The sequence below is a fragment of the Pelobates fuscus genome, chromosome 8 (assembly GCF_036172605.1).
Source record: "Pelobates fuscus isolate aPelFus1 chromosome 8, aPelFus1.pri, whole genome shotgun sequence".
Lineage (NCBI taxonomy): Eukaryota > Metazoa > Chordata > Amphibia > Anura > Pelobatidae > Pelobates > Pelobates fuscus.
Window position 1 is genome coordinate 91877195 of NC_086324.1, and position 288358 is coordinate 92165552.

The window sequence follows — 288358 nt, forward strand, 5'->3', positions numbered from 1 at the left end:
CTCTGGGTCTCCCATCTTGGCGCTGGGGACCGAGGGCTCGGTGCACTCTATCGAATTGTATGTCCGCCGGGGACTCCCTGCCCAGGATTTGAGTGAAGAGGGCCCGGACCGTCTCCGGCAGAGGAGTGGAGTCCGGCGCCGGTAGGCCGCGGATCCGGATGTTGTGCCGGCGACTTCGATTCTCCAGGTCCTCTACCTAGCGGCGCAGGGTGAGTAGGAGATTGCCTCGGCACGTGGCGGCCAGTTCTGCAGCTCTGTGTTGGGTCTGGCTGGCCTGCGCCTCAGTTTCCAGGGCTTCCACACGCACCTCGACTGCGTTAAGGTCGGTGCGCAAGGCCGCCAGCTCCTCCCGTACCACTGCCCGGAGTTCCTGTACGAGGCCCCGGTATCTTTCTTCTTGAGCATGCGGTCCGAGATTGCAGCCAATTCCTGGCGGATTAAGGTGAGCGCGTCCTCCCCTCCTCCTCCTTCTGCTACTGCTCCTGGGTTTCGCGCGGCCGGAGAGACCGGCGCCATTTTGTCTGCTGCATTGGCGGCTCGGGACTCGGCCTGCGAGGACACAAAATCATCCATCGTGCCCGTAGGTTTGCGCGGAGAGCTTGTAGATGGTGTGCCCAGGGACATAAGCTTCTTGTTGCGAACCATGCTAGTTCGGTGTTCAGCACAATTATTGCTATTTTAGCGGCACGGGGCGAGGAGCTAGAGCACTACACGTCCATCTCCATGCTCGGTCTGGCCACACCCCCTCAACTAGCTTATTGACTCTCCTCTGTTTATTTACTTTTTCTGGCTATTCTCAGCCAACCCGCACCTTTCACTTTCAGGCACATCTTCTGCTATTTAGGACACCACACTCTCCCTCCCCTCCCCCCCCCCTTCTCTAACATCAGTTGTTTTAAGTGTTAAACTCTACCAGATTGATCAGCATTGCTTCAGACCTGAAGAAGAGAGGAAAACTCTCGAAAGCTTGTCTTTGATTATGTTAGTCCAATAATAAAGGTATCGTTGCATACTGCAATACTCTGGTATTTTGGCATATCGTCTACTAGACTAATACGGCTAATCCAATCTACACTATATATATATATATATATATATATATATATATGCTTGGTGTATATGATTGGATGGATGAATGTGACTAGTTTGGTGTATGTGATTCGGTGGATAGCTACATAGTTACATAGCTGAAAAGAGACTTGCGTCCATCAAGTTCAGCCTTCCTCACATTTGTTTTTTGCTGTTGATCCAAAAGAAGGCAAAAAAACCCAGTTTTAAGCAGTTCCAACTTTGCAATAAGCTAGGAAAAAAAAAATCCTCCTTAACCCCAGAATGGCAGTCAGATTTATCCTTGGATCAAGCAGTTATTACCCTACATTGAAAGATGATATCCTTGAATATTCTGTTTTGCAAGTATGCATCTAGTAGCTGTTTGAACATCTGTATGGACTCTGATAAAACCACTTCTTCAGGCAGAGAATTCCTTATTGTTCTTACAGTAAAAAAAAAAAAAAAAACACTTTCCTTTTCTTCCAGATGAATGTGTCAAGTTTGGTGGATGTGATTGGATGGATGAATGTGACTAATTTAGTGTGTGTGATTTGGTGTATGAATGTGTCAAGTTTGGTGGATGTGATTGGATGGACGAATGTGACTAATTTAGTGTGTGATTTGGTTGATGAATGTGTCAAGTTTGGTGGATGTGATTGAATAGGTGAATGCTAGTAATTTAGGGTATGACTGGATGGCAATATGCACAGGTTGGATGGGGGTAGGTGACCTGTTATGTAGCCAAATGTTTGACTGTGATAGTGTCATGATCTTGTTCAGGTCAGATAGGAGGATTTGGCCAGTGTTAACAAAAGAGGCTTTATTTGCAGGTGTTGACATATCAGCAGGTTAAGTTATAGAATGAAATAATAGGGAGAAGGGAAGTGAGAGAAATAAACGATAAGGCAATATGCTCCATAGAGATAATAAAACAGGTTTGCAAATAATAAGACAGCTAGAGATAACAGTATAGGAAGAATAATAAGACAGGTATAAAGAATAAGGTTTCAGGGTAGAAAAATAACGCCTTGTAAATAAGAGTAAGCAGTGATGTCCAGACAGGGGTTATGTAGGTTTGTATAAATCAGGAAGGCAGGATAAAGCAGAGTTGTAAGCAATCCAGGTTGGTATGAAGAAGGGTTGGTATGGAGCAGAGTTGGAAGTAATCCAGGTTGGCAGGAGTTGCAGGTAATCCAGGCTGGTATGGAGTAGGATTGGAAGTGAATCAGGTTGGAAGCAATGAAGGTAAGTCACAGGTTGCTTCTCAGGATCTGAAGTCTTTTCAGTATGAACATCAACTTCAATGTAAAGGCCACTTGGTTTGTCGGCTGTGGCCTTTTATAGCATACTTGATTCCTGCTATGCAGGTGTGAGGCTGAGGTGGCTAGTGGCTGGGGAGGCCACTAGAGACTAGAAACATGTACTGGATTTAAAGGAACAGAAATACACAAACATAAAACTTAGTTGTCAGAATAAGATGCTGACAGATAGGTCAAGATGGTATAATTGTGAGCTGTGGCTATATGACTGGGTGAGTAGGGCAATATGGCCAGTTTGGAGTAGGTGGCTGGTTGGAAGAGTTATGAATTGAGTAAAATAGGAGTTCTTAACCATTTAGGTGAACTCGTCAAGACAGATTCACTTTAAAGACAGTGAAACCTCATCTACATCGTGCTTGCAGATTAGGTTTGTGGTAATAAACATATGTAGTATTTAGTGTTTTGTAAAGCTTTATTTACCTCTTCATCATAATAAGGCATAATAGACATAAATGACTTCTTACAATACAACAAGCATCAGTTGATGTCTGCTGCCCTTTGCTTCCTTTTTTTGAATGTTCATGCTGATGTCACAGATGACAACAGCGCTCTCTAGGGCATTAAAGACAAATGCATGCATAAGACTTTGTGATCATATCCTGGTTATTTTCACATCTCCCTTGGGTAAGTGATGCTCATCACCATGACAACAGGCATAGAAATGTAATGAATACTACCACTCCTCATTGATTATTGTAAAGGGGGCATGTCTTGGTGCGTTGTTATATGTTTTCTGTTCTAATTCAGAGTATACATTAAGAAGATGACTGCCAACAGATGCTCATCATGGATAAAACACGGCTCATAGCAAGGAGTATTATTAAACACTTTTTGCCATCTGAAAACCAGATATATAAAGGGAAACTGTCACCTCACTGGAACTTATACGATTGAATAAAGCATTGAAAACATGTCATACTTGTGTTAACATTCTTTTTCCATGAGATTCTCATGTTTTTTCTTAAATTTATTTTAAATATTTTATAAATGACATTGTAAAACAGTTCAGACAAGGCAAAGCCAATGTTGCAAGTGAAGAGGAGAAACAGTAAAATTGTTTAATTTCTCTTCTTCTCTGTATGATTTTTCTAGGCCAGTGATGGTGAACATTTTTGAGCCCGGATGCCCAAACCGCAATACAAACCAACCTTTTTTCCTCAAAGTGCCAACATGGCAATTAAACCTGAATACTGAGGTTTAAGTTTAGAAAAAACAACTCATATAGTTGTCTGAACTAGGGGTGTAGTGTGTGCAGTGTATACATGGGGTTCAGTGCGAACACTGTGTGTATGGGGCCAGTGTGTGTATGGGGGTTTTGTGGGGGCAGTGTGTGTATGGGGGTGCAATGTTTATGTGGAGGTGCAGTGTGTGTATGGGGGTGCATTGTGTGTGGTGGAGAAGTAAGTGTGTAAATGGTGGTACAGTGTGGGGAGTGTGGGGTACAGTGTGTGTATAGGGGAGAAGTGTGTGTATGGGGGCACAGTGGGGGCAGTGTGTGTATGGGGGTACAGTGGGGGGAGTGTGTGTGGTTGGGCAATTGTGGTTCCCCCCTCAGTGACCTATGGCAGCGTGCCCACAGAGAGGGCTCGGCGTACCAGCTGTGGCATGTGTGCCATCGCTGCTCTAGGCTGACTGCCATCTGCAATTTACATAGCTTGAATGACAGGTAACTAAGTTGGAGGCACTCAAAAGCAGGATAAAAAAAAATTGGATTTCTACATTTAAAGGAACACTTTAGTGTATTCCTAATAATACAGTTTTAATCTACCCATTTTGGTGTCCTCTCCCACCATGTCAGTGTGTGAAAGGTTCTCCATAATGCCACTCTGCCTCATTGCAATGGGATGATGTGGTCTGGGTGCCTTTAGTGTCCCTTTAATATGTGGGGTAACAGCTTGTAGATCTAAGGACAATCCTGACTGCTATTTGGGGGTACACAAGTATTTATCACCCATTTTTAGATCAAAAACAGAAACAAATATTTCTTTAAACGCTGTCTCTCTCGCAGCGCCTATTCATTTGGGCAATTTGTTGCGCCAAATCCGCCGATTCGCAGAAATGAATAGGCAACGTGAGCTGTGGCTGAACTAGAGGAAGCAGTAAGTACCCCATGTGCCACTTGAAGGAGGGGGCAGTTGTCGCTGTGGTTGACCATAATCTCTGTCTCTGTTCAGGCTCCCCTCCTCAAGCCAGCAGAGAGATCAAAAGATCTCCCACCCACAGGTGCGGTGCTGACACTCTGTGAGCTTTGGACTAGGAGGATTGCGGCTGCCCCAACAGCACACTCGACAAACAGTGAATCCACTAGCAGCCGACTGGAGCACCAAGGACCCACTGGGCCACCGTGAGATGAATTATTTCCCACCTTCCTGTACAGGAGGTAAGCAGGAGGGGGGCAAATGCTATATTAAATGCGTTACATATTAAATCCAATTTATATAAAATGGGTCAAATATTAAATGCAATATATTTTAAATGTAATACATATTAAATGAATTACATATTAAATGCAATAAATATTAAAAGCCTTACAGTGTGGGGAGACTGTGTTTAACCCCCACATACTGTCACTCTACCCTTGTCACACTTACTACCCAGCCACTGTCACTCACCACACCTCTCCCTGCCACACACTGTCATATTACCCTCACTCTGTCATATTCAACCTCTAACCCTGTCACAGTTTCCACTCTCCCACAGTCATTCACCATGTCAGGCTCACCTCCCTCACCTGGTCACACTCACTCCCCATAATCCTGTTACATAGTTACATAGTTACATAGTTACATAGTTAGATAGCTGAAAAGAGACTTGCGTCCATCAAGTTCAGCCTTCCTCACACCTGTTTTTTGCTGTTGATCCAAAAGGAAAAAAAACAAAAACAAAAAAAAAACAACCCAGTTTGAAGCACAATTTTGCAACAAGCTAGGACAAAAAATTCCTTCTTGACCCCAGAATGGCAGTCAGATTTATCCTTGAATCAAGCAGTTATTACCCTACATTGAAAGATTATATCCTTGAATATTCTGTCTTTGCAAGTATGCATCTAGTAGCTGTTTGAACATCTGTATGGACTCTGATAAAACCACTTCTTCAGGCAGAGAATTCCACATCCTGATTGTTCTTACAGTAAAAAAACCTTTCCTTTGCCTTAGACGAAATCTTCTTTCTTCCAGTCTAAACGCATGGCCTCGTGTCCTATGTAAAGTCCGGTTTGTGAATAGATTTCCACACAATGGTTTGTATTGGCCCCGAATATATTTGTATAATGTTATCATATCCCCTCTCAGGCGACGTTTTTCTAAACTAAATAGGTTTAAATTTGTTAACCTTTCTTCATAGCTGATATGTTCCATTCCTTTTATTAATTTTGTAGCCCGCCTCTGCACTTTTTCTAGTGCCATGATATCCTTCTTTAGAACAGGTGCCCAAAATTGCACAGCATATTCAATATGTGGTCTTACCAGTGATTTATAGAGAGGCAAAATTATATTCTCGTCCCGAGAATGAATGCCCTTTTTCATGCATGACAATACCTTACTGGCCTTGGCCACTGCTGATTGACATTGCACATTGTTGCATAGTTTGTTGTCTATAACAATTCCCAAGTCCTTTTCGTGTGTTGTTATCCCTAATTCGCTTCCATTAAGGGTATACGTTGCTTGTGTATTCTTTACGCCGAAGTGCATAACTTTGCATTTTTCAACATTAAATTTCATCTGCCATTTGAGTGCCCAGTCCTCCAGTCTATCTAAATCCTTCTGCAGCAAAGTAATATCTTGCTCACATTGTATTATTTTACAAAGTTTTGTGTCATCTGCAAACACTGAAACATGACTTTCAATGCTGTCTTCAAGATCATTTATAAAAATGTTAAATAGAAGGGGTCCCAGAACAGACCCCTGAGGGACACCACTTGCCACCTCTGTCCAGCTTGAAAATTTACCATTAACGACAACTCTTTGTATTCTGTTTTTAAGCCAATGTTCTACCCAAGAACAAGCATTTTCATCGAGACCGATTTCCTTGAGTTTGAACACTAATCTTTTGTGTGGAACTGTATCAAATGCCTTGGCAAAATCCAAATAGATCACATCCACTGCAACACCCTGATCTATACTTCTACTTACTTCTTCGTAGAACGCAATCAAGTTAGTTTGACATGACCTGTGCTTCATAAAACCGTGCTGATTTTTGCTGATAACCATATTCTTCTCAAGGAATTCTTGAATATTATCCCTTAATAACCTTTCAAATATTTTACCAGCCACAGAAGTTAAGCTCACAGGTCTATAATTTCCAGGCAAGGATTTTGAACCCTTTTTGAATATAGGAACCACATCTGCCTTCCTCCAATCCTCCGGAACACTTCCTGAAAGAAAAGAATCTTGAAAGATTAAAAACAGAGGTTCACTTATTTCTACACTTAGTTCCTTAAGTACACGTGGATGGATACCGTCAGGCCCTGGAGCTTTGTTTATATTAACTTTCTTTAGTTGCTGCAGCACATTGTCTTGAGTTAACCAATTACAATTATTCTGCAAGTTTTTAGTAGCAATCATTTGCACATCTATTGCCATGGGTTCTTCTTTAATATATACGGAGGAGAAATAGTTATTTAGAATTCCTGCCTTTTCTTGGTCTTCATTAACTAACACCCCCGTTTCAGTTTTAAGTGTACCTATACTTTCATTTTTGGGTTTTTTGGAATTTATGTACTTAAAAAATGCTTTGGGGTTGGTTTTGCTCTCTTTAGCTATCATTTTTTCATTTTGAAGTTTAGCAAGTTTAATTGCCTTTTTGCACGCATTATTTGCTTTCTTATATCTTTTATAAGATGCATCTGATTTGTCTGATTTAAATGCTTTAAATGCCCTTTTCTTATTTTTAATCTCTTGTTTTACTTCTCTACTAAGCCACATTGGTTTTAATTTGTTTCTTTTATACTTATTTCCCAATGGTACATACTGAGAAATGTACCTTTCTAATATTTGTTGGAAGATGATCCATTTATCCTCAGTGTTCTTTTCACTAAAGAGTTTATGCCAGTCAATATATTGTAAAGCTTCCCTTATCTTATTGAAATTGGCCTTTTTAAAATTATATGTTTTAGTATACCCCATGTGCTTTTGTTTTTTTGAGTTTATTTCAAAGGACACTATATTGTGATCACTATTTCCCAAGTGCTCACCTACTTGAATGTTGGTCAAAAGATCAACGTTGTTTGTTAAAACCAGGTCCAGACAAGCGTTCATTCTAGTTGGTGCTTGTACAAGTTGTGACATGAAGTTGTCATTTAACAAGTTTAAAAACCTAATTCCCTTTGCTGAGCTACTAGTTCCTATGTCCCAATTTATGTCTGGGTAATTAAAATCTCCAATAATTAAAGTGTTACCAAGATTTGCAGCTTTCTCAATTTGCTCAAACAGCTGTTGTTCCTCGTCAATATTAACATTAGGTGGTTTATAACATATCCCAACCAATAGTTGGTTTCCCTTCTTTTCCCCCAAGCAGATATTTACCCATAAAGCTTCCACATTTTCCTCATCGCATTCAATTTGCTTAAGATTTGGCTTTAAATCATGGTTGACATACAAACATACCCCACCACCCTTCTTGTTTTTCCTATCCTTCCTAAATAATGTGTACCCATTTAAGTTAACTGCCCAGTCATGTTTCTCATCCCACCATGTTTCAGTTATGCCTATTATATCATATTGTTTAGTGTATGCTAATGCCTCTAGTTCCCCCATTTTGTTATTTAGGCTCCTTGCATTAGTAAGCATACATTCACTCCCTAACTGTGGCACACTCACCTACCCTCACACCTGCACCCAATCTGTAACACTTACCCACCTCACCCTGCCACACACTATCCATGGTGCCCCCGTTGCGAAACTGATCCATGCCTCCCCCCCCCCTGCTCTTCCTCTCCCCCCCCCCCGACAGACACACCCGCATACATACAGACACATACATACAGAGAGACACACACACACAGACAGGCACACATACACACATACATACAAACAGACAGGCACACATACAGACACATACATATAGACAGAAACAAACACAATACATACATACATGTTCCCACTCTGACTCCCTCCTCTCCTTCCTCCCGTGTGGGCTCTATGTATGCTGGGAGGAGCGTGCAGCACTGACCGGGTCCCCTGAAAATCCATACCCATCGGGTGACCCTAACAGCATGGGCCACCCGATGGACCCCTTGAACGGCGTTCCCGGCTGTTTGCCGTGTGGGCCGGGGGCCGCAAAACATGACGGCGGATACCCGGTCGAAGGGGTCCGCAGGGCAGCCGGGCCGCCTCGAGTGACAGGCCCGGTCGCAGCTGCGACCCCTATATGTACGCCATTGCTGCCACAGTCGCCCCCTGAGGACAGTGACCGTCACACAGTCACCTCCCACATATGTAACACAACCTCACCATAAACACAACACACAAAAACAATCTATTTAGGAGCCTTGGTGGTTGCTGGGAAAGCCGGCAGGCAGGTGCATGCTGGGATCTCTATGATCCCAGTGTGCACTGGCAGCCTGAACTTAAAATGAAAATTAAAGCGACATTCCAGTGCCAGGAAAACAATCAGTTTTCCTGGCATTGCAGATCCCCTCTCCCTCCCACCCCTCATCCCAGGTTGCTGAAGGGGTTAAAACCCCTTCAGTGACTTCCCTGCATCCAGCGCCGATGTCCCTCGGCGCTGGTTCAGGGTCCGCCCACGCTCATCCCCCGCTGACGTCATCCGGCAGGGGAGACCTAATGCACGCGCATTAGGTCTCCCCATAGGAAAGCATTGAAAAATGCTTTCAATGCTTTCCTATGGGGATTTCAGCAACGCTGGAGGTCCTCACATAGCGTGAGGACGTCCAGCGACGCTATAGCACAGAAAATCTGTGCTATAAACCCCGGAAGTGTCCTCTAATGGCTGTTTGGTAGACAGCCACTAGAGGAGGAGTTAACCCTGCAATGTAAAGCAGAGTTAAGGGTAGTAGGAGTTGGCACCCAGACCACTCCAATGGTCAGAAGTGGTCTGGGTGCCTGGAGTGTCCCTTTAAGGGGAGTTCAAATGAATTACTGCCCTGGGTGAAGAAATGTCTAGCTTCGCCCTCTGACCATCAGGGAACACTTGATATGCGAAATTCGCATAGCTAGTGCTCCTTTGCGGCGCCTATTGCTACGAGACCACTACTTCCGGTGACATCAGACACAGCTTTCATTAGAGTCAGACCCGGTAGAGGTAGGTACTGACATAGAACATTTATACATGTACTGGACAAAGTTTATACATTTGATGCCCATTGTCAGTATATAAAAAGTTTATACATTTGATGCCCATTGACAAGACATATACAGTTTATACATGTGATGCCCACTGCCAGGATATATTAAGTAACCATGCCACACTCACCCTATCACACTAAAACCCAACACAGTAACACTCATCCTCCACCACTTTCACACTCACCACCCTTCACCTTGTCACAACCACCCCACCACAGTAACCTCTCAAATCCTGTCGCAATCGTCCCCCCAACCATGCCACTCTCACCCTGTTACATTAACCCACCCTTATCCTGTCAAACTCACTTTCAACTCTGTCATACTCACACCACCAACTTTTAATGCATATGAATACCTCTAATCCTGTCACCCTCAACTCCCCTTGCTCAGTCATACTCCACCTGTCATATTAACCCCTCAATCCTGTCACACTATTTCCTACAACCATGCCACAAATGCTGTCACACTCCTTTTATCCTGTCACACTCACACCCCATCCATGCCACACTCACCCTTGTCACACTTACCTCCGCTCGCCCTATTCCACCCCCTCCTCTAACCATGCCACATTGACTCAATATCCGTTATAAAACCAGGAAATGGTGGGCATAGATGGTGAGCCGATTTGGTGTTGCAATAGGGCACTTGACTCGATTTTCCCCCCAGGCCTAAGGCTGCCAGCCCTCCACCTGCATGTATTGCTCATTGGCATTTTATATAAAGTTGATGCATTTACTGGTCATTGACATGCTATACCAGGTTGATGCATTTACTACTTGTTGGCATGATATACTAAGTTTACACATGTATCAGCAGACCGCAGCACTGGTGCTGTGTAGCCCCTGCTGCACTCCACTCCTGTACGTCATTGAGATGCCCACCTTGGGGCATGCCAGTGTGACATGCTGTGTATTGCTAGAGTTCTGATCTCTTGCATACGGGCTAAAATGTTCTGACATATATTAATAGTGTAGCAAAAGTGTTGAATCATGTGGTGCATGTAACATAAATTGTTATATGCAAAATGTCTTATCCACAAACTTGCTGCAGTTGTCTCATTCTCCTTCTGTAGCTCTCTCCCCATTTTACTCCTGTCACTATCCACCACGGCCCTAGGCGTCTTGAACCATAAAACACATGCAAGCAGTAATTAACTTGTTTCTGTCCTGTACTTCGCTGCATTTTAAATATATAGGGCAACACACTGGAAATTGCTATCCGACACTAGAGAAAAATACAATTCATACTAAGGGGTCAACTGTCACCATGCTTTTTGTGCACCACTTGCAAGCAGACAGAAAAATAGAGAATCTGTGTTGATGACTAAAACTAGTATAGCATGTTTTAGCTGCACACCCTAAATCACCCCATAGTTGAATTCTAACTGAATAAATTGTAGCCTTAAAGAAGTAATGTTTTGGGACTTTTTATATTGTCATATAATGTACAGTATGTAATATGTGGCAGGTTTATTGCTCAGGAAGTGTTTATTGATTTTAAAGAACAAACTGTGAGCAATCCGGCTGTTAAGATAACAGATGTATATTACTCTTGTATTCATAAAGCTGTATAACTTGATGCGTTCTGCTAATATGAATAATGAGATAGGGGGTATTTTCACACAAAAAAGAAAAACGTTGTGAATTACATAATTAACAGTTCTGAAAACCATTAGCTGTATTTCATACATCAGTCAATATATCTTACATTATCCAGTGTCATGTCCCGCTGTCCCAGTTTTAATCTTTGATCCACTTTCGGAGACAACAGAGACAAGATAAGCCCACTGTGGGTACATCATTAAATGCACTAATGCTGTACAAACTGAACTCATGAAATTCCACTCATTCAAGAGAACTTCAACAGTTTAGTGAACTGTGGATACTCAGTGCATGCACGCTAGCAAGCTCTATTTTCAAGTGGGACCTGCCACGTGGGGGCTACCACCATTTGGTCTCTGACATGACCCTTACAGGAACACTAGATGCAACTTCGTCTCAATTAAGTGGTCCAAGTGCATTGGCCCTGTAGCTTTAACCCAGCAATGTGCAGTTTTGTAGAAACAGGAATGTTTAGATTCCAGGGTTAAACACACCTATTTTTAAATCGCTATTATATGCATTTCATAACATTGGAATGATTATGGTGCCCGGAGTCCCCTGGCGCTGTCTCTCCATTTATTGTTAAACCATTTTCAAGCAGTTTAACACGGAATTAGGGTCCCTGGCAACTCTTAGCCTAGCCCCTACTGGAGGTATGGGTGAGGCAGAGTTTACACTCTTCCTAAACCATACTAATTCATACCAGAAATGGGCACAGTGACAGGATGAAAGTAGTCAGTTGACATTCTCAGCCAATCACAGTTACCCGTTGCTGCTTAGGCTAATGGCTGTGAGGAGGAGGAGCGAATATTTTCCCACCCGTTGGCTTCTTTAAATCTTTCAATGTCCCACCCCTTTATTTTGTTCACTTGTGGATACTCAGGTAAGCTCTTACATGCATTATACTTGCGTTGTATATCTTTTGATCATGGTTTTATTGTAAGATGTTTAGATTGCTCTAGTTTTCATAATATATGTATATTGCATTGACACAACTTGTCACATTAGTGTTTGTTTCTGTATGACTGCCAGTCTACCACTCATACCATACTTTTCTTTTAGTTCTAGTGTGACGTTTCTTCTTGTCCTTCACAGCATCCTTGATTCGTCTCTTCATTGGACTCTTTATGTCTCGTTTACATGGTTGACTACGCTTTGTGTTTTGCAGACTATTTTCTGGTTTAAACGGTGGACTTCAAGTTTTGGCTGCATCAAAAAAGAGGAGTTGGGAGGAGTCTCATAGCCACATATTACTGTATGGATATCTTCTGATTGGTTGATATTGTTTTCAATTGTTTAACTGTTTATTTGCTGCTGGGAGGATTCAGTAAAGAAAGTAAAGCAAATATTCACCTCCTGTCTTTAATAAAATTTAGATTATTCAGTCACTGAAGCTAGAATAATCCTTAATTACACTTGAAGAGTTAAGGGTGGTGGGAGTTGGCACCCAGACCACTCCAATGGGTACAACTGGTCTGGGTGCCTGGAGTGTCCCCTTAAGGGCAGTGAACTCCTAACCCTAATTCTACACTCCTAACATCACCGGAAATTATGGGGTAATGGGATTGTTTACTATGGTTACATTGAGAAAGTGACACATTCAACATATGTGACAATTTATTGAGGCATTTCTGTTTTTGTTTTTTTTAACAATATACAATGAGTTGACAATTTCTTGAGAACGGACTTGCAAAATTTTGCCCGAAATAATGTTGAGAAAATGAAAAGCTTACATTCACAAGAGCTCTGATATTTTCCCCCACTTCAGTCTGACGCAAGAGTTTCTAAGCCCCTACATTTCACTGTTTTGTGAATAACACCCTATATTCTCTATACTGTAAGCTTGTTTGAGCAGGGTCCTCATCTACCTATTCTTGTTACATTTTGTATTTGTCCAATTTCCTCCATTTATAATATTTTAAAGCACTGTAGAATAAGTTGGCGCTATATAAATACCAATAATAATAATAATATCTCCATCCAAATACCAATATTCACAATGCCTGCCTTTAGGATTACAAAATACATATTCAGTGTCCAGTGACGAAATGTGACGTAAGCAGTAATAAGCTACTTACATGCTGCCCCCTATCACACACAGTAATAAGCCACTTACATGCTCTTCCCTATCACACACAGTAATAAGCTACTTACATGCTGACCCCCCCATCCCACACAGTAATAAGCCACTTACATGCTGCCCCCTATCACACACAGTAATAATCTGCTTACATAATGCCCCCTATCACACACAGTAATAAGCTACTTACATGCTGACCCCCATCACACACAGTAATAAGCTGCTTACATGATGCCCCCTATCACACACAGTAATAAGCCAGTTACATTGCTGCCCCCTATCACACACAGTAATAAGCTGCTTACATGATGCCCCCTATCACACACAGTAATAAGCCAGTTACATTGCTGCCCCCTATCACACACAGTAATAAGCTGCTTACATGCTGCCCCCTATCACACACAGTAATAAGCTGCTTACATGCTGCCCCCTATCACACACAGTAATAAGCCAGTTACATTGCTGCCCCTATCACACACAGTAATAAGCTGCTTACATGCTGCCCCCTATCACACACAGTAATAAGCTGCTTACATGCTGCCCCCTATCACACACAGTAATAAGCCAGTTACATTGCTGCCCCCTATCACACACAGTAATAAGCTGATTACATGCTGCCCCCTATCACACAGTAATAAGCTGCTTACATGATGCCCCCTATCACACACAGTAATAAGCCAGTTACATTGCTGCCCCCTATCACACACAGTAATAAGCTGCTTACATGATGCCCCCTATCACACTGACTGCCCTCTCCTTGGGATGTGCTGCAGGAGGCTCAGAGCTCAGCCTGCTGCTAGTAATATTCCAGAACACTGCAGGGACACGCCCATTTGTCAGACGCGGTTAGAATGCTCATAACACCCACCAATGGGAATGCGCTGTTTTTTGACAGGTAGCGAGGCGGACCAATGGGCTTCGAGCAGGGGCTGGTCGTGTACTGTCACTACCGAAATAGAAAGCGGTGTGTGAGGCGGAACAGTTTCATTGCCAGGCGAACACAGACCGTGACACCATGCTATGGCTGAGGAGCTCCGCGCTGCTCAGAGAATTCATACAGCACCAGCAGCCCGGGATGCGGAGGCTGATACCGCCCGCTACCTTACCCTGCCGGGCGCTGCGCAGCCTGGCCGCCGCGGGGCCCCGGGAGCTGGCCGGGGTTGGAGGTGACGGCAGGGGATGGTGGCGGCTGCCTCACACTCGGGTGACACAGGCCAGGCGCTTGTGCGTCAAGTCAGACGGGACCCCCGCAGATGAAGGGAGCGGCGGCACGGAGCCCGGGGTCAGCATTCCTCCTTCGGCCAAGGAAGACAAGTGAGTGAGCCCTCAGCTAACGGTCACTGACTGACACGTGACGCAGCGCGTGGAGAGGAAAGGGTTATTGGGAGTGGCGTGACGTCATGCATGGCGGGGTTAGCACGTCACAGTCACTCTGTCTATGCTGCCATAGCTGCGAGCTGGATAAAATGGTCCACGAGCCGGTGTAGCCGCTCCCTCCTCCTCAGCCGGGTTCGGGCAGAGTACCTAAGCTGGCTGTAAAATTATACAAAATGAATAGCCCAGTGATGGCTCCTATTAGCACCTCATACCTTCCCGAGACTCTGCCTTCCTTGTCCTCAGTGAGCATCATGGGAAGTGTAGTTAAGGTAGGTTGGTGCTCAGTGAGCATCATGGGAAGTGTAGTTAAGGTAGGTTGGTGCTCAGTGAGCATCATGGGAAGTGTAGTTTAGGAAGGTTGGTGCCTGGGATAGACATCACTCTCCTAGGCTAGGGCATCCTGGGTATCTTGACATTCTAGCCTTTCCTGATTGGATTCTCTCATCTCTATGAATGTACAGTGAACTTTAGTGGTTATGATGCTTGGAATGTCCCTTTAAATATCCTCCTTGCAGGAGCATTGAGGACTAAAAGTGGATGTACGGCAGCTCTGTTCTCCTAGAGATTAGCTGTAAGAATACAGATTGACTCAGTTCTCACATTGGAAGCATCTCTAGTAATCGTCAGGTAGACAACTGCTAGAGGCGTATTTAACCCAGTAATGGAACCATTGCCCTATTTACTTAATGGCAAAGCTTTTACATTGCATAGTTAAAATTTGACCTTCAAAATTGACATGAATTTAAAACTGTAAATTATATTTTTATAGTTTTGGTTCTCTATGCATGTAGTAGCGAAAAAAACAAAAACTTTATTAAAGTCTATTTAAAAACCTGGGACAGCACAAAAATAGACAGTCTCATTAAGAGAGAGATATGTAGCATAGAAAAGCGTATCAGTTGATTCATACTCTGATGTACTGAATTGGTCAGAGTCCACTTTAGTCCTCTTTTTTTTTAAAAGGACAGTAGACTCTGCCTTGTTCAAAATCCTTTTTGTCTCTCATATATTTCTGATGTTTCCTCCCTTTTATTACATGTGAGAATTTGTCCAAATTGGACTTAAGTTTTATCTCTAGGGTCTCAAATTGTGGTTCTACTTTGAATCCCTGAACCAACTCGATTTCTTTATCCAATTCTAGTTGAACATTGGCTAATTTAATAGACCGGTATTTACAGATGATATTCATAAAGGTGTTTGAGCATTTAGAGGCTGCCTCATCCCATTCCTTATAAAACTCTTCCATCTCAATTTGTCTTGCTGGAGAAATCTGAACTCTTAACACTCTAGGTATAATATTTTTGGAGATCTATTTTTCGAGGGTAGAGACTTCCCAGCTTATCTTGATCTGCTGTTTAAAGAGTTTAGTTAATTTATTAAAACTAGTATGGATATTAGGGGGATACAGTGTTTCTAATGTGCTTTCTGTGCTAAAGACGGAATCAACGTCCATACACCAGGTACTTGCATTGGGTTTATTTGACAGGAAGGGCTTATCTTAGGGCAATCCATACAGAACGGGAAACTCTGATTACAGATGGGAGTCGTAAGATTGAGGAAAACAAAATACGCTGCATTGGTACATATGATGCAGGATGGGATACTATGTCGAATGTCTTTCATAAATTCTGGCCTATTCTCCAATCTGACAAACATCTTAAGGAAATTTTGCCACCTTTTCCTTCGATTACAGCACGGAGGGGTAGAAATTTGAGAGACATTCTAGCACCTAGCCATCTCCCGGCTATTTCCAAAAATACCTACCAATGGGTACGTTTCAATGTGGTCGCTTCAGCACTTGCCCATTCATCAGTAGACAATCGAAGACGTTCTCTGACTGTAGTGATATGAAGATTTTTAAACCTCGTTCCTTTTTCAATTGTCATACAACAGGAGTAGTTTACTTGTTGACTTGCTCCTGTGGTCTAAAATATGTAGGCAAGACTTTTCGTCATTTCAGACTCAGGATACGAGAACATGTAAATTCAGTCAGGAGACATTTGGAGACGCCTGTCTCAAGACACTTACATTTATATCATACCCATTCTTCAGCAGGCATTCGTTTCATGGGTCTTGAACATATACCACAACCTCCGAGGAAAGGGAATTGGGACTTAAGATTAAGACAAAGAGAGGCATTCTGGATTTATCATCTTAAAACTTTGTCCCCACTTGGGTTGAATGAAGGTTTCTCCTACTCCCTGTTTATTTAATTTAAATTCTGATAAGAAATGATATCTTAAGTTAAGCTTGTATATATCTCTTTATTAATCTCTATTTTTTATTTTTTGGTCACCCTCGGTTTATATGTCCATCATACTGGGATGCCGTTATATTTACCCACTTTCTTTAACCAGTATGCCTAAATTATATCACTATTATGACCTAAGTATTTAAGATTATCATCTGTATGTCTGAGTACACACTGTCAAGGTCGATACTCATTCACAGGTGTATTGGCAATTTTGTACATGGAAATCTTGATACATTACAGTGGAAACACAGTATCTGCATATTCTATGGCCCTTCAGCTATTTCCTTATATATACTTGCCTAACTGACTATTTAATTACTGTTTTCCATTTGGTGGTCACAATTTATGAGTTTATTTCCTCCTTTTTTATATGTGTATTATACCATAGTGGATCATCAAGTAATGTTTATTTATTCAGCCAGTTAGGCATACTAAGGGTTAATTCTTTTTAACTTGGTCTGATTCTTTCGGTTTCTCCGGCCGTTCACGACGAAGCCTTGTGGGTTGGCATCATGTTGCTTCATACCACGCCCCCACAACCCTGTTTGCGAGACGACCGGAACGGCTGAACACATGGATTAGAAGGCACACAGGTGTTTGTAATGATCTGTGGGTATATAAATAAACCGCCGGGACGCGCGTCGGGTTTAGTTTGTTTTCTACACTTTTTTTTGAGCACTTTGCACTTATGACCTTTTAGTTCTTTGTACCTGGGACTTCAGATACTTAGACAGAGTCTAGATCAGAACACCCATGAAGGTGTTATATAGGAGATAGAGGGTTAGCACAGAGAGTAAGCTACTTGTTGGGACTTTTTGTGGTCTGGGGAGAGGTTTTTTTTATTTATGGTCTTAGCATTGCTGTATTGTATCCCCTTACGTTTTTTGGGGGGTAGTTACTCCCCTTGGGATCACAGCTCTACTGCTATCCCAACCCACCCTCCCCTTTCCCCCTTTTCCCCATTTCTCTCACTGCTTTTATACCCTAAGCTGTGCATAGTTTAGTATATTGCCCTCCCTTTTTTTTCTGTGAGGACTTTCCTTTATTAGGCTCATTGTGCCGCTTTTCTAGGCTACATATCTCTCTCTTAATGAGACTCTGTCTATTTCTGTTCTGTCCCAGGTTTTTAAATAGACTTTAAAGTTTTTTTGTTTTTTTCGCTACTACATTACTATTAAGATTGGGCTGGGCCCTTCCCTTATTGGCTATCTTATTGTAAGATATCCTTTTGGGCTTTTTTCATTTCATTAACTCTTGGGTTACCCCCTATTACCCAGTCTAGGTGACCCCCCATTTTTCTTGAGGGACGGGAGTTGGGTATGGTTTTCCTCCCTACCTTCCGGCCCCTTGAGTTTTTCCATTTCTATTATGTGGTAGTTGTAACATTGGCAGCTCATATTTAGCAGATGGTGGTGGGAGGGCATCATTGCTTGTCTTTACAAAGCCTATGTGGGTAGTGTAAAATATCTGTGCTAATGCCTCACATTTGTATTGAGATTAATATGGCTTGTCTAACTATTTTTCAGTAAAGTGCCACACATTGTTTGCAAAACGTCTGTTTATCCTATGACATTTAAAAAAAAAAAAAAAAAAAAAGATAGTTGTGCCCCCTCCTCCACCCATAACCCAATCCCCAAGGCCTGAAGCTTTCTAGAAAAGGTAAATCAACCTGGCTCTGTATAGCAATGTTTGGTCAAGTAAATTGCTGAAAGTGGGCAAGATGTTGTAGTTGAAGAGCAAGGGCGAGCACATACTGTTCTGGAAGTGTATGACCTTTGCTAAGGTAAAGGTTATACCACAGAGGGAGAATAAGAGATGCAACTTGATTTAGATGGTTCCTTTACTTCCTGATTTTCCAGTGTAAAATTATAACTTGTAAATTTGGGACAAGTCAACATAACATGGAAGCTTCAAGTCCATAGATTTCTAAGTTTTTTTTTTTTTTTATAATTTTTCCTTTGTGTTTTTTTAATTTTTTTATTTAAATTCAAACGTATGTTGCATTTCCCTGGAAAACTGCTGTAGTATAGGGTTGCCCAAACGGTAGGGCCCCTAGTCATTGTAGAAATAAAACTCTCATGCTTTGCAAGTTGTTCAGAATGACATAGCAATGTGTAAATTGTAGTTCTTTAAATATCTGTGAATCAACCTTTTGGCATCACTGCTGTAGAAAAAAAATGTATAGGATTTATTTTCCTTATGCCCTCTCTATCTTAAAGGAATACCCAAGCAGCATAACCACTACAGCCTGCCTATTTAGGAAATATAAATAGGTAGGCTAGCACTATTGCTTTGTAGGTGACTTCAAGCCGAAATTGTCATGGTGCCTGAAGTCTGCATACCCTGCACATACAAAGTTAACCTCCTTCACTGCTGGAGGTGTAACTCCACCTCCGGCATCGTCATTGGGGCGTCATTAGCCATACCAGAACAAGTGTTCTGGGTTGACTAATGTCAATTCAGTGCAACTTTCTGTGCACATCGGCTGAGAGTAGTCCAGTGAAACCCAGGTAAGAGGGCAAACTGTTGCTAAATAATTTGCCCCATTACTAGGGAATGGGGACAGGGTATTCCTGGCATTATAACCACTACAGTGGCTCTATTGGGTATGATGCTTGGATTATCCCTTTAAGAATACTTGCTTGTTATTCCAATCTCTCTCACCTTGGCCGAACAGGCCAATTTGGACTCTGTTTGGACTGTAGGATGTTTTTACTGTGTAGTAGACTAGGAAGTTAGTCAGTGAATTCTTTTGTATGCAAAAAAAAGAAGCAAAGCTCCATTGTTTAGCTAATAATTCACTGCATGCTGCTGGTCTGTTAAATTAATCATGACGTAAAGAAAATGGAATTTTTGAAAAGAATTCGACAGAATGTAAAAATAATTCTTCAGATACATGCTGTTGCAGCAGGACCCAGCATATGTTAAAATAAGTATAAATATTGGTTTCAATATCTGTTTGTCAATACAGTTTACTATACTATATATGTTTTCAGATTTGTCTTTCTGCTATACAGTTTGGCTTTATTATATAATATCAAGCAACAACATATATGACATTGCTGTGTCTTACATGATGTTTATTATTTTTAATTATTAAAATCGTAACCTCTTCAATCTGAAAATAGGTATTTGTTTGGTAATATTCATCCTCTTTCAATGCTCAATCTATTTTCATACATATGATCAGGCTACTGCTTGGACATCGATTTGGATTTTACGTGAGGCCACACGTATTAGCTTAATACATTTTCATGCCTTTAGAATGTACTGAATTGAATCCATGTCACACAAGGATGACCAGGGAAGGGAGGGGGGATTATTCCAGACCTGTCAAACCTATATCAACTTACTTGAGAAGAGCACGAGGGGAACTTTGAAGGAGCTATTCGTAAACACTAAATGGTATCCCCAGAGGATTAGAGAGGGCAAACCAGCTATTTCGTAATGACACATAGTTCCTATCGTACAAAAGCAATGTTGGGGGCAGGATAGGGAGTTTCTGGGACGTTTAATTTGTTAAACTGAGAAATGATTATTTGCTTTCTCATGTGAAAAGATACGGATCCGTGTCCTGCCTCTTTATTACCTTTGCTGCTTCAATAAAAACTGTTCTTACATTTAAAATCGTAACTTCATTAGAATTGAATCAGGGTTATAGTAGTTTATTTTACTTGGAGATCTGTAAAGAAACACTCTAAGCACCATAACCACTACATCACGCTTTAGGTGTTTGCATCTCCCCAACCTGTCCCCCCCTTACCCGTACCACGGGTAGTCAAAGCTCTCCTAAGGCTGTAGTTTGCAGGCAACAGTGGTGTCTGGTGGACCCCAGAAAGAAGTAAAACGGTTCTAAAACTGTCTAACTCTTAACAATGTGGGTGTCAGGACAACCCCTGACAAGTAGGGAGGGGGAATTAAAACATAATTTTATAAAATTAAATATTTAAAAAGAAAAAAAATGCCCCCCTCGAAGACAAAAAATATGGAAGGAGCTGCTCATTTTGTCAACATGCTGTAGACATTTCAAATGGCTGGAGGACAGACCATGGTAATGCTTTCTGCATCAAAAATCAAACAAAGTATTATGGGAATTGTAAATCATTCCAAGCAATTTCTGTTAGTGAAGTAATAATTTGGAAGCCAAACATATTCATGGGCAAAAGTATTTAAAAAATTTTTTTTTTTTAAAGTTAAGAGCCAGTGTGTTTAATTTTTAAGTGCCATGGCTCCCTGCATTCCTGTGCCTGACATAGTTCTGAACTGTTGTTAAGGAGGTTTGCAACTCCTAAAAAAATAAACATCCCATTTTACACACTGCATCCACTATACACACTCTGCATTCATTATATGCACAGACTACACAACACTGCATTCATTATATACACACTGCATCCACTATACACACACTCTGCATTCATTATATGCACAGACTACACAAAAACATTGCATTCATTATATACACACTGCATCCACTATACACACACTCTGCATTCATTATATGCACAGACTACACAAAAACATTGCATCCACTATACACACACTCTGCATTCATTATATGCACAGACTACACAAAAACATTGCATCCACTATACACACACTCTGCATTCATTATATGCACAGACTACACAAAAACATTGCATCCACTATACACACACACTCTGCATTCATTATATGCACAGACTACACAAAAACATTGCATCCACTATACACACACTCTGCATTCATTATATGCACAGACTACACAAAAACATTGCATCCACTATACACACACTCTGCATTCATTATATGCACAGACTACACAAAAACATTGCATCCACTATACACACACTCTGCATTCATTATATGCACAGACTACACAAAAACATTGCATCCACTATACACACACTCTGCATTCATTATATGCACAGACTACACAACAACATTGCATCCACTATACACACACTCTGCATTCATTATATGCACAGACTACACAAAAACATTGCATCCACTATACACACACTCTGCATTCATTATATGCACAGACTACACAAAAACACTGCATTCATTATATACACACACTACACAAACACCCACACTGCATTCACTACACACATATATTCTTGAAAACATAAACAATTCTGACTGGCATGTATATTTTGTGCATTTACCTTTTAATTAAAAAAAACAAAAAAAAAAAGATTTGCAAAAAAAGAAATAAATAATAAACCTGTTCAGTTAACAGTAGATTTGTGTAGAAATATATATATATATATATATATATATATATTTTTTTTTTTAAATGGTAAATGTACAGAGTATCTGTAAATTATTGGCTATCGGCCTGAAAGTTCTCAGATTATTGGTATCTGCTCTAAAAAATCAATATTGGTCGATCCCTAATCTTGAATCCTATTGTAACAATGCAATGTTTTGTGGATCCAGGACATACTTGAAAACGAGAGAAATTTCAATGTATCCATCCTGGTAAAATATTTTATAAATAAATACATTTTATAAAGATAACTGATTACAGCCAGCAAGTGTGGTAATAAGGGTTTGTGGTAAAGTCCGTTTTAGAATAAGATGCAGTAAGGGAGGAAATAGGTGTGTGAGAGGGATGTTGATAGTGTGGGAGAATGATATATAAAATTAGTTTGACAACTGAACTTTAAATGTAGTATTTCTACTCCTTATACAAAGTGCAGACCAGGATTTATTACAAATGATATAGCATATACAAGCAAAAGATTGGGCTCATAGCCCTTTATCGATGTATAATGCCCCCATGTCTATGTGGTTGATCCTATTCCATAAACTCCTTTTTTTGACAAAAGCCATGTTACAACTATCAGTTTATACACAAGACTGTGAGCAGCACACTGCAAAGGAGGTAGTAAACATTTCTCATTTGACGACTGAGAGGCAGCTAGGGTAACTTATACTTACAGCAGTTTTTTTCATCTCCTTTAGGCTGACAGGGTACTCTCTACTCTATTACATATATACATATGCAATATTTTTTGTTTAGAGTGAAGCAAACCTTTAGCAAGAAAATGGGGTCAGTACCTTTGCCAGAAGTGTTGCATCATGCGGGTTAAGGAGTTGCGAGCCTTTTTAAAAAAATTTTTAGCAAGTGTAATTTGTGTGTCTTTCTAGAAATTACGCTACGTGTCTTTAAGCAGGAAGGCAGCCGTCCTGAATTTCCGTATTAAGAAATAAGCTTTGACTCATTTGGTAGTAAAAGCCGCATTTTGAAGTCTAGTGGGGTAGCACATGTATTGTGGCATAGTTTCCCCTTACTGTAGCTTTAAAGGAACTAGATTGTCAATCAGACTGCTTCATCTTTAATATATTCTTAATAATAAAACAGTTTTACAAAATATATATATATATATATATTTACCTGCAAATGAAAACATTGCTGTTTTGCTTTCTTCCTGATAGCTGTTAGAGGTGCTTCCAACACTATAACAGAGTTAAACTCTGTCTGTTAGAGTTCAAAAGACTCTCCTAGAGAGTATTTCATTTGTGCAGTGTTTTGCTGTGCATGTGCACTAGCATTTCAGATTATCGATCTTGTTCTCAGCCAGAGAACAACACGAAAACTTGCGTGTCGCTGGATGTAATGTAAGCCTTTTTTATGTTACTTTTTTTTTTTTCTAAGCCCTGCAACGGGGGGATGCCTACTTGGGTATGGGAACACTATATAGCGTTAGAAAGGCATTTTTGTTTTCCTAACGCTGCAGTGTTTTTTTTTTTTTTCCCTATGTTAAAATGGTAAACCTAAGCAGCGCAAGCAAATGTAGCTGACAAATTCCTTCCAGACCAAGAAGTGGCTTCACTTCTTTATATGGTTTCCTTCTCTTTCTTAAACCAATTTCTGACTCATAGAGTATATAAAATTCACAGAATTTGATTATATTAAATACCAATTTATATTATTCTATTATAACACATTGCAAAAAAAAAATATATTAAAAAAAAAAAAAAGAGAGAGAAAAGAGGAGGAGAAAGAAGACAAAAGAGGAAGGAGAGGAAGAAGGGAAGTGGAAACTGAGAAAAAGAAAAGAAAGGGGAAAAAGAGAAGGGGAGAGAGAGAGAGAAGGAAAGGGAAAGAAAAGGAAAAAAAAAGATAGAAAGGGGGTAATAATCGAAAAAACGGAACATTGTAAATAATATTTAAAAAGAAGCAAGCGAGTAAAGATAAAGTAGAAGGAGCGTAATACAGAAGGAAGCTGATGGCTCCCCAAAAAATAGTTCAAGATCCTAAACTTGCATTAAACCGAGAATAAGGAGATAAAGGAGAATTATATCAAGTAAAAAACTTAGATGTATTTTTTTTCTCCCCAAGCTAAAGAGTCAAAAGGGATTAAACCACGACTATCTTTAACTAATCCAAAGCCACCTATTATGGATATAAATAAAGATAATAAAGAAAAGGAAGAAATTACTACTAAAGTTTTGAATAAAAGCCTACAATCTATCTTAGAAGAAATAAAGAAAGACATTTAAAAAAACTCCACGGAAATGCGACATGAAATAAAAAGTGAAATCTCTAAATTAACTGAAAAATTCCAAGCTATGGAAGATCGATTGAGAAATGCCGACTTTCAAATAGACTCACTACATGAGGAAGTTAATACACTGACATCAAAAGTCTACAATCTTGAAAACAAAATAGAAGATCTTGAAGATAGATCACGTAGAAAAAATCTCAGGTTTCGTAATTTTAATGATTCTAACAAACAAGAAAACCTGCAACATATGCTACACGACTACTTTAAAGTGTTAGGTCTAAAACTGGATGGCCATAATGAGAAAATTGATAGATGTCACAGACTGAATAAACCATCAAACATTGCATCTGATATCCCAAGAGATATAATCACCTGTTTCCACTCGTTTGAATTTAAAGAACAAGTCCTAAAAGATAATAGAGAAAAATCTATAAAGGATGGTCCGTATGCAAATATCATAGCACTTACAGATCTATCCTATAATACCAGAAACAAGAGAAGAATGTTCCTACAGGAAATTAACATCCTAAAGCAACACAACATCAGATTCAGATGGAGCTTTCCTACGAAGATGATCATCCAAAAGGATGGAAAAATGGAGACTTTTGATCAACCAGATAAGCTAAAGACATGGCTACAGAATAAATCATTAAATTAATCTCTAATTGGGTCTTTCAGGCGTTCAGGAGGTGTTGGGGAGATTAAGAGGCTAGAGAGAACAAAAATTATAAATTTATATACGTGTTTATTGCAAATAACGTCCCTTAGAATATATTTTTATAAGATTATTATTATGATATAGGCACGCTCTAAGGCATAAACAGAAAAATTAGTATGGTTGTGGGTATTTGTCAACACAAAATTAATAAGATTTAAAGGGTGATAATTTCACTTTTCAATATATTTGATTCACTTAATTTGCTACTGGGACTTTCAAGCCTTCAGGAGGTTTTAGGGAGATTAAGAAGCTGAGAGAATCAAACCTATGTACTTTATATATTGGTGTTTACTGTAAATGATATCCCTTTGAATATTTTATAAGTTTATTATTACGAAATAGGCACGTCTTAAGGCATAACAGTAATTTTACTATGGTTATGGAGATTTGTCAACATAAAATTTAACAAGACTTAAAGGGTGATAATTTCACTTTTCAATATATTTGATTCACTTAATTTGCTACTGGGACTTTCAAGCCTTCAGGAGGTTTTAGGGAGATGAAGAGGCTGGAGAGAATCAAACTTATGTGCCGTACTTTATATATTGGTGTTTACGGTAAATAATATCCCTTTGAATATTTTACAAGATTTTTACTATTATGAAATAGGCACGTCTTAAGGCATAACAGTAATTTTATTATGGTTATGGGGACTTGTCAACACAAAATTAATAGATTTTAAAAGGTGATAATTTCACTTTCTTCTTTTTAATTTTTTTTCTTTCTCTCCTCTGCCCCCTGTCTGCCCCATCAAATACATATTTATAACTAAACCTTGGGACGCCTGACCCTAATCCCCTCTTTCTGTTGAAGTTTCATCTGAGGTTTTTATGTTGTTGTTGGTGTTGTTACTTGCATTGTTGCACAAATTGGGCTATGGTCTGTCTGAATTACATCATTTTTGCGTTTCAAACCTTTTGGTACTATCGAGCCAGTATTTATCAAATCCATGAAAACCAATGTTGAAAATTACCGTATATACTAGAGTATAAGACGAGTTTTTCAGCACATTTTTTGTGCTGAAAAACTCCCACTCGTCTTATACTCGAGTGAGTGTCTGTATTATGGCAATTTTCATTGCCATAATACAGACTGGGGGGAGAGGGGGGCTGGCAGAGCTGTAACTTACCTTCACAGCAGCTCCTGTCAGCTCCCTTCTCTCTCCTCCGTCCATGCAGCTCCCAGGTCGGCTTCCTCTGCAACTCTCGCGAGAGCCGCGGGGTCAGAGCGTTGCCACGGGTTACCGTGGCAACGCCCCGCGCGGCCGCGAGAGTTGCAGAGGAAGCTGACCTGGGAGCTGCACGGACGGAGGAGAGAGAAGGGAGCTGACAGGAGCTGCTGTGAAGGTAAGTTACAGCTTCCTGCCAGCCCCCCTCCTACAGCCCATCCACTGGACCACCAGGGAGTGAGAGCCCCCCTCCCTGGCCAGCTAACAGGCAGGGAGGGGGGACGAAAAAATAAAAATATTAATAAAACAAATAACAAAAAAATATTAAAATAATAATAACAAAAATACAATTAATAATAAAATAAAAAAAATAATTACCTAAAAAAAAATATTAAGATAATAATTAATAAAATGCCCAACCCCCACCAATGCTCTGCACACACACACTGCACACACACTGCACTGCATTCATTATATACACACTGCATTCATACACACTGCACTCATAGACACACACTGCACTGCATTCATTATACACACACTGCACTCATACACACACACTGCATTCATCATTCATTATATACACACTGCACTCATACACACACTGCACTCATACACACACTGCACTGCATTCATTATACACACTCATACACACACTACACTCATACACACACTGCACTCATACACGCACTGCACTCATACACACACTGCACTGCACTCATACACACACTGCACTGCATTCATACACACACACTGCACTCATACACGCACTGCATTCATTATACACACACTGCATTCATTATACACACACTGCACTCCATTCATTATATACACACTGCACTCATACACACTGCATACACACACACTGCATTCATATACACACTGCATTCATTATATACACACGCTGTAAATAAATATTCAGTTAATATAATTTTTTTAGGATCTAATTTTATTTAGAAATTTACCAGTAGCTGCTTCATTTCCCACCCTAGTCTTATACTCGAGTCAATACGTTTTCCCAATTTTTTGGGGTAAAATTAGGGGCCTCGGCTTATATTCGGGTCGGCTTATACTCGAGTATATACGGTATGTCCATAAATGTACAAGGTCTAAATACAAGGTGGAAAAAGCAAATGCTTTACGATTCTTTGGTTTCTAACCAAATACAAATAGCCTTCCTCCAAGAAACACACTGGTTGCGATCTGAGTCGTTAAAATGGGGGGGGGGTTTAAATATAACCATATATACCATGCATCTCTTTTAAATAATAAAAAATCAGGTGTGGCAATCATATTTGATTCTAACTTAAAACCTGAGAATTTTTTTTTTATATATATACCGTATTTATCGGCGTATAACACGCACTTTTTCCCCCTGAAAATAGGGGGAAAATCGTGGGTGCGTGTTATACGCCGATATCCCATAATTACTTACCTGTCCTGAAGCGTGGGCCGGCTTCACAGCGCGCACCGCGGTACAGGAACTTTAATTTCAGGTTCCGGTTTCCGGCGGGACTGAAAGGAAGTGTGCACAATAGTGTGCACACTTCCTTTCAGTCCCGCCGGAAACCGGAACCTGAAATTAAAGTTCCTGTACCGCGGTGCGCGCTGAGAAGCCGGCCCACGCTTCAGGACAGGTAAGTAATTATGGGACAAGGGAAAGTACACTATGGGAGGGGAGGGGGGGAAAGTACACTATGGGAGGGGAGGGGGGGAAAGTACACTATGGGAGGGGAGGGGGGGAAAGTACACTATGGGAGGGGAAGGGAGGGGGGGAGAATACCATGGGAGGGGAGGGGAGGGGGGGAGAATACCATGGGAGGGGAGGGGAGAATACCATGGGAGGGGAGGGGGGGAGAATACCATGGGAGGGGAGGGGGGGAGAATACCATGGGAGGGGAGGGGGGGAGAATACCATGGGAGGGGAGGGGGGGAGAATACCATGGGAGGGGAGGGGGGGAGAATACCATGGGAGGGGAGGGGGGGAGAATACCATGGGAGGGGAAGGGGAGAATACCATGGGAGGGGAGGGGAGGGGGGGGGAGAATACCATGGGAGGGGGGGAGAATACCATGGGAGTGGAGGGGGGGAGAATACCATGGGAGGGGAGGGGGAGTAGAATACCATGGGAGGGGAAGGGGAGAATACCATGGGAGGGGAGGGGGGAGAATACCATGGGAGGGGAGGGGGGAGAATACTATGGGAGGGGAGGGGGGAGAATACCATGGGAGGGGAGGGGGGAGAATACCATGGGAGGGGAGGGGGGAGAATACCATGGGAGGGGAGGGGGGAGAATACTATGGGAGGGGGGAGAATACTATGGGATGGTAGGGGGAGAATACTATGGGAGGGGAGGGGGGGGAGAATACTATGGGAGGGGAGGGCGGAGAATACTATGGGAGGGGGGGAATACTATGGAAAGGGGGGGAGAATACTATGGGATGAGGGGGGACACTATGGGATGAGGGGGGAACACTATGGGATGAGGGGGGAATACTATGGGATGAGGGGGGGATAATATGGGATGAGGGGGGGAATACTATGGGAGGGGGGGAAATTTCCTGGAATTTCTTTCTAAAAATGAGGTGCGTGTTATACGCCGGTGCGTGTTATACGCCGATAAATACGGTATATATCTTTATTTTCATTTTTTTTTTAAAATTAATTCAAGTACAGATACAGCTTTCAACTATAAATTTTAAACACAGTACAAAAAGTTACTTTACAATAGGATAACAATTATAAATAATAGTATGGCCGTGCTTCTAATAAACATCTACCAGTATTCTGCTGTATCTACAGCCGTGCAAACATACCATGCATTACATCTTATCCATACATCCCATTATCTCTGCTGCCTACGGATAGCTATCTATATGGGGGGGCGGTGGGGGGGTTTGAGTTTTATGGTTAATAAATCTAACCCAAGGGACCCAGACTTCGTTATATTTTTCTCTAGATATCTTGTTTAGGGCTATCCCAGCTTCCATGCTGCGTTGGTAATCAATCTGTGTACATATATCCTGCCAATTTAACGCACCCATATTTCTCCAATTTCTGGCCATAACTATTTTTATTGCCATACAGATATGAATCATAAGAATTTTTAGTTTTATGTTGCTTTTTGGTAAATCTAAATGAAACAAAAACATTTGAGGCGTGATCACAGTCCGAACCTCGAACATAAAGTCTACCAATTCCGCTAGGATTAGTTTCATAGGTTTCAGCTCCTCACAGTCCCACCAGATGTGGGAGAATGAACCTAACTCCCTACCACATCTCCAACAGTCTGGTAGGAGTGTGGGTTGAAATCTATGAAGGCGAGTAGGCACCAGGTACCAACGGTATACTAGTTTGAAGTACACTTCCTGTATGTTCACCCCATGTATATATCTTTTTACTGCTTGTAAACCCAACAACCAGTCCTCAACCGAGGATGAAAAATGAAGTTCTTGCTCCCATTTATTCATTGCTGGCGCTTTGTCTATTTGCCTTTGACTTCTTACGAATTGATTATATCTGGAAGCAATTTTTTTTTTATAATGAAATTCTACAAACTGGTCAATTAGAGAAGTTTCCGAAAAGTCTTTTCCCATAGTAAAGGATTTTATTCTTAAATAGTTAAAAATTTCCTTCGAAGGGAGGTTATATTTAGATTGTAATATTGGAAATGGCAACATTTTATTATTATTTAAAATTTCCGCTATTCTTACTACTCCACAATTTTCCCATTCTTGGATATTTATATCCTTTATATAAAGTTTTAGGCTTGTTAATGGGGCATTTAATGATATGTGTTTTGTTCCGTATTTCTTTTTCAAGTGCTTAACGATATAAATCATTGTATTATTCATCGGATTGCTAGATCTTATATTTTTTAGAAATTCGCTGTCGCACCACCAGAGCGATAGGGGTTCAATATCACCGAGATCTGATTTTTCAATAGCTAACCAATTTGGTCTAGCCATTGTAAAATTGTCGCACTTAATTAGGTGTGCTACCGTATTGTTCATATATAGTTTCTGTATGTCTGGGAAACAAATCCCCCCTTCTTTCCAGTCTCTCTGTAGTATTTCCAATGAGACTCTAGGTCTCCTATCTTGCCAAATATAATTTGATAATTGCCTTTGAAGACCGCGTATCGTCTGGCATGACACCCTCAACGGGAGATTACTAAATAAAAATGTCAACTTGGGAAGGAGATAGAAGTTTACTGCTTCAATCCTACCCAACCAAGAAAGTTCCAATCCCTTCCAATTTTTTAAGATGTTCCTAAAGTGAATGGCAATATCAGTATAATTAAGTTCTCCAGTTTCTCTATAATCTAGAGATAGTTTTACCCCTAAATATTTTATGTTCCTTACTTCCCAGTCGCATTTAAAATCTTTTTTGAGTTTGTCTACGCCTGGTCCACTTAGGCCTTTTATCAGGATTTGTGTTTTCTTTATATTTATTTTATAACCTAAGTGTTTACCAAACACGTTAATAAGCCGAAATACGGCTGGGATAGATCTAATAGGATCTGCAAGGGTCAATAGAACATCATCTGCATATAATGCAATTTTGTTCTCCATCTTATTCACTTTTAGCCCGCTGATGTCTTCGTTCTGTCTAATCGTGGCTGCCAACGGTTCTATGGAAAGGATATATAACAGGGGTGCCAAAGGGCATCCCTGTCGCGTCCCATTTCTAATAGGGAACCAGTTTGATTGAAACATGTATCCTGATACTTTGGCTTGAGGATCCTTATATAGCGCCATTGTGCACTCCTTAAAGAAACCCTCGATGCCGAAGGCCCTCAGTACTTCTTCCATGTACTTCCAGTTAACCCGGTCGAAGGCCTTCTCGGCATCGAGGGTAACCACAGCAAAAGGAGACAAACTTTGGTCTGCATGATATAGGACATTCAGTAATTTCCTAATGTTATCAGATGTGCCCCTACCCTCTACAAACCCGCTCTGATCTAAATGTACAATGTTGGGTATGATTTGTTTTAGTCTATCGGCCAAAATTCTAGAGTAAACTTTGATATCCAAATTGATAAGAGAAATTGGTCTATAATTCGAAGTGTACGTAGGGTCCTTGTCTATCTTAGGGATTGGTATTATAGAGGCCTGGAGTAATTCCGTTGGAATAGCTTTATGATTAGCAAAATCTTCAAATGTTCTTAATATATATGGAGAAATTATATCGCTTAATTTTTTATAAAAGATTGAAGAGAAGCCATCTGGGCCTGGTGCTTTACCTGCTGTTAGTGCTTTAATGGTATTACTAATCTCCTGAATAGAAAAAGGGGCATTTAGTTGGCTCAATTTCTCCAAAGATATTGTTGGTAAGCTCAATTTATCCAGAAACTTTTGTTTCGCCCTCAGATGGCTCATTAAATTTTATATTGTATAGGCTTTTATAATAGTCTTCAAATGCTTTAGCTATTTGAGTTGGAGAAAACATTTTTTTTACTTCCAACTGTTATATAGTTTATAGATTGAAGTTTATTTTTATTTTTTAGTTTATTTGAAAGACTTTTCCCTGTTTTATTATTTCCATAGTACCATCTCTGTTTTAGAGTTAACATAGCTTTGTTAATCTTTTCTTGAGTTCTTACTAATATTTTTCCCCTGATCTCTTTAATATCCTCCAAAATTTTATAATCTATGGTGAGTTTATGTAAGCGTTCTTGTTTTGCCAGATCAATATAAAGCTCGTTGAGCTCTTTTCCTTTTTTTTTTATAATAGCGCCCATTTTTATGAGGCATCCTCTCATATATGATTTTAAAAGTACACCATAGCATGGCATTGGAGACATCCCCTGTATCGTTAATTTAAAAAAATTCTCTAGTCTGAGTGCGCAGTTCTTCTACATTAGTTTCTGATTTTAGTAAATTTTCATTTAGTCTCCATTTGTCTCTACATTTATATTCAGGATTATTTTTTATGACTAAACTTACAGGTGCATGGTCGGACCATGTTATAGGTCCAATTGTCACCTTCTTAACTCGCTCCAAAATTTCAGATTTTACCAAAAAGTAATCAATTCTAGTGTATGTCTGATGAACATTTGAAAAAAACGTATAAAAAAAAAAAATGCTTTACGATTCTTTGGTTTCTAACCAAATACAAATAGCCTTCCTCCAAGAAACACACTGGTTGCGATCTTATATACCATGCATCTCTTTTAAATAATAAAAAATCAGGTGTGGCAATCATATTTGATTCTAACTTAAAACCTGAGATAAAATTAATAGTGAACCATGTGGCAGATTTCTTATAATTATTTGTAAAATAGAAACCACAACTTATACATTGGTTAACATATACCTACCAAATATTAATCCAACCGCCCTGGTTTCAAAAATTATGAATAGACTAGAAAATAAAACAATAGGCACTCTGCTAATAGCAGGCGATTTTAATTGTGTTCTTGATCCAATAATGGACAAAAAAAACTCATTCAGTTAAAGTCTGACAGCCAGTTATATAAGCAATCAAAAAACTTGTTTAACCCCTTAAGGACCAAACTTCTGGAATAAAATGGAATCATGACGTGTCACACATGTCATGTGTCCTTAAGGGGTTAAATTATGTGCCATGCATGGTCTGTATGATGCTTGGCGGGTAATACATCCAGACTTACGGGACTATACGCATTTGTCTAAAGTCCATAATTCGTATTCACGAATAGAGTTATGTTTAGTAAAAGCCAATACATTGAAAGAAATTAATACAATTCAAATCAAAGACAATACTTGGTCTGACCACAGTTTTGTAATATTGGAAATGGGTAGGGTCTTGCAGAGATCTGTGGATTCCTGGAGAATGGACGACTCTCTCTTTAGATCTAAAATAAATCAAGATTCCATAATCGAAATTTCAAGGTTTTTTTGGCTAGAAAATTCTACTCCTGAAATATCTCATTCTACCTTATGGTCTACCTATAAGGCGGTCACTAGAGGTTCTTATTAAAATAGAAAAACAAACACAAACTATGATAGAGATTTAACAGATTTAAATATTCAATATTCTAATTTGTCCAAAATGAATAAAGATCTCCCATCCAATCAATTAAGATCGACACTTTTAGAACTACAAAAACAAATTAACCTAAAGATAGAAGAAAAAATTAGAAAAACAATTAACAAACTGAGATTAAATACTTACCATCAAAGTAATAAAGCAAATAAAAAGTTAACTAAAAGATTAAAAAAGCTAAATTCAAACAATAGGGTTAATAAATTGGTTGAAAAACAAATCACATATTCTGCACCGGAAAAAATTGGACAACTGTTCAATTAATTTTATAGTAAATTATATAATCTGGACGCATCATCAGATAACCAAGATAGGAAAAAATATTTGGATAATACCGATATTCCAAAAATCACCAAACAAGATCTAGCCCAACTCAATTATGAGTTTACGGTGAATGAAGTGGAAAGAGGGATCGATAGACTTGAATTAAACAAGACCCCTGGACCAGATGGATTTAGCAATTTCTTTTATAAAATAATGAAAAAAGAAATAACTGTTCCTTTAACGGCTCTTTTTAATGAAATGGCCAAAAAAGCTAAAACCCCAAAGGAGTTGTTACAAGCCAATATTCTTCCAATATTTAAACCAAATAAAGATCCCACAGACGTTAAGAATTACAGACCAATTTCTTTAATACAGATATGAAAATATATGCAGCAATATTATCATGTAGATTAAAATCATTTATCGAGAGAGTCGTTCATTCTGATCAGGTTGGTTTTTTGCCGGGTAGATCTTTTGATACTTGTACCAGAAGAATAGTAAACATTCTGGATGGGGCACTCCGTCGGGGGATTCCGCTGCTGACCCTGTCGTTGGATGCCGATAAGGCCTTCGACAGGGTCAGCTGGGGCTTCCTCGGCGAGGTATTGACTTCCTTTGGATTCACTGGTTGGATCCATGATGCCATTATGGCACTTTACTCCGAACCAACAGCTAGAACTGTAGGAGTAAATATTCAATCAAGCTGGTTCAATTTACACAATGGCACACGACAAGGCTGTCCCCTGTCCCCTCTTCTTTATATTTTAACTTTAGAACCCCTAGCAATTAACATTAGGACTAATACGAATATCAGAGGCTTTCTAACTAAGAACTCAGAAGCAAAAATATCACTTTATGCCGAGGATATACTATTGACCCTTACCTCTCCACAATCATCTCTCCCTCAAGTCTTATCTGCTACAAATAGTTATTCTAAGGTATCAAATTACAAACTTAACATATTTAAATTGCCGTAACCACTAACATCAATACTCAGTTTAAAAGACCTGCAAGATAATTATGATTTCTCATGGTCTAGCAATGTTTTTAACTAGTTGGGCGTGACAATTTCGTCTCAAGTTAATGATATTATGGAAATAAATGTATTGAATCTCCTGAAATATACAAATACAAAATTAAAAGAATGGCGCCTGACCGAATCCTCTTGGATCGGCAGGATTAACATAATCAACGCTTATATTATGCCCAAATGGTTGTATCTATTCAGGATGATTCCCCTTCAAATTTCTGATATCTGGCTAACTGTGATACAATCTAGTTTTCAAAAGTTTATTTGGAAAATGTCAAGGCCCAGAATAAGTTCTAAAGTTCTCTCTAGGAAACCCCAAAACAGAGGGGTAAGTTACCCAAATATCAGAAATTGTTACTATGCTAACATCATTGGTCACATATATAAACTTCAGGTTGAATCGTTCAAAACAGACACATGGTACCAAATTGAATCCGAGGTGGTTGGAAAAGATAGATTAGAAATATATTTATGGCATAAAAATAATAAAATAACGACAGAATTTTTACGTAGTAAATCACTAATCCTGTCACAAATTATTACTGCTTGGGAGATAATAAAAAAAAAACAACAACAATTTCTAATAAAATAATTAAGCCATCACATTTGATTGTTTTAGAAGATAAAATAGAGGATATTTCTTTAAATAACTGGTCCAAATTTCAATGGACAATTGGAGACATCCTCCAGGAGGATCAAATTCTACCCTTTTCTGATATTCAAGCCAAACTCCTTCTCCCCAATAAAGAACTCTTTTCCTATTTAAGAATTAAAAATTTCTTGAATAAGTTTTTACTAAAAACGTCGCCAAAAAACGATATTTTTATTCAATCTATCTTTAGATATACTAAGGTTAATACATTTTTTTCAAAAGCTACTAAGTTGTTAGCTAATTTGGATCAACAACCTTTAAAGATACTTGATAAATGGAAAAAGATCCTAAATATTGACATAGCTGAGCAGGAATGGTGTACATCTCTTAAAGATACTCGTAAATATATTCACTGTCAGAATTTAGTGGAATGTCAATATAAGATTATGTATAAATAGTACCTGACTCCATATAAATTAAGTGAAATGTATCCAGGTCAAATTCCTCATTGTTAGCGTTGTGGCTATCCAGAGGGAACACTTGTTCATATATGGTGGCACTGTAGACTAGTTAATAGTCTTTGGGAATGGTCTTTTGAAATACTTAAATGTTCATTCAATATTACAATTAAAAAAGCCCCGGATACAGCACTGTTACATTTAAATTGGAAACTTTCCTCCACTTCTTCCAAGTGCCTCGCAAATCATTGTTTTTTGGCGGTAAAGATAATAATAGCTAGACAATGGAAGTCACATCTTTCTTTCCAGAGCTGTCAGTTAGTTAATCAAATCTTATTCCAACTCCGAATGGAAAAAGATTTGCCAGTCCACTCCTTACTTCTTATAAATAAACAAGACCAATACACTAATTGGATTCGAATTCTGGAAAATAATTGAATTATTTTCTTTATTTCCCTTTTCTCTGGTTTTTTTTTTCAATAGCTAATTTCACCATGGTGATATTTTCTCTTTTTTACGATGTTCAGACCGACCATAGCCCACACTTATATTTATTTTCACAATAGTTCTATAAGAGAATTTATCCGTTTGGCCCAGGAATTATCTTTAAATTTAGGATTAGAACAGTTGTAACATTGCAAGTTTCATGTTTTGTTATCGTTACACTTGTCTTGTCTTGTATGTATACTGCACTATTTTGTATATGTATGAAAACATTTAAGAGAGGGAAACTCTTTTCAATAAATAAAACAATGAAAAAAAAAAGAAATGGGGGGCGTGGTTTGGCCGCAAGCGAGAATGGCTGCTTAGGGGAAGAGCTCCGTCCCACACAGCCTTAACAGCAAAGCTAACACCGCAGCACGGCACGATAATGGGGCGCACAAAACGCCCAGACGGCTCACAAACCCCCAGGACTCACCCGAGCAATCCCCAAGCTGGTCCTATGGACGGGTACCTGGCACCGTCGACGACCGGTCGCCACGTGGCAGCGGGCGCAAACATGGCCGACTCCCCGGTCAGCACACATGCCTCTGAGCCGGCTGAACTCTCGCTGGCTGACATCAGCGCCGATATAAGAGCCCTGACAGCAACCATGGCAACCATGGTTACCAAGGAGGACATGAAAGCTCTATCTGACACCCTGCATGCGGCGATCCGCACAGAGGTAACCACGCTCAGGGCTGAACTTACAGCACAGGCCACCAGGGTGCAGGCTACTGAACACTCTGTGCAAGCTATAGGGGAGAGAGTGGAAGCTTCAAACCTTGCAATCCACAGGCAAGGTAATATGCTTTTACATTTAAGACGCCAAACGGAAGATCTTGACAACAGGGGTCGCCGATCAAACATAAGGGTCCGCGGCCTACCTGAACCAGAAGGGACAGAGGACGTCGAGGCCAAATTACAGACGCTATTCCGAAACATATTGGGACCGGAAGCGCCGGAATCCATGGTGTTCGACAGGGCACACAGGGCTAATAGAGCCCGCGCAACCGATAATTCGCCAAGAGACATTATATGCTGTATGCATTCCTACAAACTAAAGGAGAAGATAATGCACAGAGCCCGTTCGAGACCCACCTGGCAATTCAGTGGCGCTGAGGTGGCCCTCTACCAGGACCTGTCCCCCCTTACGCTAGAGGCACGTAGGGCCCTGAGACCTATCACTACGCTGCTCAGGGATAGAGGGATCCCATATAAATGGGGTTTCCCCTTTATGCTCTTAGCCAGACACCACGAAGAATGGTTCCCGTTAAGATGGCCAGAGGAAGTTCCACGATTCCTGCAGCGCCTTAACCTTCCACCCACAGAGGTCACCGACTGGATCCTGGGGCCAACAGAACAGAGGCAAGGGATCCGAACCCCAGGCCAGCAGCGCAGAAGAAGAGACAACACACCACAGCGCCCGCAAGCCCGCAGACAACTAATCCCCACGGACCCTGAGGAGTGAGGCTAGGCACCCCTCCCACTCCCACCAGGCACGAATGGCCGACCACGACACGTGCACCCTACCAGAGCAGGCAGATACCTTCGGACGCCAGCGTCGTCCCGAGCACCACAGAAGACAGATAAGTACTGTTTGCACGCATACACAAGCAAGGGGTATTCACATGGTCCCCTAGACCAGGCATGGCAGCACAATAATAGCACACCCCTTGGACCGGGAGGCTACCCTGAGTTAACTGGGGTGGGGGGGCCTGTTGGGGGAGGGACACATGGCACACCAAACTCACAGGCTGCGGCCCATGGTGGGACAGATCCGAATGTGCACATGTCCTGCAAGCTGCGGCACTCCACGGGACTGTTGACAGATTCCGGGACACTTGGGCTCAAGCTACAGGGTAACACTTCTGGTACTACGAAAGCGATCCTGTCGTACCAAGTTGGCACTCTAGAGACTACCTGAAGATTTGCCAGTGGGATGGTCGGGGGGGTGGGAGGTGCCTAGAGAAACCTAACCATGGGTCATTGTATTGTATTGAATTGTATTATATTATATTATTTTGTTGAAAATGTTTTATCGGGCTTTATTAGATGAGGTGGTCCTGCGGGTGGGAACAAGGTAGTGATTAGTGTATCTATGACTTAGAAGGAAGTGGGACAAGGGGGGGGGGGACAAATCGGGACTGAAACTATGTCACTCTGGGCTATACACTGTTTTAGTAGTGGAATATTGAAGACAAGCCTGGCAGAGAGAGGGCATAAATGGGTTCCCGGACAATACAGATGAGTAACACAGTATACTTGATGTAATGTATCTCGTGAGAGCATGTGATCCCACAACACAGCGCGATCACCGCGCGCGTAGACGCACACATATGCCGCAACCAGATATACGCACACACGCAGGAACTTTTACACCGCGGACAGGTAACTAGACCCCATACTCTTGACGCAGGGGACACTACCCAAGGACCTTTATGGAGGGACACGGGACCACATAATGCACCCCCCCCCACCCTCAACCCTACACACCACGACCCAAAGCGCGCGATAGCTCAACGATACACTGCGCTGACCGCATAAGATAAGGCCAATAGCCACTCATACCGCACCAGCCTACTGGACACTAACCCATGCCCCACTATGACGTGACCGTACAGATCGCTTCCCTAAGAGACTTAGCTACAGACATATGACTGGAAACATGTGGGAAACGGACATCTCACTGAGCGAGCCACACACACTTTTAAGTTCCTAACCTTTGAGCTCCTGCAATATTGCAGGCAGAGACGTTGGACTCAGCAGGTCTCGCCACTACCCCAGACTAGACCTGCGTAGACCGACCTACTGGGGGACCCAATTCCGCGGCTGCCCTAGCCTGCTAGGAGACGGTGCGGTCTTGTAATCCACCCAGCTACACAGGACCCCCCCATATTGGGGGAACGTTTAACTTCTGAGGGAAAACTACTGTGACCCCTCACCAGGGACCTCTCGGGCCGGGCCGAACCGGGCGTGGATCGGGCCGCAACTTATTTTTTAGGAGTCCTAACACCTGGGGGCTACGACCCTCCTCCTCCTTACCTGTAACTGCACACTCTATAATCTCACCTTCCCCTCCTCCCTCCCCCCCCCCCCACCTCAACTACCTTTCTCCTACCCCTCCATCTCCCATCCCTTGGCAGTTGGGGTGCGCACAGGCATCTAGACCTAGGACCCCAGAACTTGACCACGGTGAGGGCTGCGCTCGTACCCACACTATCACAATGGCGTACACGGCTGCACCCCTTTGCGTCCTAACGCAGAACTGCCGAGGCCTCAACACGCCCGAGAAGCGATCACACCTCCTGCGAGAACTTCACCGCAAACGGGTTTCAGTAGCGATGCTGCAGGAAACACACCTTAAAGCATCAGACACCCACAGGCTGAAAAACAGCAGATACCCAACCAACTACCATAGCACCCACACAGATACCCGAAAAGTAGGCGTAGCTATAATGGTAGCGGCTGATATCAAATTCACCCTGACGGACCAACTAGCTGACCCTAACGGCAGATTCCTTTTTATCAAAGGCACGATTTCGGGAAGAGGATACACTTTCGCCTCCGTCTATGCGCCAAACGCAAAACAAGCAACGTTTCTGAGCAAAACGATTCGCCAACTGGCAATTTTTACAGAAGGAACGCTTGTCATAGGGGGGGACTTCAACGCACCGCTTGACCCACTAGTTGACTCATCGACAGGACACAGTAGCATACCACAAACCGCGATAAGGGCAATAAGGAAGACTCTGCGAGACCTGAGATTGGTGGATGCGTGGCGAACCCTACACCCGACGGTCCGAGATTATACACACTACTCGGCCATCCACAGGAGATATTCGCGTATTGACTGTGTTCTCATACAACAGGAAGGACTGCAACGTTTGCAGTCGGCTGAAATCACACCGACGCCATGGTCGGACCACAGTGCAGTATCCATAAATATGGATTCCCCGCTATTCAGACCAACTAAGACGGCATGGAGACTGAATGAATCGCTCCTGTCAGACCCGGAAGTGAAAGCGCTTCTGACAGACCATTTAAACAACTACTTCGCAGAGAACGATACGGCGGATGTGTCGAAGGTAACGCAATGGGAAGCGCACAAGAGCGTGCTCCGGGGACATCTCATACGAATTGCCTCGCGAAAAAAGAAAGAATCGCAGCAACATACGCTGGAACTCACCGAACGGATATCCAAACTGGAAGCACAACACAAGCGATCGCAGCTTGAGGAGCAGTATCGCTCACTACTGGATGCCCGCCGACAGTTAGCGGAACTCGTGGCCCGCAAGCACCACAGAGCGACACAGCGGTCCAAGGCGTTCTTCTACATTCACGCCAACAAGAGTGGGAGACTCCTAGCCCGCACGATCCGACCCCAACAAGCCAGGGCGCAAGTACACGAGATACGGAAGACTGATGGCACCCTCACACAATTCCCGGAAGCAATAGCCACTGAATTCCGTAACTATTACCAACAACTGTATAATATATCACCGACGTCCTCTGATGCCCATCGAGTAGAGCTGCAGAACGCAACAACGCGATACCTACAAAGATTCAGTCCAGACGCCCTAACACCTGAGGAAGCAGACCACCTGGAAGCCCCAATTACCACGGAAGAAGTACTAGCAGCAATTAAGGTAGCGAAAAAAGGGAAAGCACCGGGACCAGATGGACTCTCAACAGGATACTACAAGTTGTTTAAAGACATCCTGTCTCCCCACCTCATGGCAGCCCTCAACCGACTCCAACAGGGCGACAAATTTCACCAAGAAACTTTAGCAGCCACAATCACAGTGCTGCCTAAGCCGGGCAAGAACCCCGAAAACTGCAGCAGTTACAGGCCTATTTCGCTCCTTAACACTGATGTGAAACTCTTCACTAAAATCATCGCCACTAGACTCCAAACATTTGTGCCACGCTTCATTCACCCAGACCAAACGGGCTTTATACCAGGTAGGGAAGCCAGAGACTGCACACTTCGAGCATTTTCCATACAAGCCTTGGCGCTAAAAGAAAAAACGGGATTGCTTCTGCTCTCGACGGATGCCGAAAAGGCATTTGATAGGGTTACTTGGAGCTTCATGCTGGCAACACTGCGTAAAGTTGGCATGGGGAGGGGTATGATGACCTGGATAGAGGCACTCTATACCGACCCCAGCGCTCGAGTGAGGGTGAACGGCGCACTCACGGACACCTTCACTATCCATAACGGCACTCGGCAGGGCTGTCCACTGTCGCCACTCCTGTTCGCCCTTACCCTAGAACCATTTCTGGACAGGGTTAGGCGGAACCCGGAGATTCGGGGGTATAACCACGGAAACCAGGAACATAAGGTGGCCGCATATGCGGACGATATGCTCTTCTTTGTGAGCAACCCCGCTGACTCTATGCCAACCCTGATGAGGGAATTCGACGCATATGGCCAGTTATCAGGGCTGAAGCTTAATTTGACTAAATGCGAATTGTTGAACGTTTCGACCCCCACAGATGTACGAGAGCGGATCAAACGCGAGTATCCCTTCCATTGGTGCCAGAATCAGATGCGATACCTGGGAATTTGGATACCCAGCAACCCAAAAGAACTGTACACTAGGAACTATGCTCCCCTATTACGCACAATACTACTCGACCTTAAAAACTGGAACTACGACCACATCTCCTGGCAGGGACGCATAGCAGTGATTAAGATGAACATCCTCCCAAGACTGCTTTACCACTTTCACACCATCCCCTGGCACATCCCACCAGAATTCTTTGCAACCCTTAAGTCAGCAGTAATAAAATATGTCTGGAAGGGAGAAAGAGCACGACTTAGCTATGACAAGCTGTGCCTGCCTAGGAATTGGGGAGGCCTAGCATTACCGGATATACGCAAATACTTCCAAGCCGCGGTGTTACAGCGGATCAGGGACTGGCATGCGGCATCCAACAACAAATTGTGGGTCGCACTAGATAGGGTAAGCACAAACAATGCCCTTCACAGATTCACATGGCAAGGCTCGGCAGACGCGACATCGAAATTGGGCAATGAATCACCCATTACTCAAACACTAAAGACATGGTCTCACTTAAGGCGGAACCAACTCATCTCTCCTCAACCAAGCCCCTTGATCCCGATAACACACAATACTGGAATAGGTGGGGGACTACGCAGATCGGCCTGGCCAATCGAGGGAGATGGGGACTGTTATGTCCCGATATCCGAGGTCCTTAGCAATACTGGAATGAAAACCATAAGGGAATGGAGTGAGGTACCACAACTGACGCTGATGCACAGATTTCATTATGCGCAACTACGTCATTTCTATTACAACCTCCCAAACCGAGTAGCAATCCACAGAGAACAGACGTGGTTCGAACACCTCTGCATAGCCGACTCTGGGGTAGAGGGTAGAGTTTCAACTATCTACCAACAACTGATCACAGGTAATCACACACGGAACACTGCGTTTAAGAGGCAATGGGAGGAGTTGACGGCTAGAACGTACACCGAAGCACAATGGGAACAGATACTGATCTTACAACACAAAAGTTCCATAAGCACCAAGTATCAGGAGGTCAACTTTAAGCTACTCTCCCATTGGTACAGGACCCCGTCGCTACTGCACAGAATATTTAGGGATACCACAGATGTCTGCTGGAGGTGTGAGTCACATACTGGTACCCTTAGGCACATCTGGTGGGACTGTGCAAGGATCAGGCCATACTGGGAGGACGTACGAAGGGAAATAACGGCTATCCTGGGAGACCTACCGGACTTTAGCATAGAATTGGCCCTCCTTCACTGCACGGAAAGCTCGATAGCCCAATACAAACGATCAATATTGAGGCACCTGCTGAACGCGGCGAAAGCGTCTATACCGGTTAGATGGAAACAAACCCAACCACCGACAACTGCAGAATGGCTACAGAGAGTGGAAGAAATACACACAGCCGAGGCGCGGTACGCGGACCTACTAGGGAGGAGCACCAAACACGTCGAAATTTGGACCCCTTGGTATGTCTACCTATCACGACCAAGACATGGAGGGCCTTAGCGCACGCCACAACCCCTGGGGATTGGGGGGTGCCTGGGCGCACTCTGACACATGTCGCTCTCCACACTCTTCCCCCCCCCCTCTACCCTCCCCACCCTCCCCCCCTTCCTCTTCCCCACTTACTCCATCTCTTCTACCTACCTACATCCATTATGTTTACTCGAGCCCATATGACTTCTCTGAAGGGCATCGCTGGGGCGGCCTGACCTGCGCCTGAGGAGGTCGGGGCGGGGAGGACCCGATCATGCTGAAAGTACGATATACCGCCATGACACGAAGTGATGCGTACTGGCTTGAATCATTGACCTAATAAACTGTCGACCGACGGAGGTAATAAGGAACTGAACATATGGAGAAAATAGTCTCCAAAATATGACTCCTTCGACCGACGGGAGGAAGGGGATGTAGCACCAGATAAGTGACATCATGGGGCGACACAACCCACACCTGACCAGCGGGTTACACTATTAGGCAGACACAACCAAGCTTCTATCTGTCACACACGTGACCCGTGGAACAACTCCGTACCCGAATTCTTGACCATATAACGATCCAACCTACCAAGCGACCAATTTCCCTTCATACACTCAACCTCATAACCCGTAGGACAGGGGTCTCTAATGATGGTCGAGAACACTCTCCTGCTCCACCTGTCACATAATTTCGATACTGAAGCTACATCCTTCATTTAAACTGTCCGATTTATAAGCACAACTCTCCAGAAGACCCTTAGAATAGGGTTCGGAAACGGCTCTTTTTTTTTATTTTTTTTTGCATTTAACCAGTTATTGTTACTGTTATTGAAACTGCTCTAGCTATGAGACAAGCACCCGTCTAAACTTGTTACACTTGTTTATAGCCTATTGATTGACAGCTTTTACGATGCTTGACACATGTGAGATTGCTCAAAAACGATAATGCCTACTGTTTACACTATTGATGTCATTGTTCAACTTGTTTTACAACGCATATATGATGTAGTGGGATAAGCATGTGTTACAGCACTCACTTGAACATCACAATAAAGAATTTACAAAAAAAAAAAAAAAAAAAAAGAAATATACAAAATGCCCAGCAAAAATGCAATCCGTATGTAAAAAATGCACAAAATTATTTACCACATACTTTGTCATATATTGGTGAAATAATGGGGGCATGTTAAGGCACAATATGCACCTTATGAGATACCCTGGAGTGTCTACTTTTACAAATGGTAGGCCTTTGTGGTTTTTTTTTTTTTTTGAACAGTCAAACTGTTATAATACCCCAAATGGAAGCATAGGCTCATTAAATCCAACTCTCAAAATTCGACTGTGAATACTGAAAAGGACAGGTCTCCTATATGGCACTGTAGCTTCACAAAATAGTGCCAAAGACATACAATGGGGGTGTCATTTTACTCAGCAGATGTAACTGAATACAAAATAAAACTTTGTACAGGAATAGCACACACCAACTTTACAAAATACACATGAGAAGTTCTTTGTTATAAGTTTGTGTGCCAACCCCCCCCCCCCCCCCCCCAAAGAAATTTTACTCCAATATTTAGCAGAGGTTGGCGGTGAAATGGCTACGTAGAAAGTGTCAAAACAACCTTAGGTAAATAGCCTGTGGTGTCTACTTTATATAAATATATACTTTTGTGTGGCAATTTTGTTTTCTTTTATGGCTATTAAGCTTACAAGACAAACATACCAAATTCTAAAATCGCTCCACATTAAAAGTTTATTTTACTCCTTGTGCTTTGTGACCTGTACCTACCAAAAAAAACTTAAAATCACAGACACATTATATATTCTGTAAATCAGAACTACTAAATGAATTTATTTTTAATTACTTTCCTTAAAGGGACACTCCAGGCACCCAGACCACTTCTGCTCATTGGAGTAGTGTGGGTGCCAACTCCCACTACCCTTAACCCTGCAAGTGTAATTATTGCAGTTTTTCATAACTGCACTCCACCTCTAGTGGCTGTCTACTGGCTGTGTGAGGACCTCCAGCGTCGCTCAAAACCCCATAGGAAAGCAATGAAATGATTTTTCAATGCTTTCCTATGGGGAGACGTAATGCGCATGCACGGCATTTCCGCGCATGCGCATTAGGTCTCCTCGGCCGGTGGGCGAGATCAGTCTCGCCCACCGGCCGACGCAATCACAAGGAGGCGCGTTGCGGAGGAGGAGACAGCGGCGAGGGACATCGCCGCTGCCTCAGGTAAGTCACTGAAGTCACCGGTGTAATAAATAAGTAAAATGCAAATTGCAGTTGAACGCAAAAAATGCAAAAAATGCCGTTGTCATTAAGTGAAAGACAAGCTTCTGAAGCTCTGTCCTTAAGGGGTTAATTGTCCTGGGCTTTGAAAGAACAGGCATGATGTTGTGTACATTATTGTTAATCTTGACGTAAAGTCTGTACATTGTGCTTCACAAAAATGTCTAGTATTTTGATTATTTATATATATATATACACACACAATACACAAGATCCAGCGCACTCTCCTATCTACTAAACAGCAACTTCAATGTTGACAGATTTGATTAGTTTTTAAAAAGTTTTGTTTAAAAACACCTTATCTAGGCAAAAAATAATGGGGATTTAGTTACATTATATGATCATACATTGCATAAGCCTGCCACAACGTCAATGTACCCCATCTTTGGCAGGTCCTACTCTCACAGTCTAATGTCTGCTCTTATGAGATTAACCCACTTACTTGGGGAACAAATTCCATCTGAGGCTCTCTGCAGTACAAGACTAAATAGGGACCTGAGATGAGGCACCTGTGACAGGGAGGGGTGCAAAACCAAGGAGTTGGCTAGACTCCCAAATATATATATATATATGGAACATGGGGGGGTGGTTGCACTCACCTGAACATGCTTAAATGGGGTGCTGCTGGGGGCCATATTATACAATACACAAGATCCAGCGCACTCTCCTATCTACTAAACAGCAACTTCAATGTTGACAGATTTGATTAGTTTTTAAAAGGTTTTGTTTAAAAACACCTTATCTAGGCAAAAACTAATCAAATCTGTCAACATTGAAGTTGCTGTTTAGTAGATAGGAGAGCGCGCTGGATCTTGTGTATTGTATAATATGGCCCCCAGCAGCACCCCATTTAAGCATGTTTAGGTGAGTGCAACCCCCCCCCATGTTCCATATATATATATATATATATATAATTATTCTTGTTGAAACCTCAAGTAGTTATGCATCATGCCATTTTAGCATTGGTTAATCTGTTGCTTCTGATCGTAACATGTGAATAAGGAAAAAATACACCACCACTCTCCCCAATATGTCTTCTGTAAACCCGTTAATAAACCCCTTAAGAACCAAACTTCTGGAATAAAAGGGAATCATGACGTGTCAGATATGTCATGTGTCCTTAAAGGACCACTCTAGTGCCAGGAAAACATACTCGTTTTCTTGGCACTAGAGTGCCCTGAGGGTGCCCCCACCCTCAGGGACCCACTCCCGCCGGGCTCTGGGGGGAGGAAGGGGTTAAACTTACCTCTTTCTCCAGCGCCGGGCGGGGAGCTTTCCTCCTCCTCCTCTTCTTCCTCGCGACGTCATCGGCTGAATGCGCATGCGCGGCAGGAGCCGCGCTCGCATTCAGCCGGTCGCATAGGAAAGCATTCATAATGCTTTCCTATGGACGCTTGCGTGCTCTCACTGTGATTTTCACAGTGAGAAGCACGCAAGCGCCTCTAGCGGCTGTCAATGAGACAGCCACTAGAGGCTCTGGAGGCTGGCTTAACCCTCAGTATAAACATAGCAGTTTCTCTTTTATATGTTTATAAAAAAAAAAGGGTAAAAGCTAGCTGGACCTGGCACCCAGACCACTTCATTAAGCTGAAGTGGTCTGGGTGCCTAGAGTGGTCCTTTAAGGGGTTAAAATGTGGTACAGAGATCAGGGGGCTGTTGAAGTAAAATGAAATAACAAAAACATGGCAAAAACAATCTCTAAAAAATGCTCTTAAAATAATAATTAAAAATAAAGTGCATAATGCACTTGTCATGAAAAGTTCACATTAACTAAAGTTACCCCCATAGGCACTGAGCATATTATATAGCCACAGGGGAATCTCCTCAATGATGCGGATCTCATTGCCAGCCTTATGGTATCTGGACAGCATGACATCAGCCACTTTCTCCCCATACTCCCTACTGGCTAGTGAGTTACTATTGCAATCACAATGTATGTATTGTAATTACCATGTCAGAGAGCAGGAGGACTACCTGTAAAAGGGTTCTCCTGCTTTTCACTCTGTTTTTTTTTGGCAGTATAGTTTGTGCTGACACTATGGCAAGAAATGATTGGTGTGTGGGACCTATTTATTCTATCAGTCTATACATTGGCTAGCAATTCTATGGATAAATGGAATCTGATTTGCTGTTAAATAAACTAGTGTGTGTGACTTGACAAGTACATGTTAGTTTATCATTATGCTAAATTGCTCCATTGTTCTTGATGGCTTCTAGACACGCTACAGGTGTCTATGTAAAATGACATTCTCATGTGCGTCCTAGCAGTATTAGCTAAATTATTGCTAAAGCTAGTAATACAGAATAAATCGGATCAGTGCTTTGTAATTCACATGGGATAGAATTGTCCAATCAATTCCTTTTTATTAGGGAAAACCAGTGTGTGGATACATGATGGCAGATATAGTAGCCACTCCTCCATTGAGTCCAGAAGCTGTATTTTATAAAAAAAAAAAAAACCCACCCATCTTTAAAAATAAATTGCACCTTTAAAAAAATTTTTTTTTAAAAAAGTGTTTCTATAAACATTAAAGATGAGAGATTACAATTTTTCTTTTTTCCAATGCATATAGATTTTTGTACTAAGGTATCATTAGATTATTTTTTTTATTTATATAGCGCCATCAGATTCCGTAGCGCTGTACAGTGGGTTACAGTATTTAACATGAATGCAAACTCTCTGGCTGATGCAGCCTCTAATCAGCTAGAATCATTAATTAAACTTGCTTTTCATTAGAATGTCTGTCTAGCAGGAAGGATAGTTGAAAGCAAAATCGATTTCATCATTCTGTCAACTGGAAGGAAAATCAGATTTGATTGTTCTAAACCTTTTTGCTCCTTTTTTGTGTTGCTGCAATAGTATGACATTTTGCTGAGCGTAACCTAAGATTACTGGTAACTGTAGCAAAATGCAAAGGAAATTTTTGATCAGTACAACAATGTTCGTGCCAAGCTTGTGTATCTTGCCAGGAGTTGCATCACAGCTGCTTCAGCTCTGTATTCTTGTGCAAAACTGCCCATAGATGTGTTTGTGAGTCTGCTGTTGCAGGAATTTCTCATGCATGCAGATTTATTTACAGAAATGTATTTTGTTTCATTTATTTCTTCCTCTCCCAGAATATGTTCTTCTTTTCTTTACTTCTGATCTAGTTCTTTAAAACCTAAATCAAAGTAGGACTATTTTGACTTATGTATTTTTACTACACCTGATTTTCTCTGACACAAGAAGGCGGTTAACCCATTAATGACTGGTGACGGACCGGGTCCGTCATCCTGGGGAAACCCTTAATTCCGGGTGACAGACCCGGTACCGGCGATTGCGGGGTTAACACTGTTGCTGGGTGCCTCCGAGTCAGGGGCAGACCAGCAACAGCAAAAATTTAAGTCACAGCGGTCACAATGCTGCTGGGATATCAGATCCACCTCTTGTGGGTTTTTGAAGTGGAGCGAGACGGATCGTTGATACTTTGTGTCCTGATGAAAATTAAACGGTCATAAAAGGTTCCAAATCCCTTTACACTGTTCTTTTTAAAATTAACCCTTTCCCTGCTAATTGATTATTGCCAGCAGTGATCAATATACAGGTCACAGTACTTTAATGTGATCTAGTTTTTTGTTCTGTTTTTTACCTGCAAGGCTTTGATTTTTTTTTTTTTTTTGTAGCCCTAAGGGGTTACATTTTTATTTTATTAATTTGTTATTTAGTTGGTGGGTGGAATTTAGTGGGAATTGGGAAACTTAGTGATAAGCTAGTTATGGGTGAAAAGAAAGAAATAATTAAAGTTTAGTTATTTAGTTAGTCTATTACCGTAGTAGACCATGTTTAGGAAGTATAGCGCAGAGGAAGCTTTTGCCCTGTTAGCGGCCGACTCAGAGACGACCGACACTGCCTCAGTGAGTGACGCAGGGGACAGGGACTTTGTGCCAGATACTGCAGGACCATCAGGTGAAATCGATGATTCCCCCTAATTCTTTTTTTTTTTTTTTTAATTCTTTATTTATTCCAAGGCAAAACACTACATGAATACAAACAATGTAATGCAGTTAGACACAAAGAACTGAACATACATCCAAGAGTGCACAAGTGAAATAAACGAGGATAGCATACAAAGTCATTCTCCAAGTGCATGAGGCTGTTGTGTACAAACTGCCATAGCCCGTCCTCTATAGGTGTCCCGCCAGGTTTTTAGATAAAATAAAAATGAAAATAACCAAGATCTGACCAACCAGTGCGTGTAGGACCCTCTCATACAGTGCCCATGTGTAGTGACCTATATAAAGTACAGGCGGGCTCGTATCGCTTGAGAAAGCTTATGTCGCTCACAGAGCCTTCAGCATAGTGCCTCTAGTTTCCCACTATTACCACCTGGGACTCTACATATGAGAAGCGATGCCCACATACTCGGTGATATTGAGATGCAAGTACCGGTCAGATCCGAGAAGAATGTAATGTTAGGAATGATTGAAGTATACAATACTAATTCTCCCTAATTCTGATCATGGCGCAGATGACTGCGTACCCCCTAATAATTTTTCACCAGACATCCCAGAGTTTACTGCCAATCCTGGCATACAGGCTGACCTGTCTGGCTATAATGCACTGGATTGTTTGCCGCTGTTCTTGGGGGGGGGATAGCCACCCAGACGAATCTGTACGCGGAGGCCAAAGTTAGCGTTCATAATAGATTTTTGCATTTTCAACACAAAAAAATATAAATGCCAACTGTGGCCAGTGTTTGTGACTAAATGGCGACTAAAAGACTGGACATACCCCATTTGTAATACATTGGGTTGTCTACTTTTCAAAACTATATGGCCTATGACCAGGAAAAGAAAATTATGGTAAGTAGGAATACATTTTCCCTTTTCCTGGCCATATCCATGGCAGCACAACAATGGGTAATACCCAAGCAATAACCAAGGGAGGGAAAGAAGTACACAAGACTTCCAAAATATGAACGCAAATTGAAAACACACACCTCATAAGGACATTGGAAATGAAAAACTGATTGCCCACTATTGGCACAATATCAAATTGACCAACTCAAATGTACCAAAAACAAGTCTGAAAATTGATTAAGGACCAAGCAGCCATTTAATTACAAGTTCCAGGGAAACTTGTCCACTGATGCTCAAGAGGGAGAAATGGCTCTAGAGAGCAAACAGACCTTTTAAGTACTGTAACCCCTAGGGCTTGGTAGCCTAAAGTGGTCTGCTGATGGCTTATCTAGAGGCTTGAAGATCTTTATGGTCTATTGGTAAAGATAAACAGACTATCAGAAGAAATCCAGAAAGCGGATCTATAGAAAAAGATCTTAAGACATCTATTTAGGACAGGAAGAGAAAGTTTTATTACTGACTCTTCATTCTAATCAATAGGCTTTAGTTATATTGTGGAAGGCAGTAAAGGGTTCTATGCAAAATATTGCTTGAGGATCTAATATCCTTCAGTCCATGCTAATGTCCTAGAGCTATTTAATATTAAGCAGTTGTGGAGAGATATACTCTCATTGTTTAAAGGGTGAAGATTTCAGAGCCCTAAAGGAAAAAAAACAACAGGGAAGAATTCCACGGGGAGCAATGGTTAACCGTGGGATCATATAAATACAGCTGAAATAAATTTAGATACTTCCATATCAAAGCCCTTTCACGAAAAGAGAGATCAAAGAGTGCCGAGACATATGTCTCTGAGGTAATGTAGCTAATTCCTAGATGAGACCTGGATTGAAGAAATTAGAACCTCCTTGGTAGAATGAATGATCACCTAATTAGAAATAGACCAGGAAAAAAGGCATCTCAACTCTGTAAAGGTAGCCAAGGATATACGTTTTCCATGGCCTTCAGAAGGGTATTAATTACTGTAGTTCAAAAACCTCTTATATTTAAGCCCTTCTTACAATATCGAAACCTTCAGAATAAGGAAAGTAGCGCTGGACCTGATGGAAGAGGGAAGAACTCTTTTGGGAGATCCCATGGAGGTACTGAAGAAGATAAGTATAAGTGGAAACCATGGACTGGGTACCAATATGGAACTGTCAGGGTGATTGGTATTGGCTCTTGCAACCTATGCAGAAGAGAAGTGTTGGATGTTAAGGGTGTCCCTTTCCTAAACGTATTTGATTTTGAGAAAAGTTCCTCAATCCTCAATAGTGGATGGTATTCATACTTATCACTGTCCAAAGGATTTCCATAGGAAAGTTAACCTTCCGCCCTTGTGACATCTCATCAGATCTATGGTGGAGAACCTGGATCAAAACTCTCTCTGCTAAAGTAATATGATAGACTAAAAAGAGCTGACCATGTTGAACTGTGTTCCCAGCTATACCCTGAACTGGGAGGGAGAAAGGGGACAACAGCAGAATTCATCGTTTACCATGAAGATGTGAAAATAAGTGTCATGCTACTGCAATCTGAGAAACATCTGGTGATATGAGGCAAAGGATACATGGCAATAAGCATCCTGCAATCTATAGACATCACCCAATGTACTAGGAAACTACCTTTATAAAGAAGAATGTCAAGAATCCTGTAAACTTGAATGGATCTCCAACACCATTTAGAAACCGATTTTTTTGTGTTCTAGTTGCTTTAAAAAAAATATAAAAAAATCTCGCAATGGCTTCCTCTAATTGAAGGGAAGCCATGAGATTTACAAAGCCTCTCTCTTTTCTCTTCCTCTAGTAGAATAATGACCACTTAAATCAAGGTTGAGATCTATACCAACTCTCTTCCTGATGTGAAATACCTTGGTCCGAGAAGGAAGATAATGAGTCTTTGGATCGAAAGGGTCTCCTGAACCTTAGGTCTTGAAGTGGACCAGCTTTCCTGCCCTCTGCCATTCTCTTGATCCACTAATATATTAATACACAGAAGCCTAGAAATAAGTTTGATTGAAATTCAAATTAGCAGGAAACTCTTACCATTTAGATGAAACCGATGAAGGGTAGAAGGGGTTATATCAATATATATGCTCTGTATGTGCCTGCCCAGCCTGCTACTCCTTGGTCACTGCAGGAAATAGGCTGATGGCAAAATCTTGCTACCTCTAGGGTCACAGCAAGTAAATTCATGGGAAAGTACAAGATAATGAGTTGTACCTTAACCCTTTCAGTGATGGAATGCTAGTCCATCTCACATTAACTCCTTCAGGGATGAAATGTTAGTTAATCTCATAGAATCCTTGTAATCCATATGCCCTGTATGTGCATGTCTGCCTTCTACCCCTTGGTCACTGAAGGAAATAGGATGATGGCATAATCTTGCTACCCCAAGGTTTACAGCAAGTAAATCCATGGGATAGTACAGGATAACAGAGTTGTACTTTAACCCTTTCAGCGGTGGAATGCTAGTCTGTCTCACATTAACTCTTTCAGCGATGGAATGTTAGTCAATGTCATATTAATCCTTGCAATCCATGTGCTCTGTATATGCATGCCCGGCCTGCCACCCCTTGGTCACTGCAGGAAACCGGATGATGGCATAATCTTACTACCCCTAGGGTCAACGCAAGTAAATCCATATGCTCTGTATGTGCATGCCCAACCTGCTACCCCTTGGTCACTGCAGGAATTATGGTGATTGCATAATCTTGCTACCCCTAGGGTCACCGCAAGTAAATCCATATGCTCTGTATGTGCATGACCAACCTGCTACCCCTTGGTCACTGCAGGAATTATGATGATGGCATGATCTTGCTACCCCTAGGGTCACAGCAAGTTAGAACCCCCGGTCACTAAAGGTGTTTCTCCAGGGGGTTACCTTTGCACAGGGCCACGTACTGAAGACGTCCCAAGGAAGAAAGGCTGAACTTCCTTGAGGCATACGGTAACAACCCTCAGGTAAGCCAAAAAGAAAAATTATCTAGTCTTGAATGACTAAGTCTGTCCTAGGGACAGGACAGGAACAAAAAGACTGAGTGTAGGAGGGGTTACTTATACCTCTGTTTAAATTAGGTTTCTGTCTGGTTAGGGATAGGGAGGAGCTACCCATTGTTGTGCAGCCAGGAAATAAGGCTTGCGTTTCAGCTTTTTCACAATTCGCCAGATTGGTTACGTTGCCTGAGACCGTATGGTAGCCCAGGAATGAGAATTACCTCCATGATGGCATACCATTTGTAATAGTAGACAACCCAAGGTATTGCAAATGGGGCATGTCCAGTCTTTGTTAGTAGCCACTTAGTCACAAACACTGGCCAAAATTGGCGTTCAAATTAGTTTTTTGCATTTTTCACAAACAAACAAATATTAACACTAACTGTGGCTACTAAAAAAGACTGGACATACCCCATTTGCAATACCTTGGGTTGTCTACTTTTGTAAATGGTATGCCATCATGGGGGTAATTCTCATTCCTTGGCTACCATACGGTCTCAAAGGCAACGTAAACAATCTGGAGAATTTCAATGTGAAAAAACTGAAAAATGTAACATGCTATATTTGACCCTGTAACTTCCCGAAATACCATAAAACCTGTACGTATGGGGTTCTGTTTTACACGTGAGACATCGCTGAATACAAATGTGTATTTTATTGCAGTAAAAGCAAACCGTATTATGACATTCACAGTTAGAATGTCACATAGAACTAAATTATTTTTTTTAATTCGTATTTTCTCCCATTTTTTATATTTTTATCAAATTAAATAATGTTTCATACCTAAATATTTGATGTTAAATGAAAGCCCCGTTTCCCCTGAATAAAATTATATATGTGTGGGTGCACATAATATGAAAGAGGCAAATTACGCATGAACAGACATATAGGGCAAATTCAAGTTTTTGATTACATTTTGTTTTGATCACAACGTGTACATTTGTCTCAGTCCTTAAGGGGTTAAATTGCTATGTATGTCAAAAAAATCACCAATTTATTATTTTTTTTTAATTTGGCATAGATTGGTGATAAAATGGTTGCATAAAAAGAGTAAAAATACCCCAAGTTTAATACCTTGGGTTGTCTTCTTTTAGAAAATATATACATGTGAAGGGATTATTCAGGGATTCCTGACAGATTTCAGTGTTACAATGTAACTTGCGTTAATTTAAAAAAAAAAAAAATATGGTTTGGAAATGGCAAATTGATACTTGTACTCATAGCCCTATAACTTTCCAAAAAAAGCTAAGAACATGTTAACATTGGGTATTTCTAAACTCAGGACAAAATTTAGAAACCATTTAGCACATGTGTTTTTGGTGGTTGTAGATGCGCAACAGGGGGGGTCAAAGTTAGAAAAAGTGTGTTTTATTTAAATGTTTTTCATCATTTTATAATTTTTTTTTTTTTATAGGAAATTTTATAGAAAATGATGAAAATAATAGTATCTTTAGAAAGACTGTTTAATGGCAAGAAAAACCTGTATATAATATGTGTGGGTACAGTAAAAGAGTAAGAGGAAATTTACAGCTAAACACAAACACTGCAGAAATGTAAAACAGCCCTGGTCCTTAATGGTAAGAAAATTGAAAAGCGGTCTGGTCACTAGAGAGTTTATAGTTGCCACAGAATCCAAAGCTGCTAAGCAAAAGTTTATATATGTTTGAAAAAAGAAAAAAAAGTCTCCATGTAAATTTGTTAGCTATGTTTAATTTTCTGTATTTTCTACACCCATATGACCCATGTTTATTTTTTGGGGGTTATCAGACTGCATGTGTCCAACTGCTCTAGAGACCTCATGCATTATATTACTGCCCCAGAGTACAACAATATTACACATGTATATGTGAATTTGTCAGGTGCTTGAAGGATTTGAAGGGTCAAATAAAAGGCCTGCCATCATTTTAAAATGCCCTTTTGCTTTATTTCCTGAGATGCAATTTGATGATGTGACACTTGCTATGTCGCCATACTTAACAGTGCCAAACTTTGGCTCAATTTGTAACTATCACCAAACCTACCCAACTCCAACCCATCACTTCCAAACTTGCCAGTCGGAACTATGTGATTGCAGCATGTTGCTTTTGAGCTGCATATCATTGTCCTGTCCGTACCGATCACCATGTACAGTGCTGGGCAGAATGTACCATGAGACATGACTGGGGTCTTTCCAGAGCAACTGGAATCTCTCTCTCGATCCCTGAATCCCTCTGGCTGGAGAAAACTCCCAGTGTGCATACAGAATTTCTGTTAGCTGCCCAACCACACATGTGCCTTACAGGTTGCTGTCTTCTTTTTTTGTTTTTCTTTTATTTACCTCTGCTGTTCTAGTCACCTCAGGTATATCAAAATAGCTTCTGCTGGAATGAAGCAACAAGAAAATGAATGTATCTTCTGGTGTGTGTGTGTGTGTTTTATTTTTATCTGACATTTTTGTTTAAATTTATAAGGCTAATTAATGTGCTGTGTAATTTCAGTAATGCATTTTGCGATCCAAATGACTGAACTTGGTTGTTTTATCTGCATTTCATATAAGTGCCAATTTATTGATCTTGCATTTGTAAAGAAATAACTTTTTTTTTACTGATTGGTGCTGTATCATTGGCCATTCAATATTCTATAAATTTACATGGTTAGCGGTCGAGAGATCTCGTTTGACAGTCCGTGTGGCGTACCAGAGCTGGATCTGTGAAAGAATATGGAGTGTGGCTGACTTAAAACAAGAACTCCAGTCTGTTCAGTCAGACCATTTAAGCTCTTCGTGGTCCGTAGCAAATCAGAGTGTAAATTGCTGGCTAATCCATGAGGTTGTTTTTCTGTTGCTGGTACATATCCCTGTGTAAATCACCAATTGAAGGGAACCGAATCGGACCTACTTTATTTTCTCTTTGCCATGACTTGCAAAACTATATATATCTTTATTATTTTGGCATTATGTTCTATTAACAAAATTTCAAATTACATTATAGTCATGAACTTTTTTGGTTTTGCATTTTCATTTATTTTTACCTTTTGTCAAATCTATAAGATCTAACTTTCAAAGAACGACTTAATTAAGTAATTTTGTTGCGTAGATGCTGCATCTCCAGCCTTGCAAATAATACCCGTGTATGAATCACATTTTTGCAATTTACAGACGTACTGGTGGATATCAGACACAGCCATTAGTAGCCCTGGACAGTGTTTTAGTATTAAATAATGTTTATGTCTGGTGTTCGCATCCATCCTGCAATGTCCGGGAGGAGGCATGGCCTTCTCTGCAATGATACAATGCTCCGGGTGCACGCGCATTAAAGTTTCCACATAGGAAAGCAGTGAATCAATGATCTCTTTTGGGGACTTCTGTCACGTGACCATTTTTTCTATGACAGCCACTAGAGGTGGACTCAATCCTGCAATGTAAACATTAGTTTCTAAAAAATGTTTTTAAATGTTTTACATTGCAGGGTTAGGACAGGACCAATGTACACAGACGACTTCACTTCATTGATTTGATGTGGTGGGAGACCATAATATCCCATTAAAGTGGCTCTGTCACCGCAACCCCCCTTATCTGAAAAATTTGTCTTTTATGAAGGTACAATCTTTCTGAAATACTCACACTGTGTTAGAATTTCACTGAAATCCCAACCCAGTGAAGAGATATACAGATACAAATTAGTGTCTACTTTTGTCTCTGAATATTTCCTACGCCTGGCATTTCAAAACGCTGGGTAGAGCCACCTTAGTCTAGAGGTGTCAATCCCCCCCTCCCCCCCAAGCCCTCACTGGTTAAGGCTGTAGGGAATTGCTTTACCTATGGAGGATCCTGCGGTCTCATGGAACTCTCCGTAGACCCCAATGCTGAGCTCTCACTTATACGCGAGAGATCAGCAATGATCATGGCTGCTGTTGCTGAAATGCCAGGAGCAGGAGAAGATGGCGGTGCCTGTGAGCATCAGGTTTCAGTAAGTAGAACTCCCATTTACCTGTCCCTCCTAGTGGACCGCCAGCTGTGAAGTTACTCTCTGAGGTCTTTGTAAAGTCTAGTGACAATGCTGCTTTAAATAGCACAACACTGCATAATTTATTAGTACACAGTGAATGTTAATAATTGGTACATATTAAAATATCCCGCTAATTGCTCTATTCCTGGTTAAGAGCCAGTATCTAACCTTTCCTCTAGAGAATTGAAATGTGTGAGTAGTGTCAATATTGGGAGGGGAAACTGATAATTTAGCACTGGAGAAGATTAGCTGACTTCAGTAGGCAAACAGCATGCAACTGCTGTAGATGTCTGATAAAACCAGACACTAATTGGAACATGAGGTTTTCGTTTGCCGAGTCATCCAGTCTTCCACTCTGTGAGCAGTATTGACCCCATTTGTGCTTGATGTACCTGTTGGATCTCTTTGCATCCCTTGTTAGTGCATTTGCAGATCCATTCTCCATGAGTAATGTGCATGATTGTATCATTTAGTCTGACAGCTGGTACAAGTTCCACTGTTCTAGATACACCAGAAGGTCTTGCCAGCATCGTTAAGCACAGCAGATGCCAAAGCGTGTGTGTTTCCCCCCACCCACCCCTTTCTTCTATGAAGTGCCAAGTTAACATGCTCACTCCCACTGCTATGTCTGTTCTTACTGTCAATAATAATCACTTATATGGTGTTAGTGGGAAGAGTTAGAGGTTGACTTTTTAATTTGTATTTTTTTTCTTCTGAAAAGCTTGTACGATAAGCACATTAAATTTGTAATGCTATTCATAGTTTTAGTGGTGCTGGATACATAAATTCAGTCAGTGAAACTCATTTCATTTTAAAAATATCCATGTCTAAAGTGCTGACATTTTGACTTTCTAAGAAGTGCAAGGAAAACAATATAATGTAAATTTAGCATTTTTTTTGGTTTGTATTTTCTATAATTCTTTATTTTTGGATCAATCCACGAGATTGTCATCTCAATACACTGATCGTGTTAAAGCATTTTCACAATACAGAAAATAAATATTATGAGTGTAGTAAAGGATATGCATCACTTTTAGTGGATTGTTTATTTTTATTTTTTTTAATACAAAACATTAAGCTATAGCAATTGTAACCCTTTAATGACCTGAGATATATCTTGTCATAACACAATCAGTCCATAAAGAATGAAGGCATGCATGGAATGCCCTGCTTATTTAGCATTTACAGATCTATACAGCCCTGGCATCATTTTAAGTCAGACATCCATTGTGATAAACTGGACATTTTTTTTTTATGACAAAATTATTCCATTGCCTGGAATACCAATGAACAAATGATATTAACAATGGTTACATTTTATACTGGGGCGGATGCTGTGTGTGAGATCACTTACAAGGGAACCCTTACTTTTTACTCAAAAGGGAGAGGAACTTTTTGATTTGTAAGTTTAATGGGGAGTGGGGGTGTATATCCCCACTGTTCTGTAAATTAAACCTAATCTTTTCATGTCTAAATGTAAGTAATATAATTTCCACTTTGATATACATTTTCCAGTGTCATTTGTCATTTTGTGGGATTCTGTAATCTCTGATATGTTTCCACAATGCTATAATGATCGTTAGGTGCATGAAACCGGGCTCCAAAATCAAATTTCCCATTCCTCCATTAACAGAAAGGGGAAATGATGCAGATTTACTGCAATGCTGTAGTTTGTACTCACATTTTATCACAAGTCCCCTCCCTCTATGCTTTGCAGAAACAAGCCTGAGCTGCCAAGAGTCACATTCTTCTACTCTGAATCATTTTTAGCTTATAAATTTAGTTCAGTATCCATAGATACAGTAGAGTCTGCCTGGCTGTTTATTGTCAGTGACCACTGTAGATCTTTGGATATGGAACAGTTTACAGCTTGCTTGAACCACTGTTCCAGAACAGTACATGTTCATCTAAAGCAGAGACTGGTTCCTCAATCACTTTTCAATCACAAAAAAAAAAACCCTAATTTGGCAGTCTAATCCACTGCTCTTATTAGTTATTACAGTATGCATTAGGATCCATTTGACTTGCTACACTATGTCCATGGCTTCAGACGCACAGCCAACTACAGTGGATATGTATGCCATGTCAACATTTTAAATGGACAAAGAGGGACACCTTGATTTAAGGTGTTCAGGGGAAGCAATGATCGGATACATTTTAGGTGCCTTACTAATAACCATTATTGCAACTAAAATGTAATTTAGAACAAGATCAATGTCTTCTTTGCAAAGACTGATTTCCAAACACTTTTTTATTGTAGTATCAATACACATTACGTGACACACCAACAATATGGAGCTCCTAGAAAAAAGGGGACATTAGAATAGAAAACTGGAACCAATGGATTTGGGCACACAATAGGGACTGTCCCTCGTAAATAGGGACACTTGGGAAGTATGGCATGCTATAATGCAGGGCTCGATAAATCCCAGACGCCAGGTCGCCACGGCAACTAAAAATTTTGCCATGGCGCCTGGGATTTGTCCACTTTTTATCTAAAACGCCTGGCTGAGCAAGAAATGGAGCCGGCTGTCCACCCGCGGGAGCATGTAGGCGGCCGGCTAAGTGAGCGTTGAAGCCGGCCGCCCTGGGCTTTATGGAGGCGGCCTGCCGAGTGGAGCATCAAGGCGGGCTGGGGCAGCGTGCGAGGCAGCAGTGATCTTCCAGCGGCTCCTCTCTGCTTCCTCGCGCTGTTTAATGATGCCGGGAGCCGGAATATGTCGTCATTCCGGCCCCAGCATCACAGGGAGCAGAGAGGAGCTGCATGGTAGATTACTGCTCCCTCTCACACAGGAAGAGAGAGCAGCCCCACTAGACCACAGGAAACGTCCACTCAGCACTCCCAAAAGGTAGGGAGGCTGGGTGGATAAAAAAACATGTACATTTGTGTTTGAGAAAGTGTGTGTGTGTGTGCCTATGCCTCTGTCAGTGTGCGCGTCTGTGTCTGTTTAGGTACCTGCGATCACGATTGGTGTTTTTACTCACCCTTTTTTCCCCAGGCTGTGCAGGTTTTGCCTTGACTTGTCCTGCCTCCATTGCCGAGCTCAGCAATCTTTTTGATCTCAGCTAAGCCAGTGCTTTCCCATAGGAAAGCATTGGGAGGATATTGCGCATGTTCTGTATAGGTAACATTCAGCGCATCCATGCAGAGCATTGACACAGGACTCTCTAGTGGCCGTCTGAGTGACAGCCACTAGAGGTCTTTCTCTGAAAATGCAGCGTTTACATTGAAAAGGCTACAGGGACAGGCTATAGGCACCAGAACCACTACATTAAGCTGTAGTGGTACTGGTGACTATAGTGCCCCTTTAAAAAAACAAACAAAAAAAAAAACTGGCTCCTAACTTTATTAGCTGGCTCCTAGATTCCAAACAAATTTGTCAAGCCCTGCTATAATGCATCTTTGATGCCCCCTTGCCATCAAATATCCAGTTTAAAAAAAAAAAAAAGTTTTTTGATGAGCTTTCAATACACATTAATTGGTTGTAAACAAACTTGAGTGCCCATTCTCACTTCAAGTTTGCATTTTCTATTTTTTTTATTTTTGGTTTGGTCATATTCTTCATTGCTTAATTACTTACTCTTCTACAGGTTCTTCTGAATTCTACATATTATAGGGCTACCCTTTTCATATTCTGCCCATCAATATGTATATATAATATGTGTCCCTGAAAACACTGTTGCTCTGGTAACCCTATCTATAGCTAGCTGTAAGTCGTCATGCCACAATGAACAATGTCAGCAGGCAGCTACATATAACTTAATTAGAGGAAAAAATATGTTTATACACTGGTGGGCCCTTAAATTACAGGACTCTGCAACAATAACTAGAAAAGACGCTGGTGGTTGCATATAAAGGATTCTTCTTTCCCTACATCTGTATGCACATTAACATTCATCCCCCATGGAGCTATCAGTATGAGATAAACACTAGGATTTACACCTTGACAGTCTTACATACTATGTAAAGCACTGCTCATAGCCAACATTGCTAAATCATTGTGTAACAGAGTTGATATTCCCTCTTTAGTTGTTTATGTCTGTTTGTTTTGCATTTTTGATGGTTTTACTAGCATAAAGTAATGGCAATGTTGCAACCGTTATGGTAATATTGTCAGGTCAGATCTAGCTATCTTATTGTTTTATGAGTCCCTTATAACATATTTTATTATATTACAGGAAGAACAAACAAGGACTCTTGCCTAGCCTGGAGGATTTGCTCTTCTATACAATTGCTGAAGGACAAGAAAAAATACCAGTTCACAAGTTCATCACTGTAAGTTTAGAAAAATGTCATCCATCCAAACCACTATATCATCATAGCTAAAAAGAGACATATGTGCATCAAGTTCCACCTTTCTGCTGTTCATCCAAAAGAAGGCAAAAACACAGTCTAAAGCACTTTCAATTGTGCAACAAACTAGGAAAAAAAAAATCCTTCTTGACCCTTGAATAGCAGTCGGATCTCTCCTTACATACCACTAATATTTATTAATGTATTGAGTGTGATTTCACCAAATTAAGATAGATTTTTAGTTCAACACTTAAAACACTGACACCATAACCACTACAACTTGTCTATACTGTCACTTTGTCTGTACAATTTTGTCCAAATTTGGGTGGCAATGATGGGTTTCCACCCTCCACTTCGAGCCTGTCATTGGTGTCAAAACCTGCACGTTTTATTTATTTATTTATTTTTTTTTTTTTTCAATGGAGAATGGGCGAGAGGCTTCCTCATTATTATATTGGTGGTAGAGATGCTTTGACTTTTGGGTGCTGTGACAACTCTGCTCTTTTGACAAACTTCTCAAACTGTTTGACAAAAATAAGGACTGCACCCAAAGAGCATAAATGCCCTTTAGAGGTTGAGTGTTTATAGTCTTTTAACTGTTCCTTTGAAAGACGAAACTAGATACTGTTCCTGACGTGTGGAATGCTATGCATGTGCACAGAGTGGAGGCAAATGAAACTACTATAGGAACCCACTGCTGCATGTTTTGATGTCATTTCTATTTTTAATAAACTCTAATGATCACATGAGCTGTCATTGGGAATGTAAAGCACATCTATCATGGTTTGGATTTTCTAACATTTCATCTGAGCTTTCATATAAGATAATTGAGTTTATTACTTTAATTTAATATTTAAAATTTGTACACTCTGTTATAGATACATGTGATGTCATGTTAAAAACAGAAATATCAGCTATTTATATTTTGGTTACCCTTGTGTGGCCCTGACCTTGATTTAGTACATAGCCAACCAGTGAAGCCTTGTGAGCTTGCAATTTACATTTCTTTTAAAGGGCTTACTCAGTATTTTTCCAAAACATCTGTTTTGTGCAAATACATTGCAGTCTCAAGGCAGCTCAACTTTATATAGTTTTCAGCTCATGGGTCATGACGCAGAACTGGGTCTCCATGCCAGGGCATAAACTCTCAAGTCTTCGTCTTCTAGCCAAGCCTTAAAATGTATTCTCCTCTGTAAACCTGACGGGCCATAGCACATTCTCCAGGGCTGAATTTCTGCTTGCCAGGGTTACATTTTCACTCCCTAGTGGGGAGAAATTTCAAAGTGGCAAAGCAATTTCATTGGGTCCCTAGTGCCTGAAATATTTCCCCCCTTCTTGTAATCAAGCATCTGCTCACAAATGTTTGTTACACCAGAGAAAGCAGCCTGACTGCGATGGAGACACCTGACCCTGGAAGAGTCTAATGAATGGGTTTTGCAGAATTTACTTTAAAAGACCACTATAGGCCTCCCAGACCACATCTGCTCAATGAAGTGGTCTGGGTGCCAGGTCCCTCTAGTTTTAACCCTGCAGCTGAAAACATAGCAGTTTCAGAGAAAATGCTATGTTTCACTGAGGGTTTATCCAGCCTCTAGTGGCTCTCATTGACAGCCGCTAGAGGCGCTTCTGCTATTCTCACTGTGAAAATCACAGTGAGAAGACACTGGACGTCCATAGGAAAGCATTGAGCAATGCTTTCCTATGGGTGGTTTGAATGCGTGCGCGGCTTTTGCCGCGCATTCGGATCTGACGTCTGCAGGGGGTGGAGAGTTCCCCAGCACAGAGGGAGCCCGGCGCTGGAGAAAGGTAAGTGGCTGAAGGGGTTTTAACCCCTTCAGCCCAGTGGTAGGGGGCCCCTGAGGGTGGGGGTACCCAATGACCCTATAGTGCCAGGAAAACAAGTTTGTTTTCCTGGCACTATAGTGCTCCTTTAATTGTAGTATGAATCTGTTACATTTGAAGAACAGGTAACTGAGCTAATTTTACTGCTGAAGAATTGGACCATAATAGGAATATGTCCGTAAGTGAATAGCCTGTAATCATCTGAGTCTAAACATCAAAAATATTTTAAAAGGAAATTACAAACACCTGTACCACAACATATTGGTTGTGATGTGGTTTGGATGTCCTTGTCCTGCTATGGTTTTTCTCCACATTGAAATCTTTTTTTTTTTTTTAAAGCTAAAATCATTAAAATGCTAAAAATGTGTCTAATGCATAGTAGGTATTTAGAATAATTTACAGTTTTTTTTTAAATTGCATCAGTATTTTTCATGGCTGGTATACTTGGATATTGTATGTCTTGTATAAATGAAAATGTTTGAAATTATTTTCTTTTTCTTTTTAAATCATTTCCACTGCTTTTAAAATGTCTTACAGGCATTAAAGTCTACTGGACTGCGTACTTCAGACCCAAGACTGAAGGAATGCATGGACATGTTAAGACTGTCTCTTCAAACCACATCGGATGGTGTCATGTTAGATAAAGAACTCTTCAAAAAGTAAGACGTGTAATTTTGTAGATTTGTAAAACCATGTATAATCTGTACTATGCATTGCACAGTCTACGGAGGATGATTGGAGGATCAGTAACTGAAGATCAGTAACCGTTTCAGTAGATCAGAAATTCAACTATGCTCTCAGAGGGTATATAGTTAAAGTTGCTCTCTCATGGACAATAGTGTTTCATTTATTTATTATTGTCCTCTACCTATATTTTATCCTATTATTCTCAAAAGTATTTTATTTGGCACAGGTTCCCTATCCTTACACTGGAAGCTCTTAGATTAAGGCGCGGGATCTTCTTGTCCGATACCATCTTTAGAATCTTCGTGTCAGGCACCATCTTCAGAAGCTTATCAGTGATGTATTGTCACTGACTTTTTCTGCCCTTTCTTTCCCCGTAATTCCAGATCTTGCACTTGCCCACTTCTATTGTACTGGGCATACGTGACTCTCTAGAAAGGAGATCTAGATTGTGAAATTGCAGAGAAAAGATGCAACTGGGAATTGAGTTTTTGTGAAAAAAATAATTACCTACCGTTCTTTGTCTTTATATGTTTTAACTGGGTTAGAATTTCAGTTAACTCTCACTTTAGTAAATAACCCCGTGTTCTTTCAAATACAATCAAACCGTTTAACAAGGCTCTGTAGTTGTGAAGAAGGTGGCTGATAATTCCAAACTACATATTTTCTTTGTATTGTTGACAATGTCATGTATTTTGCAGTGGTAAAATTTTGCTTACGAGTTTGATTTATTGTCATTTGACTTGGCAAGTTAGATATTTAAACCAATAAATTCATCTGCAAGCCAAATGTTCTTTGTATTACAACTGTTGTTTTGTTGATGAAAGCACACAATATAGTGATTAACAATTACTGCTTGTACTGGTTATCATTCATTAACTTGTGATTCAGGATGTAATCTCTTTCATATTCTAGTCTTGCATGCTGCATTATTTGTGAAAGGTTAACCTTGCAAACTATAATCCACAATTTCCTTTAACTATGTAGTGGATGAATCACTAGTTCTCCACAGGCCATAGTTCCTTCTGAATATTACAGGGTGCATGTATGTAATTTAATCCCAAGAACATTGCTATGCCACCTCTTTAAAGGGGATGGGTAGTACATAATTGGGGAGTCTAGGATGGGATGCCAGACCATATTAAATTAAAGGGACACTATAGTCACCAAAACAACTTTAGCTGAATGAAGCAGTCTTGGTGTATAAATCATGCCCCTGCGGTCTCACTGATCAAATCTCTGCCATTTAGGAGTTAAATCACTTTGCTTATACAGCCCTGGCACACAGTCCTGCATGTGACTTACACAGCCTTCCAAACACTTCCTGCAGAGAGTCCTCTAATGTTTACACTTCCTGTATTGAAAATAATGTTTAATCTGATGAACCTGTGAGGTGAAACACGCGTCAGGGGAAACATCACTGGCACTATCCACCAGTCAACTTACCAGGCCAATTAGAGCTTTCTATCGGCATCGGCTTGGCCGTTACCCAGCAGCACTTGAAGCAGCCTACAAAGTCTAGGCATTTCCAGCACACTTCTTTCATTGTAGCAGTATTGCTGGGAAATTTTCTATTTGGATTTCCATAGAAGATTGTAGGCTTTTGGCTAAGGGGGTGCCCTCGAAGGCACAAGTACTTAGGTACCACAAGCATAGGAGGATTCCTAGTGTTTTTGTAGTTAACCCCTCTCTACCCATAGCTTGTTGGTTATTTAGCCAGTTACTGCAGAATATACCAGGCAATATCTTTGTAGTTTGCACCTCCTAGTTACCATACTGTTGATACTCCGCCAGCACATACCTCTAGATCATGGGTCGTCAACCTGGTCCCTACCGCCCACTAGTGGGCGTTTCAGGATTCCAGGTGGGCGGTAGGGATTTTCAATTTTTTTTTTTATAAATTGGGCAGGCGGGCGGGCGCGAGCCGGCGGTACCGCTGTGACTGGGTACCGCCATCACCACTTGCGGCCCCGGCGGCAAACCGCCGGGGCCGCATATGGAGGGGTCCATCGGGTGGCCCATGCTGTCAGGGCCACCCGATGGATGTGGATTGTGAGGGGGCCTGGTCAGCGCTGGGCGCTTTAACAGCGCGACCGGGCCCCCTGTGATGACATCAAATCTGCTGGGAGGAAGTGATTCCCCGGTCACTCCTCCCAGCATACAGAGAGCCGCGCGGGAGGAAGGAGGAGGAGGGAGTCAGAGTGGGAACTCTGACTCCCATGCACCTGAGCCACCACTGGACCCCAGGGAAAGTCACCCTCCTGCACCTTAAAGGTAGGAAACAGGAGGGTGACTTAAATATAATGTGTGTTTGTTTGTGTATGTGTCTTTGTATGTATGTCTTGTGTGTGTCTGTATGTATGTCTTGTGTGTGTCTGTATGTATGTCTTGTGTGTGTCTTATGTAAGTGTCTTGTGTGTGTATGTCTGTATACATGTGTCTTGTCTTTGTATGTATGTCTTGTGTGTGTCTTATGTGTGTGTGTATGTCTGTATATATGTGTGTCTTGTCTTTGTATGTATGTCTTGTGTGTATGTCTGTATACATGTGTCTTGTGTTTGTATGTATGTCTTGTGTGTGTGTGTCTGTATGTGTGTCTTGTGTGTGTGTCTGTATGTGTGTCTTATGTATGTGTCTTGTGTGTATGTCTGTATACATGTGTCTTGTGTTTGTATGTATGTCTTGTGTGTGTGTCTGTATGTGTGTCTTATGTATGTATGTCTGTATACATGTGTCTTGTGTTTGTATGTATGTCTTGTGTGTGTGTCTGTATGTGTGTCTTATGTATGTGTCGTGTGTGTGTGTGTATGTCTGTATACATGTGTCTTGTGTTTGTATGTATGTCTTGTGTGTGTGTGTCTTATGTATGTGTCTTGTGTGTATGTCTGTATACATGTGTCTTGTGTTTGTATGTATGTCTTGTGTGTGTGTCTGTATGTGTGTCTTATGTATGTGTCTTGTGTGTATGTCTGTATACATGTGTCTTGTGTTTGTATGTATGTCTTGTGTGTGTCTGTATGTGTGTCTTATGTATGTGTCGTGTGTGTGTGTGTATGTCTGTATACATGTGTCTTGTCTTTGTGTGTGTGTCTTGTGTGTGTCTTTGTATGTATGTCTTTGTGTGTGTGTGTGTCTTTGTATGTATGTCTTTGTGTGTGTGTGTCTTTGTATGTATGTCTTTGTATGTGTCGTGTGTGTGTGTCTGTCTGTATATATGTGTGTATGTATGTGTCGTGTGTGTGTCTGTCTGTATATATGTGTGTATGTATGTGTGTCTGTTTCTTGTGTCTGTCTGTATGTGTATGTGTCTTTGTATGTATGTCTTTGTGTGTGTGTGTGTGTGTGCCTGTCTGTCTGTATGTCTGTATGTGTGTCTGTATGTGTGTCTGTATGTCTGTATGTATGTGTGCCAGTCTGTTATAGTGGGATACCTAGCTCAGCTTTCCTACTGGGCATTGCTATAAGGAAGGTTAAAAAAAGGGGGGAAAAAAGGTGGGGAGGGGAATTGAGGAGGGAGAAGAGGGGAGCTGACGCACAGATGAGAAATCATATTATGCGCAAACAGAGAAGTCGTCTGAATATCACCGAAAGAGGAGACCTTCGTTTGTTCCTTACAACCTCAAGGATCTCATTAATCACTAGTAAAGGTAATTTCAATTTACTTTATTGTTTTCTCATTAAACTTTTTATAAAGTTAAAAACATTATAAACATGCATTAATTGCAAATAAAAAGATAAATGTACGTACATTTATTTTTTTTTAAAACACCCTCCTTTCGAAAAAAATATTCCGCACTTGCGCGAAAACTGGTGGGCGGTAAGGAAATTTTTTCAACCAAAAAGATGCATTAGTGGGCGGTAGTTAGAAAAAGGTTGACTACCACTGCTCTAGATGATGCTATTTCTCACGATCTTTAACACAGGACCCTGTCATCATTTCTGAGATGCTATTTTCTGCAGTATACTGGCACTCTCAAGCTTGTTTTGGAGTCCAGACACTGCAGTTTCGTTAAATAATGTTATCAGCTTTGTTAACCGCTTCGGTGCAGCTCACTGGAACTTGGCTATTTTTCCTTGAGCCCGGATACTGGTATAGCGATACATTATTGACACTACTAATTTGTAGCTGTTGTTCCCACAGTGGCATTTCACTCTGTTAACAGGCAGTGTAACTGCATCACTTGAGGATTTCTTACAACCGTTATTTGAACTAAAATTTGTTTGTATACCCCTCTTTTTACTATTTACATTAAAAGTGAAGTTTTAATTATCTTTCCTCTTTTGTGATCTCCCTGAGCCCAACCTATTCTTAGGTCACCCCTCTAAAACAAGGCAACTACCGCTCTGCAGGACACTCTATCATTTATCCGGTCCCTTCTCCTGTCTCCCTTCCTTATTGTTTAGTTTTATAGTGCATTTCGTTGCACTAGGGGTTAACCCCCGCTCAGGAGTAAGATTATTGTACTATCTTCATTCCCCTTGTTTTTTGTTTAATTGAAGTTCAATTTACAGAGCAGGAGATACAAACTTTTAAAGTAAATTACATCTGATTGATAGCTAAACCATTTCTTTTAATGCAGGCTGTGTGAGTCACAGCCAGGGGAGGTGTGGCTGGGGCTGCATAAGCAGACACAAATGCGATTTAACTCCTAAAATTAACATAATTGAGCAGTGAGACTGCAGGGGCATGATCTATACACCAAAGCTGCTTCATTAGGTTAAAGTTGTTTTGGTGACTATAGTGTCCCTTTAACAACTGTTTACATTTAATCTGGTCATCATCTCCAAAATCCCCCTGCTGTCTCAAATCCTCATTATATAATTTACATTCTAATCTCACAAGCTATTTTTTTTTAGACTTCAGCTCACAGACATGGTCTTTTGTATTAGTCTACACCTTTTGGTATTGGTCTTTGTATATATCACCCCCTCCCAGTTGTACAGCGCTGCAGACTATATTGGTGCTTTATAAATGTAAAAAATAAATAAACTAACATACTAGAGACAATATGTTTTCTAACCAGTTAAATGTTTTCTAGATCTCTGTACAAGAGAATACTAGTCTAATTCCCTTCTACCGAACAGTGGAAGTTTTTAAGTAGAAGGGTATAAGAGTCACTTAGCTCAGGGGTGGGCAATCTGCGGCCCTCCAGATGTTATGGACTACATCTACCTTGATGCTTTGCTAGCATTATGTATTTTAGTCCAAATCATCTGGAGGGCCGAAGATTGCCCACCGCTGACCTAGCTGTAGCTTGATTACCTTTAGTGGAGTTGTTGTATTACTACTTGATAGTGAAATGACCACTACTTTAAGGGAGCCCTTTTCAGTTTTTTCTTTACACAGTTGGGAGTGTTTCCTTGTTTGGTCCTTCTGTTTCTGAAGTTTGTGTTTTTTTAATTTTTTTATTTGGCAATGACCTTATGACCCTTTTTTGTGATATATATATATATATATTGTACCTTGCACTCAAGCTACCAGTTCTTTCAAGACCGGGTGCATTACCAGGGCCAAAACATCATAGATTCAAATAGTATGGCTGCACTCACGGATATTTCTTTAAAAATTAACTTTTATTTTGGTTCCATTAAAATAAATCGACGTTTCAGGCCAACTTGTGGACTTTCATCAGGATTCCTGATGAAAGTCCACAAGTTGGACTGAAACGTCGATTCATTTTAATGGATGAATTACTATTACTGGAGCACTAAATATATTAAAGCTCTATAGGGGCAGGAAATATTCCTTTCACCATATGTAAACAAAAAAGGTTATACTTATACTCTGCTGAATAGGGCTCAAAGTCATATAGAGCATGTAGAAAAAGAAAGATCAAAAAAAGATCATAGTACAGATCTGCATGGATTCATATACATGTGTACTTGATATAAAAGTAACAATTTATTGTATACAATATTTAACCCCTTAAGACCGCAGGACGTACCATGCCGTCCTTATTTGGGCGGCTCTAAACGCCGCAGGACGGCATGGTACGTCCTGGGCGGTCTTCAGCCCCACGTGGCCGGCGGCACATGGCCGCTGCAGATCGCGGTCGGGGGGCATGCCTGGCCCCCCAGGCAGCCCCCCTGTGCCTGGGGACCGCGGTCTGCAGCTTCCGATCGCAGTGACAGGCTGTCACTGCGATCAGTATTTACCATGTGTCAGCCGATTTTAAAATCGGCTGACACATGGAGCCGGCCGCGTTTTCACTGTGCAGATCGCGGTCGGGGGACATGCCTGGCCCCCCAGGCAGTCCCCCTGCGGTCAGTGACCGCGATCTGCAGAGTCTGATCGCAGGGAGAGGCTGTCTCTGCGATCTGAATGCAGAGACAGCCTCTCCCTGCGATCTGATCGCAGTGACAGCCTGTCACTGCGATCAGAGTTACTATGTGTCAGCCTATTGGCTGACCCATAGTAACTCCAATCAGGATCCCCCTGCAGATCGCGGTGGGGGGCATGCCTGGCCACCCAGGCACTCCCCCTGTGGCCAATTACCGCGATCTGCAGGAGGTGATCACAGTGACCGCCTGTCACTGTGATCACTGATCCTGTGTGTCAGCCAGTGATGTAAAATCACTGGCTGACACTGTCTCTGCCCCTCTCCTCCCCTATTAACCCCTTAAAGTAAAAAACAATAAAAATTAAAGTTAAAAATAAAATACACTTACATCATTTATATATATATTATATATATGATCTATATATAATATATATATATATATACGCACACATTTACACATACACTAAGTGTATTTTAATATTTATATATATATATATATATAATATATATATATAATTATATATATATATATATTAATATCAAAATACACGTAGAAGGATATTGATTAAATATATACATAATTATAATTATATATATATATATATATATTATAATAAAAAATATGTAAATACGTAAAAAAAAAAAATTAAAAATATATATGTGTGTAATTTCGTTCTAACTGTATTTTGATATTAATATATATATATATATATATATATATATATATATATATCAAAATACACGTAGAACAAAATAATATATATATGTATATACCCAAGTATATACGTATACATCACTATATGTATAACTATATATAAATAAAAAATAATAGTAAAAAAATTATATACATATATATATACATATATATATACACACACGTGTATATATAATAATTTTACATATATATTTATGTAATAATTTTACATAATTAGGTCCTTTTATTAATTACAATTTGCAGGACCTGCCTAACAACCCAGGCCGAAAGTATAGGGAATTTAATTTGCTAGCACTATATTTAACCCTATAACTTTCCAAGACACTATAAAACCTGTACATGGGGGGTACTGTTTTACTCGGGAGACATCGCTGAATACAAATATTTGTGTTTCAAAACCGTAAAATTTATTACAACAATGATATCGTCAGGGAAAGTGAAATTTATTGCATTTTTCGCACACAAACGGCACTTACACTGACGATATTTTTGCTGTCATACTTTTTACTGTTTTGAAACACAAATATTTGTGTTCAGCAAAGTCTCCTGAGTATAACAGTACCCCTCATGTACAGGTTTTATGGTGTTTTCAAAAGTTACAGAGTCAAATATAAGGCTTGCGTTTCAGTTTTTTCATAATGAAATTCGCCAGATTGGTTAGATTGGCTTTGAGACCGTATAGTAGCCCAGAAATAAGAATTACCTCCATAATGGCATACCATTTGCAAAAGTAGACAACCCAAGGTATTGCAAATGGGGTATGTTCAGTCTTTTTTAGTAGCCACTTAGTCACAAACACTGGCCAAAATTGGCTTTCAAATTAGTTTTTTGCATTTTTCACACACAAACAAATATTAACGTTAACTTTGGCTAGTGTTTGTGACCAAGTGGCTACTAAAAAAGACTGGACATACCTCATTTGCAATACCTTGGGTTGTCTACTTTTGCAAATGGTATGCCATCATGGGGGTAATTTTCATTCCTGGGCTACCATACAGTCTCAAAGGCAACGTAACCAAACTGGCAAATTTCAATGTGAAAAAACTGAAAAGTGTAACATGCTATATTTGACCCTGTAACTTCCCAAAACACCATAACACCTGTACATAGGGGGTACTGTTTTACACGTGAGACATCGCTGAATACAAATATGTGTATTTTATTGCAGTAAAAGCAAACAGTATTATGACATTCACAGTTAGAATGTCACATAGAACTAAGAAAATTTAAAAAAAATCATATTTTCTCTCATTTTTTTATATTTTATTCATATTACGTTATGTTCCATACCTAAATATTTGATGTTAAATGAAAGCCCTGTTTCCCCTGAACAAAATGATATATAATAAGTGTGGGTGCATTTAATATGAAAGAGGTAAATTATTGTTGAACAGACATATAGTCAAAATCTGTGGTTTGTTTAAATTTTTTTTGGTTCACAACTTGTACATTTGGCTGCGGTCTTAAGGGGTTAAAAAACAACTGATAGATAAAATGTAACTAAATAGCAGTGCAAACAAATTACTGCTTACTAGAAACGGTGGTGAGCACAACGGGCCAACATAAGAGTGATGAGATCTCTCTTAAATACTTTAAACGGCAAAAAACTTGAATACCTGTGTCCAATGGTGTTTGGGGTGTATCCCACATGTGTAGATGATGTCGGTAAGTGAATCCGTGCAGCGTATGAGGTCCCGGTCCACGTGGTGTGCGTGGGGAGGGGCCAGAAGCCGCAAGGCAAAATCCGACATGTAACCTCTATTGGGAGGTGGGTGGGTCTCCCCGGCTGCTCCATGCCAATGAACTTGGAGCCCGAGATATTGAGAGTTACAACTAGAGACAGTAGGCAGGTTATACATTTGGCCCAGCCAATAGGTGTAGTGTGGGCGGGTCCAAAAGCGGACCGGACTGACAATTTGAAGGAATCCCAATCTCATCCTATAGAAGCAGCCAATTGATAAAAGATTTTTATATAGTTGTCCTGTACTTCACCTCTAGAGCTACACATATGCCCCAGGGGAAGAATATCCCAACAACAGATAGCTGAGTGGAATCATTCGCAATCCAGAATCAAATTCCACTATATATATTTTGAGAAGTTATGTTAAATATCTTAACTATATAGGTCTCCTTTTTGTAGCCCCTCTGCCTCTTATTGGTGTCTCCATAGCGGGGCAGAATAGACTACAGAAGGCTCTGTCACATAATTAGAAATATGCATATGTATGAAATATAATATAATATAATGCATATGTCCCTGTCTGGATATATCAGTATACCTCCAATGTATGTATTCATGTCCAAATAAATAAAAAAATAATCACTAATAAATAATAAAGCAAGAAACAACTACAAATACTATATTACAAAATTTACAAGTGTATCAGGCATATATACAAATTTACATTACATACATATGGTGTCTATGGTATGTTTAAGAGACTTTCATTATAGCCAAGACCAGTGTCTATCTATTATACATTAATCTGATATAAAGGACGTGTATGAGAAACCTTCGTTGAGACCAAGGGGTGAGAGGGTTTTAAGCTTATATATCCAAAAGCTCTCTCTGTGTAAGAGTCTTTTGTCTAAATCACCACCCCTTGGTCCCAGCGTAACTTTTTTTTTTTTTTGCTGAGTTCAAAACTTTTTTTATTTTTTTTTTATTCCAATACTTTTATTTTATAATGCATAAAAGATCACAGCATTGCTTGTATGGCCATAACAGCCCTAACAAGCGCAGTGGTTACAAAGGTTTAAGCCTATTTGTGGTAAGAAAATAACCTGCACATATTTTAGTAAATTACTTGGTTCATAGTATCGTAGACAAGTTTAGCTTGAGTGTAGTGAAGGTAATGAAAAGAAACAGAAGCTTATTATCGAGTGAAATTGTAGCAATTATGTACAATGAGGAGCAGTGCCCTGTTTGCGTAAATTATACATACATTAGTGAAGGCAAATATGTGCGTCAAGAATAGCAGTAATCTTTACAGTTGCATGGTACAGCGATTCGAACAAAAGGTATAAGTATGTATGTGACATTCGGGGGCATTGCTCATTTAAGGTTTTACCACAGTATGCCACCACGCAGTGTACGCACAGTGTCTGAGGCCTGTCTGCCGCTAGCTGCGTGTGGCGAGAATATCATCTGCGTAGAAGTGGGTATTAGTGTGGTTACGGTGTGTGGTAGAGGCGTGCTGCGGTGGGTGATGCCCACCTGAGGAGGGGTGTGTGGCACTCTGATGTTCCGGATATGGAACTCAGGGTCCAATCTTAAGGAGGGGGGGGGGGGAGAGGGCGGCCTGTGGGCAGCAGGGAGATGTGGGTCGAGGTATCCCTTCAGTCGCAGTAGCCTGGAGCGTGAGGTCGTAGGTTCTGAGGTCCTCGGTTAGTGGGTTGGTGCGTGGTGGGGGGTCTGTCGCTGGAGATCTGTAGTGTGTGTTTGCTATGAGTCCCTGACGGGGCCCCTGGTCAGCGTAACTCTTTCAATGCCGCAAAATCTAATTGCGTCTGATAGACCACCATGATGTAATTTTAAATGTTTAGAGACTGGGGTGTCTATCAATCTTTTGGGGTTCACTGAATTAACATGTTCCCCTATTCTCAACTTGAAATTGCGGGATGTTTTGCCCACGTAAAGTTTGTTACAGGAGCATGTAAGTAAATATACCAGGCCTTTAGATTGACAATTAAAGTTTTTAACCTTAAATTCCTGAGTATATGTTGAATAGATGGTCGATGTATAAAGTTACATGCTTTACACCTGCCGCACTGATATGTGCCTATGACTGGAGATTTCAACCATGTTGGTTTCTGAGGGGTATTTTTAAGGTGGCTAGGGACCAAAATATCCTTAATGTTGCGCCCCCTTGTAATCACCCTATGTAGGTGTGGATCTTGGTGCAAAAGAGGCCAGAATCTTTCCAAAATCTTGATAATTTGATGCCAGCCGGCATCAAAATTCCCTATGCACCTAATGATCTCTTGTGATGATTTTGAATTGGAATCTTCAACTAGAAGATCTTTACGGTCTGCAAGTAGTGCGCGTTTACATGCATTTTTTATGCATCTATTTGGGTATCTTTAGGATGTTGTAACTATTTTTAATAATCCTTTGTGTTTTTTGTTATGGGTGGTCAGTGGGATGTATTACATTTTCTTCTCTTATATTTATATGGGACACAGATTAACAAATTAACCTATGTTTAATGCATTATTAAGATAATAAATTGGCAAAGAAAAGTTACTTGAATGTTTTACTTTAATGCACTTTAGTGGGCTTGCCTGAAACCGCAGAAAGACCTCTCCCACACCAGGAAAAAATGTTTAGCCAGTAATTCCTACCACAGCTGGGGATTTTAGGATACATGGTTTATCCCTAAGAACGGCATGCGCGCCATGGCTTGGCTTTCTCTTTCATTTTTCATTCTCTTTTAAACTTGTATATAATTAGTATAGCCAGCCAGCTTGGAAACCAATTGCGAGCTGACAGGAACCAGAGATGGAGTTTCACCCTAGATATCTACTATCTTGCATCGGACAGCATTTGAAAATGAAACTCTGCACATACTGGTTCCTTGTACTGTAATCCCAAGTAGTGCATAGAGTAACACTCCAATCTAGTAAGAATATAATGCATTCAGAAACCAAAAGCAATGTAATTTTCTCAAATAATCCTGGTTTTCTATTGGTTTCATGAAAAATATGAAGGAAACCATTTGGCAATGCTAAAGGAAACCTTCTCTGCCTTGCCAAATATTGTGTGTGTGTGTGTCTGTGTATTTATTTCTTTTTTCCATTAGTGAAGCTGTAAGAGGGCCACACTTAAAAGAACACTATAGGATCAGGAACACAGACATGTATTCCTGACCCTATAGTGTTAAAACCACCATTTAGGTGTCTTTTTATTCTGTGAAAAGGCAATGTTTTCATGAAAATTGCGAACGGAATGATTATACTCGCTAGAACAACCATGTTAAACTGTAGTTGTTCTGGTGACTATAGTGTCCCTTTAAGTTGTGTGGCATGCATTATAATGAATTATGTGAATGCAGTCCAAAATAGAGAGATGACTACACCATAAACTATGCAAGAATACAGGAGTATGGTGCTTGGAGAATGTCTTTAATCATTGACCACAGAGAATAACAAATCCTTTCCACGTTCCATGTCATTTGTACAAATAAATATGGTTATCAAGTGATCGCTGCAGCAGTAAAATATACTTTTATTGATGTGTGGGCGATTCAAAACAGATACAGCTTATAATGGTGTTCTAGTAGAATATGACCTTGGTTAAAGAATACATTTATAAACAAAGGCTTTCCTAACCACATTCTTGTGAAGTCAACTGTGAAAAGTGATATACAGGTACTGGCACCCTGTAAATGTCTTTTCTTTGCTTCCCTCTACTGCTCACCAACTTTTATTTTGATTATAGATATATATATATATATATATATATATATATATATATATATATATATATATATATATATATATATATATATATATATATATATTTTACAATACACAAGATCCAGCGCACTCACCTTTTCACTAAACAGCAACTTCAATGTTGAAAGATTTTATTAGTTTTTTTCGTTTTTTTTTAAAAACACCTAATCTAGGCAAAAATAATGGGGGTTTAGTTACATTATATGATCACACATTGCATAAGCCTGCCACAACGTCAATGTACCCCATCTTTGGAAGGTCCTACTCAAATTCCATCTGGGGCTCTCTGCAGTACAAGGCTAAATAGCGCCCTGTTATGAGGCACCTGTGACAGGGAGGGGTGCACTCACCTAAACAGGGGAGGCTGCACTCACCTAAACATGCATAAATGGGGTGGTGCTGGGGGCCAAATTATACAATACACAAGATCCAGCGCACTCACCTATTCACTAAACAGCAACTTCAATGTTGACAGATTTTAGTGCAGCCTCCCCCCACTCTGGATATCTTTAGTCTTTACTAAGTTTTTTTTATTCGTTGTGATGTCCCCTAATTATTGTCATTGTCTCTTAATTTCATCCTATCTTTCTGGAGCCACTCCTCCTCGATGCCTGTTTCAGTTGGTGTTCTCATAGGCTCTTGATCCTTTTTAATTCTTCATCTACACTACCTCTCTTGGTAACCTTATGAACTCCTTTGTATGGAGCACCATCTATATGCTGACGATATTCATATTTGCTTCACCTCCCCTGACCTGTCTGTCTATAATTATCTATAATTAAGAGACCTGATTATAAAGTAGAGGGCCTATTGTCCTACAATTCCCAACGCAACTAATTTTAAACTAAAAATTAAAACACTGGAACAAAAAACAGTTCAACTGGAGATAAGTGAAAGTAATTCATCGGTCTGAGTTTGGGTGCGTGGAATGAGTCCTGCTTCCTATTTCTGCCCATTAAGCTACTTGAAATGGGCTCAATTACATGTAAGTAAGGGCAATCGGGTCGGAGTGCCAGGATTAAGTTGCCATACTCGTGGAAGCCCAGGTTGTGTCCCTTACAAGTTTTGACCAAGTAATTTCTAACCTAATTTTGACCTTCACCATGATGTAATCTTTGGTTTAAGGGTATTTCTGGCACCATATAGCTCATAAAGTTCAGGTGAGAGCAAACTTAAAGGATCACTATAGGGTCAGGAACACAAACATGTATTCCTGACCCTATAGTGTTAACACCACCATCTAGTCCCCCTGGCCCCTCATGTCTCCATAAATATAGTAAAAATCTTACAGTATTCAAGCCTGAAGCTGTAAATCTGCATGCTGTTAGACTCAGAAAAACAAGCAGTCTGCTGACATGTGGTAGCCTGATCCAATCACAGTGCTTCCCCATAGGATTGGCTGAGACTGACAAAGAGGAAGATCCAGCATGATTCAAACACAGCCCTGGTCAATCAGCATCTCCTCATAGAGATGAATTGAATCGATGATTCTCTATGAGGAAAGTTCAGTGTCTGCATGCAGTGGGAGGAGATACTGACTCACTGGATTCCCGTGCACAGCAGATCTGAGTGGATGGAGGCATATTATGCCTCCATCAACTCCAAAGTCCCTCTGGTTCACTCTGAGTGACTGCAACTGGAGGTGTTCCTAGCTTTCAATGTAAACGCTGTATTTTCGCAGGGAGCTATAGTTCTCACCTGAACAACCTCATTAAGCTGTTCAGGTGACTATAGTGTCCCTTTAATAAAATGTCTCCACTGATTCACACAAATTCTGACCAATATATAGGCGATGCGCACCGTAAATATTAAATTTGCATAAATCATGATGCTATCAGTTAGTTAAAATAACATTTTGTAAACGACCGTTAATTTTGAAGTTTTATCGGTTAGTTGATGTATTTCTGTGCAGACCTTGTGTCACATGGGACATTTTACATTTGTGAACCTCCTAGACATTATCACAAAGGATAAAACATGCTTTGTCGGTTCTGCGTGGCCAACTTGATATGCTGCTGTTGCATGCCTACATTTATTTATTTTCCTTTATACTAAAAACCCCCTTTTTTTTTTTTAAACCCCTTAAGGACCAAACTTCTGGAATAAAAGGGAATCATGACATGTCACACATGTCGTGTCCTTAAGGGGTTAAAGAATGTACCTTACAAGTATATTATGTTGTAGTTGAGGCTAGAAATGACTCTTGAGTTCTCTTTATGAATAGGCAAGTTTATTGAACTATAAAGCAATATCGGAGAGTTAGAAATGATCTCTGCCCAAGAACCTGCTGTAGGTAGGGTTTCAAAGTTAGAAGCTGCTAATTAAAGGACCACAATAGTGCCAGGAAAACACTCGTTTTCCTGGCACTAGAGTGCCCTGAGGGTGCCCCCACCCTCAGGGACCCCCTCCCGCCCGGCTCTGGGGAGAGGAAAGGGTTAAAACTTGCCTTTATTCCAGCGCCGGGCGGGGAGCTCTCCTCCTCCTCTCCGCCTCCGATCCTCCCTTTCGGCTGAATGCGCATGCATACCATACATATGAGGCAAAAAATCATAAATGCCACTTAGTTACTCAAAGTGCCATGACCACTTCAGTTTAAAAAAAAAAAAAGAAAAAAAGAAAAAAAAGAATTTGCCATGTCCCTATTGACTTTAGCTGCTTTTAAAGAGCTTAAAAATTCCATCTGCTCCTTTAGCATTTTTTTTTTTTCATCCAATCTTTCTCTCCATTCCTTAGCAGACACTCAGTTGAGCAATTGAGAGCTAGGGAGAGCAGAGTAAACCTCTCACAGGACGTCCCTCTGCACACCACTTAGATAGAGAGTATAGGAATGGAGCAATGTGTCGTCACCCTTTTCAGGCGCTGGCCACAAAGCCAGTGAGTTGGCGTCCTACAGGAGGTTTGACCTGCTTGGGGAAGTGTCTCAATGCAGAGCAAATCAATAAAGAGTGGATGAGGAGCACAGGCCGAACGGAGGGGGATGTTACAGAAGTAACCCGGTAAGGCATGACCGTTTCCCTTTAACCCCTTAAGGACACATGACATGTGTGACATGTCATGATTCCCTTTTATTCCAGAAGTTTGGTCCTTAAGGGGTTAAACAGATGCAAGAACTATGTATGTGCTGTGTGCCATTATGAAATGCTGTACATATTTAGCTATTGGAGGTGTAACTCCACTTCCAGCTGCTTTAATTTGCCAGCCTGGAATGAGTGACCCAGGTAAGTGGCTAACCATTGCAAAACAGATTGCCCTTGATTAGGGACATGGGCCAAGGTACCCCTGGCATCACTACCATTGCAGCAGATTGTAGTAGTTATGTTGCATGCAGTAGCCCTTTAAGCTGTGTTGGTGCCATTTAGTTTTATGAGTTGAGTTGCTCATGTGGTGGGATTTTTAGTTGGGTATAAACTTTAGCTGTAGCCTTGATGAACAGAATGACAGGCGCTTGGAAGAGGGCAGCTTTCACATGAATTTCCTAACAGGTTCACTTACTGTGTTTCAAATGTAGCTCACAAAAGCCTGTGAGTTTCTCAGTTAGCTACCACTGCTGTAGCTTTTACAAGCCCTTTAGTTAACTATGGTTCCTGGAATGTTTCTTTTAATGAGAGTTCTGAACTAGAGCAAATATTCGCTCTCCATCAGTAACAAATAGCCCTCCGTGCTGCTTTCAAAAAGGTGTCATTTTTCTTTCTATGTGAGGTACGTGTGCTGAAACTATTTTAAACTATTTCTCATTTCTTACTAGGGGTAGTCAAATCACTGCATCATTTATTGCTTTTCTTTACACGTAGCACTATTGCTGCCAATGTGTCTGCATAGTCCATTTTGCATTTTTAACAAATAATTCATGATACAATATATATTTTAATGCCTTTGATGCAACACTTATTAATTTGCATGTGTGAACTTATATGCAACCTTTTCACATGCTGTTTACACCCACAAGTTCATTAATGAGGGATGGGAGAATGATTGCAATCAATGACATCTCCACATATGAAAAGAATACAGATTGAAGCCAAAGAAGAAAAAAACCCAGAGGAATACCTGCCATTGCTCTTTTTTTCAAAGTATATTTTAATGTAGATACATGTAATTAGTAGACTTGTGCAAAACTTTGTTTCAGACGGTTCATCCGAGTCAAATGCCTTTTCATGCACACCTAGACGAATCACTCGCCCAGGATTTACCCTTTTCAATAAATAAGACTCCACAGGTAATCCCTGGACAATGAATTTGTCTGGGTGTGGCTTAAAAGGCATTTGACATTTTAGAAAAAAAAACAAAACATATTCATTATTCACGGATTTTTACTTGAAGTAAAATTGCCTCAATGAAAGAAGAGTACAAGAGGAAAAAGAAAACTGTTCTGCACTGACCTATACAAAACTGGTCACCCAGGACCCTCATATCTCATATGATCACTATGAGATTTGCAGGTATCAGATTTTCTAGCAGTACATTACATCAACAAGTAACAGTGCTTGTAAATTGAACAATGGTTTAGTATTTGAGATTTCTAAGCTTAATATGCAGTCGTAGATAAAGAAAAATAACTAAACAAAACAAAAGGGGAGCGGGTTTGATCTCCAGGACTCTGGTAGTGTAATCGGAATGATATCCCAATAGACCTTGAAGGAACACTCTAGTGTCTGGTACACAAATCAGACAATTCTTAACACTGTAGTGGTAAAACCGCTATTTATGTGATAGGCACCCTTGCCCCCCCACCCCTTTTTTTCTTTTTTGGTGCATGCCAGTCTTGCCTCGACTGGCCCTGATACGCTCGCCTCCATGGCTGAGATGATCAAATTTGACTATTCCAGCCAATCCAATGCTTTTCCATAAAGCTTTGGGAGGCTTTTATGCACTCACGGCAAAACACAGTGCTGTGCCAATCAGCATCTCCTCATAGAGATGCAATGAACAAATGCAAAATCTCCCCACAAAAAACTACCCTTTAGTATATGACCGGATGCTTCACTCCAATACATGCACTTTTGGTCAGACAGTGTTTGAAAACAATCAGCTAGTCTCTGAGGTCTTCACCTGTCTGACACAAGTTGCATGTATATGGCTGAAGGATCCTGTCCTATTGTAAAACTAGGGATGAGTTTAGTGGCTGCGAAGAGAATTAAAGGGATCTACCTTTTCCCAGGATTTCTAATATTTTGGTTACTTATCCGTTGTCTTAACAAATGGTTATTTGTGAGGTATATAAATTTGAATGTAAAAATCAGCACCTCTTCATCCTTCAGCTTGACGCCTTCAAGCAAACAAGGTTATAGGTTATTTTCAGTGTTTTAATTAAAGGACTAATTTCCAGAGCAGAGACCATTATTCTACGAGGTGGCTCTATTCATAATACTCTGCGAACATTCATAAACCTTATTAAGGAGCTTAATTGAGGGTCAGACATTTGAGGGTGGGGTAGGTTGTTGTGTTTTCCCAGTTTCTAGTCAACTGTTTCCTTACTAACTCAAGAAATGTTTTCGGGAGCAAGTACAATGGTAAAATATTTCCTCTAGCTTTCGAAAAGCAAAAAAAATATTTCAAAATATTGTTTTATCCTTGTCACCTTAAGTAAAATCTAAAACTGTTAATTTAATTTCTTTTTCTTTTGCAGGTGTGTCCAAAGCAATATAGTGCTACTCACACAGGCATTTAGAAGAAAGTTTGTCATTCCTGATTTCATGTCATTCACCTCACACATTGATGAACTTTATGAGAATGCCCGGAAGTTATCAGGAGGAAAGGTAAACTCTTAATACATTAGAGAAAAATAAGACTTTAAATATGACTTTTTAAACAGACCTCACACTGATCTGGATTATCATTTTCAATAATCACTTGAGGTTTCCTACTTGCATTTAACCAACATAAAACTTTTTCAATAAGCAAAAAGGCATCTCCTAAGACTATTTATTCTATTTTCTCCAATAATCTGTTTCAAGTAAAACAGTTTAGACTTTCCTTTTCTGTATTTTCCATATTGTGCATTGGTCAAGTCCAGAGTGCTGGTTGAAATGCTATCTCCCACGCACTTGAATAGCCCACTAATGTTTTGGGAGGTGTGCTGGTCCACTTTCTATATTCGCTGGGTTTTGGTTGTCCTGACTTTTAGCTGTATTCAAATTTTCAAGAAACAAAAATCAGTTTTGACTAAAGACAGGACATGGTGGCTCCTCGTAACATCCACACCTAGAATATTCCAAATGTAGTGCAGTTGGTGAATATAAAGATATACAGAAACCATCCAACAATTTTGTTCAGGTGCAACTAATCCATTTCCTAATTATTTTCATTCTTATTATGGAAAGTGTTTTTTTTTTTTTTTTTTTTTCTTTTTTTTTTTTTTAATTTGTGGTAGACTCATATCCACACAATTTAGTATTGTAATCACCACATGTTCTTCAATTACTGTGAAACTGATGTGTGATAAGATCATAAATCTCTTTTAAACCATGATTTATTTATCCTTCATCACAGGTTGCAGATTACATTCCTCAGCTGTCTAAATTTAGCCCGGATTTATGGGGTGTTTCAATTTGCACTGTAGATGGTCAAAGGTAATGTCTTCCTTTTCATTATCATTTTACTCTAAAACAAATGAAATACTGGTGAGAATAATGCAAATCCTAAAAGAAGCCAAACATTTTTTTTTTGGGGCCATGATTTTGTCACTGTTGCATTTTTCCAGATCCCAGAGATAAGAATTTGAGATAAGTAAAAATGAAACCACTTTTTTTTTCATGGAGACTGTGTGAGTCACAGCCTGCGGAGGTGTGGCTAGGGCTGCAATAACCAGATTATTTAGCTCCTAGAATACAGTGAATTGAGGAGAGTAGGAGAATGATCCATATACCAAAATTGATTTATTAACCCCTTAAGGACCAAACTTCTGGAATAAAAGGGAATTATGACGTGTCAGACATGTCATGTGTCCTTAAGGGGTTAAAGGACCACAAACCTGTATTCCTGACCTTAAGGACCAAACGTCTGGAATAAAAGAGAATCATGACATGTCACACATGTCATGAGTCCTTAAGGGGTTAAAGCCACCATTTAGATGGCTTGCACCACTTTTTGACCACTTTATAAAGGCTTACAACGTTCCTCATTTCCAGCTCTTCACAGGTCTGTAGTCGACCCGCATCGATCCACCTCTTTGGCTGACATAATCAGAATTGGCTGAGATTGCCAAAGAGGCGATCTCTATGAGGAAAGTTCAGCGTTTCCCATGTAGAGTGTGAGGATGCGATGCTGAACGGCAGTGCTGCAGCACTGCCCCAAGAATCCCCTCCAATGATAATCTGGGGATAATTTTATATATATATATTAAAATGATCGAAGTACTTTTATATGCACATACAAAAAACATTATTCTAAGTGCATTTTAATATTAATAAATATATATTTATATTAAAATACACATAGAATGACTATATATATATATATATATATATATATATATATATATATATATATATATATATATATATATATATATATATATATATATATAAATGAGAACAATAAAAATAAAAATATACACTGGTTTAAATGTTGTTCTAGCTGTATTTTAAAATTAATATACATATATATTAAATTCAAAATATATTTAGAATGATAATTATGTAAAAAATATTCTACAAATATATGTAATTTTATTAATTGCAATCTGAGGGACCTGCCCGACAACCCAGGCAAAAAGTCCAGAGAATTTGGCTCGCAAACCCTATTTTTTTTTTTTTTTATTATTCTTTATTTTCGTTTTGGTGCATCAAATCACATTTTCATATATTCGTGACAAAGATCTTTCTGTGAGACCTATGCACCTTTTGGGTCAAGCAATATCAATTCAGGTATAACAGTAACAATTGAACAACATGTAGCGATAAGAACAGTGGTATGTTTTCCTGTGTTCTGTTGGGTGTCCATTAAGGTACAGCGTGCTTTTGCTATATGTGTGTGCGATCTTTTTGGAGGAGTTGGCACTTTGCGTGAGTGTGTGGTGCTGGGGATGTTCATGAGGAAACCGGTATGTGGTGTATTCTTGTTTTGTAGGTTAGCCCCGTGTGCAGAGTAGCATGAGTGCCTATATGCCTTAGTAGTGCGGCGCTTTTTGTGCAAACCCTATATTTAATCCTGTAACTTTCCATGACACCATAAAACCTGTACATGGGGGGTACTGTTTTACTCGGGAGACTTTGCTGAACAAGTTACATATTACATAGTTACATAGCTGAAAAGAGACTTGCGTCCATCAAGTTCAGCCTTCCTCACATTTGTTTTTTTTTTGCCGTTGATCCAAAAGAAGGACCCCAATTTTGCAACAACCTAGGAAAAAAATTCCTTCTTGACCCCAGAATGGCAGTCCGATTTATCCTTGGATTAAGCAGTTATTACCCTAAATTGAAAGATTATATCCTTGAATATTCTGTTTTTGCAAGTATGCATCTAGTAGCTGTCCTGGTGTCCTATGTAAAGTCCGGTTTGTGAATAGATTTCCACACAATGGTTTGTATTGGACCCGGATATATTTGTATAATCTTATCATATCCCCTCTCAGGCGACGTTTTTCTAAACTAAATAGGTTTAAATTTGTTAACCTTTCTTCATAGCTGATATGTTCCATTCCTTTTATTAATTTTGTAGCCCGCCTCTGCACTTTTTCTAGTGCCATAATATCCTTCTTTGGAACAGGTGCCCAAAATGGCACAGCATATTCAATATGTGGTCTTACCAGTGATTTATAAAGAGGCAAAATTATATTCTCGTCCCGAGAATGAATGCCCTTTTCAATGCATGACAATACCTTACTGGCGTTGGCCACTGCTGAGTTTGTTGTCTATAACAATTCCCAAGTCCTTTTCGTGTGTTGTTATCCCTAATTTGCTTCCATTAAGGGTATACGTTGCTTGTGTTTTCTTTACTCCAAAGTGCATAACTTTGCATTTTTCAATATTAAATTTCATCTGCCATTTGAGTGCCCAGTCCTCCAGTCTATCTAAATCCCTAGCATAGGAACTATCAGTCAAAGTGCAAACTCTGACCAGTAGTAAAAAAGGGGGTTACAGGGGTAGTATAGGGCTTAACCCTGAATATATGACTATCGAAACAGAGGGAGTGAGAAGAGTTCCCCGTAGAAACGGGGTCCTTAATCTCACTACCGCTACCCCCAGTCTTAGTATCAAAGCAGTAAGAACAAAGAAAATAACAAAAACTTTAATAGAACAACTTTAAGAAAAAACCATAATATCAAAAAACGCACCACCTATTAAATCACCCCACTCCGTGAGGGTTAAAAACAAGATGATATGATGCGACTGTAGATGTAAACTGGCGAACCAGTGTGGCTGGGTACCTATTGGAATGCAAGTAGCAACAGCAATCACAAAGAGTACTAGTGTATCAAGTTTCTAGACAAAATATAGTTTGTGAAGATACATAGTTGCTAATCTAGCTTCCCTTGGAACCTCAGCCTACCTGTCACTGATTAATGCCAGGAAACAGCGCCAAAGCCGGGGGATTCCCCCAATTGCAGTGTTCCTAGGAACAGCTGAAGTCTAGTTAAATCTATATAATAGCTTCCGATAATCCTAAGGTGTACTTAACTTTAGTCCAATATCAAAATACCTGGTATATCCAGTGCACCAAAAGGAAGTAAATCGAAAGGAAAGTAAGATCAAACAGTATATACAGAGAAAACAAAGTAATGAAAGGGGCTGAGTCTAAACAGAGTTAAGCAAAAAATACAGTTACCATTGCTGCTCCTAACTCAGAGTAATCCCTCTAGTCTGTACCTAGGGCTGTGAGGTTTTCCCTCAAGTTGTCAAAGCAGTCAGCATCAAAAGTATATCAGTGTGTCCAGTCATGTGGAACAAACTGCCCAACGCGCGTTTCGGCGGTCTCACCGCCTTTCTCAAGGGCAAATAGTGGTACATAATGAGCCTCCCTTTACCTTGTTTATATACCCAACCATCTACTAATCCAGTAGAAGGTGGGGTTTCAAATTGCCCGCCAGCCGAATCCAATGATTACCGCTGGTGGTATTGTGCGCATGTCCCTTTCCCCGGCGCATGCGCGGGAACTTCTCCCCCTTCATAGGTATAGAGCCTCCACCCGCGCATGCGTCAAAACTCAGTCTTCGGGCCAGGCAGAATGCCCGCTTGTGGACATGCGTATGTCGGTTACTAGATATCGGCGCATGCGCACAGACTATGTATATGTCAGTCTGTTCGCGCATGCGCCAGAACTCAGGATTGGGCGATACGTTCACGGCAGTACGCCGTCAAGTATTGGCGCATGCGTGCGGACTTAGTGCTTATAAGTATTTACTCTTGCGCATGCGTCTGGACTTAGTCACCAAACCAGGCGGTCCACCTGGCGAGGATGGTAAAAGTAGTGGATGATGGATCAGCTGCCTACCAAGGTAGCCCCTAACGATTTCAGCAAAGTCTGAAATCTAAGAGAGCCCAGAGAATGTTACCTTAAGCAGTATTGAGGGCCCCGGAGTATAGGCATATATTACCCACATCGGGATAACGTGTCTGCTACTGGGCAGCTATGGTTAGTCTCTGTCGTGGTACGATAGGGGTTTACACATCTCAACCCATATCCCCAAATTTATTTAGAAAGGGGGAGGGTGGATGTTATAAGGTGACTAGTAAGTCCGAGTATCATATAGTTCGGTATCTAGTGGGGGCAAACATTTAAGAGAGGCATAATTCGTAATAAGTGACATATTATGTATCAATAGGAGAAAAGAAAATTAAAGATCCATTCAAATGTTATGAACTAAGTTGATTATACATAATGGTACCCCACCCTGTGGCTCATACAGCTGCGGTAGATGTGTCGCTTGTCGATACATCTCCAAAGGCTCAAAGACCGTAACTGATAGCACAGGTGAAAACACCGTAAAGATAAAAGATTTCTTTAATTGTAACACCAAGGGACTAGTATATCTTTTATCCTGCGCCTGTGGACAGAAATATGTAGGCAAGACCTTCAGGGCCTTCAAAGCGAGAATTATGGAGCATATAAGGTCTCCGAGGAACCGTTTAGATACACCAATATCTAGACATTTAAAGGAACACCATCACGGTGACTCTAATAACCTCAGATTCTGCGGCCTTGAATTGGTGAAAAGGAACCAAAGACGCGGTGATTTCGACAGAATCCTAAGACAGAGAGAATCCAAATGGATTTATCAGTTAAAGACACTCCAACCGAGAGGTCTAAATGAGGGCTTCTCTTTTGCCCCATTCATCTGACTTGTCTATAATCATTTTTACGATCTATATTTGTATTGTTTTGATATGGACTATATAGTTAGCTTTTTTTGTTTATTTGTTTATTTATTTATTTTTTGAACCATGCCTTTCTTGTTTTATTAACCACTCTTTCATTATGTATAATCAACTTAGTTCATAACATTTGAATGGATCTTTAATTTTCTTTTCTCCTATTGATACATAATATGTCACTTATTACGAATTATGCCTCTCTTAAATGTTTGCCCCCACTAGATACCGAACTATATGATACTCGGACTTACTAGTCACCTTATAACATCCACCCTCCCCCTTTCTAAATAAATTTGGGATATGGGTTGAGATGTGTAAACCCCTATCGTACCACGACAGAGACTAACCATAGCTGCCCAGTAGCAGACACGTTATCCCGATGTGGGTAATATATGCCTATACTCCGGGGCCCTCAATACTGCTTAAGGTAACATTCTCTGGGCTCTCTTAGATTTCAGACTTTGCTGAAATCGTTAGGGGCTACCTTGGTAGGCAGCTGATCTATCATCCACTACTTTTACCATCCTCGCCAGGTGGACCGCCTGGTTTGGTGACTAAGTCCAGACGCATGCGCAAGAGTAAATACTTATAAGCACTAAGTCCGCACGCATGCGCCAATACTTGACGGCGTACTGCCGTGAGCGTATCGCCCAATCCTGAGTTCTGGCGCATGCGCGAACAGACTGACATATACATAGTCTGTGCGCATGCGCCGATATCTAGTAACCGACATACGCATGTCCACAAGCGGGCATTCTGCCTGGCCCGAAGACTGAGTTTTGACGCATGCGTGGGTGGAGGCTCTATACCTATGAAGGGGGAGAAGTTCCCGCGCATGCGCCGGGGAAAGGGACATGCGCACAATACCACCAGCGGTAATCATTGGATTCGGCTGGCGGGCAATTTGAAACCCCACCTTCTACTGGATTAGTAGATGGTTGGGTATATAAACAAGGTAAAGGGAGGCTCATTATGTACCACTATTTGCCCTTGAGAAAGGCGGTGAGACCGCCGAAACGCGCGTTGGGCAGTTTGTTCCACATGACTGGACACACTGATATACTTTTGATGCTGACTGCTTTGACAACTTGAGGGAAAACCTCACAGCCCTAGGTACAGACTAGAGGGATTACTCTGAGTTAGGAGCAGCAATGGTAACTGTATTTTTTGCTTAACTCTGTTTAGACTCAGCCCCTTTCATTACTTTGTTTTCTCTGTATATACTGTTTGATCTTACTTTCCTTTCGATTTACTTCCTTTTGGTGCACTGGATATACCAGGTATTTTGATATTGGACTAAAGTTAAGTACACCTTAGGATTATCGGAAGCTATTATATAGATTTAACTAGACTTCAGCTGTTCCTAGGAACACTACAATTGGGGGAATCCCCCGGCTTTGGCGCTGTTTCCTGGCATTAATCAGTGACAGGTAGGCTGAGGTTCCAAGGGAAGCTAGATTAGCAACTATGTATCTTCACAAACTATATTTTGTCTAGAAACTTGATACACTAGTACTCTTTGTGATTGCTGTTGCTACTTGCATTCCAATAGGTACCCAGCCACACTGGTTCGCCAGTTTACATCTACAGTCGCATCATATCATCTTGTTTTTAACCCTCACGGAGTGGGGTGATTTAATAGGTGGTGCGTTTTTTGATATTATGGTTTTTTCTTAAAGTTCTATTAAAGTTTTTGTTATTTTCTTTGTTCTTACTGCTTTGATACTAAGACTGGGGGTAGCGGTAGTGAGATTAAGGACCCCGTTTCTACGGGGAACTCTTCTCACTCCCTCTGTTTCGACTATCTAAATCCCTCTTCAGCAAAGTAATATCTTGCTCACATTGTAAAATAATACAAAGTTTTGTGTCATCTGCAAACACTGAAACATGACTTTCAATGCTGTCTTCAAGATCATTTATAAACATGTTAAATAGAAGGGGTCCCAGAACCGATTTCCTTGAGTTTGAACACTAATCTATTGTGAGTAGTGTTTAAAAACAGTAAAACATATCAGAACGTCAATGTGTATAAACTGAAAAATGTTACGTGTTGTATTTGGCCCTGTAACTTTCCAAAACATCGTAAAACCTATACATGGGGCTACTGTCTTACTCGTGAGACATCGCTGCATATAAATATATGTACTTTATTGCAGTCACAGCTAACCTTATTATTACATTCACAGTTAAAATGCCATCCGGAACTAAAAAAACAAACACATTTTCTTAATTTATCACATTCTTTTTAATTATTTTTTTTACATTTTATTCATATTAAATTCTGTTTAATATATAAATATTTGATGTAACATGAAAGCCCTATTTTTATTGAAGAAAATGATATATACTACGTGTGAGTGCATTTAATATGAAAGAGGTGAATTACGGTTGAACAGACATATAGCGCTCCAGGTTTTGTTTACGTTTTGTTTTGATCACAACTTGTACAATTGGCTCTATCCTTTAAGGGCTTAATGTAAACCCTTTCTTTTCTTTGAAAAGACAGTGTTTACATTTTTTAAAAAAAACCTGCAAGGACGGACTATACCTGTGGTAGTTGTTCTGGTGACTATAGTGTCCCTTTAAGCTAAAGTTGTGTTGGTGCTTAGTGTCACTTTTAATAATAGTTACGATTTAGTGGTGCCAGGGGTGTACCTAGAGCATTTGGCACCCAGGGCGGATCCTGTGTTTGGCACTCCCACCCTACCTGAACACAATGCTTTCCTCGGCTGTTCCCACCTCCTATAACCTCCGATCCAGTACCAACACTTTACTTAGTCTCCATACAAATAGAAAGCAGCCCAATCCTCCTTCTCCTACAGAGCACCGCAATTGTGGAACGACCTCCCGCACAATTTAAAATCTTCCCTAAGCCTAAAGTCTTTTAAGAGATCCCTCTCTACATACCTCAAAACAGAATGCACCTGTCATGGTTGATTATATAGTTCCTACCTGTTCTATGTTAAGTTTTGTATATATTGTGTATTAATATTGTTTTTGTTTTTTATTGTACCCTAATTGTAACAATGCAATGTTTTGTGGACCTAGGACATACTTGAAAACTAGAGAAATCTCAATGTATCTTTCCTGGTAAAATATTTTATAAATTAATAAATAAATAATGGACTGAAAAATAAAAATCAGTTTAGTAGATTCTGGGAAAGCTTGTAAACTGGATCATTTTTGCAGATGCTAGCTGAGTGTTCACTCCTTTAGGTGTTTTAACAGTCCACATGAAATTTCAATCTTGGCATACCAAGTGGTAACAAGAAAATAAAGTACGTATTCAGTTGTCTGACTGTAGAGTTCTAGATTGTTTTTCATAACTTGGCTGATTTGTATTTTTGTAGGCATTCTGTGGGTGATACCAAAGTACCATTTTGTCTCCAGTCTTGTGTGAAACCCCTGAAGTATGCCATTGCTGTAAATGATCTTAGTACGGAGTACGTCCACAGATATGTTGGAAAAGAACCCAGTGGGTTACGTTTCAACAAGCTATTTCTAAATGAAGATGGTAAGTTTACTAAATGTCAAGTCCATTTAAACTATTTTCAGTCTTTGTGAGAAATGAGATAAGGAAATTGTCAATAGTGGTTAGCTCATTTAGATTTTCTGTGTCGCAGAAACACTTATGTCTTTCTATAAATTATCATGAATCCTTTTTTGAGTGTATTTTTCCAAATATAAACGTAGAAGCCAAGAAATTGAGAGTGATTATTCCATGCTTGAAAATTTAATTTCATCCTCATTTAATAATTTGATTTAGTCACCATAACAGGAATTGTAGAATGGTTAATTGACCATTTTTTGACATGAATATCATAACGGGGGAAAATAAAATACAACTTTTCCAGTGCAGTTGTTTAAAAATATTTTATCAAATTAGTATTCAAAAGTAAAGCCATGTCCTAGCTTAAATTCAAATTCGACAACTTATTTCTGTTATCAGAACACAGATAACATATGACCCAGTTTATACATTCTGTGTTTAAAATAGCTCTGTATATTTGCTTGGTCTCGCAAGCTAATATTTGTTCAAGAAATGATTTCTTAAAAAGGAACTGCCACTTCCTAGGGCTTTTAATATAATATTGATTTATCCCTTTATTTAGCAAATGTGAATTAGTGAGGTGTGAAAAATAAAATGAAATGTAGAATCCGGGCCTCTTTTTTTATACAACTCTGTGCGTGTATCTTAGCTCCCTTTTAATCATTGTAATAAGCACTCTTATTTGCACCTGATCCTGTGCATAGAAAAAATACAAGGAGCAAAAAAGGAGAAATGAAACACGGTTTCTATTTCTCCTTTTCATTTGCAATGCTTGACCAGCATTTGCCTTGTCAGAACTATTATGATGCCATTCTCTTTAAAAGGACACTAGTCACCAGAACAACTACAACTTATTGTATTTGTTCTGGTGACTATAATCATTCCCTTCAGGCTTTTTGCCGTAAACACGGTCTTTTCAGAGAAAATGCAGTGTTTACATTACAGCCTAGGGATACCTCCACTGGCTACTCCTTAGATGGCTACTAGAGGTGCTTCCTGGAGCAGTGCTGCACAGTGTGACTGACATTCAGTGTCTCCTCCCTCTGCATGGAGGCATTGATTTAATGTATCTCTATGGGGAGATGGTGATTGGCCAGGGATGTGTTTGACTGATGCTGGCTCTGCCCCTGATCTGCCTCCTTGGCAAGCTCAGACAATCCAATGTGAAAGCATTGTGATTGGCTCAGAACCCTTTTTTTTATGTCAGTCATGCAGGCAGATCCGGGGCAGAGCCAGCAGCAGCAGACTTGAATACACGTACGATTTTACTATATTTAGGGGGGCCAGGTGTTTTCAACACTACAGGGTCAGGAGTACATATCTGTGTTCCTGACCTACCGTGTTCCTTTAATATACATTTAAAAGAAAACCGCAGAATTTCAAGAAATTCAATTAAAGGGAACCTATAGTCCGGAAAAAAAATAAGCTTGTTTGGGGGGGATACTATAGATTATAACACCATGGCCACTGTCCAACCCCTCTTGATATGAGCTTAAAATTATTAATTATTTAAGACGAGCTTAAAATTATTCCCCTCACTTCCATCGCCAAGCCTCCTTCGCTCTGCATTTGAAGACGTAAGCATACATGATGATGTCTTCTATGATCCCATCCAGCATTGGTTGACAAGATAGCCATACACCAAACTTTATTAGTAGCATTTGATTGCAGGACCAAGTTTGACACTGTTCTTTGGGCAGAAATGCCTCTAGTGGCTGTCAGGAAGACAGCCACTATAGCTGTGTGTAACACTGCAATGTAATTGCCGTTTCTATAAAAAGGCAATCTTTAAGATTGCAGAATTAAAATGACAGGACCACTGCACCTAGACCACTTAATTAAAATGAAGTGGTTTTAGTGATGATAGCTGTCCTATAACAATGACCAAATGTAAAAACAAAAAAAACACCCAGCCATGCTTTGTATGTAACACTAAGAGGCAGGTTCATGCTGAACTGATTAATTGCGATAAAACTATTTCAGACTTTTTTTTTTGTATACTCATTGTATAGAACAGCAAAAACTGGCTCTAACAGAAAAAAAAGAGGGGAAGGCCCCAGTGCACAACTCGACAAGAAGACAAATACATTAGTGTGTAATTTGAAAAACAGATGCCTCGTCGGTCCTCAACTGGATGCTTCATAAATAGGACCCATAAAACACTAGTCTCAATGTCAACAGTGAAGACAACTCCAGGGTGTTGGCCTTCCTGGCTGAGTAGCAAAAGAAAAGGCCAAATCTCAGAATGGCCAGTAAAAAAGAAAAGGGACACAATAGTCACCTGAACACCTTTAGCTTAATGAAGCAGTTTTAGTGTATAGAACATGCCCCTGCAGCCTCACTGCTCAATCCTCTGCCATTTAGGAGTTAAATCCCTTTGTTTATGAACCCTAGTCACACCTCCCTGCATGTGACTTGCACAGCCTTCCATAAACACTTCCTGTAAAGAGATCCCTATTTAGGCTTTCTTTATTGCGAGCTCTGTTTAATTATGATTTTCTTATCCCCTGCTATGTTAATAGCTTGCTAGACCCTGCAAGAGCCTCGTGTATGTGATTAAAGTTCAATTTAGAGACTGAGATACAATTATTTAAGGTAAATTACTTCTGTTTGAAAGTGAAACCATTTTTTTTTTTTTTCATGCAGGCTCTGTCAATCATAGCAAGGAGAGGTGTGGCTAGGGCTGCATAAACAGAAACAAAGTGATTTAACTCCTAAATGACAGTGAATTGAGCAGTGAAATTGCAGGGGAATGATCTATACACTAAAACGGCTTTATTTAGCTAAAGTAATTTAGGTGACTATAGTGTTCCTTTAAGATGGGCACAAGAACACAAACTGGACAGTTGAAGATTGTAAAATAAGTTGTATGGATGGATGTATAAGACCTCAAAAGGGATATTGAAGAAGGAAGGCTATCACTCCGTTTTGCAACACCATGTCCTACCCTGTGAACGGTGCTTGATTGGAGCCCATTTCCTCCTACAACAGGACAATGACCCAAAGCATAGCTCCAAACCGTGCAAGATTATTATTATTTTTTTTAGGAAAAAAGCAGTCTGGTTGTATTCTGTCTTCAATGAAGTGGCCAGCACAGTCAAAAGATCTCAAGCCTATTGAGTTGCTGTAGTAGAAACATCATGAAACCTAAGAATTGCTCATCAAGCCAATCCACTTGTGAGCGGTGCTTCAGGAAGCATGGGCTGAAACCTCTTCAAATTACCTCAACTAATTGTCCATTATAATGCCAAAGATCTATAAGACTATAATTACTGTACATGGTGGATTATTTGACAAAATCAAAGTTCACTGACAATAAATGGCCTATTTAAGACTGCCCTGTCAGTGAACCTGTGCACTCTTAACAATCTGACACAAGCCTGTCATGCTTCTGTGCCTTGCATGTTTCTACTATATCTTTTTTCAGGTCTCAGAATCTCCAGATCAATTCAGAACTGATTTTCCACTTACCTCTCTGGGGATTCCTTAACAGTCTACAAACTGGGTCCTTATACTCACCTTGTTTCCTGCATTTCTCGATTGGAGTTTAAATCTTTCCAAATCAACTGCTGAAAGCTAAATGACCTCTCCTTCTTGCACTCCACAAGCTAATTAACAAGTCTCTATACCGTCATTCCTCGAAAATAAGACTGGATCTTATATTAATTCCCCCCCCCCCCCCCCCCCAATAAACGCACTAGGGCTTATTTTCTGGGAAAAAACAGTAGCAAGCATCTGCTAGAAAGCAGGTGTATGTTCGGGTGGATTCCCCCGGACATAAACCAGTTCACTAGGGCATGGAATGCCGTGAATCTGTGTTCGGGGAAAATTCCCAGAACATAGATTAGTGAACTAGCAACTAGGGCCTTTTTTCAGGGTAGGGCTTATATTACGAGCATCCCCCCAAAATAAGCTAGGGATTATTTTCGGGGGATGTCTTATAAGCTAGGGCTTATTTTCAGGAGTTGTCTTATTTTCGAGGAAACAGGGTATTTGTTCTTTCCATGTGGGAAAGATTTTTTCCAGTAAAAATCTCTGCAATTTGATATACTATTTTTCTGCTTAATCTGTAAGGAACAGGAGTGATTATGATGTATAATTTCACTTAAAATTTTATTATTTATAACCTTGTCAATGACTTTATATCCTTTTGAAACTCATATATGTTTTCAAGGAAAATTACATTTCTGAGTGACCCACATTTTAGAACTCCTGTATATTTCATGAGAAATTGTTATGCAGGAATAATTCTATTAAAGATAAGAGCTACAAAAACAGTTGTATTCAGGTTCTACAAAATAAAAAACCTCGACAGAGGCAAACTACTGCACTACACCTAAACTAGAGATCTCCATGTTATCAGTTATTTTAACACAGATTCATTGCATTGTCTTTCAGAGAAACCCCATAACCCAATGGTGAATGCTGGTGCTATTGTTATCACTTCTTTAATAAAGGTGCGTTCAGTTTTAAAATAATTAAATATTTATTTGTGTTTTTTCTTCTTTTTCCATTTTAGTTGATGACTATTTCTGCTTGTATGAATGTAAATAATGTTCGTTTAATGATCATGTAAGCCTATTGATGAATACCTACGTGTGCAGCTAATATTGCTGGTCTGGAAAATCTGTCATTCTTTTCAGCATCCTTTGTACCGTTGGACATTTAACTATCAAGTTTTGGCAGCTGTATGTCTTTATACAGACCTATGAAAGGGAATCCCTCTTCTTGATGATGTGTAGAGGATAAAAATACACCAACATTGCAGCTGTAACTTGACTAAAAAAAATATTTCTAATATCTGTTTTAGCATTGTGACATCACTCTGCGGGTACCTATCCAAATAATTATTTGAAGTAGTTATATTGCGAATAGTGTTTATGGTTCATTTTGCTGAATAGAGACGGACAATTTAGAAAAGCGGAAAAAAAAATGTTTATGCACTACATCCAAGATTAAAGGGCTCATCCATGCATCATAAACACTACAGTAGACTGTACTGCCAGGAGTACCCTGAGAATGGGGCAAACCGTTGGTAACAATTTGCCCACTTACCTGATCCTGTTGGGTTCCTGTCTCTTGCTGACTGTGACCTGCATCTGGCTTCTGCAGAGTTGCAGAAGCTGGATGCAAATTCTGCTGGCCATACATTGACTAACAGCGTTGGCTGACTCCTCTAATCCAATGAAGGAAACTCTGTGTGTACAAATATGCATAGAGTTGTCATTACCAAGCCCAGAACTTTTGTTCCCGGGCTGGCTAATGATGCCAGAAGCGGAGATGCACAAAGGTGTTGAACACTGCACATGCATTTCATAGTGAAACACTGCATATGCAGGTGCCAGGCACCATAACCACTTCAAATCACTGACGTAGTCATGGTGTTTGGATTAACACTGACTGTCTTCTCGTGATGCCCTTTAGAATGTAATAGAGTACCTTTTTGCTCTGATCCATGATCGCTTTGTTTACATTACTGAAAATATATGGACATTTATTTAAATAATATTTCTTAACATGATTTTACTTGACTACTTGATTTTTAGTTTTTGTTTTTTATTCTCCCAAGCCTTCACAAAAGCCCAATTTTGCTAGGAAAAATTTCATTTTATTTCAATTGCTTTTGTACACTGCATTAAAACATATTCATTTAAAGATTACAAACCTCTGTGCACCAGTCTTTTAAACTGGAGTCTTCATTCACTCACATTGGACTTTTTAAACAGCCCAGCAATTTGTGAATAGTGTTTTCCATGATGCTTAACTAAACTCAAGGCTGGTTGAAAACATTAAAACAAAAGCAAAATCTGAGATCTTACTAATGTAATGAATTTTAACATGGGGGTTTAGTTTATTTTCATTCTAATTTAAATTCACTATTTTGAAGCAGTGATTTACCATTCTCTATTCATTTTAATGCTTCTAACATTAAGGGATTCTCCTATTTCTTTTGGTCCCTTATAGAGGGACTTTTCTTGTTTATATAGGCTCAAGTCTGTCTTAAAAAGGGGAAATAATTTGGTCTCTTGAAAACAACATATGATACCAGCAATGATATTTATTTCACTTTTTAATATATATATAAACAACTGTACCTTGCTCTCAGACTCCAATTTCCAAGACCGGGTGCAGTACCAGAGCTCCAAACATCCAAATAGCTGTAATAGAAGGCTGCACTCACGGATTCCATAAAATATAACTTTTAATCAGTCTTGATTATAATCCTGATGAAAGTCCTCAAGTAGGACTGAAACGTTGATTCTTTTAACAAGACTGATTAAAAGTTATATTTTATGGAATCCGTGAGTGCAGCCTTCTATTACAGATAAATATATATATATATATATATATATATATATATATATATATATATATATATATATATATATATATGTGTATGTATGTACAGGTCTGGAAAATAGCCAGGTAACTGGCAAGGCTCCTAGTCTACCCAGTGTCAAGCTTCACTAATTTTACTGTATACAAATGTTATTTTTACTTTATGAAATAACTCATGACTAGGTACTAGTTTGTAAACCTAGCCACCACTCTGGAATGGAACAAAATCGATGATTTAAAACCTAAAGCTTTTAAATTTTGTATTCCATGCTTACATGTTTTATGTATATGTGATGGACTATGTTATGTGAGAAAAAAAAAGCCAAACTTTTTTAAACATTGTAATAACACATGTTTTTCCCTGGAACCTAAAGGATTACTTAATGTTGCATTTAAAAGGATTGTGTGTGGTTTAAATGTTGTTGCATATTTTACAGCATTAGGATCTGTGGGATACTGTAATTTGACAACTGCAACAATTCAGTGACGTTGGTAATTTCTTCATTTTATTTTTGTTTGATTTTTGTCATTGAACAAATCTTTTTAAGGGTTTTCTTTTTGGTTTTGAATATTATCTTAGTCTTCTTGTACATTAACTCGGAATGACTGTTTTGTGAATGCAATGCTCTTATTACTAGTCTACCAAGCAAGTCACCTTGTTTTTTAACCCCCCCTCCCCTTTCTACACCCTCCTCCCCATGTGTATGTAATCTCTGTTTAACATAGCAATGTCAGGCTTCCAGAGATCTATTAATGCCCACTATGACATCTCTTGCATTGATGAAATTCTGTGAATTAGATTTTCAGATTATCTCTAAATCCCTTCATCCAGGGTGAAATCTGGATGGGATTATTTATCCATTTCCATTAACCATGCAATGTATTTAACACTGCAAAACTGAGTGTTCGAATGTATTTGCAAATGTATACCCAGCATTGTTACAGTTTGTGTACTGATTTTATGAAGTTATATTTATAAATCTTATCTGTGTGCCTAGTCATATAACAGAATTAGGAAATAAGTCCTATTCTTTGAGGATGTACATTATTCAGTCATGTGCAATATGAATAACTGGCTTTGATATCATGCAGTGTGGTCAGAACAATGATCACACAATGTATGTATGCCAGTCTGTGTGAGAGCTTGATCTATGCTAGATATTGTGCTACAGTTGCCTTTGCATGGAAAGAATAGATACCAGTATGGACCTTCAGGGTAAAAAAATAGATTTGAAGAATTACCTATATAGTTTACCCATATATAATTTAGCCCATGAGCCTTGCTCTCAGATTGATATCCAATTTGTTTATATGTAAATATTTACGTAGTCCTTCATTGAGAGAGATGAAACTGTCTCACATAGTATTGAAGGAGTTATTTTACCCTTTCATATTCATCCTATAACTACTTTCTGTATCTGTAGCGGAGCCCATGAGTATGAATGTGGTACGAATAGCTATGTACTAGATAAAGACATTAAAATTCCACACTGAGTAATCTCTCCTAGCAATGAGCAATAGGTAAAACATCAACAGTTTGTGATACAAAACAAAATGAAGTCTGTTAAATCAGAACCCACCCCTATTCAACTCTAGAAGAAAGATGACTTCCTTTTCAGTGGGGTTTTGAGCTATAGGAATATTTTCACCTCGTATGCAGTCATTACTTCCCCGATCTTGGCATTTTAGTCCAGTATAGCTGAGAATTAATAAACACCCCTTCAGCCCAGATATGTGTGTCACTCACTTAGATTGTATTAGCCAATACAGATTCCTTCAGTATTAATCCCCGCGTCTTAACTGTCCTTACTACAAAGAATATTTTCCTTTGTCACAGATGAAAACCTCTTTCTTCTATTCTTCAAGGATAACCGGGTCATCTGTACAAGCCTGTGGGTTGAAAGGTCCCACTGTGCGGTACCACTGTTCACTTCGAATGTTTTTTAAATAATCATGTTTCCTTGTAAGTGTTTTCTAATATAAACAAAAACTTGTGTATATATATTTATATTCTTTTATCTAAAAAAAAAAAAACTTACAATTTTAAATAGTATTTATAATCTCTGAAGCAGTGATGGCCTAGATTGGAGCCCCAAATATTTGTAAAGCACCTAACCAAGATGCCCAATTAGTGCTTGGTCTTCCCATGTTCACAAATATATGAAATATATAAAAAGTTTTATCCATCACTGTCTTACAGCATACCAAAAAAAGTTGTATTGGCCCATTATAGAACGTACGCCACCCTGGACCAATATTACCTTAAGTATATACAGGCATGTTATATAATATTCCTATTAAAAAAAAAAGTGTGCATTTCACATAAATCTTTCATGTTCTTTACAAGATGTGATTAAATGCTTTCTTCACTGTCTGTCTTTTCATGTTCTAAACTGGTTTTAGGCATGAAATATTCATCTAGTTTTAACTTTATTTTAATTTTTTATTTGTTTTATGATGTAACCCTTAATATAACCATTTACCACCTTCAAATGTCTACTTTTTGATTTCTCATTATGTACTCTACTAGTACCTCTTTGGCTGATTTTAGACTTTTGAGTGCGTACCTACAATACATAATCTTACACTGTAAATTAAGCATTCTCTTTAAAAAGGATGGCTTTCCAGGAAAAATGCCTTTTGTGGCTTCAACTTTTTTTTTTCTTCTTCATATCTACATTTGTTCCATTACATTATATTTTAACATAAGAAAATTGCATAATATTTATCATTATTAAATCTTGAAATTGGCTGTATTCATAACCAGCCTAGACCAGCTAAAGTATCTCACATACTACATGATCAACGGTGTATATAGATTTTTATTTATTTATTTTGCTTTGTGGTTCTATATTTAACTTTTGATTGAGTACTGCAAACAATTAAAAGGATACTCTAAGCACCAAAACAATTTTAGCTTAATGAAGCCGTTTTAGTGTATGCAGTCTCATTGGTCATTTTTGTGACATTTAAAAGTTCACTTATTTTTATGCTGCCCTAGCCAACACTTTCTCTGACTTTCTCTTTTCTCTTTCACTTTCTCTGACTGTTTTGGCAGATAATTGAACAGTGAGAGTGCTTGGGCATGATCTATACAGTAAAATCACTTCATTAAGCTAATGTTCCTCTGGTGCTTAATGCCCCATTGATGTAAAATTGTAAACAAAAGATATTCCTTATTTATTTTATTTTTTATTTTTTGCAAATCGTTCCTCCTGTCCCAGGAGTAAAAATACCAAGGATGAGATTTACTTCTCGTATTTGAATATATATATATGTAATTTTATAATTATGTTGTATAACCTGATGTGAAGCTACATGCATCTCTGTAAGAGTACTGGAACAGACCAGTAACACATTTTAGAGCAAGCATGATAACTTAGCTCTGCATTAAAAAAAAAGTTAAAAATCTATTTTATATTCACAACCTTACCTGTTGAAGACCAGGGATGGTCATAAATGGAATCGAGCCCTTTAAAGTCCATAACCGTTTTGCAAACTGAATGCCCCACTTTTTATAACCTTATACAAGGAAATAACCATTCCTTTCTTTGTTTGATAAAATACCTAGTACATACCGTTATTCTGGAGATTGCTCTTGGCAGGCCCACTCAGGTTTAAATCTTGTATTTTATTGTTTTATGGCAGTTCATATGGAAAGTAATATGCAGTGACACATATATACACATGTCGCTGTGTTGCTCATAGTAAATTAACATTAACCGTTTTTAGTGTCTAACTTCATTTCCCATCTTACTGTTGAACTATTAATAACATGCCCACTACTATATCTGACATTCATTTCATTTTAATCGTGGTGCGTGCTTTATAACACCTTGCGTTGCCACTATCTGTAGTGTAAAACATGATCGCCATCTGTTCCTACCTATACATTTTACACATCTTTTGCATTTGACACAACATCTTGATAAGTAATCAAACGCTGAATTAATTTAAAATGCCTTGTGATTTTATTTTATTTTGTTTTTTTTTTCTTTTGTACGTATATAGAAAATATATATTATTAAAGTGGTTCAACCTTAATCAGTGTTGTAGGTTTTGTGAGGGTGGAGGGTTGGTTTATCCTCTATATAACCGTTATTTTATACTTACATATATATTTGTTTTGCAGCAAGGATCAAGCAATGCTGAAAAATTTGACTATGTAAGTAAAATTCCAGATTTTTGTCTAACAAAAAAAAATCAAATAAAAGATCTCTGCCAAATCGTGTGTTCCTTCGTTTTCCTGTTGCTTCATGGTTTGTCCAGTATCTACAAGTTTACACTGGCTTAAGGTTTATGGTGGAGAAAGTCATGGAAAGTTTTTTGCAAGAGACTCTGTAACGCAGTGGTAGTCAACCTTTTTCTAACTACCGCCCACTAATGCATCTTTTTGGTTGAAAAAATTTCCTTACCGCCCACCAGTTTTCGCGCAAGTGCGGAATATTTTTTTCGAAAGGAGGGTGTTTTAAAAAAAATAAATGTACGTACATGTATCTTTTTATTTGCAATTAATGCATGTTTATAATGTTTTTAACTTTATAAAAAGTTTAATGAGAAAACAATAAAGTAAATTGAAATTACCTTTACTAGTGATTAATGAGATCCTTGAGGTTGTAAGGAACAAACGAAGGTCTCCTCTTTCGGTGATATTCAGACGACTTCTCTGTTTGCGCATAATATGATTTCTCATCTGTGCGTCAGCTCCCCTCTTCTCCCTCCTCAATTCCCCTCCCCACCTTTTTTCCCCCCTTTTTTTAACCTTCCTTATAGCAATGCCCAGTAGGAAAGCTGAGCTAGGTATCCCACTATAACAGACTGGCACACATACATACAGACATACAGACACACATACAGACATACAGACACACATACAGACATGCACACACACACACACACACACACACACAAAGACATACATACAAAGACACATACACATACAGACAGACACAAGAAACAGACACACATACATACACACATATATACAGACAGACACACACACGACACATACATACACACATATATACAGACAGACACACACACACGACACATACAAAGACATACATACAAAGACACACACACACAAAGACATACATACAAAGACACACACACACAAAGACATACATACAAAGACACAAACAAGACACACACACAAAGACAAGACACATGTATACAGACATACACACACACACACGACACATACATAAGACACACATACAGACACACACACACAAGACATACATACAAACACAAGACACATGTATACAGACATACACACAAGACACATACATAAGACAAACATACAGACACACACAAGACATACATACAAACACAAGACACATGTATACAGACATACACACAAGACACATACATAAGACACACATACAGACACACACACAAGACATACATACAAAGACAAGACACATGTATACAGACATACACACAAGACACATACATAAGACACACATACAGACACACACACAAGACATACATACAAAGACAAGACACATGTATACAGACATACACACACACACACACACACACGACACATACATAAGACACACATACAGACACACACACAAGACATACATACAAACACAAGACACATGTATACAGACATACATACATAAGACACACATACAGACACACACACAAGACATACATACAAACACAAGACACATGTATACAGACATACACACAAGACACATACATAAGACACACATACAGACACACACACACACACAAGACACACATACAGACACACACACACAAGACATACATACAAACACAAGACACATGTATACAGACATACACACAAGACATACATACAAAGACAAGACACACATATATACAGACATACACACACAAGACACTTACATAAGACACACACAAGACACTTACATAAGACACACACAAGACATACATACAGACACACACAAGACATACATACAAAGACACATACACAAACAAACACACATTATATTTAAGTCACCCTCCTGTTTCCTACCTTTAAGGTGCAGGAGGGTGACTTTCCCTGGGGTCCAGTGGTGGCTCAGGTGCATGGGAGTCAGAGTTCCCACTCTGACTCCCTCCTCCTCCTTCCTCCCGCGCGGCTCTCTGTATGCTGGGAGGAGTGACCGGGGAATCACTTCCTCCCAGCAGATTTGATGTCATCACAGGGGGCCCGGTCGCGCTGTTAAAGCGCCCAGCGCTGACCAGGCCCCCTCACAATCCACATCCATCGGGTGGCCCTGACAGCATGGGCCACCCGATGGACCCCTCCATATGCGGCCCCGGCGGTTTGCCGCCGGGGCCGCAAGTGGTGATGGCGGTACCCAGTCACAGCGGTACCGCCGGCTCGCGCCCGCCCGCCTGCCCAATTTATAAAAAAAAAAATTGAAAATCCCTACCGCCCACCTGGAATCCTGAAACGCCCACTAGTGGGCGGTAGGGACCAGGTTGACGACCCATGCTGTAACGTGTAACTCCCGAGCTCTGCATGATTGAACTTTATTGAATGCCAGAGTTCCTTTGAAGCTTTGTTTTTTGTAGTGTCGATGACGATTAAAAGAACAGTTATTAATATTTTCGTTTTATCGAAAGTAAAAGATAAAACATAACAAAGCCTCTGTGTGTATTGATCTGCAGTGCATATATATGTAAATTATGTTCTGTGTGTCTCCTGGCTTGCCCAGCCCTGTGGGAGGGATGCAGTCTTCAAGTTCACAAGGGCCTCGTATCTGCCAAGATTATGCCCAACTTGAATGCGTGAAACAAACTGAGTTTTTTGAGATGCCGTTCACTTGCACGTAGCTTCTGAATTTGTGAATGCGCATTAGCTTTTGGTTAGATGCATGAACTTTTCTTGTGATAGCAATGCTTCTGTCCAAAGCAGCTTTATAGGTGCCCCCTATAGAGACAAGTAAAAGCAAGGAGAAACACTGAAATATGGTATATAGCTATATGTGTGCATTACAAAAATTTATCCACAGAGAATAGAATACTGGCAGGCTTTTATTGTAAATATTTTTTATTTTTTTTAATAGTGTTTAATCTTTATATGGACGACACCCTGCAACATGTGAAATGTAAAGGTGCTCAGTTCCAACTTCATGGTGTAAACCGTTCTTAATTGCTTAAAGGACCACTCTAGTGCCAGGAAAACATACTCGTTTTCCTGGCACTAGAGTGCCCTGAGGGTGCCCCCACCCTCAGGGTCCCCCTCCCACCCGGCTCTGGAAAGGGGAAAAGGGTTAAAACTTACCTTTTTCCAGCGCTGGGTGGGGAGCTCTCCTCTCCGCCCCGTCGGCTGAATGCGCACGCGCGGCAAGAGCTGCGCACGCATTCAGCCGGTCGCATAGGAAAGCATTTACAATGCTTTCCTATGGACGCTTGCGTGCTCTCACTGTGATTTTCACAGTGAGAATCACACAAGCGCCTCTAGCGGCTGTCAATGAGACAGCCACTAGAGGATTTGGGGGAAGGCTTAACCAATTAATAAACATAGCAGTTTCTCTGAAACTGCTATGTTTATAAAAAATTGGGTTAACCCTAGCTGGACCTGGCACCCAGACCACTTCATTAAGCTGAAGTGGTCTGGGTGCCTAGAGTGGTCCTTTAATGATCAGATTCCTTGCTTTAAAAAAACATTTAAAAGGAACACTGACATCTTGTCTCTTCTAAGTCTATATTAGTTCTTTAAAGATCTGTAAATATGTATTAGTGTATGGCAATGTAACCACAATACACATCATGTCCTTCTGTTTCATTTAAAATAAAATGTTTTTGTGACGAGGGAGCATATATACATAAAAAAACAACTAAAAATACGACAATTATTTTTGGTAGTTAAGGTTAGCGCTATGCCAACACGTACGGTCACTTACTTCCCCACATTACTCATATTACACCCCACTCCCCCATTACTAATTTTCACTTAAATTCCAACCCACCCAAGAGATATATTAAGACAAAATAGAGATTACTTTGCCTCTGTATTTTTCCTATGCCTGAAAATTCTAGACACTGGGCGGAGCTACTGCCACCTAGAAGTGTCTATCCAGTGATGGCTGCAGGTAAATTGCTTTATGTATGGAGGATCCTGCAATCCTCTCAATGCTGTACTAGCGATGCCAGCTTCTGGTGTGGAAGCGCCAGGAGGTGAAAGAGACCTGCTGGAGAAATATGGCTGCACCTTTCCCAAACATACATATATATATGGAAAAGAATGGAGTTAACTACCAAAAATAATTGTCGTATTTTTATTTTATTTTTATTTTTTTTATTAAGTTGTACTGGATGTGTAAAAATTATTGTAAGCAAAAATATGGTCTTGTCTCACCCACACCCCACAGTCTAAGCCATTGCTCAAATTTTGCAGATTCCAAATGGTAACAGTAATTATTTTATTGTTGTGTCCTAACAGTGAGATTGTATAATACGGTACTTATGTGTGTTTTGTTTTGTTGTTTTTTCCCCTTTATAGGTGATGCAGTTCCTTAACAAGATGGCTGGAAATGAATATGTTGGGTTTAGTAATGCCACGTGAGTTCTTTCTGGTTCATAAACGGATAACGGTCTCTGCTTATTCCAGAGCAATGTAAAATGGGTCATAATACATACAAAACGATTAAGATTAATTACAAATTTTAACCAGATACCCTAACTATAAAAAGACCTGCCTTATTATAAAAATAAAAGCAAAACATTTGAATGTCTTTCTAGAGGGATTGGTGAGGGGAGAACATTTCTAAATGTTGTAAATTTCAGGCTTCTAGACTGTATACAGGTTGTGGTTCCCTTTGCAAAACAATATTTGCATCTCTATAGCAGAGAAAGTGAACATGGTATTTCCATATGAAAACACAGCACTTTGATAACTTGTATGTAAATAAAGTCCAGTAAAGGAAAAAACAAAAATTAAATCACCAAAGATTAAAGTGACTCTTGAGCCCTGTCCTATCATTTCTTTTGCACATGATTTATACTTGGCGTTAATCTTGTGTTTTTTCCCCTTTTCAAAAAATACACCCATATCAGATTGTTCTTGGCTGTGTTTGTTATTTTTGCTAAACAGGATGAAAATTAGTTTGTTCCTTTTCAACAATGTGTATCATATGACCCAAGTTTCTAATCATGTGATCTATTGGTTTTAAATCTAGAAAAGCTGTGTTTGTAAAAGCAAAGTCTTGTGGAGCAGTTACCATGGAAAAGAATGGAGTTCTGGTTGTGCCACATTTAGCACTTTGCCCAAAACTTGCTGTTAATACATGTTGTCCATTCATTTTAATTTCATGAAAGGTCTGTCAAAAAACGTGCTTGTGAATATACACAGTTTAAAAACATATTCAAAATATAAAATTGTAATTTATTAAAGTGACTTTTAATCAATGTAAATGTAGACTCCTTGTTAAAGGATCACTATAGTCACCCAGACCACTTTAGCTCAATGAAGTGGTCTGGGTGCCAGGTCCCCCAAGTTTTAACCCTGCAGCTGTAAACATAGCTGTTTCAGAGAAACTGCTATGTTTACATTGCAGGGTTAATCCAGCCTCTAGTGGCTGTCTTTCTGACAGCCGCTAGAGGTGCTTCGACGACGCTCAATGCAAAAATCACATTGAGCACGCAGAATGCTTTCCTATTGGCGGTTTGAATGCGCATGTGCATTCAGCTGCACTCTGGAGCTGACGTCGGAGGGGTAGGAGAGGTTTCCAGCGCCGAGGGAGCCCTGTGCTGGATTAAGGTAAGTGGCTGAAGGGGGGCTCTGAGGGTGGGGAAAGGACTATATAGCACTATAGTGGTCCTTTAAGATTATTCATTTTTCTTTTAGTATTCTTTTTATGCAGACTATATCTTAATATACCTCATGTAAGACAGGATTCCTTAGCATCTGTTCTTAACAGAAACTTCTACCTATTTGTTCTCATCATATCCTTAAAGGGACCTTCTGCTGCCCAAATAAGATAAGATAATCACTAGTAATAGTTTAGTAGATATACTAGACCAGGCTTCCCCAAATTCCAGCCCTCCAGATGTTGCTGAACTACAACTCCCATGATTTCAGCCTATTACATTCATAGAATTATGGGAGTTGTAGTGCAACAACATCTGGAGGGCCGGAGTTTGAGGAAGCCTGTACTAGACATTTAATTATACTTGTTTTAAATCTTTGTTGGTGGTATATCTAAAAACCGCTTGCAAAAGCTTCAGTTCTCTTGTCTGCAGTCTTTGCAAGCACTCTACTGCTTCCCCAACCCATACTTTCTATGGCTGCCCAATCACTGACTTTTCAATGCAGCTTAAAGGGACACTGTAGTGCCAGGAATACAAAGCTGTATTTATGGCAGTACCGATCCCTTTGCCTCCCCCCTCCCTCGCACATTCCTACCTTATCCCAGCGGCAACAAAGGTCCGTTATGATTCTGGAAGCGCCCCCCAGTGGCTGTCTGATAGCCGCTAAGGGCAGACTTAGAGCTGTAATGTAAACAGTGTAGTTCTCTGGAACTGCAATGTTTAAAGGACCACTATAGGCACCCAGACCACTTCGGCTCAATAAAGTGGTCTGGGTGCCAGGTCCATCTAGGGTTAACCCTGCCTGCTGTAAACATAGCAGTTTCAGCTCTTGCCGCACATGTGCATTCAACCCGATGACGTCAGAATCAGAAGGAGTCCCCAGCGCCGGACAAAGGTAAGAATTTAACCCCTTCCTACCCCTAGAGCCCGGCAGGAGGGGGGCCATGAGGGTGGGGGGGACCTATTAACACTATACTGCCAAGAAAACGAGTTAGTTTTCCTGGCACTATAGTGGTCCTTTAACATTGCAGCACTAGGTGCAAAAGGGAGACAGCACCCAGACCACTTCAATGTGCTGAAGTGGTCTGGGTGCCTACAGTGTCCCTTTAAAGAGGAGACTGTTCAGGTGCTCTATGCAATTGCATAGTTTGAGTTTAGCTGCACTGAGCTAAACCGGAAATAACGGAATCAGTAGCCAGGGGGGTGTAACAAGGTTATTTATTATTATTATTTTTTTTTTTTTTGCAAAAGTGCAGATTTCAACAAAAAATTTCACTTTTATAAATTAGAGAAAACACTTTATAATTACCTTTCTTTAATCGATTCCTCTTCTCCCTCTGTCAGGATCTGTTCATTTCTTCCTGTCTGCTCTAGTTTTTTTTAAAACATAAGACAAAGTAGGGACTACTTTGTCTTATGGAGGTTTCCTACGTTTGACCAGTGGAGGAGCGAAGTGTGCTTCGTTTCCAGTGATCTAAGCAATTTTCCCACAGTTGTCACCTTTGATCCGTGATCTTGCGATGCTTCCTGTCAGTATTCTCGAACGTCCTGTCACTTAGACAAAATGCTGGCGAAACTACCGAATTTTGCCCCTAACAGAATAAGACCAGTCATTCGTGTTAGGATGCAATTCGGGATTTTGTTCGGATCGGAATTGAATTTGAATGAATGAAGCTCCGATCCTATTCGTGCATTTTGCAGCTGCTTAGTAGATGGCTCCCTAACTACCTAAAGGCTGAAAGACCTAAATTTGTCTTTCAGACAAATTTACTAATACTAAGTAAAGATTACTTGGTGTTAGTAAATTTTGCCCCTACTCGCTATACCAGGGGTAGGGGCATGTATAGTAACAGTGAGCAGTAACCAGTGACTTCTCACTGTAAAAAAAAAAACCCTAGTGTCCCCCTTCCAGCGAATGAGGGGCTATAAACTTAGCGGGGGACCTATTGCCCCCCACCACACATGAGGCAGGTGGGGGCTCTAATTTTTAATAAGGGGGACGGACCTATTGTGCCCCCATCCCGGGCCCACCCATGAGCAGCACGTTGGGGCCCTAAATTACAATAAAGAGGGGGGGGACCTATTGTCCTCCCCCGGGGCCCTAAATGGGATGGTACCTATTGCCCCTCCCCCCCACCCCCAGTCCCCACCCCTGATGGGCCTGAAAATCCATGCAACCTTTGGGGTTAAACTGTTTGAGAACAGTTGAACCCCTTAGGGTAAGAGCACCTCCTGGCACCATAACTTCATCTAGATTATGTTGTTATGGTGACGGGTGTGTTCATTTAATATGAAAGTGGCTACTAGGTGAGAGAGAAACTTTAGCTTGCTTGTATTTAGAAGTAATTTGTATTGATATTGTTCATCTAATCCTCAATTTCAATCTCTATGGCCATTTGTTGCATGGGTATTTTAACTGGAATAAGTGGCATCTGTTCCTGTTTTTATATAGCCTTGTCAACAAACCACTCATTCAGTCATTTTATGTGCTAAAGTTGTGTAAATTGGGCATTTTGAAAAGCTCAAACACAAGTTATTTAGATGGTGTGCATCCTTATGAGCAGATTATCGATTTCAACATGTTGGCATAGCACCCAGAACTGTGGATTTTCATTTGTGTATCTAGGACTTCTTATAGTAGTAAAAATTACTCAGTGCAATTATTTCCTTTTTATTATTAATGAAGTACGTTTTCAAAAGTCAGATTTTCATGTGTGTTCACCTTAATTTTTTTTCAGATTTCAGTCTGAGAGAGAAAGTGGAGACCGCAATTTTGCCATTGGATATTACCTAAAAGAGAAAAAGGTTTTCAATCCCTTTTTTTTTTTCTAACTTTAATTATAAATATGCAATATTTATTTGAGCTTGTTGCATATGTTTAATGCATTTATTTAATTTAATTCAGATTGTGCATGTGACCTGTTTCTACTACATATGTGACATACTTTCGAACACATTGATATATTTTTTTTTCCCCCTTTCACTTTCCAGTTTAATATGTAAATCTTGAAGAGACACTATAGTCACCAAAACAACTTTAGCGTAATGAAACCGTTTTGGTGTATAGATCATGTCCCTGCAGTCTCACTGCTCAATTCTCTGCCATTTAGGAGTTAAATTACTTTGTTTATGAACCCTAGTCACACCTCCCTGCATGTGACTTTCACAGCCTTCCGAAACACTTCCGGTAAAGAGACATTTAAAGTTTATCCTTCCTTTATTGCAAGTTCTTTTTAATTTAGATTTTCTTTTCCCCTGCTATGTTAATAGCTTGCTAGACCCTGCAAGAGCCTCCTGTATGTGATTAAAGTGCAATTTAGAGAAGAGATACAATTGTTTAAAGTAAATTACATCTGATTAAAAGTGAAACCAGTTGTTTTTTTCATGTGTCCATCAGAGTCGGGGGGGGGGGGGGGGGGGAGATGACAAGAGCTGCATAAACAGAAACAAAGTGATTTAACTCCTAAATGGCAGTGAATTGAGCAGTGAAACCTGAGAAGCATGATCTATACACTAGAACTACTTCATTAAAGGGACACTATAGTCACCAGAACAACTACAGCTTAATGTAGTTGTTCTGGTGAGTATAATAGCTCCCTTCAGGCATTTTCATGTAAACACTGCCTTTTCAGGAAAAAGGCAGTGTTTACATTGCCCCTAGGGACACCTCCACTCCTTAGATGGCCACTGGAGGGGCTTCCTGGCTCAGGGCTGCACAGTAAGGAGCTCTGCCGTTCAGCGTCCCCACGCTGTGCATGGAGACGCAGAATTTTCTTCAGAGATGCATTGATTCAATGCATCTCTATGAGGATCTCTATGGCATTTGGCCCTGCCCCTGTGCTGATTTTAGCCAATCCAATGCTTTCCCTGTTGGAAAGCATTGGATTGGCTAAAAATCTGCCATTTCGATGATGTTAATGCGCTGGAAATAAGGTGAGTTTAAACTTTTTATAGGGGGTCTAATGGGGGGCAAGTCACCTAAATGGTGGGTTTAGCACTATAGGGTCAGGAGAACATGTTTGTGTTCCTGACCCTATAGTGATCCTTTAAGCTAAAGTTGTTTAGGTGACTATAGTGTTCATTTAAGCAGTTCATTTTAAAACAATATTTATTATTACAATAGTTGTAAGTAAATGGTTTGTATTATGCAAATGTAGATGGAAACGTCATAGAAGTAATTCTTACAATCTAATTATTTATTTTTTACTACAGTGTTTCCCTGAGCATACAGATATGGTTGGAACATTAGACTTTTATTTCCAGGTAATTTGTGCACCCCATATTATAAAATTAGTTTTTTGTGCTTTTTTTTTCTTTGATTTTTTTTTTCTTTTCTCTTTTTTTCGATTTGAAATAATTTTCTGTCTAAAGAGTGTTTTATTTCAAGAAAAGTATTTTGTGTTTATTTTGTTTTGTTTTTTTTTATTCTTTTTTTATTTTGTGTTTATTAAAAACAAAAAAGTCAGAATTGATGAATCTCCTATTACCTGCCTGAATCTCATGAGCAAGCTAGTTCTAGAACACTGCACAATGATTGTTTCTGGGCTAAAACTATTTTCATAATTGTCAATTTCAAAACTCTGTCTTTGAAGTCTATTTCCTTGTGCTTATTCATACCTTTTTCAAGTATCCCATTGCTACATTTTCCACTTTTAGTTCCTTTTACTGCAATATTCTACAATTAATACAATAGAGAATTAATATTCTTAAAGGAAAACTCCAAGCACCATGATGGTGTAACAAGTAAAGTTGTACAAACATGGTTTTACTTACAGGGGGTGGTTGTGGAGGGACGCCAGGACACTCCTGGCACCATAACCATTCACTGTAGTGATTATGGTGCTTGGCATCTTTCTAAAGCAGTGTGTTAGACATACCTGGTATTGACCTGCAAATGATGGCTTTTTAAACATGATGGTGAGCTTCAACATAACAATACATTTCACTTTATCCTGCAAATAAATGTTAAGCACATGTTAAAGGTTTATACCATAAGTTGTGAATGAACAAGATAATTAAAAAATGTAGACTAAAATAATAAAGGTCTCAATTTTTGCTACTAAATCAAGACTGACACTGCGTTTTTTCAACAGAATCTTTATTAAACAAAAAACAGACTTGCTTCAGATTGCATGCAAATCTGTGAAAATATGACATGATCAAAAATATCAGATAAAGTATTGACTGATTTATGCTATAATTTTTAAAATATGTGGCAAAAGTCAGTTTCAGACTGATTCCGCCTGCCACATCTTGCCATATTGCAGAAGCTTTTACTCATTGTGTTTGAAGGGAACAGTCCTCTTCTTACTCAATATATGTGTATGCAAACTTTATTTCCCACATGCAAGATCATCTATGTAGGATCCCAATTGGACCTTCCAGGATATTCCATTCAGCTACTTTCTGAACTCTAATGCATGTGCAAGATATGATATGGTCCCTGGTAAGAAAGATGCCAAAAGCAGAAAAGAGTTGAACTGGAAAATGACAATGCCTAGAAGACAACTTCGTTGTGGCTCTTCCTTGAGGCACCACCATGCCGCCTTGGAGGAATAATTCCCTTCTACACACCCATGCACATTTTGTTGATTAGGGAACAGCAATACTGTTGACACCATGGCCCAAACACATTTTTATGAATAAACTGACTTGATACATGAAAGTATATTTGATGTACGATAATATTAGCATGTTGTTATTAATTAGAAAAGAACACCCAGAATCCTGACCATGTGTTTTCATTATCCCTTTTTGTTAAGTTGTGCTCCATTGAAGTGACCTGCGAATCTGCCAGTGTCATGGCTGCAACATTGGCCAATGGTGGATTCTGTCCAATAACTGGCGAGCGGATTCTCAGCCCAGAAGCTGTCAGAAACACATTAAGCTTAATGCACTCCTGTGGAATGTATGATTTCTCAGGACAGTTTGCATTTCACGTAAGAGACTTTCACAATATTGTATTGTCTGTATTAATAGCTTAAAGTAATTTGTTTTCTGTTTTAAACTCCATTTAGACAGTCTTGTCCATATCTAAAACCAGTACAAATTTTTCTCAACTTTTTGTGCTTCAGGTTGTGCTTTTACTTTAGGAGCTTGCAATACATAAAGTATGTACAAAGAAAGGGGGCCTGTGGATGCATTTCATTCTGACTGTTCTGGAAGAATGTAACCAGTTTAGTGAACAGGTTTTTTTTTTTTTTAATTTGCAGGGAGTTTTAAGTTTTCTTATTCAAGTATTCTTATTAGTGCGATCAAAAACTTTTCTAGTTATGTAATCACTTAAAGACTTTGAATATGTGGAAACGATAAAAGGTGGGGGGGTGGGGGGGGGAGGTGATACTAATATTGCACACCTGCACAAGGATGAACATAGGACATTGATGTATTGATTCTAATTTATTGATTCTAAATTGTTAAAAATGTGAATATTATTGGTTGCAGGTTGGCCTACCATCTAAATCTGGTGTGTCTGGTGGCATCCTCCTGGTAGTTCCCAATGTCATGGGTATAATGTGTTGGTCTCCTCCACTGGACAAGCTGGGAAACAGTGTTCGCGGAATTCAGTTCTGTCAGGTATATAAAAAGATTCACCTTAGGCTTACATCCAACTTACATAGGTCTGTCCTTTATCCAGATAATGAATATAATGCAGACTGGTATTGCTGTTTGAATGACCAGTTCAACATCTGGATATAAAGCAATGTACCATAAAACTCTGAAAGGATGGTTTCTTATTTTTGTCTATCCTCCTAATAGAAGACATTTTGTGTTTATTTACAGGATTTGGTATCGCTCTGCAATTTTCACAACTATGATAACCTAAGGCACTTTGCAAAGAAACTTGATCCCCGACGTGAAGGAGGCGATCAGCGGGTAAGTTCAGTTCTTTAATCTGGACCTGAGTTCTGTTCTTTGTTGATGCTTTCCGGCTATCGTTTAGCACTTATTAGACCAGAAAATCAGATAGTTAAGTTCGCTGACATATATCCATATATATGTCATATGTTTCTCCATATATATGTCATAAAGCAATAGAAGAGCATTTATTTCCTTAGGTTAAAAAAGTTTACTAAATTCATACATTCATTTTATCATGGTCTCCAGTGCAAACATAATGAGACTTTGTTTCTACTTGTGGTTGTCTGTCTAGTAGGCTCTTCTGATGTTTAAATAATCTATATTTCTATTGCTAAAATGTTGCTTCAATTTAGCATCCATTGCTTTTGATTGCACTGTGCATAGATTTGCCATTAATATCTATAATTTATTTTGTCCTGAATACTAATTCAGAGTGGTTTTCAGTAGATATACAGAAAACTCAAAACTTGGCATAATTCTAATATTCTTTTGATTACATCTCTGTGATGCTTGAATTGGTTAAATGCACATTAGGCTACTAAAAACCATGCACTGTAATTCAGCCATTACTGCAAGCTGATGGTCATGCTTTAATATGAAAACTGTTATTTTCCTAGAGATGTTATAAATCACTTTACTTCCATTCTTACAAAACGTGCTTGTCCAAAGTTCTCTGTAACAACATGCTGCATTTATTCTTTGCTTGGCATTAATGTAAAGGCAAATCCTTAAACTTTAATGCTTTTCAATAACCCAACTAAGTGCCTGTGGGATTTGATAGTCTGTGCTTCGCCAGCACCTTGATGCCTTGGTGTATAGAGTCTTTCTTGATCACTAACGAGTTATGTATGTTGCTTGAAGAACCAGCTTTCGCATGGACCAATGGACTACGAACAACTGCAGCAGGAGCTTGCATTAAAAGACACAGTTTGGAAAAAAGTGTCACCCGAATCCACAGAGGACACGTCCACCACCGTAGTGTATAGAATGGAAGGCCTGGGAGACCGAAACTAAAGACAGTGGCTCTAGTTTCGTATTGCTGTTTATTGTATGCTCATACCTAAGGTTTCTTTATGAAACTACTTGTAACAAGTATTTATTTTATGTTTTCTGTCGGTCCATATGTCAGTGCTAGTCTCAATGTGTAGCTATGCTGTGCAGCCCAAACTAGGGTAAGCTTATACACTCTTTAAGCTATTGGTCAGTTGTTTTACTTGTATGGTGTGCTTTTAAACACTAGAGTTCAGAAATAATTTGCGTATATATGTTCTGTTCCTTATTGACTTGCTCACTTTTTCCACATGATAGGCATGTGTTTGTTACCAGCTGACTTGAAGGAATGTACTTTAGATCATTTGAAGAACTGTGTTAACCAGCCTGTTTTAAGTGACCCTGCTAAATAAGACCACAGCAGTATTTTACTGCTCTAAAAGGCAGTGTAAACTTGTACAAGACTTCAAAGTAAGACCGTGTCATACTGCGCTCTAGAGAAACAAACTATGCAGACTTTGTCTTATGGGTTGCTCTTGGTCTGTTTCTCCTTAATTATCTGCCGGCTAGATGCTGGCAAACTAGGAATTATGGGAATCTAATTCAGTAGCAGGTAAAGGTCTGTTTTTCCATTGCCATCCTTCGTTCAGGAGCCAACATGCATTCTACTTGTTGAGATTCCTAAATTGAGATTTTGCACAAAATAAATGCCCACAGTCTTTTGAAAGGGGCAGTAGGATCACTATATAGATTTCGGTGTTCAGTAATACATTTCAGGGTGTTCTCTATACATTTAGCATTAAAGAAATGTTATTGCAGTATAGTACATCTTATGTGATAGACTATTGGTATTTGTTTCCAATTGGGTGCACCATAAGTGAACACACCCACTGTTGGCGAGGCTTGTTTTGCAGGATTGTTGCTTTCATACTGCTTCTTGAAATTATCTCTGCGTCGTTAGAGCAGCATTGCTGATCTGCTGGGTCTGTCTCCCCTCAGTTCTTTAGCTTTTATTCCTGTTTTTGTTTGTTTTTTGATCAGCAGGTTAGTATGAATGAGTATGTGCTGTGTGACTATATTGAATGGCCCAGATCACAAACAAATGCATGACATTTAGAGGTTAAAGTATTGTCTTGGCATTTGGGAACCTCCAAATATAAAATAAACACATCATTTTAAATGTGATTAATCCTTTTCAAACCCAAGTAAGTACTAATAGATTATGAAAAGTGATGCTACACTGTTATTCTGAAGCCCCTCACCACAGAATCTATGGATGCAAAATGTTCTTATTTTGACACAGCCATTGGCTTTTATCATCCCATGTATATTTAACAGGATGATGAGAGCAATACATGAGCTTCTTGGTTTTGTAGGCAACATTTTGCAATTTAACTACATGTGCATAAGCAATGTAATATTATCAGTCTGTCTGTGTTTATATTCCCTCAGAAAGTGTAAGTTGCTCTTGTAGGGTAATATCTTTGATGGAGAGCCAGAGTACCGCTTGTAAAAGGGTTCTCCTGCTCTCCCTGCCACTTAATTGTAAATATACACCCCTATGCTGACAAATGATTGACAGGTGATAGAGGGATTACATTTTGTAATGGCTGGAAAATAAAACACTATCTATATATTGTGCTAAACATGGCTGTCCCTCTATTTTGGCCTTGTTTTTGATATAAAGCTATATAGACCTCAAACATTATGGAATGGCTACCACCAAATAATAATCACTATACACTAATACCTTGAGTGCAGCCTTATTCAAGTTATTGTGAGATAGCAGGAGGTTCCCTTACTGTGGCACCCAAGCATACTTCTACTTACTAGTGAAACATCATAATTTGAGTTTATTACTGCTGTCAAAGTGTGGTCCATTAAGGTTTAAGTCTGTAACTTTGCAACAGAATAATACAAACACATGATTAATGTTAGATTCACTAACATCAGTATTTTATGCCATCATTATTCTGCAGTCCTGTACAACTGACTAACAAAGCATACATGGAAAAATTGGTGACTAAAATGTTTTTGACATACAAAGGCTCTGCGCAGTCAAGCATCATGAAATAAGCCTGTGTAGTAACCATTTTAGAAAACACGTGGTGGTTTATTTAGTAAACTCCAAAAGAACTGGAAATCAAACGGCAATAGCATAGCTGTGACTATAGCTGTTTAGGATTTGATGTCTATGTTTTGCCATTTAAAAAAAAAATTAATTCGCTACAATTTGTAGTTAGTGAATGCGCTGCAAAATATTGCTATGAAAGGACTGACTGTATGATTGGAGAATTGTATTATATTCCACAGAATCTTCATCATTTTTAACATTTTGTAGCTTATCTGCTATTCATCTTTGCTACACAATGCAACACCTTCACAATTTTCTATAATCTCCTATTAACTTGTGTACAAAGGTTGGCTGCAAGCGACCTACACCTTTAATTGTATTTTTTTTAAGTTCTGGGAATTCTATTTGCATATAGCTTACCTTGTAGTTTATTTATTACTTTAGATTTATGGAAAGGTCTTTATTTCATGAAATTTACTCTCGTATACTTACAGACAGACCCTGTCAGATGAAAAACACAAATATATCTGGTGCAGGTGGTTGCAGGTGTATCTGCCTGCCAACAATACTACACAACTATCTGAAGCTAAACTATCCTTCCACATCTTACAGTTAATTTCTTTTATGGATTTAATATTGCTCCTGTACTAGGTTATTATCACCAAGCGAGTGCATGGTCAAGCCATTCTCCTTTATTTGTGTTGTTATGGAGAATATAGCCACTTTGAGATTTCAATTACATCTCAAAAGGAAAAAATCGAGATTCTAATAATTCAAATTAATGTCTTAATAAATTAGTTCTATGAAATGTATAGGAGGGTTTGTCAGGAAAATACCAAATCTGAGATTTCTCTTTTATTGCTAGTAATACATTTACAGGCTGTTTGAATGAGCACGAATAAATCCAAACGATTTATTCATATATACAATGTACACCGCTATAATGGAACAAATACCAGATTTATTTTGTGTGTACTGTTCTAGAAATTAAAGTTGTTGCACAACTGAATTCAGTACATGCACATATTAATCCATCTATATTCAAACATTCTGCACTAAATGTCATGAAAATTGTCTCTGTCTGTCCTTTTAGTGGGAATAAGGAGTGTCTGGTGGATGTAATGTTGTAAATAGTCTCATGGTTACTTACAATAATTTGAAGTCACTGAATGTAACTTGTAAATATATTCAAGAGAACCTTTAAAGAACCAGACTGTTTATGCTTTGCAGTCAAAATTTATTTACCCTTATTTTCAAGAATTTCACATTTTGTTTTTCCCCTTGTTTCTTTCATTTGTGTTTGTACATTTTTATTTGAAATGTTAACCTTTATAAAACTAGTGTGTTTTGTTTTTTCATCAGTGTGTGTAAATCCTCAGTGTGTGTAAATGTATATATCTAGATATCGGTTAATATAGGTCCCCGTCCCACAGTCTTTGCCCTCTACATTATTAAAGCAGTCCTACAAACACATTTTTACTATTTATTTAGCAAAGTGTATTTTTCTTTTAAGTTTACAATGACAGATTCTTGGTTTTAATACATTATTTTATTATTGGAATCTTTGTCAGTAATAATTCAACTTTGCATTTTAGTAAGCCCCACAAGTTTGAAATTGCAAACACTTTTTAACAGTTTGAAACAAGTCTTAAGTGCCTTGACATTTTGAGTGATGGATATATATATATGTTTACACACACTTTCATTTCTAGCACACTGTATCTCTGCAACAATATTTATCTTTTTTGCATTTCCATGTATTTTATTTATCCACATGCTTTTTATTTTTTATTTTTTTGTATTGTTCAATAAATATGTTTAAAAATCACCCTGTTGCATTTTTTTTTATTTATTCCACATCATACAACATCTTTTCCAGATGGTTTTGTGGTTGCGGAAGAACTTGTATATTAGAGCAAAGCGTAGAGGTTCATTCACTATACTGCAGTGAAATTAACTCAATTGTAAAATATCTGCTAACTGCATTATAGTCAGGTTGGATATTCAATTCTGTGTCTTAATTAATAAATGCCATCAAATTATTTGGGGAATTGTATGATTTTTGACATTCCTCATGTTTTACAACTATTGTAAGACTACATACCAACAATGTGCTGTAAACATTTGTGCAGGTTCAGCAAATTGCTAATACTGAATTTAAACATGGTTATTCACTAAAGTCCAAATAGCTCTGATCTGAATTATTAAAAAATAATCTTTCACTATCTGGGTCATTAAGATTTAAACATACAGGACCAGTGCACCATTGAGATTAGATGACACGGCCTGTGTGATTCACGTAGTCCTTCAAGTTAAATAGCGCTGGTGTTCAACCTGTCACATTTTCACAACTGAAAATCATGAATATGATTAAATTAAAAAATTGCTGTTCTTATTTTGAGTAGGACACTTAAAACGTACGATAAACTATATTCTATAACTTTCAAGGTTAGTAGTCAAATGTAACCTCTTAATGACCAGTGATATTTTATACTGTCTTCAAACATTGGTCATTACTGACTACCTATGCCAGTATAGCATGTCCTACTTATTTAGCATTTGCACATCCATGCAGACCTGGCATGTCATGGGATGTATCATTTTTGATATAGAATCTGTTAAAAGATTGTCTTTATGACTGGATGATTCCATCATTGGATCTTAAAGCGTTTATATTAGGGAGTTGAAAAATCTTGGGGGATATGTTCTATAACTGCTAAAAATTTGTTTGCCTTTCGGTGTCTTACACGTTTACAGTTTAATTTATTTTCCAAATTAGAACAGAGTTAAATAAAATCTCGATAAAGACCAACTGTTTATTTCTAGTGTTCCATAAACACCAGACATTAATTCTAAAAGTATCTTTTTTTTTAACATTTTTCATTGTGTTTGTGTTTTTTCATTTGACAGCTTTTCTCAAAATATTGTATCACAGTCATTGCTATTGAAATATTAACTGCTTTAAATTGGTAAGCTGGATACCACCATATATAAAAACCACAAAATGTGAAAATCTGTGTAAATGTTAGTGTAAAAGAGCCACTTGCCAATCTTGTTGGTCATTCATTGGCTGATAATGTCAGGTGAGCACTCTCAACCAGTAAATTAAAGCCTGTGCACTGAATTATTATTATTTTTATATTGCGCCAACAAATTCCATAGCGCTTAACAATGGGTGGACTAACAAACATGTAATTGTAACCAGACAAGTTGGACCATAGGAACAGAGGGGTTGAGGTGAGCTTACATGCTAGAGGGAGTGGGGTAAAGTGACAAAGGTAAGCATAGTATTATAGAAGTAGATTAGTAGAAGACTGAAGACTTAGTGTTTTGTTTTTTTGTTTGTTAAATTACAGTTGTAGGAGATGAATCAGTTGGGAACCATTAACAGTTAAAATTTTGTGAAGAAGTGAGTTTTTAATGATTTTTTTGAAGGAGTGGAAACTGGGTGAACGTCTAACAGAGAAGGTAAGGGAGTTCCATTACTAGCCTAGAACTCTCTTTCTGGGCTTCTTGCACCACAAACACTTCAAAACACTGAAGTTGTCCTCGTGCTGGGAGTAACCCGTTAATCAATGACACGTTGCAATTGGTATCTGGGTAGATATTTGGAAGGATTTGTCTCTAGTATGAAAACCCTATGCTGTCAGCACTAACTATATTTGTAAAAAAATACATGCTTTGGGTATAAAGGAACACTAATGACAAGCGTCTACTTCACACAATCATTTTTGAAGAGATATATTAGTAAAACATGCAAATTCCCAATTTGTGTAGAAAGTTAAATGTTGCTAACCTATCAATCCTAGACCTATTCTTTTCTGTGGAAGCAATGTAATATCTGGAAAATCTTGCGAACACAAATATTTTAACTGCATAATGCAGAATTGGGGTGAAATTTGGGTGACGAGGAAAAGCAACTTTTGTCAAACTTCCAGAAAACCGTCTGACAGGAGCTGGGATAACTGCAACCTTGGCCTCCTTGTACCATAACCACTATAGTATATCTAATATTGATTTGGGGAAATGTAGTATAGATATAATTATAAAAGGTTTTTTTTGTTTTATTTAACTTGAATAATTTTCTTGCTCAACTGTTTATTTGCATATCAATTCAGCACATTTCCTGTTGAGCAATATCTATATATTTTTCAGATTTCAGAACATGTTTACTTTCCTCATTTGTACTCAAAAACCACAATTAATATGAGCAAATATAGTTCAGAAATATGTTTCAACAGGAAAAAATAGCTAATGAAAAATCCCAACTTCCTTCCTTTTTTACATTTTTTTTTTTTTAAATGAGTCATGTATTGGCTTCCCTTGCTAAGCCATTGTCTGCTTGCAGATGACACGGCCATTATAATTGGCTTTGTTTTTCTGAATAGATGTAGTCGTGTTATTGTAAGACTATGCTGATGTGAGAGCTCTGTTTTATTGGATTCTGTGCAGTACTTATGGCTAGTGTGTCTGGATGCATGCCTAATACTCTTCCATGTGTCTTGACACAATCTGTTGCTAGATTACTAAAACAAACATCAAGCTTTAGAACATGCCAGACGCTGATACTAACATTGTCCTGTTGAAGGGTCAGTAATATATGAATAGCTCATTTATAAAACTGCACACTATAAAATGCAAATATTTGTATAAAATGGGACACATTGTTTTGCCCATAAACTGATGTTTGTAAGAAAACTAAAGTATAATGTACACACTAAAAAGGGGAATACTTCCTGCATCCAAAATTATGCAAACACCTCTTTTCCAAAATAATAAAATGCAAAGAAACTCATTTTAAAGAGTACTTTTTGTGCAAATCTGGACACATTACATTGTCAGCCTTGAGCTTTGCCTTTTCTATAAAGTAACCTGGGCAAACAGGAGCCTAATTTTGTGCTATGAAATGTTGGGAAATATTTAACCTAGCACGTAAATGGTTCAAATGTAGAGGAAGGGGCTGATAAACCTATTTCAAATCTCAATGAAAACCCTTGGTATAGGTGCCAACAGTCCTGAATTGGTAAGGAGAGTCCTGTATTTTGGGACTGTCCCAGCAAAAATTGGTCCTATGACTCAATTCCACTTTTTAGAATCTGCCTGCAGCTTTTATAATGCAGAAGGGGACTGGGCACTAGGACCATGCAGTGCTCCACGCATTGCATGCCTTGAAGGGGCAGTCTCTTGGTTAGCCTGGCCACCCTCTTTGATCGCCATACTTCCTCTTGCACAGTGCACTGTGCAACCTGGTCTGTTACCTGCCCACTTCCATCCCAGGAGATCGGCCAGGAACATTAGCAGATATGCCTTGGTTGGTCCTCCAAGCAGGGGTTTCTGGGAATTGTATTCTAGTTTTCATTTTGTTTTTAACTCTGAACTTTAACGCTTTGTTTTGCTTTCTGATGCAATGTGCTGCTCTGTTATTGGATGCTGTAGATTTGAAGGAGGGAACAGAAATGGAACTAGATACAGAAATCAGGATATATTTAGAAATGGGGCATTGTTACTGAGAAAGCAGGAATACAACACAATATACTGCTAATATGGGCATGAAGTTTACATGCAAAAATATGCTAATGATGTAGCCCAAAACTATAAAATGTGTAAAAGTTAACCTATTCAACCACCAGCTCTAATTGTGGCCACCATATTCACACACAATAACTCCCACAACCCACCATATAAGACTCCAGACAATCAATATGTATTTCCCCAAAAATGTTTCCACTAGTCACTGCCAAATGGCGAACACTATAGGCAATACTCTCCTTGTCCAGTTTAGACTGACACATTTTCCTGACAATTAACCCTATCCCTGCCCAAATTAGATTTTGCCACATCTGTCTTCTTTTGAACCCTCCCTATGCTAAATTTGCACATTTGCCTGCAAATTAACACCTCCTCTGCCAAATAGATTGCCATATTCACAAAGTGCTGGACCCTGTCACATTTCTGTCCTCATTGCTTGGCACTCCTCTTCCAGCCCTGACTGAACAGAACCAAATGGTGGCTCAGTAGAGTACTTGGCAGAGACACAACACACACAATGTAGGTTAGATATTAATAATGAAAACACCATGCATTCTGGAGTAAGAGCAGGTAGGGCTATGGAGGTATTAATGACTTCAGATTCCGTTGCTCCTTGCTGCTCATCAGTCATTGCTTGATATAAAGAAACCTGAGTGTGCTTTTAACTCATGGTGGGCTCCTGATGGGCCCCGGTGCCATTGCACCTGCTGCACTTCCAGTAGTTATGCCCCGGCCTCCCTTAGCTGGATCCAGTTCCACTTTATATCCTTCCTTAATGTTCTTTCTGTAGCAGAGGTAAGGTTTTAGAGGTAGAACTAGCTGTGCACAAACTTTGCTCAGGCAGATTTTTGTTTCCATTGACAGAAATGCTCGCTGCTTACACCTTTAGATTGAATGCTCAACCACATTTAACAGCAGCAGGACTATAACCCCCCTCCAGCAAAGAAATCACATACCCTACTGAGCGCAATGGAAAGGACAAACAGATGTCACATGTTGTTCACATAGTTAATTTGTTCTGCTTACAAAGCCCGAACTAACAGGCAGGTAGAAACCTCCCACAGCCAAGTCAGATGGGCAATCTTTTTTTCAGTGGCCAGGTGCCGTAGATTAAAGGGGCAGTGTAAGCACCATAATCACTATGGAGCAGGTAGCTCCTTGCACCATTGTGAATGTTCGGATAACCACAACCAGCATTCACTTTCTTATCTGACTGGGAGCAATGATATTTACTACAGGGAGGGTTTGGTCAGATGAAGGTGATTGAGATTCGGCTATTTTTGATAGGCATTTAAAGTTGGCAGAGGTGGAAAGGGAGTACATTACAGTTGGCTTTTCATCACTTTTTCAGAATGTCCATCTTGAAAGGGACATTGTCACTCAATTCTAACAGAAAATGCACATTGCACTTTTTTTTTTTTTTAAACCACTGCAGCATCACTATTTCTGCCTGATTATAGTCCGGAAGGGTGCAAACAAAGATATTGGCACAAAGTGGTGTTAATGCTGAAAAGTGGCAGATTCCCTTTAAAATCATTGATGGAGTTGTGCTAATTTTATATTTGGGATCCCTGTGTCTCCTGACTCAATAATAGACTGGATATGTCCAGTCCCATGGATGCATAGGGCCACCAGGTGCCTAATTCATCTGGCCCTAAAACATAAACCCTACCCTTAAATTGTTCCAAGGAACACCCTGTCCCTTGGTTTGAAAGTGTTAACCTGCTACCTCCTTCATCCTGTCATCTTGATTTTTAAGTGACCCCAAGCCAGTAAAATGAAATGGTAAACTATTTCCTGTACTCAAAGAGAAAACTGAGGCATTAGATTAAGTATACATCTTCAGTAAGCATACTTAATTTCATCAGGTTATTTTAAATCCGTGTCCATGTATGGACTAGATCTGGAGCATTTTATCTAATTTCCAGTAAACTTAAAATAACACTTAGGGAGCATAACCACTTCATCTTCACCTGGCATCTTACTGTCCAATTTCAAACAGTTTAACAAGAAGTGTCCTCTGGCACTAATCAGCTGCCTCTCATTTGGACTGCAGAAGCATTATTTTAAGAGGCTATGGGGCAGCACTGAAGGTTGCCCATCACCAGCAAGTTTACGTAATGCTTCTGCATTAGTGCTCCATTGAAAACTATTACATTGGAAGGTATGATGACTCAAGGGAACTCCAGGCACCACCACCACTTCTTTTAGATGAAATGGTAATGGCACCTGAAGTGTTTCCTTAATTATAGATACTATATTGCCCAGTACGTGTATGGTGACATTGAGGCATGCCTGAACAACATATTTGAGCGTTTGTATTCATCTTTTCCATCTGAAGCAGTATTTACCTTGTTAATATTTGGTGATTAATGAAAGAAAACCATAAAATTAATTATTGAGCATTTTTTGCATTCTGGTTATTTTTGCTATTATTTTTATTATTATTTTGAGCTATGGTTAGTTGGTTAAAACACTCCTTCCTAACTATCCTGCAGCCAAAGGTTCAAAAACTGGTACTTGGACTGTGCAGAACAGCGGTTTGTGATTTAAATAAGTTAACTATTACTATATCCCAATTATCTGATGCCACCTAGAGTTTAGCAAAATATTGCACTGGTAAATTTCCATAAAATTAGAACACAAGTATTTTAGATAATGATGATTAGTTTCTTCTGAACTTGTAATTATCATAAAACTGTGCGTGTAAAATTATGCTCATGAGTTATTGTTCTATCTGATTTCAAAACATGAAAATTGCAGAATTATCAATGACATGGTTATAATGGATATAAGAAAATATGGTGAAAATTAATACCGACGAATATCTTTATTTTTTTTAATTTAAAATTTCTGATTCACTGGTCATTAATTCACTGTAAACATTATAATACAGGGCAAAATATATCTGTATGCAGTAGAATCAAAGACCTCTGTTCAATAGAAGATGTTTTAAGAGAGACTTTTTTTTTATTTATTTTTTTAACAACCATGATTTTTTAAATACAACAGTAAAATGACTGCTCTAACGCACTATCTATTTTAAACAGGCCGATATTGCTAACAAGATTATTAAAGACGAATGCTGAAAATATACTTGTTTTCACTTTCATTCTGTGTGCTGAATCCATTATGAGTATTACTATGTGAGATCTCATTATTTGCTCATACTAATTACACATTGATACAAATGTTTATCAGACTAAAACAAGGACACTAAATGGTTGGAAAGTGGTCCAGTATATGTGTTTTTCATAAAATGTATTTTAAAAGACCCTCCTAAAGAACATCCTATAATCTTGGATTCTATGTAGTGAATCTCATATCTGGCATTCTGTGGGTTACAATCTAGTGTACATTTTCCTTCTAGCTGTTACAACCTAGGGAGAGAGGAGGGCTGCAATAACAGTGCAGAAAATAAAGCAGTTCTAATTTTAAATTTTACATATCACAGGGTACAAAAATGCAGTACTTGTTTCTTCTGGTACTAATTTACGATTCCAATAAGCACTGATCGTTTTATTCTTAATTGTTTACTGCTGTGTATCGCAATAAAAGCTCAAAGCGGTACTGTCATCCCCCTTTCCCCCACCGAAAACTGATTGGTTTTACATAAAGATAAAATCTTTATGAAATATTCATAATGATAGTGTTGGAATTTCACTGAAATTACATCTCTGTTAAGAGATCTACTGTGTCTCAGTAAGAGATCTACTGTGTCTTAGTATTTTTCCTCCACCTGACCTTGTCGGAGCTGCAATTGAGAAGTGTCAATCCTCCCAGCTCTTACCAGTAATGGCTGCAGGCAGGGAATTGGCTTTGTCTATGCGGATCCTGTAGTCTTGTGAAATCCTTCATAGTCCATAGACCGCAGTGTTTAATCTCACATGTGCAAGAGTTCAGCTGTGATGTCAGCTGGGAGAAGATGTCACAGCGTCTGCGAGGGACAGGTTCTGGTACGTAACATTCACCTTTCCCTGTCCCCCCTCGACTGAACCCCCAGCAGTGATGTTGCTTTAACGTAATATTTTTAATATCAATTTCATGCTAGTAATCTAATTTTTGTTTGACCTAAACAGTCAAACTGAAATATAGCACATCTCCATACGTAGAGGAAAAATCTGAAACAACTTCTCATTTATCTCTAGCCGTTATGTGTTTAATTCTGTTTATACCATTTCATTAACTTTTAAGATATTTCATATAAAGATGTCAGGGCCCCCTATACTCCATTTTTGTTTATGTAAACATGAATTAAATTATTTGGAAATCAACATCAATTAAAAGGCTTCAATAGAGAAGATAGTTAGACCGAACTGCTGTTAAATTGTACCTACTGTATTGTTTTATTTGTTCAATAATTATTTCCCCAAGGGCAAGCATGGCTAATGAAACAGACTACTTATTCCTGGGATACATCAATATGAATTAAATCTGAGAAGGAAGCATGCCCTTCTGAATTAATAATGCTGTCTACAATAATATTAGGAAACTGAAACAATAGTTGGTTGAAGGGATTGTCACTCTTCAATGTTTTCATTACCTACATCTGTGTTTATACAATTTGGACTTAAAATATTTAATAAGTAGCACATAACTACAATCTTGGTGACAAAGAACAACACATTTTGAATAAATAAGCGGTTATAAAGGTACGACAATAATGAGACACTATGAACATGTAGTACACTAGTGAGCAATATTTCATCTAGTGACTTGCGCACACACTCCACTGTCAGATAATAACCCACAAACATGTGCGTTACTATAGATAACAGCAGGGCAGGATTTCCCATTAGGCAGAGTAGGCACCCTGTCCACTAGAGGTACCTGCTTTGCCTGTTAAAACCCTCCTCCATACTAACTGTCCTGTGTCTGCTTGCTGCAAGACTCTGGGATCTCTGCATTCAGCCTGAGGAGCCTGATTTTTGCCACCTCAGACTGAACACAACAAACTGCAGGAGTGGGGCGGGGTAGACTGGCAAGAATCAGGGAGAAAACTCAGAAATAAAAGGTACACACACAACTAGTCAGCCAAAAATTAAACAAAACTAAAAATGAGGAGTAAGGAAATGGGGTCACCCATTTTTATAGTGACTGCTTAGTCTATCAATTATATATGGATATCAGCGTTGGAATAACAGCCAGTGCCCTGCAGTGGGGCCTGCATGGTTTGTGGTCACATTGGGTGGCCCATACACTTAGGGCCACCCAGTCAGGCACTGTGACCATTTAAGAGTACGACCAGGCCCTTGTAGTAACTGCAATGCCTTGAAGAAGGCGACTGGCATCCACTTCCTCCAGGCATCAAGCCATAGAGAATGCGGGAGGAAGGGAGGAGGCACAGTCAGCAAGAGAGAGTGAGCATCTGCAAACTCACCTGTAGCGGAGCTCTCTGTATCCTGGTTGGGTACCTCACCAAGGACCACTTCCTACCTGGAACAGGGGAAAACCTCAGCGCTTCTACCCCAGTTAACGTGGCTTGACTGGGGTCATCCTGGAGCTCTCCGTCCTGGACCAAGATAGGGGACTAACTCTATTCCCTCCCAGGGAGTGGACGACACACAGTCCTGGGAGCTCTAGTCCTTACAAGGTCTTTCCCGCCAAATCCTTCACGAGCTGGAACAAGATGCTGAACAGTGATTAGCCCTTTCCCCCTCCCAGTAACTAGACGACACATAGTTCTGGGAGTACAACTGATTTTAAAGAGCCCTTTTATGCACAGACCCCAACAGGATGTCTCCATTGTATTCAACACAAGCCCCTCCCAGGAATCTCTGGGCCAGGGAGATAATTGCGTTAAAGACTGGTAAGCTAATTATCTCCCAGGAACAGAGAGCCAAACAGAAAAATATAAAACCAAATTATTACCCCAAAACATAATGAAAACATAAATCCCACAAATAATAATAATAATCTATAAATAGCCCTGATCTGAGCGCCCAGGTTCTCCAAATATTGCTCAGATCCATGCAGTGTAGGGGAAACGCCACAGTGTTAAAGTTCTGACCGGCTGCAGACGTGGTCCTACGCCTAAAATTGTTCCAGGGCGTTTGGTTACATAGCCTAAAAGACACTTGCGTCCATCAAGTTCAGCCTTCCTCACATTTGTTTTTTGCTGTTGATCGAAAAGAAGGCAAAAAGACCCAGTTTGAAGCACTTCCAATTTTGCAACAAACTAGGAAAAAAAATCCTTCTTGAACCCAGAATGGCAGATTTTAACTTGGATCAAGCAGCTATTACTCTACATTGAAAAATTATATCCGTGAATATTCTGTTTTTGCAAGTATGCATCTAGTTGCTGTTTGAACATCTGTATGGACTCTGATAAAACCACTTCTTCAGGCAGATAATTCCACATCCTTATTGTTCTTACAGTAAAAAAAATTTCCTTTGCCTTAGACAAAATCTTCTTTCTTCAAGTCTAAATGCATGACCTTGTGTCCTATGTAAAGTCCGGTTTGTGAATAGATTTCCACACAATGGTTTGGATTGGCCCCGAATATATTTGTATAATGTTATTGTAAAGGATCCTGCTATCCGTGCAGCGCTGATCCTTGTAGCGTCTCCCGAAATCCAAGCTGAAAAGAGTGAAGTAGTGATTATAGCTCCCAATTCCCCAAACATGAGTCGAGACTTCATGAAGGGGTAAAACGAATGTGTTTATTGATGGCCAAACTCTGCCCTTTTATGATGGTCTTCCAGCAAGGACACTCCCACATGGGACCTTGTGGAAGACTGAAACAGAATATACAGAACCAATCACTGTACTTTACAAATATTACACACACCCACAGGAAGAGTGTAACCCCTCCTCTCTATCCTGGAGATAATTAACTTACCCCTCCTCTCTATCCTGGAGATAATTAACTTAAGTGGTTGCAGAGAACCTAATTATGTCCGGGCAGAGAGAAACATGTGCTTTTTACCTTTTAACAAAACTGTATTAAAATCAATAACTCATGTTTCGCTGAACGAAGTCTCCATGTTCCACACACCCCCAGATAGCTTGGATCTGAGCGCATATTATAGGCGAATAGCGCTCAGATCCCAGCAACACAGTTCTCAAAAACGTCGACTGAAGTTTGGCTTTCACTGGCTGTTCGCGTGTTTGTAGCCGACAGCATTATCCTGGCTGTACTGGAAGTTAAACTGCACGAACCAACATACGAATGCAGCAGGGGAAATGTAAAATCCAAGCAACTAAGGCAAACGGTGTGATCCAGGGACAAAGGGCTCTGTCCCAAATGCCTTAAGACTATATAACTTAAAGGGCCAGCATCCCAGGGTAAGAGGCTAACAATCCGGCTCCTCCAAGCGATAGGGGGGTAGGGCAGTTTGTTACATGCAGACCCAGTGACAAAAGCCATTTTGTCACAGTTATCATTTGTATGGTGCTTTTTCCGGTCAACTTTCAGGAGCTTCTGCGGCTGCAATACGGGGTGCTCTATCTTGCTCTTAGGTAGGGTTTGGCAGATTTCAAAGTGGTTCAAAACCACAAACCAAGTTGTCCAGGAATCGCACGGTCACCTCGTGCTGAAAACAGTTCCATAAAATTTGCGGCTAGGTACCGATGAGGACTATTCGTTGGTTTGAATCATGCGAACGGACGCCATAGAGAGAGTGGTCGGTTCCATTCGCATTAAGGGAAAGTGCCGAACAAGGGGCACCTAGGGAAAGCTACTAATGGCGGCTGGGCAGGGTAACTCCCAAACAGTATCCCAGACCTGGACCATAGTGAGTGGGCAGGAAACCGACTTTCACACTCCTCCAAGAGTCCGTGGGAAGGAGCGTTTGTCACACAACCCCCACATCAGCCAGCAGCACCCCAAGTAACTCACCCTCCTCCAGACAAAAGGTATGCTAACAGGAGGATGACTGCAAATATAAAAATGTATGTGTGTACATGTCAGTGTGTGTTTGTATTTGTAGCTGGGTCTAGCTGAGTGTGTATCTGTGTGTCTAGGTTTGTGCATATGTCATTGTGTTTGTGTATATGTGTGTTAATATGTATGTATTTACACACATCCCAGCAAACACCAACACAACATGCAAATACACTCCTGCAAACACAAACATTACATACACACACACACACGTAAATTCAAACTCCAAAATTATATACAAATGCACCCCTTCACTCAAACACCAATACTATACACAAATGTACATCAGCATTTAAAAGACACTACATCCAAACACACCCCTACACATAAATACAAACATTACATACAAACACACCCCTGTATCAAAACGCTATAATTATATACAAACACCAACTATACTCACAAAAGCACACTTCCTTTCAAATGCCAACACACAAGTACACCACTGCAGACAGTACATACAATTACAACCCTACATGCACACACATACTCTGTATAAAAACATGCTTACATTCAAACACACAAACACTGCTCACAAATACACTACTACAAGGATGGGCAAATGGTAGATCCCTGTACATCTTTTCGCCACTCTTGCGCTAGAGGGGGCCAAAAAAAAATTGCACCAGGGCTCTCTCTTTTAGTTCTGCCACTGACTTATATATATTTATATAAACCGTGTTTAAAGACAAAAATAGAGCATGTAAGAAAGATAACGTAATTGGGATTGATCCCTATGGCAGACACAATCTATTAAAGAGTTGTCATATTTAATAAACTAAAAACTCCGTATAAATAGAGGTATATTATCTAAGTGTTGATCACATTCCCTCCTTCCTTGAATCAATGCTTTCCTATGATGTTTTTCAACAAACTGTATGTCCTTGTGCAAAGCGTAAGGACATCCAGCTACGTCAAACTCTGAAAATGCAGGATGTACCTCTAGTATATGTCTGGTGGACAGAGGCACTAGAGACAGTCCTAAGTCTGCAATGTTTTCCATTGCAGGATTAAGAGGCACAGGGACACTGCACATAGTCCACTTCAATTAGATGAAAAGGTCTGGGTGCCTATAGTGTCCCTTTAACACTCTATTAATATATACTGGTCGGTCTCTCTCTCTCTCTCTCTCTCTCTCTCTCTCTCTCTCTCTCAAGGAAGGTTATGTGCATTTCATTTCATGAATTCTTTCTAATGCTTAGTCTACCTTTTGAAACCATTTCAAACTTGTTGTATGGTAACATTTCAAACTTGTTGTATGGTGCTTCCCTCTCTGAGATCAAAAGGAGCCACCCGTACATGAACACTACATATATTTTGTTGATTGGAAAGTAACAGAGCAACTGGCAACTTTATAGCTCTTAACATTGGGTGTATAGCTGTACACATACACACCCTGTGTGACCAAAAGTAATACAGTGGAAGATTGAGAAAGAAAGATTATACAATATTCCCCTACTTTTACTATCTCCCAAATCCATTCTAAATGCTTAAAAGAGCACTATAGGATCAGGAACACAAACATGTATTCCTGACCCTATAGGGTTAAAACCACCATCTAGCCCCCCTGGGCCCTTCATGCCTCTAAAAATAAAGTAAAATCTTACTTGAAGTCAAGCCTGCAGCTGTATAGTTTGTCCCTGTTCCCTTTAGACCTGCCTGCTGACATCATCAGAAGTGGTAGCCTGATCCAGTCACAGTGCTTCCCCATTGTATTGGCTGAGACTAACAAAGAGGCAGATCGGGGCAGAGCCAGCATGATTCAAACACAGCCCTGGCCAATCAGCATCTCCTCATAGAAATGAATTGAATCAATGGATCTCTATGAGGAAAGTTCAGTGTCTGCATGCAGAGGGAGGAGACACTGAATGTTTGGATGCATTTTAGGCAGCCATGACCCAGGAATGATCTTCATTAAGTCAAAGTTGTTTTGGTGACTACAGGTATCCTTTAAGAATGACATGTCTACAGTTTACATACAAGTGTGATCCTGAAACCCACTGCTAACAAGCAACTGATTTCTGACAAAGTATGGAAGGTTTTCCATATCAGGAAAGATTATATCTGTGATAGAAATATATTTAATTTATTATTAACTGTGCTTTGCTTTTCCCAGTAAATGCTTGTATTTTTATAACTTACATTCTTACAAACCTGTCACTTCTGTTGATGATTGCAGAACTAGAAGTAATGTTGCACATGCCCAAAGCACTTTAGCATGCTGAAAAGAGTATGCCTTTTTTCATTTTGCAAAAAGTCCATATTTCAATAGAAATTGACACTTTTATAAATTAAACAGGTTACATCCCCCTTGGCTTTCAAGCAGACATGTTCTGTTACTTCCTGCTTTGGTTAACTCTGTGGAGATAAACTTAAAGGACCACTATAGGCACCCAGACCACTTCAGCTCAATGCAGGGGTCTGGGTGCCAGGTCCATCTAGGGTTAGCCCTGCAGCTGTAAACATAGCAGTTTCATAGAAACTGCTATGTTTACATTAGGTTTAATCTAGCCTCTAGTGGCTGTCTCATTGACAGCCGCTAGAGGCGCTTCCGCGATTCTCACTGTGATTTTTACAGTGAGAAGACGCCAACGTCCGTAGGAAAGCATTGAATTGAGAAATGCTTTCCTATGGACTGATTGAATGCGCGCGCTGCTCTTGTCACGCATGCGCATTTGGCGGATGACGTCGGAAGAGGGAGGAGAGTCCCAAGCGCCAAGTGAGCCTGGCGCTGGAGAAAGGTAAGAATTTAACCCATTAAAGTGAGGTTAGAAGGTGAAAGTTTGCAAATGCAGCAGACAAAAGATCTGCTGACTTTTGTAAGCTGTTTTATCTATAACCCCAATGTAAATACGTACATTTAAATGCATGCAAGTTTTCATCTTTGGTATATCTATTAAACAGTGATTTTTATTTATTTTGTATTTGGGCAGTGGAGTGTCCCTTTAACCCACAAGCAATGATTTAAAATATTGTTTCTTGTGTTGCACAACACCTTTTAAACACGTGTGTTTTCTTCACAGGTGAAATCCGTGATAAACCTTTTGTTTGCTGCTTTTACAGGAGACGTATCTGCCCTCAGAAGGTAATTCTATGTATTATTCAGTAGTCTTTAATTAATGCTTAATTTTTCTCAGAAGTCTTGTTCCAGAATAATTCAGTATTGAATTTGGTGTCAAATTACACCTGACCAAAAATACAGGAACATGAGTCTGAAGTCATTGACGAACTGACAGAAAACACATTGGTAAAATTATCCATTAGATAAGACAAAGAAAAAGGGGGATGGGATTTCTCTTGTTGTCAAGGGAGATGTTGCTTGGAGGATGATGTTAAATCCACAGTATCGGGTTGCTCTCTGTCCATGTTCTGTAGTTCATCTTTTTGTGTCCTACGTAATTTCTTTGTTTGCGTTCCACTCTACAAGCAATTCTGTATGCCTTAAAGTGAACCTGTCATGGTACACATTTAAAGCAAAGGCCCTGTCTGTCAATCAATCCTTGGCTTTAGACCTTTCTAAACTGATGGAATACAGTTCCGGACTGGGCATTTAAAGGCAGGGCATAGCTGATTTGGAAATTTTTCTCCAACTCTGCTGTAGCCGCAGCTTTGAAACGAAGGCTTAATTTTGCAATTCAGATTTCTGTTTGCTACAATTCGGTGCTTAGTCCTTAACACTGTGTGTGAATAAATGCTGTGGGGCTCATTAATTAAATATTCACTGTGCGTGAGTGCATAACAAAGGTCAACCGTAATAAAACTTTGATTAAATTTACCTATCCCCCATTAAATCCCTACATTATGAGATGGGAGTACACTTCTCTCTAGATAGGCGGTATAGGTTTTTTTCTGTATGAGCTCACCATACAGAAAAAAAAACATGCCTCATCATCTCATTATGCACATACCCCTCGAGGCGTCCCTAAGGGCTTCACTTTAATCCTATTGGCTTATTTTGTTGGTGCTCTGACTCATGATGTCTCCGGGGCCCCACTGGCTCTCAGACACATTGCTAATTAGAAAGCAAGGTATAAATATGGGGACCACAGACTCATAAGCTTGATGCTTCTGACAAAGCTGTATTTGTACATTAAAATGTGCGTTGTTCTCGATTCCTTCCTTTTCACTTCATTCACGATGGTGGTACCCCTTCCAAGGATACTATTATTTTCTCTTCTTGGGGGTGTTCTCATGTATTATTTTTGTATTATATTTATATTTTATATTGTCATTCTTTATTTTTGCTTGTGCAGAAAAGTACAAATGAGCAAGTGATGCCACAACAGCATTTACCAGCTCTACAAAAAACGGCATAGTGTAACATCAGCATTGCAAGCTTAGAAGGTGCACAATTTGATGAAAATGAATAAACAAACTTAACAAGAAAACATATGTCATAGCTCCACAACAAGATTAATAAAGCTGCAAGGTGTGCCTTTATGGAACTAAAAACTGAGGGTAACATTGACTGGCTTAAGGCCTGTCCCTGCAGAGTGTACCAGTAGTTTAGTTAAGCTAGTCAAAAAAATAGAAAAATGGTTCAGGCACTCCAAGATCCAAAAATGGCAAATTTATTGAAGCCCAAAGTATCACAACATTTCGACCTTGCAGTCTTTGTCAAGCTTGACTTGTTACTTTGGGCTTCAATAAGTTTGCCATTTCTGGATCTTGGAGTGCCTGAACCCTTTTTGTATTTTATGCTATTGCCAATGGAACCTGGTGCTTGGTTTGGGTTTGGTTGCACCCTGGCTCAGATTGATGGGATTGAGCGCAGTTCCTTATGTTTGTTGGAAATAGTTAAGCTAGTCAGTCATGTCTAAAATCAAGTTGTCAAAGACTGTGCTAGAGTGAGGTAATGAATTAGACATGGAGACTGGTTTATTTAAAGGGACACAATAGTCACCCAGAGACCACTTTAGCTCAATGAAGTGGTCTGGGTGCCAGGTCCCTCAGGTTTTAACCCTTCACATGTAAACATAGCAGTTTCAGAGAAACTTCTATGTTTATTTAGCAGGGTTAATCCAACCTCTAGTGGCTGTCTTCCTGACAGCCGCTAGAGGCGCTTCTGCGACGCTGGATGCGAAATTCGCATCCAGCGTGCAGAATGTCCACAGGAAAGTGTTGAGAAATGCTTTCCTATGGACTGTTAGAATGCGTGCTCGGCTCTTGCCGTGCATGCGCAGCTGACGTCGGCCGGGGAGGAGAGGTCACCAGCGCAGAGGGAGCTCGGAGCTGGATAAAGGTAAGTGGCTGAAGGTGTTTTATCCCCTTCAGCACCACAGGAGGGGGACCCTGAGGGTGAGGGTCCCCCAAGGATGACATAGTGTCAGGAAAACGGGTTTATTTTCCTGACACTATAGTGATCCTTTAAACAAAGAGTGTAGTCGAGCTGAACTGATAAGTGGTAACCACAGTAACCATTCTATACACAGATTAAAATAAGAGAAAGCATGATACAAGTGTGGTGTCTACTAGAGTGTGGGCTTGGGGCCTAGATAGTAGACTGTCATGCTGTGGAGAGTAAAAGATTACCTTATCCCTATGAGCGATAAGCTCAGGGAGCCCCAGGAGGACTGCAGCAAACTTATACGGAGGTGAGGTGTCCCTCCAATTCCAGACCTTGTGAGTAGACAATAATTTCTGTCCATGGCTTAGGTGCCTCCTGGAGCCGAACTCCTTCCCTATCTGGGGCTTACAGAAGGTTTTTTTGCATCCGATGCTTTATATAGCTGGTAGTCTTCAATTTTCGTAGACTGAGGTGCAGGATCGAACCCCAGGTGGCTCTAAGCCTGGGTGGGTTGTCAGGATGAGGTACAGGCTGATGATAGGGTCATAACCCGGTAGGGCCCTTTCTGTCTCCGCTGCATGCTTTTCTGGACAGTCCTGTTGCATATTGGCGGTGCCACCGCTTGTTGCCTCTCCAGTGCCGCCCAGAAGCGTGCAAAGATTTACTCGAGGCGTAAAAGGGATCTTTCGATATGAAGCTGTATGCCACAAGGCTGCAGCAGGTCCTGTGCCACCCAAGTGTCGATGTCTGCGATCTTGAGAAGCATGGCTGTGTCAGGAGGGAACGGCAGGTGAGTGGTGCTCAGTTTGCTGTAATAGTCAGTCCCTTGGCCACCAGGATAACCCCCGCTGGTACATGGGGGGGTTTGAAGTAGCGCTCTGCTCACGTCAAGCTGAGGAAGTTGGCTGCCTTTCCCCAGCTCAGCAGCATATAGGCCACACTGCTCCACTGCGGTCTGCCAGTGGTCAAGGTAGGCAAATGAGGTATCAAAATGTCAGTTAGAGTCTCCCATTTATTGGTATTGGTAGCGTAGATTGCTGCTCAATAGCCAGCTACATCCCCGGAGAAATGGCCCAGGGAACAATAGCTTGCAGAGCTTTCTTGTAAGCTTGTATGTCAGGCTCTGCCCCGCTCTCATGTATTTTTATGAGTAGACAGTTGTTTTTTTCTCAGTATTTTTATACACATATTATACACTCTTTTTTTGTAAAATTAGTATAAATACATTTTCTTGTGTTTTTTTTTATTTTTTTATTTTCGACTATATTTGTTGCTATAATAAAGATTTATCATCTTCTCAACTTCTCTTCATGGTTCTCACTAGACTTTTGGCTGACGTGAATTGCTTCTGTTCCTGTGGTTATGCATTTATGGTTACCCCCTTCTTAAGTTAAGATTTTCATGACCTTCACTTTGCACTTTTTTGTGCTTGCATTTTCGTTTCTGTTTGAAAGGGTAACTTGCTCTCACCTCAATTAAAGTCACTAAAGTGTTTGTTGGGGTAAGGACGTCTTCCTTAGGGCATGTGTGCACAGCATTAATTTCATAATGCAAGCCCCACCATGATGCCTGTGCTTACTGCATCATGAAGGTCACAACGCTTAGGACAGGACACTTTTAATTAACTACTAGTTTGTACATATAATTACATGACATTACAGACAATGCCTCTTAACTGTTTTTAAAACTGTTAACACAGCATTTTCAATGTTCAATCAGATAATGCCAACTTTGTGAAACAAAAAAGTTAATGTTTTTTTTTTTTTTTTATAAAATACTGGTTAATGTGTTAAGTGTGGTTAAATACTGATTAAGTGTACAAAAACTGCTAAACATTACAATAGTTTCCTGAAGTCATAGTTCTTACAAACAGGAAGTTGTAACTATATTACAGTTTATTAAGTACATTTTCCTTTTTATACCAATAAGTATACAATCATGGGTTTAATGAACCACTGGATCCATATTGCTTAGATCTCTCCAAACCTTTTCATCCAAACTCTGCCTTGTGTGCCAGTCTCGTTATTTTAATTCCCTTGTAATCTTGTGCTTTCTAGGTTTGCCCTGTCAGCAATGGATATGGAACAACGTGACTATGATTCTCGCACAGCTTTGCACGTAGCATCAGCAGAAGGTATTTGGTCTACTTCTCACAATAACACCCCCTTTAATCAGTGAATATAAACATCTCTCCAATCCTCTGGATTAGTTTTCCACCAATGCCCTGTCCACTAAAAAATATGTATTTTCTCCTTCTTTTTTAATGTGATCTTAATGTTGGTGTGATTGTCTTTCTGTCATAAAAAACAAAATGTACTTTCTGGTACTAATCTCACTTCCATTCTGCACTTTTTACGTCCTAAGAAATTAAAAGCCTAGTCTTTAAACACCATATACCATCATATATTGTCCTCATTGTGTAGCATCAGTGTGAATCAGTGAGAAATTGTAACGGTAAATATTTTGCGAATACATCCATCCATATGGCCTTTATAGTCCAAATTAATATGAAATAGACACTCCTCAAACAATAAAAAAGATACAGCTAGGATCATCTGAATTTTGAAGAAATTATAGTATTCGGCCTGCTTATTCTTGAGTTTACAAGGAGAGATTGATACATCACCTACTTGTCTAGATTAGGGTTATTCTATATTGCATATGACATACGCTAACAATATGAGTACAGAATCTGTAGTATGACATTGTTTTTGCCTCTAAATATTTATTTACTACTTCTACTAGCACATACCAGTTTGACAGGTTAGGGAAATTCCTTGTTATTATTAAAGTACCAAAATGTCATCATGTAGGGGTTGACATGCTGGGCCTATATATTCAAGCAAAGAACATGATTATCATTTGAGAGCTCCTGTTACAAATTAAAACACATTTGGTGATGATTCTGGGGCTTTGTCATTAAAGTGGCTTTGTCATTCTGAGGTCCTTGCATATATTCCAAAGAACCCAGATGGTGTGTATGTCATTTGCAGTGAGGTGGTCATGGTGTGCAGGAAAAGGTGACTTTTCTACTGAATGTGTCCCTTGCAGCGGTGGGATCCTCTTCAGCTTCTTTGGTGGTGTCCTCTTCAGCTCCTGGCACTTCATCTGCAATGAGCCAATGTCAGTGATGAACTCTCTCTTATGTGCGAGAGTACAACAACACTAATGTCTATGAAATATCCCTCAGGAGCTTCCATAGACAGATCCCTTTTAACCCTCAGCCATCACTAGTTCCAAAGTTGGACAGCGGTAGTTCCAACTTTTTGTCAATCATTGGAAAAATACTTAAGATGAAGTAGTCCCTACTTTAACCTATGATATATTTTTTATTGGGTTGTAGTTTAAGTAAAATTCTAACAGTCTTTATGAGCATTTCATAAATATTTTATCTCTATGAAATGCTTACTTGGACAAAAGGGGGGAGGTGGGGTGTGGGTTGACAGCTGCTTTAAACTTAAATGCAGTGAAATGAAAACCTGATTGTAAAATTCAGGCTACAATATATAAGTGTTGACTATAGCTGGTTTGATCATTTTTGTTTAAAATAACAAAAACCCCAGCTTTGTCCAATGCACTGCATTGTTATAGATAAATAATCTTCTCTGAAGAACATATTCTGTACAATGTTCTATTCCAAGCTGCCTGTCAATGGGAAGCTTCCCTTCACTTTAAAGATGTATTTATTTATTAATATTTAAAGCCCTCCTTACCCTCACCGGCCCATGGCTTGCGCGTGCCACCTGAGCCAATGAAATGGTCCAGGGACGTGGCATGACATCGATGTCGGCAGGGAGCACTTGCTCCCAGCACTGGATTCAACGTAAGGGTTTTTTTGTTTTGTTTTTTGTTTAACTAAAAAAAAAAAAAGACAACTTTGATCCCAGTGATTCACTAATACTTACAGAACAAAATAAGAATTGGTGAATAGTAGGCTGCAGTAACCCCATAAGCTCCAATTACAAAGCATTTCAATTATCTTGTTACTAGAATTCAGTCTGGAGGCAGGTGTTTTTACCCATTTATTTTCATTGCTTTGATATAATAGCAAGTGTGGGTATTGTCATTTTTAATCACGCTTGTATCTGTAATCAGTTCATTGATTAGCTTGCATTCCAGTTCTCTGCACATTTTTTAATCAATATTGTTATCCCTATATACATCAATTTAAGGTCACGTGGAAGTTGTGCGCTTTCTGATTGAAGCTTGCAAAGTAAACCCTTTTCCAAAAGATCGGTAAGTGCTGATAAATAATGTGATTTTTTGTGCTTATTTCTTAATATTCTTATTTTTAAGCAAGACGCATTGCACTGTCTGCATTATTTATCTTATAACGCATCACAACAAAATCTCCAGTAATCCAAGTAGTGCTACCTGCCTTGCATCTTCAACTTTCCCTAGGGACTTTGGTCCTCATTCCATCTGGCTTTGCTCTAGTAGAGAATTAATGCATTGTGGAATGTCTTACCCAGCATCTGTTCCTCCACCACAATGGAGAAAACACCACTGGGACATAGATTTGCTATTTACTAGGCAGCAAGGAAAACTACATTGGTTTCCCCAATAATCCCCAATGTATGATGGAGAAAGATGTTATGGCAAGTGGTGGGTTCCTCTATCCCCATGTTACACTGCTGACAATCAGTTTGTGCACTTTTATTTTATACATTTTTTCTTTAGTCATCCCTATTGATTTTTCTTTTAATTTGCCTCCATTGCCTTCCTCTCCTCTAGTTACATGCTAGGTATTTCTACAGATCATATTAACACGTTAATATATTCCCTGAACACCAAAGGAGTGGTTTTAAGAGGCTTTTGTTTTAAAAGGCTAGACCTCCTCTCTAGTGTCACCCACAAGCCCCCGGAAAGGAAGTCTTTACTTATTGTTACTTCAATATTTGTTATTTTATTTAAATTTTAAGAGATTGTAGTTAGTCCATAACCAGTAGTCTTGGTTTTTTTTGGGGGGGGGGGGGTGTTACTATGCAGAACGATAACAACTTTATCTAATTTTGACTTCGCCTAATGCAGAGGTTTCATTTGCAATACACAGTAGCTTGTTATATATCATAGCATTGCTGGCCTGTGCAATTTCTCTAGATACTGCTTTTTATCATCTTTTGAGGTAGAGAAGGATTAAGATTCCTTCTCTCTTAGTATAAAGATAGTTAATGAGTCAAAGGTATCTTTATGGCAACTGGTCCCCTGTTTAATTTTCAGGGCCTTAGGAGGGCCACTTGAGGATGCCATATGGCCAATCAAAGCTTGGCCAGGTATCTTTATGGCAACTGGTCCCCTGTTTAATTTTCAGGGCCTTAGGAGGGCCACTTGAGGATGCCATATGGCCAATCCGGCTATGCAGGGAATTGCTAAGCTGATTGTTTTGAAATGTGTGCTTAATTCCATAGACTAATCTGGTGAAAAGACTTTATACATAGAAATGCTCATTTGAGTGGAGTCATATGTTTAAAGACGGTACATGAAATGTAACCTTTCCCAAACTGCCATTCTATGCCTATTAATACATAAGGAAAACAATAAACATTTTCACCCTTTTTTTTTTTTCTTTTTTTAAATAACACAAACCGAATACGGCAGCAGGCACACCTCAATTTAAAAAATAGGACCAGCATGCCAAGAGACTTCAAGATTTTGTTTTGGCACATTACTATTAAAAGGTTGACTATCCCTGGTCTAGAGCATAGCCATATACTTTATGCTATAGCTATATATGAATTTGTTTAAGATTATTTAAGGGAAGGTAGCAGGAACCACAGAGAATATCTCCATACAACTTGATTCTGGTGACCTAGGGCAGTATTATTATAATTAATGAGTTGGGAACAAATCTCTCCAGGGATCTGAACAAGACCTGAACTATCTTCGCAATCCTAGCTGAGCTACACTGTGCAAGACTAAATTGTGAAGGAAAATAATAGAAAATTAGAGATTGATTTGATTTAGATGAGTTTGGGTTCTTAACTTCCACCGTCCCTGAGGAGTTAGGGCTGACGTAAACGGGTCAAATCTGTTATTCTTATTGCTTGACACCATTTTTTTATGACTTTAAAATTATTTGACTAAAATGTATTAAATAATGAGTGCCAAAACTAAAAGAAGAGAAATTGCAAGTGTACAGCAATCAAATCTAATTAAACAAATATAACATCTGTAAGATGTGCAAGCCAGCATTCCCTTCAGTTAGTCCTTTATTTCCCAAATTATAGGAATAGAACATATAACATTCTATACGTATTACAAGAATGTCAGGTTAAAAACAAGCTGGTCAACCATTTGGTTTTCATTGCAGGTGGAATAATACTCCAATGGATGAAGCTATGCACTTTGGACACCATGATGTGGTTAAAATACTCCAAGAATACCAAAACACGTATAAACCCCTGGAGGAACCAAATAGTGAGAAAGAAGATCAAACCGTTCAGAAGAATCTGGATGGGTTGTTATAACCTCCATCTACACAAACATCAAGTACATTGACACTTGTATGCGTCATAGATAAACTGATAAAAGAGTGTGTATTTTTATCTTATATTGATGTCTATTTTAAACAAAATATGTATGTTTCAGTGTTACTTTTCATGTTGGATGCTCAGGATGAAAATGGAAGAAAAGCAACAAAGGCAAAGCCTCTCTTCTTTAACCCCATGCACTGATGGAGAGAACTGCGGGGACTCTCTTGTGACAAAGGGTTAATGAGTTTTATGCTGCATACATCTGCCCAAATTTATTACACAGTTCTTCTAGAATTTTAGACATTGTGACATTGAGATGACATTGAGATGAATCTCCTAGGAAACACTAGATCATACAGTTTGTGGTAGGTCTGTGGCCATAGCGTGCTCTTTTAGAACAAATGGTGATATGCTTACCGTGTTTGAACCCAGTCTGCAGTGTTTGTCTGTATGTATGTATCTGTTAACCAGTCTTGGGGGAAGTCTATTTTTGGCTGCGTATAAAAAATTTCCTGCTACTAAATTTGGATCCAGAAATAAGAAATCTTTAAATGAATGCAATGGAGCATTCAATTGTAACCAACTAAGGCCTTGATTCTAGCCGATCACGTATATTGGCTCCCAGTAAGCTATTTTACAGTTCGGATCTATTTATTTACAGCTATGAAATGCTTATCAGGAGCCAATACATTTCTATTCAAATATCTTTTGAAATAATATTTTACATTTAAAATATTAAATTCCATTTTTTTAAGGCCATAATACTCGGTAAATGGCCTCATCGAATGCAACAACTAAAGGTTGTTGATAAATGCTTTTTTGACTATTTGCCCATTGGCAGAACTAGCAGTCAGCAGGCAAATAGTGAAGAAAAAAAAAATCATATGGGGGGGTTCAATATTGGTAGGGGCATGTCTACTATACAGTGCCTGCTCATTGTCCCCACCTATGGCCAATGGTTGGGGGCTTCTAAAAAAAAACAAAAAACTAGAAGGTAGGGCATCCTAGCTAATACACTATGAGGACTTAGTCAACAGGTGGGGGTTCTAATTGAATTTAACATATTGGCTCTCAATCATCATCTATTAATAAAATATAAGTGGAGGCTGAACATGCCTATCCCCTAAAAATTGTGCCCAACCCCAGCTTGGCTAGGGATCACCAAGCCCCAGGCCACCTCCCCCCAACAAAAATTCTGTCTCACCACGAATAGTAAAGGGGGCCCAGTAAATCTAGAAACCTGTAAAAAAAAAAAAATTAAAAAAAATATATATATATATATACTTAACTTAAAAAAAAAGTGTCCCAATGGTACTATTGCAATTTTTAAAAAATATAAAATCAGATTTGTAAAATAAAGCTGAAAAATAACAACCTTGTAATGCTATAAAAACAATTAATTCAAACCTATTGAGAGCTCTACGAAGACTAACCTTCTATGGTGGGAAAAGCCCTTATAAGAGCTTTCCCACATTCTGCTGCAATCTCAGTCGGAGCACTCTGACAGGCAACTCGAACTTCTCAAGACTTGAAATAGCTACTCTGTCGTTAGCCATATATCTGGTTCAAATTTCTAACAAAATGTTTTTTAAAAGGCACAAAAACAGTTGATAATTATTGACTGCTTTTTGCCAATAGATTTAAATTGAGATGTAATGTAAATATAAGTTTACAAGATTTTTTGTGTGGAAGAATTGAATAATTATAATAAGTCCTGGAGTAAGTAACATTGAGCTGGACAACAGTAATATTTTATATGTATTTGATGGCTGTAATTTCACTAAGTCCCGGCAGTGAGAACCATTCAGTTGGGTAATAGTAACATTTATTTATCAGCTGCTAAATGTTCTAAGCCCCAGGGTGTGCGCTATGTACTTTTGAGTCCCTTTGGGGAGAAAATCATATGAATACATTATTATTCATTTTCATTAGTTTATATAATCGCTTTCTGCATTCCAAAACCCTTAAAGCCTGTTACAATAGATCCCCACAGGGTTTTCACCTCCCAGTCTAATATGTAAACAAGCACAAATGTAATTCGTTTCTGTCTTTGACACAGACACACTTGTGCACAAATAGGTATCCTTATCTGACATAGAGATATACAGCTTCCATGACCTTTAACTAGTCTGTGCTCAAATTAAGCAACAGTCATCTGCCACCCCAAAATAACATGTAAGAGTTCTGTGATGTTAGTTTATAGAAAGTGGTTACATCCCCATTGGCTTGTGATTTCTAGTGTATATTAAGGCTGCAATCTGTTTTCGAACGTGCTTGTGTGCAGGACAATTGTATTTAACTAGATTTGTTGAGTGTTTATATAATGTGAATATATCACTTGAGTATATAATTGAACAAATGTGAATGTAATTAGTGACAGTATGTATTTTTTAGGGTTTATGTACAGTAGCTAGTCACTTTTTTTCTTTTCTTTTCTTTTCTTTTTTTTTTAAACCAATGCAATACAAAATTAATTAAATGAGATGCGCAGTGAATTTACTGTAATTAATATACCGGTACACACTTTACCTAGTCATGACAGATCTATAATATTTTAATTTATAAAGATTAGTAGGTGTATATGCAAAGTGGGATGAGAATTGTCTTTAGGCACTTTGTTCGGCAAACCATCTAAGTTCCTCCAAAGAAACAACTTCTGTTGAATTTCCAAAGAACTAAATACATCAGAATTGCTGTAGTGTTTTTAGTTGGATTGAATTATTCAAATCTTTTCACAGTGCTACTTTGCCATATTTTGTGATTGTTATCTGACTTATATATTTGCAAATCTGTAAACATAATGCTGGCGAATGAGAGGTTTTATTTACAAAACTGAAATGTAATGAATGGAAAACAAAACTTTAAACCACGTATTCTGAATGCTCCTACTCTGCTTTAGCCCCAGCCTGGCTACTTTAGATCGAAATTTGCAATTCAGTTTTCAGTTCACCACTAAGACAACATTTATTATATGAACCTCATGTAGGAAGCTGTAGATGGCAAGATAATTTAGATCAGTGGTTCCCAAACCAGTCCTCATGCACCCACCAACAATCCAGGATTTACGTAGTTCCCTTTTTTATTGTAATGGGGATACTGACAAAACCTGGACTCGTGCTGGGCCGTGTGGACTGGTTTGGGGACCACTTATTTAGATGATATGGTGTAAGATGTATTCCTGTACTCACACTAAAAGGCCTACATACCAGAGCAAAGGTGGCCAGAAAAAAAGATCCCAGCTGATCTAGAACTACAAATCCCAGGTTTGCCGACCTTAAAATTAGATCAACATTGCAGTACTATATTGTTCCAACTCTTACATTAGAAGGAAAAAAATTGACCGAACAACAACAAAAATTAAAACTAGCCATCTCTGTTTACCAGTTCCTTGATTTACAGGACAGATCTTTCTTTAGTGACTTGGTCTCTTCTCAAATGTGGTTAACCTCTCGATGCCTCACAGCAAAGCATTACTAATGTGTATCATATTGTGCTTAGTGCGTGATATTGTGATATCTGCTTGCGAATACAAGGTGCCTACAATGTGGGAATTTGCATTTTGATTTATCGGCATCCTTCATCAAACCAACACTCACGGTTTCATACTTTTTCCTAGCAGGATTAGATTTCTCTGGCATCAAGCACAGCACAACTACTTTAACTAAATGAATTCAACCTTAAAGTATGGCATGTCCAAATGCCCTGATGTGCCTGGTAGACAAATGTGTTTGTTCTACTAGCTATGCAGGGGTAGGCAACCTTTGACACTCCAGATGTTGTGGACTAGAGCTCCCGTGATGGTTTGTTATCAATATGATTGTAAGACCATTATAGGAGCTGTAGTCCACAATACCAGGAGTACAGAAGATTATCTACCCACTGTACTCGGAGATGGGAAAAGCAGGCTAGCAGAAGCAATAGGTAAAAGAGAATGTTGCAGATATCATGTCTGACTTGTTATTTTCCCAAGTCCCTACCTTACTAAGAGTATTGATTTTGCACGAAATTGCAGGATTATTTCTTCTTGATTTTTTTTTTTTTTTAGGTCTTTATTAGGTGTTGATGTGTCAGACTTAAGAGGAAAAAATAAGAGGTGAGCACAGGAACGGAGAGAGAAAAGCCAGAAATATCTGCCACAAAAGGCACAATAAGGCCTAAGGTCAAGTTTGGCAGAGAAATTCTAAAGTGGTAGCAGTAGTAACTTTAAATCTAGTAAATCTGCCTTAAAACAAAGGGAGATAGCAGCAACTGTCTGTATTCGGTCTAATTCAAAAGAGGTACAGCTATGAATTTAGTAGCAACACATTTACTTAATGCCAGAGATACTTGAAAAATAACCAAAGTAGAAGTTTTTTTAAAATGAACACATGGTTCTGATTTCTGAGTGTACCAGTATTTTCACATTTCAAGTTTAAATAATTTTATGATAAATTACTTATTTTGCTGATGTATATTCAACACTGCGCCCACATCTCCTTGTTGATGGCTTTGTGTTCCTCCAAATATAACATTAATATATACACCAGTAAAAAGGGAAAGTAAACTGCACAAGTTAATTTATTCAGATAATGGTACTCTTTAATGCACTATAGACAAATATATCTCAAAGAGGTGCCGAGAACTGGGAACATTTATTAAATATAAAAACATTACCAGCAAGTGTGCTGTGATGTTTATTATTGCACTATTTATTTATTTAAAGGGCCTGTTTATTAATTTGACGTGATAAACGCCTGTAGTTGCACACCAGCCCACAGAATAAAACAGTCCTATTTGTAGCAACTCATTGTGACAAAGAATAAAACGTCAAGTAATTTGGCAATCACTTGGGCCGCTTTGATTATTTAAAAATGCACGCCTCGAATGTCTTTAGACTATAGATTGATCGTTACTATAAATGTTTGTGATAAAGATCATTTTATAAAAATATCCCTGATCCATAAAAGGCAGTGGTGCTCAAATACTGTGTAATGAATAAAAGGTTTCAGAAGGAGGCCTTTAATATTCATAATATATCTTCCATAATACTTTTCGATACAGCTTATTTCTAACACCTTCATATTGTCAATTTCATGTCAGTCATCATCGTGTGCCAAGCCATGTGACATCTTTAATCTTTAGGGTTATTAATTAACCTGTCTGGCAGATCTCTAAACATCGGCATATTTATATTTGTTTTGGTGTGAACGGTACAATTGGACAGACTATGTATATCCCTGAGATGCAATAAAATTATAATGAGGGTTATTTAGCCCAGGAATGCTTTTAGATAAGGATATTGTTCAACTGTCGCATTTTTAACCTCAGCACCAACGTAGTCTTCAAATATATTCGTAAACATGTTAAGTTCCGTTTTTTTATTGCATTTTACTAGTGTTCACGCTGCTCTTTAATTCTGAGATCTATAGCCATGTGAGATTATTAGGTCCTATACACTAGAGTAGACCATTTGTAATATACCTGACAAACACATTTGGTTATGTCTACAAATAATTGTATATTATTATATAGAGTTGCGTTGAATATATTCCCCCACGCTATTGAAAAAATGGCTTGTGTAGGATGACATGTTTGAAGATTCACATCTTGGGATTTCATTTAGAATTATTTAGAATTGCTGTAATCAAAGGCGAGAAATTTTGTGCCCACATTAGTTCTTCATACAAATCTTTTGTTTTTGTTTTTTTTCTGTGTCAAATTTGTTTCCTTAAAATAATCTAATGAGCACTGCTTCTGTCTGGTGATATTTTATAGTCTAACTAAATTATGTCTCAAAAGGCACCACTTATCACATGGCAAAATTGTAGCTATTCAAAGAGATGTGTTGGAAAATAGTTTTCGTGTTTCCTATTGACATGTTGTGTGTTCTTGAAAAGCATTGTTTTAATACCAAGCAATTTGTGATGTTAAACTGTACTGTCAGCAATTGCATCACTGGCTGAAAGCGTAGACCGTGATGAATGTATATCTGCTCAACTTCCATTCTAAGTGAAATGCAAGGGGAACTGAGCGATGACAATGCAAGGTTTTAGTTTATTTCAATCTAGTGTTCTGTTTTACGCAATAAAGATATGAAAATGAAAATGTGATTTGTGATTTTCTTCCTCTGTGTACTCAAATGGTTAATAGTTGTTTTTTTTTAAATCTGTTTATTGAGGAGTATGCATATTCATCAATAGTAACAAAGCAAGACACGCAGGTCTAGGTATGTGAGTAAAACAATATAAATAAAGCATAAGTATGTTATAACTAAGCTGTCGTTAACATATTGTTCGCGATAGAGATTACACTTATCAACAGGGTAACTAGACCCATCCGTCCGTTAGTTTAATTTCAGCAGGGTATCGCAGATAAACGTGGGTAACCTTATATACCAGACTACACCATTTGTTATATTCGTGGTTTGTGATTAATGCACATAGAAGAAGTATGTCTGGAGTTACATCCGCCATTACATACATTCCGATATATGAAGTTGTTGTAGAAAACGCCCATATACATTTCCCGTCCCATAGGTGAGGTATTTGTTATGAGGCGGGTTAGCATTAATTATACCTGTGCATAACTCTAATTACGGTGACTGTAGCAACATGCTACGTGATGGATACCCCTAACACCATGCTAATGTGGGAGTCGGAACTAGCATCCAACCTGAGCCCCGCACCTGACACATCGATTTTCCCCTCGACCGTGACTCTCGGTTGAGCTCGTACGGCGTCCATGTGTCCCTGTACCCGAAGGAAGGCGCTTGGGACTTCCCCCTCCTGTGTATCATGAGAGAAGTGTCCAAATGCTGTGTGATGAGGGTGCTGCTCCTGTACAAGGATGAACTGAGTCATGTGTCTGTCCGGTCTGGGGTGTTTGTCATGTGAGGTATAGTCCCGCTACTCGTCAGGTATCCATCTCACCTGATATCCAGGTGCCTCGTATCTACAATGAAATGTCCTTATGTGTATCATGTTATATCAGCGGGTGTAAGTTCCAGTCCTCCCTGTTACTCTCCCGGTGTAATGTGTTATTTGTTGTCTCACAATAAACTCTTAGTAGACCCATCCGGTCCCGAGCCCGGGCCCCCACCCGCTGACGAGAGGAGTAAGGGAATGGCGAAAAGCAAGGGGTAAAGGGTAAGCAAGTTACACAGGGTGTGATCCCTCAGGCCTTGTTCGCGCTGGGCCGTGCCCCCGCCGCTGGTCCCGGTGTATTGCCATCACCGCGGTAGCGTGAGATGTACAAGAACCACGGCGACCACATCTCTGTGTGCCTGGTTTCCCGGCCTGTTAAAGTAGCGTATGCTGCTTCTGCTCCTTGGATCTCTTCCACCCTATGGATCCATTCTTTTTTGGTAGGTATGTCAGTTTGTTTCCAATGAGCTGGGATGTTGGCTTTGGCGGCATTAAGCAAGTGCCGCAGTATCGATTTCTTATACGATGATATAGATAATGACGTGTGTAGTAATGCCAATTCCGCGTTCCAGTCCGGGAGGTCCCCCAGGATAAGTATGATTGTTTCCCTGATCATTTCCCAGTATGGGGTAATGGCTCCGCATTCCCACCAGATGTGTAGTACCGTTCCGCGTGTCTCCTGACACCTCCAGCACACCGGGGGTATTGAAGAGAATATAGGATGTAGTAAGGCAGGTGTCCTATACCAGAGCGAGAGTAGTTTATAGTTCATTTCTTGATCGTAAGAACTCATCGAACTCTTATGCTGCCAGAGCAATGCCGTATCCCATTGCTGTATCGAAAGGGATTTTCCTAGTTGATGATTCAGCAAAGGGAATCAGGTTTATGAACCTTTTAAATTACACCTTTATGTCACAGTTGGTTCAAGCAATGTTAATCTTTTGACGAACATTCAAGTAAGGAAGCATTCGGGAAATAGTGACCACAATTTGGTATCTTTTGAAGTAAACTCAAAAAAGGAAATGCACATGAGCAATACCGAAACATATTTTAAAATGGGCAATTTCAATAAGATGAGAGCAGATTTACAACTCATTGACTGGCATAAACTCTATAGTGAAAAAGCACTCACGGGAAATAGAATATCTTCAAAACAAATATTAGAAATGTACACTTCTTAGTATATAACACTGGGTAATAAATATTAAAAAAAACACATTGAAACCAATGTGGCTAAGTGGAAAGGTAAGCCAAGAAATTAAAAATATGAAAAGGTTATTTAAATTAGAGGTATCCTATAAGATATTAGGAACCCACAATGCATGCAAAAAGGTGTTAGGTGGGCTGAACTAGAAAATGAGAAAGTGATAGCCAAAGAGCAAAACCAACTCACCAAAAAAATTAAATACCGGTACTTAAATTCTTACGAATAAAATATAATTGTAGGTACAGTAAAGACAAAGATGGGTGTGTTAATTAATGAAGACTAGGAAAAGGCAGAATTTTTAAATAACTATTTTTCCTCAGTATATATTAAGGAGGAACCTATGGCAAGATAAATGCAAATGATTGCTGCAAAAAAAAAAAAAGAAAGATTGTGGTTGGATGATTTAAGACAAGGTGCTACAGCAACTAAAGAACATTAAAGGGATTCTATAGTGCCAGGAAGGCAGATGTGGCTCCTTTATTTAAAAAAATGGTTCAAAACCTTTGCCTGGAAATTATAGACCTGTGAGCTTAATTTATGTGGCTGGGAATGTACTTGAAGGGTTATTAAGGAATAATTTTCAGGAAACCATTGGAAAGAACATTGTTACTAGCAAAAATCAGCATGGTTTTATGAAACATATCATACTGACGTAATTGCGTTCTATGAAGAAGTTAGTAGAAGTATAGATCAGGGTGTTGCAGTGAATGTGATCTAATTGGATTTTGCCAAGACAGTGTGTTCAATCTAAAAGAAATTGATCTAGATTAAAATTATTGTTATTGGGTAGAAAATCGGCTTAAATAGAACAGAGAGTTGCCATTAATGGTAAATTTTCAAGCTGGACTAAACTTGTAAGTTGTGCTCCGGTACATCTTCTATTCAAAATATTTATAAAATGATCTTGAAATAGGCACTGAAAGTTATGTTTCAATGTTACAATATGAGCAGGATATTACTTTGCTGCAGAGTTTTGGGTCCTGCAGAGGAATTTAGCTTGTGGGTGACTGGGCACTCAAATGGCAGATCAAATTTAATGTAGAGAAATGCAAAGTTATGCACGTCAGGGTAAAGACTGCACAAGCAACTTACATCCTACATGATAACAAATTAGAGTTAACAATATAAAAACAGTTGCTCAGGCCAGTAAGGTATTGTCATGTGTAAAAATGGATATCACTTCTTGTGATGAAAAATATAATTTTGTCTCTTTATAAATTAATGATAGGATCACCTTGCTGTGCAAATTTGGGCACCTGGTCTAAAGAAGGATATTATTGCACTAGAAAAAGTGCATGCGGTGGGCTACAAAATTAATAAAAGGAATAGAACGTTTTACTTATAAAGTAAAGTTAACAAATTTAAATCTCTTTAGTTTGGGAAAAACAGCGCCTCAAAGGGAATATGATAACATTATACAAATATACTTAAGACCAATACAAACTATTTTCTGGAAATCTACTCATAAACAGGACTATACATAGGACACACATTTAGACTGGAAGAACAGCTTCTTGATCCAAGGAGAGGTATTATTGCCATTCTGGGCTTGAGAAGACATTTTTTTTCTAGTTTGTTACAAAAATCAATGAAAGATCAGCCTTTCTGCAAGCTTTGGACTTATCGACAGTGCGTATCCAAGACTGGTATGGTCCGATCTTATCAACGCAGGCACCATTCCTTCCACAAAGGCCACGCTGGCAATATGTTCCCATGAAGAGGAGAAATGAACCAGGATAGGCAGTTTCGAATCCATCATCCCCGAGAGGGAAAGCAGTTAACCGTTAAGGGACTGAGTCTACATAACAGAGACTGCCTCACGTCCACGTGGAAGGAAATTTTTCCGCAACAGACAGCATATGGGGAACCTCTTTTTACTATACCCCTTCTACACTTTCCCTCTCATTAATCTCTAAAGAGCTGTCACATTTTGTCTAATTTATCGAACATATCTGTATATTTCTCATGTGCTGTACCTACATAGTACTACCTATTTTGAGGTACATTGTTAACCAGACATGGTTGCCAAACACCATATCCATTATTTCAGTAACTACCATGGTGGGAAGCCCCAGCCTACCCAGTATACTTTATTTTCTTTGCAAATGCATACCACCCCCCTCCTCTAGACCACTTGGGTTGCACCAAGTGAGGTACTGCCCACACTGACTAGCGATTTTTGCAGCTATTTCTATAGTCCAGTACTCCCTGAACCGTCCAAAATTCCTAACTGACTGTTGATTAACCCTATATGTATAGCCTACTGTATCATTATTGCTACTCGAATTGTTACCCAACTTATCATACTGATACATTCAATTGGAGGGGGGAGTGTATCTTACTCAGTTTCTACAACAGAACCCTTAGTTTTTATAATACAATGCCTATGGTTTCTTACACTCCTCCTGGCATGACTACCTTTGCGGTGACACGAAGGATCCCTACTGGTCAATTAACACAATCTAGGGACAGACACTGACAATCTACTGCCAGGGGAGTGTATACACGTCTTCCTTACACATCTGCATACGTCTTATTCATTTTTATTTTTTTATTATAAGCAATAGGCATATTCCATGGGCCTGGAGCTACAGCTCCATAAACCCCTGCGTTAATTCTGCCCTGCTCCTAAACCTATATTCAACACGAATGTTATGATTGGTAATTGTGAAAGGGACTAATACAACATGGCAACGTTTGTAAACCTGTATCTTCCAAATAGGCGCTAGTGTAAACCCTAAGACAATGTCTGCAATCTATTGACAATTTTTCAGAAGGGATCCTTATTCTAGGAGAGGACCTAAACATCTCTTTGGATTCTACACTTGACACTACATGTGGCACACACACATTTCAAACATTGTCAAAGGATGAATCACTTACTGGATACATCACAACTCTATGATTGTTGGCGCATCACACATCCACACATTAGAGACTATTTGTTTTATTCCCCTGCAACTGGCACATATTCCAGGATAGATTTATTATTTTTACCTCAGTTTCTCCATTTTATCCAATTGTGCACATATAGTCCGATCACTTTGTCGGACCATGCGCCCCTGTCTCTTGCCATCCAAATACCGTCTGTTCCGATCAAATCTTTCCAATGGAAATTGAACGACCTATTCTTAAACGACCTTGAAATAATATCCCAAATTAAACTCTCCCTAGAAACTACTTTACACAAAACAGCTCACCATCTATAACGCCCCCCACAACTTGGAAAGCACACAAATGCGTAATTAGGGGTCTCTTCATAGCTATATTATCGAAATGGAAAAAAAATCTGTGAGGACCAAATTAAATCCATGACCATTGAGATTAGGCAACTGGAGACATCCCACAAACACGAAGGCTCCCTATAAATTTTTTGTAAATAAATTATCAATGCTGACACAACTGCTAAATGTTAAAACCAAACGAAAGATGCTTCTTACCAAATTCTCTTACTACTCACAAGGGTCAAGTGTGGGCGTATGTGGGCTAATGCACTTAAACAAACTACCTTTATTGCCAAAACAAAGAAATCCTCCAGAGAAACAACTCAATTGCTACCAGGGATAATGGAAGTGTTTCATGACTTCTACTCTAAATTGTACAATTTAAGGGACTCCCCCTCCCCCGGGAAACGAAGCTTGGAGGACTTTCTCTCCATAAGAGTAAAACACACCACACCGGGCAATGTACTACACACTTTTGACACACCTATCGCAAAAGATTTATTCCAACTAGCAGTAAAGAGTATGCCCGTAGGAAAGAGCAAGGGCCCTGATGGCTATACTGTCAGTGTGACGAAGTGCCCTTCGCCACTTGTGCCTCCTGCCTTCCGACTATGGCAGGGACTACTGGCTAGCCTCCTGCCTTCCGACGGTTACACTTAATGGTTAACAGTATTGATAGAACATAAATAGGTTTGAGGTTACAAAACTTCTACCTCTGCTATCTATATTATTTTGCTCTCTTACCACGCACCATATGATACACCACTATATTTCAAAATCCTCCCTCTCCCCTCCTCCCCACCCCAGGGTGCAATTGGCCTATTTTCGGCCGTTTTTCTAAATTCTAATTGTCACATGGGTTAAGATTGGGTTGTGCACTGAGATTGTATAATATGGCTCTTACAAGCACCCAATGCTACAACTTTATAATCTATGACACTACTTGGAGCACTAGTGTAAGTGCTTTATACCACATGTGCTAATTCAACTAAGATAGAAATAATGTTTACTTATATTATATCTTATCAGCTAATTGATCTTTATTCGAGCGCCACTCTCGGATGGTTTCCAATTACTAAGTACCGATTAGACAGGATGGTACTATATAACCAAGACATGTAAGCAAACAAGACCACCCTTCAAATTTCGGTCCTCTACATATCTACACATTTATACATGCCCTCACAGATATATTACGTGTAACAATGTATCACTGGTGATGATTGTAAAGTCTCCGTAAAAGCTGTTGTATGCATATCCCAAATGTCGATAATCCTGAAAACTGTAACCAACTAACGCATACAAAATGTCCTATAACTTTTTAAAGGATCAATAAAAAAATAAATTAAAAAAATTAATGTCACTTGATGCATGGCAATCCTTTAATGACCCTGTCATGTACCATGTATAATGATTGACTGATCTTATTTTTCATTTGAGATAATGCTTGGTCATTTCAACAGTGTTTAACAACAAACTAATGTTTGAGCAGTGGGCACGGACGGTAAATTTCCAAAGTAATTAATGATGGCAGCAGGTAATAAGCTGACCCTGTGACTGATTCTATTTTATCTGAGTGGTACAATAAAGGTGATAAAGAGACCCGAAACAAGTGCACACAAACGTACTATAAAAAATTTAAATTTACTATACTATATCTTTGTACATCTTATGTTAATCAGTATTTATTTATTTATTAACATGGTTCTGTCACATTTCAGTATTTCATAAATTATTATTTTTTATTCTTTATTTTTGTTGTGCAAAATGTTTAACAACAGGCTTGCAAAGCCACAACAGCCCAAGCAAGCTTCATAATGTTATACAAGAGAATACGTAGGCATGGCATAAAGAATGATTGCACAAACTTTTGTAACTTAAACACAAGATATATATTCAGGCTAAGTATTAGCGTCTAAAAGGCAGACATGGGGAAAGCTTGCAGATTGTGTTTCAGACACATAGATAAGGAGAAAAACATGAGGGAGACAATAAGTACTGTCGCTAAATATTTAAGCACGGAGAGGTGAGTTTTTGACTGCATGACATTTTCGCTGCAAAAAAAACCCTCATTTACAAGTAAAAGTAAAGAAAACAGCATGTGAGAGAAAAGAATAAGATAGGCACATTGCATCTCAGCAGCTGCATGAAGGGTGATGTGAGGCAACTTGCTGCATACATGTCTGCTTGGTCAGCCGATTCCTTTGCATGGGCAGAATCCCGGATAGGCCCTTAGGGGATGAGGCACAGCCTTAGCTATCTTAACCCTCCAGCCCAAGCCATCAAAAAAGGCTGCCCCAACCAGCAGTGGTGTAGTGAAAGTCCCACGACTGTCCCCAGCACCCACCTCCTGTAACAAAGTGCAAGCGGTAGGCCTCCCGAAAATGTGGACGGTGCTCCGGTTCACTGACCGTCTTGGCTCCTTGCCCAGGTGAGTAGCTACCACACGAGCTACCACACTGCTGTTTCATCAGCGTGATTTGCAGGCTCTGGGAACTGATTATCGATCTTCTTCCAGAATGTGGCTCACAAGTAGTCAAATGCCTCCAGGATTGAAAGCTTTAGCTGCTTGGGCTGTTCTGCTTCATTGCCCACCGCCAACATAAAAGCTGCCACGTGGTTTTAGCTTTCTTCTTGTTCTGATGGAATCAGGTAAATAAATTAATTCGGTGGGGACCGGGATAACCTCCACTGGCCCACAGGGGGGGTTACGGGGCTGGGGATAAATGGGTATGCTCACTCAGGCCAAGTCAGGGAGATCAAGAGGAATAAAAAGAAGGGGAGATACAGCGCTAGCTCCAAAGGCAACATAATATGAGCTTAGTAGCGAGAAGCATGCAAATCCCATAGTATAAGCAGGGCTAGCATATAAACACATCTCATTTTGTGAATTATAGATAGGATAGTCAAGAAGCGTAGAACATAAGTAAATGCAAATACATTTTCCAAAGAGAGAGGTGACAAAAATATAGTGAAAAACTACTTCTAGTAGATGCAACATTAAACTTGTTAAATCAATTTTTAGTATGTGCAACATTAAACTTGGGCTGCAAAGATTACATTCTAGAAGAGTATGAACTACCAAAAATAATGGCTGGCTAAATTTTATATTGCCTACTGGGTAGTAATATGCAGGCATTCTATCTCACCACCATGCTAACTCAACCTACCCCCAATCAGTACCAGCAGCTGGGTAAGGCATTGAGCTTGTAACTTGTTGTGTTGGTAGAAAGAAACAGAAGACCAGTGCCAGGATCCACTTCTCGCAGGCACCCCTGACTTAATGGTCTGGTGTCGTGTAGCCCACAGCCCAGAAGTGTGAATTCGCTCAGTTGCTGAAGGGCAGTTTGACATTGGATGGTGTTCGTGGCCCACGGACCTGAACGAGTGGTGGCTGTTTCCTCCGCTGAACTGGACCCTGGAGATAGTGTATACCCCGTTGACCTAGTCCTTGGGTCTCCCAGAAGCAGGTGCATAGCTGATCGATCCTGGCCCCCAAACACCAAAGTTCAGAGGGTGTACTCAGGGTGCCTACTTTCAAGCACGGGATAGCGTCCACCATCTTGTAGTGAAGAGGGGGTAACAGCATGCAGTAAGCATTATGTCCCAAGAGACTATGAGCAAAATCGGTGGGGACTGGGATATCCAACACTGGCCTGAAGGGTAATCAAACCCTGTCTTCAGGCACTGACAACTGCACAAAAGTTCAAGCCCTGTCTTCTCAGGTTTAAACTTTTTTGTGATTAAACAAACAAAACAAAAAAACACCTTGTAGTCGAATTTTTATGCATATAAAGCTTACATTTTATTTAAATGAGATGCCCCATAGCAATGTATAAAGCATAAAAAACACAAAAAAACATTTGTGTTAACAGTATTAAAAATAAAGATACGCTTGAGAGAGAAAAAAAATTATTCTCTACCCACATATCTTTCATAATATTATATTTGCGGTGGTACATGTAAATTGATGGCTACACTGATAAATAAATAATCCTCACATTCTGCAGGACAGTGCTATGATGGACTCGAAGCAACAGGTTTAAAGGGACACTATAGGTACCCAGATCAATTAATCTCAATGAAGTGGTCTGGGTGCAGTGTCCATGTCCCCCTTAGCTCTGCAATATAAAACACTGTTGACATTGCAGTGCTAAGGCTGCCTCTAGTGGTTGTCTACCAAACAAATCATTAAAGCAGCACTCACCAAAATAAAAAAATAGCATTTCATAAACATAAAGTCTTTTTGAAATGATCAAGCCAATAGATATCATAAGACAAAGTATAGTCTACTCTGTCTTAAAGGACCACTATAGGCACCCAGCCCACTTCAGCTTAATGAAGTGGTCTGGGTGCCAGGTCCATCTAGGTTTAACCCTTTTTGCTGTAAACATAGCAGTTTAAGAGAAACTGCTATGTTTACATATGGGTTAATCGACAGCCGCTAGAGGCGCTTCTCACTGTGATTTTCACAGTGAGAAGACGCTAGCGTCCATAGGAAAGCATTACGAATGCTTTCCTATGAGACTGGCTGAATGCGTGCGCGGCTCCTGCCGCGCATGTGCAGTCAGCCAATGACGGAAGAAGAGGGAGGAGAGTCCCAGCGCCGAGGAAGCCCGGCGCTGGACAAGAGGTAAGAGATTAACCCCTTCCTCCCCCTTAAACGCCACGGGAGTGGGACCCTAAGGGTGGGGGCACCCTCAGGACACTATAGTGCCAGGAAAACGAGTTTGTTTTCCTTGAACTATAGTGGTCATTTAAGTTGGTAAAACTTGATAGAAGTTGAGCGACCATTGTCAAGTTTTGTCACTTCCCACAGCTGTTGCTTGCTACAGCTTCGTAAATAAGGCATTGTTTCGCTCATCGAAGTATATTATCTATGGTGGCTTTAGCGGCCTCACAGGATCATCTATAGACATCAGTGTTGTACTCTCACACATGAGCTAGAGAACCGCACTGACGTGTTCTCCTGGTGGATGAAGCACCAGCAGTTGCAGATCTAAGATGGTGGTGTCCAAGGACAACTGCATCAGGTAAGCATAATTCACCTATTCTGCACCCCAGGGCCAACAAACACCAAGAGGCAATGTCACCGTTGGGGGTCTTTGCAAAATATGCAAACACCCCAAAAGATGACAGAGCCACTTTGAATCTAAGAAAGTAATTGTGGTGTTCATTCTACTATTTTGCCAAAACGCACAAATAAAACAATACCCCAAATTATGGTTTCAATGGTCCTGTTAAAGTCTTGCAAACGTTAAGGATTTTAATTGTGATTGTAACGGTGGGATTGCAATCGCATTAACATCGCTAAAAGCATATCAGCTGTTAAAATGTTGATGAATATCAGAAATAAGATGGTGATTGCCCTAACAAAGTTGAAAATGGGGTTAATGGTATATAAAATATTTTACTCAAACTACTTTTTCTTTAAGCTTCACTTTCTATGGTCTGAGTATCAACCATATAGACTGGGTATACCAGCTGACTCACCACTTTGCTCATTGCATGCTGAAAACACAATTTTAAACATGTCGATGCAGCCAAAACAGACACCAAACGCTGGATATTGACGCTGCATCATGCAGACTTCTCAAACCATTCCCGATTAGGAACATTAGACATGAACACTAAGAAATGAAAGGCACAGTACCATGGTACTCCGATGCATTGTAATCCACACTATGGACTTTTCCCAATAAACAGGGAAATATTTTCCACGTGTTTAAAATGTATCTTTGAGGTTTTAAATGCATTTTTTAAAAAAAAAAACAGAACATGATACACTATTACAATTCCTTAAGTTCTTTGTTTGGTGTACAGATATTTAAGAGATTCAGGTACTGTTGTTAGCTGCTGTATGAAGACATCTGTTTGAAGAAAGGAAAAAAAAGGAAAAAAGTTATTGCTTCAACAAAAGGTAATATCTTCAAACACAACCAATGACTGCCATTTCTCTAAGTCCCTGACACACATCCCTTCCTTTCTCTGTGATCGTTTTGAGACCCCTTGGTATTCTCTTGTTCTCATTACAACTACCCTTTCTATCATCCAAATCTTAGTCTTCCCTCTACGAGATGCTACTATTGAGATACAACATACAGTGTACATATTAGCGTTCGTGTTATACAAGCTGTCACTTCTTTGCACATTCCATTTTTACGATGACAATAAAAGGAACCATCTCCTCCACCATCTAATAGAGGGGACCGTGACGCTAAGATTTTATTCTATGCTGGGGTAAACTGCGACCAGTACTCAGTCTATCACTGCCCTCCAGGCTGAACGGAATTGGCACTGATAAAGCAGAAGTGTAAACTTTGTCCTGTCTTCAGCAGCATTGGTAATGCAATCTCTTGGTGGTTTGTCAAAGGGACGCCAATTAGAGCCAAAAACTAGGAACCAGGCAAACATAGCAGCGCACACTTTACTTTACTACCACATATACCTACCACACAAACACATGGCAATTAAAATGGAGACGGAGAAATAGAAACAATGGGCAAATATCAAAATGCTTTTATACATAATTGTGCAAATATGACACGAGGAGTAATCCCGAATAAAATGTTCCTGCCAGTATTTTGCACTATTTTTCATAATATGACACTTTGATAAATTACCCCCAAATCTTTGTTTCTTCTCATCGAATGCAATATGTGCCATGGCTGTGCCTGGGCTGAACTGGATTATGTTTTACTTTGAAAATCATCTAAAAGTTGTTATTTATTTTTTAAGAGGACAAATAGACATGTTCCATTTCTCCTCTCCTACGTATACTTTCTTTATGCTTATGACAATGATTGACAACGAGCCAAGATGGAGTCACACACACAGGAAAAAGAGGTTTGGATTTCTGTTACATAGTAATCTATGTTGAAAATAGACTCAAGTCCATCATGTTCAACCTTTAACGATTAATTTTGTTTTTTCACACCTCACAAATACAGGGTTTTTTTTTACGTATAGTGAACAATAAGTGACAGTTCCACATTTAAATAAATATTTAGAGGAAAACAGAGCACTGGACAAAAAGGGTGTTATATTTTCAGATGTGAAAGTTCCTCTGTACTGTAATGTATAGTTAATTGAGTTCCAATTATTTATTGTGTGTTTTGCATCCTCCACACTTCAATGCCCATTTTCTCTCACACATTATATAAGCACAGCCTACGTAAGGAGTGAATTGGTGTTCAACTGTAAGTTTGAACTAGATGTGTAGATTTCAATTGAAACCACACAAATGGAACAAGGTGCCTTATGGAACATTTCACACATGCTGATTCATTTGAAAACCAAATATTTACAGCTATATATCTCTTGAAGTACTTTTTCCATATTACCCACCACTGTATCGATTTCAGCAGGGCCAACTAATTGTGCAAGGTCAGCGTACTCATCAGGTGACATTGGCAGAAGGAATTCAGCATTCTGGAGTCTGGATGGATGTCTACAAGCAGAAGGAAGATTTGATATTGGGGATAAAAAAAAACAACTACCGCTCCTCAAAAAAACAAAACATTTAGTAGTGCTTCCCATATTCTTGGCAAATCAAGAAAAACCTTGTGGACTATAGTTCACGTGAGAAATTGTGTGGTGTGTAGTGACTAAAGATCACCATCACTGCTATAATAATGTTCAGCCATTGCAAATACAGATTTATTTAAAAAAAACATTAAGGTACTCACACTTCAGACACTGAAATCAGTTCAGTTTTAATATATCCTGTTCCTTTAGGTCCATCAACGTCCATTGGTTCTGGTGCTGAAATAAGATACACACATACTCAACACAAAAACAAAACAAATCTGAAATACAAACAAACCCCTAAAAATAACCGGAGGTTTGTATTTTGGTGTGATTGCTCATGATATTTTCATTTATTTTGTTATACTGTTTTAGGCTATGAATTATTCAGAGACAAGAGTCCAATTATTGGAAATAAAACTAAACACAATGACTGTCTGGGAAATCAGAGACGTTGCTTATAAAGAAGGGTTGGACATGTAATCTCGGGGCAATTACTATGGAAACAAATTGGATTTGTTTGCAGGTTACTCAGTTCACAGAACTGTGTCCCAGAATTGTTGTACATACAAAACTCCCGTACATGATTAATCGATAGAGGGTGAACTGTAGTAAGTGAACTTTAAGGCCACAATAGCAAAACTCATAACACAATTGACTTGGTGAATTTTCCAATTTTGGCCTAAATGTTGAAATTCACTTTACATTCATTTTGGATTCCAGGCAGATCTCACTGTTAGTAAATAGCCTAGTCATCGAGATGACAGTTGTGTTAATTGGTAACAAAAGGAAAGAAGCAAAGCATTGTCAACATGAATATCAAATTGTGATTCTGATATGGTTTGGTTTGGCAATAGATAAGGAAGTTATCAACCTCATCTGAAAGTTTGAGAAATGGCTGCTTACACAAAACAAAACTAAAACCAATAAAAACATTATTTCGGTTTGTTTCATCATTTATTAGGAAGGCAGAGACTTCTCCTAAAAGTTTTCAAAAGACATTCCCCTTCTCCATCAATACATACAGTCCAGTTCTGAAAATAATGAAAATATATTTACTCTCTTTTGGCCTGGAGTAGTATTTCCCAAATGCATGGTCTTTTGGTGTGTTTGGATACAAGTAGCGCAGGGGGTTATCCGGAATATTTTCGGCAGCCATAACCTTATAGTTGCGGATAATGTCAGGGAATGTTACAGCAGACAGCTCTTTCTTTGTATACGGCTCCACTGAATGAAACTGGGGCTCTGCTGAAGAAAATACAATGAATAAATACAGATAAACTTACAACTTTGCATCAGAAACTGAATGGATCAAGATTTGGGTTTTTCAAGATCTTCAGAGAAAACTGTGAAAGACCCGTCTTTTCATGTGCTAACACGGTTTCCAAATGTGACCATAAAAGGTTACTCCGATCGCCACGAACACTTCAGGATTTTAAAGGTGGAAGAACCAGCCCAGAACTCTTCCGGCTGCTTATGTCCAAACTGTGCATAAACAAGTATGTCAGTTGTGGCATGGTTCCCCCCCCACCTTCATGCCAGCCTGCACCCACCTTCAGCCATGCCTCCATGACATACATCCACCAGCAGGGAAAACTTGGCCTTGGTGCTGGTGAGTTTTATTTATATATTTTTTTTAGAACACAAGGTACACAGGAACGGGACAGTGAGTTGTGCAGGGTTGGGCAATACGTAGTTGGTATAACTGTAATGAGTATTTCAGGGTAAGGAATATGGAATGGGGAACATTTATATGACATATTGATATTGTGAAATATAGAAAGTGATAGTATTTGTAGTGATATTGTGAAAACCGTCGATGGGGTCCAAGAAATAAAAGTAAGCAAATAAATTGCACAAACAAGAAAAAAAGGGGATTAGAGAGACATGATGTGTATTCTGAAGTCTGCTATTTGTTTGTGTGCCAAAGTAGCACTGACCAAAATAAAGGTCACAGATTTAACATCTAGTAGCTTTGCTACTGAAAAATTACGTTGACAGAAACAGTGGTCCGCAAGCAAGGACCAATGGACAGGATGTGCAGTAATGGTGGGAAGTAAAATATGATGGACCATCAGTCATTGTCCTAATATGCCCACTGATCTGTCACATTATGAAGTGTATTCCCAACACCATTAATCTGCAGGCAGTTACAAATTGTGAGGTAACAGTATGTGGACACTTAGCAGCTATATCCTGGCCCATTTCAGATAGTTATCTGTTCACTTTTAAGGACTAGGATTCTATTACATCCAGGAAATCTTATTTGTTTTCTTACCATTTTGGGATCTCTCAACCCAAGTGAAAGTGATGGCTCCTTCTTTACTGCTTTCACTAAATCTCAGAAGAAACGTCCCAGGTTCCTTCTCCTTCAGCAAGCCACGCTCTCTTTCTTTGCTAATGAAGCCCACAATGCATCTGTTTATAGTGACGGAAAATATGGCTTTAAGCAAAATTTTCTTCTTTCTAACACCCCATCATTGCAAGGATTCCCTGTTTTCCACTCATAAGCACATGCAGATTAAATGTAAAAACAGAGCCAGCCATACTCAGGTCTCCAATGTGACCATAACCTGTTCCAGTGCAGTGAATAGATGTCAGGCAACAAGTGATCTGTACCTTGGGACGCAAACGCGGCTAGTCCTAGAGATCTAAACCAAATTAAATAAAATAGAGAGTTCTGTGCCAGAGGAATCCCCTAACTCCCGCTACTTTTCAGTGGATGTCTAGAATTGCAACAAATGTACCACCACCACCTGCACAATAAGCATTATTGTGAGTTGTCAAGCTTAAATTTTTCCAGTTAGGAGAGCCTTTGACGTGTTTTGAAGTTTTATCGGGCTAAGCTTTTGAAAACCTGTGGTCCTTACATACCCCCAACTGTGCAGGTTTTCTGTACAGCCAACTGTTCTACTGCTAGGAGAGAATCTGCACTCTCATGGACATAAAATATTATGAGGAGCAAAACACAGTTAGCAAGAGTATTCTGAGAACAGACAGCAGCTGAAATAGCCTGCCCTTCGGTGGGTCCCCGCTCAGAACTCAAGTAAAATATTATGTCGAAAAGCCTGGAGTTTCAGCTAGACAGCTTATCTTTAGCACTCCAGTCAAATGGGTTATAACTCCCATCATGCTGGAACAGTTATGGTGGTAACTGAAGTCCTAAGGTTAAGCTTCCTTTGTTTCGTAACAGCAATTTTCTCTAAAAATACCATGAAAACTAGCATTACACTCTGTCATACATACCCATCATTCCATAGACATAACAGATGCTTTTTAATAAGCTCCAAGATGCCTTCAATCCAAAGCCAAAAGGGGAAAGTTTTCTCATTTAAGTTTTCCTGAAAGTATAAAAAAAACTAAACATTATTTTCTGTATTTTCATTAATACAGGTTTGCAATTGTTCTGCACAACATTAAAGTATTGTATTTATTCTGTGAATAAGTTGCCTGCTTTAAGAATAGGTAAACCTTTTTGGACTTCGTAAGCCTCCTGACACTCCTGCCTGACTTTCCAACTCACCAGTCATTGTGACTAGTGTGCGTCATGTGCCAATTTGCAAGGAATTGTCAGATGCTGTGTAAGTCATTAGAAGGCAGGGAGACTGTGCGTATTCCTGCCCTCTCCATCCCACTGCTCATGTAACAGGAGAAGGTTTGCAGTAACATCTTTTAAGACTGGCTGGTAGAGTAGGACTTGCACCACAAAAATCTGTCATGCCAAGAAAAAACAACTTTCAGCAATATCTGTCACTCACAATATCACCAACTCTGTCTTTACAAATAAATCAAATAAAAGACTATCAGACTTCTCTCCCCACCCAACAAAATCCTCGACAATCCCTGAGTGTTCACTATAGTGTTCACTATTCAGCTGGATTTGCAAAGTGCCCCCATTAGGGGTATAAGTACCCCCTTTACAGGGTATATACCTGGAAATAGAAGTTCAATTTGAAATTATTACATTAAAGAACACAGACCAGTTTATTTCTAATGCTACATAACAATCCAGTACTATGTTGTATAATAATTCATAATTAGTTTGATGATTCTCAATTTCTTTTTATCAAAAATATATTAATTATTATGAATCCAAAGTTAGTGTGAAACCTTAATATGGGGTTTATATGAATCAAAAGGGATAAAGCAACAAAAGGAAAAGGTGCATTATTATATAGGGTAGAAGCAGTGGTGTACACACAATCCATGGGGCCTCGGTGCGAAACTGATCCATGGGGATACCCCCCTCCCCCAGGGCCACAAAACATGGCGGCTGGTACAGGGTCGCAGGGGTCCGCAGGGCAGCCGGGCCCCCTGGAGTGACAGGTCCGGTTGCAGCTGCGACCCCTATATGTATGCCAGTGGGTAGAAAAGTACTAAGGGGTTAAAAGGTTGGTGCAGAGCATGACCTCAAAGCAGAGCAGTCGCAAGTTGCTGAAGCTCCTGCTCTCGGTGTCGGTTTTCATCGAATACCGACCAGACCAAGCATCTACCGACCCAAGGCCAACTACAGGGTGCCGAGGGACAACGCGCCGTACAAACTGATGCCAATCATGTGGCCTCTCCGGTCAGCTCCGTACACACGGCCTCTGCGGCCTACTAGCTTGGCCGCTGTGGGAAGAGACAGCCGCACTCCCACCGTGACAACAAGCGGAGATTCTCGATAAGGGCACCCCCATAAGGACCAGCAGGGGTTATCCCGGTCCCCACCGAACAGATCCACTCACTCACCGACTCCTCGCGCCCACAATATCCCACAACCAGAATGGCGGGGCTAGCCTCTACCTCGCCAGGCCTCACCTCGCCAGGCACCTACACGTGCAGACTCTGGCGGTGAGATAATAGAGTGCTCCCTCCGATGCCTAGACGCAATCTTCCAGCGATTCTGGGAACGGAAAAAACAGCGCCTGGCACCACAGCCACCAACACCTGGGCGGGAGGTGAAGAGGGCTGGTGATGAAGGGTCGAGTGCACCTCACTCAGGCGGATCCAGCTTGGTGCACACATCACCCAAGCTGCCTGCCTACTCAGGCTGGAGGCCACCCGGAGAAAGTCTCCACAGCATCGCCCACAACGCCGCAGGACCACCCATCGCAGGCGGCGGCAAAACATTGAGGCCCTCCGTAGCACCCGCAAAGGGAGAGACCCGGCCGCCCAGCATACCAGAGTCTGTGGACTACAAATGCAGCCCTTCCAACAGTCCTGGCGCTGGAGTGAGGACACTCGCAGCACACACGGCACCACGACTGTCTGGAACCCCCCACCCCCTTACTGTGACGATGCGGACCCCCCAGGGCCAAAGCACCTTCCTACCTTGTATGGGTATAGGATGAAAACAGACTAACTAGCACGCAGGACTGGCGTAATACCGCACCTTTCCGAGAACCCCCATATGACCCTGGAACGGTCCCAGTTGATGCCTCTAAGATACCTAGGTGTAACTCTTGAGTTTGCTTCAAAGCTGCTATGATGTGTCAGATCTGTGGCTTTGCTTGCTTGGCTAGCCTCTCAACCTGACTTGCCACTCTATTCTTATGCCCCCTAACAGGCTTGGCATGGACTGCACACTTATGCACGCTAAAGCAGTGTTCACTAATTGCAGTACCACACAGTCCCCCACTATAGGAACCTAGCCCTGCAAGCTAATCACAAAAGTTTAGCACTAACTAGCACACTGTTGGAACATGTATATATTTAGTTTTCCTACACTTCACATTGCACTAGGCCCACCTGAAAGCTCAGTCTTGGGGCTTAGTTAGCATGTTATAGCAATCCTATTTATTAAACTTACTCTCCCAGCAACAATCTACATAGTCGAAAACATTTAACACACAACTATTTAGCATGCTATAATTTGCAAGACTAGCTGTAGTGGCTATCTGGACTCGGATGTGTAACCTTTACTACTCAACTAAGTTAGGTTTTGCTTTATTGTTTTGCTTATACTTAAAAAGCATGTTTATCTCATACTTAATAACCTTGTGCCTATTATATTCAAAAATGAGGAACGACTATCTAGGAGATGTTGAACTACGCTGTGATATCCCTATCTTGTATACAATGCATGCATTTCCCCTTTCTTCATTCTGTGACAAAATGCCTTAATAAAAAAACAGATTGACAAAAAAAAGGTTGAAAAGGTTGATGCAGTACAGCACAGGTGACATTCGGGAGGGGAACACTGTGTTAACAGCAATATGCTATATCTATCACTAGTTGTGGTGAGTCAGAGTGAGACCGTAGCAGAGGCCAGGTACGCGTCTGGGCTCTCAATGAATGTCCGAGTGCAGCTGTGCTGTGAGTGGAGGGGGAGGGTACATATCCACGTACATTGCGCATAGCACGGGTCGATCTCCACTGACAGGCTGGGCAGGAAAACATGCAGAGCTAAGCCATGGTTTCCCTTAGCCTCGCTGCAACATGGGTAAATTATATGTAGGATGCACACAAGGTATAAAGCGTGTAGACACATAACGGGTGGGTACAAAACGTCTCAGTGAAAATGGCTGAGATTTAGACACCATATTGTAATATTGTAAAATGTCATGTTTACCTTGCAGAATTTAGTCCATGGGATAAGATCCTCAGCATTGTTTGCATTTGGACCTGGTTCAAGGAAAAGAAAAACAAGACTCAAATAAAGATTCTGTAAAGTAAAATAAAACATACATTGCTATTTTGAGGGGTCAAGTGTAAATTGATGAGAACGTCTACCCTTAAAGGGACACTGTAGGCACGACAATCATATTATCTCATTGAATTAGTATGGAGTCCACTGGCACTATTCAGTGCTAAAACGTTTTTGAGCAATCTGACATTAATGGGGGTTTCAGGACACACAGTCCAGCCCATAATGGAGGTATGGCTAAGGTAGAGATTACAACTTTCTTCTAGTCATGATGATTTATACCAGCAATGAGTGCTGTGATTGGCTGAGAGTGTCAGATGACTGCTTTCAGTCTAACACAGCCAAACAATGCTACTCAGGCTAATGCTTTTTATAGCCCAAGAAGCATAGAGGAGATGGTTTGCTGGGGACTCTGACATGCCAGGGAACTGCAGACACTATAACCACTTCAATGAGATGCAGCGGTTACAGTGTCCCTTTAATGTTTAGATCGTGAGATCGACTAAGCGACTAATCTTTGTCACTTTGGTTATATGTACATCTGTAGTGTATATAGTTGTGGTAGTATCCTCATCTTTGGCCAAGTGCTAATGGTTAATCACAGGCTTACGGCTTGTTCTATAACCAGAAAGCAAAGATAGATTTTTCAGTAAAATAAATGTTTTGTAGGTTTCTGTAGCAAATTCAACCCCCTTAGCCACACCTCCCCTTTTTACAAAAACTGAAAGGTAAACAGTGCAGCTCAGCCAACGATCAGTGTAAAGCATACTATATGGGTTAAAAGAGCTGCCGACTCTTTACCTGTATATTATATCACAACTGTGCTAAAAGGAAAGGAGACCAATCATAAGAGGACAGGGATCGGCTTCAGGCAGAGTCATGTTAGCAGCTCAGCTAACACTGATCTTGTGATAACCTAAGGAAGTTGCTTTATAAACTGAGTGTGTGTACTTATGGAGGCAGGTTTACAGTGCAGAAAGCTGCAAAATGCTCTTCTTTATTAGCAAAATCTAAAAAGATTTAAATGTGGAGAAAATACTGCATCGTATTTTAATCTTGTTTGATTGACAATAACAGTTTGGCTATGAATGAGGTCAAATGTGGGCTAGACATAAAACTAAGTATATGTTGTATTTTTCTACATTTTGAGACTGATTATCACAATATCGGATATCAGTCTACATCCATCTTCATAGGTGAAACTGATCTCTACAAATGAAAAGTACCATTTGAAGTGATTTTTTTTCTACTGCTGAAATATTTGTTTTAATGCATGTGATGTAAAATGGTGAGATGTAAAGTTATTCAAACCTCACTTTTCCACCAGAATTTATCTAAAATATGAGCAAATTTATAAGTGAAAAACATGACATGCCATCGCTAAACTTTAATGAACGACTCAAAGTAAAGATGGATCCCAATTAAAAGTGTTATATTGTGTTATATCAATGGGAAATACAAGAAAATGTGTCCTATGATCTTCCAAATATATGCAAAAGGCATATTTGCATCAAGTGATCGTGACTGTTCATCTTACCCAAGAGCTTTTCTCCCAGCATGCTCAGCTGGTCCGTATTGAGTCCTCTTTTGGTTACAGAAGAGAACTGCCAACCTATTACCTCAGCCAACTGTGACCAAGTGGGTGCAGGTGGGTTTAGGAAAAAGGAGAGGTTCTGAGGGAGAAATAATTGAAAAACAAAACGATTAACATGGAAACCTGGGCAAAAAATAAAAAATAAAAGTCTATTTCAAGTATGAAAATTCCTTAAAGGGTTTCTCTAACAGAGTTCTATGCTGCCAAAGTCACGTGTAAGGTAACTAGCCCCTGGAACAAAAAGTGCAAGCAAACTCCTTCCTCCATGACTATTTCAAAATGCAGAAGTGGTCATAAACATTGGAGAAACCCTTCATTAAAAATTACGAAAAATTACATTAAATCTGAGCTCTTCCTGCAACATGAAGCATATGCATTTTGACATGTCAACAGACCTTTACACACCACATTTAACCCATTAAGGATTAAACTTCTGGAATAAAAGGGAATAATGACATGTCATGTGTCCTTAAGGGGTTAAAAGGTTTCTCCAAGCTCCTGGGGGAAGGGTGTGGACTGTTCCGCCATTTGCTGTCTGGTGTCAGCGTGCTGTGTGTGCTGGCGTTTAATGCCAATTTTTCACAGAATTGACATTAGCCAGCCCGGACCTATGTTCTGGGTTGGCTAATGATGCTGCCAGAGGTAAAGTTACACCTCCAGCAGTTAAGGGGTTAATATCTGTACATGCATTGTTTCAAAGTGAAATTCTAACCTCAGCATTTTTTTTTTTATATATGCAGTAACGGAGAATAACATCACTGAAAAAGGATTGGATTGCAGGGAGAACTTAGCCTTGGCATGGGATCACATGCCAGCAAGGATTACTCAATATGACACAGTATTTTTTTTTTTTTTTTTAAATTCTTTATTTTTCTTGTGCATAGATTGACAACTAGCGTGTAGCGCCACAACAGCGTCTACAAGCAATTCCATAACATTGTACAGTGTGGCATTTTAGACGGCACATTTTTGTATTATATGAAGATAGCAAGCTCTTATACAACGCTTTCGTAATAAAACATGCTAAGCTAGACATGCATAAAACAGATCTGGTTATGAGATGCATATTATTGGTTAACTGCGCGTTTTTAACTATAATTATCGCTTAGCAAGCATAAAGTATAATAAGAAAATAAATTTTGCTTTTGTTAAATACGTTAAGGCAATATGCATAGGGATATACAGCCCCCTAGGTCAGATTGGGTTTGCCTGAGATCGCCTTTCAATATTGAACAGCCTATGTTCCTAGCCTATAGAAGGAGAGAATCACGTGGTTCTGTTCTCAGGATCACATATATGCAATTTTTAAATTAACAGGATAATTCAATCGCATATGAGTCATAATATGCAAGGGGAACATTTGCATTTAGAGGGAACTAAAAAGAAAAAAGACAAAGTAGAGGTGTGTTTTGCTATGGAGTGGTCGGCAGTTTACTCAGCCTGTGCCTGTAGAGGGGGGGACACTGTCCTTAGCCAGCTGGAAACAGGAGTCCATCTCGGTCACCCAACCCCTTCCCTGGAGGCTGGATATGTGTGCTGGGAGTGAGGGCAGGCGAGGTAGTCGGTGGTGAGAGCAGTCAGGAGGCTGGTGTTGCGTGCAGGAGCCCTGTTGCCATGCAGCGGTGAGGTGTTCTTCCCGCCAGCTTTCGGATCCGGTGCCCGTTTCATGGTGTCTCGCTTCGGTGATCCCGTTGTGGCCCTGCAGGTTCTTTTTAGGTGATGCAATATAGAATAGGGGATCATCTGCTAAATACAGATAAAATGGAGAGACATAGCGTTTAACTGTGTGGGATTAAGTGAGGTGTTAAAATTTACAATTGGCCACTCACAAATTATCAGATGTAAATCAGCCTTGAGTGAAATCTTTTTCTTCTGATTCTTCACACTCCCATCAGTCAGAGTATTTGCTCAAAAGAGAACGTATATGGAGAAAAATAAAGTGCAATTCCAGAGTAAAGTATAAAAAGAATTTAATAACTTACATATAAGTTAAAAGCATTGAATATATCACCACTGGGCGTCCTACGCGTTTCGTCCTAAGATGGGACTTCCTCAGGGACTTGGTGCATCAATCACAACAGAAAATGTGTATAAAAAACATACCCCCCCACCCGTTCTTATATATCCCCTCCCGGAGTTCATTATTCAATTATTCCCGGCCGGTGTTTTTTCTCCGTTCGGGCCGCACTTCCTGCTTGGACGCGATGACGTCATCACGTGCGCACGTCCCTTGCGTTCCAGACGTGCGTTCCAAATACCCGGAAATGGATGGCAGTTATGAATCTTCAGTTCTCCCGGAGATATATGGGCAAATCAAAACATATAAGGGGGAAGGAAGTTAAAAGAAGACTCTGGATAGCACATTTGTGGATAAAAATATCCATTATATTTCTACTGAAAGCTGAACAATTCATATGTATCAAAAATATATACATAAATATTATAAACTATGTTGTAGAAAATCATAATAAAAATTAAGAAAATAAAAAAATATATAAAAAAATATATTAAAAAAAATATAAAAATAAAAATACAGTAAAACAAGTATATACATCTGAATTATTACATTCAAAATGGAAATCTAAGGTGAAACTCCATATATTTACATCTTTCTTACATACTGATTTCTCATTTTGGGAGTGTGTATAGGACAGACAAATGAGGGTACATACAGCCCAATATTAACACGTCACTCTTCTACAATATATTGGTAATTAAGTGCATAAGGTGGAACCCATTTCTACATGTGTATTTGTTCGCACTCCTCCCACTCATCTCACTCTCTATGATGTCTCCACATTTTTCTATCTCTACGGGTTTTCCCATTAGGATTTTTCAAAAAGTTTTTAAAGTTTTTAACCCTTGCAATAACTGCAAAGCATGTAAAAATCAAAGATACATACAAAAGAGAGAATTTAGGAGCTCTACAACCGGAGAGAAATTTAAAATAAAATCTAACATTAATTGTAACACCAAGAATATAGTCTACATGCTTCAATGCCCATGTGGGAAACAATATGTGGGGAGAACCTGTAGAAAACTTAAAGAAAGAGTATTGGAACATCAAAATAATATTAGAAAAAAATCAACTAAACATATAGTACCTCTGCATTGTAATTTCTGCAACCAATTTGATTGGCAAAATTTTTCTTTCGTGGGCATTGAACATGTGGATCCCTACTGGAGGGGAGGAGATTTAACTAAAAAACTCTCACAGAGAGAAACATTCTGGATAAATAAACTAAAGACACTCCAACCTTGGGGTTTGAATTTGGATATTGACCTGTGGAGTTTTTTTGAAGATTAATTGTGGTTGTAAAAAAGTCTTGTACGGATGTCGCACTTCCTTTTCCTCATTTCATTTCTATGTAGTTTCCAATTTTCATATAAAGGCGCCATTAATGTATTTATTTCGAAAGATTATATATATATAAACCAGTCCTCTAGGGGTATTAATATCAAATATCAGCAGTATAAATAATATGGCCAATTATTCATATTGGTATTAAACATGGGGCCCCTTTAAAAAACGTTAAAAACTTTTTGAAAAATTCTAATGGGAAAACCCGTAGAGATAGAAAAATGTGGAGACATCATAGAGAGTGAGATGAGTGGGAGGAGTGCGAACAAATACACATGTAGAAATGGGTTCCACCTTATGCACTTAATTACCAATATATTGTAGAAGAGTGACGTGTTAATATTGGGCTGTATGTACCCTCATTTGTCTGTCCTATACACACTCCCAAAATGAGAAATCAGTATGTAAGAAAGATGTAAATATATGGAGTTTCACCTTAGATTTCCATTTTGAATGTAATAATTCAGATGTATATACTTGTTTTACTGTATTTTTATTTTTATATATTTTTTTATTTTCTTCATTTTTATTATGATTTTCTACAACATAGTTTATAATATTTATGTATATATTTTTGATACATATGAATTGTTCAGCTTTCAGTAGAAATATAATGGATATTTTTATCCACAAATGTGCTATCCAGAGTCTTCTTTTAACTTCCTTCCCCCTTATATGTTTTGATTTGCCCATATATCTCCGGGAGAACTGAAGATTCATAACTGCCATCCATTTCCGGGTATTTGGAACGCACGTCTGGAACGCAAGGGACGTGCGCACGTGATGACGTCATCGCGTCCAAGCAGGAAGTGCGGCCCGAACGGAGAAAAAACACCGGCCGGGAATAATTGAATAATGAACTCCGGGAGGGGATATATAAGAACGGGTGGGGGGGTATGTTTTTTATACACATTTTCTGTTGTGATTGATGCATCAAGTCCCTGAGGAAGTCCCATCTTAGGACGAAACGCGTAGGACGCCCAGTGGTGATATATTCAATGCTTTTAACTTATATGTAAGTTATTAAATTCTTTTTATACTTTACTCTGGAATTGCACTTTATTTTTCTCCATATACTTTCTCTTTTGAGCAAATACTCTGACTGATGGGAGTGTGAAGAATCAGAAGAAAAAGATTTCACTCAAGGCTGATTTACATCTGATAATTTGTGAGTGGCCAATTGTAAATTTTAACACCTCACTTAATCCCACACAGTTAAACGCTATGTCTCTCCATTTTATCTGTATTTAGCAGATGATCCCCTATTCTATATTGCATTTGTATTGAAGACAAGAGGAAGTCTTTGGGGACTTTGTTCTGGAAACTTAACCCCACGAAGGGAAGTTTCATTTTGTTTATATACCATCACTGTTTTTTTCACTGGGGTTGTGTGCACATATTCTGTTTTGTTTGTATATATTTCTTTTTAGGTGATGGCAGGTAGTGCCCTCAGGTCTGTGGGTGGGTGCTTGGTGGCAGCCCCTGTTCCTCTGCTTGCGTGGCCCGCTTACCCTGGGCTTCACCCGTCTCCTCCGCCTTTCATCAGAGTATGTCTTATGAGCCTGCCGGCTGATCAAGCTTGGTGCGTAGTGGGGAGGGTGAGGTGGGTCAGGTGGCGGTTTCGCGGTTCGTGGTCTGCTCTCGAGCCTCTTCCAGAAGGCTGTGAATAGCCTATCAAGGCGGACCTCTAGCGGCTCCAGTTGGTCCCATGTGGTGGGGGTCCGTGTGGAGTCCGCCATCTTGTCCACTGCTGCGAGTCTCAGTCGTTTTCGGGTTACCCCGTCGTCGTTTGGCAGCAGGTATTGGGTAGCTGGGACCGGGATAACCCCCGCCGGTCCATAGGGGGGGGAACGTGGGCCCAGTCTCTTTCTGTACGCCGTCGCTGGCGGTGGGGGAGCGGCCGCCTCCTCCATGCCAGCCTTGCTTGTAGGCCTCGGGTTGCGGTGCTGGGTGTTCTGCAGTCGATGCCTGGTGTTTGGCACCAACTCGTAGCCCTTGTCAGCAGCTCTTTGTTGGTGGCCCATTGGACGAGTTTTGGGTCGTTTTGATGCTTTTTATACGGCAGATTTGGCGTTTGGAGCGGGAGCAGTACTGACCTGCATCCGCTCGGCTCTGCGTCCAGGCCCCGCCGACACAGTATTTTTAATAGGAACCCTTTAACATTTCTAATGTCAAAGTAAAACCACAGTTTTGTGAAACCAAAGACACTACAACTTTATGCCAGAATGAGAAGGTCCTGCCTGCCAGAGATTCCTTTTACAGTACAAGGTATCTGCTAAAAACATACAGGTTGATGCAGATCACATTTCTAACTTGCAATGAAAACAATTCACATGCATCAGATTTCCAAGGACACACACCAGAAGATGCTTTGTCTGTACATTTGACTTAAACTGACAAGAAACCCTTCCCAGCCGCAACTTTTCTCACTTGCTTGAAGGTGTGGTTTAGTGAGAAAAGATAAGGATAAGAGACATTTGTGAGAACTGCATATAAGACGAGAACTGGGCAGTGAACAGTGCTGTTACGTGCATGCTCACAGTTTATGTAGAACCTGGCTTCCACAGATCCAGGATATCAAATCCAGACGAGATTGCACATGTCCTTCAAAATGCCAATTATAGTGCTGCCAAGCAGGGGTGGAAATTTTTCAGCTTGTCTATTGAGCCTTCATCAAGGGCTAATAGAAGGGCCAAAACAATGCTTTAACCTTTAGCAATTAAACCTGCTCACGAACAAAACTTTAAGTGCACAGGCCTTTTTTTCTCCACAGATCAAGACTAACTAGCTGGGCATGAGCAAGTAGGCCGAATTGGCAAATAGTTTGTATTCATATGATTTCAACGGGAAGGGGGTGGAGTCATGGAAGGTGAAAACAAAGAAAACTACAACCACTTAAAAAAACGCAACTTTGCAGGAATGCTTCCTAATAATATACCTGCTGCAAAAAAAAATATGGTTATTAGATGCCCTTAGATTGACTGATTGGCTCTCGCCTCGTGGGTATCATATCATGGGACACACATTTTGTTTCAAGTTACAATTATATAAAAATAACTTCTCTTGCAAATAGGCCTACAAGCCGTTAGAGGGAATCCTTACCTGATATAGTTACTACTTTACATTATCCTGGCATTACTAATGAAATGAAATGTATGTGCGGTAAATGTCCCCATACCTTTGTCTCAGAGGTCAGCAAGTTGTACCACAATATAGAAGCCCATCCACTGGGTAACTGGCTGACATTGGAAATGACCACAATTGGAAGTGACACAGTCTGTCAGGAGACAAATAATGAAAATGTTAAAGGAACATTCCTAAATATTCTATAACAGTATATATATTTTATTTTTGAATTCTTTATTTTTTCCTGTGCACAAGATAATACAGAGGTTCACGATGCCACAACGGCAGTAGCAAACAGTGAAAACAATATATAGCATATATATGGCATGATAAAGTGGCACAGTTTTAAGGTGTATTAATACATAGGCTAGTCATGCTTGTTTAAGTTAAAGTCACAGAAGTAAAGATAGATGCAGATATTAAACAAGTAACGTTAGAGACCTCGCATAGTATATGTTTGCACGGTAACAAGATTAACACTATTATATATTTAGCATTAAAGATCAAAGCTTTGCTGCTGCAAGGTATGCCTAAGAGATAATTAAACATGCAGTAAGATGTTCTTAAAGGTATTATGCAAGCTAAGTTTGCCGCCCTGAGTGATTGTAGTGGTAGGTGCTAGTGTGGGGATGTTAGGGACATGTGGTGCAGTCTTAAGGTCTAGTTTTCCTGGCTGAGTGTGAGGTGATTGTGGGTCATCAAAGACTAAACCTTCATAACTAAATGCTACTTGTCGGGTTGTGCGGCATAAAGTGTGATGTGAGTATGACAAACTGCACTACATTAAGACTCGTTAGAGCTGTGACCCCTGGCCCCATGGATAATATTCAAGAGGTATCAAACAGTATATAAGGTACAACATACAACGTGGGACGGATCTGGCACATAGTGAAGAGAGTGAGGCCGGGAGGGCTAGTTATGTGTGAGTGTGAGTTATCGTGTAAAGGTCAACAGTTTTGTTCAGCCTCGAGCACTGGAACAATCAATGTAATAACCTGCACAGTAGACATAACGTGGCATATGAGCTGGCAACACATTTCTAAGTTCTATACAAGATAGTTGAGTCAGTGAGGGAAACATAACATTTCTTCTTATGTGCATTACACCCGTCTGGGTCATGTGTATCTATTGTAGAGGTAGGGTAGCTATCTCTTACATTGTGTTTCACCACGTTAAGACATGTAAAATCATAAAAAGGAACAACAAAAACTGAATAGAGAAAGAAAAAACAAGCGGGACAGGAACACATCCCAAAAGTCAAGTTACTCTGGTCACATGGCGGCCCCTAGGTTGTGGTAAGAGTATAGCTATATTGCCCACTGTAAATTTGGGGTTAACTGTACGGGGGCCATGAGTCCCATATAGTCTTGTCGTATTCACCCGTCAGCCAGTGTCCCGAATGGTCATCTCTCCGGGTCGTAGCCCGCTGGTCAGGCCTTCCCTCCGCAGAGCATCTCGGTCGGTTCACTCAGGTAGGGGTTACTGTCCGTGTATTGCGGGTAGCGCCTCTCGGGACAAAGGTTTCTGCGGTGGCCGGGTTCCACTCGTGTGGTTTGGAAGGAGCTCGGGACTGTTGTAGTGAGTCCGGTGGGAGGCCCAAAGCGGCAAGGTGCGTCTTCGCCTCCTGCAGGTCCGCTATAAGGTAGGTATTTTCACCCTGGGTCACCTGAAGTTTGTGCGGGGAGCGCCACTGGTATTTGATGGAATGTGCGCGGAGCAGAGTGGTGAAGGGCCGAAGAGTTGCGCGCCAGGCCACAGTCCCTCTAGAGAGATCTGCGTAAAGTGAGAGGGCCAGGTCTTCGAATGTGAGGGGTGAGTTACCTCTGGCGGCGGCCATTACAGCCATCTTGTCCTGACGCTTTTGGAATTTGATAATCAAGTCCCTGGGTGCCGTCTGGGGAGCCGTAGGCGGTTTCGGGATTCTGAACAGGCCGTCCAATACAACCCCTTTGGCCTGCTTAGGCGGTAGTAGTGTGCCAATTAGACGCCGTATAAAGTGGGGAAGTTCAGACTCTGGGACCGTCTCTTTAATGCCTCTAACCTTTATGTTTTGGGCTCGGCGCGAGTCTTCCAGTGCCGCCATAGTCTGTTCCATCCTCAGGTGCTGTAGTTGTAGCGTTTGCACCTCCTGCTGGAGCGTGGACATTTGTCTCGTGTGGTTGCGACAGTCTTGCTCCACAGTACTCACACGATGTGTCAGGCCCTGAATATCTTTTTTCATTGCAGCCATATCGCCCTGTATGTTTCTGCGGAGCTCCGCCAACAGCTCCCTCATCTCGGCCTTAGTTACCGGGGCAGTGTCCGGCTTTGCCTGAGGCTGTGTCAGGGTGTGCATTGCCGGTGGGCATAACTCCTCAGGCTCAGAGAGACCTTCGTCGGTGTCTACAAAGTCATCCATGTAGGCGTCTAAGTCAGGCTCCGGAGCGCCACATGCTCGCCGCCATAGATCCCCTATGCTGGTGCCCGGCCGGGGCGGGTCAGGTTTTGGCTTTTTATGTTTCCTGCCCATTGTTGTGCCGCCTGTTGCAGTATGTGGACTAGGGTAGCTTTTTTGGGGGGTAAAAAATTCGAGTTTCGCTTGATTTGGGCCTGTAAATCTCGGAGCTCTCCAGAGATGCGACCAGTCCATTCGGCTGTTGGCTCCGCCCCCCATATATTTTATTTTTAACTGACTTTAATTGCAGGCATCTACGTGACATTTTAATGTGAGACATACATTCTGCAAGCTCGTTATCAATTGGTTCCCAGTGCTGGATTGTAATTTATCTCGTGAACAAAAATGTATAGGTCCACAACAAAGAATACTAAAAATAAAACTAAGTATAATTGTATATATGGGCAGCTGTACACCACAGACGAGTGACTAAGATACAAAGAGTAAAATATAAAAATAAAGTGCAAGCGCTCCTCGTAACACAATATGTCCATAAGGTAATAGTTCAGGAAAATATGTATTGGTATAGTAAAAAAAATGTGAAATATAAAGATTCATATAATATAGTATCTAAAAACACCCCTGCTCAAAATAAATAAAAACACTTCAACCACAGATACAGATCTAACCATCCAAGGTCCTAATGCATAATTGTAATTTACCTCTTTGTGTTATTAAGCTTTGTTAGCTGAACACCAAATAGCTGTACCCAGTTTCAATATAATTAATCTAGGCAAGTCCTAGGTTCTGAGATAGTGTTTCCCAACCCAAGGAACCACTAGCAGCCCAGGATTTAGATATTTTCACTTCTATTCCAATACGCATACAGAAAAAAACCTGAATCATTGATTTGCCATGAGGACAGGGTTGGGAACCACTGTTCTAACAGACATAAAAAGTCTTCATTTCTATTTCTGTGACCTAAGTACCTAGAAGTTACATGAATGTCCAAGTCACACGTGCAAAGGATCCTTTTTTATTTTTGGTAGTCATGACTTACACGTTTACATATGTTCTAGGTACCTCCTTCTGACCAAGACAATAAGTGGCAACACTAATAAGCGGTATATAATACTCAACAGAAAGATAAGCTAGTCTGGAGAAACATGTGTTGTACAACATAAAGAGACTTTATCTTATTTAAAACAAGTAGAACGTATTTGGTGAAAAGTAAAAAAGTCCATGCGTTGCTTGATTTGAGAGTGAATCTGAACACGTGTGAAGATAATTTCATGAGCAATACCACCTACATTTACTCAAAGAATGGATTTAGGAACTACATATATTAAAACACATTAAGTTTGTAATATTTTTTTTACCATGACTGTAAAAAGACAACAGACCTACCTCAAGGTCCACTGTAAAGCCTGGCTGGCAAAGCTGTGTCTCAAAACTGAGAGAATGAAGTTCTTCAGTAACAATGAGGGGACCCTAAAACCATAAAAATATATTAACATATTTATTATATTTAATCAATGATTTAGAAAGCAAAATAAAAAATGCAACCAGTTTCAAAGTTTATGGTCTTTCTGGATTTAAAACAACCAATAAGAAATATTGTGAAATATGTATATTCCTTAAAATGCAACAGCATCGCCCCTGCTAAAACTGCAGACATAATGGCATAATGGCTTGTTTGTTACCCAAATCCTTAACTCAATGAAAGTTCAAATACATTTATAAGGCGTGAATTTTTATGGATGTTAAGAACAATTAAAAAGGAGACAAAACAAAAAAAAGGTCACGGACGCCCAATGGCCTAGAAAGATGGTTTCAAACACAACCCTCGAGGGTTTGGGTTTAAGCATTTAAACAGATTTTAAGCATTTCAAAGTTCCATTTAAATGAGGAAACTGACACAACCTGGCCCGTAGGTTGCCTTGAGTACAGTTGGAAACTTCTCATCTAAAATAAAGTCGAATGCCAATCTGGTTCATTAGTGACAACAGTAAGAAGCCTTGGTAGATGGGTCTTTTAGAAGCACTACTTATCAATTTTAGACAGAAAGGCTTAGCTCACTTACAACACATATTTATTTTCATGCCATGAGAAGGACCAATTAATGTAGTGTTTGCTAATCATGCCTGATTATTACAGAGATACATTTGCTGAGACAGAACACATTAGTGTAGAGATGCTACCATGGAACCAGACAGTAACAAGAGGATACCATATGTTACTGTGTACACCTACACACTGCTCATTTTACCTCATTAGTTCTGCTTCCAGCATTCTTCTGCTCCTTTAGTTGCTAAAAGGAAAATTTACAAAGTCAGTCCGTACCTGGTTTAATGATCTCAAAGTAACAGGTTACAGCATCTAATTACCGAACACAACAATCTCCACTACCTCAAAACCGTGTATTCACTTTACTGTGGGACTGTGAGCCAAAATATATCTCAAGCAAAAAAGCTAAAGTGAAATACATAGTCAAAACATACATGTGTGCACTAAACATAAAGGAAGACTCCAACCACCATAATCACTTCAGTGTAATGTAGCTGTTATGGTACCTTGTGTGCCTACGCTCCCTTCCAAGGTAAGCAGTCAAACCATTTGCTAACAGTTTGACAACTTACCTGGGGTCCGCAGGACAATCCTGGTACTATAATCACTACAGAGATACATGCACTTGGCTGTTTATTCAAAGCTCATTGAGAAGTTTTTGCAAGGCCACTTGCCCTGAGCTCCAGGAAGCCAGGTTACTTCCCAGCTGTCAATAAAATAATTCAAGATATCAATAGGATATAAATGACAAAAGTGCTGATTTTGAAAGAAAACTTCACTTTTATAAAGTAAGAGAGGGGACAACCTGTTTGGCCTGTTCTTTAACCACGATCTTCTGCCTGAATATTCTGTATCCTATCAATAATTGCTGGTAACTGACTCATGATAATTTGTAGAAATTTACCAGATGTCGGAATTCGGCTGCTAAGCTGCCATTATTAGACTCCTCCATATTCATTACTTTCGTGTTGGTTCCCAAGATGTTAAACTTGCGAAATCTGTAAACATATAAATAAAATAAAACCAACACAAATTATATTTTCCAAACGCCAGCTTAGTGTGCTATATTTCAGGACTTATGCTTTGGGGGATCTATTTTATGTAATTTACATACACAAAAAAGATGAATGTAGGTGCCAAGTTTACAAGTATTTCTACTACTATAAATGTGCACCTTTGTTGGTACACACGCACATACATTCACACATATCCATTTTAATATAAAGAGCCACAATCACTGGTTTAGTTTCTAGACATTACAATTTAAGGTCAAATGTAAATATAGACACATTTCAGCATTACATTTACTTTTAAAGGTCAAAAATTCTTCTGAGCGTCTAGTTTATGAAAATGAGATATGACATTAAACAAAAAGAGGGAGAAATAAGGTATTCAGGATTGAGTTTGTGAAGTTTACAGTGTGTATTGTTGACAAGAATAGCCAAATTGGAATAAAAGTCTCCAAGTTGGCTAAAGCGCCTGCCATTAATACATCAGTTAGAAAATAATTATTGAAAAAATAAACCTAAGCCTATTACAGAGAACATTCCAAGCATCATAATCGCTACAGTAGTGGTTATAGTGCCAGGGTATTTGTCAAAGCATGCTAATACAGTTTTACAGATTACAGTGGGATGGAGTATGGGGCTCTAGTGGTTATGGTTCTTGGAATGTCCAACAATAATAAAGTGCCATAGTCCTGTTGGGACTAGGAGAAATGTGTGATGCACTCCATAGGTGATTTTTGAAGACACCTGCTTCACTAAACTTTATGTTACGTGTATCAAGAAATCCTCAGAGTACACAGATACGTACCAGAGATTCACTTACCCTTTTACAGTATTCTTTTCATTTACATCTCTAACAGAGGAAAAGCAAGGGAAAAAAATAAATAAATATTTAATTACACTGTTAAACAGGTGTATAATAGTGCTGGTATCGTACAATCTGTGCACAATTTCCTAGAGGTCCATTTTTCTAATATGTATATGACGGTCATTAACTGCTCTCATGTCTCACTCTCTAATGCTAAATATTACTCTGAAAACCTAGAATCAATATCAGATTCCTGGACTGAATCTGTCTTAGAGGAGAACTGTCACTTCTTTGGAAATTACGTGATTGAATAAAACATTGTAAATAACCTATAACCTATGTTCATATGATGTTCTGTTTTCTTTTAAAATGTATATTAAAAAGGGACGCTATACTCATCCACACCACTTAAACCCAATGAAGTGGTCTGGGTGCAGGGGCATGTCCATTTAATCGTGCAATGTAAAGCATTTTAGTTGTTCTTTTTTAGAAACTGCAACATGTTTACATTGCAGGGTTAAGTCCACTTCAAGTATATATTAAGGAAGAACCCATGGCAATAGATGTGCAAATGATTGCTACTAAAAACTTGCAGAATAATTGTAATTGGTTAACTCAAGACAAGGTGCTGCCGCAACTAAAGAAAGTTAATATAAACAAAGCTCCAGGGCCTGACGGTATCCATCCACGAGTACTTAAGGAACGAAGTGTAGAAATAAGTGAACCTCTGTTTTTAATCTTTCAAGATTCTTTTCTTTCAGGAAGTGTGTTCCGGAGGATTGGAGGAAGGCAGACGTGGTTCCTATATTCAAAAAGGGTTCAAAATCATTGCCTGGAAATTATAGACCTGTGAGCTTAACTTCTGTGGCTGGTAAAATATCTGAAAGGTTATTAAGGGATAATATTCAAGAATTCCTTGAGAAGAACATGGTTATCAGCAGAAATCAGCACGGTTTTATGAAGCACAGGTCATGTCAAACTAACTTGATTGCGTTCTACGAAGAAGTAAGTAGAAGTATAGATCAGGGTGTTGCAGTGCATGTGATCTATTTGGATTTTGCCAAGGCATTTGATACAGTTCCACACAATAGATTAGAGTTCAAACTCAAGGAAATCGGTCTAGATGAAAATGCTTGTTCTTGGGTAGAACATTGGCTTAAAAACAGAGTACAAAGAGTTGTCATTAATGGTAAATTTTCAAGCTGGACAGAGGTGGCAAGTGGTGTCCCTCAGGGGTCTGTTCTGGGACCCCTTCTATTTAACATGTTTATAAATGATCTTGAAGACAGCATTGAAAGTCATGTTTCAGTGTTTGCAGATGACACAAAACTTTGTAAAATAATACAATGTGAGCAAGATATTATTTTGCTGCAGAGGGATTTAGAAAGACTGGGGGACTGGGCACTCAAATGGCAGATGAAATTTAATGTTGAAAAATGCAAAGTTATGCACTTCGGCGTAAAGAATACACAAGCAACGTATACCCTTAATGGAAGCTAATTAGGGATAAAAACACACGAAAAGGACTTGGGAATTGTTATAGACAACAAACTATGCAACAATGTGCAATGTCAATCAGCAGTGGCCAAGGCCAGTAAGGTATTGTCATGCATGAAAAAGGGCATCATTCTCGGGACGAGAATATCATTTTGCCTCTTTATAAATCACTGGTTACGCCACATATTGAATGTGCTGTGCAATTTTAGGCACCTGTTCTAAAGAAGGATATTATGGCACTAGAAAAAGTGCAGAGGCGGGCTACAAAATTAATAAAAGGAATGGAGCATATCAGCTATGAAGTAAGGTTAACAAATTTAAACCTATTTAGTTTAGAAAAACGTTGCCTGAGAGGGGATATGATAACATTATACAAATATATTCGGGGCCAATACAATCCATTGTGTGGAAATCTATTCACAAACCGGACTTTACATAGGACACGAGGCCATGCGTTTATACTGGAAGAAAGAAAATTTCGTCTAAGGCAAAGGAAAGGTTTTTTTTACTGTTAGAACAATCAGGATGTGGAATTCTCTGCCTGAAGAAGTGGTTTTATCAGAGTCCATACAGATGTTCAAACAGCTACCAGATGCATACTTGCAAAAACAGAATATTCAAGGATATAATCTTCCAATGTAGGGTAATAACTGCTTGATCCAAGGATAAATCTGACTGCCATTCTGGGGTCAAGAAGGAAATTTTTTCCTAGCTTGTTGCAAAATTGTGCTTCAAACTGGGGTTATTTTTGCCTTCTTTTGGATCAACAGCAAAAAACAAATGTGAGGAAGGCTGAACTTGATGGACGCAAGTCTCTTTTCAGCTATGTAACTATGTAATAAGTGGTTGTCATAGTGAATATGCAGGAGCCAATAGGAAAGTATTCAATCAAATTCTTTCCCATAGGGAAACTTGAAAGCACATGAGGTCCCTAAAGCTCATCAATGAGGAGCATTGGATTGGACCAGCATGGAGAAGACCACAATGACGTTGAGGGAGGTGGAACGGTGAGTAGCAACGAGGGAGTATTGACTTTGGAGAAAAGTGAGGAAAAATATTTATTTTATTCATTTTTTAAAGCAAACAGGGTGGGGCGGAAACACCTGTATTTAACTCAGAACAGGGGCATTATAGTGTTTGTATTCCCAACGCTGTACATCATAATCCAGTTTAGTCCAGGCACTGCCAGGGCATACAATGCAAATGAGGAGGAGAAGGGATGCATTATTTTGGTTTCTACTCTTCCACCATGTTCTAAAGGTGGAAAAAGGCAAAATTAATGTCAGTGACAGACAGGGAGTCAAGACGGAAGTGTAAAGTTCCAGGTTAAAAAAAAAGGTGACTTCTACATATTATTTTATTTTTCAGAGTTCAAAACAAAAACACATCTGTTAAATATAGGGAATAAGTAAAGATAATATTAAAGGCCTGGGAAGATTGGAGTTCCCAATCTGTGTGCTGAATCACCAGGAAAAGAACAAATAACATAAGTTTAGCATACATACATACTAAAAGAAGAAATTGATTGAGGACTCTGCTCTCGTTAGCCTAAATGTGGCAATGTTTTCTAATGATGAAGGAGAGGAATGGTGAAATTACATAGAATTACATTGACAGGTCTCCTCTTCCCCAGGTTAACGGAGTTCTTGGCGCAGTGTTGGGATGTTTGCTATGATCCACTGCTGATTTCTGGACGTGAGCTAAAGGGCCATAAAAAGACTACATTCCCTAAACATATAATACCGAGCGTGTGGACCCGCTAAACCATTTAGACCAAAAATAGGATTGCACACCAGTGAAAGATTTCTGATTAAGATTTAACATAATTTACCATGAACTTGTACTAAACAACATAAAACCATTTACTAAGCAGAGTAATACTTACTTATCAAATAAGGCTTTCACTTTTAACTGATAATTCAACTCCTGTAGTTTCACCAACAGCCTGAAAAAAAATTGATTGAGTAAATAATTTATCAACTACAGTTCATTGCTTTATCTTATCATCATCACCCCATCCAGTCATGAAACATTTAGTTACTAAACCTATGAACAGATTTATAGAATGGTGTCAGAGATATGAACCAATCATACATGCTTGAAATCCAGTCTGCCTAAAACACATGTATGTAATTAGCTGGTGATGCTAGATATCCAGTGAGACTCCTTGGGCAATATGAATAAATTGCAGTTATGAGGAAATGTTCTAAATGTACAGCAATCAGCAGAAATATTCCTTTAGTTTTCATGTCGATTACTGTATGGTTAGCGCTCAGGTTTAGGTATCCAGATTTCTATTTATATAGAAGGGTCAGTGTGTCACAAATGAGTATAAACATTACCTGAGTTTCACAGTAAACTGGACCCCTGTCTTCAAAACGAGTGGTCGCTGAGGGTGAGTTGGCATACATGGCTGTCTTTCCACTACAAAGGAACTACAGAGAAAACCAAAGGATTTCTTTACATATAATGTTTAACAACGTATAATAAACTGTAAGAGTTAGAAAACTTCAACAAATCTGACCACTGGAAAAACCCTCAACCTGAGGGACCGTTTCTGAGCTGTGGTACATTCACCAAAAATCAACAAGGTTGCAGAATAATAGTCAGAAATAGGTATACAGGTAAATCATATTCAACAAGCAGCTATCAGACCATCACATTTGGAGAAATAGCTGCATATTTTAAATAATTGTACTGTATAATAGCTAGAGCAGGTGTAAATAATTAGCTAAATTCACCACACTATGTGTAAAATAACTTGGTCAAACAAGTTGAAATGACCGGAGCAGGCATTCAGAGCATTTATGTTGGAATATCCCAAAAATAACTAAATAATAATACATAATTGTTGAATAAATCTGCATAAAACAGAATAAGACATAAAAAGATAGCAACCCCTGCATCAGCTCTTACTGTAAAACAATAAGATCCCTTAGCTGGTAGGATGCAATCCTCTCAGCCCCTGGGTCTTCATCCAATTCCCAGATCAGGGGGCAAGCATATATGTCCAAAGAGGGGGGATAACCAGAACTTTACCAGAGCATAAGCAACCCCAGGTCAGTAGATTGTCCGCTTCTCCCGCCCGCAGTGTTTTAAGATTCACAGCCAAAAGGACCTGAGCTAAGATTATGTTTGGACAAAGTCCCACCAAGAGGGTTCAGCAATGTCTGGATGTTGGGTTGCTTCAGCCAAAGATCGTAGGATTAATAAATGAAGGCTATTAAGCCATCAAAAGCTTGATATTAATGAAGAGTTCCTGCTAAACACATCCAGACACCCTGACAGTCAGAACCATAGCCCTCTGAGCAGGATTTTAACTGGAATATAAATCCCATCCCTTGTTCTCCTGAATCATCATGGAGATAAAAGGAGTATGTGGGAACACCATGGCTAAATGAGATAGGAGAAGTTAGAAGTTAACTGGAAATTAGAAGTTAACTGGAAAAATCTTATCTTCCCAAGTAATCTCAATTTCTAAATATATGTCTGGGGCTAAGCGAGCAAGAAGCTTAAAACACAAATAATAATAATAATAATATTAATAATAAAAAGGAGGATGACATTTGGCAAGTAGAACTGTTTAAACAATGAATTACAATCAGATCCACAGAGGCCAAGTGGTTAGCCTTACTGCCTATAGACTGGCATGATACATCAAGATGGGCTTTAATATGCTTGAAAATGTGTTTATTTATTCCCTATCTTGATCCATTATTCTATAAGAGCTTTAACATTATAAATATTTTTGGTGTGAGATGGAAAGAGCATCACTGCAGTTTAAAAAAAATATATATATATATATTTTATTTACACCTACCTCAGTAGCATACAATGTTGTGAGCCTAAACCTGTAAATACATTTTACTTAGTCTTTCGTACATTGAAGCTGGCATAGCTATATAACAATCTCCTAGCACTGCTGCTATTACTTCCTACACAATAGATCACCTTTCTATGAGCTGCTTGAAAAGACTCTGTGTCCTATCCTGAAGGGCTTGTTTGTTGTTTGAAATTGGATCATGTTCATACGTCAGCTTCTGTTCCAATTCCTCGAGTTTCTTCAGCTGTTGTCGGACCTGCTGTAGACTTGTGGCAATGTATGTAAACCTGTAAAAACAGCATCTGTTTTAAGATGTAAGCTTTACCTCGTAGTGAAGCGTTCCGTATCGTGTCAACTCAGAAAAGTGCATTCTCGTATGAAAGAAATTGTAAAGAAATACTGCAAGCACAATACCTACTACAGTTATAGTGCCGGGAGTGCCCCGTCTTTGTAAGGAGTCAAACCAGTTTTGAATGGTTTGACTTTTGACTTGGGGTCCACTAGTGTGCTGTAGTGGTTATGGTGCTTAATGTGTTGCTTTAAGGTAAGTTTGTTTTTAAAAGACATACAGACAGCGGCATACAGTTGTGGAGGTTAGTAGCCCTGGGGAATTCAGTGGTGTCATTAAATCTTTGACAAAACTATACAATACAGATACAAGGCCAGTAATGCAACGTTCCTCCCTGGGACGAGGGGAGGAACGCAATCAAACGCACCTGAAACCATTTACTACATGGAAGGACCTATAAATAGCGGACTGATGGCCAAACTTTTATCATACTGGAATGAGGAAGCCGTTCTTGGCTAACATTGTTATTATACTTAAATTTTGGTAGATTATATTTTTTTAATGTTATTATAAAATATATCATTTTAACTACCGTTTTGGCCATCAAATTCCTGAGCTGTTCCAAAAAGGGAGTGTGGTACTTATCCACACGGTGCCTATACACTGAGTCAATCCATAGGCTCTTGCTTTGTCAGTATTCGACTTATCTAGAGTGTAATTTTTCAGTTCATGTAATATTGGACTATTATATTCTTTTTTTTTTAGATATTGGGAAACTCCACAAATACATGAAAAAGGGAAAGGTCACCTGCAAGGACCCACTAAGCCTTGATTCCCAGAGCTAGGATGTAGCTCTGGAATATGTGAGTGTTCCATTGTCATTTATTCATTTTATATATATTTTCAGTAGTATTGCACTATTGTGCTAGTTTTTGTTTTAAAGGTACACATATTACAGATGCACATATAACACACAAGTAAAGCAAAGTTAAGTGTACAATAAATTTTATTGCACAGAGTGTTTCACTAGTTTTATAAGCTCTCCACTATTTCTCTGGTTTTGTGTTATGAAATCTTGTTTAAGATAACATTTCTTACATAAAGTTTGAATTTAGGTGGGTGGGAGAAATACAACGAGGATACAACAAACATGTTTAAGAGGAGAAGATATGTCATTCATACAATAGCCAGAAGAAGTTTGGTATTTAATGTTTACTCACTTCATGCAAAGGGTCAAGGCATACGTTTTCGGTAGTAGATCAGTTGGAGAATTCTAAATGCTTTATTAACACTTATGGTCTTTGAAGTTGGATGGTCATAAGCTGTATCTCTAGGCCCAAACAACATCACATTTTAACCTCCTCTCACTCATCATTATCCAGGTGGCAAGCCATGTATCACCACATATCCCCAGCCAGAGAGGGAATTACAGCATCCAAACCCACTTCCGAATGTGGTAAAGCTTACCAGTTCTGTAGTTGGTCTAGACACGCATTGGGGGGACCACCAATACACGCTATCTGTTGTCTGCGCTTCCAATCGACCAGCTCCTCAGTAATGAGAACTTTTTGAGTGTGCTCTACTGCATTTAAGAGTTCTGCCACTTGTTGGACAATAGCCTATAGGAAATAAAATGAATTAGCTCACAAGTTATTCACTTCAGTTGTTAAAGTTATTATTATTTTTTTTTACATTTTCCAATAACTACGGCATTTAGTCTTTAACCCCTTAAGGACACATGACATGTGTGACATGTCATGATTCCCGTTTATACCAGAAGTTTGGTCCTTAAGGGGTTAAACAATAAGTTCAGGTGTGCCGATTAAAACATTTGGTTTAAATTATGCCAAAGTCAGTGAACAAGCAAGGTTTAATTTCCTCCCACCCTCTCATGCCATAGTTCACATCAGATTAAAAGCACATTTATGAATTAACAGGTCTGATTATTCTTAAAACTAATGATAAATATTGGTATAATTTTAATTTATTGCATATATTTAAATATTTGAATGTTACTTGCTTGCCAACGCACTAAAATAGCCTAATTAGACAACTAGCTCAAGTCGAATATTCCTTCATGCCTGCACATCACTAAAAATGCATAGAGAGACAGCCACGCTTGAGTAACAAAACACAGCAGCAGGAACTGAACAGGGAAGTTAACATTTTACTCCAAAACAGCCAAAATGGAAAAATCTCCCTAAATCAGTATGTGACTCTCTGGTAAATTATAGGGTTGGGGGCATGTTATATCCTCGCTGCCTCCATCAACAGGTGGTTTGTGTGGTCTGCACTGTAAAGGAGTAGTAACAGCAAGAAGCAGCAACAGACACAGCTGTCTCACTAGCTGGCCATACAACCGAGACCTTAGGGCTAGCAACCGAATAATACCAAAAAATCACATGCAGAGTTTTTCAGAAGCCCACTCGGGCTCCAGACAAGGTCACTACCACTAATGACACACCTGCTCAGAGACAACTCAGTTGGTGACATAAGGCCACTGTGAGTGACATTTTATAGTATAGTCACACTCTTTGCATATACAGAGTTATGTCAGTAATGCATTTAGTCTAGGAGTTCACTTAAAATGAGCAGGGGATAATAAGGTAGGAATAGATAAATAAAAAGAGATGTACCTTTCTTTTTACACCCACTGAGAAGTACATATTCCTTAATATGATTTTTTCTTGCTTTAGTTCATTTTGCGCAAGACAGTTGTGTTCGTTCTCTGTAAAGTAAAGCATGGAATAAATTACCTGTACTGACTTGTTTTGTATACAGTTACACAGACTGAAATTGTTTTATTAAATTAAAAACAAGGCAAGCATTATGTTGATACTACCACCTAGTGGACACAGATATAATTACAAAGCCACATATTTGCCTAGCTATGATAAAATGAAGGGCTAGTTAACTCCTTCCTGCTATTGCTGTCCGAACTACAAATCTGATAATGCTTAGTCATCCTTTGCTGGTTAAAAGATGGATGAGAGTTATGTCAATTGTAATTAATGACCAAGTGTGACTGATGGGTGGGTATGTAGGGCAACATAAATATGGTATAAATGTCCACCTCAAACACACAAGTTAATTTACCATGAGAGGTGAGTAGAATATTGAATGATAAAAAACGTAGTAACTTAGTTCAAAGACAGCTCACTAGGGGAAAGAGGGAGGGAAAAAAATAAATAAACGCACCTCCAATGCAACTTTGTTTTTTGCCATTTTAACCTCATTTTCATATTTACGGAATAGACGTACATGGCTGCCTTTTTTTTTTTTACTGGCGTTAATAAATCTTTAGTTATAGAAATGGAATAGATAATGACGTGTTAAGGATTAAACCCAATATCTAGCCAATAAAAAAAATACAATGCTTCCTTGGAATTTCTCGAGACTCAACCGTCAGTCTCGTGGTTTAATATGTCTCAAGAACCCTTCAAAGGCATTTTCTCCCGAAATACACAATACATTGTATGTATCCTCTCCCTCACATATCTATATATACACACACACACACATACATATATACCTCTAATGTAGGGGTGCCCAAAATGGAGATCCTCAGATGTCTTAAAACTACAGATTCCATGATGCTTTACCATTGTAAATGCATTCTGAAGGCATGCAAAGCATCAAGGGAGTTTTTCTACAAATTCTGGGAATCTACATTTTGGGCACCCCTGCTATAATATATCCACTCAGTTAAAAGATCTCCCCATATGTTTTGGAAGAATGCTAGAATTTGTGCTAACTCATTAAGTGACTTACCTTGGTGGTACTAGAGTGGCAATGCTTACATTTGTAACCTGGCACCTTCCATATCTAAAGTGGGCTCAAGGAAACGCATGGCACCATAACCACTGCAGCTGGCTGTAATGATTATAGTGCTTGGAGCGTTCTTTTAATTTTGTCATTTTTACTGATGCACATTTGAAAGGATTCTCACCTCTGCTTTGCACAGTTTTGAATTTGAAGTCATATTCATCCTGTAGGTCTTCTAGACTCTTAACATCCTGCTCCACTTCCTGCGGGAAAATCAATCTGTACATTGAATTGTGTGGAATGAAACGCAATCTCTGGTTATGTTCTATGGATACAATATTAGCTTGAGCTTAATGCTAAACCCCATTATTAAATATTATCCTAAAGGGACATTCAAGGCAGTATACTTGCCTGCATGCAGAATGGTAGTAAGCATTGAACAAACCAGCCTCCAATAGTTTTTGCAAGGCAGTAAAATGTGTAAAAAAGTTATATTTAAATTAACTTTGGCCCTGCCTCTCAGGCATCACTTTTATTGTATCTAAGGCTGTATTGCGTGTACCCAGTAAAGTGTTACTTTATGGTAATTCAAACAGGGTTATTCAATAAAGTGTGAATTGTAGGAAATTCAAAGGGAGTTTCAAAATGAAGGCAAACTAGAGCCATAGCTGACTTGGAGAATGTTTCTAGTTTGCCTACGTTGGCCTTAACATTTGAAATTCACTTTTAAATCCTGCAGTTGTTCACTGAAATGAGAATTGTCTGGAATTCAAAGTGAATTTCACATTTAAGGCCAAAAATAGCCAAACTGAAAAGAGAGCTGGCTTGGAGTTTTGAATTTGAATATTGAATCCAAAATTGAAATTTACTTTGAGTTAGACTTGAATTACTGACAATTCATACATTTAAGAATGCTTTGCATTTCATTTAACAGAGTATAAGCACGTGAGTGTGTGTCCTTTAACATTTAAGTATTTGGGCACCACTGGTTAGAAAAGGAACTTTAATTGCTTAGTTTTAAAAGCCATTTGATTAGTCGTATAAAACAGGTTGGTCACTTTAAGACCACAGATACAATTTAAATATCTTACAAGGGCTCGGTTCTTCACATCTGTTACTTTTTTGTCCAATTCCTTCTGTTTGTCCAACATCACGGTTGTTTGGGTGCTGCCCACTTGATTCTGTTGAGGAATTATATGCAGGTTATCACACAAGACAATTATTCAACAAAGTCTATCAAGAATCAAACATTAAAACTTTATTAAATCACATGTTAAAACATACATGACCACTCATAGTCAAACAATACAAACAGTCTGATTTACTGTCAGAAAGAAAGACACCAAGACTCCGACTCAGACGCCATCAGACCATGCATACTGAGGACTAAGGTTTTCATTAATATTAAAGTCAAAAGCTCACATTTTTTTATGGAAGTTATACAACATATCAGCAGAACATCAAGAAATTGCTTGTTCTGAAAAAACAGCTGTTAAAGCTAAACTCATAAAGGCCAAAATAAATAGTGATGCATTGAGACATCTTTCCACCATATAAATACTCATGGGCCACTGAACATTCCTTAAAATTAGAAAAGTACCCAAAATTTTGCTAATAATTACTATCTGCAGTTGCACACATTAAAATTTTTTTTTTCCAAATCATAATATCTTATCAAGCATACAAACCTGCCTGGGGCCATCTAGTCTTTCACACAAATGACTACATAAATATTACGTGATATTAAAGATATCTTCGTCACTCTGTTGTGCTTCCCAACAGTTTTGTGTTTTTTTGGTATGTGCTGTAGCCTGCCTATGTCTCCATTTTGGAGTTATTCTATGTGGGTCTGTGACGACTTTACTGTCAGCACTGGAACAGCATATTATTTTTACCTAACTTAGTAAGTTCAGTATCCTGGAATCTATTCATTCATTCTGTCAATAAAGGACAAAAGATTAACCAGGTCTGAGCCTTGGGATTGTTTGAGTAAAACTGACCTTACTCTTTCTTTCCAGAAAGTTGCTTATCACAATAATAAGTCAGAATATTACCTATGACCCCACAGGGGTTAACGGGGCCCAAAGGGGTCTGCACATGGTCCACTGTTACCAATAGTAATGTAAAAGGGGACTTGTCATGCCCCAAGAGCATACATACTATCTACACATTGTGCTAGCAAATGAATACATTAGGAGAAAAGACTAATTTAATAAAGCCTTTTCACGCAACTGTTAGTCAGTGCCGAGGCATTAACTGACAAGGGAGAGCAGAAAATACCTCCCACAGGAGGTCCTCATGCTTTATGCATAGCAACTACAGTACATGCGCTGTGGTTGCTATGGAAATTCTCTAATTGGCACTTCAAGCACTTGCTAGAGAGTATAGGAATGGAGTGACATGACATCGCTTTGTTCAGATGCCGGCACTCTGGCAACAAAGCCAACTGCCGACGTTACTGAGGAGGGTCGCCCTACTTGGGGAAACGGTCCCAAGCAAGACAAATTAAGGAAGATAACAGGTGGAGCAGAGGAGAAGCAGAGGACGGCTTGGAGATGGGTGTTACATGAAGAGTAACTCCCACGAAGTGGCGCTGGAACAGAGGAAAGGTGTATAAATCAATATTTTACACGGAATACATCATGTATCTTTGTGATATATGGTGTATTCATTGCATATGGAAGCGATTTCGTGTAAGTTTATTTTTTCACAACAGATTCATCAATTGAATTCAAATTGCAAGCAGGGAAACCCAAAATATGCCAATTTGATATTTTCTGGAACAAACCTGGGTGTGTAACTGTGCATTAGCTAATATTTTACTTTCTTCTCTTAAACAGTTGTTTATAATCATGGCCATTTGCACAGGATCCTCCTGGAAGTGGTCCTACACAAAAACAAGATATAAAGCATTACTAAATGAAAAGTGCAAACGGCACTAAAATTAAACACTGCAATATCAAAAAATGTACAACAAATAATGTGTATAGTGTTCTCTTATCACAAATAACAGCAGTCCACCTAAATGGAGTTCCCACACCTAGTGAATAACAAGCAGATAAATAGAAACAAATGGTGAGCCGCGCTCAGTAATTAAAAAGGATTATACATACAATCAACGGAGGATAATTGTGAGTGGAATACTTACCTGTATAAAATTTTCATTTTATATTTTGACTAGGCCATTGGTTTTCCTATCTGTGCTTCCCTCCACATATATTACTGACTGCTGCTCAAGATATCTGACATCATATCCTTGGACGGGGATTGTTCCGTCCTGGTGTGCAATATTAGAGCTAATTGAAGCTCTGGAAAGTTTGAATGTTCTATTGGCACTGTCTTCATATATCTACTGCATTTCTTACAGTATTATACTATTGTACTTTTCTTTGTTAAAGATACGTCTCACAATTATCCTCCTCCGTTGATTGTATGTATAATCCTTTTTATTTACTAAGCGCGGCTCACCATTTGTTTGTATTGTTATTATTATTATTGCCATTTATATAGCGCCAACAGATTTCGTAGCACTTTACAATATTATAAGAGGGGGGATGTAACTATAAATAGGACAATTACAAGAAAACTTACAGGAACAAACGGGCTTACAGTCCATAGGAGATGAGGTATAAGACACGTTAGGACAGGAAATATCAAATAGGGTGGGAGTGAAGCAGAGCTGGAGGAGAGAGTAAAGCACTGTCCCATAGGAGGAAGCAGGAGAAAGGTATGTAAGGTAGAGGTTACTCTGGGAGGCCATAAGCTTTCCTAAAGAGATGGGTTTTAAGGCACTTCTTAAAGGATTGAAGACTAGAGGACAGTCTGATAGGGGTAGGTAGGCTATTCCATAGGAAAGAAGCCGCCCGCGAGAAGTACTGCAAGCATGAGTTGGCCGTATTTTGTAAATATCAAAAAATGTGTCTAAGATGAGAAAGGTTAAAAGAACATAAAACTATAGGGTCAGGAACACAAACATGTTTTTCTGACCATATAGTGTTAAAAACACCATATGTACACTGTTAACCATTAAGTGTTCTCACTTGTTTTATATACTTCTACTTTAACGATATAATTGTTCAAGCTAGTTAAAATTATAAAAATGTGTAAACTCTCATGCCACTGCCTAACGTATGTCAATATTGTCTCACGCTGTTGTGGCGTTTGTTCATATCTTGTACCCACCTGCACAACACAAAATAAAGAATTTAAAAAAAAAAAACACCATCTAGCGCCCATTGGCCTCGCCAAATATAGTAAACTCTTACCTTTATTCCAGTCTACTGCTGCTGGTTCTGCCCCTGATTTGCCTCCTTGGCTGACATCATTAGAAGTGGTGATCTGAGACAATCACATTTCACATAGGAAAGCATTAGACTGACTGAGATTGTAAAGGAGGCAGATGAGGGGCAGAGCCAGTATAAGCCAACACAGTCCTCGCCAACCAGCATCTCCTCATAGAAATGCATTGAATCAAGGCATCTCTATAAGGAAAGTTCAGCGTCTCCTTGCAGAGGATGGAGACACCGAATGCCTCAGGAAGCCCCTCTAGCAGCCATCTGAGGAGTGGCCAGTGAAGGCATCCCTAGTCAGTAATGTAAACACTGCATTTTCTCTGAAAACACAGTGTTTACTACAAAAAAACAGAAGGAAAGATTATACTCACCAGAACAAATAAGCTGTAGTTGTTCTGGTGACTATAGTGTCCCTTTAAGGAACAATGCTCTCACAACAAATTAATTAAATACACTTCAGTTTATTTAACACTAGCACTATTTGATTTGTCTCACATTTTAGAATTCGTGTAATACCCACCAATATTGGGGTACTGTGCAGTAGTAGTGGGCTTAACACGATATGGCCATTTGGTGGAACTGAATCCCCATATTTGTTTGCTGAGATTTGAAGTAGTCTTATAGAATTTAGAAATATATTTTATAGATGCGCTATTCCTTAATCTGTATTATGTATACATTTTGGTCACTACAGCAGCACCATGCCTGCAAGATACATGTTCTGGGAGCGCCCCCCAATTTACTTTTGTTTTTACTATAAGATATGAGAGAGAGAGACTCTTGTTAAATGTTATGTGACTCACCTAAGATTATTCACTAAATTACCAGTTGTTCAGAAATCAAAGCGAATTTCAACTTTTACCCAGGAATAGCCAAACTGAAAACTTAGAAGTGAGAATTCAAGGTGAATTCAACTTTTTAAATTCACTTTGAAATCACCTTGAATTCTCAATTTAGTGAATATCATTGTTGGGGTAAGTTTCAAAAATTCAACTATTTTGCCTACAATTTGAAATCCACTTTACATTCACTCTGAAATATTCATACTTTAGTAAATAATCCTGTGTGACGCCACCACAGAACTAAGCTTGAATCTTAAAAACAAAAAAGTGTATTTTAACCTGAGACAGCTTTACAATAAGCGCTGAACCTACAGGAATGCCACATAATGTCAGGTCTTGTTTAAAAACTGAGGTCATTGTTTTCTTGTCTATCAATGTGACTCTCTAGACATAACTTGGATCTTAAACCAAATACCTAATTGTTTATCACTCTTTAACATTTTTTTTATCAGAGAAAAAGAGAAAATTAATCCATACCTGCAAATTGCGTTTGCTCTTCCGGATATTGTGCTGCAGCAAGAAGTTGCTTTCCAGGGCAAATCTGCTATACTGGTCGTCCAGCTGAGACAGCAGCCCGTGCAACAATATGGTGGCCAACGAAACATTGTTTGAAGCATGGTCCCTGTCATGAAATGTGATGGTTATAATATAAGGAGATCTCAAACAAATATCAAAAAGTAGACAGCCAGGAAATGTATTAATTTCTACATATATTTTCAGATTTTGGTAACATATGGCACAATTATAAATTATTGTAACACTTTTTAATTTGCTGATACTCAGGCGTGTATCACATTGGAATGAAATCGGAATTGCTTAGCTACATGGACAACAGAAGCCCCTTCCAGTAAATTCTGGTTACAGGAGAGTTGACAACTGGTGCCCAGCAGACCCACAGGTAAGTTGTCAGACCTTTCTCAAACAGCGACTTACCCTGGAAGGGCTTTAGGGCACTCCAAGCACCATTCTGGTACCCGGAATGTTCCTTTAGGGGAAGCAAAAAGCTTTTCCATGCAAAAACAATTGGGGTTCCTGGATTTGCTTAGAGGTTAGTCATTCCCCAATTCAAGATGACATTGCTATGAAATTAAGAGATTGTGGGGGAAAATCGTGTGTAAGAGGTCTCCATTTCAAGTGTTACCAGCCTGGCCTGCCATTTTTTTTAGACAGGTGTACCCCACATCAGGGCTTGCTCACTTTGCTCAAAGTTTCCAATTTTGGTGCAAAGATTCTTTGGGTGCCATCTTTCCTGCTTATGCATAAATAAAATAAAATAAACCCTTCTCTCTTAATAGGTCATGGAACTGATAAAATGCAGACAAATACATAAAAGAAAAGAGACAATAACTTTTGCATATGATAATATGTCTATGACGAATAGCTAAAAAACAGCCACATAAAAAATAGAGTCCAGACCTTATTTGGATGCTCGGCGTCCCGAGTCAGCAAAGATGTATAATGCTGAAAAAAATATGTCAAATAACAGTCCTCTTTGTAATCCAGATGATGGCTGATATCAATGGGAGTCAGACCTCTCCAGACGCGTTTCTCCGCTTTTTCAATGGATCTAAATTAAACCATTTTCGAGCAGTTTAACAAAAAACTGAATGTTTCAGGAACCTTAAGCTCAGCCCCTCTGCTCTGTGGAGTCTTGCAATTGGGTGCCTTGTAGGTCCCTTTGAAATTAGAAGGAGAGAGTCGCATGGTGGCAGAGCTCTCCAAATGATTCATGGAATTTAGTATTAGCCGACTTTTGGGTGATTTTCTCGAAGGAAATAGTTCCGTTCCAGCTGATAGTTACTCTGTCACAACTAGGACCGACTCTTCATTCTTTAAAGGACCACTCTAGGCACCCAGACCACTTCAGCTTAATGAAGTGGTCTGGGTGCCAGGTCCAGCTAGCTTTTACCCTTTTTTTTTATAAACATAGCAGTTTCAGAGAAACTGCTATGTTTATTCTGAGGGTTAAGCCAGCCTCCAGAGCCTCTAGTGGCTGTCTCACTGACAGCCGCTAGAGGCGCTTGCGTGCTTCTCACTGTGAAAATCACAGTGAGAGCACGCAAGCGTCCATAGGAAAGCATTATGAATGCTTTCCTATGCGACCGGCTGAATGCGAGCGCGGCTCCTGCCGCGCATGCGCATTCAGCCGATGACGTCGCGAGGAAGAAGAGGAGGAGGAGTAGAGCTCCCCGCCCGGCGCTGGAGAAAGAGGTAAGTTTAACCCCTTCCTCCCCCCAGAGCCCGGCGGGAGTGGGTCCCTGAGAGTGGGGGCACCCTCAGGGCACTCTAGTGCCAGGAAAACGAGTATGTTTTCCTGGCACTAGAGTGGTCCTTTAATCCTGTGTTACCTAAAGCGGCCTGCTGGGCGGCTTGGAATGGCGGAAGCAGCATATTCCTTGTTCTGAGGTGTCCATGCTTGTATCTGGGCTCTGTTCCCCCATCACTGGTTCGGTGGGGGTAGATTCTACCTATACTGATCGATTCAGCCTCTCACATGGCACAGCACTTACCTGACAGTCCCAATATGGCCGCCATGCAAGACCATGCCATGTGGATTATTGACAATTTGCCATTACTTTATCTCAGTCTGAATAAGGAAAGGGTTGTCAAAACTCATTCAGCCATTAAAGGATAAATGGAAGTTTCTCATTAGAACCATATTAACTAGAGCATGATAGCAAGTTAATAAGATGTTGACATTTTAGGGGGGACTGCAGCATAATCCAAAGAAGAACAATTTGAGGCTGGTCAGGCTTCAGAGTCAAAGAAGTGAGGAGAAAATGTTTGATTCATAGATATGTAAAAAAAAAGTTCTTTCCCGGGCAAATTGTATTGAGAAACGCGATACGGAAAACAAGCAAGACTCTCTACATGAAGTAAACCACCCATGGTCATAAGGTCAACTTTCAGCCAGGCACGGAGACCCAGGTAATCCAAGTATGCAAAAAAAAAAAGTAGGAACCAAAGCAGATTGGTCTATGATGTTGCAGAGTAGTACACAATAGTTATGAAATAGTGTAGGAGTGAACATTTTGCAGACGACATCCTACTGGCACTGCAATATCCTCCCCAGCTATTATGTCCTTCCTAATTGCCTACCTATGGTAAAATTTCCTACTACAAAAAAAAAGTTACAAAGACAAAGGTTCTTCCATTGGGGCACAATATCCTCTTGACTGGCGTACCCAATACATTTATTACTTTTCAGTTAAGTTAACACCACATCCGCACTCCCACATTTGTCAAACCCCGGATATTTACTCACTGAACTGAAGGCATTACAAACAGAAAGGGCTTCCCATGAAAGGCATACACCCGATCAAAATGAGCATTCTCTTCTTAATACTGTAAATGTTCCAAACACTTCCTACTATATTGCCCCAAAACTCTTAAGGCTTCCAACGAATGAACAATTCACACATCTGAGAAAAAAATGTTCTTACCAGTCCTGTGCCTCCAACCACTGAGCTAGGTACTGTCGGATCTCCATTGGAAAGCTGTCATCATAAAGCTGGTGGACCTGTTCCAGGAATTTGGAGTCAATCTGTTGCAGTTCATACCACTGAGCCATCCTAAATCACCAAAGCAGAAATGTGGTAACGACTCATAATCAGCACAGTAATTGGCATATACTAAGCAAAAAAACAGTAGTTTTTAGTAGATGAATGATATATTATAGTTAGTGATTTCATTCTGAATTATAGCTATTTAGCAAAAGTCTATACGGACTGACCCTGATCATGCTGCTTTGTCCCTGATTATGAATTTAGGTATATGTTATTTTTATGTTTATTTGTTATTTTATTGTTGGGTCCCTGTAGAAGTCCTGTATGGGAAGAAACATGTAGGACCAGTTTGTTGATGTTTTTTTTTTATCTTATTTAATTGTATATTTTATACATTTTATTTTATTGAATTGTCAAAATAAAAGCAGTGTTTGGTGAATACTACCCTGAGTCCTGTAGAAAGTCCAAAGCCAGGAGCACATTAACAGATTGGATAGCCCCTCAGATACCCAAGGGAAGGCAGCCTAAGGCGACACTATGCATAGCCATCTTGTAATTGCATCTCAATTTGTGAGGGTATTATTATATTACACTATACTATCATTTCTTTTTTTTCTACAGCTGTATCTCCTATATTTTGTGTATCTTGGCTATTTCATAATGGGGTATATTCTGGAATATATACCCTGGGAAGCTGCATCCTAAATATACTTGCAAGATAAGTGTATTTTTTCCCCCACACCTAGGTGAGGTTTTGGGTTGCTCTGCATATATATACACATGTAATATGCTATTAAAAAAACATGTCATTTTTTCACTTAGTAGATAAAGTGTGCGTATTACTACACAGTGAATGGTGGTGGACTGGAATCCTTATTACAAATATTAATTATGCCCAAAATAGCATAGATGAAAATGTTCTATAATTCATTTATTTCCCAGACTAGTATTTTGTCCTAAATTATGCAACTCAGTTTTGACTCATCACAATTCAGAGTTTAGAATATAAATTCAAGGAAAGATTCCCAAGAGATTTTTAAAAAAAATAATGAACGCTGCTTGGTGTTTAATACACTTAGCAGTGAACTGAAGCTGAATTTGCAAAATAAAAATAAATCAAGGGGCGGAGCTTGAACTCGGAGCTGAGCGGACGTGTGCTGTATGAGCTCCCGACAGATGGACCGGCTTTTTGGGAAAGAAAACCCAGAAATCTCGCAGTGACTGATGCCACACTGGGCTAAATCGACTGGGCATACGGCGACAAACCGGCAGATACCTTTCCCAAAAGCCTACGGTACCGTAAACCGCGGCTGCACGTTGAGGCCTGCAGACGGCTAGGAGAGGGAAGGGCGGCCGACTTCCCTGCCGACTGGTGCGTCCAGCAGACCCACTCTACTCCTACCCCCCCCCCCCCCCCCCCCCCCGGACCGCTGGGGGTCATCCCGGTCCCCGCTGGCCGGCACCCCGGAGTCTCTCTGGAAACAGAGTCACCGCACGCGGAGGAGCCGCGCCCATGATGGCGGCCCAGCGGCAAACCACAGCAATGGACACAAGCGCCAAGCCAGGCACTTGGCCCCTGGAGGCTTTTGATCAGCAGTGTAAGAGCTTCTGGACGATACTCTGCAACCAGGGCCTAACCCGCAGACAAGCAGTGAAAGCGGTGGCTACCTGGATCCGCCCAGTAACCCGGCGCCGCTACTATGGGCCCCTACCTCAAATCTACAAAACAGCCACCCAGCAATGCAGAAAACAGCGACCGACAAGGCAGGCAGGGGAGCCGCATGGCACTAATGCCGACACTCGATCCCACAGGAGCTGGAGCGTCAGGCTAGCCCAACAAACATGTACCTCACATGACGCCAGAACCTGGGACCAACATGGCGCACCCCCACACTCTACAGCCTGGAGACGGGAATCGGAGGAACCAAAGAAGCTGAAACGACACACTCCAAACCCCCTCCGACTACCCCACACAATCTCCACTCCCCCCTCAGCCATGCTGCTGGACTTTCCCACAATACAAGTGACCATACGACGGCACACCCCAAGGAGCGCCGTAATGGCCAACCCACAACACAGAACCTACAAACTCCGTGGTCACAAGGGAGGCACCCTGGAGCTGCGACCTAACGAACAGACTAGCAGGGAGGTACTATGGCTTAGTAGCCAGTCAGTTGACCTGTGAAACCTGTTGTAGACAAGCCCCCTCAATCTAGGGGTCCGAGACTCTTAAGCTGGATATATATGCATTGTTTGACTCAGTAAACGAGGCAGCATGGAGCCTAGACATGTCTCATTTAGAATTCTATTGTTACATAATACTTGACAGGCCCCATAGGAAGTCTAGCATATTATAACCTTCACTAATTGCTATACCAAACCTTGTGTGATTTTTCTATACGTAATTTAATCAGAGACCGCTTAAGTCACGCTAAATTACGCTTGCTTCATGCTAACATATGCCTGTTTTGTTTTATCTGACCAACTCCTGATCTTATCATAGGGGAGACGGCAACTTAACGGCTTTATCGGCGAAGATCACGCTCTAAGTGCCCAACCACATATGCCGATGTACTCAGTGTTAAGCACCGATTATCTTGTTTTGTTTTATCTTCTTTTAATTAATCATATTTTGACAACTTAACCATTTAGGCAAGCATGAGATTCAAAGTGAAAGCTGTCTTCCCTACTTACCATATTTCTAAGCCTAACCTCGTTTTATACACGTTCGACCTAGCTTGCTTCAAATGTATACACTAATGTTTATATTAGTCGGTAATCATATAGGCTTTTCGTGCAAAGCTGTTTTTTTTTTTTCTCTCTAATAATGTAAACTGTGCACTGACTCTCATGTCACGCTCTTGTTACACAATTAGCATGTACTTAATTGAACAGCCTTGTTTATATTATGATTGTACAGTTCAGGTTTTTCCTTCTTTGTCACTCCTCTGAAAACTCTTACTAACTCACTTATACTAAACGAGAACATAAACTGTTAAAATATAGATCTCATTAACTTAAAAATTTGTGCTATTTTACATGCCATGATGATGTCTTTCTCTACTGTCATTATTGTACTTGCCCATGCTGTCGTGGCTTTACAAGCTCTTTTGTTATAACATGCACAACAAAAATAAAGAATTTAAAATAAAAAAATAAAAAAAAATATATATAAAAATAAAAAAGCTTTTTTGGGGGGGAGTGGGGTTTTTCCAGATTGGATTTTAATATTTTTTATTCAACATTTACATTTTTTACCATGGCCATGTTTGCCATACCAAAATCCATTTTGGCTCAAATTGAAATTAATTTTGAGAATAATCGTGTTTCTTTCTTTTTTCCCCACTAAACAGTGAATTGAAAAAACACGATTTAGGCTAAATTAGCCACGTTGGAAAAACAGATGAACTGGATACTTGATTCATTGCTGATAACTTATCCTAAATTTTACAATTTGGTTTCCAATTAACCACAATTCACTGTTTTGCGACGTACATTCTTTTACTTCAACTTGATAAAGCAACACAATTATTAAATAGTATTTTTTCACAATTCTTCTTCCCTTGGTAAAAGAGCTTTACAATAGGAAGGAAAGGATATCAACATTGAAATGTAGAAAAACCATAAATTGATAACTCTCATTTTTACAGTTTATCTGCAGCTTTCTCACATTCAAATGCTCAGTTTGACAAGAGAGGTACACCAAATATTAGACAATAATGCTCACAATCTCATGTCAGCCATAATGACCATAATGCTAATAAGGGTGTTTGTGAAGCACTTTGCCACCAAAACATCACAGTAGGGGATGCTAATGCAGTCTACAATTACCGTGCCAGTTTGTGCCCCATTGGGCACCCACTGGGCATATTAATATGCACACTACAAACAAGAATTAAACATACATTTTCCTTTTTTTTTTTTTTTTTTTTAATTAAACATACATTTGTTTGGCAGTGTAACTGTAGAGGTGACATTCTGCTACTGTACTAAGTCATTCACAAAAGTTTAAAAAAAAATAACAATTCCAAATTTTAGGTCAAAATTAAAACTTAGCTGACTTCAATAGTAGAAACTTTTAGGTTAAAGTAGCCGTGCTGTGACAGTAAGTGACTAGGGTAAAAGGTCAAAATCAGTCATTTTGGCCTACATTTTTCAGTTCAAATCTCAAGTTTACACAAACCGATGTTTAGTGAATAAACACCCTTTGGGTTAACTTTAAATGCCCAACTATTCATGCTTTAGTAATTCACTCTGCATGTGCCCATTATTGTATAAATAGCCAGAAATGACACATATAAAATACCATATAAAGATGTGGAGATTGAATGCACCTTATATGTTTCTGTGTATTTCATCACACACTGTACAAGCAGAACATGACAATACCCCCCAGCTCACCTGGTATATGAATTGCTGGCTGTGCTGTACCAGGGTACTGCAGGGTTAATCAATCGTTAGAATCCTGATATAATCAGTAGGTTGGCAAGTCTCTTCCTGGGTATATATACTCAGTGACGAAACCGAAAGTAAGCAGCAAAGTACCGGCCCCTCTTGCAGCCAATCATTGCTCGAAAAGAGAGAAGTCAGTCAAACATAGGATACACTACACGCTACAGTATTCTGTTCAGGCTATTCCAGACAGCGTTTCTCCTCCCTCTGCTGTAATACAGTTGTTTATAAAGATATACAATTTCTCATGCTCTTATAGTCTGTTTCCAATGGTCTATTCTACCACTGTTAAATATAGTTTATTTTTAACAATAATTACCTTAGAAAATCGTTATTCATGTCACAGAACACGAACATTGGGAGTGTGCATTAGGTACCCAGAGCGGAACAAAGAATTAGTATTGAATGAATTGAATTAGTATTATATGAAACTGATGCAATAATGTGTTAATGTACAGAGACCACGATCTTTAAAATATGTTGTTTATTATGTGTGTAGCTCAGTACAATTCATACCTCTGCTTAGCCTAGTGTAAAAATGTAATTAGCAGAAATATGACTTAAACAAAGGCAACAGATGACAATACAGTCTCTTGTATTCTAAAAATCAATGTGCACAGAAATGTGCAACAAATAATACATGCATAAGTCTAACCTTGGATATCTGTGAAGTGATTCTCCATTTGTCTACTAATATTTGGACAAACTGAAACCATTTACAGGTTTATTCACTACAGTGAGAATTGTTGGGGAATAGACTTGTGCACCGCAGGTAAATTTGGTTCTGTTGGAACCATTTTTCACAAAAATTAAACTCAGTTCAGGACCTCAGACATTCATTAATGTGATGAATCGTCTGAATATCGTCCATGAAAAATATTCTGGAGAATGATTCTGTCGAACAAAAAAAGGCACGTAAACGGCTACTATAAAATATATTCATAATTTAAAAATGATGTATAGATTTTGCAGTGCAATGATAAGCAGATCAAGTGAAAAATGTAAGCAAAGGAGGAAAAACAATTAAATAAATCAATATTTATATATATTAAATATTTAGAATTGTGATTAAAAATATTCAACACCCATTGAAAATTCGGTTTACATTAAACGTTTACAGACTATCATCTATTTGCAATGAATGAACAACGCAAACAAAAGCAATTGAAATAACACAACGAATGCTTCAAGTGGTTTCCCCAAATTCAACTGAAAACGCAACTTATAATGACTTCTACAGTCTCAAAATTATTCAACCCTTTCACGGTAAACATATTTAGTGCATAGTAGAGCACCCTTAGCTGTTGGAAATGAGATGCATAGCCAGGCACAAGCTTCTGGAAGTGTTCCTGAGGAATCTTAGCCAATTGTTCATGAGCAATGGCCGCCAATTTAGCAATATTCTTGGGTTTGCGTGCTGCAACCTCCTGCATCAAATCCCACCAGAGATTTTCTATGGCGTTCAAGTCAGGTGACTGTGATGGCCACTGTAGAATTTCCCAGAACTTCTTCTGCAGCCAAGCCTTGGTGAATATGCTTGGGATCATTGTCTTGATGAAAAGTCCAATCAGGGCCGGCCTTTAGGCGCCATGTGTGAAAAATCTTCACAGCGCCCCCCACCCTTCATCTATCTATCTATAGTGTGTGTATAGAGGTGTAGTGTTTGTATAGGGGATTTATTAAATTAACAATGATTTAAAAACATATATTCATTCCTCCTTTCCTGTTGCTACCTTGTTCGGAGAGAGGCATGCGGATTTCTTGTGTTTCACTGTATTGGGATTCTGATCTGCCCCTCCACTGGGTGCAGACCATGTGTAACTGTGTTGCGCGCTCAGGCACGTGTCAGAGCTTTCCTGTGGTAATCTGCGGCAATGCTCGTATTGGCCTGAGCTAGAAAGACAGCTACTTGTGTTCTGCAGCCAACAGAAGTGCAGGCAAGAGGTGCCAGGCTGCTTCCTCAGCATTACAGAGGGGCAAATTCTGTGTGTTTCCTTATTTATCTTGACCTCTTTGGAATAATAACTTATAGTAATGCGCTGTTTATCCATTTATCACTGAGCTCCACAGCAACAATAAACACTCATAGTACTATGTGGTGTGTGCCAGTTTATCACAGAACTCCACAACAATAAAACTCACAGTAATATGGAGCTGTGTGACATGCTCATACACTACACAACAATACAACTCCCAGTAATTGTGACTATTAGTGTATCCCAGAGCTACCTAACTATAAAACACAGAGTAATGTGCATTTTGTATACCAGAGCTCCACTGTAATACATCTCACTATAATATGATGTAATGTGTGTGTTGTCTGTGTATGTGATAGGTGTGATGACTGTGTGTGATATGTATGTTAATGTGTTAGCTGTGTCTGATATTTATAATGGGTGTATTAACTGTGTGTGTGATATTTGTGCTGGGTTTAATGGCTGTGTGTATTTAATTCAGATACAAATATGCATGTAGGTCCATGTGTAAATGCAGGTGTCCCATACACATTCACATGCACATGCACATAGTCCCAATGTATGATGCACAGTCATACATATATACTGCCAAATACAGTAACATGCACACAGTCACAAGCAGATGGTCACATACACAACCACACACAGGTACATGCAGTCACACACATACACAGTTACAGGCAGACAGACATACTCACACACAGTTACAGGCAGACAGTCAGTCACACACACAGAGTTACAGGCAGTCACACACACACACACAGTTGCAGGCAGTCACACACACACACACACAGTTGCAGGCACACAATGGCAAACACACACAGGTACAGGCAAATAATGACAAACACACTCAGGTACTGTCAGTATATTTATACTGTCAGACATTTTGTGTTAAGACATAAATTAAAAGTGTATACTGTAAGTCACCATCAGAACAGAGGAAACTCCATTTTGTAACAGAATACAGAGACAGACACATTTTTACTTCTCTTTGTAATTCTATTCTTTCAAGCCTGAAGCTAAGGAATGCGACTTACATAAACATTAGAGATAAAACCTGAGATAAGGCATGATGTCTACCGTAAAAGGGGGGATTTTGAAAAAGACCCTTAGGGGTTGAAACGTCGATTTTGTTCACCGATGTATTGAAGATTTTGTTCACTTGAATAAACCTGTTTCCACTTTATTGAAGACCTGTGAGTGCACCCCTGACTTTATGTTTCTATATTTTGAACGCGGGTAGCACCTAGGCAAGATATATCTTTTTGTCACAGTAAGGAGAGTGCCAAGCTGTTCTATATTATATATATATATATATAAATATATATATATATATATATATATATATATATATATATATATATATATATATATATACACTATCCACATACAACTAACTATAATTATATTAATCATATATGAATAGTACTATGTTAATAATATAGAATATTCATGGATATAATATCAATGAAGAAATGTAATATTATTTACTAACAATAGTGGAATATGTGTAATAGACATGTATAAATCACATTACGATGTGCTACACAGTTTCACACAAGAAAACCAGACACAGGATTACCAATGACAGAAAACACTAAGTAATTAATTTTACTTTAAAAAAAAAAAATTAAAAAAAAAAATGGAATCTTATAAAGTTCCATTGTATAGAGAGGTGAAGAAGAGTTTAGGATGTGTCAGAAATCTAACATATGGCGAAAACTGCAGACACAAGTCTGGCTGAAATGAACCAAAATGCTTTGAAGAGTGACATGTCAAGCGCATCACGAAATACAGTTAACCCATTATACAAAAAGGTAAATGGACCCCCTGGCAAGAATTTTCTGTGATGTAATTGCGCCATCTACTGACCAAAATCTCGATGATAGGCTGTATGGAAGACACACCCATCATTCCCTATTGGTCACTATCAACTAGTGATGTATAGAGAGCTTCTCCTTAAAAAGTTAAGGACAAGGAGAGGAAGACACTCGAGGGACTCAGACTCACACTCAGAGACACTCAGACACAATCTCACTCCGAAAATGGACTCACATTTAACATCTAAGAGCTAACATCTGGAGCCAAAGCTGGACACACCTAATGTTTTGTATCTTTTCCCAACTAACACTTAACTTCGAAATTCTTTAAAATTCAGAACTCTGAAAACTTTCCTATTTCCCACAATTCTCATCATACTCGCATTCACCATTTATTGGATACATATCTAAGCCTGAAAAAGAGAAATTCTACTAAGAGCTGGTAATTATAGCTGGTAATTTAAATTAATTGATTTTACTAAAAGGCAGATTATACTTGGATAAAAGCTGGTGATTCCAACATTAAGGAGTCATGATTCGTTAATAATATATAGAATTTGTAATTCCATTCCTGCAAGTGGACCAATGAACTCTATATTATTTTTAACTTTAAAAATAGAATACCAGGCAATTATCCAGATATATTAGCTTACGTAATTTAGAAGTAGTAAATCTTAATTAGCAAAGTTAAAATTCTGCAAACGTAAAATCTGGTTAGAATTATTCTTATTGGATGGACATCTGAATGGTCAATGATCTAGTATGAGAAATATTGTATTTGCCTGTCGTTGCAATATAAAAGGATATCTTGCCTATAAGAATTGTAGTCAGCAGTCAATTAGTTAAAGGACCACTATAGGCACCCAGACCACTTCAGCTCAATGAAGTGGTTTGGGTGCCAGGTCCATCTAGGGATAACCTTGCAGCTGTAAATATGGCAGAAAAACTGCTATGTTTACAATAGTATTAATCCAGCCTCAAGTGGCTGTCTCATTGACAGCCGGTAGAGGCGCTTCCGCGCTTCTTACTGTGAAAATCAAGTTGAGAAGACGCTGCCGTCCATAGGAAAGCATTAAGAAATGGTTTCCTATGGACTGACTGAATGCGCGTGTGGCTCTTGCCGCGCATGCGCATTTGCCGCTGACATTGAAAGAGGGAGGTGATTTCCCCAGCGCCGAGGGAACCCGGCGCTGGAGAAAGGTAAGTGATTAACCCCTTAAGCCCTCTTCATCCCAGCGAGAGTGGGACCCTGAGGGTGGGGGGGACCTAAAGACCCTATAGTGCCAGGAAAACAAGTTTGTTTTCCTGACACTATAGTGGTCCTTTAATTCAGTCTGATTTGACTGTCAGCTAAAGTTTTTATTGCTTTACGCTCTGCTGCTGTGAGACTTGTTCTGTGTTAAGAAAGTTTTAGTAACCTGATTTCAAAGTGAAGTGTCCTGTTGTAAATAGTGATGTACCGAACTGTTCGCTGGCGAATAGTTCCTGGCGAACATAGCGTGTTCACCTTCGCTGCCACGGGCAAACACATGGTGGTTCGATCCACCCCCTATTCGTCATCATTGAGCAAACTTTGACACTGTGCCTCACGGTCAGAAGACACATTCCAGCAAATTAGCAGCAGACCCTTCCTTCCACACCCTCCCACCTCCCTCCCAGCATCCATTTTAGATTAATTCTGAAGCTGCATGCTTAGTGAGAGGAGGGAAAGTGTAGCTGCTGTTCATTAGATAGGGAAATTGATAGCTAGGCTAGGGTATTAAGTGTCCACTACAGTCCTGAAGGACTCATCTGATCTCTGCTGTAAGGACAGCACCCCAAAAAGCCCTTTTTAGGGCTAGAACATCAGTCTGCTTTTTTTTTTTTTTTCTGTGTAATGTAATTGCAGTGGCCTGCCTGCCAGCTTCTGTGTCAGGCTCACAGTGCATACTGTGCCCATTTGCCCAGTGCCACCACTCATATCTGGTGTCACAATAGCTTAAGCTTGACATTTAAAAATACTTTTTTTTCCCACTGTAATAGATTGAATAGCAGTTAGTTGCCTGCCAGCTTCTGTGTCAGTCTCACAGTGGATACTGTGCCCATTTGCCCAGTGCCACCACTCATATCTGGTGTCACAATAGCTTAAGCTTGACATTTAAAAAGACATTTTTTTTCCCACTGTAATAGATTTGTGATGTAATTCCAGTAAAATACAAGTTTAGCAGGCTAAGATTGCCACAAGGCATATGTATGTATATGTGTTTGTAGTATCAGCTAGTTAATTACACGTAGCTAAGATACTGTCATCACTGTACTGACCAGGTGCAGGAATGTAAGAACTGGAATTACGCGTCCCTCTCCTTTGTATCAGATGAGCCACGTGGTTAGACCGGATGGATGAGTTTAGACTCTATTCATTAAATAGGTTAAGGGTATGTGTGGGTGTAGTTAATTGTGGGAGGAGCTACAGTGCTATATAAGGAATGTACTCTATGTATTCAGTACTCAGACTTTGCTGTATTTTGGTGACGCTAGTCCCTCTGAGTCCCGATCGGTGATCCAATAAAGAATCTCTTCCTTCCTGAAGAAACCTGTGTCCATCTCTCTGTGCTTGGCTTCCGTCAGTTTCTCCGGTATCATTTGGTGCGTTGGCCGGGAAGCTCATCGTTCAACGGTAGCTGAGAGGCAGAGGCGTGAGACGGTCTATCTTTGCCCACGTTCTCTACGGCTGCACCCCTGAACTTCTGCGTGGACCTCCCTTCGTCTCGGCGCCACTGGTCTGTTGTCCAGGAGATCATCGGCCTCTACGTGAGAAGTGCTGGGGTGTCCCCGTCGATGAGTGTGAACTCAGGTTCAGGAACGAGGAGGTAAGATAACTGCTGTTTTAGACGGCAGGACCCGCTAGGGGTATACCGATTGTGCGGTAGGCCCAAAGGGGTTTTTGAATCTGTATCTGCCCCCTCTGTCGGAGGGAAGGAGCGAAGGCGCACCGCTCGATCGAACGCTCTTTAGTCAGACCGTTTGATTTGGTTAGTCAGGCGGGGTCCTGGTGTAAGATAGCCCTAGCCGGACACCGGTGTCTTGTCTAGACTAGCGTTCTAGGGTGTATATTACGTTCGCTAGGTCGGAGGGACCGGGAGACTAAGCGGCGCCTGTGTAAATTCGGTTCGCTAGTTCTCATCCTATCTGGGCTAAGTGGGAAGGCGTGTAAATTTGGAACCCACTAGACTTTTGATAGTACGACTAAGAGGCGCCTGTGTAAATTCGGATCTCTAGCTCGTTGTATAGTGCGACTAAGAGGCGCCTGTGTAAATTCGGTTCTCTAGCTCGCTATGTATATGTGGTGATTGGGCAGTGTGGCTAACCAAAACGGGTGTATATAGTTTTAGGTAGTCCATTCAAGGTACTGGCCAATAGTTTAGTTGGGAATTGTAAATGTGTTAACGATTGTTTTAGTAAAGTGTATATCTTGTTAGATAGCGCGAGCTCAGCCGTCTAGCGAGAGTGTTAATAGTGTGTTGCTGTATTATAGTGCACGGTACCATAACCCTGTATATTTACTGACATTATATAATAAGTACTAATCATTGTCGTCCATTGCATGTTTAACACCATAACCACTAATAATTGTATTGTGACCTTAACTTGTGCTTTGACCTATGCTAACCGTACTGTAACCGCTATTTGTAAAAGACGATGTTACTGGGGTGTGTTATAGACGGGTAATTCGTATATAGAGAATTATAGCGTGGGTGACTGTATAGTTACGCCAAAGGGCATAATATTGATTATATAGTGACTGGTGTAACAGCTGTGTGTGTACGGGAATTCCCTGAGTGTTTATTGTTATTGTGTACGTTTCACTTGGTAACCGTACCACGTGGTGCTGTTGCCAGAGGAAACGGGTGTGACTGTTGAATAGTACGCGTGTATAGTATTCGTTGTCGACGACGTTCCATTGTTAAGTATGGGTGCGTCGCAGTCAACGATTCCGGATCCCTTAGGATGTATGGTTAAGAATTTTAAAAAGGGATTCAAAGTTTGTGATTTTGGGGTTAAGATGTCCCCTGTACGTTTGGTCACTTTGTGCACTAGGGAGTGGCCTACTTTGGTTGCGGCATGGCCGCCACGTGGCAGTTTGGATCCAACTCTGGTACAGCGCTTACACGTGGCTGTATCGGGTAGGCCTGAACTTTACGGCCAGTTTCCTTATATTGACTGTTGGAGACAGGCCGTAAATGACTCGCCAAAATGGCTCCAGACATGCCACGAGGAGCAGTGTCGCCTCATGGTAGCTAGGACTTGCTCGTCCACTAGGACTGGTGTTAGGCCCATTTTGGACACGCCCCCTGAGTCCGAGATCCCTTTGCCGCCCCCTTACTTTCCGTTAAGAAGAAGTGACGCAAACGCAGGAAGTCCTGCACCCCTCCCCTCATTACCCTCATCCACTTCCGCTTCCTCCTCCAGTACAGGATCCACCCCCCCTCGTACTAAATCTCCCCTTCCGGAACCAGAATCCACCCCCATTAGAAACGAATATCCTGATTTGGCGCCACTTCAGACTTCCGGTCAAGCTTCATCTAGCTCGGCTCGAAGTGTTTTATTTACGACCTTTTCCCAAAACCGACCTCCCACATCCCCATACCCTATCTCTCCCCGACCGGAACCCATGACTGACGCCTCTCTACGTAGCCCCATCCAAACCCGACAGTTGACTGGTGCCCAACAATTAAAGCACTATCAGATGCCTCTTCGTCTGAATCCCGGGTCAGCTTATATCGATGCCGCAGGTCAAATGGCACACGCTGACCCTGTCTTCGTATATGTCCCTTTCACCACTACCGACCTTTTAAACTGGAAGACCCATAATTCCTCGTATACTGAGAAACCACAAGCCATGACTGATCTGTTCACCTCAATAGTACAGACGCATAATCCGACATGGGCTGATTGCCAGCAGTTACTAATGACTTTATTTAACAATGAGGAAAGGACAAGAATAAATCAAGCAGCCATTAAAGCATTAGAGGATAGAGCCCGTGCTTTGAACCAAGCCAATCCAGCAGCATGGGCCGCGACACACTATCCCAACACCGATCCCGATTGGAACGTAAATGGTGCTGATATGGTTCAACTCAGAGCCTATAGAGACGCTATAATTGCTGGCATGAAAGCCGGAGGAAAGAAAGCCATTAACATGTCGAAGACAGTTGAGGTGATCCAGAAAAGCGATGAAGCGCCCAGTGTCTTTTATGACCGATTATTGGAGGCGTACCGCTTGTACACCCCCTTTAATCCGGAAGACGCAGACAATTCCCGAATGGTGAACTCCGCCTTTGTCAGCCAAGCTTACGGAGATATTAAGCGCAAGCTACAAAAGTTAGAAGGGTTTGCAGGTATGTCAATCTCCCAACTAATGGAGGTAGCTAATAAGGTCTATATGAATAGGGAAACAGAAAGCAAGAAAGAGGAGGAGCGCAAGATGCGTAAAAAGGCTGATATGCTAGCGGTAGCGATCGCAGGCGTAGATAAACGGGGCCCAGATAGAGGCAATAATAGATGGAGTAGGGAGCCTTTGAGTAGGGATCAGTGTGCGTATTGCAAGGAAGAAGGGCATTGGAGGAACGAATGTCCGCAAAGAGAGCAGTACGAGAGAGACCAACCCAGGGCAGGCTACGGAAACTTTAGAGGCAGAGCGAGAGGTAGAGGAGGCCCCGGAGGGAGTAATGGTTATAGAGGGAGTAATGGGAACAGAGGAAGTGTTAGGGAAGACAGGTATATTCCAGCAGCGCAAAGGTCCCGCGATAGAGAAGGTAGGGACTTTGTAGGATTGGCTGACACGGTCATGGAGGACTATTGATACCGACCGGGCTCCATCCCCCTTGGTCGAGCGGAGCCTATGGTCGATGTATCAATAGGGGGGAAAAGGAGTGCGTTCATGATCGACACTGGTGCTGAACATTCAGTGGTGACTAATCTAGTTGCTCCTCCATCTGGAAGGACTATTACTGTGATAGGAGCAACTGGAAGAAGTGCTGAAAAACCGGTTCTTAAAAGTCATACATTGGGAGGCCACGTAGTAAAACACCAATTCCTTTATATGCCTGAATGTCCAGTCCAATTGCTGGGACGTGATATGCTATCCAAATTACAAGCGCAGATTACGTTCCTACCAGATGGAACAACATCTTTAAAGTTTAATGGACCTTCAGGTATTATGACTTTATCCGTACCAAAGGAAGAAGAGTGGCGACTTTATACAGTGTTGACTAGCCAAAACCCTAGGAGTGATGAGACATTGTTTAACATACCAGGAGTTTGGGCAGAGAACAACCCACCAGGACTGGCCCGCAATATTCCACCAATAAAAATTGAACTGAAACATGGGGTTTATCCAGTGAGCCTAAGACAATATCACATTCCGCAGAAGGCTAAGAAGAACATCCAATCCTATCTGGATAAGTTCATACGGTATGGTATCCTAAAATTCTGTACTTCCCCCTGGAACACCCCATTGCTGCCTGTTCAAAAGCCCGGCACAGATGAGTATCGACCTGTACAGGACTTAAGAGCAGTCAATGATGCGGTTGTTAGCATACATCCAGTTGTACCCAATCCATATAACCTGCTTGCTTTAATTCCGGGCGGGGCTACTTACTTCACAGTCTTAGATCTCAAAGATGCCTTCTTTTGCCTCCGAATTGCCGCAGAAAGCCAATGTATTTTCGCTTTCCAATGGGAGAACGCTGTAACGGGCTCAAAACGCCAAATGACTTGGACAAGACTGCCCCAAGGGTTTAAAAATTCACCTACCCTATTTGGTTCAGCCCTAAGTCAAGATCTATTGGATTTCGAGTCCATCCCAGGAGAGTGTGTATTGTTACAATATGTAGATGACTTGTTGATAGCAGCAGTTACAAAAGAAATCTGTCAGCAAGCAACGCACGATCTACTACACATTCTCTGGAAGGCAGGATACAAGGTGTCTAGAAAGAAGGCTCAGTTGTGTTTGCCAACTGTCAAGTATCTGGGGTTCCATATCTCTGAAGGTCAAAGAATTATGGGGCCAGAGAGAAAAGAGGCTGTCTGCCAAATACCAATACCCAAGAATAGAAGACAAGTGCGAGAATTCTTGGGGGCAGCAGGCTTCTGTAGGATATGGATTCCCAGCTATGCGATACTGGCAAAACCTCTGTACGCAGCTATCAAAGGTACAGAGCACGACCCCTTCTTATGGACCCAAGAACAGCAAACGGCATTTGAAGATGTGAAGAAGGCTTTGATGAGTGCCCCAGCATTAGGTCTACCTGATCACACACGACCATTCTACTTATATGTACACGAGCAAAGAAGAATGGCTGTGGGAGTATTGACACAGTACTTGGGATCATGGCAAAGACCTGTTGCCTACATGTCTAAGCAACTGGATGCAGTGGCCAGCGGACTTCCACCTTGTCTAAGAGCCGTAGCTGCAGCCGCCCTGCTAGTAGCTGAAGCCGATAAACTCACTCTGGGTCAAGAACTTTATGTACGAGTCCCACATGCAGTACAGACGTTGTTGGATTACAAAGGAAATCATTGGTTTAGTAACAGCCGTATGACCAAGTATCAAGCAATGTTGTGTGAAAACCCAAGAGTGCATTTAGAGACTGTAAACACCTTAAATCCAGCTACCCTTTTGCCGCAACCTACTGAAAGTCAACATGATTGTTTGGAAGTAATGGATGAAGTATTTTCAAGTAGACCAGATCTTCGTGATTTTCCCATCCAGAACCCCGATGTTCAATATTACACCGACGGCAGTAGTTATGTGAAAGAAGGGATCCGCTATGCAGGATATGCAGTGACAACAATAGACAAGGTGATAGAAGCTCGGCCACTGGCGAAAGGAACATCAGCACAAAAGGCAGAATTAATAGCACTAACACGAGCGTTACAATTGGCTGAAGGTTTAAGAGTAAATATCTATACGGACTCTAAGTATGCGTTTTTAACCACTCATGCCCACGGAGCTTTGTATAAAGAAAGAGGACTACTGAATTCAGAAGGCAAAGAAATCAAGTACGCAGCTGAAATCCTACAACTATTGGAAGCAGTGTGGGAGCCGAAAGAAGTCGGTATCATACATTGTCGAGCGCATCTGAGAGGAGATGGTGATGTAACCAAGGGAAATCGGATGGCAGATAGTGCAGCTAAGCGTGCTGCTGAATCAGGAAGACAGGAGTATGTGGGGCATATAGCTGCTCTTATACCAACTCCACTGTCCCAATGGACTCCAGTTTATACAGCTCAAGAAGAGGAGTGGTTAAAGACTGAACCGGGAAAGTATTTGGAGAACAAGTGGTATCAGCTAGAAGATGGAAGAATAGTCATACCAGCATCACTAGCGGTAGAAATTGTCCAAAATTATCACAACGGGACACATTCTGGGAGAGACAGTACTGAAGAATCTCTCAGGAAACATTTCTACATACCAAGATTGTCCAACTTGACTCAGGCCATTGTACGCAGATGTGTAACGTGTGCTAAGAATAATGCAAGACAAGGACCAGTAAAGCCACCAGGAGTCCAGTTTATGGGGGGACTCCCCATGTCCGATCTACAAATAGACTTTACAGTAATGCCTAAATCGGGTGGACATCGTTACCTGTTGGTAATTGTGTGCACCTATTCAGGCTGGGTAGAAGCATGTCCTACTCGTACAGAGAAAGCAGGAGAAGTTGTAAGATTCCTGCTACGAGAAATAATACCCCGATATGGACTACCCTGTTCTATAGGATCGGACAATGGTCCAGCTTTTGTTCACCAGTGCCTACAACAACTGACTCATATGCTTGGTATAAAGTGGAGGCTTCATACTGCATATAGACCCCAGAGTTCTGGTAAGGTAGAGAGAATGAATAGAACTATAAAGAACCAGTTGGCTAAAATGTGTCAGGAAACCCAACTTAAGTGGAACGTTCTCTTACCCATAGCTTTATTGCGAATCCGCAGTACCCCTACCAGAAGGATGGGCCTCTCTCCTTTTGAAATCATGTATGGGCGACCACCTCCCGTACTTGGTAACTTAAGGGGGGACTTGAGTCAGTTGGGAGAAGGAATTACCCGGCAGCAGGTTGTAGAGTTGGGTAAGACTATGGAGGAGGTACAGAAATGGGTACAAGATAGATTACCGGTGAATATTTATCCCCCTGTTCATAGTTACCATCCAGGAGACCAAGTGTGGATTAAAGAGTGGAATACTGTACCGTTAGGGCCCAAGTGGAGAGGTCCTTATGTTGTTCTTTTGTCTACCCCTACAGCAATAAAAGTAGCAGAAGTGACTCCGTGGATACATCACTCCAGGGTTAAACCAGCAGCAGTCGATTCTTGGCAAGTTACAGCAGATCCAGAGAATCCCTGCAAGATCCGGTTAAAACGCACTACTCAGTCGGAGTAACGAGGAATTATTGTGGATTACAAATTTTATTGTTACAGGTGTGAGTGAGAAGGCCATAATAAAGCCTGTCCGCTTACCATCACATAGTGTATAAGCCAGGAAAGTCTCGAAGGGACACCTGTGAAGATGAGCAGAACTCCATTCCCTGCAGCCCCTCACATCCTGGAAGCTGAGGTTCCATCGCACGGACGAAGACTGAGGATGACGGCGAAAGATGTGCTTTTGATTGTGTTTATTTATATGTGTTTTTATATTCAGGAAGGTAGAGGTACCGACACTCCTAGCTGTGAGGTATGCATTAAGACTACGAGAACAGGTAACCATATTTCCCAAACCCTAATTTGGCATTCACAATACGAATGTAAAGGAGATGTATCGAGATGTAGATACTTAAATATAGATTATAGTGTGTGCCATTTAGGAGTAGGAGAACCTAAGTGCTTCAGTCCGGAGTATCAGCCTCGTACAATTTGGTTGACTCTCAGGAATGGAGATCCTCAGGGGACCCTAATTAATAAAACGGTGTTAGAATCCGTACATTCTTCGGGTGTTCTGCTATTTGATGCGTGTAAAGCGATATCGAGTGGTAGAAAGCCGTGGAATGTATGTGGGGATCTTAGATGGGAGAGGACGTATGGGTCTAACGATAAATATATTTGTCCCAGTAGCAAAAATAAATATGTAAGTCCTAGATGCCCAAATAAAGACTATAACTTTTGCCCATATTGGTCTTGTGTGGGGTGGGCGACTTGGGGACAGACAGTAGATAAAGACATGATAGTGACTAAGTTGCCGACTAGCCCTTATTGTAAGTCTATGGAATGCAACCCAGTCCATATACTTATTAATAACCCCGACAAGTTCCTAGATAAGTATGGAAATTTATTTGGGTTTCAGATATACGGGACGGGTTTAGATCCTGGGACATTATTGTTTATAGGAATAGAGACTGATACGGTATCCTCCCAGACTCATCAAGTATACCATTCCTTTTATGAAGAGATGAGTATAGATAATAAGATCCCCCATAACGCTAAAAACCTGTTCATTGACCTAGCTGAAAGTATTGCCGGTAGTCTTAATGTTACCAACTGCTATGTGTGTGGAGGTACTAACATGGGAGACCAATGGCCTTGGGAAGCAAAGGAGGTAATGTCCGGTTCTGAGGCAGTTGACCAACTAATATCTACACAAGCCGATTATCATTTGAGTGTTAGAGGTAAATCTGAGTGGAGATTAAAGACCTCCATCATAGGTTATGTTTGCATAGCAAGGAAAGGAATAATGTATAATACTTCTGTAGGAGAATTAACTTGTCTAGGGCAAAAAGCTTATGATGATGATACAAAGAATACAACTTGGTGGTCGGCTTCAAATGTCTCAGAACCATCAAACCCGTTTGCTAGATACGCCAATTTAAAGGATGTGTGGTTTGATCTATCCATCACATCTACCTGGAGAGCCCCAGCAAATTTGTACTGGATCTGTGGTAAGAAAGCCTATTCGGAGTTGCCACAGGACTGGGAAGGGGCATGTGTGTTGGGTATGCTCAAACCATCCTTCTTCTTGTTACCGATTGAAACAGGTGAGACTTTAGGTGTTAAAGTGTATGATGTGAATCATAGGAAGAAAAGGGGACCCATAGAGATAGGCGCCTGGGAAGATGATGAATGGCCTCCCCAGCGTATCATAGATTATTATGGGCCAGCCACGTGGGCTGAGGATGGTACCTTTGGTTATAGAACCCCAATTTATATGCTCAACCGTATTATAAGATTACAGGCGGTGGTTGAGATTATCACTAATGAAACATCACAAGCGCTCAATCTTCTAGCGAAGCATAACACCAGGATGAGGACAGCAGTCTACCAAAATAGATTAGCCTTGGATTACCTTTTGGCAGTAGAGGGAGGTGTATGTGGGAAGTTTAACCTGAGCAATTGCTGTCTTCAAATAGATGACGAAGGGCAAGCAATAGCTGAGCTTACTAGCCATATGGTAAAACTAGCGCATGTGCCTACTCAGGTATGGAAAGGGTACAATCCAAGTAGTTGGTTTGGTAGCTGGTATGAGTGGTTTGGAGGGCTTAAGGCAGTGGTAGGTGGAGTCCTACTGATTTTACTGTTGTGTCTACTCCTACCGTGTCTTATACCCTTAGTAGTTAGGTCTGTGCAAAGCCTGATAGGAAGTATAGCAGAGAGGAAGGCTGCTGCACAGATAATGGCGATATATAAGTATAAGGCTCTAGATCAGGGAGAACCAATGCAAGAAGATGAATGTTGAAGATTCACATCATAAGATAAGTCTGGTCTGGTTCATGGTAACCTGAGGTATATGCAAACCAAGGTTAAGTGATGCCTCAAGTAATTGTGAAATATCAGAGGCATCAAAGGGGGGAATGTGATGTAATTCCAGTAAAATACAAGTTTAGCAGGCTAAGATTGCCACAAGGCATATGTATGTATATGTGTTTGTAGTATCAGCTAGTTAATTACACGTAGCTAAGATACTGTCATCACTGTACTGACCAGGTGCAGGAATGTAAGAACTGGAATTACGCGTCCCTCTCCTTTGTATCAGATGAGCCACGTGGTTAGACCGGATGGATGAGTTTAGACTCTATTCATTAAATAGGTTAAGGGTATGTGTGGGTGTAGTTAATTGTGGGAGGAGCTACAGTGCTATATAAGGAATGTACTCTATGTATTCAGTACTCAGACTTTGCTGTATTTTGGTGACGCTAGTCCCTCTGAGTCCCGATCGGTGATCCAATAAAGAATCTCTTCCTTCCTGAAGAAACCTGTGTCCATCTCTCTGTGCTTGGCTTCCGTCAGTTTCTCCGGTATCAGATTGAATAGCAGTTAGTTGCCTGCCAGCTTCTGTGTCAGGCTCACAGTGGATACTTTGCCCATTTGCCCAGTGCCACCACTCATATCTGGTGTCACAATAGCTTAAGCTTGACATTTAAAAATAAACATTTTTTTTCACTGTAATAGATTGAATAGCAGTTAGTTGTCTGCAAGCGTCTGGGTGTCAGGCCTTCAGCGTGTACTCTGCCAACCTCAGCAAGTGTAATTTGCCACTCATATCTGGTGTCTGTATAGCGTGCTTTTACAAAGAAAAAAAGTTTTTCAGTGTAAGCTAATAGCAGTCAGTGTCCTTAAAGCGGGTGTCAGGCCTTCAGCGTGTGCTCTGCCAACCTCAGCAAGTGTAATTTGCCACTCATATCTGGTGTCTGTATAGCGTGCTTTTACAAAGAAAAAAAGTTTTTCAGTGTTAGCTAATAGCAGTCAGTGTCCTTAAAGTGGGTGTCAGGCCTTCAGCGTGTGCTCTGCCAACCTCAGCAAGTGTAATTTGCCACTCATATCTGGTGTCTGTATAGCGTGCTTTTACAAAGAAAAAAGTTTTTCAGTGTAAACTAATAGCAGTCAGTGTCCTTAAAGCGGGTGTCAGGCCTTCAGCGTGTACGCTGCAGACCTCTGCCAGTGCACATTGCCACTCATATCTGGTGTCACAATAGCGTGCATTTAAAACCAAAAAACTTTTTTCACTGTTATAGATTGAATAGCAGTTAGTTGTCTTCAAGCGGGTGTGTCAGGCCTACAGCGTGTACTCTGCAGACCTCTGCCATTGCACATTGCCACTCATATCTGGTGTCACAATAGCGTGCATTTAAAACCAAAAAACTTTTTTCACTGTTATAGATTGAATAGCAGTTAGTTGTCTTCAAGCGGGTGTGTCAGGCCTACAGCATGTACTCTGCAGACCTCTGCCAGTGCACATTGCCACTCATATCTGGTGTCACAATAGCGTGCATTTAAAACCAAAAAACTTTTTTCACTGTTATAGATTGAATAGCAGTTAGTTGTCTTCAAGCGGGTGTGTCAGGCCTACAGCGTGTACTCTGCAGACCTCTGCCAGTGCACATTGCCACTCATATCTGGTATCACAATAGCGTGCATTTAAAACCCAAAAACTTTTTTCACTGTTATAGATTGAATAGCAGTTAGTTGTCTGCAAGGGTCAGAAACTCACCCCCTTGCCCGGCGCCTGACACCTGGCTTGTCTGAACTATTAGCCCGCCAGCTTTTACCATACAAGCTGGTGGAATCTGAGGCGTTCAAAAAATTTGTAGCTATTGGGACACCGCAGTGGAAGGTACCCGGCCAAAATTTCTTTGCACAAAAGGCAATCCCCAACCTGTACTCGACTGTGCAAAAGGAAGTAATGGCATGTCTGGCACACAGTGTTGGGGCAAGGGTCCATCTGACCACTGATACCTGGTCTGCAAAGCATGGTCAGGGCAGGTATATCACCCACACTGCACATTGGGTAAACCTGCTGACGGCTGCCAAGCACGGAATACGTGGCTCTGCAGAGGAGTTGGTGACACAGCCACGACTTGCAGGCAGGCCTGCTGCCACCTCCTCTACTCCTCCTACAACATCCTTTTCCATAACCTCCTCGGCTGAGTCCTCTTCTGCTGCTGCGTCTTGCTCCACATCAACGGCATCCCCCCAGCTCCCAGGTACTATTCCACATCCCTATTCTGCTCTGTGTCAGTTTGTATCAGGGATCCTTAGGATAGGTGTCAATCCATACCTGCCAAGTGACCCTATGTAGGGGCTTTGAGGATAGGTGTCAATCCATATCTTCCAAGTGACCCTATGTAGGGGTAACAGTCTCTATTCTGTTCTGTGTCAGTGTGTATCATGGTCTCTGAGGACAGGTGTCAATCCATACCTGCCAAGTGACCCAACAGTCTCGTTGTCAGTGTGTTCTCAGTGTGTATCAGGGATCCTTAGGATAGGTGTAAATGCATATCTGCCAAGTGACCCTATGTAGGGGGAACAGTCGCTATTCTGCTCTGTGTCAGTGTGTATCAGGAGCTCTGAGGACAGGTGTCAATCCATACCTGCCAAGTGACCCTATGTAGGGGGAACAGTCCCTATTCTGCTCTGTGACAGTGTGTATCAGGGGCTTTGAGGACAGGTGTCAATCCATATCTGCCAATTGACCCTATGTAGGGGTAACAGTCTCTGCTCTGTGTCAGTGTGTATCATGGTCTCTGAGGACAGGTGTCAATCCATACCTGCCAAGTGACCCTATGTAGGGGTAACAGTCTCTATTCTGCTCTGTGTCAGTGTGTATTATGGTCTCTGAGGACAGGTGTCAATCCATACCTGCCAAGTGACCCTATGTAGGGGAAACAGTCCCTATTCTGCTCTGTGTCAGTGTGTATCAGGGGCTTTGAGGACAGGTGTCAATCCATACCTGCCAAGTGACCCTATGTAGGGGGAACAGTCTCTATTCTGCTCTGTGTCAGTGTGTATCATGGTCTCTGAGGACAGGTGTCAATCCATACCTGCCAAGTGACCCTATGTAGGGGTAACAGTCTCTATTCTGCTCTGTGTCAGTGTGTATTATGGTCTCTGAGGACAGGTGTCAATCCATACCTGCCAAGTGACCCTATGTAGGGGTAACAGTCTCTATTCTGCTCTGTGTCAGTGTGTATCATGGTCTCTGAGTACAGGTGTCAATCCATACCTGCCAAGTGACCCTATGTAGGGGGAACAGTCTCTATTCTGCTCTTTGTCAGTGTGTATCAGGGATCCTTAGGATAGGTGTCAATCCATATCTGCCAAGTGACCCTATGTAGGGGCTTTGAGGATAGGTGTCAATCCATATCTTCCAAGTGACCCTATGTAGGGGTAACAGTCTCTATTCTGTTCTGTGTCAGTGTGTATCATGGTCTCTGAGGACAGGTGTCAATCCATACCTGCCAAGTGACCCTATGTAGGGGGAACAGTCTCGTTGTCAGTGTGTTCTCAGTGTGTATCAGGGATCCTTAGGATAGGTGTAAATGCATATCTGCCAAGTGACCCTATGTAGGGGAACAGTCGCTATTCTGCTCTGTGTCAGTGTGTATCAGGAGCTCTGAGGACAGGTGTCAATCCATACCTGCCAAGTGACCCTATGTAGGGGGAACAGTCCCTATTCTGCTCTGTGACAGTGTGTATCAGGGGCTTTGAGGACAGGTGTCAATCCATATCTGCCAAGTGACCCTATGTAGGGGTAACAGTCTCTGCTCTGTGTCAGTGTGTATCATGGTCTCTGAGGACAGGTGTCAATCCATACCTGCCAAGTGACCCTATGTAGGGGTAACAGTCTCTATTCTGCTCTGTGTCAGTGTGTATTATGGTCTCTGAGGACAGGTGTCAATCCATACCTGCCAAGTGACCCTATGTAGGGGTAACAGTCTCTATTCTGCTCTGTGTCAGTGTGTATCATGGTCTCTGAGGACAGGTGTTAATCCATACCTGCCAAGTGACCCTATGTAGGGGGAACAGTCTCTATTCTGCTCTTTGTCAGTGTGTATCAGGGATCCTTAGGATAGGTGTCAATCCATATCTGCCAAGTGACCTTATGTAGGGGGAACAGTCCCTATTCTGCTCTGTGTCAGTGTGTATCAGGGGCTTTGAGGACAGGTGTCAATCTATATCTGCCAAGTGACCCTATGTAGGGGGAGCAGTCTCTATTCTGCTCTGTGTCAGTGTGTATCAGGGGCTTTGAGGACAGGTGTCAATCCATATTTGCCAAGTGACCCTATGTAGGGGGAACAGTCTCTATTCTGCTCTGTGTCAGTGTGTATCATGGTCTCTGAGGACAGGTGTCAATCCATACCTGCCAAGTGACCCTATGTAGGGGGAACAGTTCCTATTCTGCTCTGTGTCAGTGTGTATCATGGTCTCTGAGGACAGGTGTCAATCCATACCTGCCAAGTGACCCTATGTAGGGGGAACAGTCCCTATTCTGCTCTGTGTCAGTGCGTATCAGGGGCTTTGAGGACAGGTGTCAATCCATATCTGCCAAGTGACCCTATGTAGGGGGAACAGTCCCTATTCTACTCTGTGTGAGGAGGAGGAACGGGAAATGAGTAGCTCGGCATCCAACCTTGTGCAAATGGGGTCTTTCATGCTGTCGTGCCTGTTGAGGGACCCTCGTATAAAAAGGCTGAAGGAGAACGACCTGTGCTGGGTGTCCACGCTACTAGACCCCCGGTATAAGCAGACAGTGGCGGAAATGTTACCGAATTACAAGTCGGAAAGGATGCAGCATTTGCAAAATAAATTAAAAAGTATGCTTTACACAGCCTATAAGGGTGATGTCACAGCACAACGGGAATCTAACAGGGGAAGAGGTGAAAGTCATCCTCCTCCTCCCACGACCACGCCATATCTGCCAAGTGACCCTATGTAGGGGGAACAGTCCCTATTCTGCTCTGTGTCAGTGTGTATCAGGGTCCCTGAGGACAGGTGTCAATCAATATCTGGCAAGTGACCCTATGTAGGGGTAACAGTCTCTATTCTGCTCTGTGTCAGTGTGTATCATGGTCTCTGAGGACAGGTGTCAATCCATACCTGCCAAGTGACCCTATGTAGGGGGAACAGTCTCTATTCTGCTCTTTGTCAGTGTGTATCAGGGGCTTTGAGGACGGGTGTCAATCCATATCTGCCAAGTGACCCTGTGTAGGGCGAACAGTCTCTATTCTGCTCTGTGTCAGTGTGTATTAGGGGCTTTGAGGACAGGTGTCAATCCATATCTGCCAAGTGACCCTATGTAGGGGTAACAGTCTCTATTCTGCTCTGTGTCAGTGTGTATTATGGTCTCTGAGGACAGGTGTCAATCCATACCTGCCAAGTGACCCTATGTAGGGGTAACAGTCCCTATTCTGCTCTGTGTCAGTGTGTATCAGGGGCTTTGAGGACAGGTGTCAATCCATATCTGCCAAGTGACCATATGTAGGGGGAACAGTCACTATTCTGCTCTGTGTGAGGAGGAGGAACGGGAAATGAGTAGCTCGGCATCCAACCTTGTGCAAATGGGGTCTTTCATGCTGTCATGCCTGTTGAGGGACCCTCGTATAAAAAGGCTGAAGGAGAATGACCTGTGCTGGGTGTTCACGCTACTAGACCCCCGGTATAAGCAGACAGTGGCGGAAATGTTACCAAATTACAACAAGTCGGAAAGGATGCAGCATTTGCGAAATAAATAAAAAAGTATGCTTTACACAGCGTATAAGGGTGATGTCACAGCACAACGGGAATCTAACAGGGGAAGTGGTGAAAGTCCTCCTCCTCCTCCCACGACCACGCCATATCTGCCAAGTGACCCTATGTAGGGGGAACAGTCCCTATTCTGCTCTGTGTCAGTGTGTATCAGGGTCCCTGAGGACAGGTGTCAATCAATATCTGGCAAGTGACCCTATGTAGGGGGTAACAGTCTCTATTCTGCTCTGTGTCAGTGTGTATCATGGTCTCTGAGGACAGGTGTCAATCCATACCTGCCAAGTGACCCTATATAGGGAGAACAGTCCCTATTCTGCTCTGTGTCAGTGTGTATCATGGTCTCTGAGGACAGGTGTCAATCCATACCTTCCAAGTGACCCTATGTAGGGGGAACAGTCCCTATTCTGCTCTGTGTCAGTGTGTATCAGGGGCTTTGAGGACAGGTGTCAATCCATATCTGCCAAGTGACCCTATGTAGGGGGAACAGTCCCTATTCTGCTCTGTGTGAGGAGGAGGAACGGGAAATGAGTAGCTCGGCATCCAACCTTGTGCAAATGGGGTCTTTCATGCTGTCGTGCCTGTTGAGGGCCCCTCGTATAAAAAGGCTGAAGGAGAACGGCCTTTGCTGGGTGTCCACGCTACTAGACCCCCGGTATAAGCAGACAGTGGCGGAAATGTTACCGAATTACAACAAGTCGGAAAGGATGCAGCATTTGCAAAATAAATTAAAAAGTATGCTTTACACAGCGTATAAGGGTGATGTCACAGCACAACGGGAATCTAACAGGGGAAGAGGTGAAAGTCATCCTCCTCCTCCCACGACCACGCCATATCTGCCAAGTGACCCTATGTAGGGGGAACAGTCTCTATTCTGCTCTGTGTCAGTGTGTATCATGGTCTCTGAGGACAGGTGTCAATCCATACCTGCCAAATGACCCTATGTAGGGGGAACAGTCCCTATTCTGCTCTGTGTCAGTGTGTATCAGGGTCTCGGAGGACAGGTGTCAATCCATTTGTCAAGGTGTCAATATGTCATATGTCAGGTGTCAATCCATATCCATTGTGATTTAGGAATGTTAGGTGATTTCTGCCCTTTATGTATTAAAACCAGACTCTGCATCAACTGTGTAATTTTACATGGGAATTTTGCCATGGATCCCCCTCCGGCATGCCACAGTCCAGGTGTTAGTCCCCTTGAAACAACTTTTCCATCACTTTTGTGGCCAGAAACAGTCCCTGTGGGTTTTAAAATTCGCCTGCCCATTGTAGTCAATGGCGGTTCGCCCGGTTCGCGAACGTTTGCGGAATTTCCCGTTCGCCAACCGAAAATGTTGTGTTCGCGACATCACTATTTATGGGGTTATTGCATATTTGGGGTCCCTGTGATATGTTTTATAAAACTGTATTTCTCTGCCTGTGATAATTATATTACCAATTGTGTTCAGTAATCATATCACAGGCAGCGGGGATGATTTTGTGTGGGAGTGTCTGTGTGTATTGTACGGATTGATTGATTGTATTTCAAAACCCTGTGGGCAGTACTATGTTTGTGGATTGTGAATAAAAGAGACTGTATGTGCCAGTACTGTCAGTTCTGCTTGACCCTCAAAACAAAGTGTTGTGTCGTTATTGGGGGAATTGGATTGTATGCTGATTGCCAGGAGTGTAAGCTGATTGTATGCTTTTCCTGTTCAACTGCTGTTGAGAGCATTCGTATGCTTCTCCGGTTCGGTGGTTGTGGTGTCTGCTGCAGTGCTTGGAGTCCTCAGGAAGCGCTAGGAGCATCGTAGGAGCAACAGAGTTACCCAGTCAGGGTGCCAGGTGATTCGTTACAGTCACCATCGCCTGGAGTTTCATACAGACACTTTATGTAGTTGGACAGAGCCTTCGGACCTGTTGGCTGGATGCAGGATCCCTCTAGCCCTGGGATAAATCAAGAGAGCTAGGCCTGAGACCAGCAAGTACCTTGTAAAGGAAATAGAAATAACATTGCACATAGAGGTGGATACCTGCCTGTAAGAGAATGCAGCGGAATAGGCAGAGGGGACCATTCCTGCCTGGAAGAAGGGCTGCAGAAGAATAGGCAGAGGTGATGATCCCTGCTTGGAAGAAGGGTTGCAGCTGAGCATGAAAAGGGGGCAATACCTGCCTAAAAGGATAGCTGCAGACTGGTCGGTGAAGAGCTCCTGAGAAACCCAAGTCAAATTTTGGCGACTGTGAGCTCCATCACAAAATGCATCCATGCACACATACTGCCTAATACCTACATCAATACACACATACTGCCTAATCATAGGCGTGCGCAGCCTATTGCATTAGGGTGTGCACCCTAAAGCACAAGCACACGCCGCATATATATGTGTATATATATATATATATATATATATATATACACACATACAAATACATACACACATACACACACTGCTGTGTGTGTGTGTGTGTGCTGTTAGTGTGCTGTGTGTGTGTGTGTGTGTGCTGTTAGTGTGATGTGTGTGTGACGGTGCTGGTAGTGTGCTATGTGGGTGAGGGTGTTTGTGTGTGCGCGCTTGTGAGGGTGCTGTTAATGTACTGTGTGTGAGGGTGCTGTTTGTGTGTGTGTGTGCGCTTGTGAGGGTGCTGTTAATGTACTGTGTGTGAGGGTACTGGTAGTGTGCTGTGTGTGTGTTTGTTAGGGTCCTGTTTGTGTTTGTGAGGGTACTGTTAGTGTGCTGTGTGTGTGAGGGTGCTGTTAGTGTGCTGTGTGTGTGTGAGGGTGCTGTGTGTGGGTGCTGTATGTGTGTTGGTGCTGTGTATGTCTGTGGGTGCTGTATGTGTGTTGGTTCTGTGTATGTCTGTGGGTGCTGTATGTGTGTGGGTGCTGTATGTGTGTGGGTGCTGTGTATGTCTGTGGGTGCTGTATGTCTGTGGGTGCTGTGTATGTCTGTGGGTGCTGTGTATGTCTGTGGGTGCTGTGTATGTCTGTGGGTGCTGTATGTCTGTGGGTGCTGTATGTCTGTGGGTGCTGTATGTCTGTGGGTGCTGTATGTCTGTGGGTGCTGTATGTCTGTGGGTGCTGTGTATGTCTGTGGGTGCTGTGTATGTCTGTGGGTGCTGTATGTGTGTGGGTGCTGTGTATGTCTGTGGGTGCTGTATGTCTGTGGGTGCTGTATGTCTGTGGGTGCTGTGTATGTCTGTGGGTGCTGTATGTCTGTGGGTGCTGTATGTCTGTGGGTGCTGTATGTCTGTGGGTGCTGTATGTCTGTGGGTGCTGTATGTCTGTGGGTGCTGTGTATGTCTGTGGGTGCTGTGTATGTCTGTGGGTGCTGTGTATGTCTGTGGGTGCTGTATGTCTGTGGGTGCTGTGTATGTCTGTGGGTGCTGTGTATGTCTGTGGGTGCTGTGTATGTCTGTGGGTGTTGCATGTGTGTGGGTGCTGTGTATGTCTGTGGGTGCTGTATGTGTGTGTGTGCTGTATGTGTGTGGGTGATTGTGGGGGTGGAGGTGGGGGTACATTACTTGCTATCCCCCCTCCCTTCTTACCTTTTGTAGGGAGGGGGATCCTTGTTGCTGCTGATTCCATCCCTGGTGGTCCAGTGGAGAGTGAACTCTAGCCCCTCTGGGGCTAGAGTTCACTCTCGCGAGATTTGAGCGTTGCCGCGGCAACGCTCATATCTCGCGAGAGGAACCCGGCAGAGCTGCCGGCAATAGCTCCGCCGGGTCCTCTCCTGCCTCCCTCCCTGCATGTGGGTCAGTGAGGAGGGAGGCTGAGAGCAGAGCCGGCGCTCGGATAGCGCCGGCTCTGCATGAGCCGACAGGGGAGATCCTGAGATCTCCCCTGCCGGTCTCAATATACATAGGCGTGCCGCGGGATTAGGGTGTGCCCAGGCACACCCGGCACACCCCGTGCGCACGCCTATGTGCCTAATACATCCATCCATACACATACTGCCTAATACCGACATTCATACACACATACTGACTAATGTATACATTTTACATTAAATACATACCGGTACTTTATCACTGTGATAAATGATGTATTCAATGCATTTGGTGAATTTAATGTATAATAACGGTGGGATTTCAGTTATGTTACAGTAAACTTGCCGGGTAGGTTCAGTTTAAGCAAAACATTTTTTCAATATAATATAAAGCTATATTAATATTGTAACGGATCACCTGGCACCCCGACTTGGTACCTCCGTTAATGGATGCTCCTAGTGCTTCCTGAGGACTCCAAGCACTCTGGCAGACACCACAATCACCGAATCCGAGAAACCTTTAAAATTCTCCCAAGCATATGAATGCTGTAGACCATTGAATAGGAACCATACGAATAGGCTTGTACTCCTAGCAGTCAACTGGAACAGCATGCAATAAATCCTTCCCCCCAATAATGAGACGACACATCACTTTGAGGGTAAAACAGGAACTCTGGACTGGCTCATCCAGCCTGGCTTTTATTACAATAATCCACATACAGGCCACACCCAGGGGGAGGCATAAAATAACCAATCACATACATGGTTCAGCCCACACATCCCCTCCCCTCAGATAACATTAAACCCAATTATCCGGTACACTTTTCCAGCCAAGTTCTGGATGTACCCCAAAAACAGTGGGTACACCTTTAAATCCAGCATCACTGGATAGCCCTTATTCAGGGGGACAACATATCCAAAATTCAAGTCATTCGGATGAACAGTTCGGGAGATATGAGGTTCCAAAGATTTGACCGACCGCATGGGTAAAGTATCCGAAAACTGTTCCATGCATTTTGGCCCTGCGGTCGGTCACAAACAAGGGAATGAAAACAGGCGAATTGCCTGTGTTATAGAGCCTGGAGAGGGTTTGAATGAATTCCCTTGTTTGTGGGGTTCTTTCTACCGAACGGCGGGTCATTCGGTAGTTTCTATACAAATTTCTGGAAGTATGGAGGTCTCAGCGGTGTTTGCCTAGTCAAGTGTCCGATTTTAGTTCCAGACACTCGACGGCAAAACACCGCTGTTCGGTAGTTTAAGATGGCCGCCGCCACGTGTTTGTTTCCCGAATGGCGGCCACCCAGAGGACAAAGAATACATTACACTGATTGCCAATTACCCGTTTGCAACATTGTTGCAAACTGTAATTGGAGGCACACTTATTCCTAGGTGGTCTGGTTGTTCGGTAGTTTCACTCAATATAATGAATGGAGTGATTCTACCGAACAATCAGTGAATGCTGCATACATATCCCAGGTTAAACTCAACACATAAATACATATGTAATATTAAAGGCAGTATACTGGAATATGCTCCACAGTCTTAAAGGGACAGTAGTCCCAAAAGTCCCAATATGTCCATCGCTGATTTTAAAGGGCCAGTAGCAGCAATATAAAGTACAATATGCCCCAAATAACCCAGGGGCCATAGTCAGCAGGTAGGAGGCTAGCAAACAGGCTTCTCCAGGGCCCAGTGGCGAGGTTGGTTTCGCCACATTTCTCCCCTTTTCCAAACAGACTAACAGGGTACCTGACCTCTTGCCGGTCAGTGCCCTTGTTAGTCCAGCAGTCCACCCACAAAACAGAAACAGCAGTACAGCCCACCCACAATAAATGGTTACTACACCTGAGTAAGAAAAAAACTTGTGCCGGTCCAGGTGCCTCACCATGGCTGTGTGGGGGACTGGTAGGCTGTTTTGGTGGGTTGCTGAGTGGGCAGAGCCCAGCGGTACTCTGCCCTGGTGCCAGCACTACCCCGGGAGTAGTCTGGTTGGAGCCTTGCTGGAGACCGACTGTCTCCTCTTTAGATGCACAGCTCTGCTGCCAGAGGGGGAGACCGACTGTCTCCCCTTGAGTTACAGCGCTCTGCTGCTGGAGACCGACTGTCTCCCCTTGAGTTACACAGCTCTGCTGCTGGAGACCGACTGTCTCCCCTTTAGTTACACAGCTCTGCTGCTGGAGACAGACTGTCTCCCCTTTGGCTAAACAGCCCTGTTGTGGGGGGGCAGGACCGACCGTCCCTACCCCCTGTGCTGGAAGTGCAGAGACCACGGTCCCATCTGCACAGGTGTGGGGCTTACAGTCTCCCCCTGGTACATTAAGCTGCCGCTGGGGAGAGGTGGTAACCAGCTCCTCTCCCATTAGAACACTCTGCCCATCGATGATCCGCCGCTGGGGAGAGGTGGTAACAATCTCCTCTCCCATTAGAACACTCTGCCCATTGATGATCTGCCGCTGGGGAGAGGAGGTAACAATCTCCTCTCCCATGCCTACTTTCAGTCTTTGTGGAGGGAGACCGACTGTCTCTCCTCCCAATTCAGTGTCCTGCTGCTGGGGAATAGAGACTGGGCTCTCTATTCCCAAACAATCACGCTGCTGCTGGGGGGTAGGACCAACTATCTCTGCCCCCTGTAACTCAGCCTGCCGCTGGGGAATGGGGACTGGGCTCCCAATTCCCTGCAATTCACACTGCCGCTGGGGAATGGAGACTGGGCTCCCAATTCCCAACAAATCACACTGCCGCTGTGGAGTGGAGACTGGGCTCCCAATTCCCAATAAATCACGCTGCTGCTGGGGGGTAGGACCCACTACCTCTGCCCCCTGTAACTCGAGCGCAGAGACCACGGTCCCATCTGCACTGGTGTGGGGCTTACTGTCTCCCCTTGGTGCGCTAAGCTGCCGCTGGGGAGAGGGGGTAACAAACTCCTCTCCCTTACACACTTTCAGCAGCTGGGGAGCAGGGCTGACCCTCTGTACTCCCTGTAGGCAGGGCGCAGAGACCACGGTCCCATCTGCGCTGGTGAGGGGTTTACTGTCTCCCCTTGGTGGGTTAGGTTGTCGGTGGGGAGAGGGGGTAACAAACTCCTCTCCCTTACACACCTTCAGCCGCTGGGGAGAGGGGATATCAGGCTCCTCTCCCTGCACAGTAGACTGCCGCTGGGGAGCAGGGCTGACCCTTTGTACTCCCTGTAGGCAGGGCGCAGAGACCACGGTCCCATCTGCGCTGGTGAGGGGTTTACTGTCTCCCCTTGGTGGGTTAGGTTGTCGGTGGGGAGAGGGGGTAACAAACTCCTCTCCCTTACACACCTTCAGCCGCTGGGGAGAGGGGATAACAGGTTCCTCCCCCTGAACCGTAGACTGCCGCTGGGGAGGAAGGACGACCCCTTCAGCTCTCTTTTTGTCTAAATCTGCTAGGCGCTGCAGGAAATCTGCCGTTGATTCCCTTATGAACTGCACAATTTTCTCAGAGGGGTTGGGTCCAAAGAAAGCCAGCCGTATGGCAATCTCTCTGTCCAACCGCTCCTGAGTGTAGCCAGGCGCCATGCTTGCTCTGCTACAGTTACTTCTTTTGTGGATAGGGACGCTGTACGGGTACTAGCGTTGTCCTCCCTTTGTAATCCAAACGACCTGTGTCTCCGAGCTGCTTTACCTCACACTAGGACGCCATCCCACCGCTTGCCACCAATGTAACGGATCACCTGGCACCCCGACTTGGTACCTCCGTTAATGGATGCTCCTAGTGCTTCCTGAGGACTCCAAGCACTCTGGCAGACACCACAATCACCGAATCCGAGAAACCTTTAAAATTCTCCCAAGCATATGAATGCTGTAGACCATTGAATAGGAACCATACGAATAGGCTTGTACTCCTAGCAGTCAACTGGAACAGCATGCAATAAATCCTTCCCCCCAATAATGAGACGACACATCACTTTGAGGGTAAAACAGGAACTCTGGACTGGCTCATCCAGCCTGGCTTTTATTACAATAATCCACATACAGGCCACACCCAGGGGGAGGCATAAAATAACCAATCACATACATGGTTCAGCCCACACATCCCCTCCCCTCAGATAACATTAAACCCAATTATCCGGTACACTTTTCCAGCCAAGTTCTGGATGTACCCCAAAAACAGTGGGTACACCTTTAAATCCAGCATCACTGGATAGCCCTTATTCAGGGGGACAACATATCCAAAATTCAAGTCATTCGGATGAACAGTTCGGGAGATATGAGGTTCCAAAGATTTGACCGACCGCATGGGTAAAGTATCCGAAAACAGTTCCATGCATTTTGGCCCTGCGGTCGGTCACAAACAAGGGAATGAAAACAGGCGAATTGCCTGTGTTATAGAGCCTGGAGAGGGTTTGAATGAATTCCCTTGTTTGTGGGGTTCTTTCTACCGAACGGCGGGTCATTCGGTAGTTTCTATACAAATTTCTGGAAGTATGGAGGTCTCAGCGGTGTTTGCCTAGTCAAGTATCCGATTTTAGTTCCAGACACTCGACGGCAAAACACCGCTGTTCGGTAGTTTAAGATGGCCGCCGCCACGTGTTTGTTTCCCGAATGGCGGCCACCCAGAGGACAAAGAATACATTACACTGATTGCCAATTACCCGTTTGCAACATTGTTGCAAACTGTAATTGGAGGCACACTTATTCCTGGGTGGTCTGGTTGTTCGGTAGTTTCACTCAATATAATGAATGGAGTGATTCTACCGAACAATCAGTGAATGCTGCATACATATCCCAGGTTAAACTCAACACATAAATACATATGTAATATTAAAGGCAGTATACTGGAATATGCTCCACAGTCTTAAAGGGACAGTAGTCCCAAAAGTCCCAATATGTCCATCGCTGATTTTAAAGGGCCAGTAGCAGCAATATAAAGTACAATATGCCCCAAATAACCCAGGGGCCATAGTCAGCAGGTAGGAGGCTAGCAAACAGGCTTCTCCAGGGCCCAGTGGCGAGGTTGGTTTCGCCACAAATATATATTATTAATATCATTTAATATATAATGATCTATTTACACGGTCATATACACTTACTGAAGCACACATAGTCTCACTGACATACATACACAATGTCACTTACACACTAACACACACATACTCTGACAAACACACTCACTGACACACACACAAATACACATACGCTTACTGACACATGTACACACCCACTCACAGACACACACTCCCTAACAGACACACACTCCCACACTGACAGACACAGGCTCACTCACCCACACTCACTGACAGACAGACACACCCACTAACAGACACACACACACACACCGATAAACTCACTGACAGACATACACACACACACACACACTCACTGATCGACATACACACACACACACTCACTTACAGACACACACTGACAGGCATACACAGACACTTACTGACAGACATACATACACACTCACTGACAGGCATACACACACACTCACTGACACAATTTAATTTTTTTGAGGCCCACCCAGCCTCCCTACCTTTGGGAGAGCTGGTGTGGGTCCTCTCCCTGGCGTCCTGTGTGGGGCAGCTTCTCACTCCTCCTGCCCGCTGTTTAGTGTCCTGGGGCCGGAATGACATCATATTCTTGCTTCCGGTATCACAGAGGACGTGCGAGGGAGGAGTGAGGAGCTGCAAGATCAGCCTCCCTCGACGCTTGCCTGCCTCAACCCCCCCACCCCCAACATTTATTAGCACAGTAGGCACCTGCCAACTTCGGGCACCGGCAGGATCAGTCCGGGGGGGTGGCTCAAGAGCCGCTCACCCAGCGCTCCGGCTACAGAGAGGGGTAGCCTACCAGCAGGTTGGCACCCCAGACGAATGCCTAATTTTCCTAGCAGTAGCGCCGTCCCTGCCTGGAACAAATCCCAACTGCTCATGGTAGACTAAGATCGAGAGATGTTGGTTTTAATGTGAGGTTAAATTTTCACATAAAATGTAATGTCTTCATCGAGCATGGATAATGGCCTAAAATTGCCATAGGTTGCAGATGGTTTTGGACAGTGTCACTATATGGGCTGCTAGCATTTCCTTAGGTATATGTCCAGAGTCTTTACATTTATTGAAAAGCTGAAAGGGCAGTAGGGCAGAGTAGAGAAAGTAATAGGTAGGGCCGCCATCAGGGGGTGACAACCATGATGGGCAGCCTGGGCACCAACGTGTAGCAGCGGAACTGCCGCCAGTGCAGTTGCACTGGGGCCCGCACCCTGATGAGGCCAATTGGATGGCCCAATCATTTAGGGCCATTAGATGGGCCCTTTATCTCCTGGGGGCCAGGTCAGCGCTGCGGCCGTATAATAGCGTGACCGGGCCCCTTTGAAAAAAAATGCAGCTGCAAGTAGCGCGGGAGGGAGGAGAGACAAGCTGCGAGGAGGGTAGAGCCAGCTGACTCCCATCAGCCACAGCACCTCCTGCAAAGAAAAGGTAAGAAACAGGAGGGTGGCTGAAAAAAGAGTTGTGTATGTGTATTTCAGTATGTATGTATTTCAGTATGTATGTATGTAATTATGTGTATGTATGTCTGTGTGTGTGTGTGTGTGTGTATGTCAGTAAGTATGTGTATATATTTCAGTATGTATGTATGTCAGTATGTATGTGTGTATGTATGTCAGTATGTATGTTATGTATGTATGGCAGTATGTATATGTATGTATGTCAGCATGTATGTATATGTATGTGTATGCATGTTAGTATGTATGTATATGTTTGTCAGTATGTATGTGTCAGTATGCATGTATGTCGCTATGTATGTGTGTGTATGTCAGTATGTATGTATGTATGTCCTTATGCATGTGTGTGTCTGTATGTATATTAGTATGTGTCTGTGTGTCACTATGTATGTCTGTGTGTCTGTGTATATCTGTGTCAGTATGTATGCCTGTATGTCTGTTTCAGTATGTTTGTCTGTTAGTATGTATGTGTCTGTGTCAGTATGTGTGTATTTTTGTGTGTGTGTGTATCTGTATCCTTGTTGTATCAGTGCGTGTGTTTGTGTCTGTGTATTCCTGTCGGCGGGTAGGGATTTGGAGGTGGGCCCCCTGGGGCCCAGACCATGAGCTGTGTTAGGGGACCAAAAATTTCTGATGGCGGCCCTGGTAATAGGGATTAGGGAAAGCTATCTGACACAGGGGCTTTGTGTTTTGTGGATTGTAGTTGGAGAGCTTGGAGTAGGCTTGTACTATCTTTTTAGTTAGGGTCTTGAGGGCTTATGCGTATTGTCCGCTTTCAGTTTGATAAGGCTATGCAGAAGATCATTAAGTTTTGCTGTGTTATTATGTTATTTTAAATACCTCTACCAAATTAAATGTCTGCAGATGACAGCTTTGTTAGCTTGGAAGGTCATAGAGAAAAAGTCCTCATCCTCACCGAAGAGTTAAGGTTGGAGTCGCATGGTCAAAGTGCCCATGATGACCTTTCCACCTTCAATGGGGACATGGGCATCAGACCTTGAGCAATGTAAGAAGCTTGCCTGGTTTGATGATTCACGTTTTCTTTTAGATCAGGTGGATAGCCGGGGGCATGTGCGTATTTTACCTGGGGAAGAAATGGCAACAAGATACACTATGGGACGATGGCAGACTGGATGAGGCAGTGTTATTCACTGAGCACTGTTCTGCTGGGAAACCTTGGCATGTATGTGGATGTGACTTTGATGCCTACCACCTACCTAGAAATTGTTGCACACCCCTTCATGACAATAGGGTTCTCTGTTTACAGGATAATTCACCCTGCCATAATGCAAACATTTTTCAGTAATTGTTTGAGGAACATGACAAAGAGTTCCCCTCTAGTGTTTCAGTGTAGTCTTTGCTGCCTTCCTAGTCCACATCCTCTTTTCCTGAATAACAGTCATGTGGATAAAGGAATTGGGAGAAATAGATTGAGACTAAGAGCAGGTTCAGTTCAGAGTTCCAATAATGTGCAAAAAGTAAAAAAAAATGTCCATATGTTCTGGACAGTGAGTATCAACAGGTGGGTTCTGCATCCACTGAAGACAAAGTACAACTGCAAAACTGAATGACTCAATTTAGTAAGTAAAAATTAAATATAATAAAGTAACTTTATTCCATCCAACTTGCATATAAAAGGTTAAACAAGCAGTGCATGGGGAGGGGGGTTCAGATAGAGATGCTTATGTGTTTCATGCTTCAAACTTCTTCAGTTTGGATGCAGAAATGCAGTTGTATTTGAGACAGTTTGAAAGATATTTTGTATTCATGTATTACTTGATACAAGGGCCTTCCTGCCATTAAAGTGATGGGAGTTGTTCCTCCAAGCATTTTGAGAGATCGTCCCTAAGGGCAGACCCACAACAGAATGCAGTTTGTTACTAAAATCATGCCAGTCTTTCTGCATTGCTTGATTAAAGGACCACTATAGTGCCAGGAAAACATACTCGTTTTCCTGGCACTATAGTGCCCTGAGGGTGCCCCCACCCTCAGGGTCCCCCTCCCGCCCGGCTCCGGAAAGGGGAAAAGGGGTAAAACTTACCTTTTTCCAGCGCTGGGCGGGGAGCTCTCCTCCTCCGTTCCGCCCCGTCGGCTGAATGCGCACGCACGGCAAGAGCTGCGCGCGTATTCAGCTGGTTGCATAGGAAAGCATTTACAATGCTTTCCTATGGACGCTTGCGTGCTCTCACTGTGATTTTCACAGTGAGAATCACGCAAGCGCCTCTAGTGGCTGTCAATGAGACAGCCACTAGAGGATTTGGGGGAAGGCTTAACCCATTAATAAACATAGCAGTTTCTCTGAAACTGCTATGTTTATAAAAAAAAAATCCGATCCTCCTCCGTTCCGCTGAAGTGGTCTGGGTGCCTAGAGTGGTCCTTTAAGTCCTTTATTATGTGCAAAGATCGGGCCTTCTTTTTTTTATTTTAGAAAAAGTACAATACAGTAGAAATTGTACTTTTCTAAATTACCCTTGTCAAACACCATTACCTGTCAGACAACCAGTCCTGTTACTTCCTGGTAAGAGGCAGACATTTCTCAGAGCACCTACTTTGTAAAGACTTCTCTTTGAGCTGCTTTGGGAAGTCTGTGATTGAAAAGCCACAGAAAGTCTGCACGGGGTTAGAACGGGAGGGTTTGCAAAGTTTGCAGACAAGAGATGTGCAGTTTTTGCAATCTGTTTTTAAATATACCTCTAATGTAAAATGTTTATAATTAAATGCATGTTTTTTTCATTAAGGGTATATCTACTGAACAGTGTTAAAATATATATATATATTATTTGGGCTGTGCTGTGTCGCTTTAACTTTTCTTTTTCTTTTAATTTAGCTTCTGGCATGGAATTGGAAACAACTTAAGAAGAAGTTTTTATTCTCTGCCATATTATCTATGGGAGATGATACAACTCTTGCCAATGGAAATCAGCCCCAATTCGGCTGGATGTACCAGAACAGCAGCAACTTATTGGAGAGGTTATGAGGGGGAAAAAGATAGGGGTTTTGTCAAGCCAAGTATCTTGGTTTTAGATACTCTAGAGCAGGGGTGCCCAAGAGATAGACCCCCAAATGTTGTAGAACTATAACTCCCATGATGATTTGCATGCTTTTGGAATTGATATGTATATCAAAAAATAAATAATTCATATATCACATAAACCGGGAATCCGCGAAACCGGAAGGGGGAAGTGGAACGCACACACGGTCCGGTGGAACGCAAGCCGAATGGACCCGCGGAAATATACACCGGCAATTTTGCACATCAGCTGTGTTTATTACTAGGTCCAATGAAGATCGATCTACTCCTCTGTCCACCAATGAAAGATTTTCGGAGTCTAGGCACACCTGATTGATCTTCAATCAACTCCTTCTAGATTATGCATTTAACGTGACTAGGAGGGGGGGGGGGGGGGGGTGATGTATATGCATGCTTGTTCCATGAACTACTATTGAATTTGTTTTTATCTCTGATGAAGTCCACTGTGTTGGACGAAACGCGTTAGATTTTATTCATTTGTTTTTACATATTATTTTTTTTTTATATATTCTATTAGGCAATTGTGCCTCAATACATTTCCTTTTCATACAATTTGGTTCCTGATTGCCTCCTGAGCCTTTTGAGTCTGCCTATTTATCCACCATCCTCCAGTGGAAGCGGTCCAACAACATGCCTTAGTGGATTTCAAGGTGCTTATTTCATTCTTATCTTGTGAGTGCAACCATTACTGCAGTGTGTCATTTATTTAACTGTACATCACTATGTGTTGTTTTTTTGTTTTTTTTAGCTCCTAGCTGTATCCCTTTTTCCACATTTCCATACATATGCTTTTGGAATTACCTTAGAATGGCAAAGCATCATGGAAGCCGTAGTTTTAAAACATCTGGGGTTCTACCTTTTGGGAATACCTGCTCTAGAGAGTGCTGTTTTTTATCAGACATGTCACACAGAAAGTTCCAGGTGAGGACGGTTTATTTGCTATAGTTGTTAAGGTGCTGAGACTTTAATTTTTTTTTCTATTCTTTATTTTTGTATTGCAGGGAAATACACACAGTTGAACACATGACATGACAGGAGGAGAGACATCATAAGTCACATTTAAAGGGGTATACAATATGTCATAGATGCTGCACTATTTTATATTAAGAACAAGAATCAAGAAAAAAAACAGGAAGGTTCCTAGATTCTCAGCAGGCTTGTAGCTTAAGGGTTTGCTGGTACCGCACAATTAGATATTGGATAAAGACCAGGTGAGATATACAGGTCTGAGGACAGAATATTCAGTAACAGCTTAAATTCTAGCCATGACGGTTCCTAAACAAATAAAGGTTTAAAGAACAAACAGGATACAAGGAACTGTGAGTCCTGCTAGGGTAAGTTGCTGAACATATAACCTCGGGGGTAAGATAAAGCAAAATAATACCACATCTCTACCATAAGGGATGGTACAATATCAAAATGAAAAAATAGCAGTTATCAAGGTACATATCATTTTAGTTAGAGAACAAGGCGCCTGTCACCGTCGGGTGGAAAGATAATTAAGCGTCAGTCCCTTAGATTAGATCAGCCAACTCCCTGAGGTGGTAAAGGTACTTCACAGCCAGAGAAGGTTATGCAGGGGATCCGGGTGCTCCTCCAGCCCTGAGCCTGCATGAGTGCCATCACAATTAAACCACTGACCGGGAGACTATTGCAGTCCGGGTCTAACCCCTTGTGACGGTAGTAGTTTATATCACCGTCCAGCATTCCCTTTTTCCCCATAAAAGAATATTCCCAATAATCCACAGGAATGAATATCTCTGGTAACACAAAATAATCCACACATGATCCAAGGCTTAATGCTGGAACAAGACTTTAAGCGGCACTGTTATGCTGAACTTACCTTTCCTCAATCTCTTCTTCTTCTCCCCCTCTATCAGGATCTGTTCTTCTTTTCTTCCTGTCTTCTTTAGTTTTCTTTAAAATCATAAGACAAAGTAGGGACTCTTTGTCTTATGGACGATTCCTCCGCTTGACCAGCTCTGACCAGCGGAGGAGCAAAGTGTGCTTCATTTCCGCTGGTCAGAGCAATTTTCCCATGATCCCTAGCTTTCCTCCCTGTTCCCACGATGCTTCCTGTCAGTATTGCTGAACGTCCTGTCACTTAGACTGTCAGGGTATTTATATCGGCAGACATTTTGTGCTATGATAGAAATTAAAAGTGTATATTCTGAGTCACTCTGAACAGAACAGACTCCATTTTGTTATTTTCAAGTTAACAAAGAGACACAAAATTTCTATCCTTTCTGTAAAACTAACCACTTTGCCAGAAGCATGATATATGACTGGATAAATCACGATCAGATTTCGATATTTAGAAATCTTAGTTAACTAAGAAGTATATGATTAAACATTTCATTCTGCAGATGGAAAAGATTAATTATGTATTTATGTGATTTATCACATGTTAGCATATCGTGATATTTATCCAGGTGTATTGATTTGCCCTAAAATAAGATAAAATATCTGTTTAGGCAAGTTAAAATTATGCTTATAGAACATGGTAGATTACTCTTATTGGATGGTTCCAGGAAATGACTAATGAGATGATTTAAATGTTATCTTATTTAAAATTACATGAGAATAGGTCTTAATTACCTAGGAGGTCTAGCCAGCATTGAAAGGGTTATTCTAACTGCTAGCTAAGTTTTATGGGCTTATGCAAGCTCTGTGTGTGTAAGTTTCACTGTTGTTTCTCTGTGAAGCCCATAATAAATCTTCTTGACAATTGGCTGTGTTAGCCAGTGAAATGTATTACCATATTGTATTGCATACCATGTTATACTAAATATTCATTGATTATTATCTTGCATGTTACATATTATTATTATTTAAATTGTCACAATAAATTGTATCTATTTTTATAACAAATTGTGATTTTATTTATATGGAATACATTTCACTTACACGATAACGATCTTTGGGATCTGAAAATTGAAATAGTGGGCAATTCTCAACTGTTTACTATTATTATCCCATAAATATCCCCACAATTGGAGGCACGGTGCTGAGATCGTTTAAGTTGAAATTATATTCCATATACAATAATATTGGTGTAATTCATGCAATATTAATCTTGATATAGAAAAGAGTTTTGTATTGAGATTAAATTAGTGTATAAAAAAAAGGCCAGCAATACATCTGTAACAGATAATACTGAAATAATTGAAGACCTAAGAAAAAATGCTCTAGTCCATATTCATAAACATATGAAAAATGATTCAACCTACGAGGTTTGGTTGAAAAGCATAGAATGGGAAGCTAAACACACCATTCTAAGTGATGAACACATAATAACATATCTTAAAGAAATTGCTGGACAAAAGAACATAGAAAGGAAAATGGCATTCATAATACAGTCTTGGCCTTTCTTTATGACAGCACTTCTTAAGGCGTTAGATGAAAACAAGTCACTGAATACCAAATTGGACACGTACAGTGAACAATTGGGCATTCAAGATGGGAAATACCAAGATTTACTTGCTGAGCATAAAACTTGTCAGGCTGATCATGAAAAAGAAATGAAAGCTTTGACGGATAAATATGCACAGGAAATAAATCAGCTTAAAAAGCAATTGGATGAGTATGAAAAGGAGAGTCAGAAATCAGACAGTGAAGTTAGCAGCCATCATTCTGTGCCAAAAAGTTGCGCAAAAAGGCAAGAAAAGACAATCTGTAAATCCCCTCCTTGTTATGATTTTCCCACACCAGACCAGGTTTTCATAAAACAGTCTCAAAGTAAAGACGTGAGTAATTTAAAAATATCGCCTGTGAAACAGAATTCTCCATCTCCTGGCATTGCCAAACAATCTTGGCAATCTTGGGCAGAACAGTTTGAAAAGACTGTCCTGGCCAAACTTGAGAGGGAGAGTCCAGTTCAAGGTGATAGGAATGAAAACAGACATGGTTCTGTACACTGGCAGGATTCTGATGCTGATCAGAATTGTGACAGTGAACGAGAAGCTCAGAGTGATGGGAGTGAAAGTGATTGCACTGTCCACTCTGAAGGCCATGTGACTGATATGCCATCTGCACTGTTGTACGGGTCTAATTCCTCTCCAGCAGCCAGATCGCATAGACATTTACACAGGGAAAGAAACAGAGATCGTAAATCAACGATGCCTGTTTATGAAACGCCAAAGGTTATTAAATTCCTTAGAGAGACTGTCCCACAATTTTCTAGAGGTTCAGGAAACATATCTGAACATCTGGAAAATTATGATAGAGCAATGAATTCATTGGGCATGTATGATGACATCCATAAGAAATGGTTCATCACGTGGACCTTTGATTCAATGTGCCGTGTTTATCTAGAAAGTCTTCAAGCTATACAGTTAATGTCCTGGTCCAAGATGAAATATGAAATAATCATGGAATATGGTAAGTATAAAACCATTGCTTCTGCAAAGAAAGCGCTTTATAACTTAAAGTGCCGTCCAGATCAAAGCCCCAGAGAATTTTTAATAATTCTTAAAAATGCATACTCCGTGGCCCAAAGAAAACCCAGGTATGAAAGCACAGACTTCAAAGATCTGTATTTTCATGCCATGCCGGTAAACATACAAATGAATCTCGCAAGAGATTACGATTGTAAGTTACTGTTAGAATGGCTAGTCAGTCAGTGCATGAAATTGTATACTATACACCATGCACATGACGAAAATCAGCCAAAGGTTAAGAAACCTGGTGATAAAATGGTGTCAGGGACTAAAATTCAGTAAGGTTTAGAAACCCAACAGAAAAAGAGGACCTATTCGAGGTTTGGAAAACACCAAAACCTCAGAAACAGGAAAACGCCAAAATTCCTCTGATAACTCTGAAAAATCCAATGCCAATGGGAATAAACGCCCCTGGGTTAATAAGAACCAAGGCAATTCCCAATGGAGAAGGAATCCTCAGGGAAATAGGAGGTATGGAAACAGAAACAACCCATCTGCTTCCAATAACTCCCAACAGTCTCAGCCATCCCAGCCAAATTCCAATGGTCAAAGACAAAACGGCAATGGGGGAAATAATTTGCGTCGTCAGGTTGGTCAATTGACAGACCAGATGGGGAAATTAATGGAGGAAATGACAAAGATTAACCAAGTCTTTGTTAACAATCCTTTTTTAGGGACAGCTCCAATTGCAGAGCCACCTGTGCAACTGTAGCAGCAACAGCAGGTGCCGCAGCAAATTTTGCTACAGTGACTAAACAGGCTAGGTTGTCAATAGATGTAATACCTAACCCTGTTTCCTTTCCAGGTACTAACAGTCAAATAAACGATAGTTGTGTTAGGAAACCTATTGCCTATCCCGTCACTTCACTTCCGGGTGAAGGAGGCGCAACGTGTTCCTCTGTTTTTTCATTTCAGCCAAAGGCTAAAATAGCCCCAGCAGCCACTAGTTTCCAGGATCCAGCCCTGAAAAGGTTGACTAATGAGATGCCGACCACTAGTTCCCGCTTGACAGTTCAAGATAATCCTAAAAAGGATGGGCCTGTGGGTAAGACTGAGCATTCCTCAGTACAGGTAGAAACTACTGCTGTGACCGGTAATGTATGGAAAACAAGTAATATGTTGACACATTCTAAATTCTTATGTGAATTAGAAGAACATGAAGGAAGGTACTACATGTCTGTAGAAATACAGGATTCGCTACCCCAGCCTATCAAAGGGTTAATAGATACTGGTTCACAAGCCACTATTTTATCCAATACCTACTTCCAGCAGGTAATGGACTTAGCAACGGATAAGCCGAAGCTAAGAGATTTCCCCAATGCTCTGTTGAGTGATGGAGGAAATGCACTTCATGTTATTGGCAATACCTGGTTAAAGTTTAAAATAGGTAACAAAACCTTTAGACACCCGGTGATAGTGGTAGATCTCCCCTATAACCGACTGATTCTGGGTATAGACATACTCAGAAGACTTAACACAATTATTGACTGTGTGAATGGAATTGTATGGTCACAAGCTAAGGTTCCTATAACCTATGAGAAATCACATCTACAATCTGATCGTAACTGCCATGTGATAGAAGAAAGACCTGACTCGATAGAGGTACATTTTAGGAATAGTCAGTCACCTGACGTGACTATCCTGCAGGTGAATGATGCAATCGTACCTGTAGATGAGCATTCCGTAAGAATTGCTCCAGAGAGGATCCAGAATCTCTCTCTGAAAGGTGATGTTTTAACCATTTCTCTCCACAGGGACTATGTTGAATCTGTCGATCTGGCAGGTCATGCTCAATTCCTTGCCAGAATTGAAAGGGTTAATAACAACTTATTCTTTCCTATTCAGATAAATGACTTAGGAAGAAATAGGAATGCAAAGCTGGACTTAAAGAGTGAGAACAGCTATATTAGCAGAAGTCTGTTAAAGCAGATCGCTAATCCTAAAATGATCAGGTACGCTTCCCCACATGACAGGTGGATCCAGAACCTGGATGGCGAATCAGAGAGTCACAATGTGATAGCAAAATGTTTACTATCTATTTCCATCGGAAATAAGACAGTTAAACATTTATTCCTAGGGATAGACGAACCTCGCTATCAGGTTTACGTTGGCAATGATGTCATACATCGCTTTGCCATACACCATGACTTGATTAATTCCAACTTGTGGACAAGGTTAAAAGGTAATCCTTATGGATACCTTCACGAGGAAACCGCCCTGAAATCAGGACAAATACTACCATATGCGGTAAGTATCCAAGTACCTGATGACATAACCATTCCACAAGGGACAAGTAACTTTCTTTTACCCCTACAGGTCAAGGAGGGTCAGAGATTAGAAAACTCTGATGCCCTAATCTGTTTATCCAACAAGATACAACAATTAGGGATGGTGGTAACGCATACACCAATGGTAAGTATTGGTAAGAATCCCACTTATATAATGGTAACAATGTTACACCCAATAGTGCTGCTTTACCAAAAGGAACATTATAAGGTCTAGCATTGGATGCTGAGTACTATACATTTGGTTTCCAAAACCAAATTATAGGCCTCATCCCTGAAGAATACTTAACTGAGGACGAAATTGTCGATCAAATATTCCATTCCTCCCCAGAAGGATTATTCACTATCCTATCTGTGTATCCCTTCAACGTCGAAGAAGGCTCGTGTAAAATCGAAGAAGCATCAATAACCTTCGATCATCCGCTCAATGAGCAGGAATCACAAGAGTATCACAACCAAAGAGAAAAGGTAAGTCAACACCAAACTGACCTAACTTCTAGGCTTGAAGAAGCTTATGAGATAGGCCAGCCTGAAATCTTTCCAGGATTTCAGGAAAGGCTAGAAGAGCAAATATCTTTAGCTGACGGATGCTCCAACGATGCTGAGCGACAACAGCTAAAGGAAATCCTTTTGGATGTCCAAGATATTTTTGCCAAAGATTCCTACGACTGTGGGTTAACTAACCTCCACGTAGCCAGAATACAAACTGATCCAAATTTACCACCTGTATTTATCAAACAATATAGACTCCCATTAGTGTCATATGATGGTTTCCAAGACATCATTCAGAATTTAAAGGAAAGGGGCATTATACTTCCAGTGCACAGTTCATATAATAATCCGATCTTGGGGATTCTGAAACCTAATGGACAATGGCGTTTATGCGCTGACTTACGACAGCTAAATAAACGCGTCTATATGTCTGGTTGGCCAGTGCCATACATAGACCAATGTTTGGTAGAAATGCAGGGATCCAAAATATTCACTGCCATTGACTGCGCAGGGATATTGGACTGTACCAGTCCATGATGAAGACCAATACAAATTGGCCTTCACATTTGGAAAGCAGCAGTATACCTGGACCCGTATGCCTTTCGGTTACATAAACTCTGGTCATGAATTCGCTGTGTTCATGCATAAAGCTATGCCTGACGCACTCGAGAGAGGAACGTTATCATATGTCGACGATGTCTTGCTGAAAAGCACTTCCTTTGATAAGCATGTCATAGAGATTAGACATGTTCTCACTCAGTTAAGAGAGGCAGGGATTAAACTGTCTTTACAAAAGGCGCAATGGTGTCGCACCCATGTCAATTTCCTCGGACATTGGGTAACTTCTGAAGGATTAAATCCCCAGAGGAAGAAGGTTGAAGCCGTAATAAAGGCTAAAACACCTTCAAACATCAGGGAATTAAGATCGTTCCTTGGTATGACTAACTACTCCCGTAAGTTTATAGATAACTTTGCAGAAATAACGAAACCACTCTTACACCTGCTTAAAAAGGAAGCTACCTGGAACTGGGGGGAGCCTCAGGACCAAGCGGTAAGTGAACTGAGGAGGAAGCTCACTCAGGCACCCTATATAGCATACCCAGAGGGGGGTAAACCCTTCTATCTGGAGACAGGTTATACCGATTTAAGCATCAGTGCTGTTCTGTATCAGAAGCAGGACAGTTTAAATAAAGTTATTGCATATGCTAGCAAGACTTTGTCACCTGTTGAAGTTAAATTCAACACGTGTGAGAAGGCGTTATTGTCGACTGTTTGGGCACTACAAAATTTTCGTAGCTATATCCAAGGTGAGAAAATAATTGTAGAAACAGCTCACCAACCTCTACAGTATCTGCAGAGTGAAAGAATTAGAGACGGTAATCTCTCTAACAGTCGGATTACTGCATGGACTCTATCCTTACAGGGATGGCCGTTAGAAGTCCGTTATAAACATAATAAGAGAAGCCCAGTTGCCCAAGGTTTAGCAGAATTACATGACTGTACTGCTCCATTTCTGGATGATAATGACACCGGAGATGACTTCCTAGAAGAGCAATTGCTATCCCCTTATAAAGTTTATGACGAGGAATACTGTCGACCACTACCGTGGGTATACATTGATGGTTGTTCATATCACCACGTCGCTGGTGCTGAACGGAAGTTAGTTGCAGGTATCGGAATCGCCTGGACAGGTGATTATCCCAATGTATCTATAGGATACAGTATTGGTCCCAAAAGCAGTCAGATAGCCGAACTCTGTGCAGTATATAAGACCATTCAAATGGCAATAGAATATAGTATCACAGAATTTGTTATCATAACTGATTCCAACTATGTTCGCAACAGTTTTGTCGAATATCTGCCTAGCTGGAAACGTAACCAAATGCTGAAAAGCAATAACAAACCTGTTAAACATGGGAAATTGTTTTGTAAAATTGATGAGTTGGTTAAGGAACATGGTTTAACCATATATTGGAAGAAAACCAAAGGCCATTCTAAAATAGAAGGTATTGACAAGGATGGTAATGACTTAGCCGATTTACTGGCAAAACAAGCAGCCATCAATGGTGAAACCCTAAACATTGATGATCTTATGGGTTAAATTCATGTTGAAGCCATAACTAGACGACAGGCTAGAGATAATGCCGACTTAAAAGTCGTGCAATGAAGTGAAGAAGCTCCTAGTGAGGACCTGATTACCAGTCAGAAGAACGATCCCTTCATAGGTATATTCTATAAACATATAGAAGACCCTACTGTCAATCCCATCACAGATGAGGATTGCAAAGATAATGAAGATTTACGAATCTTGATGAGATATAAAGTCCAATTTAGTATCATGGGCGTGTTGCTGGTCAGAACTTCTAAACATGGTATTCAACAATGGGTAGTCCCAACTGTATACCGAGGGTTAATGCTCCAACACGCACATGATGCACCTACATCTGGGCATCGTGGTGATTAGTGATGTACCGAACTGTTCGCTGGCGAATAGTTCCCAGCGAACATAGCGTGTTCGCGTTCGCCATGGCGGGTGAACTCATGCGCGGTTCGATCCGCCCCCTATTCGTCATCATTGAGTAAACTTTGACCCTGTGTCTCACGGTCAGCAGACACATTCCAGCAAATTAGCAGCAGACCCTCCCTTCCAGACCCTCCCACCTCCTGTACAGCATCCATTTTAGATTCATTCTGAAGCTGCATTCTTAGATAGAGGAGGGAAAGTGTAGCTGCTGCTCATTTGATAGGGAAATTGATAGCTAGGCTAGGATATTCAGTATCCACTACAGTCCTGAAGGACTCATCTGATCTCTGCTGTAAGAACATCAGTCTGCTTTTTTTTTTCTGTGTAATGTAATTGCAGTTGCCTGCCTGCCAGCTTCTGTGTCAGGCTCACAGTGGATACTGTGCCCACTTGCCCAGTGCCACCACTCATATCTGGTGTCACAATAGCTTAAGCTTGCATTTAAAAACAATTTTTTTTTTCACTATAATAGATTAATTAGAAGTTAGTTGTCTGCAAGCGTCTGTGTGTCAGGCCAACAGCGTGTACTCTGCCAGTGCACAGTGCCACTCATATCTGGTGGCACAATAGCGTGCATTTAAAAACAAAAAACTTTTTTCACTGTTATAGATTGAATAGCAGTTAGTTGTCTGCAAGCGTCTGTGTGTCAGGCCAACAGCGTGTACTCTGCCAGTGCACAGTGCCACTCATATCTGGTGGCACAATAGCGTGCATTTAAAAACAAAATACTTTTTTCACTGTTACAGATTGAATAGCAGTTAGTTGTCTGCAAGCGTCTGTGTGTCAGGCCAACAGCGTGTACTCTGCCAGTGCACAGTGCCACTCATATCTGGTGGCACAATAGCGTGCATTTAAAAACAAAAAACTTTTTTCACTGTTATAGATTGAATAGCAGTTAGTTGTCTGCAAGCGTCTGTGTGTCAGGCCAACAGCGTGTACTCTGCCAACCTCTGCCCGTGCACATTGCCACTCATATATGGTGTCACAAAAGCGTGCATTGAAAACCAAAAAACTTTTCTCACTGTTATAGATTGAATAGCAGTTAGTTGTCTTCAAGCGGGTGTGTCAGGCCTACAGCGTGTACTCTGCCAACCTCTGCCACTGCACAGTGCCACTCATATCTGGTCTCACAGTAGCTTGCACGCATAGTACCACTAATCTAAAAAAAAATGACAGGCAGAGGCAGGCCACCCCGCAGGGGCCATCGTGGTCGTGGTGCTGTGATTCCCTTTTGCCCTAGAATAATGCCCAGTTTTCAGAGGCCACGTACCCTGAACTTGAAAAGTTCTGAGGACATAGTTGACTGGCAAACACAGGACACCCAATCTTCTACAGCTTCCGCTCGGAACCTTGACGCACCATCCTTCTCCAGTTTAGCTTCGGGCACCTCTCAAGATACCACTCACCCGCCTGCCGCCACCACCAACACTAGCACCACAGCCGCTTCACTTGGTACGTCAGAGGAGTTATTTACACATCCGTTTGAAGAAATGAGTGATGCGCAACCATTATTGCCAGAGGATGTAGATAACAGGGATATGTCTCAGGCAGGCAGCATTACACACATGGACATACGGTGTGATGATGATGATGTTGTACCCGCTGCTGCTTCCTTTGCTGAGTTGTCAGATACAAGTGAAGCGGTTGATGATGACGATGCGTCCATGGATGTCACGTGGGTGCCCGCTCGGCAAGAAGAAGAACAGGGGGAAAGTTCAGATGGGGAGACAGAGAGGAGGAGGAGGAGACGAGTTGGAAGCAGGGGGAGGTCGTCGCAAAGAGCTAGTGGCACAGTCAGACATCATGCATCGGCACCCGGGGTCAGCCAGACAGCACGCCAATCAACGCATGCTGTGTCCACCACCAGAATGCCGTCATTGCAGAGCTCAGCAGTGTGGCATTTTTTTTGTGTGTCTGCCTCTGACAACAGCGATGCCATTTGCAACCTGTGCCAAAAGAAACTGAGTCGTGGGAAGTCCAACACCCACCTAGGTACAACTGCTTTGCGTAGGCACATGATCGCACATCACAAACGCCTATGGGATTAACACATGAGTACAAGCAGCACACAAACTAAAAGCCGCCATCCTCCTCCTGGTCCAGTATCTTCAGCCACGTCAACCACTGCTGTCCTCCTTGCCCCCTCTCAACCATTCGCCACTCCGTCTCTCGCCTTGAGCAGTTCCCGCTCATCTGCCCACAGTCAGGTGTCTGTCAAGGACATGTTTGAGCGTAAGAAGTCAATGTCAGAAAGTCACCCCCTTGCCCAGCGTCTGACAGCTGACTTGTCTGAACTATTAGCCCGCCAGCTTTTACCATACAAGCTGGTGGAGTCTGAGGCGTTCAAAAAATTTGTGGCTATTGGGATACCGCAGTGGAAGGTATCCGGACGAAATTTCTTTGCACAAAAGGCAATCCCCAACCTGTACTCGATTGTGCAAAAGGAAGTAATGGCATGTCTGGCACACAGTGTTGGGGCAAGGGTCCATCTGACCACTGATACCTGGTCTGCAAAGCATGGTCAGGGCAGGTATATCACCTACACTGCGCATTGGGTAAACCTGCTGACGGCTGCCAAGCATGGAATGCGTGGCTCTGCAGAGGAGTTGGTGACACCGCCACGACTTGCAGGCAGGCCTGCTGCCACCTCCTCTACTCCTCCTACTCCATCCTCTTGCATAACCTCCTCGGCTGAGTCCTCTTCTGCTGCTGCGTCTTGCTCCACATCAACGGCACCCCCCATCTCCCCAGGTACTATTCCACATCCCGGATACGGCAGTGTCATGCCGTCTTGGGTTTGACTTGCTTGAAAGCAGACAGTCACACCAGACAAGCACTCCTGTCCGCCCTGAACGCACAGGTGGAAAAGTGGCTGACTCCGCAGCAACTGGATATCGGCAAAGTGGTTTGTGACAACGGAACAAATTTGTTGGCGGCATTGAAGTTGGGCAAGTTGACACATGTGCCGTGCATGGCACATATGTGTAATCTGATCGTACAACGCTTTGTGCATAAGTACACAGGCTAACAGGACGTCCTGGAGCAGGCCAGGAAGGTGTGTGGCCATTTCAGGCGTTCCTACACGGCCATGGCGCACTTTGCAGATATCCAGCGGCGAAACAACATTCCAGTGAGGCGCTTGATTTGCGACAGCCCGACACGTTGCAATTCAACACTCCTAATGTTCGACCGCCTGCTCCAACAAGAAAAAGCCGTTAATGAATATTTGTATGACCGGGGTGCTAGGACAGCCTCTGGGGAGCTGGAATTTTTTTGCCACGTTACTGGACGCTCATGCGCAATGCCTGTAGGCTCATGCGTCCTTTTGAGGAGGTGACAAACCTAGTCAGTTGCACAAAAGGCACCATCAGCAACATCATACCATTTGTTTTCTTCCTGGAGCGTGCTCTGCGAAGAGTGCTGGATCAGGCCGTAGATGAGCGTGAAGAGGAAGAGTTGTGGTCACCATCACCACCAGAAACAGCCTTATCTGCGGCAATGCTGGAAGAGGATTGTGAGGAAGAGGAGTCAGAGGAGGAATGTGGCTTTGAGGAGGAGGAGGAAGACCAACCACAACAGGCATCCCAGGGGGCTCGTTGTCACCTATCTGGTACCCGTGGTGTTGTACGTGGCTGGGGGGAAGAACATACCTTCATTGAGATCACTGAGGAGGAGGAACGGGAAATGAGTAGCTCGGCATCCAACCTTGTGCAAATGGGGTCTTTCATGCTGTCGTGCCTGTTGAGGGACCCTCGTATAAAAAGGCTGAAGGAGAACGACCTGTACTGGGTGTCCACGCTACTAGACCCCCGGTATAAGCAGAAAGTGGCGGAAATGTTACCGAATTACAACAAGTCAGAAAGGATGCAGCATTTGCAAAATAAATTAAAAGTATGCTTTGCACAGCGTATAAGGGTGATGTCACAGCACAACGGGAATCTAACAGGGGAAGAGGTGAAAGTCATCCTCCTCCTCCCACGACCACGACGGCAAGGACAGGACGCTTTAAAGACGTGTTGTTGATGGAGGACATGCGGAGCTTTTTAAGTCCTACGCATCGCCACAGCCCTTCGGGATCCACCCTCAGAGAACGACTCGACCGACAGGTAGCAGACTACCTCGCCTTAACTGCAGATATCGACACTCTGAGGAGCGATGAACCCCTTGACTTCTGGGTGTGCAGGCTTGACCTGTGGCCTGAGCTATCCCAATTTGCGATAGAACTTCTGGCCTGCCCCGCTTCAAGTGTCCTGTCAGAAAGGACCTTCAGTGCAGCAGGAGGTATTGTCACTGAGAAGAGAAGTCGCCTAGGTCAAAAAAGTCTAGATTACCTCACCTTTATTAAGATGAATGAGGGATGGATCCCGAAGGGACTGACAGTGGGCGATACATTCGACTAAAAAAGGCCAGATGAGATGAGCTGCCTTGGGTTAAAAATAGTCCACACGCTGCTGTATTTTAGCTCTGAATGCCGGTTGACTTGCGTGACTTAACCGCCACCAACTAGGGTTCAAGCCGCAATGTTTTAGGGCACTTTCTGTCTGGGAAACAAACATCAATTTTTATGGTCGCTGCTACAGCAGCGGCTGCAACAATACCTAATTTTTCAGGCATGTGTACATGCCTAATTTTTTGGCCCTTTGGTGCTGCACTGTGGCTTCAAAAACCAAACCAAAAAAAAGGCAAATAACAGGGATTAAACTGATAGGAATAGTACTACTTAACACACCACTCCTATCTGGTGGCACATTAGATTGCATGCGCAGTGCCCCAAATTTGAAGTAGGAGGACCGACCAAGAATCTTTTTCCATCTCCCGGTTCCTAAAATCGATGCCATATACACGTCCCCTGATAGGGCGCCAGCTCGTTATTCTCGTGGGCACCAGCTCGTTATTCTCTTTTTCACTTCACTAGGGACACTTTACTGCACTATGGGCACTTAGACCCACTCTTTGTCTTGCACACTGTTATTCCTAGCCAGCATCTGTGATGGGAAATCAGGCAGTCATCTAAACGTTTAGATTGAGCTTTAGCTTAGAACACCCTTGAAGGTGTTTAAGGAGAGTAGGGCTAGTTTAGAGGATTCTTCTTAGACCTCTCTGAGTCTTTATAGCCCTTCTACCTATCCAGCATTTCTGGAAACTAGCTAAGAGCAAGGGTGGCTGTATGTCTGTGATACATTTAACTTTATATCACCTTATTAACACTTTATCACTCCGGTCTCCATACTCTCTGCCTATACCCATCTATTTAGAGGGAATTTCCTTGCCCCTGACAATATTATATAATAGGTAATAGTATTACCATTATTACACAATTAGGTCTCTGAGGACAGGTGTCAACCCATATCTGCCAAGTGACCCTTTGTAGGGGGAACAGTCTCTATTCTGCTCTGTGTCAGTGTGTATCATGATCTCTGAGGACAGGTGTCAATCCATATCTGTCAAGTGACCCTATGTAGGGGGAACAGCCTCTATTCTGCTCTGTGTCAGTGTGTATCATGGTCTCTGAGGACAGGTGTCAATCCATATCTGCCAAGTGACCCTATGTAGGGGGAACAGTCTCTATTCTGCTCTGTGTCAGTGTGTATCAGGGTCTCTGAGGACAGGTGTCAATCCATATCTGCCAAGTGACCCTATGTAGGGGGAACAGTCTCTGTTCTGCTCTGTGTCAGTGTGTATCATGGTCTCTGAGGACAGGTGTCAATCCATACCTGCCAAGTGACCCTATGTAGGGGGAACAGTCTCTATTCTGCTCTGTCTCAGTGTGTATCATGATCTCTGAGGACAGGTGTCAATCCATATCTGCCAAGTGACCCTATGTAGGGGGAACAGTCCCTATTCTTCTCTGTGTCAGTGTGTATCAGGGATCCTTAGGACAGGTGTCAATCCATATCTGCCAAGTTACCCTATGTAGGGGGAACAGTCTCTATTCTGCTCTGTGTCAGTGTGTATCATGGTCTCTGAGGACAGGTGTCAATCCATATCTGCCAAGTGACCCTATGTAGGGGAACAGTCTCTATTCTGCTCTGTGTCAGTGTGTATCATGGTCTCTGAGGACAGGTGTCAATCCATATCTGCCAAGTGACCCTATGTAGGGGAACAGTCTCTATTCTGCTCTGTGTCAGTGTGTATCAGGGTCTCTGAGGACAGGTGTCAATCCATATCTGCCAAGTGACCCTATGTAGGGGAACAGTCTCTATTCTGCTCTGTGTCAGTGTGTATCAGGGTCTCTGAGGACAGGTGTCAATCCATATCTGCCAAGTGACCCTATGTAGGGGGAACTGTCTCTATTCTGCTCTGTGTCAGTGTGTATCATGATCTCTGAGGACAGGTGTGAATCCATATCTGCCAACAGTCCCTATTCTGCTCTGTGTCAGTGTGTATCAGGGATCCTTAGGATATGTGTCAATCCATATCTGCCAAGTGACCCTATGTAGGGGGAATAGTCCCTATTCTGCTCTGTGTCAGTGTGTATCAGGGTCTCTGAGGACAGGTGTCAATCCATATGTCAAGGTGTCAATATGTCATATGTCAGGTGTCAATCCATATCCATTGTGATTTAGGAATGTTAGGTGATTTCTGCCCTTTATGGATTAAAACCAGACTCTGCATCAACTATGTAAATTTCCATGGGAGTTTTGCCATGGATCCCCCTCCGGCATGCCACAGTCCAGGTGTTAGTCCCCTTGAAACAACTTTTCCATCACTTTTTGTGGCCAGAAAGAGTCCCTGTGGGTTTTAAAATTCGCCTGCCCATTGAAGTCAATGGCGGTTCGCCCGGTTCTCCGGTTCGCGAACGTTTGCGGAAGTTCCCGTTCGCCGTTCGCGAACCGAAAATTTTGTGTTCGCGACATCACTATTTAGGAAATAACCCTGTTTAAATTCTGAGAGTGATATCATATGACCCCAGACCTCTCATCCTGTCATAGCGATCTTATCCTACTCTTTCTAACAGTAGCCTGCACTCTCAGCAAAGTTTTTGTCCCTCTGGAGCAGAACCTAGGCATTAGTGGGATTTTAAATTTTTTTTTACATATACAACGGCTCATATTGTATGTCAGCGGGTTTTATTATTGAACAAAGAACTGACAAAACCAAACCACAAACTGTGCAATGACAAATGTCTATTTATACACGTTATTGCATATTCTCACTCTGCATTGCCATATATGGTAATGATTCCTAGTTTTACTAAGACAACTTTACTTACTGCATGTGGATATAAGGCCACATACATTATTTTTACATAATCAGTCGTAGGCAAATACCTTATGACCTTCTTGGAACCCATAACTCGACAAATCTGATAAATATCCCAGTGGTTCAGTCCAGGCCAGAATAGCTTTGCAATGAAGGGACACCAGCTCAAGCATAAATATAATTATTAATGGGATAAACCAGTATAAAGAAAAACCATTGTAAAGTACAGTGGGACCTCGGTTTACGAATTTAATGCGTTCTCCGGGACGTTTCTTATTGCGAAAAATTTGTAAACAGAAACACGGTTTCCTATAGGAATGCATTGAAAACCAATGAATCCGTTCTGGAGGTCAGAAAAAAGTCAAAATGAGCTGGCATGGAAACCAACCCACAACGCAGAACACACAATAAAAGTCATGCAAACGACGAAGCTCAGCTCCTTACCTTTCCACAGCTTGAGAAATGCACCAAAAAGTCCCAAAACAACTGCAAAACTTTCCAGAATGGCCCCAAAACTCGATGCAAAAGCCTCTCCAACACCTCCACACTCGACGCCACATGCTACCCACATGCTCCAGCATGCAGGGGGCGGTGCTATAAACCTCCTAGGTGCAATGCATCCTGGGGAAACATGCTTTGTATTGCGAAAAAGTTTGTAAAGCGAGGCATTATTTTCAATGGATTTTCATTTGTAAACCGAAAATTATGTTAACCGAGGCGTTTGTAAACCGAGGTCCCACTGTAATTTTATTTTTACTATATAATCTACATAAGATGCCTGCAAAATAAATATTACCAGCAAGCTATCATATTTCCTGAAACCAGACAACTAAGCTGTATTTCATTCAAGTCCAAATGAATGTTGTTGTTGGCTAAGTATAATTAGAGGAAAGTACCTAGTATATTTAGTATCCTCAGGATCATGCATGGGTTGATCCCCTTTCTGCTGTAAATATTTTAAAATTGAACTTCACCCAACATAAAATTAAACATGTCTCTAATTGTAACCAAAGATTCATCCATTGCAATCATTAGACACGCTAATTGATTACTGGGCAGTGTATTCTGTCTGTGTATGTAAGGTGTCACTATGGGTGTGTGTATGGGTCAGTCTGTGTGTGGGGGGTCAGTATGTGTGTGTGAATTGGGCAGTCTGTGTGTGTGGGGGCTTCTGCGCTTGTATTGGTTAGTCTCTGTGTTTTTGTGGGGGCTCAGTCTGTGTGTGTATGGCTCTGTCTGTGTGTGGGTGGGCAGTCTGTGTGTGTGCATAGGTCCGTCTGTGTGTGTGTGGGGGGTGGCGTCTGTGTGTGTGTATTGGTCCGTCTGTGTGTGTGTGGGGGGTGGCGTCTGTGTGTTTATGGGTTAGTCTGTGTGTCTGGGAACAGTCTGTGTGTGTGCATGGGCCAGTCTGTGTGGGGGGCAGTCCTTGTGTGTATTGGTCAGTCTGTGTGGGGGGGTACAGTCTGTGTGTGTGTATTGGTCAGTCTGTGTGTGTGTGGGGGGGGGCAGCCTGTGTATGGGTCAGTCTGTTGGGGGGGAAGTCTGTGTGTGTATATGGGTCACTCTGTGTGGGGGTCAGTCTGTGTGTGTATATGGGTCAGTCTGTGTTTGGGGGGGGGAGGTCAGTCTGTGGGTTTGTATGGGTCAGGCTGTGTAAGTGCCTGAGCTCCAAGAGAGATACCCCTCATCTTGTGACCTTCCCTGTACCCAATAGAAAGGCAGACTTCTCAACTACCACAGAGATGATTGTGCCACCCCCTCCCTGCAACGTAAGATCAGGGAAAGGTGAATATTTTTTTTTTAAACTCTTATTAAAGAACCCAGTACACCCTCACAGACAGAGAATCCCCCACATACAGTATACTCCCACCCACACAGAGTACACATTTACATACACACACAGTGCACCCTCATTCACTTCATCCAACACAACATCTCTTCACCCACATACACACTTCATCCCCACGTACATTCACCCCCACACACATATACATACATACTTAACCCCTTTACACACCGTATCATACACACATACACAGCCCATTACATACACACATACACTACTGTGAATAGCACATTTTCTCTCTCTTTGAATTACCTCTCTTCACCTTCTCTCTCTCTCCCCTCTCCCCACTATACACACCCTCTCTCTCTTACTCTCAGCTGACGATCAATGGAGTGGTAACTGTATCACGTGTCTATGTTTGTTTTACTATGTTAGTTTAGCCTACTTTCCATTCAGTCAATGACTAGTTTTAGTAACAACATATACTAGCCTATTTCAATTGTATATGTATTGTTTATTTGTTTAATTAGCCTCTCTTAATAAATATTATTGAATTGCCGAAAGCAAGGAGTGTGGACTCTGACTTTACACTCGGGTTTTAAGTTATTATTTTAAGTTATTATTTTTAGTTATTAATGTTATTATTAATTCCAAGTTTATTTCAACTTGTGAGTTAAACATTTATTACAGCTTGTCTCTACTGAGCTTGTGTGTTTGTCAGTGAGCTTGTCTGTAGTGAGCATATGTGTGTCAGTGAGCTTGTTTGTAGTGGTCTTGTGTGTGTATCAGTGAGCTTGTCTGTAGTGAGCTTGTGTGTCAGTGAGCTTGTCTGTAGTAAGCTTGTGTATATACGTGAGCTTGTTCACTCCCCACAGCGGCCGGCTTTAATGTTTCCTGCATGGCTTAACAAGGGCTGACAAATCCCAGGTGCCAGGGCGAAATTTCTAGTCACCATGGTGACCTGGCACCTGTGATTTGTCGAGCCCTGTGTATATATGTGTGTATATATATATATATATATATATATATATATATGAAAAAGCAATAAAGGGAGCACACTAGGTCTTGATTGTAGTGCAAAATTATTTATTGCATTCTCAATGAATACATAGCTGTGGTTTAAGCAAAAAAATCAACGTTTCGACCCTGCTGGGTCTTTATCACAGACTGTTCCCAGACACACAGACTAACCCATATTTTCACCTTCCATTTTTATTTTTTATTTTTTATTTTTATGTTTATTCTTATTACATTCTTTTGATTTTTTTCTTCTAGTACTGCTGACTATTCTTTTAAATTCCATATTAACCTTACCATATGTTATATGTAACAAGTATGTATCTAAGGGACTTACCCCAGGTGCGCAATTACCAAGCAATATATATGCATTTTTTCACATATTCAGTCTTAGTACTATCACTCAGCAGTAAGATTAACTTTTCACACACATATCATCCACATTTTAGCAGTCCTAGGACCTTCCCATTCTTATCACTTTAACATACCAGACACATCACTTCGATATTTATACACAAGTTTAATGTTTGCTGGTCTGCAAGTTTACATGCACTCTTCACTGTTCATTCATATTTTTCATACACATTTTTTATATGTATATACAATTATAGGTATATATGTGTTTGGTAGGTCTTTCGTTTCGATTTTAAGCGTTTTGGCACGTCCGCCGGAAACGCGTCCCGGTTGCCATGACAACACTAAGTGTCACAAAGAAATTTGGTCCTCGCTAGCTCTGGTACTTCGGGAGCAACCACCTGACATTGTGTATTGGTGTTGCCCCAGTAACGTACACAGCCTGACCAATTGACACGTCCTAGGGGGTCACATGACCGCAAACCCGGAAGTATGGTTGTCTGTGAAGGCGGTCTCGGCAGTTCCGGCGGCGAGCGCAAATGCAGTGCACCTGGTGGTAAGTACCCATTAGTAATAATTGTTTGTCCTATATAAGAGTGTTTTTAGTGTTTAGATATTTTGTGTCCTGATGAAAGCTCCTGTGAGGAGCTGAAACGTCGATTTTTTCTCTTCGAAATAAATGAAGATTTAAAGCATTTTTCAACCCTTGAGTGCCGGTAACTTTGTATCCTGTATATATATATATATATATATATATATATATATATATATAGTCAGGTAATGTGGCTGCACTCACGGATTTCCAATAAAAAATTACTTTTATTCCAGTTTCTTTAAAACAGATCAGATAGATATATATCTATAGCCATCTTTGGTTTCATTTATTTATATAAATATATATTTATATATATGAACTCAATATATGTATGAGCTGAAACTCAAAGATCTAAGACTTTTTCTATGTACACAAAAGGCCTATTTCTATCAAATATTGTTCCGGAATCTAAATCTGTGTTAGTGAGCAATTTTCCATTGCAGAGATATTTCATCCACCTCACAGGTGTGCAGTGGCGGATCCAGAGCCTGATCTCGGGAGGGGCACTTGTAGATTATTTAAATAAATAATCCAGACACAATAACCACTACAGTTCAGTGTAGTGGTTATTGTGCCAATAATGCCAAGACCCCTCCCAGAGTAAGTAGTCAAACTGTTTAAGAACTGTTTGACAACTTACCTGAGGTCCTCTGGGAAATGGGGCTGTAGTAGGGCAGATGAGCAGTGGTATGTGTGAGTGGTGCAATGTGTGAGGGGTGCAGTGTGTGTGTGTGTGAGGGGGACAGTGTATTAGCAGTGTGTGTGTGTGAAGGTTGCAGTGTGTACGTGAGGGCGGCAGTATATGTCAGGGGTGCAGTGTGTGTGTGGGTCAGTATGTGTGTGTGACAATTACAGTGTGTGTGTGTGTGTGTATTGCAGTGTATGTGTGGGGCAATGTGTTTATGGGGGGCAGTGTGTGTATGTGGGGGCAATGTGTGTGTATGGGGGGCAGTGTATGTGTATATGGGGGCAGTGTATATGGGGGCAATGTGTTTATGGGGGGCAGGGGCAATGTGTGTGTGTATGGGGGGCAGGGGCAATGTGTGTGTATATGGGGTGCAGGGGCAATGTGTGTGTGTATGGGGGGCAGGGGCAATGTGTGTGTGTATGGGGGGCAGGGGCAATGTGTGTGTGTATGGGGGGCAGGGGCAATGTGTGTGTATATGGGTGCAGGGGTAATGTGTGTGTATGGGGGGCAGGGGCAATGTGTGTATGGGGGGCAGGGGCAATGTGTGTGTGTATGGGGGCAGGGGCAATGTGTGTGTGTGTGTATGGGGGGCAATGTGTGTGTGTATGGGGGGGCAGGGGCAATGTGTGTGTGTATGGGGGGCAGGGGCAATGTGTGTGTGTATGGGGGGCAGGGGCAATGTGTGTGTGTATGGGGGGCAGGGGCAATAAGTGTGTATATGGGGTGCAGGGGCAATGTGTGTGTGTGTGGGGGCAGGGGCAATGTGTGTGTATGGGGGGCAGGGGCAATGTGTGTGTGTATGGGGGGCAATGTGTGTGTGTATGGGGGGGGCAGGGGCAATGTGTGTGTGTATGGGGGGCAGGGGCAATGTGTGTATGGGGGGCAGGGGCAATGTGTGTGTGTATGGGGGGCAGGGGCAATGTGTGTGTGTATGGGGGGCAGGGGCAATGTGTGTGTGTATGGGGGGCAGGGGCAATGTGTGTGTGTATGGGGGGCAGGGGCAATGTGTGTTTGTATGGGGGGCAATGTGTGTGTGTATGGGGGCAGGGGCAATGTGTGTGTATGGGGGGCAGGGGCAATGTGTGTGTGTATGGGGGGCAATGTGTGTGTGTGTATGGGGGCAGGGGCAATGTGTGTGTATGGGGGGCAGGGGCAATGTGTGTATGGGGGGCAGGGGCAATGTGTGTGTGTATGGGGGGCAATGTGTGTGTGTATGGGGGGGGGCAGGGGCAATGTGTGTGTGTATGGGGGGGCAGGGGCAATGTGTGTGTGTATGGGGGGCAATGTGTGTGTATGGGGGGGCAGGGGCAATGTGTGTGTGTATGGGGGGCAGGGGCAATATGTGTGTATGGGGGGCAGGGGCAATGTGTGTGTATGATAAGAAGGATAGGGGGGGGCTTTTTTTTTTTTTTTTTTTTAAATGTGTGTGTTTTTATTTTTTAAATTTAATTAAAATAAATATATACTTCATGTCCCCCCTCCCTTCTTACCTTTACTGGGAGGAGGGGGGACATTTCTTAGTCCCTGGTGGTCCAGTGGGGATTCCCGGGTGGTCCGGTGGTGGTGAGAAGAACTCTAGCCCGCGCTCCGGGGCTAGAGTTCACTCTCGAGAGATTTGGAGCGTTGCCGTGGTAACCGCGGCAACGCTCCAAATCTTGCGAGAGGAGGACCCGGAGGAGCTGCTGGTAACAGCTTCCGGGTCCTCTCTCCCTCCCCTGCCGGCTGTCAGTAATGTGCCTGCGGACCGGGGAGGGAGATCTCTGATCTCCCTCCCCGGTCCGCAGGCACAATGCAGGGCTGGCACTTGGACAATGCCAGCCCTGCGTTAGCCGGCAGGAGAGAATCTCGGGGGGGGCAATTGCCCCGTTGCCCCCCCCCTGGATCCGCCACTGCAGGTGTGGCATATCAAGATGCTGATTAGACAGCATGATTATTGAGAAGTTGTGCCTTAGGCTGGCCACAATAAAAGGCCACTCTAAAATGTGCAGTTTTACTGTATTGGTGGGTTCCTTTGGGGGGAGATTGCTTTTTCTTATATAAAATATTGGTCCTTTCAGAGTAAAATGTTTAATTATACAGTAAGCATACTCATATGCAGACACAGACAATCTCACTGACATTTCAATGACACACACAAGCTCATTGATACACAGCCTCATAGACAAACAATCTCACTGAAATACATCAGCTCATTGACATAAAAACACAAGCTCACTCACTAGCAGGCACACACGTTCAAGCAAGCTCACTCACTAGCAGACGCACACACACAGCTTAATGTAGTGGTACTGGTGTCTATAGCATGTCCCTACAGGCTTTTCAACGTAAACACTGACTTTTCAGAGAAAAGGCAGTGTTTACATTGCTTCAAAATGACACCGCTAATGACAATCACTCAGACGGTCACTAGAGGTGCTACCTGTGTCAGTGCACCTACATTCAGGGCCTGCACACTCTGTAGGTGCTGAACGTTCCCCATAGAGATACATTGATTCAATGCATCTCTGTGAGGAGATGCTGATTGGTGTAGCGTTTTGCAGCCAATCCTATGGCAAAAGCATTGGATTGGCTGAGATCATCAAGCTTGATGATCTCAGCCATAGAGGCAGGGCCAGTTGAGGGGAGACCAGCACGCTGCGTGGGGAAAAAAAAGGTGAGCAAAAACAATATTTTTAAACACACATATACACCATGACAGACACAGAAACACACATATACCATGATAGACACCATGACACAGACAGACACACACACCATGATACAGACAGACAGACACAAACACACACACCATACAGACAGACACCATGACACAGACAGACACACACACCATGACGGACAGACACACACCCCATGATGGACAGACACACACACCATGACGGAGAGACAGACACACCATGACACAGACAGACACACCATGACACAGACAGACACACACACACCATGACAGACAGACACACACCATGACAGACAGACACACACACACCATACAGACACCATAACACAGACAGACACACACACACCATACAGACACCATGACACAGACAGATAGACACACATACACCATACAGACAGAGACCATGACACAGACAGACACACACCATGACACAGACAGACACACACATCATGACACAGACAGACACACACACACACACACACCATAACAGACACACCATAACAGACAGACAAACTCACATTGACACACATTACTACTACCTGCCAGGGGGTCGTGCAGTGCAGATGGCTGTCTGTGCTGAAGGCTGCTGGGTCACCTGTGCTGGAGACCCTAGGGGGAGGTCTTCTGGAGGCCGCTGGGGGAGCTGCGCTGGCTCTGTTCTCCCGCTGCTGAATGAGACTGGGGCCCGAATATGACGTCATATTCCAGCCCCGGTCTCATTAAACTGCGTGCTGGGGAGCAGAGCCAGTGCAGCTCCCCCAGCGGCCACCAGAAGACCTCCCCCAGCGGCAGCCAGAAGACCTCCCCCAGCGGCCGCCAGCACAAGTCCCCCAGAGGCCGCCAGCAGACCTAGGTGTCTGCCCGGCCCCAGGTGCCGACGGCCCACCGGGAAATTTCCCGGTATCCCGGTGGGCCAGTCCGGCCCTGCCTCCATGCCTCACTTACCTGATCTGTAGGCTGTCTGGCTGCATGTGCTGTTCCTCTGTGGTTTCAGTCAGGAGAGAGAAGCTGGGATAATATGTAGCTTCCTATCCCTGTCTCTCTCCATACACAGCGCCATACACTACTGGTCGGCGCCGGTATTGCACTGTATTTTCACTCACACGAAAAATAGCAGAACACACTGAAAAACCCGGGGGGGGGGGGGGGGGGGGCAGTGACCCATGCCTGAGGCTGTAACTTTGCATGCTGTTAGACTCAGAAAAACAAGCAATCTGCTGACATCATCAGAAGTGGTAGCCTGATCCAATCACAATGCTTCCCCATAGGATTGGCTGAGACTGACAGAGAGGCAGATCAGGGACAGAGCCAGCACAATTCAAACACAGCCCTGGCCAGTCAGCATCTCTTCATAGAGATGAATTGAATCAATGAATCTCTATGAGGAAAGTTCAGTGTCTGCATACAGTAGGAGGAGATACTGAATGTTTGGATGCATTTTAGGCAGCCATGACCCAGGAATGATCTCTAACAGCTATCTGAAGGAGTGGCTAGTGAAGTCATGACTAGGCTGTAATGTAAACACTGCATTTTCTCTGAAAAGACAGTGTTTACAGCAAAAAGCCTGAAGGTAATGATTCTACTCACCAAAACAAATTCAATAAGCTGTAGTTGTTCTGGTGACTATAGTGTCCCTTTAATATAAACAAAGCTCAAGGATCTGACGGTATTTATCCATGAGTACTAAGTGTGGAAATAAGGGAACCTCTGTTTTTATTCTTTCAATATTTTTTTTCTTTCAGGAAGTGTACCGGAGGATTGGAGGAAAGCAGGTGTGGTTCCTATACTCAAAAAGGGTTAAAAATCCTTGCCTGGAAATTATAGATCTGTGAGCTTAACTTCTGTGACTGGGAAAGTATTTCAAAGGTTATTAAGGGATAACATTCAAGAATTCCTTGAGAAGAACATGGTTATCAGCAAAAATCAGCATGGTTTTATGAAGCACAGGTCATGTCAAACTTGATTGCATTCTACGAAGAAGTAAGTAGAAGTATTGATCAGGGTGTTGCAGTGGATGTGATCTATTTGGATTTTGCCAAGGTGTTTGATACAGTTCCACACAACAGATTAGTGTTCAAACTCAAAGAAAGTGGTCTAGATGAAAATTTTAGTTTTTGGATAGAACATTGGCTTAACAATAGAGTAGAGAGAGTTGCTATTAATGGTAAATTTTCAAGCTGGACAGAGGTGGCAAGTGGTGTCCCTCAGGGTTCTGTTCTGGGACCCTTTCTATTTAACCTGTTTATTAGACATGTGCAATTTGTTTTGTTCCGAATGTTAATTCCGACTAATTGCGGGCTATTCGGACATTCGGATACTTACGAATGTCCAAATAGCTGAATTGCCGAATTTCCAAAGTGCAGAAGTTCCGAAATTGCCGAAGTGCCGCAGTTCCGAAGTGCGAAGTTCAGAAGTTGCTGCAGTTCCGAAGTGTCGAAGTGCTGAAGTTAGTCGATTCACCCACCGACCATAAGCAAGTGCCAGAGTAGTCCACCCACAACAAACAGTTATTAGAGCAACCCACCCACAGCAAACAGTGACTGCACCTGGGTATTCCTCTGAGGTGATGGGGCAACACGCTGTGGGGACTTGAGGGCCAAGGCTGGAATGAGGGGGGTGCAGGCCAGCCCTGTAACAAGGGGATCAGTAGGGCAGAGGCCCTGATGCCAGCTCTTCCGCTGGTATAGCCTGCAGGACATCATGCTCTGGACAAGGGAGGGCAGAGGCCAACTGCATTCTGCCCAGCTGCCAGCTCTTCTACTGGGGTGCTTGGGACATAGTCCGGCTCAGTAGCCAGGGGAACGTGGGGGTTAACATCTCCTCTATTAACCCTGGGGCCAAGTTAGGAGTTAGCTGGGGAGGGGAGAATTGGCTTACCTCCTCCTCCTGATACTCCTGCGATGGTAGCTGGGGATCTGGACAGGCTGTCCAGCATCCCAGTGGGTCAGGCACAGAGACCACAGTCCCATCTGCGCCATGTGGAAAATTGGTGTCTTCCCTTGGTAGGGTAAGCTGCCGCTGTGCTCCTCTCCCTGAAACACATGCTGCCGCTGGAGAGGGAGACCGACTGTCTCCACTCCCATAACATTGTCCTGCTGCTGGGGAGAGAGACCAACTTCTTCTGCTCCCTGTAACTCGCACTGCCGCTGGGGAGGAAGGACGACACCTTTGGCTCCCTTGGACTCCCACTGCCCTGGTGGTACCTCCAAGGTATACTAGGACCGACTGGAGCTGAGTAGGTACTGGTAATCCTGCTCCAGTTCCCATTCCTGGATGGCCAATTCAAACAGGTCTTGCTCTAGGTCTTCATCCATAGGAAGATCTAGTATGGTTGCTCTGGGAATAGGTGATTCAAGCTCACGGGAGTATGCAGAGCATAGCAATCCCCAGTGTGATTATAACAGCTCCCTCCAATAACGAGATAAGGCTACGTTTTGAGGGATCAAGAAGAACTGTCTAAAACTTTATTTTACTTGGGACTAGCCCATATGGTCATTACATTAACATTGCTGTGAAAACTCAATAAAATTACAAACAGTCAAATCATAGCAGGCAACATACAGTGACTTATTATAACAAATGGCATATTTTTAAAGGGGTGGGGGAGACAATATTTAACAGAAAATATCTAACGTGCCTGCAGAATTAGCAATATGCAAATCTACCCAAATATGCAAATGAGCAGGCTGGAACGCAACCGGAGCCGCAGTGGAACGCACGCGGCTGGCAGCAAGTCTGTTTACAACACGAGGAGGTTCACACTCGATTTCATCCGGCCGGTGAGAGAGATTTTTACATCTTTTGGACCCTCAGAATTTAGACTTGGCAGCAGCTGCTCTTCATACTTGGGAACTTTATTGTCTTTTATATTAAGTGTGTAAGTTGTAGACAGTGTATTGTTGCAAATTAAATCTTTTACATTTTAAGCAATCTGTCGGCTGCACAATATAAATGACATAGCATTTTAAATTTCTACTATAGTGTGACAATATATTTCTCCCATTTATTCTACCTATTCCTTAGTGTATTGGTTTATGTATATAGCAGAACCTTTACTAGATTACTTTTACTCAGCTATTTTTTTATTTTTCTTGCCCCTATATGGGAAGTAAAGATACAAGTAGCTGATACATTTTCTACCTAATATTGCTACTTTGTGAAATCACATTGCAGTTACTGATATAAATACTATTATAACCGATTGTAGACATATTGTTCCCTACTGGGATCGAACCAAATCCGACATCCAACTGATCCTGGGGGATGACCTTGATTGGTCGGAAGAATTAGCTTTATTACACATCTCCCCACAACCGGTGTCCACCTACAAGAAGTCTATCATGCGCCACCTACTCAACGCAGCCAAATCGCTCATACCAGTATATTGGAAGAAAACAGGCATACCCACACGGGAGGAATGGATCCACAGAGTCGAGGACATCAGGACAGCCGAAGCTCTAAAAGCGGAACTGACGGGCAGGGAGACACAATTTGCTGAAGCCTGGTCACCGTGGTATACCTACCGTGCACGACCATAGGGGGGGTCCGGGAGGTAGACGGGCCGTGGGACAGTAACACGTCCGCAGCACTCACGATACACGCATTAAGCCCCGAGACCACTGTTTCACACCCACTCAATCAGACTGAGACGCTAACATACCACACATATGCCACAAAACGGTCGAGAGACGAACACATCCCTACCGACTGGACGAGCACATAAGCCTACACTCCCTACAGTGACAACCCTAGACTTCATTCTACCACAGCCACGGGAAGACTCTTAGAGATGGCAACCACGCCCCCGCAGAGACCACAACGAAGTGCACCCCGCACAGACACCACCGGGGACTCTACACCACTAATGGGACAACTTTGCGGTAGGGTCTTGGGATGTGTGCAGCAACCCCGAGACACCACAACATACACACGCCAGACTCTTACATCACCTCCTCCCAGAAAACCATGAACAAGTTAGGTCCACGATTACACTAAACCAGGCAAGTAACAGGCAAACTTCCTCACTCTCTACCCCCGTCATGCCGCAACACAACCATGGGAATCTAGTTAGAACATCTGCCTGGAAAACGACCACCCTTCCCGGCCATATAACTACTACCAAACTAGATACTGTAATAGGCTCCCTACGATTAACCACCTATGCCCACTTCAGGGTGGGAGACACAACTGTTCTAAGAGCGAAGCCAATACATAATGGTATGAAACGAGATAGGGGGACACTGACTACACAACGGCCTCGATCCGCACGGATCACCCCCCCCACTACTTTCCCTGTCCCTACACAAAACACCTAACAACACCCCAACACTACTCACTCCTCCACACGATCTCTAGGTAGATCGCCCTTCTCCTTCAAATTGATCTGTACGACATACCCTCATAGACGACGGTCTGGGAATGTACTGCGACCACGGAACCACACTTGTTGTATACCTATGACCGCTATTATGCTTACTTAATCCTAAAACACTCGGACGCTCTCGGTCCCAAAACATATTGACGCTCAGATCCTTTGAACTTCACCCTATAGAACAGGAACACTTTACACAATGTTATTGGTTAAGTAACAAAGCAATAGAACAAAACCTCGTTTACACCTGTACGTAACCATGTTATCTGTAAAAATATTAATCTACTGCATTATTTCACTAACTGTTTCTCGGGGGCCTGCGTGCTCACCATTATCCCTACTTTTCTATTAATAAAATCTTGATTTTCAAAAAAAAATAAAATACTATTATAACCGAGTCCTGCAACCACTATTGTTTATTCAATAGGCACCAAATCTTTAATTTTAATAATGACAGAAGGCGAGTATTTTGCATATCTCTCTTTTCTAACTCCATACAGCAGTAAAGAAACACATAGAAAAAAGAACAAATCACAGGAGACCAGGATGTACATAAGGCAATGTGACCTCATCATTTCCTCTTTCAGAAAGCGACAACAAGCAGAAGTAAATATATAGCAAACAATAAAACTAATAATAACTCCAAGTTCCCATGTGCGAAGGAGCAAACTTCCAAAGAATTCTATACGAACAACGAAAAAGAGTTCAAGGTTGAGACCAATCCGAAGGATAAAATCTCCAATAGTTTCACGTGAACTGCAAATTATCTACAGAGACAAATCATACTGAAAAGAGAATGTGTGACAGGTTTAGACACAGTCACGAACATGTAACTTTAGTTAACGTACCACCTAACATCCCACTGGAGAATATAGTAACTATAATCTGATAACTGAGTAATTGTTATGAGAACTCTAATGAGGATTCCATATTAATGGAAGTACGAACATATCATATAAGCACCAATGTGAGAGGCAAACCTACCTTAGCCCCTGATATCTGCAAAGCAAACGAATAGAAAGGGTGGGCAGCGAAGCGGGGGGGGGGGGGGGGGAAATACTCGCCTCCTGTCATTATTAAAATTAAGATTATTAGTACACTAAAGCTAGCGTAATCTTCAATTTTACCACATGACAGGAGGCTTCGTATTTTGCATTTTTAAAGCTGAAAAAAGAGTATAGAACTAAATAAGAGTCCTACGGTGTGCCGAGAGACCCAGTATTCGGCGTTGTGGGGAGGTCTTCCCCGTTGAGCGCCCACGTATACACCATCTAACGGGAAATTATACAAGACCAAGTCTGACCGTTTGTCAGCAGGATGTTTAGTCCTGTAGGGTGAAAGGAGAACGACCTCCACAACTCATAAGCTGGAGAGGTATGACATTGGGTAGTTGGTATCCTAGAGGATCCTAGTCCCTTGGAAGTCCTCAGGTAGTGATACGGGCTGCAGTTCCGTCTCCATCCTCACATAAGGGATCAAGATGCAGGACCGAACCAGACAGGCTGGGAATGTCCAGATGTAGGGGTAGGGTCATTGCATCCCTGGGATCCCAGATTCCCAAGAGGTCCCCAGCAGCCTGCGATCATCCGCTGACCTGCCAAGAAACCCCCAAAGCGGGTCCAGGTCCCCAGGTAGCCGACCCTCCCGGGATAGAAGATGTAAGTACCCTACGGCTCCGAGAGGAATTGACGGTCATGAATGTAGCAGGAGAAGATAATATCCAAATCAGTCGGCCCCTATGAGATGTGTCTCCCCCGGGAGACGGGTTGATCTTCTGTGAAAAAGACGGGGATCGAAGGAGCCTACCTGACGTTGTCAGATAAACGTGAGTTGGTCCATCCCGGTGGATGTTAAACCTGATCGCCTAATCTGTGGTTACCTGCAGTAGGGTGCAGCTGATCTAGTACTTCTTTATCAATCCATGTATTGTGAAGTATAGGACCAAGAAGAGGTTTCTTCAGGAAGGAAGAGATTCTTTATTGGATCACCGATCGGGACTCAGAGGGACTAATGTCACCAAAATACAGCAAGTTCTGAGCCCCGGACAATAGTGCAGGCTCCTTATATAGGCACATAACTCCTCCCATATTAAGCTCCACCCGCACAATCTCTTGACCAATCAATACAAATAAGAATTAACTTCCTGCTTGACCGCATGGCCTGTCCAGCACAATGGAGGAGGGGAATACTACATCCTGTATTCTTGCACATGCTCCGTACACTACTGATCGTATCTTGCCTCGTGCAACCAACTGATCGATACGTCAGCATATGCACGTACACATGCCACGTGGTAATCTCGGCCTACTAAATTTATTTTTACCGAGATTCCACCACATTCCCCCCTTTGATGCCTCTTGATATTTCACAATTACTTGAGGCATCACTTAACCTTAGTTTGCATACACCGCAAGTTACCTTGAACCAGACCAGACTTATCTTATGATGTGAATCTTCAACACTCATCTTCCTGCATTGGTTCTCCCTGATCTAGAGCCTTATATTTATAAATTGCCATTATCTGTGCAGCAGCCTTCCTCTCTGCTATATTTTCTATCAGGCTTTGCACAGACCTAACTACTAAGGGTATAAGACACGGCAGGAGTAGACACAACATTAAAATCAGTATTACTCCACCTACCACTGCCTTAAGCCCTCCAAACCACTCATACCAGCTACCAAACCAACTACTTGGATTATACCCTTTCCATACCTGAGTAGGCACATGCGCTAGTTTAACCATATGGCTAGTAAGCTCAGCTATTGCTTGCCCTTCGTCATCTATTTGAAGACAGACAATTGCTCAGGTTAAACTTCCCACATACACCTCCCTCTACTGCCAAAAGGTAATCCAAGGCTAATCTATTTTGGTAGACTGCTGTCCTCATCCTGGTATTATGCTTCGCTAGAAGATTGAGCGCTTGTGATGTCTCGTTAGTAATAATCTCAACCACCGCCTGTAATCGTATAATACGGTTGAGCATATAAATAGGGGTTCTATAACCAAATGTACCATCCTCTGCCCACGTGGCTGGCCCATAATAATCTATAATACGCTGGGAGGCCATTCATTATCTTCCCAGGCGCCTATCTCTATGGGTCCCCTTTTCTTCCTATGATTCACATCATACACTTTAACACCTAAAGTCTCACCTGTTTCAATAGGTAACAAGAAGAAGGATGGTTTGAGCATACCCAACACACATGCCCCTTCCCAGTCCTGTGGCAACTCCGAATAGGCTTTCTTACCACAGATCCAGTACAAATTTGCTGGGGCTCTCCAGGTAGATGTGATGGATAGATCAAACCACACATCCTTTAAATTGGCGTATCTAGCAAACGGGTTAGATGGTTCTGAGACATTTGAAGCCGACCACCAAGTTGTATTCTTTGTATCATCATCATAAGCTTTTTGCCCTAGACAAGTTAATTCTCCTACATAAGTATTATACATCATTCCTTTCCTTGCTATGCAAACATAACCTATGATGGAGGTCTTTAATCTCCACTCAGATTTACCTCTAACACTCATATGATAATCGGCTTGTGTAGATATTAATTGGTCAACTGCCTCAGAACCGGACATTACCTCCTTTGCTTCCCAAGGCCATTGGTCTCCCATGTTAGTACCTCCACACACATAGCAGTTGGTAACATTAAGACTACCGGTAATACTTTCAGCTAAATCAATGAACAGGTTTTTAGCATTATGGGGGATCTTATTATCTATGCTCATCTCTTCATAAAAGGAATGGTATACTTGATGAGTCTGGGAGGATACCGTATCAGTCTCTATCCCTATAAACAATACTGTCCCAGGATCTAAACCCGTCCCATATATTTGAAACCCAAATAAATTACCATACTTGTCTAAGAACTTGTCGGGGTTATTTATAAGTATATGGACTGGATTGCATTCCATAGACTTACAATATGGGCTGGTAGGCAACTTAGTCACTATCATGTCCTTGTCTACTGTCTGTCCCCAAGTTGCCCACCCCACACAAGACCAACATGGGCAAAAGTTATAATCTCTATTTGGGCATCTAGGACTCACATATTTATTTTTACTACTGGGACAAATATATTTATCGTTAGACCCATACGTCCTCTCCCATCTAAGATCCCCACATACATTCCACGGCTTTCTACCACTTGATATCGCCTTACACGCATCAAATAACAGAACACCCGAAGAATGTACGGATTCTAACACCGTCTTATTAATTAGGGTCCCCTGAGGATCTCCATTCCTGAGAGTCAACCAAATTGTACGAGGTTGATACTCCGGACTGAAGCACTTAGGTTCTCCTACTCCTAAATGGCACACACTATATTCTATATTTAGGTATCTACATCTTGATACATCTCCTTTACACTCGTATTGTGAATGCCAAATTAGGGTTTGGGAAATATGGTTACCTGTTCTTGTAGTCTTAATGCATACCTCACAGCTAGGAGTGTCGGTACCTCTACCTTCCTGAATATAAAAATACACATAAATAAACAATATCAAGAACACATTTTTCGTCGTCATCCTCAGTCTTCGTCCGTGCGAAGGCACCTCAGCTTCCAGGATGTAAGGGCTGCAGGGAATGGAGTTCTGCTCGTCTTCACAGGAGTCCCTTCGAGACTTTCCTGGCTTATACACTATACGTCGGTGAGCGGACAGGCTTTATTATGGCCTTCTCACTCACGTACCAAATCTCTGAAACAAATAAAATTTTGTAATCCACAAAGTTCCTCGTCACTCCGACTGAGTCGTGCGTTTTAACCGGATCTTGCAGGGATTCTCTGGATCTGCTGTAACTTGCCAAGAATCGACTGCTGCTGGTTTAACCCTGGAGTGATGTATCCACGGAGTCACTTCGGCTACTTTTATCGCTGTAGGGGTAGACAAAAGAACAACATAAGGACCTCTCCACTTGGGCCCTAACGGTACATTATTCCACTCTTTAATCCACACTTGGTCTCCTGGGTGGTAACTATAAACTGGGGGATAAATATTCACAGGTAATCTATCTTGTACCCATTTCTGTACCTCCTCCATAGTCTTACCCAACTCTACAACCTGCTGCCGGGTAATTCCTTCTCCCAACTGACTCAAGTCCCCCCTTAAGTTACCAAGTACGGGAGGTGGTCGCCCATACATGATTTCAAAAGGAGAGAGGCCCATCCTTCTGGTAGGGGTACTGCGGATTCGCAATAGAGCTATGGGTAAGAGAACGTTCCACTTAAGTTGGGTTTCCTGACACATTTTAGCCAACTGATTCTTAATAGTTCTATTCATTCTCTCTACCTTACCAGAATTCTGGGGTCTATATGCCGTATGAAGCCTCCACTTAATACCAAGCATATGAGTCAGTTGTTGTAGGCACTGATGAACAAAAGCTGGACCATTGTCCGATCCTATAGAGCAGGGTAGTCCATATCGGGGTATTATTTCTCGTAGCAGGAATCTCACAACTTCTCCTGCTTTCTCTGTACGAGTAGGACATGCTTCTACCCAGCCTGAATAGGTGCACACAATTACCAACAGGTAACGATGTCCACCCGATTTAGGCATCACTGTATAGTCTATTTGTAAATCGGACATGGGGAGTCCCCCCATCAACTGGACTCCTGGTGGCTTTACTGGTCCTTGTCTTGCATTATTTTTAGCACACGTTACACATCTTCGTACAATGGCCTGAGTCAAGTTGGACAATCTTGGTATGTAGAAATGTTTTCTGAGAGATTCCTCTGTGCTGTCTCTCCCAGAATGTGTCCCATTGTGATAGTTTTGGACAATTTCTACCGCTAGTGATGCTGGAATGACTATTCTTCCATCTTCTAACTGATACCATTTGTTCTCCAAATACTTTCCAGGTTCAGTCTTTAACCACTCCTCTTCTTGAGCTGTATAAACTGGAGTCCATTGAGACAGTGGAGTTGGTATAAGAGCAGCTATATGCCCCACATACTCCTGTCTTCCCGATTCAGCGGCACGCTTAGCTGCACTATCTGCCATCCGATTTCCTTTGGTTACATCACCATCTCCTCTCAGATGCGCTCGACAATGTATGATACCGACTTCTCTCGGCTCCCACACTGCTTCCAATAGTTGTAGGATTTCGGCTGCGTACTTGATGTCTTTGCCTTCTGAATTCAATAGTCCTCTTTCTTTATACAAAGCTCCGTGGGCATGAGTGGTTAAAAACGCATACTTGGAGTCCGTGTAGATGTTCACTCTTAAACCTTCAGCCAATTGTAACGCTCGTGTCAGTGCTATCAATTCTGCCTTTTGTGCTGATGTTCCTTTCGCCAGTGGCCGAGCTTCTATCACCTTGTCAATTGTTGTTACTGCATATCCTGCATAGCGGATCCCTTCTTTCACATAACTACTGCCGTCGGTGTAATATTGAACATCGGGGTTCTGGATGGGAAAATCACGAAGATCTGGTCTACTTGAAAATACTTCATCCATTACTTCCAAACAATCATGTTGACTTTCAGTAGGTTGTGGCAAAAGGGTAGCTGGATTTAAGGTGTTTACAGTCTCTAAATGCACTCTTGGGTTTTCACACAACATTGCTTGATACTTGGTCATACGGCTGTTACTAAACCAATGATTTCCTTTGTAATCCAACAACGTCTGTACTGCATGTGGGACTCGTACATAAAGTTCTTGACCCAGAGTGAGTTTATCGGCTTCAGCTACTAGCAGGGCGGCTGCAGCTACGGCTCTTAGACAAGGTGGAAGTCCGCTGGCCACTGCATCCAGTTGCTTAGACATGTAGGCAACAGGTCTTTGCCATGATCCCAAGTACTGTGTCAATACTCCCACAGCCATTCTTCTTTGCTCATGTACATACAGGTAGAATGGTCGTGTGTTATCAGGTAGACCTAATGCTGGGGCACTCATCAAAGCCTTCTTCACATCTTCAAATGCCGTTTGCTGTTCTTGAGTCCATAAGAAGGGGTCGTGCTCTGTACCTTTGATAGCTGCATACAGAGGTTTTGCCAGTATCGCGTAGCTGGGAATCCATATCCTACAGAAGCCTGCTGCCCCCAAGAATTCTTGCACTTGTCTTCTATTCTTGGGTATCGGTATTTGGCACACAGCTTCTTTTCTCTCTGGCCCCATAATTCTTTGACCTTCAGAGATATGGAATCCCAGATATTTGACAGTTGGCAAACACAACTGAGCCTTCTTTCTAGACACCTTGTATCCTGCCTTCCAGAGAATGTGTAGTAGATCGTGCGTCGCTTGCTGACATATTTCCTTTGTAACTGCTGCTATCAACAAGTCATCTACATACTGTAACAATACACACTCTCCTGGGATGGACTCGAAATCCAGTAGATCTTGACTTAGAGCTGAACCAAATAGGGTAGGTGAATTTTTAAACCCTTGGGGCAGTCATGTCCAGGTCATTTGGCGTTTTGAGCCCGTTATAGCATTTTCCCATTGGAAAGCGAAAATACATTGACTTTCTGCGGCAATTCGGAGGCAAAAGAAGGCATCTTTGAGGTCTAAGACTGTAAAGTAAGTAGCCCCGCCCGGAATTAAAGCAAGCAGGTTATATGGATTGGGTACAACTGGATGTATACTAACAACCGCATCATTGACTGCTCTCAAGTCCTGCACAGGTCGATACTCATCTGTACCGGGCTTTTGAACAGGCAGCAATGGGGTGTTCCAGGGGGAAGTACAGAATTTTAGGATACCATACCGTATGAACTTATCCAGATAAGATTGGATGTTCTTCTTAGCCTTCTGCGGGATGTGATATTGTCTTAGGCTCACTGGATAAACCCCAAGTTTTAGTTCGATTTTAATAGGTGGAATATTGCGGGCCAGTCCTGGTGGGTTGTTCTCTGCCCAAACTCCTGGTATGTTGAATAAGGATTCATCACTCCTAGGGTTTTGGCTAGTCAACGCTGTATAAAGTCGCCACTCTTCTTCCTTTGGTACGGATAATGTCATAATACCTGAAGGTCCATTAAACTTTAAGGATGTTGCTCCATTTGGTAGGAACGTAATCTGCGCTTGTAACTTAGATAGCATATCACGTCCCAGCAATTGGACTGGACATTCAGGCATATAAAGGAATTGATGTTTTACTACGTGGCCTCCCAATGTACAGAGTCGACTTTTAAGAACCGGTTTTTCAGCACTTCTTCCAGTTGCTCCTATTACAGTAATAGTCCTTCCAGATGGAGGAGCAACTAGATTAGTCACCACTGAATGTTCAGCACCAGTGTCGATCATGAACGCACTCCTTTTTCCCCCTATTGATACATCGACCATAGGCTCCGCTCGACCAAGGGGGATGGAGCCCGGTCGGTATCAATAGTCCTCCATGACTGTGTCAGCCAATCCTACAAAGTCCCTGCCTTCTCTATCGCGGGACCTTTGCGCTGCTGGAAAATACCTATCTTCCCTAACACTTCCTCTGTTCCCATTGCTCCCTCTATTACCATTGCTCCCTCCGGGGCCTCCTCTACCTCTCGCTCTGCCTCTAAAGTTTCCATAACCTGTCCTAGGTCTGTCTCTCTCATACTGTTCTCTTCGCGGACACTCATTTCTCCAATGCCCTTCTTCCCTACAGTATGCGCACTGATTTCTACTCAGAGGTTCCTCATTCCACTTACTATCGCCTCTATCTGGGCCCCGTCTATCTACGCCTGCGATCGCTACCGCTAACATATCTGCCTTTCTACGCATCTTGCGCTCTTCCTCTTTCTTACTTTCTGTTTCCCTGTTCATGTATACTTTATTCGCTACCTCCATTAGTTGGGTGATAGACATACCTGCAAACCCTTCTAACTTCTGTAGCTTGCGCTTAATATCTCCGTACGCTTGGCTGACAAAGGCGGAGTTCACCATTCGGGAATTATCTGCGTCTTCCGGATTAAAGGGGGTATACAAGCGGTATGCCTCCAATAATCGGTCATGAAAGACACTGGGCGCTTCATCACTTTTCTGAATCACCTCAACTGTCTTCGACATATTAATGGCTTTCTTTCCTCCAGCTTTCATGCCAGCAATTATAGTGTCTCTATAGGCTCTGAGTTGAACCATATCAGCACCATTTACATTCCAGTCGGGATCGGTGTTAGGATAATGTGTTGCGGCCCATGCTGCTGGATTGGCTTGATTCAAAGCACGGGCTCTATCCTCTAGCGCTTTAATGGCCGCTTGATTAATCCTTGTCCTTTCCTCATTATTGAACAAAGTCATTAATAACTGCTGGCAATCAGCCCATGTCGGGTTATGTGTCTGAACTATCGAGGTGAACAGATCAGTCATAGCTTGTGGTTTCTCAGTGTACGAGGAATTGTGGGTCTTCCAATTCAAGAGATCGGTAGTCGTGAACGGGACATATACGAAGACTGGGTCAGCATGTGCCATTTGACCTGCGGCATCGATATAGGCTGACCCGGGATTCAGACGAAGAGGCATCTGATAATGTTTTAATTGTTGGGTACCGGTCAGTTGTCGGGTTAGTATGGGGCTACGTAGAGGGGCGTCAGTTAGAGGTTCCGGTCGGGGGGTAATAAAGCATGAGGATGTGGGAGCTTGGTTTTGGAAAAAATTAGTAAATAATACACTTCGAGCCGAGCTAGAAGAAGCTTGACCGGAAGTCTGAAGTGGCGCCAAATCAGGATATTCAGATCTAATGGGGGTTGGTTCTGGTTCCGGAAGGGGAGATTTAGTACGAGAGGGGGTGGATTCTGTACTGGAGGAGGAAGCGGAAGTGGATGGGGGCAATGGGGGAAGGGGTGCAGGACTTCCTGCATTCGCGTCACTTCCTCTTAAAGGAAAGTAAGGGGGCGGCAAAGGGATCTCGGACTCAGGGGGCGTGTCCAAAATGGGCCTAACACCAGTCCTAGTGGATAAACAAGTCCTAGCCACCATGAGGCGACATTGCTCCTCGTGGCATGTCTGAATCCATTTTGGCGAGTCATTTACGGCCTGTCTCCAACAATCAATATAAGGAAACTGCCCGTAAAGTTCAGGCCTACCCGATACAGCCACGTGTAAGCGCTGTACCAGAGTTGGATCCAAACTGCCACGTGGCGGCCATGCCGCAACCAAAGTAGGCCACTCCCTAGTACACAAAGTGACTAAACGTACAGGAGACCTTTTAACCCCCAAATCACATGTTTTGAATCCCTTTTTAAAATTCTTCACCATACAACCTAAGGGATCCGGAATCGTTGACTCCGACGCGCCCATACTTATCAATGGAACGTCGTTGACAACGAATACTATGCACGCGTACTATTCAACAGTCACACCCGTTTCCTCTGGCAACAGCACCACGTGGTACGGTTACCAAGTGAAACGTACACAATAACACAATAAACACTCAGGGAATTCCCGTACACACACAGCTGTTACACCAGTCACTAGATAATCAATATTATGCCCTTTGGCGAAACTATACAGTCACCCACGCTATAATTCTCTATATATGAATTACCCGTCTATAACACACCCCAGTAACATCGTCTTTTACAAATAGCGGTTACAGTACGGTTAGCATAGGTCAAAGCACAAGTTAAGGTCACAATACAATTATTAGTGGTTATGGTGTTAAACATGCAATAGACGACAATGATTAGTACTTATATACAGTGTCAGTAAATATACAGGGTTATGGTACCGTGCACTATAATACAGCAACACACTATTAACACTCTCGCTAGACGGCTGAGCTCGCGCTATCTAACAAGATATACACTTTACTAAACAATCTTTAACACATTTACAATTCCCAACTAAACTATTGGCCAGTACCTTGAATGGACTACCTAAAACTATCTACATCCGTTTTGGTTAGCCACACTGCCCAAGCACCACATATAGCGAGCTAGAGGACCGAATTTACACAGACGCCTCTTAGTCGATTACTATCAAAAATCTAGTGGGTTCCAAATTTACACGCCTTCCCACTTAGCCAAGATAGGTTGAGAGCTAGCGAACCAAATTTACACAGACGCCGCTTAGTCTCCCGGTCCCTCCGACCTAGCGAACAAAATATACACCCTAGAACGCTAGTCTAGACAAGACACCGGTGTCCGGCTAGGGCTATTTACACCAGAACCCCGCCTGACTAACAAAATCAAACGGTCTGACTAAAGAGCGTTCGATCGAGCGGTGCGCCTTCGCTCCTTCCCTCCGACAGAGGGGGCAGATTCCATACACAATTCAAACCCCTTATGGGCCTACCGCACAATCGGTATACCCCTAGTGGGTCTGCCGTCTAAAACAGCAGTTGTCTTACCTCCTCGTTCCTGAACCTGAGTTCACACTCATCGACGGGGACACCCCAGCACTTCTTACGTAGAGGCCGATGATCTCCTGGACAACAGACCAGTGGCGCCGAGACGAAGGGAGGTCCACGCAGAAGTTCAGGGGTGCAGCCGTAGAGAACGTGGGCAAAGATAGACCGTCTCACGCCTCTGCCTCTCAGCTACCGTTGAACGATGAGCTTCCCGGCCAATGCACCAAATGATACCGGAGAAACTGAAGGAAGCAAAGCACAGAGAGATGGACACAGGTTTCTTCAGGAAGGAAGAGATTCTTTATTGGATCACCGATCGGGACTCAGAGGGACTAATGTCACCAAAATACAGCAAGTTCTGAGCCCCGGACAATAGTGCAGGCTCCTTATATAGGCACATAACTCCTCCCATATTAAGCTCCACCCGCACATTCTCTTGACCAATCAATACAAATAAGAATTAACTTCCTGCTTGACCGCATGGCCTGTCCAGCACAATGGAGGAGGGGAATACTACATCCTGTATTCTTGCACATGCTCCGTACACTACTGATCGTATCTTGCCTCGTGCAACCAACTGATCGATACGTCAGCATATGCACGTACACATGCCACGTGGTAATCTCGGCCTACTAAATTTATTTTTACCGAGATTCCACCACACCTCCAGACACTCTGTATTACTGCAGATACTCCCCCCAGACACTGACACAGAGCAGAATAGGGACTGTTCCCCCTACATAGGGTCACTTGGCAGATATGGATTGACACCTATCCTAAGGATCCCTGATCAGGGCCGGCGCGTCCATAAGGCGGCACAGGCGGCCGCCTTAGGGCGCCACAGAAGGGGGGCGCAAAAATCCAAATCTCTGGCACCTGGCCAGAGACTTGGATTTTTAAATATTTCTGACACCCTAAGCCCACAGCAGCCGCCCCTCACAACTCACACACTGCCGGTGTTTTGAAGGGCAGAACTGCTGCTACGGAGTCACACTATGGAAGCCTGGATGCTGCAGGGCCTCCCTGAGGCATTGTAACAGCCCTGCAGAGGTTTCATTGGCTGCTGTCTGCAAAGCTCCGCCCCCTTGCTCTGTATCAGCCCTCCCATAACATGATGTATGTCACCAGACCGCGAGGGAGTGGGAAACAAGCTCCCACTCTGAAGGCTGGCTCCAGCTCCTACAGGTAGGAGCTGCCACAACATATATACAGCCTGTTACAGTGAGGAGCACCATGGGGCAGAAAGGAATTAGTAGCTCTCAGCAACAGGAGCTCAGTGTGCATGAGGAGCTACAAGGTCTGATGGTGGATCACCCATGGTGTGTCTCCATGAGTGACTGTGAGTGAGTATCTGGTGTGTGAAAGTGATTGGGTATCAGGGTCTGTGAATGTGAGTGTGTTGTCTGTGTGTGTCAGAGTATAAATGTCTGACTGTGAGTGTGCATGCCCTGCATGCATAATTGTAAGTCTGTGTCTGTATGATTGTGTGCATCTATGAGTGTGACTGTAGGTGTATGCTGTGAGTGTGTATCACTGTAAATGTGTATGAGAATATTTCTGATTGTGATTTTATTTGACTGTAACTGAATGTGTTTGTATGTAATTGTTATGTATATCTCTGAGAATTTATGTTACTGTGTGACTGAGGGCAGTGTGTGTATGACTGTGTGCCCCTATCTGTGAGTGAGTGTTTTGTGACTGTTACACTGTAAGTGTGTAGAGCAGAAGTAGCTGTAAAAGCTTATAAAAGGGTGCACACAGGGAACCTGGAAGGGGTTAATTGACCTAATTGCTATGGGAAGCTAACCATGATGTGAATTGAGGAGAAAGGGGTACATTGCAGAGAAATATGGAATTTTAGTTTAGGAGGGTATAATTGCAAAGAAATAAGGACTTCCAATTTTTGGGAGGCATGGAGTAAACTGCAGGCCTATGTGATTATTAATATTGCTTAGGGAGGGGGTTAATTTTCAGGAGGCTGCCACCAGAAACTCCAGTTATTGAGCTAAGCCCAGCCATGTAGGACCTCACTTATTGGTTAAGAGTTTCAGCTAAGCGCTGTTAGCCAATGAGAGAGTTAATGCGTGGCTGGGCGTAGGTCAGTGGCACTAACCAGAGCTTTCTTGTAGGCATTTCCAGCAGCAGGGGAAGTGTTGCATGCCTATCAGTACCCAGGGAACCAGTGTGTGTGGGGAAGAGGGGGGGGCAGGGGGGGGGGGGGAGCGGCAAAATCAGTTTTTGCCTGTGCAGCCAAAAATCCTTGCACCGGCCCTGTCCCTGATACACACTGACACAGAGCAGAATAGGGACTGTTCCTCCTACATATGGTCACTTGGCAGATATGGATTGACACCTATCCTAAGGATCACTGATACACACTGACACAGAGCAGAATAGGGACTGTTCCCCCTACATAGGGTCACTTGGCAGATATGGATTGACACCTATCCTAAGGATCCCTGATACACACTGACACAGAGCAGAATAGGGACTGTTCCCCCTACATAGGGTCACTTGGCAGATATGGATTGACACCTATCCTAAGGATCCCTGATACACACTGACACAGAGCAGAATAGGAACTGTTCCCCCTACATAGGGTCACTTGGCAGATATGGATTGACACCTATCCTAAGGATCCCTGATACACACTGACACAGAGCAGAATAGGGACTCTTCCCCCTACATAGGGTCACTTGGCAGATATGGATTGACACCTATCGTAAGGATCCCTGATACAAACTGACACAGAGAAGAATAGGGACTGTTCCTCCTACATAGGGTCACCATATAAATAATGAGGGGGGGACCTACTGTCCTCCCCCCTGGCCCCCACCCCTGAGCGGTGGGTGGGGGCCCTAAAAAAAACAATAAGGGGGGACCTACTGTCCCCCCCAGCCCCCACCCCTTAGTGGTGGGTGGGGGCCCTAAATAAAATCCCCCCCAATCAAAGGTGACTAGGGGTCCCCAAGCCCCTAGTCACCCACCCCCCCACCCCCAAAAAAGTTACCCCCTACCTACCCCCCTCACCCTAATAAATAGTGAAGGGGGAATAAAATAACTAACCTGTAAAGAAAAATTCAACTTACCATTTGACGTCTTCTTTTTTCTAAAATCTTATTTTTTCAGCCCCAAAAAGGCCAAATAAAAAGCCATAAGAACCGACGCAATTTAAAAAAAAAAAAAAACGAGTGCAAAAAAAAATTATCCATCTTTACCATTGGAGGGCTCTGCGCAGACTGAACTCTGCAGGGAGGGGGAAGGCTTATAAAGCCTTGCCACTCCCTGCAAGTAGGCTAAGAACACTCTGATTGGCTGGTTTAAGCCAATCAGAGTGCTCTTTGTCATTTTACACAGCGTGGGAAAGTTCTTTGGAATTTTCCCACGCTGTGTAAAATGACAAAGAGCACTCTGATTGGTGGGCTTGGAATCTAACCAATCAGAGTGCTCTGTGTCATTTTACACAGCGTGGGAAAATTCCAAAGAACTTTCCCACGCTGTGTAAAATGACAAAGAGAATTCTGATTGGTGGGCTTGGAATCTAACCAATCAGAGTGTTCTGTGTCATTTTACACAGCGTGGGAAAGTTCTTTGGAATTTTCCCACGCTGTGTAAAATGACACAGAGCACTCTGATTTGTTAGATTCCAAGTCACCAATCAGAGTTCTCTTTGTCATTTTACACAGCGTGGGAAAATTCCAAATAACTTTCCCACGCTGTGTAAAATGACACAGAGTACTGTGATTGGTGGGCTTGGAATCTAACCAATCAGAGTGCTCTGTGTCATTTTACACAGCGTGGGAAAGTTCTCTGGAATTTTCCCACGCTGTGTACAACGACAAAGAGCACTCTGATTGGTGGGCTTGGAATCTAACCAATCAGAGTGTTCTGTGTCATTTTACACAGCGTGGGAAAGTTCTTTGGAATTTTCCCACGCTGTGTAAAATGACAAAGAGCACTCTGATTGGCTTAAACCAGACAATCAGAGTGTTCTTAGCCTAATTGCAGGGCGTGGCAAGGCTTTATAAGCCTTCCCCCGCCCTGCAGAGCTCAGTCTGCGCGGAGCCCTCCATGGGTGAAGATGGATTCTTTTTTTTGCGCTCGTTTTTTTTTTTTTTTTTTATTGCGTCGGTTCTTATGGCTTTTTATTTGGCCTTTTTTGGGGCTGAAAAAATAAGATTTTAGAAAAAAGAAGACGTCAAATGGTAAGTTGAATTTTTCTTTACAGGTTAGTTATTTTATTCCCCCTTCACTATTTTTTAGGGTGAGGGGGGTAGGTAGGGGGTAACTTTTTTGGGGTGGGGGGGGTGGGTGACTAGGGGCTTGGGGACCCCTAGTCACCTTTGATTGGGGGGGATTTTTATTTAGGGCCCCCACCCACCACTCAGGGGTGGGGGCTGGGGGGGACAGTAGGTCCCCCCCTTATTGTTTTTTTTAGGGCCCACACCCACCGCTCAGGGATGGGGGCCAGGGGGGGAGGACAGTAGGCCCCCCCACATTATTTTTATGGCCCCCATCCAAAGCGCAGGGGTGAGGGCCGGGGGGTAGGACAGTAGGTCCCCCCCCTCATTATTTTTATGGCCCCCACCCACCGCGCAGGGGTGGGGGTGGGGGGAGGACAGTAGGTCCCCACCCCTCATTGTTTTTATGGCCCCCACCCACCTGGCAGGGGTGGGGGCGGGGGGAGGACAGTAGGTCCCCCCTCATTATTTTTATGGCCCCCACCCACCGCGCAGGGGTGGGGGTGGGGAGAGGACAGTAGGTCCCCACCCCTCATTGTTTTTATGGCCCCCACCCACCTGGCAGGGGTGGGGGCGGGGGGAGGACAGTAGGTCCCCCCTCATTATTTTTATGGCCCCCACCCACCGCGCAGGGGTGGGGGTGGGGAGAGGACAGTAGGTCCTCCCCCATTGTGATTTATGGCCCCCACCCACCGTGCAGGGGTGGGGGCCGGGGGAAGGACAGTAGGCCCCCCCTCATTATTTTTATGGCCCCCACCCACCACGCAGGGGTGGGGCCGGGGGGAGGACAGTAGGTCCCCCCTCATTATTTTTATGGCCCCCACCCACCACGCAGTAGGTGTCCCCCCCAGTGTGTATCAGGGTCCCTGAGGACAGGTGTCAATCCATATCTGCCAAGTGACCCTATGTAGGGGGAACAGTCCCTATTCTGCTCTGTGTCAGTGTGTATCAGGGATCCTTAGGATAGGTGTCAATCCATATCTGCCAAGTGACCCTATGTAGGGGGAACAGTCCCTATTCTGCTCTGTGTCAGTGTGTATCAGGGATCCTTAGGATAGGTGTCAATCCATATCTGCCAAGTGACCCTATGTAGGGGGAACAGTCCCTATTCTGCTCTGTGTCAGTGTGTATCAGGGATCCTTAGGATAGGTGTCAATCCATATCTGCCAAGTGACCCGATGTAGGGGGAACAGGAATGATTTAGGAATGTTAGGTGATTTCTGCCCTTTATGGATTAAAACCAGACTCTGCATTAACTGTGTAATTTTCCATGGGAGTTTTGCCATGGATCCCCCTCCGGCATGCCACAGTCCAGGTGTTAGTCCCCTTGAAACAACTTTTCCATGACTATTGTGGCCAGAAAGAGTCCCTGTGGGTTTTAAAATTCGCCTGCCCATTGAAGTCTATGGCGGTTCGCCCGGTTCGCCGGTTCGCCGGTTCGCGAACGTTTGCGGAAGTTCGCATCCGCCGTTCGCGAACCGAAAATTTTGTGTTTGCGACATCACTAATTGCTGATTGTCAATAGAGACAGTCAGATCTAGAAAGTTAAGAGTCTTCCCACCAAACTCCAATGTAAACCTTAAGTTGAGATCGTTTTCATTGAGAAGAGCTACAAAGAGATCAAATTCCATAGATGTTCCTTTCTATATTATTATGATATCATCTATGTATCTAGCCCATAGATGTATCATTGGGGTAAATTATGAAAATTTAGATGATCTTACAACTACTTCCTCCCACCAACCCAGGTGCAGGTTTGCATATGATGGAGCACAAGCTGTCCCCATAGCTGTTCCCTGCACCTGGTGGTAGTACTTGTCGTTGAAGAGGAAGTTGTTGTGTGTTAGGATAAATCTCAGTAGGTTTAAAACAAACTCGGAGTGTGCTAAGTAGCTAGTTCCTCTTTTTTCCAAGTAGTGCTGGACGTGTCGTATACCCTCCTCATGGGGTATAGAAGAATAAAGAGCTTCCACATCCAGACTACATAGGTTTACAGGTTCGGGGAGCTTGAGGTTAGACAGGAGTGCCAAGGTCTATTTGGTGTCCTGAATGAAGGATGGTAGGGATTCCACAAACGGGCGTAGAATCTTGTCTAGGTAAATGCTCCCGTTTTGGGTAAGGTTGTTTACACCTGACACAATTGGGCGTCCCAGGGGGTCCAATTTATTTTTGTGGATCTTAGGTAAGCAGTAGAAGGTTGCTATCCTTGGATATCTATTCAGGATGAATTCATATTCATCCCTGGATAGCAACCCTCCACTGCGACCCATGTCTAGAATCCGTTTGTACTCTTCCAAAAAGGTATTTGTCGGATCCTTATGAAGCACACAATAGGTTTCCTTGTCGTCAAGTATTTTAAGGGCCATTTTTACATAGTTAGATGATTGCGTGATAACGATGTTTCCACCCTTATCTGCAGGTTTGATGACAATTTCCCTATCATCTTTCAGGGACTTCAAAGCCTTACGTTCATGTTTTGTCAGGTTCATATTTGGGTAGAGGTCAAGATCTGTATTCTTGATATCTTCAATTTTGAACTCGACTGCTTCCAGGAACAGTTCAATGTTTCTGAAATTGCCAATGTGAGGTGTAAACCTACTTTTTGGTTTCAAGTTCGTCTGGTTAACCGGAGTGGTAGTGTCATTCTCTTCTAATAGTGATACTAGGGTCATGAGGCCCTCATAGTCTCTATCAGATAGACCTAATTCTCTAGCTTTCTTGTCAGCCTGCAGTTGGTGGTATTTGCAGAGGGCCAGTTTTCTGACAAACAGGTGTAGGTCTTTAATCCATATAAATTTGTTATGTGCTGGTACTGGCACAAAAGATAGGCCTTTTTTCAATACACTGATTTCATGAGGATTTAAGTTATGGTCTGAGAGATTAATTATTTGGGTCTGGTTATTTAATACCGTCTTCTCCTTTTGCACCTGGGTTGGTGGGAGGAAGTAGTTGTAAGATCATCTAAATTTTCATCGTTTACCCCAATGATACATCTATGGGCTAGATACATAGATGATATCATAATAATATGGAAAGGAACATCTATGGAATTTGATCTCTTTGTAGCTCTTCTCAATGAAAACGATCTTAACTTAAGGTTTACATTAGAGTTTGGTGGGAAGACTCTTAACTTTCTAGACCTGACTGTTTCTATTGACTATCAGCAATCTATGCAGACAACCCTTTTCAAAAAACCCACAGCCTCCAATAGCTTACTATATTGGGACAGTTTCCATCCAAAACCCTTTAAACAAGGCATTCTGATAGGCCAATACTTAAGGGCTCGCAGGAACTGTAGTACCGTGCAGGAATTTAAAATCCAAGCAGACATCTTGCGACAACACTTTAAGGATAAAGTTTACCCTAACCGGTGCCTTAAGAAAGCCTATAGGAGAGCTATAGAATCAGAAAGAGAGACACTACTGGCAAATAACGTACCGGTCATTCCCACTAACCCCCCACCACGCATGATTGCTACCTATGATGCTGGATGGGACAGAGTAAAGTTAGGAATCCAAAAATTCTGGCCATCACTAATGAGAGACACACACCTCAAACAAATTTTAGGTCCAAACATTGACATGACAGCAAGGAGAGGCAAAAATTTGAGAGACCTCTTAGTACCGAGTCCCTAACAATCACAACGACCTCAAACTCAAACCTGGCTGAGCACACCTATTGCCGGGACATTCCAATGTGGGCGATGCGTCGCATGCAAATATATTAAACGTGACTCTAAAAAATATCTGACAGCGAAAATCAACAAATTTTTAACATCATTTCATTCTTCAACTGCAACACCGCAGGTTTAGTGTATCTTCTTACCTG

The 288358-nt window shown here is 41.2% G+C and overlaps 2 protein-coding genes across 5 annotated transcripts; one reads left to right on the plus strand and one right to left on the minus strand.

Annotated features, from left to right (window-relative positions):
- Positions 1 to 14329: 14329 nt before the first annotated feature.
- GLS (glutaminase) lies at positions 14330 to 148843 on the plus strand. Of its 3 annotated transcripts, none has more exons than XM_063430153.1 (19): positions 14330 to 14668; positions 61577 to 61673; positions 64071 to 64192; positions 82297 to 82426; positions 83160 to 83239; positions 91333 to 91496; positions 95931 to 95989; positions 102004 to 102036; positions 106357 to 106415; positions 110402 to 110468; positions 111876 to 111926; positions 113426 to 113602; positions 114108 to 114239; positions 114447 to 114539; positions 134027 to 134088; positions 138348 to 138424; positions 140463 to 140526; positions 142601 to 142779; positions 146809 to 148843. In XM_063430153.1, exons 1-18 carry the CDS (start codon positions 14370 to 14372, stop codon positions 142755 to 142757), a joined length of 1923 nt encoding a protein of 640 aa, XP_063286223.1. In that variant the 5' UTR covers positions 14330 to 14369; the 3' UTR covers positions 142758 to 142779; positions 146809 to 148843. The 3 variants fall into 3 exon arrangements, with proteins under 3 accessions (XP_063286223.1, XP_063286222.1, XP_063286224.1); XM_063430152.1 differs by lacking the exon at positions 146809 to 148843 and adding an exon at positions 142879 to 144000; XM_063430154.1 differs by lacking the exons at positions 134027 to 134088; positions 138348 to 138424; positions 140463 to 140526; positions 142601 to 142779; positions 146809 to 148843 and adding an exon at positions 115386 to 119360 and having other exon boundaries at positions 14331 to 14668.
- An 11021-nt stretch (positions 148844 to 159864) lies between these two features.
- Positions 159865 to 205138, minus strand: STAT1 (signal transducer and activator of transcription 1). Of its 2 annotated transcripts, none has more exons than XM_063430163.1 (24): positions 205004 to 205138; positions 200540 to 200668; positions 197574 to 197718; positions 194751 to 194849; positions 193054 to 193143; positions 192147 to 192225; positions 190834 to 190925; positions 189665 to 189816; positions 188037 to 188195; positions 186428 to 186520; positions 185971 to 186030; positions 182604 to 182633; positions 181678 to 181771; positions 180976 to 181017; positions 180114 to 180197; positions 176385 to 176483; positions 169789 to 169924; positions 168177 to 168229; positions 164870 to 164964; positions 163902 to 164041; positions 162683 to 162868; positions 161785 to 161860; positions 161444 to 161546; positions 159865 to 159966 (listed from the first exon to the last, which is right to left on the minus strand). In XM_063430163.1, the coding sequence occupies exons 2-24, from the start codon at positions 200665 to 200667 to the stop codon at positions 159946 to 159948; spliced, it is 2256 nt and encodes a 751-aa protein (XP_063286233.1). In that variant the 5' UTR covers position 200668; positions 205004 to 205138; the 3' UTR covers positions 159865 to 159945. The 2 variants fall into 2 exon arrangements, with proteins under 2 accessions (XP_063286233.1, XP_063286232.1); XM_063430162.1 differs by having other exon boundaries at positions 162683 to 162871.
- Between the last annotated feature and the right edge of the window lie 83220 nt (positions 205139 to 288358).

Excerpts from the sequence above, each read along its gene's own strand:
- GLS (XM_063430153.1), top strand. The coding sequence starts at position 14,370 with ATGCTATGGCTGAGGAGCTCCGCGCTGCTCAGAGAATTCATACAGCAC. Across the intron at positions 83,240-91,332 it reads TGCACTGTAGATGGTCAAAG|GCATTCTGTGGGTGATACCA; the intron begins GTAATGTCTTCC and ends GTATTTTTGTAG. Across the intron at positions 114,540-134,026 it reads GTGAAGGAGGCGATCAGCGG|GTGAAATCCGTGATAAACCT; the intron begins GTAAGTTCAGTT and ends TTTTCTTCACAG.
- STAT1 (XM_063430162.1), bottom strand. The coding sequence starts at position 200,667 with ATGGCTCAGTGGTATGAACTGCAACAGATTGACTCCAAATTCCTGGAA. Across the intron at positions 194,850-197,573 it reads AGAGCAAACGCAATTTGCAG|GACCACTTCCAGGAGGATCC; the intron begins GTATGGATTAAT and ends GTTTTTGTGTAG. Across the intron at positions 164,965-168,176 it reads CATGGACTAAATTCTGCAAG|GAAAACTTAAATGAGAAAAC; the intron begins GTAAACATGACA and ends TTATACTTTCAG.